Consider the following 283,701-nt stretch of genomic DNA (forward strand, 5'->3'; position numbering starts at 1 on the left):
CGAATTAACCCACAGAGTATAGGGAGAAGAGCTGAGAGCCTCAGGATGCAAGACTCAAAGTGCAATGAAAATGCCATGGAGCAGGAGAGGGTCTAGAAGTTAAGCCCTATGACTCGCCATGTATCTCATGAACACACGCCACCAGTCTAGTCCTTTCCTCTGACGAAGGAAGTGATAGCTCGGCCAAAGAAATGAGGGTGTGATGCGGGTGTGTGGAGGCCGGCAGAGCCTTTTCTTGGGCTGCCATCACTGAAGGAAGCCCATGAGGGCTGTTCCTTCCCAAAGGGCGTGTGTGTGTGGGGGGGTGTGTCTTGCCTCCTGCCTGCGTCCTAGAGGGCGTCTGCCAACATCAAGGAACACCACACTTCCTTCACATGGTATGACTTTATTAAGTACGGGATGAATAACATATCTTCAAACAATCAACCATTACACCAAAGTCCTTTGATCTGGCAAGATGTTGTTCCTCATGCAATACTTGACTACTACGAAAATGATATGACAACCAGTCAGAGATGAGTAACAAATCATGGAAGTGATCTGTCTCTCTCTTTTTTTCTTCATTTGAATTTTTTCAAAATATTTTTTCCGGATGGAAGGCTTACATTTTATTTGCCAGAGCAAAAGTGTATTTACTTAACAATCACTGCTACCCCTTCTCATGTTTTGGTCCCCCATTTCCCTCCCTCATCCCCTCCCCTCTTCTTGTTTCCACCCCCCCTTCCCTATCCTACTTCCAAGAAACATATATACAATATATCAGATAACAAGGTAAGATATTGTAACAATGTGAGATGACCAGGGGCCAAGCAAAGAGATGAGAACTCTCACAGGACATAATCTTGGAGGTCCTTTCATTTAACCTCGGCCTCTATGGCGTTATGTATGTACGTTTCCCCCATCCTGGTCCGCCTCTTTCTTGGAGAAAATGTCATCTTGTGGGGACCTGGCAAACACCGACTTGTGAGTCCTGGGATTCAAAGTGCAGTTGAGAGCTGGGTGTGGCTGGCTCTTGCCTGTCATCCTCGCTACTCAGGAAGCTGAGGTGTGAGGGTCAACGTTCCACCTGGAGTGGCAAAGTCCGAGAGACTCTCCTCTGCAAGGAATGACTAGGAAGTCAGACGGGGAGCTGTGGTTCCAGTGGAGCTGCAGTAGCCTGGAGCCAAAGGGGTCAAGTGGCGGTTGCGGGCAGCTTCAGGCAGATGGCGAGCAAGGGTGAGAGCCAGCGGCTCATCCATCTGCAAAGAGGCGTCTGCGGGCTGGGCATGGCGGGCGTGGTGAGCGCCGCTGGCGGCTGCCCTCGGGGCTCCAGCTGGGACTAGGAAACTGAGGCAGGGGCTGCAGCGGTGAGTCGGGGACTGAGCCCGCCAGCTGAAAGTCGTCCAGGACCAAGATGGGCGCAGCAGCGGCGCCGCCACTGTCTGGACCAGCGGTGAGCGCCACAGGCCCGAGCGTGGGTCTGGACCAGGAGAGCTCCATGACGTGGGGACCCGAGTCTTGGGCGCCCCCGCGGGCCTCTGTCTGGAGGGAGACCTCGGGGCCAGACTCGCAGCAGAGTCCCTGCTGGATGGTGATCTCTTGCCACGTGGCGTCCTTCATGACCTTGAGGAGCAGGCCTTGGGACGGGGCGCCTTGCGGCTCTGGGTGCCTGTGAAGGCGCAGCAGGAGGTCCTCGGGGACCAGAAAGAGCCTCTGGTCTTGGAGGTTCACGGTGAGCACGGAGGCAGGCGCGGGCTCCAGCAGCAGATCCGCGTGGCGCAGGGGCACCTTGAGGGCGCAATCAGAAGCCAGGACCACCAGGGAGGTGAAGCCGCTGTCGGCCTGGGCGGCGGGGGCGCCATCCGGGACATGGGGATCGCCATCAGCATCTGCGGCGGCAGGGCCATCAGCGTGGGCCCCGGGGCCCTGAGGGTTGTCTGCCAGGCTGGGCAGCGGATCGGGCTCGGGCTCGTGCGGTCCACGGAGGCGCTTGGCAGGATTGTGCCCTCCGGGCTGGGATTCGCAGCAGGGCTCAGGGCAGGGGCTGGGGCTGTGAGGCCGCTTGCCCATCTTGCCACTCATGGGGTAGGCGGTCACGTCCCGACCTGGCGGAGGTCTCAGGACGCAGGTGGCTGGGCTGGGCAGCACTCTCTTGAGGAGGAGGCTGCGGGAGGGGCGAGCAGGCAGCAGGCCGGCGGCTGGGAGAGCAGCGTTTGCCTGGAGAGACTGGCAGCTCTCCCTGCTGGACCTTCCAGGCGTGCTCACCGAAGCGCAATGGCCAGAGGAGAGGGCACAGGGCTCTATATAGGTCCGCATTCCGAGCTGCAGCTCCGCCCAGGGGCGTGGCCTGCAGCTCAGTGGCAGCCAGGCTCCAGTAGCAATGGACTTCCCATGGCCAGGCTGGGCCCATCCCTGGGTCACCTGACACTTTGCTAGCTGCTCCTTGCTTCGGCCGCTCAACTTTGCCACAACACAGGCGCTAGGCTCTACCAAACATCAAAGTTCCACAAGCAAAGGGATGTTCCTCCTTGTGCTCACAAACACACACACACACACACACACACACACACACACTCACACACAATCCCCGAGGCACAACCCCACACATTCCCTAACAATCGTTGCCTATCTTAAATACCCTTCTTTTTCATAACACAGACACACTCACACCCATGGAGGCAGAAACCCAAATCCACAGCATTCTTTCTTAGACCCTATGATCTAGCTGCCTAGTCGTCTCATTAACTACCTAGGTACTTTCTTCTCTCTTTAGTGCCCAAGACTGTGGGCACATTCCTAGCTTCTTGGGAGCAACTTGGGTTTTCCCAACCTCAATCCGTCCATCCATCCATCCTTCCATCCATCCATCCATCCATCTCTTGTGCTTTGTTGTGCTGGTGGATCTTGTGGTTGTTGTGTTTGCTAAAGTTCTAAGAATCTAGGTAGATGCCAGGAGAAGTATGGCTGGTTTGTAGGGGAGAACTATATATGATTTTCTCTAGGTGTCCCTAAATCACAGTCCACAGCATCTGTCCTGGTGCACATTCCAGTCTTGGGCATCTACCCAGAATAGCAGAAACCAGGATACCCAAAAGAAACCACCCCATTCCTTTTCCTTTCTGCCCTCTTTCCAATAGCCAATGAGGGAATGTGCTCAGATGCTGAGTGCAGATGGATCCCACACCTGTGGGAACTGTCCACGGTGGATTGACTTTGACTTGTCTGACCTGGGCCTTGAGCTCAGGGCCTGGGCACTGTCCCTGAGCTCTTAGGCTCAAGGCTAGGGCACTACCGCTTGAGCCAGAGCACTGCTTCTGGTGTTCTCTCTTTCTGTGATCCTGAGCAATGTGCCCCAGGCCTTGAGGCTGCTAGGCGAGGACGCTACCACTAAGCCATATTCCCAGCCCACCATGTGCTTTGACACAGCCATTAGAAAGCATTCTAATATTTCATTGCCAGGGAAATGGGTGGCCCTTGAACAACTCCTATTGAGGGAATTTAGACAAGGACACAGAGGCCAAAGCAGAATGTGTTCCCTCCTAGGAAGAAGCTGGTTCTAAAAGACACTGGGAACGGAACAATGATCAGATACCCCAGGCATTCACACACAGTGAGAGGAAAACTGGACTGTCTTAGTAGAAGAAGCACTGTGGGGGGTTGGAAGGGGTTGTGGTGGTGAGATTAGGTGAGATAAGCAGGTTGTAGTCATTTCCCAGGCTTCCTTGCAAGGAGGCTTGGCCCTTGATGAGTCATGGACTCATTGCATGATTGCAAGAAAGTGGTCAGGTCTCTGGTCTTCGATGTTGAGGATGCTGGGATCTGAAGATTTGGGATGCACAAATGATGGAAGAAGATGAAGAAGAAGAAGAAGAAGAAGAAGAAGAAGAAGAAGAAGAAGAAGAAGAAGAAGAAGAAGAAGGAGAAGGAGAAGGAGAAGTGGAGGAGGCAGAGGAAGAGGAGAAGGAAGAGAAGGAGGACAAGGAAGAGGAGCAGCAAGAGGAGGAGGAGGAGGAGATCTAGGAGTAGTGGTCGGCAGAGGCAGAGGAGGAAGAGCAGGAAGCTGAGAAAGAGGATGAGGAGGATGAGAAGGAAGGGAATGGAGGAGGAGGTTGAGGGAGGTAAAAGAGGGGGAGGAGCAGGAGGAGGAAAGGAAGAGGATGGGGAGGAGGAAGAGGGGGCTGGGGTGGGGGAAGGCAAGGAGGAGGAGAAAGAAGAGAAGGAGGAGGGAGAGGAGGATACCACAAGAAGAAGAAAGACAGAAAGGAAGAGAGAAAGAGAGAAGGGAAGAAAGACCAAAAAAAGTCTCATAAGAGCCCCAGGGCTTTTTAAGTGTCCCGGGACATTTTTGGGAGGTCGTGGGGCTGAGACTTGGCCTGGGCCCTGTACCTGAGCTCCTCAGCTCATGACTACGTCCCTTCCCCCGACCTAGGCAGTATCCCTGAGCTTTTCAGCTCAAGGCTACTGACTTGTCCTTTAGTGAAGCCCCGATTCCCGTTTTCTAGACTGGATTTGGAAATCAGATTCTCATGTCCTTTAGTGCCCAGACTGGCTTTGAACCTTGACCCTCAGATCTCAGCCTCCTGAGGAGCGAGGATTCCACCCACCTGAGTCCAGGGACTCTTACTGCGAATTAACCCACAGAGTATAGGGAGAAGAGCTGAGAGCCTCAGGATGCAAGACTCAAAGTGCAATGAAAATGCCATGGAGCAGGAGAGGGTCTAGAAGTTAAGCCCTATGACTCGCCATGTATCTCATGAACACACGCCACCAGTCTAGTCCTTTCCTCTGACGAAGAAAGTGATAGTTCGGCCAAAGAAATGAGGGTGTGATGCGGGTGTGTGGAGGCCGGCAGAGCCTTTTCTTGGGCTGCCATCACTGAAGGAAGCCCATGAGGGCTGTTCCTTCCCAAAGGGCGTGTGTGTGTGGGGGGGTGTGTCTTGCCTCCTGCCTGCGTCCTAGAGGGCGTCTGCCAACATCAAGGAACACCACACTTCCTTCACATGGTATGACTTTATTAAGTACGGGATGAATAACATATCTTCAAACAATCAACCATTACACCAAAGTCCTTTGATCTGGCAAGATGTTGTTCCTCATGCAATACTTGACTACTACGAAAATGATATGACAACCAGTCAGAGATGAGTAACAAATCATGGAAGTGATCTGTCTCTCTCTTTTTTTCTTCATTTGAATTTTTTCAAAATATTTTTTCCGGATGGAAGGCTTACATTTTATTTGCCAGAGCAAAAGTGTATTTACTTAACAATCACTGCTACCCCTTCTCATGTTTTGGTCCCCCATTTCCCTCCCTCATCCCCTCCCCTCTTCTTGTTTCCACCCCCCCTTCCCTATCCTACTTCCAAGAAACATATATACAATATATCAGATAACAAGGTAAGATATTGTAACAATGTGAGATGACCAGGGGCCAAGCAAAGAGATGAGAACTCTCACAGGACATAATCTTGGAGGTCCTTTCATTTAACCTCGGCCTCTATGGCGTTATGTATGTATGTATGTACGTTTCCCCCATCGTGGTCCGCCTCTTTCTTGGAGAAAATGTCATCTTGTGGGGACCTGGCAAACACCGACTTGTGAGTCCTGGGTTTCAAAGTGCAGTTGAGAGCTGGGTGTGGCTGGCTCTTGCCTGTCATCCTCGCTACTCAGGAAGCTGAGGTGTGAGGGTCAACGTTCCACCTGGAGTGGCAAAGTCCGAGAGACTCTCCTCTGCAAGGAATGACTAGGAAGTCAGACGGGGAGCTGTGGTTCCAGTGGAGCTGCAGTAGCCTGGAACCAATGGGGTCAAGTGGCGGTTGCGGGCAGCTTCAGGCAGATGGCGAGCAAGGGTGAGAGCCAGCGGCTCATCCATCTGCAAAGAGGCGTCTGCGGGCTGGGCATGGCGGGCGTGGTGAGCGCCGCTGGCGGCTGCCCTCGGGGCTCCAGCTGGGACTAGGAAACTGAGGCAGGGGCTGCAGCGGTGAGTCGGGGACTGAGCCCGCCAGCTGAAAGTCGTCCAGGACCAAGATGGGCGCAGCAGCGGCGCCGCCACTGTCTGGACCAGCGGTGAGCGCCACAGGCCCGAGCGTGGGTCTGGACCAGGAGAGCTCCATGACGTGGGGACCCGAGTCGTGGGCGTCCCCGCGGGCCTCTGTCTGGAGGGAGACCTCGGGGCCAGACTCGCAGCAGAGTCCCTGCTGGATGGTGATCTCTTGCCACGTGGCGTCCTTCATGACCTTGAGGAGCAGGCCTTGGGACGGGGCGCCTTGCGGCTCTGGGTGCCTGTGAAGGCGCAGCAGGAGGTCCTCGGGGACCAGAAAGAGCCTCTGGTCTTGGAGGTTCACGGTGAGCACGGAGGCAGGCGCGGGCTCCAGCAGCAGATCCGCGTGGCGCAGGGGCACCTTGAGGGCGCAATCAGAAGCCAGGACCACCAGGGAGGTGAAGCCGCTGTCGGCCTGGGCGGCGGGGGCGCCATCCGGGACATGGGGATCGCCATCAGCATCTGCGGCGGCAGGGCCATCAGCGTGGGCCCCGGGGCCCTGAGGGTTGTCTGCCAGGCTGGGCAGCGGATCGGGCTCGGGCTCGTGCGGTCCACGGAGGCGCTTGGCAGGATTGTGCCCTCCGGGCTGGGATTCGCAGCAGGGCTCAGGGCAGGGGCTGGGGCTGTGAGGCCGCTTGCCCATCTTGCCACTCGTGGGGTAGGCGGCCACGTCCCGACCTGGCGGAGGTCTCAGGACGCAGGTGGCTGGGCTGGGCAGCACTCTCTTGAGGAGGAGGCTGCGGGAGGCGAGCAGGCAGCAGGCCGGCGGCAGGGAGAGCAGCGTTTGCCTGGAGAGACTGGCAGCTCTCCCTGCTGGACCTTCCAGGCGTGCTCACCGAAGCGCAATGGCCAGAGGAGAGGGCACAGGGCTCTATATAGGTCCGCATTCCGAGCTGCAGCTCCGCCCAGGGGCGTGGCCTGCAGCTCAGTGGCAGCCAGGCTCCAGTAGCAATGGACTTCCCATGGCCAGGCTGGGCCCATCCCTGGGTCACCTGACACTTTGCTAGCTGCTCCTTGCTTTGGCCGCTCAACTTTGCCACAACACAGGCGCTAGGCTCTACCAAACATCAAAGTTCCACAAGCAAAGGGATGTTCCTCCTTGCGCTCACAAACACACACACACACACACACACACACACACACACACACACACACACACACCGAGGCACAACCCCACACATTCCCTAACAATCGTTGCCTATCTTAAATACCCTTCTTTTTCATAACACAGACACACTCACACCCATGGAGGCAGAAACCCAAATCCACAGCATTCTTTCTTAGACCCTTTGATCTAGCTGCCTAGTCGTCTCATTAACTACCTAGGTACTTTCTTCTCCCTTTAGCGGCCAAGACTGTGGGCACATTCCTAGCTTCTTGGGAGCAACTTGGGTTTAACCAACCTCAATCCATCCATCCATCCATCCATCCATCCTTCCATCCATGCATCCATGTCTTGTGTTTTGTTGTGCTGGTTGATCTTGTGGTTGTTGTGTTTGCTAAAGTTCTAAGAATCTAGGTAGATGCCAGGAGAAGTATGGCTGGTTTGTAGGGGAGAACTATATATGATTTTCTCTAGGTGTCCCTAAATCACAGTCCACAGCATCTGTCCTGGTGCACATTCCAGTCTTGGGCATCTACCCAGAATAGCAGAAACCAGGATACCCAAAAGAAACCACCCCATTCCTGTTCCTTTCTGCCCTCTTTCCAATAGCCAATGAGGGAATGTGCTCAGATGCTGAGTGCAGATGGATCCCACACCTGTGGGAACTGTCCACGGTGGATTGACTTTGACTTGTCTGACCTGGGCCTTGAGCTCAGGGCCTGGGCACTGTCCCTGAGCTCTTAGGCTCAAGGCTAGGGCACTACCGCTTGAGCCAGAGCACTGCTTCTGGTGTTCTCTCTTTCTGTGATCCTGAGCAATGTGCCCCAGGCCTTGAGGCTGCTAGGCGAGTACGCTACCACTAAGCCATATTCCCAGCCCACCATGTGCTTTGACACAGCCATTAGAAAGCATTCTAATATTTCATTGCCAGGGAAATGGGTGGCCCTTGAACAACTCCTATTGAGGGAATTTAGACAAGGACACAGAGGCCAAAGCAGAATGTGTTCCCTCCTAGGAAGAAGCTGGTTCTAAAAGACACTGGGAACGGAACAATGATCAGATACCCCAGGCATTCACACACAGTGAGAGGAAAACTGGACTGTCTTAGTAGAAGAAGCACTGTGGGGGGTTGGAGGGGGTTGTGGTGGTGAGATTAGGTGAGATAAGCAGGTTGTAGTCATTTCCCAGGCTTCCTTGCAAGGAGGCTTGGCCCTTGATGAGTCATGGACTCATTGCATGATTGCAAGAAAGTGGTCAGGTCTCTGGTCTTCGATGTTGAGGATGCTGGGATCTGAAGATTTGGGATGCACAAATGATGGAAGAAGAAGAAGAAGAAGAAGAAGAAGAAGAAGAAGAAGAAGAAGAAGAAGAAGAAGGAGAAGGAGAAGGAGAAGGAGAAGGTGGAGGAGGCAGAGGAAGAGGAGAAGGAAGAGAAGGAGGACAAGGAAGAGGAGCAGCAAGAGGAGGAGGAGGAGGAGATCTAGGAGTAGTGGTCGGCAGAGGCAGAGGAGGAAGAGCAGGAAGCTGAGAAAGAGGATGAGGAGGATGAGAAGGAAGGGAATGGAGGAGGAGGTTGAGGGAGGTAAAAGAGGGGGAGGAGCAGGAGGAGGAAAGGAAGAGGATGGGGAGGAGGAAGAGGGGGCTGGGGTGGGGGAAGGCAAGGAGGAGGAGAAAGAAGAGAAGGAGGAGGGAGAGGAGGATACCACAAGAAGAAGAAAGACAGAAAGGAAGAGAGAAAGAGAGAAGGGAAGAAAGACCAAAAAAAGTCTCATAAGAGTCCCAGGGCTTTTTAAGTGTCCCGGGACATTTTTGGGAGGTCGTGGGGCTGAGACTTGGCCTGGGCCCTGTACCTGAGCTCCTCAGCTCATGACTACGTCCCTTCCCCCGACCTAGGCAGTATCCCTGAGCTTTTCAGCTCAAGGCTACTGACTTGTCCTTTAGTGAAGCCCCGATTCCCGTTTTCTAGACTGGATTTGGAAATCAGATTCTCATGTCCTTTAGTGCCCAGACTGGCTTTGAACCTTGACCCTCAGATCTCAGCCTCCTGAGGAGCGAGGATTCCACCCACCTGAGTCCAGGGACTCTTACTGCGAATTAACCCACAGAGTATAGGGAGAAGAGCTGAGAGCCTCAGGATGCAAGACTCAAAGTGCAATGAAAATGCCATGGAGCAGGAGAGGGTCTAGAAGTTAAGCCCTATGACTCGCCATGTATCTCATGAACACACGCCACCAGTCTAGTCCTTTCCTCTGACGAAGAAAGTGATAGTTCGGCCAAAGAAATGAGGGTGTGATGCGGGTGTGTGGAGGCCGGCAGAGCCTTTTCTTGGGCTGCCATCACTGAAGGAAGCCCATGAGGGCTGTTCCTTCCCAAAGGGCGTGTGTGTGGGGGGGGGTGTGTCTTGCCTCCTGCCTGCGTCCTAGAGGGCGTCTGCCAACATCAAGGAACACCACACTTCCTTCACATGGTATGACTTTATTAAGTACGGGATGAATAACATATCTTCAAACAATCAACCATTACACCAAAGTCCTTTGATCTGGCAAGATGTTGTTCCTCATGCAATACTTGACTACTACGAAAATGATATGACAACCAGTCAGAGATGAGTAACAAATCATGGAAGTGATCTGTCTCTCTCTTTTTTTCTTCATTTGAATTTTTTCAAAATATTTTTTCCGGATGGAAGGCTTACATTTTATTTGCCAGAGCAAAAGTGTATTTACTTAACAATCACTGCTACCCCTTCTCATGTTTTGGTCCCCCATTTCCCTCCCTCATCCCCTCCCCTCTTCTTGTTTCCACCCCCCCTTCCCTATCTTAGTTCCAAGAAACATATATACAATATATCAGATAACAAGGTAAGATATTGTAACAATGTGAGATGACCAGGGGCCAAGCAAAGAGATGAGAACTCTCACAGGACATAATCTTGGAGGTCCTTTCATTTAACCTCGGCCTCTATGGCGTTATGTATGTATGTATGTACGTTTCCCCCATCGTGGTCCGCCTCTTTCTTGGAGAAAATGTCATCTTGTGGGGACCTGGCAAACACCGACTTGTGAGTCCTGGGTTTCAAAGTGCAGTTGAGAGCTGGGTGTGGCTGGCTCTTGCCTGTCATCCTCGCTACTCAGGAAGCTGAGGTGTGAGGGTCAACGTTCCACCTGGAGTGGCAAAGTCCGAGAGACTCTCCTCTGCAAGGAATGACTAGGAAGTCAGACGGGGAGCTGTGGTTCCAGTGGAGCTGCAGTAGCCTGGAACCAATGGGGTCAAGTGGCGGTTGCGGGCGGCTTCAGGCAGATGGCGAGCAAGGGTGAGAGCCAGCGGCTCATCCATCTGCAAAGAGGCGTCTGCGGGCTGGGCATGGCGGGCGTGGTGAGCGCCGCTGGCGGCTGCCCTCGGGGCTCCAGCTGGGACTAGGAAACTGAGGCAGGGGCTGCAGCGGTGAGTCGGGGACTGAGCCCGCCAGCTGAAAGTCGTCCAGGACCAAGATGGGCGCAGCAGCGGCGCCGCCACTGTCTGGACCAGCGGTGAGCGCCACAGGCCCGAGCGTGGGTCTGGACCAGGAGAGCTCCATGACGTGGGGACCCGAGTCGTGGGCGTCCCCGCGGGCCTCTGTCTGGAGGGAGACCTCGGGGCCAGACTCGCAGCAGAGTCCCTGCTGGATGGTGATCTCTTGCCACGTGGCGTCCTTCATGACCTTGAGGAGCAGGCCTTGGGACGGGGCGCCTTGCGGCTCTGGGTGCCTGTGAAGGCGCAGCAGGAGGTCCTCGGGGACCAGAAAGAGCCTCTGGTCTTGGAGGTTCACGGTGAGCACGGAGGCAGGCACGGGCTCCAGCAGCAGATCCGCGTGGCGCAGGGGCACCTTGAGGGCGCAATCAGAAGCCAGGACCACCAGGGAGGTGAAGCCGCTGTCGGCCTGGGCGGCGGGGGCGCCATCCGGGACATGGGGATCGCCATCAGCATCTGCGGCGGCAGGGCCATCAGCGTGGGCCCCGGGGCCCTGAGGGTTGTCTGCCAGGCTGGGCAGCGGATCGGGCTCGGGCTCGTGCGGTCCACGGAGGCGCTTGGCAGGATTGTGCCCTCCGGGCTGGGATTCGCAGCAGGGCTCAGGGCAGGGGCTGGGGCTGTGAGGCCGCTTGCCCATCTTGCCACTCGTGGGGTAGGCGGCCACGTCCCGACCTGGCGGAGGTCTCAGGACGCAGGTGGCTGGGCTGGGCAGCACTCTCTTGAGGAGGAGGCTGCGGGAGGCGAGCAGGCAGCAGGCCGGCGGCAGGGAGAGCAGCCTTTGCCTGGAGAGACTGGCAGCTCTCCCTGCTGGACCTTCCAGGCGTGCTCACCGAAGCGCAATGGCCAGAGGAGAGGGCACAGGGCTCTATATAGGTCCGCATTCCGAGCTGCAGCTCCGCCCAGGGGCGTGGCCTGCAGCTCAGTGGCAGCCAGGCTCCAGTAGCAATGGACTTCCCATAGCCAGGCTGGGCCCATCCCTGGGTCACCTGACACTTTGCTAGCTGCTCCTTGCTTCGGCCGCTCAACTTTGCCACAACACAGGCGCTAGGCTCTACCAAACATCAAAGTTCCACAAGCAAAGGGATGTTCCTCCTTGCGCTCACAAAACACACACACACACACACACACACACACACACACACACACACACACACCCCGAGGCACAACCCCACACATTCCCTAACAATCGTTGCCTATCTTAAATACCCTTCTTTTTCATAACACAGACACACTCACACCCATGGAGGCAGAAACCCAAATCCACAGCATTCTTTCTTAGACCCTTTGATCTAGCTGCCTAGTCGTCTCATTAACTACCTAGGTACTTTCTTCTCCCTTTAGCGGCCAAGACTGTGGGCACATTCCTAGCTTCTTGGGAGCAACTTGGGTTTAACCAACCTCAATCCATCCATCCATCCATCCATCCATCCTTCCATCCATGCATCCATGTCTTGTGTTTTGTTGTGCTGGTTGATCTTGTGGTTGTTGTGTTTGCTAAAGTTCTAAGAATCTAGGTAGATGCCAGGAGAAGTATGGCTGGTTTGTAGGGGAGAACTATATATGATTTTCTCTAGGTGTCCCTAAATCACAGTCCACAGCATCTGTCCTTGTGCACATTCCAGTCTTGGGCATCTACCCAGAATAGCAGAAACCAGGATACCCGAAAGAAACCACCCCATTCCTGTTCCTTTCTGCCCTCTTTCCAATAGCCAATGAGGGAATGTGCTCAGATGCTGAGTGCAGATGGATCCCACACCTGTGGGAACTGTCCACGGTGGATTGACTTTGACTTGTCTGACCTGGGCCTTGAGCTCAGGGCCTGGGCACTGTCCCTGAGCTCTTAGGCTCAAGGCTAGGGCACTACCGCTTGAGCCAGAGCACTGCTTCTGGTGTTCTCTCTTTCTGTGATCCTGAGCAATGTGCCCCAGGCCTTGAGGCTGCTAGGCGAGTACGCTACCACTAAGCCATATTCCCAGCCCACCATGTGCTTTGACACAGCCATTAGAAAGCATTCTAATATTTCATTGCCAGGGAAATGGGTGGCCCTTGAACAACTCCTATTGAGGGAATTTAGACAAGGTCACAGAGGCCAAAGCAGAATGTGTTCCCTCCTAGGAAGAAGCTGGTTCTAAAAGACACTGGGAACGGAACAATGATCAGATACCCCAGGCATTCACACACAGTGAGAGGAAAACTGGACTGTCTCAGTAGAAGAAGCACTGTGGGGGGGTTGGAGGGGGTTGTGGTGGTGAGATTAGGTGAGATAAGCAGGTTGTAGTCATTTCCCAGGCTTCCTTGCAAGGAGGCTTGGCCCTTGATGAGTCATGGACTCATTGCATGATTGCAAGAAAGTGGTCAGGTCTCTGGTCTTCGATGTTGAGGATGCTGGGATCTGAAGATTTGGGATGCACAAATAATGGAAGAAGATGAAGAAGAAGAAGAAGAAGAAGAAGAAGAAGAAGAAGAAGAAGAAGAAGAAGAAGGAGAAGGAGAAGGAGAAGGTGGAGGAGGCAGAGGAGGAGGAGAAGGAAGAGAAGGAGGACAAGGAAGAGGAGCAGCAAGAGGAGGAGGAGGAGGAGATCTAGGAGTAGTGGTCGGCAGAGGCAGAGGAGGAAGAGCAGGAAGCTGAGAAAGAGAATGAGGGGGACGAGAAGGAAGGGAATGGAGGAGGAGGTTGAGGGAGGTAAAAGAGGGGGAGGAGCAGGAGGAGGAAAGGAAGAGGCTGCGGAGGAGGAAGAGGGGGCTGGGGTGGGGGAAGGCAAGGAGGAGGAGAAAGAAGAGAAGGAGGAGGGAGAGGAGGATACCACAAGAAGAAGAAAGACAGAAAGGAAGAGAGAAAGAGAGAAGGGAAGAAAGACCAAAAAAAGTCTCATAAAAGCCCCAGGGCTTTTTAAGTGTCCCGGGACATTTTTGGGGGGTCGTGTGGCTGAGACTTGGCCTGGGCCCTGTACCTGAGCTCCTCAGCTCATGACTACGTCCCTTCCCCCGACCTAGGCAGTATCCCTGAGCTTTTCAGCTCAAGGCTACTGACTTGTCCTTTAGTGAAGCCCCGATTCCCGTTTTCTAGACTGGATTTGGAAATCAGATTCTCATGTCCTTTAGTGCCCAGACTGGCTTTGAACCTTGACCCTCAGATCTCAGCCTCCTGAGGAGCGAGGATTCCACCCACCTGAGTCCAGGGACTCTTACTGCGAATTAACCCACAGAGTATAGGGAGAAGAGCTGAGAGCCTCAGGATACAAGACTCAAAGTGCAATGAAAATGCCATGGAGCAGGAGAGGGTCTAGAAGTTAAGCCCTATGACTCGCCATGTATCTCATGAACACACGCCACCAGTCTAGTCCTTTCCTCTGACGAAGAAAGTGATAGCTCGGCCAAAGAAATGAGGGTGTGATGCGGGTGTGTGGAGGCCGGCAGAGCCTTTTCTTGGGCTGCCATCACTGAAGGGAGCCCATGAGGGCCGTTCCTTCCCAAAGGGTGTGTGTGTGGGGGGGTGTGTCTTGCCTCCTGCCTGCGTCCTAGAGGGCGTCTGCCAACATCAAGGAACACCACACTTCCTTCACATGGTATGACTTTATTAAGTACGGGATGAATAACATATCTTCAAACAATCAACCATTACACCGAAGTCCTTTGATCTGGCAAGATGTTGTTCCTCATGCAATACTTGACTACTACGAAAATGATATGACAACCAGTCAAAGATGAGTAACAAATCATGGAAGTGATCTGTCTCTCTCTTTTTTTCTTCATTTGAATTTTTTTAAAATATTTTTTCCGGATGGAAGGCTTACATTTTATTTGCCAGAGCAAAAGTGTATTTACTTAACAATCACTGCTACCCCTTCTCATGTTTTGGTCCCCCATTTCCCTCCCTCATCCCCTCCCCTCTTCTTGTTTCCACCCCCCCTTCCCTATCCTACTTCCAAGAAACATATATACAATATATCAGATAACAAGGTAAGATATTGTAACAATGTGAGATGACCAGGGGCCAAGCAAAGAGATGAGAACTCTCACAGGACATAATCTTGGAGGTCCTTTCATTTAACCTCGGCCTCTATGGCGTTATGTGTGTACGTTTCCCCCATCCTGGTCCGCCTCTTTCTTGGAGAAAATGTCATCTTGTGGGGACCTGGCAAACACCGACTTGTGAGTCCTGGGTTTCAAAGTGCAGTTGAGAGCTGGGTGTGGCTGGCTCTTGCCTGTCATCCTCGCTACTCAGGAAGCTGAGGTGTGAGGGTCAACGTTCCACCTGGAGAGGCAAAGTCCGAGAGACTCTCCTCTGCAAGGAATGACTAGGAAGTCAGACGGGGAGCTGTGGTTCCAGTGGAGCTGCAGTAGCCTGGAGCCAAAGGGGTCAAGTGGCGGTTGCGGGCAGCTTCAGGCAGATGGCGAGCAAGGGTGAGAGCGAGCGGCTCATCCATCTGCAAAGAGGCGTCTGCGGGCTGGGCATGGCGGGCGTGGTGAGCGCCGCTGGCGGCTGCCCTCGGGGCTCCAGCTGGGACTAGGAAACTGAGGCAGGGGCTGCAGCGGTGAGTCGGGGACTGAGCCCGCCAGCTGAAAGTCGTCCAGGACCAAGATGGGCGCAGCAGCGGCGCCGCCACTGTCTGGACCAGCGGTGAGCGCCACAGGCCCGAGCGTGGGTCTGGACCAGGAGAGCTCCATGACGTGGGGACCCGAGTCGTGGGCGCCCCCGCGGGCCTCTGTCTGGAGGGAGACCTCGGGGCCAGACTCGCAGCAGAGTCCCTGCTGGATGGTGATCTCTTGCCACGTGGCGTCCTTCATGACCTTGAGGAGCAGGCCTTGGGACGGGGCGCCTTGCGGCTCTGGGTGCCTGTGAAGGCGCAGCAGGAGGTCCTCGGGGACCAGAAAGAGCCTCTGGTCTTGGAGGTTCACGGTGAGCACGGAGGCAGGCGCGGGCTCCAGCAGCAGATCCGCGTGGCGCAGGGGCACCTTGAGGGCGCAATCAGAAGCCAGGACCACCAGGGAGGTGAAGCCGCTGTCGGCCTGGGCGGCGGGGGCGCCATCCGGGACATGGGGATCGCCATCAGCATCTGCGGCGGCAGGGCCATCAGCGTGGGCCCCGGGGCCCTGAGGGTTGTCTGCCAGGCTGGGCAGCGGATCGGGCTCGGGCTCGTGCGGTCCACGGAGGCGCTTGGCAGGATTGTGCCCTCCGGGCTGGGATTCGCAGCAGGGCTCAGGGCAGGGGCTGGGGCTGTGAGGCCGCTTGCCCATCTTGCCACTCGTGGGGTAGGCGGCCACGTCCCGACCTGGCGGAGGTCTCAGGACGCAGGTGGCTGGGCTGGGCAGCACTCTCTTGAGGAGGAGGCTGCGGGAGGCGAGCAGGCAGCAGGCCGGCGGCAGGGAGAGCAGCGTTTGCCTGTAGAGACTGGCAGCTCTCCCTGCTGGACCTTCCAGGCGTGCTCACCGAAGCGCAATGGCCAGAGGAGAGGGCACAGGGCTCTATATAGGTCCGCATTCCGAGCTGCAGCTCCGCCCAGGGGCGTGGCCTGCAGCTCAGTGGCAGCCAGGCTCCAGTAGCAATGGACTTCCCATGGCCAGGCTGGGCCCATCCCTGGGTCACCTGACACTTTGCTAGCTGCTCCTTGCTTCGGCCGCTCAACTTTGCCACAACACAGGCGCTAGGCTCTACCAAACATCAAAGTTCCACAAGCAAAGGGATGTTCCTCCTTGCGCTCACAAACACACACACACACACACACACACACACACACACACACACACACACACACCCCGAGGCACAACCCCACACATTCCCTAACAATCGTTGCCTATCTTAAATACCCTTCTTTTTCATAACACAGACACACTCACACCCATGGAGGCAGAAACCCAAATCCACAGCATTCTTTCTTAGACCCTTTGATCTAGCTGCCTAGTCGTCTCATTAACTACCTAGGTACTTTCTTCTCCCTTTAGCGGCCAAGACTGTGGGCACATTCCTAGCTTCTTGGGAGCAACTTGGGTTTAACCAACCTCAATCCATCCATCCATCCATCCATCCATCCTTCCATCCATGCATCCATCTCTTGTGTTTTGTTGTGCTGGTTGATCTTGTGGTTGTTGTGTTTGCTAAAGTTCTAAGAATCTAGGTAGATGCCAGGAGAAGTATGGCTGGTTTGTAGGGGAGAACTATATATGATTTTCTCTAGGTGTCCCTAAATCACAGTCCACAGCATCTGTCCTTGTGCACATTCCAGTCTTGGGCATCTACCCAGAATAGCAGAACCCAGGATACCCGAAAGAAACCACCCCATTCCTGTTCCTTTCTGCCCTCTTTCCAATAGCCAATGAGGGAATGTGCTCAGATGCTGAGTGCAGATGGATCCCACACCTGTGGGAACTGTCCACGGTGGATTGACTTTGACTTGTCTGACCTGGGCCTTGAGCTCAGGGCCTGGGCACTGTCCCTGAGCTCTTAGGCTCAAGGCTAGGGCACTACCGCTTGAGCCAGAGCACTGCTTCTGGTGTTCTCTCTTTCTGTGATCCTGAGCAATGTGCCCCAGGCCTTCAGGCTGCTAGGCGAGTACGCTACCACTAAGCCATATTCCCAGCCCACCATGTGCTTTGACACAGCCATTAGAAAGCATTCTAATATTTCATTGGCAGGGAAATGGGTGGCCCTTGAACAACTCCTATTGAGGGAATTTAGACAAGGTCACAGAGGCCAAAGCAGAATGTGTTCCCTCCTAGGAAGAAGCTGGTTCTAAAAGACACTGGGAACGGAACAATGATCAGATACCCCAGGCATTCACACACAGTGAGAGGAAAACTGGACTGTCTTAGTAGAAGAAGCACTGTGGGTGGGTTCGAGGGGGTTGTGGTGGTGAGATTAGGTGAGATAAGCAGGTTGTAGTCATTTCCCAGGCTTCCTTGCAAGGAGGCTTGGCCCTTGATGAGTCATGGACTCATTGCATGATTGCAAGAAAGTGGTCAGGTCTCTGGTCTTCGATGTTGAGGATGCTGGGATCTGAAGATTTGGGATGCACAAATGATGGAAGAAGAAGAAGAAGAAGAAGAAGAAGAAGAAGAAGAAGAAGAAGAAGAAGAAGAAGAAGAAGAAGAATGAGAAGGAGAAGGTGGAGGAGGCAGAGGAGGAGGAGAAGGAAGAGAAGGAGGACAAGGAAGAGGAGCAGCAAGAGGAGGAGGAGGAGGAGATCTAGGAGTAGTGGTCGGCAGAGGCAGAGGAGGAAGAGCAGGAAGCTGAGAAAGAGGATGAGGAGGACGAGAAGGAAGGGAATGGAGGAGGAGGTTGAGGGAGGTAAAAGAGGGGGAGGAGCAGGAGGAGGAAAGGAAGAGGATGGGGAGGAGGAAGAGGGGGCTGGGGTGGGGGAAGGCAAGGAGGAGGAGAAAGAAGAGAAGGAGGAGGGAGAGGAGGATACCACAAGAAGAAGAAAGACAGAAAGGAAGAGAGAAAGAGAGAAGGGAAGAAAGACCAAAAAAAGTCTCATAAAAGCCCCAGGGCTTTTTAAGTGTCCCGGGACATTTTTGGGGGGTCGTGGGGCTGAGACTTGGCCTGGGCCCTGTACCTGAGCTCCTCAGCTCATGACTACGTCCCTTCCCCCGACCTAGGCAGTATCCCTGAGCTTTTCAGCTCAAGGCTACTGACTTGTCCTTTAGTGAAGCCCCGATTCCCGTTTTCTAGACTGGATTTGGAAATCAGATTCTCATGTCCTTTAGTGCCCAGACTGGCTTTGAACCTTGACCCTCAGATCTCAGCCTCCTGAGGAGCGAGGATTCCACCCACCTGAGTCCAGGGACTCTTACTGCGAATTAACCCACAGAGTATAGGGAGAAGAGCTGAGAGCCTCAGGATACAAGACTCAAAGTGCAATGAAAATGCCATGGAGCAGGAGAGGGTCTAGAAGTTAAGCCCTATGACTCGCCATGTATCTCATGAACACACGCCACCAGTCTAGTCCTTCCCTCTGATGAAGAAAGTGATAGCTCGGCCAAAGAAATGAGGGTGTGATGCGGGTGTGTGGAGGCCGGCAGAGCCTTTTCTTGGGCTGCCATCACTAAAGGGAGCCCATGAGGGCCGTTCCTTCCCAAAGGGTGTGTGTGTGGGGGGGTGTGTCTTGCCTCCTGCCTGCGTCCTAGAGGGCGTCTGCCAACATCAAGGAACACCACACTTCCTTCACATGGTATGACTTTATTAAGTACGGGATGAATAACATATCTTCAAACAATCAACCATTACACCAAAGTCCTTTGATCTGGCAAGATGTGGTTCCTCATGCAATACTTGACTACTACAAAAATGATATGACAACCAGTCAGAGATGAGTAACAAATCATGGAAGTGATCTGTCTCTCTCTTTTTTTCTTCATTTGAATTTTTTAAAAATATTTTTTCCGGATGGAAGGCTTACATTTTATTTGCCAGAGCAAAAGTGTATTTACTTAACAATCACTGCTACCCCTTCTCATGTTTTGGTCCCCCATTTCCCTCCCTCATCCCCTCCCCTCTTCTTGTTTCCACCCCCCCTTCCCTATCCTACTTCCAAGAAACATATATACAATATATCAGATAACAAGGTAAGATATTGTAACAATGTGAGATGACCAGGGGCCAAGCAAAGAGATGAGAACTCTCACAGGACATAATCTTGGAGGTCCTTTCATTTAACCTCGGCCTCTATGGCGTTATGTATGTACGTTTCCCCCATCCTGGTCCGCCTCTTTCTTGGAGAAAATGTCATCTTGTGGGGACCTGGCAAACACCGACTTGTGAGTCCTGGGTTTCAAAGTGCAGTTGAGAGCTGGGTGTGGCTGGCTCTTGCCTGTCATCCTCGCTACTCAGGAAGCTGAGGTGTGAGGGTCAACGTTCCACCTGGAGTGGCAAAGTCCGAGAGACTCTCCTCTGCAAGGAATGACTAGGAAGTCAGACGGGGAGCTGTGGTTCCAGTGGAGCTGCAGTAGCCTGGAGCCAAAGGGGTCAAGTGGCGGTTGCGGGCAGCTTCAGGCAGATGGCGAGCAAGGGTGAGAGCCAGCGGCTCATCCATCTGCAAAGAGGCGTCTGCGGGCTGGGCATGGCGGGCGTGGTGAGCGCCGCTGGCGGCTGCCCTCGGGGCTCCAGCTGGGACTAGGAAACTGAGGCAGGGGCTGCAGCGGTGAGTCGGGGACTGAGCCCGCCAGCTGAAAGTCGTCCAGGACCAAGATGGGCGCAGCAGCGGCGCCGCCACTGTCTGGACCAGCGGTGAGGGCCACAGGCCCGAGCGTGGGTCTGGACCAGGAGAGCTCCATGACGTGGGGACCCGAGTCGTGGGCGCCCCCGCGGGCCTCTGTCTGGAGGGAGACCTCGGGGCCAGACTCGCAGCAGAGTCCCTGCTGGATGGTGATCTCTTGCCACGTGGCGTCCTTCATGACCTTGAGGAGCAGGCCTTGGGATGGGGCGCCTTGCGGCTCTGGGTGCCTGTGAAGGCGCAGCAGGAGGTCCTCGGGGACCAGAAAGAGCCTCTGGTCTTGGAGGTTCACGGTGAGCACGGAGGCAGGCGCGGGCTCCAGCAGCAGATCCGCGTGGCGCAGGGGCACCTTGAGGGCGCAATCAGAAGCCAGGACCACCAGGGAGGTGAAGCCGCTGTCGGCCTGGGCGGCGGGGGCGCCATCCGGGACATGGGGATCGCCATCAGCATCTGCGGCGGCAGGGCCATCAGCGTGGGCCCCGGGGCCCTGAGGGTTGTCTGCCAGGCTGGGCAGCGGATCGGGCTCGGGCTCGTGCGGTCCACGGAGGCGCTTGGCAGGATTGTGCCCTCCGGGCTGGGATTCACAGCAGGGCTCAGGGCAGGGGCTGGGGCTGTGAGGCCGCTTGCCCATCTTGCCACTCGTGGGGTAGGCGGCCACGTCCCGACCTGGCGGAGGTCTCAGGACGCAGGTGGCTGGGCTGGGCAGCACTCTCTTGAGGAGGAGGCTGCGGGAGGCGAGCAGGCAGCAGGCCGGCGGCAGGGAGAGCAGCGTTTGCCTGTAGAGACTGGCAGCTCTCCCTGCTGGACCTTCCAGGCGTGCTCACCGAAGCGCAATGGCCAGAGGAGAGGGCACAGGGCTCTATATAGGTCCGCATTCCGAGCTGCAGCTCCGCCCAGGGGCGTGGCCTGCAGCTCAGTGGCGGCCAAGCTGGGCCCATCCCTGGGTCACCTGACACTTTGCTAGCTGCTCCTTGCTTCGGCCGCTCAACTTTGCCACAACACAGGCGCTAGGCTCTACCAAACATCAAAGTTCCACAAGCAAAGGGATGTTCCTCCTTGCGCTCACAAACACACACAAACACACACACACACTCACACACACACCCCGAGGCACCACCCCACACATTCCCTAACAATCATTGCCTATCTTAAATACCCTTCTTTTTCATAACACAGACACACTCACACCCATGGAGGCAGAAACCCAAATCCACAGCATTCTTTCTTAGACCCTTTGATCTAGCTGCCTAGTCGTCTCATTAACTACCTAGGTACTTTCTTCTCTCTTTAGTGGCCAAGACTGTGGGCACATTCCTAGCTTCTTGGGAGCAACTTGGGTTTAAGCAACCTCAATCCATCCATCCCTCCATCCTTCCATCCATCCATCCATCCATCCATCTCTTGTGTTTTGTTGTGCTGGTGGATCTTGTGGTTGTTGTGTTTGCTAAAGTTCTAAGAATCTAGGTAGATGCCAGGAGAAGTATGGCTGGCTTGTAGGGGAGAACTATATATGATTTTCTCTAGGTGTCCCTAAATCACAGTCCACAGCATCTGTCCTGGTGCACATTCCAGTCTTGGGCATCTACCCAGAATAGCAGAAACCAGGATACCAGAAAGAAACCACCCCATTCCTGTTCCTTTCTGCCCTCTTTCCAATAGCCAATGAGGGAATGTGCTCAGATGCTGAGTGCAGATGGATCCCACACCTGTGGGAACTGTCCACGGTGGATTGACTTTGACTTGTCTGACCTGGGCATTGAGCTCAGGGACTGGGCACTGTCCCTGAGCTCTTAGGCTCAAGGCTAGGGCACTACCGCTTGAGCCAGAGCACTGCTTCTGGTGTTCTCTCTTTCTGTGATCCTGAGCAATGTGCCCCAGGCCTTCAGGCTTCTAGGCGAGTACGCTACCACTAAGCCATATTCCCAGCCCACCATGTGCTTTGACACAGCCATTAGAAAGCATTCTAATATTTCATTGGCAGGGAAATGGGTGGCCCTTGAACAACTCCTATTGAGGGAATTTAGACAAGGTCACAGAGGCCAAAGCAGAATGTGTTCCCTCCTAGGAAGAAGCTGGTTCTAAAAGACACTGGGAACGGAACAATGATCAGATACCCCAGGCATTCACACACAGTGAGAGGAAAACTGGACTGTCTTAGTAGAAGAAGCACTGTGGGGGGTTGGAGGGGGTTGTGGTGGTGAGATTAGGTGAGATAAGCAGGTTGTAGTCATTTCCCAGGCTTCCTTGCCAGGAGGCTTGGCCCTTGATGAGTCATGGACTCATTGCATGATTGCAAGAAAGTGGTCAGGTCTCTGGTCTTCGATGTTGAGGATGCTGGGATCTGAAGATTTGGGATGCACAAATGATGGAAGAAGAAGAAGAAGAAGAAGAAGAAGAAGAAGAAGAAGAAGAAGAAGAAGAAGAAGAAGGAGAAGGAGAAGGTGGCGGAGGCAGAGGAGGAGGACAAGGAAGAGAAGGAGGACAAGGAAGAGGAGCAGCAAGAGGAGGAGGAGGAGGAGATCTAGGAGTAGTGGTCGGCAGAGGCAGAGGAGGAAGAGCAGGAAGCTGAGAAAGAGGATGAGGAGGACGAGAAGGAAGGGAATGGAGGAGGAGGTTGAGGGAGGTAAAAGAGGGGGAGGAGCAGGAGGAGGAAAGGAAGAGGATGGGGAGGAGGAAGAGGGGGCTGGGGTGGGGGAAGGCAAGGAGGAGGAGAAAGAAGAGAAGGAGGAGGGAGAGGAGGATACCACAAGAAGAAGAAAGACAGAAAGGAAGAGAGAAAGAGAGAAGGGAAGAAAGACCAAAAAAAGTCTCATAAAAACCCCAGGGCTTTTTAAGTGTCCCTGGACATTTTTGGGGGGTCGTGGGGCTGAGACTTGGCCTGGGCCCTGTACCTGAGCTCCTCAGCTCATGACTACGTCCCTTCCCCCGACCTAGGCAGTATCCCTGAGCTTTTCAGCTTGTCCTTTAGTGAAGCCCCGATTCCCGTTTTCTAGACTTGATTTGGAAATCAGATTCTCATGTCCTTTAGTGCCCAGACTGGCTTTGAACCTTGACTCTCAGATCTCAGCCTCCTGAGGAGCGAGGATTCCACCCACCTGAGTCCAGGGACTCTTACTGCGAATTAACCCACAGAGTATAGGGAGAAGAGCTGAGAGCCTCAGGATACAAGACTCAAAGTGCAATGAAAATGCCATGGAGCAGGAGAGGGTCTAGAAGTTAAGCCCTATGACTCGCCATGTATCTCATGAACACACGCCACCAGTCTAGTCCTTTCCTCTGACGAAGAAAGTGATAGCTCGGCCAAAGAAATGAGGGTGTGATGCGGGTGTGTGGAGGCCGGCAGAGCCTTTTCTTGGGCTGCCATCAATGAAGGGAGCCCATGAGGGCCGTTCCTTCCCAAAGGGTGTGTGTGTGGGGGGGTGTGTCTTGCCTCCTGCCTGCGTCCTAGAGGGCGTCTGCCAACATCAAGGAACACCACACTTCCTTCACATGGTATGACTTTATTAAGTACGGGATGAATAACATATCTTCAAACAATCAACCATTACACCAAAGTCCTTTGATCTGGCAAGATGTGGTTCCTCATGCAATACTTGACTACTACAAAAATGATATGACAACCAGTCAGAGATGAGTAACAAATCATGGAAGTGATCTGTCTCTCTCTTTTTTTCTTCATTTGAATTTTTTAAAAATATTTTTTCCGGATGGAAGGCTTACATTTTATTTGCCAGAGCAAAAGTGTATTTACTTAACAATCACTGCTACCCCTTCTCATGTTTTGGTCCCCCATTTCCCTCCCTCATCCCCTCCCCTCTTCTTGTTTCCACCCCCCCTTCCCTATCCTACTTCCAAGAAACATATATACAATATATCAGATAACAAGGTAAGATATTGTAACAATGTGAGATGACCAGGGGCCAAGCAAAGAGATGAGAACTCTCACAGGACATAATCTTGGAGGTCCTTTCATTTAACCTCGGCCTCTATGGCGTTATGTATGTACGTTTCCCCCATCCTGGTCCGCCTCTTTCTTGGAGAAAATGTCATCTTGTGGGGACCTGGCAAACACCGACTTGTGAGTCCTGGGTTTCAAAGTGCAGTTGAGAGCTGGGTGTGGCTGGCTCTTGCCTGTCATCCTCGCTACTCAGGAAGCTGAGGTGTGAGGGTCAACGTTCCACCTGGAGTGGCAAAGTCCGAGAGACTCTCCTCTGCAAGGAATGACTAGGAAGTCAGACGGGGAGCTGTGGTTCCAGTGGAGCTGCAGTAGCCTGGAGCCAAAGGGGTCAAGTGGCGGTTGCGGGCAGCTTCAGGCAGATGGCGAGCAAGGGTGAGAGCCAGCGGCTCATCCATCTGCAAAGAGGCGTCTGCGGGCTGGGCATGGCGGGCGTGGTGAGCGCCGCTGGCGGCTGCCCTCGGGGCTCCAGCTGGGACTAGGAAACTGAGGCAGGGGCTGCAGCGGTGAGTCGGGGACTGAGCCCGCCAGCTGAAAGTCGTCCAGGACCAAGATGGGCGCAGCAGCGGCGCCGCCACTGTCTGGACCAGCGGTGAGGGCCACAGGCCCGAGCGTGGGTCTGGACCAGGAGAGCTCCATGACGTGGGGACCCGAGTCGTGGGCGCCCCCGCGGGCCTCTGTCTGGAGGGAGACCTCGGGGCCAGACTCGCAGCAGAGTCCCTGCTGGATGGTGATCTCTTGCCACGTGGCGTCCTTCATGACCTTGAGGAGCAGGCCTTGGGATGGGGCGCCTTGCGGCTCTGGGTGCCTGTGAAGGCGCAGCAGGAGGTCCTCGGGGACCAGAAAGAGCCTCTGGTCTTGGAGGTTCACGGTGAGCACGGAGGCAGGCGCGGGCTCCAGCAGCAGATCCGCGTGGTGCAGGGGCACCTTGAGGGCGCAATCAGAAGCCAGGACCACCAGGGAGGTGAAGCCGCTGTCGGCCTGGGCGGCGGGGGCGCCATCCGGGACATGGGGATCGCCATCAGCATCTGCGGCGGCAGGGCCATCAGCGTGGGCCCCGGGGCCCTGAGGGTTGTCTGCCAGGCTGGGCAGCGGATCGGGCTCGGGCTCGTGCGGTCCACGGAGGCGCTTGGCAGGATTGTGCCCTCCGGGCTGGGATTCGCAGCAGGGCTCAGGGCAGGGGCTGGGGCTGTGAGGCCGCTTGCCCATCTTGCCACTCGTGGGGTAGGCGGCCACGTCCCGACCTGGCGGAGGTCTCAGGACGCAGGTGGCTGGGCTGGGCAGCACTCTCTTGAGGAGGAGGCTGCGGGAGGCGAGGAGGCAGCAGGCCGGCGGCAGGGAGAGCAGCCTTTGCCTGGAGAGACTGGCAGCTCTCCCTGCTGGACCTTCCAGGCGTGCTCACCGAAGCGCAATGGCCAGAGGAGAGGGCACAGGGCTCTATATAGGTCCGCATTCCGAGCTGCAGCTCCGCCCAGGGGCGTGGCCTGCAGCTCAGTGGCGGCCAGGCTGGGCCCATCCCTGGGTCACCTGACACTTTGCTAGCTGCTCCTTGCTTCGGCCGCTCAACTTTGCCACAACACAGGCGCTAGGCTCTACCAAACATCAAAGTTCCACAAGCAAAGGGATGTTCCTCCTTGCGCTCACAAACACACACACACACACACACACACACACACACACTCACACACACACCCCGAGGCACAACCCCACACATTCCCTAACAATCGTTGCCTATCTTAAATACCCTTCTTTTTCATAACACAGACACACTCACACCCATGGAGGCAGAAACCCAAATCCACAGCATTCTTTCTTAGACCCTTTGATCTAGCTGCCTAGTCGTCTCATTAACTACCTAGGTACTTTCTTCTCTCTTTAGTGGCCAAGACTGTGGGCACATTCCTAGCTTCTTGGGAGCAACTTGGGTTTAACCAACCTCAATCCATCCATCCATCCATCCTTCCATCCATCCATCCATCCATCCATCTCTTGTGTTTTGTTGTGCTGGTGGATCTTGTGGTTGTTGTGTTTGCTAAAGTTCTAAGAATCTAGGTAGATGCCAGGAGAAGTATGGCTGGCTTGTAGGGGAGAACTATATATGATTTTCTCTAGGTGTCCCTAAATCACAGTCCACAGCATCTGTCCTGGTGCACATTCCAGTCTTGGGCATCAACCCAGAATAGCAGAAACCAGGATACCCGAAAGAAACCACCCCATTCCTGTTCCTTTCTGCCCTCTTTCCAATAGCCAATGAGGGAATGTGCTCAGATGCTGAGTGCAGATGGATCCCACACCTGTGGGAACTGTCCACGGTGGATTGACTTTGACTTGTCTGACCTGGGCCTTGAGCTCAGGGCCTGGGCACTGTCCCTGAGCTCTTAGGCTCAAGGCTAGGGCACTACCGCTTGAGCCAGAGCACTGCTTCTGGTGTTCTCTCTTTCTGTGATCCTGAGCAATGTGCCCCAGGCCTTCAGGCTGCTAGGCGAGTACGCTACCACTAAGCCATATTCCCAGCCCACCATGTGCTTTGACACAGCCATTAGAAAGCATTCTAATATTTCATTGGCAGGGAAATGGGTGGCCCTTGAACAACTCCTATTGAGGGAATTTAGACAAGGTCACAGAGGCCAAAGCAGAATGTGTTCCCTCCTAGGAAGAAGCTGGTTCTAAAAGACACTGGGAACGGAACAATGATCAGATACCCCAGGCATTCACACACAGTGAGAGGAAAACTGGACTGTCTTAATAGAAGAAGCACTGTGGGGGGTTGGAGGGGGTTGTGGTGGTGAGATTAGGTGAGATAAGCAGGTTGTAGTCATTTCCCAGGCTTCCTTGCAAGGAGGCTTGGCCCTTGATGAGTCATGGACTCATTGCATGATTGCAAGAAAGTGGTCAGGTCTCTGGTCTTCGATGTTGAGGATGCTGGGATCTGAAGATTTGGGATGCACAAATGATGGATGAAGAAGAAGAAGAAGAAGAAGAAGAAGAAGAAGAAGAAGAAGAAGAAGAAGAAGAAGAAGAAGAAGAAGGAGAAGGAGAAGGTGGAGGAGGCAGAGGAGGAGGAGAAGGAAGAGAAGGAGGACAAGGAAGAGGAGCAGCAAGAGGAGGAGGAGGAGGAGATCTAGGAGTAGTGGTCGGCAGAGGCAGAGGAGGAAGAGCAGGAAGCTGAGAAAGAGGATGAGGAGGACGAGAAGGAAGGGAATGGAGGAGGAGGTTGAGGGAGGTAAAAGAGGGGGAGGAGCAGGAGGAGGAAAGGAAGAGGATGGGGAGGAGGAAGAGGGGGCTGGGGTGGGGGAAGGCAAGGAGGAGGAGAAAGAAGAGAAGGAGGAGGGAGAGGAGGATACCACAAGAAGAAGAAAGACAGAAAGGAAGAGAGAAAGAGAGAAGGGAAGAAAGACCAAAAAAAGTCTCATAAAAGCCCCAGGGCTTTTTAAGTGTCCCGGGACATTTTTGGGGTGTCGTGGGGCTGAGACTTGGCCTGGGCCCTGTACCTGAGCTCCTCAGCTCATGACTACGTCCCTTCCCCCGACCTAGGCAGTATCCCTGAGCTTCTCAGCTCAAGGCTACTGACTTGTCCTTTAGTGAAGCCCCGATTCCCGTTTTCTAGCCTGGATTTGGAAATCAGATTCTCATGTCCTTTAGTGCCCAGACTGGCTTTGAACCTTGACCCTCAGATCTCAGCCTCCTGAGGAGCGAGGATTCCACCCACCTAAGTCCAGGGACTCTTACTGCGAATTAACCCACAGAGTATAGGGAGAAGAGCTGAGAGCCTCAGGATGCAAGACTCAAAGTGCAATGAAAATGCCATGGAGCAGGAGAGGGTCTAGAAGTTAAGCCCTATGACTCGCCATGTATCTCATGAACACACGCCACCAGTCTAGTCCTTTCCTCTGACGAAGAAAGTGATAGCTCGGCCAAAGAAATGAGGGTGTGATGCGGGTGTGTGGAGGCCGGCAGAGCCTTTTCTTGGGCTGCCATCACTGAAGGGAGCCCATGAGGGCTGTTCCTTCCCAAAGGGTGTGTGTGGGGGGGGGGTGGTGTGTCTTGCCTCCTGCCTGTGTCCTAGAGGGCGTCTGCCAACATCAAGGAACACCACACTTCCTTCACATGGTATGACTTTATTAAGTACGGGATGAATAACATATCTTCAAACAATCAACCATTACACCAAAGTCCTTTGATCTGGCAAGATGTGGTTCCTCATGCAATACTTGACTACTACAAAAATGATATGACAACCAGTCAGAGATGAGTAACAAATCATGGAAGTGATCTGTCTCTCTCTTTTTTTCTTCATTTGAATTTTTTTAAAATATTTTTTCCGGATGGAAGGCTTACATTTTATTTGCCAGAGCAAAAGTGTATTTACTTAACAATCACTGCTACCCCTTCTCATGTTTTGGTCCCCCATTTCCCTCCCTCATCCCCTCCCCTCTTCTTGTTTCCACCCCCCCTTCCCTATCCTACTTCCAAGAAACATATATACAATATATCAGATAACAAGGTAAGATATTGTAACAATGTGAGATGACCAGGGGCCAAGCAAAGAGATGAGAACTCTCACAGGACATAATCTTGGAGGTCCTTTCATTTAACCTCGGCCTCTATGGCGTTATGTATGTACGTTTCCCCCATCCTGGTCCGCCTCTTTCTTGGAGAAAATGTCATCTTGTGGGGACCTGGCAAACACCGACTTGTGAGTCCTGGGTTTCAAAGTGCAGTTGAGAGCTGGGTGTGGCTGGCTCTTGCCTGTCATCCTCGCTACTCAGGAAGCTGAGGTGTGAGGGTCAACGTTCCACCTGGAGTGGCAAAGTCCGAGAGACTCTCCTCTGCAAGGAATGACTAGGAAGTCAGACGGGGAGCTGTGGTTCCAGTGGAGCTGCAGTAGCCTGGAGCCAAAGGGGTCAAGTGGCGGTTGCGGGCAGCTTCAGGCAGATGGCGAGCAAGGGTGAGAGCCAGCGGCTCATCCATCTGCAAAGAGGCGTCTGCGGGCTGGGCATGGCGGGCGTGGTGAGCGCCGCTGGCGGCTGCCCTCGGGGCTCCAGCTGGGACTAGGAAACTGAGGCAGGGGCTGCAGCGGTGAGTCGGGGACTGAGCCCGCCAGCTGAAAGTCGTCCAGGACCAAGATGGGCGCAGCAGCGGCGCCGCCACTGTCTGGACCAGAGGTGAGCGCCACAGGCCCGAGCGTGGGTCTGGACCAGGAGAGCTCCATGACGTGGGGACCCGAGTCGTGGGCGCCCCCGCGGGCCTCTGTCTGGAGAAAGACCTCGGGGCCAGACTCGCAGCAGAGTCCCTGCTGGATGGTGATCTCTTGCCACGTGGCATCCTTCATGACCTTGAGGAGCAGGCCTTGGGACGGGGCGCCTTGCGGCTCTGGGTGCCTGTGAAGGCGCAGCAGGAGGTCCTCGGGGACCAGAAAGAGCCTCTGGTCTTGGAGGTTCACGGTGAGCACGGAGGCAGGCGCGGGCTCCAGCAGCAGATCCGCGTGGCGCAGGGGCACCTTGAGGGCGCAATCAGAAGCCAGGACCACCAGGGAGGTGAAGCCGCTGTCGGCCTGGGCGGCGGCGCCATCCGGGACATGGGGATCGCCATCAGCATCTGCGGCGGCAGGGCCATCAGCGTGGGCCCCGGGGCCCTGAGGCTTGTCTGCCAGGCTGGGCAGCGGATCGGGCTCGGGCTCGTGCGGTCCACGGAGGCGCTTGGCAGGATTGTGCCCTCCGGGCTGGGATTCGCAGGAGGGCTCAGGGCAGGGGCTGGGGCTGTGAGGCCGCTTGCCCATCTTGCCACTCGTGGGGTAGGCGGCCACGTCCCGACCTGGCGGAGGTCTCAGGACGCAGGTGGCTGGGCTGGGCAGCACTCTCTTGAGGAGGAGGCTGCGGGAGGCGAGCAGGCAGCAGGCCGGCGGCTGGGAGAGCAGCGTTTGCCTGGAGAGACTGGCAGCTCTCCCTGCTGGACCTTCCAGGCGTGCTCACCGAAGCGCAATGGCCAGAGGAGAGGGCACAGGGCTCTATATAGGTCCGCATTCCGAGCTGCAGCTCCGCCCAGGGGCGTGGCCTGCAGCTCAGTGGCAGCCAGGCTCCAGTAGCAATGGACTTCCCATGGCCAGGCTGGGCCCATCCCTGGGTCACCTGACACTTTGCTAGCTGCTCCTTGCTTCGGCCGCTCAACTTTGCCACAACACAGGCGCTAGGCTCTACCAAACATCAAAGTTCCACAAGCAAAGGGATGTTCCTCCTTGCGCTCACAAACACACACACACACACACACACACACACACTCACACACACACCCCGAGGCACAACCCCACACATTCCCTAACAATCGTTGCCTATCTTAAATACCCTTCTTTTTCATAACACAGACACACTCACACCCATGGAGGCAGAAACCCAAATCCACAGCATTCTTTCTTAGACCCTTTGATCTAGCTGCCTAGTCGTCTCATTAACTACCTAGGTACTTTCTTCTCTCTTTAGTGGCCAAGACTGTGGGCACATTCCTAGCTTCTTGGGAGCAACTTGGGTTTAACCAACCTCAATCCATCCATCCATCCATCCTTCCATCCATCCATCCATCCATCTCTTGTGTTTTGTTGTGCTGGTGGATCTTGTGGTTGTTGTGTTTGCTAAAGTTCTAAGAATCTAGGTAGATGCCAGGAGAAGTATGGCTGGCTCGTAGGGGAGAACTATATATGATTTTCTCTAGGTGTCCCTAAATCACAGTCCACAGCATCTGTCCTTGTGCACATTCCAGTCTTGGGCATCAACCCAGAATAGCAGAAACCAGGATACCCGAAAGAAACCACCCCATTCCTGTTCCTTTCTGCCCTCTTTCCAATAGCCAATGAGGGAATGTGCTCAGATGCTGAGTGCAGATGGATCCCACACCTGTGGGAACTGTCCACGTGGATTGACTTTGACTTGTCTGACCTGGGCCTTGAGCTCAGGGCCTGGGCACTGTCCCTGAGCTCTTAGGCTCAAGGCTAGGGCACTACCGCTTGAGCCAGAGCACTGCTTCTGGTGTTCTCTCTTTCTGTGATCCTGAGCAATGTGCCCCAGGCCTTCAGGCTGCTAGGCGAGTACGCTACCACTAAGCCATATTCCCAGCCCACCATGTGCTTTGACACAGCCATTAGAAAGCATTCTAATATTTCATTGGCTGGGAAATGGGTGGCCCTTGAACAACTCCTATTGAGGGAATTTAGACAAGGTCACAGAGGCCAAAGCAGAATGTGTTCCCTCCTAGGAAGAAGCTGGTTCTAAAGGACACTGGGAACGGAACAATGATCAGATACCCCAGGCATTCACACACAGTGAGAGGAAAACTGGACTGTCTTAATAGAAGAAGCACTGTGGGGGGTTGGAGGGGGTTGTGGTGGTGAGATTAGGTGAGATAAGCAGGTTGTAGTCATTTCCCAGGCTTCCTTGCAAGGAGGCTTGGCCCTTGATGAGTCATAGACTCATTGCATGATTGCAAGAAAGTGGTCAGGTCTCTGGTCTTCGATGTTGAGGATGCTGGGATCTGAAGATTTGGGATGCACAAATGATGGAAGAAGAAGAAGAAGAAGAAGAAGAAGAAGAAGAAGAAGAAGAAGAAGAAGAAGAAGAAGAAGAAGAAGGAGAAGGAGAAGGTGGAGGAGGCAGAGGAGGAGGAGAAGGAAGAGAAGGAGGACAAGGAAGAGGAGCAGCAAGAGGAGGAGGAGGAGGAGATCTAGGAGTAGTGGTCGGCAGAGGCAGAGGAGGAAGAGCAGGAAGCTGAGAAAGAGGATGAGGAGGACGAGAAGGAAGGGAATGGAGGAGGAGGTTGAGGGAGGTAAAAGAGGGGGAGGAGCAGGAGGAGGAAAGGAAGAGGATGGGGAGGAGGAAGAGGGGGCTGGGGTGGGGGAAGGCAAGGAGGAGGAGAAAGAAGAGAAGGAGGAGGGAGAGGAGGATACCACAAGAAGAAGAAAGACAGAAAGGAAGAGAGAAAGAGAGAAGGGAAGAAAGACCAAAAAAAGTCTCATAAAAGCCCCAGGGCTTTTTAAGTGTCCCGGGACATTTTTGGGGGGTCGTGGGGCTGAGACTTGGCCTGGGCCCTGTACCTGAGCTCCTCAGCTCATGACTACGTCCCTTCCCCCGACCTAGGCAGTATCCCTGAGCTTTTCAGCTCAAGGCTACTGACTTGTCCTTTAGTGAAGCCCCGATTCCCGTTTTCTAGACTGGATTTGGAAATCAGATTCTCATGTCCTTTAGTGCCCAGACTGGCTTTGAACCTTGACCCTCAGATCTCAGCCTCCTGAGGAGCGAGGATTCCACCCACCTGAGTCCAGGGACTCTTACTGCGAATTAACCCACAGAGTATAGGGAGAAGAGCTGAGAGCCTCAGGATACAAGACTCAAAGTGCAATGAAAATGCCATGGAGCAGGAGAGGGTCTAGAAGTTAAGCCCTATGACTCGCCATGTATCTCATGAACACACGCCACCAGTCTAGTCCTTCCCTCTGACGAAGAAAGTGATAGCTCGGCCAAAGAAATGAGGGTGTGATGCGGGTGTGTGGAGGCCGGCAGAGCCTTTTCTTGGGCTGCCATCACTAAAGGGAGCCCATGAGGGCCGTTCCTTCCCAAAGGGTGTGTGTGTGGGGGGGTGTGTCTTGCCTCCTGCCTGCGTCCTAGAGGGCGTCTGCCAACATCAAGGAACACCACACTTCCTTCACATGGTATGACTTTATTAAGTACGGGATGAATAACATATCTTCAAACAATCAACCATTACACCAAAGTCCTTTGATCTGGCAAGATGTGGTTCCTCATGCAATACTTGACTACTACAAAAATGATATGACAACCAGTCAGAGATGAGTAACAAATCATGGAAGTGATCTGTCTCTCTCTTTTTTTCTTCATTTGAATTTTTTAAAAATATTTTTTCCGGATGGAAGGCTTACATTTTATTTGCCAGAGCAAAAGTGTATTTACTTAACAATCACTGCTACCCCTTCTCATGTTTTGGTCCCCCATTTCCCTCCCTCATCCCCTCCCCTCTTCTTGTTTCCACCCCCCCTTCCCTATCCTACTTCCAAGAAACATATATACAATATATCAGATAACAAGGTAAGATATTGTAACAATGTGAGATGACCAGGGGCCAAGCAAAGAGATGAGAACTCTCACAGGACATAATCTTGGAGGTCCTTTCATTTAACCTCGGCCTCTATGGCGTTATGTATGTACGTTTCCCCCATCCTGGTCCGCCTCTTTCTTGGAGAAAATGTCATCTTGTGGGGACCTGGCAAACACCGACTTGTGAGTCCTGGGTTTCAAAGTGCAGTTGAGAGCTGGGTGTGGCTGGCTCTTGCCTGTCATCCTCGCTACTCAGGAAGCTGAGGTGTGAGGGTCAACGTTCCACCTGGAGTGGCAAAGTCCGAGAGACTCTCCTCTGCAAGGAATGACTAGGAAGTCAGACGGGGAGCTGTGGTTCCAGTGGAGCTGCAGTAGCCTGGAGCCAAAGGGGTCAAGTGGCGGTTGCGGGCAGCTTCAGGCAGATGGCGAGCAAGGGTGAGAGCCAGCGGCTCATCCATCTGCAAAGAGGCGTCTGCGGGCTGGGCATGGCGGGCGTGGTGAGCGCCGCTGGCGGCTGCCCTCGGGGCTCCAGCTGGGACTAGGAAACTGAGGCAGGGGCTGCAGCGGTGAGTCGGGGACTGAGCCCGCCAGCTGAAAGTCGTCCAGGACCAAGATGGGCGCAGCAGCGGCGCCGCCACTGTCTGGACCAGCGGTGAGCGCCACAGGCCCGAGCGTGGGTCTGGACCAGGAGAGCTCCATGACGTGGGGACCCGAGTCGTGGGCGCCCCCGCGGGCCTCTGTCTGGAGGGAGACCTCGGGGCCAGACTCGCAGCAGAGTCCCTGCTGGATGGTGATCTCTTGCCACGTGGCGTCCTTCATGACCTTGAGGAGCAGGCCTTGGGACGGGGCGCCTTGCGGCTCTGGGTGCCTGTGAAGGCGCAGCAGGAGGTCCTCGGGGACCAGAAAGAGCCTCTGGTCTTGGAGGTTCACGGTGAGCACGGAGGCAGGCGCGGGCTCCAGCAGCAGATCCGCGTGGCGCAGGGGCACCTTGAGGGCGCAATCAGAAGCCAGGACCACCAGGGAGGTGAAGCCGCTGTCGGCCTGGGCGGCGGGGGCGCCATCCGGGACATGGGGATCGCCATCAGCATCTGCGGCGGCAGGGCCATCAGCGTGGGCCCCGGGGCCCTGAGGGTTGTCTGCCAGGCTGGGCAGCGGATCGGGCTCGGGCTCGTGCGGTCCACGGAGGCGCTTGGCAGGATTGTGCCCTCCGGGCTGGGATTCGCAGCAGGGCTCAGGGCAGGGGCTGGGGCTGTGAGGCCGCTTGCCCATCTTGCCACTCGTGGGGTAGGCGGCCACGTCCCGACCTGGCGGAGGTCTCAGGACGCAGGTGGCTGGGCTGGGCAGCACTCTCTTGAGGAGGAGGCTGCGGGAGGCGAGCAGGCAGCAGGCCGGCGGCAGGGAGAGCAGCGTTTGCCTGGAGAGACTGGCAGCTCTCCCTGCTGGACCTTCCAGGCGTGCTCACCGAAGCGCAATGGCCAGAGGAGAGGGCACAGGGCTCTATATAGGTCCGCATTCCGAGCTGCAGCTCCGCCCAGGGGCGTGGCCTGCAGCTCAGTGGCGGCCAGGCTGGGCCCATCCCTGGGTCACCTGACACTTTGCTAGCTGCTCCTTGCTTCGGCCGCTCAACTTTGCCACAACACAGGCGCTAGGCTCTACCAAACATCAAAGTTCCACAAGCAAAGGGATGTTCCTCCTTGCGCTCACAAACACACACACACACACACACACACACACTCACACACACACCCCGAGGCACAACCCCACACATTCCCTAACAATCGTTGCCTATCTTAAATACCCTTCTTTTTCATAACACAGACACACTCACACCCATGGAGGCAGAAACCCAAATCCACAGCATTCTTTCTTAGACCCTTTGATCTAGCTGCCTAGTCGTCTCATTAACTACCTAGGTACTTTCTTCTCTCTTTAGTGGCCAAGACTGTGGGCACATTCCTAGCTTCTTGGGAGCAACTTGGGTTTAACCAACCTCAATCCATCCATCCATCCATCCTTCCATCCATCCATCCATCCATCCATCTCTTGTGTTTTGTTGTGCTGGTGGATCTTGTGGTTGTTGTGTTTGCTAAAGTTCTAAGAATCTAGGTAGATGCCAGGAGAAGTATGGCTGGCTTGTAGGGGAGAACTATATATGATTTTCTCTAGGTGTCCCTAAATCACAGTCCACAGCATCTGTCCTTGTGCACATTCCAGTCTTGGGCATCAACCCAGAATAGCAGAAACCAGGATACCCGAAAGAAACCACCCCATTCCTGTTCCTTTCTGCCCTCTTTCCAATAGCCAATGAGGGAATGTGCTCAGATGCTGAGTGCAGATGGATCCCACACCTGTGGGAACTGTCCACGGTGGATTGACTTTGACTTGTCTGACCTGGGCCTTGAGCTCAGGGCCTGGGCACTGTCCCTGAGCTCTTAGGCTCAAGGCTAGGGCACTACCGCTTGAGCCAGAGCACTGCTTCTGGTGTTCTCTCTTTCTGTGATCCTGAGCAATGTGCCCCAGGCCTTCAGGCTGCTAGGCGAGTACGCTACCACTAAGCTATATTCCCAGCCCACCATGTGCTTTGACACAGCCATTAGAAAGCATTCTAATATTTCATTGGCAGGGAAATGGGTGGCCCTTGAACAACTCCTATTGAGGGAATTTAGACAAGGTCACAGAGGCCAAAGCAGAATGTGTTCCCTCCTAGGAAGAAGCTGGTTCTAAAGGACACTGGGAACGGAACAATGATCAGATACCCCAGGCATTCACACACAGTGAGAGGAAAACTGGACTGTCTTAATAGAAGAAGCACTGTGGGGGGTTGGAGGGGGTTGTGGTGGTGAGATTAGGTGAGATAAGCAGGTTGTAGTCATTTCCCAGGCTTCCTTGCAAGGAGGCTTGGCCCTTGATGAGTCATGGACTCATTGCATGATTGCAAGAAAGTGGTCAGGTCTCTGGTCTTCGATGTTGAGGATGCTGGGATCTGAAGATTTGGAATGCACAAATGATGGAAGAAGAAGAAGAAGAAGAAGAAGAAGAAGAAGAAGAAGAAGAAGAAGAAGAAGAAGAAGAAGAAGAAGGAGAAGGAGAAGGTGGAGGAGGCAGAGGAGGAGGAGAAGGAAGAGAAGGAGGACAAGGAAGAGGAGCAGCAAGAGGAGGAGGAGGAGGAGATCTAGGAGTAGTGGTCGGCAGAGGCAGAGGAGGAAGAGCAGGAAGCTGAGAAAGAGGATGAGGAGGACGAGAAGGAAGGGAATGGAGGAGGAGGTTGAGGGAGGTAAAAGAGGGGGAGGAGCAGGAGGAGGAAAGGAAGAGGATGGGGAGGAGGAAGAGGGGGCTGGGGTGGGGGAAGGCAAGGAGGAGGAGAAAGAAGAGAAGGAGGAGGGAGAGTAGGATACCACAAGAAGAAGAAAGACAGAAAGGAAGAGAGAAAGAGAGAAGGGAAGAAAGACCAAAAAAAGTCTCATAAAAGCCCCAGGGCTTTTTAAGTGTCCCGGGACATTTTTGGGGTGTCGTGGGGCTGAGACTTGGCCTGGGCCCTGTACCTGAGCTCCTCAGCTCATGACTACGTCCCTTCCCCCGACCTAGGCAGTATCCCTGAGCTTTTCAGCTCAAGGCTACTGACTTGTCCTTTAGTGAAGCCCCGATTCCCGTTTTCTAGACTGGATTTGGAAATCAGATTCTCATGTCCTTTAGTGCCCAGACTGGCTTTGAACCTTGACCCTCAGATCTCAGCCTCCTGAGGAGCGAGGATTCCACCCACCTAAGTCCAGGGACTCTTACTGCGAATTAACCCACAGAGTATACGGAGAAGAGCTGAGAGCCTCAGGATGCAAGACTCAAGGTGCAATGAAAATGCCATGGAGCAGGAGAGGGTCTAGAAGTTAAGCCCTATGACTCGACATGTATCTCATGAACACACGCCACCAGTCTAGTCCTTTCCTCTGACGAAGAAAGTGATAGCTCGGCCAAAGAAATGAGGGTGTGATGCGGGTGTGTGGAGGCCGGCAGAGCCTTTTCTTGGGCTGCCATCACTGAAGGGAGCCCATGAGGGCTGTTCCTTCCCAAAGGGTGTGTGTGGGGGGGGGTGGTGTGTCTTGCCTCCTGCCTGTGTCCTAGAGGGCGTCTGCCAACATCAAGGAACACCACACTTCCTTCACATGGTATGACTTTATTAAGTACGGGATGAATAACATATCTTCAAACAATCAACCATTACACCAAAGTCCTTTGATCTGGCAAGATGTGGTTCCTCATGCAATACTTGACTACTACAAAAATGATATGACAACCAGTCAGAGATGAGTAACAAATCATGGAAGTGATCTGTCTCTCTCTTTTTTTCTTCATTTGAATTTTTTAAAAATATTTTTTCCGGATGGAAGGCTTACATTTTATTTGCCAGAGCAAAAGTGTATTTACTTAACAATCACTGCTACCCCTTCTCATGTTTTGGTCCCCCATTTCCCTCCCTCATCCCCTCCCCTCTTCTTGTTTCCACCCCCCCTTCCCTATCCTACTTCCAAGAAACATATATACAATATATCAGATAACAAGGTAAGATATTGTAACAATGTGAGATGACCAGGGGCCAAGCAAAGAGATGAGAACTCTCACAGGACATAATCTTGGAGGTCCTTTCATTTAACCTCGGCCTCTATGGCGTTATGTATGTACGTTTCCCCCATCCTGGTCCGCCTCTTTCTTGGAGAAAATGTCATCTTGTGGGGACCTGGCAAACACCGACTTGTGAGTCCTGGGTTTCAAAGTGCAGTTGAGAGCTGGGTGTGGCTGGCTCTTGCCTGTCATCCTCGCTACTCAGGAAGCTGAGGTGTGAGGGTCAACGTTCCACCTGGAGTGGCAAAGTCCGAGAGACTCTCCTCTGCAAGGAATGACTAGGAAGTCAGACGGGGAGCTGTGGTTCCAGTGGAGCTGCAGTAGCCTGGAACCAATGGGGTCAAGTGGCGGTTGCGGGCGGCTTCAGGCAGATGGCGAGCAAGGGTGAGAGCCAGCGGCTCATCCATCTGCAAAGAGGCGTCTGCGGGCTGGGCATGGCGGGCGTGGTGAGCGCCGCTGGCGGCTGCCCTCGGGGCTCCAGCTGGGACTAGGAAACTGAGGCAGGGGCTGCAGCGGTGAGTCGGGGACTGAGCCCGCCAGCTGAAAGTCGTCCAGGACCAAGATGGGCGCAGCAGCGGCGCCGCCACTGTCTGGACCAGCGGTGAGCGCCACAGGCCCGAGCGTGGGTCTGGACCAGGAGAGCTCCATGACGTGGGGACCCGAGTCGTGGGCGCCCCCGCGGGCCTCTGTCTGGAGAAAGACCTCGGGGCCAGACTCGCAGCAGAGTCCCTGCTGGATGGTGATCTCTTGCCACGTGGCGTCCTTCATGACCTTGAGGAGCAGGCCTTGGGACGGGGCGCCTTGCGGCTCTGGGTGCCTGTGAAGGCGCAGCAGGAGGTCCTCGGGGACCAGAAAGAGCCTCTGGTCTTGGAGGTTCACGGTGAGCACGGAGGCAGGCGCGGGCTCCAGCAGCAGATCCGCGTGGCACAGGGGCACCTTGAGGGCGCAATCAGAAGCCAGGACCACCAGGGAGGTGAAGCCGCTGTCGGCCTGGGCGGCGGCGCCATCCGGGACATGGGGATCGCCATCAGCATCTGCGGCGGCAGGGCCATCAGCGTGGGCCCCGGGGCCCTGAGGCTTGTCTGCCAGGCTGGGCAGCGGATCGGGCTCGGGCTCGTGCGGTCCACGGAGGCGCTTGGCAGGATTGTGCCCTCCGGGCTGGGATTCGCAGCAGGGCTCAGGGCAGGGGCTGGGGCTGTTAGGCCGCTTGCCCATCTTGCCACTCGTGGGGTAGGCGGCCACGTCCCGACCTGGCGGAGGTCTCAGGACGCAGGTGGCTGGGCTGGGCAGCACTCTCTTGAGGAGGAGGCTGCGGGAGGCGAGCAGGCAGCAGGCCGGCGGCTGGGAGAGCAGCGTTTGCCTGGAGAGACTGGCAGCTCTCCCTGCTGGACCTTCCAGGCGTGCTCACCGAAGCGCAATGGCCAGAGGAGAGGGCACAGGGCTCTATATAGGTCCGCATTCCGAGCTGCAGCTCCGCCCAGGGGCGTGGCCTGCAGCTCAGTGGCAGCCAGGCTCCAGTAGCAATGGACTTCCCATGGCCAGGCTGGGCCCATCCCTGGGTCACCTGACACTTTGCTAGCTGCTCCTTGCTTCGGCCGCTCAACTTTGCCACAACACAGGCGCTAGGCTCTACCAAACATCAAAGTTCCACAAGCAAAGGGATGTTCCTCCTTGCGCTCACAAACACACACACACACACACACACACACACACTCACACACACACCCCGAGGCACAACCCCACACATTCCCTAACAATCGTTGCCTATCTTAAATACCCTTCTTTTTCATAACACAGACACACTCACACCCATGGAGGCAGAAACCCAAATCCACAGCATTCTTTCTTAGACCCTTTGATCTAGCTGCCTAGTCGTCTCATTAACTACCTAGGTACTTTCTTCTCTCTTTAGTGGCCAAGACTGTGGGCACATTCCTAGCTTCTTGGGAGCAACTTGGGTTTAACCAACCTCAATCCATCCATCCATCCATCCTTCCATCCATCCATCCATCCATCTCTTGTGTTTTGTTGTGCTGGTGGATCTTGTGGTTGTTGTGTTTGCTAAAGTTCTAAGAATCTAGGTAGATGCCAGGAGAAGTATGGCTGGCTCGTAGGGGAGAACTATATATGATTTTCTCTAGGTGTCCCTAAATCACAGTCCACAGCATCTGTCCTTGTGCACATTCCAGTCTTGGGCATCAACCCAGAATAGCAGAAACCAGGATACCCGAAAGAAACCACCCCATTCCTGTTCCTTTCTGCCCTCTTTCCAATAGCCAATGAGGGAATGTGCTCAGATGCTGAGTGCAGATGGATCCCACACCTGTGGGAACTGTCCACGTGGATTGACTTTGACTTGTCTGACCTGGGCCTTGAGCTCAGGGCCTGGGCACTGTCCCTGAGCTCTTAGGCTCAAGGCTAGGGCACTACCGCTTGAGCCAGAGCACTGCTTCTGGTGTTCTCTCTTTCTGTGATCCTGAGCAATGTGCCCCAGGCCTTGAGGCTGCTAGGCGAGTACGCTAGCACTAAGCCATATTCCCAGCCCACCATGTGCTTTGACACAGCCATTAGAAAGCATTCTAATATTTCATTGGCTGGGAAATGGGTGGCCCTTGAACAACTCCTATTGAGGGAATTTAGACAAGGTCACAGAGGCCAAAGCAGAATGTGTTCCCTCCTAGGAAGAAGCTGGTTCTAAAGGACACTGGGAACGGAACAATGATCAGATACCCCAGGCATTCACACACAGTGAGAGGAAAACTGGACTGTCTTAATAGAAGAAGCACTGTGGGGGGTTGGAGGGGGTTGTGGTGGTGAGATTAGGTGAGATAAGCAGGTTGTAGTCATTTCCCAGGCTTCCTTGCAAGGAGGCTTGGCCCTTGATGAGTCATAGACTCATTGCATGATTGCAAGAAAGTGGTCAGGTCTCTGGTCTTCGATGTTGAGGATGCTGGGATCTGAAGATTTGGGATGCACAAATGATGGAAGAAGAAGAAGAAGAAGAAGAAGAAGAAGAAGAAGAAGAAGAAGAAGAAGAAGAAGAAGAAGAAGAAGAAGAAGGAGAAGGAGAAGGTGGAGGAGGCAGAGGAGGAGGAGAAGGAAGAGAAGGAGGACAAGGAAGAGGAGCAGCAAGAGGAGGAGGAGGAGGAGATCTAGGAGTAGTGGTCGGCAGAGGCAGAGGAGGAAGAGCAGGAAGCTGAGAAAGAGGATGAGGAGGACGAGAAGGAAGGGAATGGAGGAGGAGGTTGAGGGAGGTAAAAGAGGGGGAGGAGCAGGAGGAGGAAAGGAAGAGGATGGGGAGGAGGAAGAGGGGGCTGGGGTGGGGGAAGGCAAGGAGGAGGAGAAAGAAGAGAAGGAGGAGGGAGAGGAGGATACCACAAGAAGAAGAAAGACAGAAAGGAAGAGAGAAAGAGAGAAGGGAAGAAAGACCAAAAAAAGTCTCATAAAAGCCCCAGGGCTTTTTAAGTGTCCCGGGACATTTTTGGGGGGTCGTGGGGCTGAGACTTGGCCTGGGCCCTGTACCTGAGCTCCTCAGCTCATGACTACGTCCCTTCCCCCGACCTAGGCAGTATCCCTGAGCTTTTCAGCTCAAGGCTACTGACTTGTCCTTTAGTGAAGCCCCGATTCCCGTTTTCTAGACTGGATTTGGAAATCAGATTCTCATGTCCTTTAGTGCCCAGACTGGCTTTGAACCTTGACCCTCAGATCTCAGCCTCCTGAGGAGCGAGGATTCCACCCACCTGAGTCCAGGGACTCTTACTGCGAATTAACCCACAGAGTATAGGGAGAAGAGCTGAGAGCCTCAGGATACAAGACTCAAAGTGCAATGAAAATGCCATGGAGCAGGAGAGGGTCTAGAAGTTAAGCCCTATGACTCGCCATGTATCTCATGAACACACGCCACCAGTCTAGTCCTTCCCTCTGACGAAGAAAGTGATAGCTCGGCCAAAGAAATGAGGGTGTGATGCGGGTGTGTGGAGGCCGGCAGAGCCTTTTCTTGGGCTGCCATCAATGAAGGGAGCCCATGAGGGCCGTTCCTTCCCAAAGGGTGTGTGTGTGGGGGGGTGTGTCTTGCCTCCTGCCTGCGTCCTAGAGGGCGTCTGCCAACATCAAGGAACACCACACTTCCTTCACATGGTATGACTTTATTAAGTACGGGATGAATAACATATCTTCAAACAATCAACCATTACACCAAAGTCCTTTGATCTGGCAAGATGTGGTTCCTCATGCAATACTTGACTACTACAAAAATGATATGACAACCAGTCAGAGATGAGTAACAAATCATGGAAGTGATCTGTCTCTCTCTTTTTTTCTTCATTTGAATTTTTTAAAAATATTTTTTCCGGATGGAAGGCTTACATTTTATTTGCCAGAGCAAAAGTGTATTTACTTAACAATCACTGCTACCCCTTCTCATGTTTTGGTCTCCCATTTCCCTCCCTCATCCCCTCCCCTCTTCTTGTTTCCACCCCGCCTTCCCTATCCTACTTCCAAGAAACATATATACAATATATCAGATAACAAGGTAAGATATTGTAACAATGTGAGATGACCAGGGGCCAAGCAAAGAGATGAGAACTCTCACAGGACATAATCTTGGAGGTCCTTTCATTTAACCTCGGCCTCTATGGCGTTATGTATGTACGTTTCCCCCATCCTGGTCCGCCTCTTTCTTGGAGAAAATGTCATCTTGTGGGGACCTGGCAAACACCGACTTGTGAGTCCTGGGTTTCAAAGTGCAGTTGAGAGCTGGGTGTGGCTGGCTCTTGCCTGTCATCCTCGCTACTCAGGAAGCTGAGGTGTGAGGGTCAACGTTCCACCTGGAGTGGCAAAGTCCGAGAGACTCTCCTCTGCAAGGAATGACTAGGAAGTCAGACGGGGAGCTGTGGTTCCAGTGGAGCTGCAGTAGCCTGGAGCCAAAGGGGTCAAGTGGCGGTTGCGGGCAGCTTCAGGCAGATGGCGAGCAAGGGTGAGAGCCAGCGGCTCATCCATCTGCAAAGAGGCGTCTGCGGGCTGGGCATGGCGGGCGTGGTGAGCGCCGCTGGCGGCTGCCCTCGGGGCTCCAGCTGGGACTAGGAAACTGAGGCAGGGGCTGCAGCGGTGAGTCGGGGACTGAGCCCGCCAGCTGAAAGTCGTCCAGGACCAAGATGGGCGCAGCAGCGGCGCCGCCACTGTCTGGACCAGCGGTGAGCGCCACAGGCCCGAGCGTGGGTCTGGACCAGGAGAGCTCCATGACGTGGGGACCCGAGTCGTGGGCGCCCCCGCGGGCCTCTGTCTGAAGGGAGACCTCGGGGCCAGACTCGCAGCAGAGTCCCTGCTGGATGGTGATCTCTTGCCACGTGGCGTCCTTCATGACCTTGAGGAGCAGGCCTTGGGACGGGGCGCCTTGCGGCTCTGGGTGCCTGTGAAGGCGCAGCAGGAGGTCCTCGGGGACCAGAAAGAGCCTCTGGTCTTGGAGGTTCACGGTGAGCACGGAGGCAGGAGCGGGCTCCAGCAGCAGATCCGCGTGGCGCAGGGGCACCTTGAGGGCGCAATCAGAAGCCAGGACCACCAGGGAGGTGAAGCCGCTGTCGGCCTGGGCGGCGGGGGCGCCATCCGGGACATGGGGATCGCCATCAGCATCTGCGGCGGCAGGGCCATCAGCGTGGGCCCCGGGGCCCTGAGGGTTGTCTGCCAGGCTGGGCAGCGGATCGGGCTCGGGCTCGTGCGGTCCACGGAGGCGCTTGGCAGGATTGTGCCCTCCGGGCTGGGATTCGCAGCAGGGCTCAGGGCAGGGGCTGGGGCTGTGAGGCCGCTTGCCCATCTTGCCACTCGTGGGGTAGGCGGCCACGTCCCGACCTGGCGGAGGTCTCAGGACGCAGGTGGCTGGGCTGGGCAGCACTCTCTTGAGGAGGAGGCTGCGGGAGGCGAGCAGGCAGCAGGCCGGCGGCAGGGAGAGCAGCCTTTGCCTGGAGAGACTGGCAGCTCTCCCTGCTGGACCTTCCAGGCGTGCTCACCGAAGCGCAATGGCCAGAGGAGAGGGCACAGGGCTCTATATAGGTCCGCATTCCGAGCTGCAGCTCCGCCCAGGGGCGTGGCCTGCAGCTCAGTGGCGGCCAGGCTGGGCCCATCCCTGGGTCACCTGACACTTTGCTAGCTGCTCCTTGCTTCGGCCGCTCAACTTTGCCACAACACAGGCGCTAGGCTCTACCAAACATCAAAGTTCCACAAGCAAAGGGATGTTCCTCCTTGCGCTCACAAACACACACACACACACACACACACACACTCACACACACACCCCGAGGCACAACCCCACACATTCCCTAACAATCGTTGCCTATCTTAAATACCCTTCTTTTTCATAACACAGACACACTCACACCCATGGAGGCAGAAACCCAAATCCACAGCATTCTTTCTTAGACCCTTTGATCTAGCTGCCTAGTCGTCTCATTAACTACCTAGGTACTTTCTTCTCTCTTTAGTGGCCAAGACTGTGGGCACATTCCTAGCTTCTTGGGAGCAACTTGGGTTTAACCAACCTCAATCCATCCATCCATCCATCCTTCCATCCATCCATCCATCCATCCATCTCTTGTGTTTTGTTGTGCTGGTGGATCTTGTGGTTGTTGTGTTTGCTAAAGTTCTAAGAATCTAGGTAGATGCCAGGAGAAGTATGGCTGGCTTGTAGGGGAGAACTATATATGATTTTCTCTAGGTGTCCCTAAATCACAGTCCACAGCATCTGTCCTGGTGCACATTCCAGTCTTGGGCATCAACCCAGAATAGCAGAAACCAGGATACCCGAAAGAAACCACCCCATTCCTGTTCCTTTCTGCCCTCTTTCCAATAGCCAATGAGGGAATGTGCTCAGATGCTGAGTGCAGATGGATCCCACACCTGTGGGAACTGTCCACGGTGGATTGACTTTGATTGTCTGACCTGGGCCTTGAGCTCAGGGCCTGGGCACTGTCCCTGAGCTCTTAGGCTCAAGGCTAGGGCACTACCGCTTGAGCCAGAGCACTGCTTCTGGTGTTCTCTCTTTCTGTGATCCTGAGCAATGTGCCCCAGGCCTTCAGGCTGCTAGGCGAGTACGCTACCACTAAGCCATATTCCCAGCCCACCATGTGCTTTGACACAGCCATTAGAAAGCATTCTAATATTTCATTGGCAGGGAAATGGGTGGCCCTTGAACAACTCCTATTGAGGGAATTTAGACAAGGTCACAGAGGCCAAAGCAGAATGTGTTCCCTCCTAGGAAGAAGCTGGTTCTAAAGGACACTGGGAACGGAACAATGATCAGATACCCCAGGCATTCACACACAGTGAGAGGAAAACTGGACTGTCTTAATAGAAGAAGCACTGTGGGGGGTTGGAGGGGGTTGTGGTGGTGAGATTAGGTGAGATAAGCAGGTTGTAGTCATTTCCCAGGCTTCCTTGCAAGGAGGCTTGGCCCTTGATGAGTCATGGACTCATTGCATGATTGCAAGAAAGTGGTCAGGTCTCTGGTCTTCGATGTTGAGGATGCTGGGATCTGAAGATTTGGAATGCACAAATGATGGAAGAAGAAGAAGAAGAAGAAGAAGAAGAAGAAGAAGAAGAAGAAGAAGAAGAAGAAGAAGAAGGAGAAGGAGAAGGTGGAGGAGGCAGAGGAGGAGGAGAAGGAAGAGAAGGAGGACAAGGAAGAGGAGCACCAAGAGGAGGAGGAGGAGGAGATCTAGGAGTAGTGGTCGGCAGAGGCAGAGGAGGAAGAGCAGGAAGCTGAGAAAGAGGATGAGGAGGACGAGAAGGAAGGGAATGGAGGAGGAGGTTGAGGGAGGTAAAAGAGGGGGAGGAGCAGGAGGAGGAAAGGAAGAGGATGGGGAGGAGGAAGAGGGGGCTGGGGTGGGGGAAGGCAAGGAGGAGGAGAAAGAAGAGAAGGAGGAGGGAGAGGAGGATACCACAAGAAGAAGAAAGACAGAAAGGAAGAGAGAAAGAGAGAAGGGAAGAAAGACCAAAAAAAGTCTCATAAAAGCCCCAGGGCTTTTTAAGTGTCCCGGGACATTTTTGGGGTGTCGTGGGGCTGAGACTTGGCCTGGGCCCTGTACCTGAGCTCCTCAGCTCATGACTACGTCCCTTCCCCCGACCTAGGCAGTATCCCTGAGCTTTTCAGCTCAAGGCTACTGACTTGTCCTTTAGTGAAGCCCCGATTCCCGTTTTCTAGACTGGATTTGGAAATCAGATTCTCATGTCCTTTAGTGCCCAGACTGGCTTTGAACCTTGACCCTCAGATCTCAGCCTCCTGAGGAGCGAGGATTCCACCCACCTAAGTCCAGGGACTCTTACTGCGAATTAACCCACAGAGTATAGGGAGAAGAGCTGAGAGCCTCAGGATGCAAGACTCAAGGTGCAATGAAAATGCCATGGAGCAGGAGAGGGTCTAGAAGTTAAGCCCTATGACTCGCCATGTATCTCATGAACACACGCCACCAGTCTAGTCCTTTCCTCTGACGAAGAAAGTGATAGCTCGGCCAAAGAAATGAGGGTGTGATGCGGGTGTGTGGAGGCCGGCAGAGCCTTTTCTTGGGCTGCCATCACTGAAGGGAGCCCATGAGGGCTGTTCCTTCCCAAAGGGTGTGTGTGGGGGGGGGTGGTGTGTCTTGCCTCCTGCCTGTGTCCTAGAGGGCGTCTGCCAACATCAAGGAACACCACACTTCCTTCACATGGTATGACTTTATTAAGTACGGGATGAATAACATATCTTCAAACAATCAACCATTACACCAAAGTCCTTTGATCTGGCAAGATGTGGTTCCTCATGCAATACTTGACTACTACAAAAATGATATGACAACCAGTCAGAGATGAGTAACAAATCATGGAAGTGATCTGTCTCTCTCTTTTTTTCTTCATTTGAATTTTTTAAAAATATTTTTTCCGGATGGAAGGCTTACATTTTATTTGCCAGAGCAAAAGTGTATTTACTTAACAATCACTGCTACCCCTTCTCATGTTTTGGTCCCCCATTTCCCTCCCTCATCCCCTCCCCTCTTCTTGTTTCCACCCCCCCTTCCCTATCCTACTTCCAAGAAACATATATACAATATATCAGATAACAAGGTAAGATATTGTAACAATGTGAGATGACCAGGGGCCAAGCAAAGAGATGAGAACTCTCACAGGACATAATCTTGGAGGTCCTTTCATTTAACCTCGGCCTCTATGGCGTTATGTATGTACGTTTCCCCCATCCTGGTCCGCCTCTTTCTTGGAGAAAATGTCATCTTGTGGGGACCTGGCAAACACCGACTTGTGAGTCCTGGGTTTCAAAGTGCAGTTGAGAGCTGGGTGTGGCTGGCTCTTGCCTGTCATCCTCGCTACTCAGGAAGCTGAGGTGTGAGGGTCAACGTTCCACCTGGAGTGGCAAAGTCCGAGAGACTCTCCTCTGCAAGGAATGACTAGGAAGTCAGACGGGGAGCTGTGGTTCCAGTGGAGCTGCAGTAGCCTGGAACCAATGGGGTCAAGTGGCGGTTGCGGGCGGCTTCAGGCAGATGGCGAGCAAGGGTGAGAGCCAGCGGCTCATCCATCTGCAAAGAGGCGTCTGCGGGCTGGGCATGGCGGGCGTGGTGAGCGCCGCTGGCGGCTGCCCTCGGGGCTCCAGCTGGGACTAGGAAACTGAGGCAGGGGCTGCAGCGGTGAGTCGGGGACTGAGCCCGCCAGCTGAAAGTCGTCCAGGACCAAGATGGGCGCAGCAGCGGCGCCGCCACTGTCTGGACCAGCGGTGAGCGCCACAGGCCCGAGCGTGGGTCTGGACCAGGAGAGCTCCATGACGTGGGGACCCGAGTCGTGGGCGCCCCCGCGGGCCTCTGTCTGGAGAAAGACCTCGGGGCCAGACTCGCAGCAGAGTCCCTGCTGGATGGTGATCTCTTGCCACGTGGCGTCCTTCATGACCTTGAGGAGCAGGCCTTGGGACGGGGCGCCTTGCGGCTCTGGGTGCCTGTGAAGGCGCAGCAGGAGGTCCTCGGGGACCAGAAAGAGCCTCTGGTCTTGGAGGTTCACGGTGAGCACGGAGGCAGGCGCGGGCTCCAGCAGCAGATCCGCGTGGCACAGGGGCACCTTGAGGGCGCAATCAGAAGCCAGGACCACCAGGGAGGTGAAGCCGCTGTCGGCCTGGGCGGCGGCGCCATCCGGGACATGGGGATCGCCATCAGCATCTGCGGCGGCAGGGCCATCAGCGTGGGCCCCGGGGCCCTGAGGCTTGTCTGCCAGGCTGGGCAGCGGATCGGGCTCGGGCTCGTGCGGTCCACGGAGGCGCTTGGCAGGATTGTGCCCTCCGGGCTGGGATTCGCAGCAGGGCTCAGGGCAGGGGCTGGGGCTGTTAGGCCGCTTGCCCATCTTGCCACTCGTGGGGTAGGCGGCCACGTCCCGACCTGGCGGAGGTCTCAGGACGCAGGTGGCTGGGCTGGGCAGCACTCTCTTGAGGAGGAGGCTGCGGGAGGCGAGCAGGCAGCAGGCCGGCGGCTGGGAGAGCAGCGTTTGCCTGGAGAGACTGGCAGCTCTCCCTGCTGGACCTTCCAGGCGTGCTCACCGAAGCGCAATGGCCAGAGGAGAGGGCACAGGGCTCTATATAGGTCCGCATTCCGAGCTGCAGCTCCGCCCAGGGGCGTGGCCTGCAGCTCAGTGGCAGCCAGGCTCCAGTAGCAATGGACTTCCCATGGCCAGGCTGGGCCCATCCCTGGGTCACCTGACACTTTGCTAGCTGCTCCTTGCTTCGGCCGCTCAACTTTGCCACAACACAGGCGCTAGGCTCTACCAAACATCAAAGTTCCACAAGCAAAGGGATGTTCCTCCTTGCGCTCACAAACACACACACACACACACACACACACACTCACACACACACCCCGAGGCACAACCCCACACATTCCCTAACAATCGTTGCCTATCTTAAATACCCTTCTTTTTCATAACACAGACACACTCACACCCATGGAGGCAGAAACCCAAATCCACAGCATTCTTTCTTAGACCCTTTGATCTAGCTGCCTAGTCGTCTCATTAACTACCTAGGTACTTTCTTCTCTCTTTAGTGGCCAAGACTGTGGGCACATTCCTAGCTTCTTGGGAGCAACTTGGGTTTAACCAACCTCAATCCATCCATCCATCCATCCTTCCATCCATCCATCCATCCATCTCTTGTGTTTTGTTGTGCTGGTGGATCTTGTGGTTGTTGTGTTTGCTAAAGTTCTAAGAATCTAGGTAGATGCCAGGAGAAGTATGGCTGGCTCGTAGGGGAGAACTATATATGATTTTCTCTAGGTGTCCCTAAATCACAGTCCACAGCATCTGTCCTTGTGCACATTCCAGTCTTGGGCATCAACCCAGAATAGCAGAAACCAGGATACCCGAAAGAAACCACCCCATTCCTGTTCCTTTCTGCCCTCTTTCCAATAGCCAATGAGGGAATGTGCTCAGATGCTGAGTGCAGATGGATCCCACACCTGTGGGAACTGTCCACGTGGATTGACTTTGACTTGTCTGACCTGGGCCTTGAGCTCAGGGCCTGGGCACTGTCCCTGAGCTCTTAGGCTCAAGGCTAGGGCACTACCGCTTGAGCCAGAGCACTGCTTCTGGTGTTCTCTCTTTCTGTGATCCTGAGCAATGTGCCCCAGGCCTTGAGGCTGCTAGGCGAGTACGCTAGCACTAAGCCATATTCCCAGCCCACCATGTGCTTTGACACAGCCATTAGAAAGCATTCTAATATTTCATTGGCTGGGAAATGGGTGGCCCTTGAACAACTCCTATTGAGGGAATTTAGACAAGGTCACAGAGGCCAAAGCAGAATGTGTTCCCTCCTAGGAAGAAGCTGGTTCTAAAGGACACTGGGAACGGAACAATGATCAGATACCCCAGGCATTCACACACAGTGAGAGGAAAACTGGACTGTCTTAATAGAAGAAGCACTGTGGGGGGTTGGAGGGGGTTGTGGTGGTGAGATTAGGTGAGATAAGCAGGTTGTAGTCATTTCCCAGGCTTCCTTGCAAGGAGGCTTGGCCCTTGATGAGTCATAGACTCATTGCATGATTGCAAGAAAGTGGTCAGGTCTCTGGTCTTCGATGTTGAGGATGCTGGGATCTGAAGATTTGGGATGCACAAATGATGGAAGAAGAAGAAGAAGAAGAAGAAGAAGAAGAAGAAGAAGAAGAAGAAGAAGAAGAAGAAGAAGAAGGAGAAGGAGAAGGTGGAGGAGGCAGAGGAGGAGGAGAAGGAAGAGAAGGAGGACAAGGAAGAGGAGCAGCAAGAGGAGGAGGAGGAGGAGATCTAGGAGTAGTGGTCGGCAGAGGCAGAGGAGGAAGAGCAGGAAGCTGAGAAAGAGGATGAGGAGGACGAGAAGGAAGGGAATGGAGGAGGAGGTTGAGGGAGGTAAAAGAGGGGGAGGAGCAGGAGGAGGAAAGGAAGAGGATGGGGAGGAGGAAGAGGGGGCTGGGGTGGGGGAAGGCAAGGAGGAGGAGAAAGAAGAGAAGGAGGAGGGAGAGGAGGATACCACAAGAAGAAGAAAGACAGAAAGGAAGAGAGAAAGAGAGAAGGGAAGAAAGACCAAAAAAAGTCTCATAAAAGCCCCAGGGCTTTTTAAGTGTCCCGGGACATTTTTGGGGGGTCGTGGGGCTGAGACTTGGCCTGGGCCCTGTACCTGAGCTCCTCAGCTCATGACTACGTCCCTTCCCCCGACCTAGGCAGTATCCCTGAGCTTTTCAGCTCAAGGCTACTGACTTGTCCTTTAGTGAAGCCCCGATTCCCGTTTTCTAGACTGGATTTGGAAATCAGATTCTCATGTCCTTTAGTGCCCAGACTGGCTTTGAACCTTGACCCTCAGATCTCAGCCTCCTGAGGAGCGAGGATTCCACCCACCTAAGTCCAGGGACTCTTACTGCGAATTAACCCACAGAGTATAGGGAGAAGAGCTGAGAGCCTCAGGATGCAAGACTCAAGGTGCAATGAAAATGCCATGGAGCAGGAGAGGGTCTAGAAGTTAAGCCCTATGACTCGCCATGTATCTCATGAACACACGCCACCAGTCTAGTCCTTTCCTCTGACGAAGAAAGTGATAGCTCGGCCAAAGAAATGAGGGTGTGATGCGGGTGTGTGGAGGCCGGCAGAGCCTTTTCTTGGGCTGCCATCAATGAAGGGAGCCCATGAGGGCCGTTCCTTCCCAAAGGGTGTGTGTGTGGGGGGGTGTGTCTTGCCTCCTGCCTGCGTCCTAGAGGGCGTCTGCCAACATCAAGGAACACCACACTTCCTTCACATGGTATGACTTTATTAAGTACGGGATGAATAACATATCTTCAAACAATCAACCATTACACCAAAGTCCTTTGATCTGGCAAGATGTGGTTCCTCATGCAATACTTGACTACTACAAAAATGATATGACAACCAGTCAGAGATGAGTAACAAATCATGGAAGTGATCTGTCTCTCTCTTTTTTTCTTCATTTGAATTTTTTAAAAATATTTTTTCCGGATGGAAGGCTTACATTTTATTTGCCAGAGCAAAAGTGTATTTACTTAACAATCACTGCTACCCCTTCTCATGTTTTGGTCCCCCATTTCCCTCCCTCATCCCCTCCCCTCTTCTTGTTTCCACCCCCCCTTCCCTATCCTACTTCCAAGAAACATATATACAATATATCAGATAACAAGGTAAGATATTGTAACAATGTGAGATGACCAGGGGCCAAGCAAAGAGATGAGAACTCTCACAGGACATAATCTTGGAGGTCCTTTCATTTAACCTCGGCCTCTATGGCGTTATGTATGTACGTTTCCCCCATCCTGGTCCGCCTCTTTCTTGGAGAAAATGTCATCTTGTGGGGACCTGGCAAACACCGACTTGTGAGTCCTGGGTTTCAAAGTGCAGTTGAGAGCTGGGTGTGGCTGGCTCTTGCCTGTCATCCTCGCTACTCAGGAAGCTGAGGTGTGAGGGTCAACGTTCCACCTGGAGTGGCAAAGTCCGAGAGACTCTCCTCTGCAAGGAATGACTAGGAAGTCAGACGGGGAGCTGTGGTTCCAGTGGAGCTGCAGTAGCCTGGAGCCAAAGGGGTCAAGTGGCGGTTGCGGGCAGCTTCAGGCAGATGGCGAGCAAGGGTGAGAGCCAGCGGCTCATCCATCTGCAAAGAGGCGTCTGCGGGCTGGGCATGGCGGGCGTGGTGAGCGCCGCTGGCGGCTGCCCTCGGGGCTCCAGCTGGGACTAGGAAACTGAGGCAGGGGCTGCAGCGGTGAGTCGGGGACTGAGCCCGCCAGCTGAAAGTCGTCCAGGACCAAGATGGGCGCAGCAGCGGCGCCGCCACTGTCTGGACCAGCGGTGAGCGCCACAGGCCCGAGCGTGGGTCTGGACCAGGAGAGCTCCATGACGTGGGGACCCGAGTCGTGGGCGCCCCCGCGGGCCTCTGTCTGAAGGGAGACCTCGGGGCCAGACTCGCAGCAGAGTCCCTGCTGGATGGTGATCTCTTGCCACGTGGCGTCCTTCATGACCTTGAGGAGCAGGCCTTGGGACGGGGCGCCTTGCGGCTCTGGGTGCCTGTGAAGGCGCAGCAGGAGGTCCTCGGGGACCAGAAAGAGCCTCTGGTCTTGGAGGTTCACGGTGAGCACGGAGGCAGGCGCGGGCTCCAGCAGCAGATCCGCGTGGCGCAGGGGCACCTTGAGGGCGCAATCAGAAGCCAGGACCACCAGGGAGGTGAAGCCGCTGTCGGCCTGGGCGGCGGGGGCGCCATCCGGGACATGGGGATCGCCATCAGCATCTGCGGCGGCAGGGCCATCAGCGTGGGCCCCGGGGCCCTGAGGGTTGTCTGCCAGGCTGGGCAGCGGATCGGGCTCGGGCTCGTGCGGTCCACGGAGGCGCTTGGCAGGATTGTGCCCTCCGGGCTGGGATTCGCAGCAGGGCTCAGGGCAGGGGCTGGGGCTGTGAGGCCGCTTGCCCATCTTGCCACTCGTGGGGTAGGCGGCCACGTCCCGACCTGGCGGAGGTCTCAGGACGCAGGTGGCTGGGCTGGGCAGCACTCTCTTGAGGAGGAGGCTGCGGGAGGCGAGCAGGCAGCAGGCCGGCGGCAGGGAGAGCAGCCTTTGCCTGGAGAGACTGGCAGCTCTCCCTGCTGGACCTTCCAGGCGTGCTCACCGAAGCGCAATGGCCAGAGGAGAGGGCACAGGGCTCTATATAGGTCCGCATTCCGAGCTGCAGCTCCGCCCAGGGGCGTGGCCTGCAGCTCAGTGGCGGCCAGGCTGGGCCCATCCCTGGGTCACCTGACACTTTGCTAGCTGCTCCTTGCTTCGGCCGCTCAACTTTGCCACAACACAGGCGCTAGGCTCTACCAAACATCAAAGTTCCACAAGCAAAGGGATGTTCCTCCTTGCGCTCACAAACACACACACACACACACACACACACACACACACTCACACACACACCCCGAGGCACAACCCCACACATTCCCTAACAATCATTGCCTATCTTAAATACCCTTCTTTTTCATAACACAGACACACTCACACCCATGGAGGCAGAAACCCAAATCCACAGCATTCTTTCTTAGACCCTATGATCTAGCTGCCTAGTCGTCTCATTAACTACCTAGGTACTTTCTTCTCTCTTTAGTGGCCAAGACTGTGGGCACATTCCTAGCTTCTTGGGAGCAACTTGGGTTTAACCAACCTCAATCCATCCATCCATCCATCCTTCCATCCATCCATCCATCCATCCATCTCTTGTGTTTTGTTGTGCTGGTGGATCTTGTGGTTGTTGTGTTTGCTAAAGTTCTAAGAATCTAGGTAGATGCCAGGAGAAGTATGGCTGGCTTGTAGGGGAGAACTATATATGATTTTCTCTAGGTGTCCCTAAATCACAGTCCACAGCATCTGTCCTGGTGCACATTCCAGTCTTGGGCATCAACCCAGAATAGCAGAAACCAGGATACCCGAAAGAAACCACCCCATTCCTGTTCCTTTCTACCCTCTTTCCAATAGCCAATGAGGGAATGTGCTCAGATGCTGAGTGCAGATGGATCCCACACCTGTGGGAACTGTCCACGGTGGATTGACTTTGACTTGTCTGACCTGGGCCTTGAGCTCAGGGCCTGGGCACTGTCCCTGAGCTCTTAGGCTCAAGGCTAGGGCACTACCGCTTGAGCCAGAGCACTGCTTCTGGTGTTCTCTCTTTCTGTGATCCTGAGCAATGTGCCCCAGGCCTTCAGGCTGCTAGGCGAGTACGCTACCACTAAGCCATATTCCCAGCCCACCATGTGCTTTGACACAGCCATTAGAAAGCATTCTAATATTTCATTGGCAGGGAAATGGGTGGCCCTTGAACAACTCCTATTGAGGGAATTTAGACAAGGTCACAGAGGCCAAAGCAGAATGTGTTCCCTCCTAGGAAGAAGCTGGTTCTAAAGGACACTGGGAACGGAACAATGATCAGATACCCCAGGCATTCACACACAGTGAGAGGAAAACTGGACTGTCTTAATAGAAGAAGCACTGTGGGGGGTTGGAGGGGGTTGTGGTGGTGAGATTAGGTGAGATAAGCAGGTTGTAGTCATTTCCCAGGCTTCCTTGCAAGGAGGCTTGGCCCTTGATGAGTCATGGACTCATTGCATGATTGCAAGAAAGTGGTCAGGTCTCTGGTCTTCGATGTTGAGGATGCTGGGATCTGAAGATTTGGAATGCACAAATGATGGAAGAAGAAGAAGAAGAAGAAGAAGAAGAAGAAGAAGAAGAAGAAGAAGAAGAAGAAGAAGAAGAAGAAGAAGAAGGAGAAGGAGAAGGTGGAGGAGGCAGAGGAGGAGGAGAAGGAAGAGAAGGAGGACAAGGAAGAGGAGCAGCAAGAGGAGGAGGAGGAGGAGATCTAGGAGTAGTGGTCGGCAGAGGCAGAGGAGGAAGAGCAGGAAGCTGAGAAAGAGGATGAGGAGGACGAGAAGGAAGGGAATGGAGGAGGAGGTTGAGGGAGGTAAAAGAGGGGGAGGAGCAGGAGGAGGAAAGGAAGAGGATGGGGAGGAGGAAGAGGGGGCTGGGGTGGGGGAAGGCAAGGAGGAGGAGAAAGAAGAGAAGGAGGAGGGAGAGGAGGATACCACAAGAAGAAGAAAGACAGAAAGGAAGAGAGAAAGAGAGAAGGGAAGAAAGACCAAAAAAAGTCTCATAAAAGCCCCAGGGCTTTTTAAGTGTCCCGGGACATTTTTGGGGGGTCGTGGGGCTGAGACTTGGCCTGGGCCCTGTACCTGAGCTCCTCAGCTCATGACTACGTCCCTTCCCCCGACCTAGGCAGTATCCCTGAGCTTTTCAGCTCAAGGCTACTGACTTGTCCTTTAGTGAAGCCCCGATTCCCGTTTTCTAGACTGGATTTGGAAATCAGATTCTCATGTCCTTTAGTGCCCAGACTGGCTTTGAACCTTGACCCTCAGATCTCAGCCTCCTGAGGAGCGAGGATTCCACCCACCTAAGTCCAGGGACTCTTACTGCGAATTAACCCACAGAGTATAGGGAGAAGAGCTGAGAGCCTCAGGATGCAAGACTCAAGGTGCAATGAAAATGCCATGGAGCAGGAGAGGGTCTAGAAGTTAAGCCCTATGACTCGCCATGTATCTCATGAACACACGCCACCAGTCTAGTCCTTTCCTCTGACGAAGAAAGTGATAGCTCGGCCAAAGAAATGAGGGTGTGATGCGGGTGTGTGGAGGCCGGCAGAGCCTTTTCTTGGGCTGCCATCACTGAAGGGAGCCCATGAGGGCTGTTCCTTCCCAAAGGGTGTGTGTGGGGGGGGGGTGGTGTGTCTTGCCTCCTGCCTGTGTCCTAGAGGGCGTCTGCCAACATCAAGGAACACCACACTTCCTTCACATGGTATGACTTTATTAAGTACGGGATGAATAACATATCTTCAAACAATCAACCATTACACCAAAGTCCTTTGATCTGGCAAGATGTGGTTCCTCATGCAATACTTGACTACTACAAAAATGATATGACAACCAGTCAGAGATGAGTAACAAATCATGGAAGTGATCTGTCTCTCTCTTTTTTTCTTCATTTGAATTTTTTAAAAATATTTTTTCCGGATGGAAGGCTTACATTTTATTTGCCAGAGCAAAAGTGTATTTACTTAACAATCACTGCTACCCCTTCTCATGTTTTGGTCCCCCATTTCCCTCCCTCATCCCCTCCCCTCTTCTTGTTTCCACCCCGCCTTCCCTATCCTACTTCCAAGAAACATATATACAATATATCAGATAACAAGGTAAGATATTGTAACAATGTGAGATGACCAGGGGCCAAGCAAAGAGATGAGAACTCTCACAGGACATAATCTTGGAGGTCCTTTCATTTAACCTCGGCCTCTATGGCGTTATGTATGTACGTTTCCCCCATCCTGGTCCGCCTCTTTCTTGGAGAAAATGTCATCTTGTGGGGACCTGGCAAACACCGACTTGTGAGTCCTGGGTTTCAAAGTGCAGTTGAGAGCTGGGTGTGGCTGGCTCTTGCCTGTCATCCTCGCTACTCAGGAAGCTGAGGTGTGAGGGTCAACGTTCCACCTGGAGTGGCAAAGTCCGAGAGACTCTCCTCTGCAAGGAATGACTAGGAAGTCAGACGGGGAGCTGTGGTTCCAGTGGAGCTGCAGTAGCCTGGAGCCAAAGGGGTCAAGTGGCGGTTGCGGGCAGCTTCAGGCAGATGGCGAGCAAGGGTGAGAGCCAGCGGCTCATCCATCTGCAAAGAGGCGTCTGCGGGCTGGGCATGGCGGGCGTGGTGAGCGCCGCTGGCGGCTGCCCTCGGGGCTCCAGCTGGGACTAGGAAACTGAGGCAGGGGCTGCAGCGGTGAGTCGGGGACTGAGCCCGCCAGCTGAAAGTCGTCCAGGACCAAGATGGGCGCAGCAGCGGCGCCGCCACTGTCTGGACCAGCGGTGAGCGCCACAGGCCCGAGCGTGGGTCTGGACCAGGAGAGCTCCATGACGTGGGGACCCGAGTCGTGGGCGCCCCCGCGGGCCTCTGTCTGGAGGGAGACCTCGGGGCCAGACTCGCAGCAGAGTCCCTGCTGGATGGTGATCTCTTGCCACGTGGCGTCCTTCATGACCTTGAGGAGCAGGCCTTGGGACGGGGCGCCTTGCGGCTCTGGGTGCCTGTGAAGGCGCAGCAGGAGGTCCTCGGGGACCAGAAAGAGCCTCTGGTCTTGGAGGTTCACGGTGAGCACGGAGGCAGGCGCGGGCTCCAGCAGCAGATCCGCGTGGCACAGGGGCACCTTGAGGGCGCAATCAGAAGCCAGGACCACCAGGGAGGTGAAGCCGCTGTCGGCCTGGGCGGCGGGGGCGCCATCCGGGACATGGGGATCGCCATCAGCATCTGCGGCGGCAGGGCCATCAGCGTGGGCCCCGGGGCCCTGAGGGTTGTCTGCCAGGCTGGGCAGCGGATCGGGCTCGGGCTCGTGCGGTCCACGGAGGCGCTTGGCAGGATTGTGCCCTCCGGGCTGGGATTCGCAGCAGGGCTCAGGGCAGGGGCTGGGGCTGTGAGGCCGCTTGCCCATCTTGCCACTCGTGGGGTAGGCGGCCACGTCCCGACCTGGCGGAGGTCTCAGGACGCAGGTGGCTGGGCTGGGCAGCACTCTCTTGAGGAGGAGGCTGCGGGAGGCGAGCAGGCAGCAGGCCGGCGGCTGGGAGAGCAGCGTTTGCCTGGAGAGACTGGCAGCTCTCCCTGCTGGACCTTCCAGGCGTGCTCACCGAAGCGCAATGGCCAGAGGAGAGGGCACAGGGCTCTATATAGGTCCGCATTCCGAGCTGCAGCTCCGCCCAGGGGCGTGGCCTGCAGCTCAGTGGCAGCCAGCCTCCAGTAGCAATGGACTTCCCATGGCCAGGCTGGGCCCATCCCTGGGTCACCTGACACTTTGCTAGCTGCTCCTTGCTTCGGCCGCTCAACTTTGCCACAACACAGGCGCTAGGCTCTACCAAACATCAAAGTTCCACAAGCAAAGGGATGTTCCTCCTTGCGCTCACAAACACACACACACACACACACACACACTCACACACACACCCCGAGGCACAACCCCACACATTCCCTAACAATCGTTGCCTATCTTAAATACCCTTCTTTTTCATAACACAGACACACTCACACCCATGGAGGCAGAAACCCAAATCCACAGCATTCTTTCTTAGACCCTTTGATCTAGCTGCCTAGTCGTCTCATTAACTACCTAGGTACTTTCTTCTCTCTTTAGTGGCCAAGACTGTGGGCACATTCCTAGCTTCTTGGGAGCAACTTGGGTTTAACCAACCTCAATCCATCCATCCATCCATCCTTCCATCCATCCATCCATCCATCTCTTGTGTTTTGTTGTGCTGGTGGATCTTGTGGTTGTTGTGTTTGCTAAAGTTCTAAGAATCTAGGTAGATGCCAGGAGAAGTATGGCTGGCTCGTAGGGGAGAACTATATATGATTTTCTCTAGGTGTCCCTAAATCACAGTCCACAGCATCTGTCCTTGTGCACATTCCAGTCTTGGGCATCAACCCAGAATAGCAGAAACCAGGATACCCGAAAGAAACCACCCCATTCCTGTTCCTTTCTGCCCTCTTTCCAATAGCCAATGAGGGAATGTGCTCAGATGCTGAGTGCAGATGGATCCCACACCTGTGGGAACTGTCCACGGTGGATTGACTTTGACTTGTCTGACCTGGGCCTTGAGCTCAGGGCCTGGGCACTGTCCCTGAGCTCTTAGGCTCAAGGCTAGGGCACTACCGCTTGAGCCAGAGCACTGCTTCTGGTGTTCTCTCTTTCTGTGATCCTGAGCAATGTGCCCCAGGCCTTGAGGCTGCTAGGCGAGTACGCTAGCACTAAGCCATATTCCCAGCCCACCATGTGCTTTGACACAGCCATTAGAAAGCATTCTAATATTTCATTGGCTGGGAAATGGGTGGCCCTTGAACAACTCCTATTGAGGGAATTTAGACAAGGTCACAGAGGCCAAAGCAGAATGTGTTCCCTCCTAGGAAGAAGCTGGTTCTAAAGGACACTGGGAACGGAACAATGATCAGATACCCCAGGCATTCACACACAGTGAGAGGAAAACTGGACTGTCTTAGTAGAAGAGCACTGTGGGGGTTGGAGGGGGTTGTGGTGGTGAGATTAGGTGAGATAAGCAGGTTGTAGTCATTTCCCAGGCTTCCTTGCAAGGAGGCTTGGCCCTTGATGAGTCATAGACTCATTGCATGATTGCAAGAAAGTGGTCAGGTCTCTGGTCTTCGATGTTGAGGATGCTGGGATCTGAAGATTTGGGATGCACAAATGATGATAGAAGAAGAAGAAGAAGAAGAAGAAGAAGAAGAAGAAGAAGAAGAAGAAGAAGAAGAAGAAGAAGAAGAAGAAGGAGAAGGAGAAGGTGGAGGAGGCAGAGGAGGAGGAGAAGGAAGAGAAGGAGGACAAGGAAGAGGAGCAGCAAGAGGAGGAGGAGGAGGAGATCTAGGAGTAGTGGTCGGCAGAGGCAGAGGAGGAAGAGCAGGAAGCTGAGAAAGAGGATGAGGAGGACGAGAAGGAAGGGAATGGAGGAGGAGGTTGAGGGAGGTAAAAGAGGGGGAGGAGCAGGAGGAGGAAAGGAAGAGGATGGGGAGGAGGAAGAGGGGGCTGGGGTGGGGGAAGGCAAGGAGGAGGAGAAAGAAGAGAAGGAGGAGGGAGAGGAGGATACCACAAGAAGAAGAAAGACAGAAAGGAAGAGAGAAAGAGAGAAGGGAAGAAAGACCAAAAAAAGTCTCATAAAAGCCCCAGGGCTTTTTAAGTGTCCCGGGACATTTTTGGGGGGTCGTGGGGCTGAGACTTGGCCTGGGCCCTGTACCTGAGCTCCTCAGCTCATGACTACGTCCCTTCCCCCGACCTAGGCAGTATCCCTGAGCTTTTCAGCTCAAGGCTACTGACTTGTCCTTTAGTGAAGCCCCGATTCCCGTTTTCTAGACTGGATTTGGAAATCAGATTCTCATGTCCTTTAGTGCCCAGACTGGCTTTGAACCTTGACCCTCAGATCTCAGCCTCCTGAGGAGCGAGGATTCCACCCACCTGAGTCCAGGGACTCTTACTGCGAATTAACCCACAGAGTATAGGGAGAAGAGCTGAGAGCCTCAGGATACAAGACTCAAAGTGCAATGAAAATGCCATGGAGCAGGAGAGGGTCTAGAAGTTAAGCCCTATGACTCGCCATGTATCTCATGAACACACGCCACCAGTCTAGTCCTTCCCTCTGACGAAGAAAGTGATAGCTCGGCCAAAGAAATGAGGGTGTGATGCGGGTGTGTGGAGGCCGGCAGAGCCTTTTCTTGGGCTGCCATCACTAAAGGGAGCCCATGAGGGCCGTTCCTTCCCAAAGGGTGTGTGTGTGGGGGGGTGTGTCTTGCCTCCTGCCTGCGTCCTAGAGGGCGTCTGCCAACATCAAGGAACACCACACTTCCTTCACATGGTATGACTTTATTAAGTACGGGATGAATAACATATCTTCAAACAATCAACCATTACACCAAAGTCCTTTGATCTGGCAAGATGTGGTTCCTCATGCAATACTTGACTACTACAAAAATGATATGACAACCAGTCAGAGATGAGTAACAAATCATGGAAGTGATCTGTCTCTCTCTTTTTTTCTTCATTTGAATTTTTTAAAAATATTTTTTCCGGATGGAAGGCTTACATTTTATTTGCCAGAGCAAAAGTGTATTTACTTAACAATCACTGCTACCCCTTCTCATGTTTTGGTCCCCCATTTCCCTCCCTCATCCCCTCCCCTCTTCTTGTTTCCACCCCGCCTTCCCTATCCTACTTCCAAGAAACATATATACAATATATCAGATAACAAGGTAAGATATTGTAACAATGTGAGATGACCAGGGGCCAAGCAAAGAGATGAGAACTCTCACAGGACATAATCTTGGAGGTCCTTTCATTTAACCTCGGCCTCTATGGCGTTATGTATGTACGTTTCCCCCATCCTGGTCCGCCTCTTTCTTGGAGAAAATGTCATCTTGTGGGGACCTGGCAAACACCGACTTGTGAGTCCTGGGTTTCAAAGTGCAGTTGAGAGCTGGGTGTGGCTGGCTCTTGCCTGTCATCCTCGCTACTCAGGAAGCTGAGGTGTGAGGGTCAACGTTCCACCTGGAGTGGCAAAGTCCGAGAGACTCTCCTCTGCAAGGAATGACTAGGAAGTCAGACGGGGAGCTGTGGTTCCAGTGGAGCTGCAGTAGCCTGGAGCCAAAGGGGTCAAGTGGCGGTTGCGGGCAGCTTCAGGCAGATGGCGAGCAAGGGTGAGAGCCAGCGGCTCATCCATCTGCAAAGAGGCGTCTGCGGGCTGGGCATGGCGGGCGTGGTGAGCGCCGCTGGCGGCTGCCCTCGGGGCTCCAGCTGGGACTAGGAAACTGAGGCAGGGGCTGCAGCGGTGAGTCGGGGACTGAGCCCGCCAGCTGAAAGTCGTCCAGGACCAAGATGGGCGCAGCAGCGGCGCCGCCACTGTCTGGACCAGCGGTGAGCGCCACAGGCCCGAGCGTGGGTCTGGACCAGGAGAGCTCCATGACGTGGGGACCCGAGTCGTGGGCGCCCCCGCGGGCCTCTGTCTGGAGGGAGACCTCGGGGCCAGACTCGCAGCAGAGTCCCTGCTGGATGGTGATCTCTTGCCACGTGGCGTCCTTCATGACCTTGAGGAGCAGGCCTTGGGACGGGGCGCCTTGCGGCTCTGGGTGCCTGTGAAGGCGCAGCAGGAGGTCCTCGGGGACCAGAAAGAGCCTCTGGTCTTGGAGGTTCACGGTGAGCACGGAGGCAGGCGCGGGCTCCAGCAGCAGATCCGCGTGGCGCAGGGGCACCTTGAGGGCGCAATCAGAAGCCAGGACCACCAGGGAGGTGAAGCCGCTGTCGGCCTGGGCGGCGGGGGCGCCATCCGGGACATGGGGATCGCCATCAGCATCTGCGGCGGCAGGGCCATCAGCGTGGGCCCCGGGGCCCTGAGGGTTGTCTGCCAGGCTGGGCAGCGGATCGGGCTCGGGCTCGTGCGGTCCACGGAGGCGCTTGGCAGGATTGTGCCCTCCGGGCTGGGATTCGCAGCAGGGCTCAGGGCAGGGGCTGGGGCTGTGAGGCCGCTTGCCCATCTTGCCACTCGTGGGGTAGGCGGCCACGTCCCGACCTGGCGGAGGTCTCAGGACGCAGGTGGCTGGGCTGGGCAGCACTCTCTTGAGGAGGAGGCTGCGGGAGGCGAGCAGGCAGCAGGCCGGCGGCAGGGAGAGCAGCCTTTGCCTGGAGAGACTGGCAGCTCTCCCTGCTGGACCTTCCAGGCGTGCTCACCGAAGCGCAATGGCCAGAGGAGAGGGCACAGGGCTCTATATAGGTCCGCATTCCGAGCTGCAGCTCCGCCCAGGGGCGTGGCCTGCAGCTCAGTGGCGGCCAGGCTGGGCCCATCCCTGGGTCACCTGACACTTTGCTAGCTGCTCCTTGCTTCGGCCGCTCAACTTTGCCACAACACAGGCGCTAGGCTCTACCAAACATCAAAGTTCCACAAGCAAAGGGATGTTCCTCCTTGCGCTCACAAACACACACACACACACACACACACACTCACACACACACCCCGAGGCACAACCCCACACATTCCCTAACAATCGTTGCCTATCTTAAATACCCTTCTTTTTCATAACACAGACACACTCACACCCATGGAGGCAGAAACCCAAATCCACAGCATTCTTTCTTAGACCCTTTGATCTAGCTGCCTAGTCGTCTCATTAACTACCTAGGTACTTTCTTCTCTCTTTAGTGGCCAAGACTGTGGGCACATTCCTAGCTTCTTGGGAGCAACTTGGGTTTAACCAACCTCAATCCATCCATCCATCCATCCTTCCATCCATCCATCCATCCATCTCTTGTGTTTTGTTGTGCTGGTGGATCTTGTGGTTGTTGTGTTTGCTAAAGTTCTAAGAATCTAGGTAGATGCCAGGAGAAGTATGGCTGGCTCGTAGGGGAGAACTATATATGATTTTCTCTAGGTGTCCCTAAATCACAGTCCACAGCATCTGTCCTTGTGCACATTCCAGTCTTGGGCATCTACCCAGAATAGCAGAAACCAGGATACCCGAAAGAAACCACCCCATTCCTGTTCCTTTCTGCCCTCTTTCCAATAGCCAATGAGGGAATGTGCTCAGATGCTGAGTGCAGATGGATCCCACACCTGTGGGAACTGTCCACGGTGGATTGACTTTGACTTGTCTGACCTGGGCCTTGAGCTCAGGGCCTGGGCACTGTCCCTGAGCTCTTAGGCTCAAGGCTAGGGCACTACCGCTTGAGCCAGAGCACTGCTTCTGGTGTTCTCTCTTTCTGTGATCCTGAGCAATGTGCCCCAGGCCTTGAGGCTGCTAGGCGAGTACGCTAGCACTAAGCCATATTCCCAGCCCACCATGTGCTTTGACACAGCCATTAGAAAGCATTCTAATATTTCATTGGCTGGGAAATGGGTGGCCCTTGAACAACTCCTATTGAGGGAATTTAGACAAGGTCACAGAGGCCAAAGCAGAATGTGTTCCCTCCTAGGAAGAAGCTGGTTCTAAAGGACACTGGGAACGGAACAATGATCAGATACCCCAGGCATTCACACACAGTGAGAGGAAAACTGGACTGTCTTAATAGAAGAAGCACTGTGGGGGGTTGGAGGGGGTTGTGGTGGTGAGATTAGGTGAGATAAGCAGGTTGTAGTCATTTCCCAGGCTTCCTTGCAAGAAGGCTTGGCCCTTGATGAGTCATAGACTCATTGCATGATTGCAAGAAAGTGGTCAGGTCTCTGGTCTTCGATGTTGAGGATGCTGGGATCTGAAGATTTGGAATGCACAAATGATGGAAGAAGAAGAAGAAGAAGAAGAAGAAGAAGAAGAAGAAGAAGAAGAAGAAGAAGAAGAAGAAGAAGAAGAAGGAGAAGGAGAAGGTGGAGGAGGCAGAGGAGGAGGAGAAGGAAGAGAAGGAGGACAAGGAAGAGGAGCAGCAAGAGGAGGAGGAGGAGGAGATCTAGGAGTAGTGGTCGGCAGAGGCAGAGGAGGAAGAGCAGGAAGCTGAGAAAGAGGATGAGGAGGACGAGAAGGAAGGGAATGGAGGAGGAGGTTGAGGGAGGTAAAAGAGGGGGAGGAGCAGGAGGAGGAAAGGAAGAGGATGGGGAGGAGGAAGAGGGGGCTGGGGTGGGGGAAGGCAAGGAGGAGGAGAAAGAAGAGAAGGAGGAGGGAGAGGAGGATACCACAAGAAGAAGAAAGACAGAAAGGAAGAGAGAAAGAGAGAAGGGAAGAAAGACCAAAAAAAGTCTCATAAAAGCCCCAGGGCTTTTTAAGTGTCCCGGGACATTTTTGGGGGGTCGTGGGGCTGAGACTTGGCCTGGGCCCTGTACCTGAGCTCCTCAGCTCATGACTACGTCCCTTCCCCCGACCTAGGCAGTATCCCTGAGCTTTTCAGCTCAAGGCTACTGACTTGTCCTTTAGTGAAGCCCCGATTCCCGTTTTCTAGACTGGATTTGGAAATCAGATTCTCATGTCCTTTAGTGCCCAGACTGGCTTTGAACCTTGACCCTCAGATCTCAGCCTCCTGAGGAGCGAGGATTCCACCCACCTAAGTCCAGGGACTCTTACTGCGAATTAACCCACAGAGTATAGGGAGAAGAGCTGAGAGCCTCAGGATGCAAGACTCAAGGTGCAATGAAAATGCCATGGAGCAGGAGAGGGTCTAGAAGTTAAGCCCTATGACTCGCCATGTATCTCATGAACACACGCCACCAGTCTAGTCCTTTCCTCTGACGAAGAAAGTGATAGCTCGGCCAAAGAAATGAGGGTGTGATGCGGGTGTGTGGAGGCCGGCAGAGCCTTTTCTTGGGCTGCCATCACTGAAGGGAGCCCATGAGGGCTGTTCCTTCCCAAAGGGTGTGTGTGGGGGGGGTGGTGTGTCTTGCCTCCTGCCTGTGTCCTAGAGGGCGTCTGCCAACATCAAGGAACACCACACTTCCTTCACATGGTATGACTTTATTAAGTACGGGATGAATAACATATCTTCAAACAATCAACCATTACACCAAAGTCCTTTGATCTGGCAAGATGTGGTTCCTCATGCAATACTTGACTACTACAAAAATGATATGACAACCAGTCAGAGATGAGTAACAAATCGTGGAAGTGATCTGTCTCTCTCTTTTTTTCTTCATTTGAATTTTTTAAAAATATTTTTTCCGGATGGAAGGCTTACATTTTATTTGCCAGAGCAAAAGTGTATTTACTTAACAATCACTGCTACCCCTTCTCATGTTTTGGTCCCCCATTTCCCTCCCTCATCCCCTCCCCTCTTCTTGTTTCCACCCCCCCTTCCCTATCCTACTTCCAAGAAACATATATACAATATATCAGATAACAAGGTAAGATATTGTAACAATGTGAGATGACCAGGGGCCAAGCAAAGAGATGAGAACTCTCACAGGACATAATCTTGGAGGTCCTTTCATTTAACCTCGGCCTCTATGGCGTTATGTATGTACGTTTCCCCCATCCTGGTCCGCCTCTTTCTTGGAGAAAATGTCATCTTGTGGGGACCTGGCAAACACCGACTTGTGAGTCCTGGGTTTCAAAGTGCAGTTGAGAGCTGGGTGTGGCTGGCTCTTGCCTGTCATCCTCGCTACTCAGGAAGCTGAGGTGTGAGGGTCAACGTTCCACCTGGAGTGGCAAAGTCCGAGAGACTCTCCTCTGCAAGGAATGACTAGGAAGTCAGACGGGGAGCTGTGGTTCCAGTGGAGCTGCAGTAGCCTGGAGCCAAAGGGGTCAAGTGGCGGTTGCGGGCAGCTTCAGGCAGATGGCGAGCAAGGGTGAGACCCAGCGGCTCATCCATCTGCAAAGAGGCGTCTGCGGGCTGGGCATGGCGGGCGTGGTGAGCGCCGCTGGCGGCTGCCCTCGGGGCTCCAGCTGGGACTAGGAAACTGAGGCAGGGGCTGCAGCGGTGAGTCGGGGACTGAGCCCGCCAGCTGAAAGTCGTCCAGGACCAAGATGGGCGCAGCAGCGGCGCCGCCACTGTCTGGACCAGCGGTGAGCGCCACAGGCCCGAGCGTGGGTCTGGACCAGGAGAGCTCCATGACGTGGGGACCCGAGTCGTGGGCGCCCCCGCGGGCCTCTGTCTGGAGGGAGACCTCGGGGCCAGACTCGCAGCAGAGTCCCTGCTGGATGGTGATCTCTTGCCACGTGGCATCCTTCATGACCTTGAGGAGCAGGCCTTGGGACGGGGCGCCTTGCGGCTCTGGGTGCCTGTGAAGGCGCAGCAGGAGGTCCTCGGGGACCAGAAAGAGCCTCTGGTCTTGGAGGTTCACGGTGAGCACGGAGGCAGGCGCGGGCTCCAGCAGCAGATCCGCGTGGCACAGGGGCACCTTGAGGGCGCAATCAGAAGCCAGGACCACCAGGGAGGTGAAGCCGCTGTCGGCCTGGGCGGCGGCGCCATCCGGGACATGGGGATCGCCATCAGCATCTGCGGCGGCAGGGCCATCAGCGTGGGCCCCGGGGCCCTGAGGCTTGTCTGCCAGGCTGGGCAGTGGATCGGGCTCGGGCTCGTGCGGTCCACGGAGGCGCTTGGCAGGATTGTGCCCTCCGGGCTGGGATTCGCAGCAGGGCTCAGGGCAGGGGCTGGGGCTGTGAGGCCGCTTGCCCATCTTGCCACTCGTGGGGTAGGCGGCCACGTCCCGACCTGGCGGAGGTCTCAGGACGCAGGTGGCTGGGCTGGGCAGCACTCTCTTGAGGAGGAGGCTGCGGGAGGCGAGCAGGCAGCAGGCCGGCGGCTGGGAGAGCAGCGTTTGCCTGGAGAGACTGGCAGCTCTCCCTGCTGGACCTTCCAGGCGTGCTCACCGAAGCGCAATGGCCAGAGGAGAGGGCACAGGGCTCTATATAGGTCCGCATTCCGAGCTGCAGCTCCGCCCAGGGGCGTGGCCTGCAGCTCAGTGGCAGCCAGGCTCCAGTAGCAATGGACTTCCCATGGCCAGGCTGGGCCCATCCCTGGGTCACCTGACACTTTGCTAGCTGCTCCTTGCTTCGGCCGCTCAACTTTGCCACAACACAGGCGCTAGGCTCTACCAAACATCAAAGTTCCACAAGCAAAGGGATGTTCCTCCTTGCGCTCACAAACACACACACACACACACACACACACACTCACACACACACCCCGAGGCACAACCCCACACATTCCCTAACAATCGTTGCCTATCTTAAATACCCTTCTTTTTCATAACACAGACACACTCACACCCATGGAGGCAGAAACCCAAATCCACAGCATTCTTTCTTAGACCCTTTGATCTAGCTGCCTAGTCGTCTCATTAACTACCTAGGTACTTTCTTCTCTCTTTAGTGGCCAAGACTGTGGGCACATTCCTAGCTTCTTGGGAGCAACTTGGGTTTAACCAACCTCAATCCATCCATCCATCCATCCTTCCATCCATCCATCCATCCATCTCTTGTGTTTTGTTGTGCTGGTGGATCTTGTGGTTGTTGTGTTTGCTAAAGTTCTAAGAATCTAGGTAGATGCCAGGAGAAGTATGGCTGGCTCGTAGGGGAGAACTATATATGATTTTCTCTAGGTGTCCCTAAATCACAGTCCACAGCATCTGTCCTTGTGCACATTCCAGTCTTGGGCATCTACCCAGAATAGCAGAAACCAGGATACCCGAAAGAAACCACCCCATTCCTGTTCCTTTCTGCCCTCTTTCCAATAGCCAATGAGGGAATGTGCTCAGATGCTGAGTGCAGATGGATCCCACACCTGTGGGAACTGTCCACGGTGGATTGACTTTGACTTGTCTGACCTGGGCCTTGAGCTCAGGGCCTGGGCACTGTCCCTGAGCTCTTAGGCTCAAGGCTAGGGCACTACCGCTTGAGCCAGAGCACTGCTTCTGGTGTTCTCTCTTTCTGTGATCCTGAGCAATGTGCCCCAGGCCTTGAGGCTGCTAGGCGAGTACGCTAGCACTAAGCCATATTCCCAGCCCACCATGTGCTTTGACACAGCCATTAGAAAGCATTCTAATATTTCATTGGCTGGGAAATGGGTGGCCCTTGAACAACTCCTATTGAGGGAATTTAGACAAGGTCACAGAGGCCAAAGCAGAATGTGTTCCCTCCTAGGAAGAAGCTGGTTCTAAAGGACACTGGGAACGGAACAATGATCAGATACCCCAGGCATTCACACACAGTGAGAGGAAAACTGGACTGTCTTAATAGAAGAAGCACTGTGGGGTTTGGAGGGGGTTGTGGTGGTGAGATTAGGTGAGATAAGCAGGTTGTAGTCATTTCCCAGGCTTCCTTGCAAGAAGGCTTGGCCCTTGATGAGTCATAGACTCATTGCATGATTGCAAGAAAGTGGTCAGGTCTCTGGTCTTCGATGTTGAGGATGCTGGGATCTGAAGATTTGGAATGCACAAATGATGGAAGAAGAAGAAGAAGAAGAAGAAGAAGAAGAAGAAGAAGAAGAAGAAGAAGAAGGAGGAGAAGGAGAAGGTGGAGGAGGCAGAGGAGGAGGAGAAGGAAGAGAAGGAGGACAAGGAAGAGGAGCAGCAAGAGGAGGAGGAGGAGGAGATCTAGGAGTAGTGGTCGGCAGAGGCAGAGGAGGAAGAGCAGGAAGCTGAGAAAGAGGATGAGGAGGACGAGAAGGAAGGGAATGGAGGAGGAGGTTGAGGGAGGTAAAAGAGGGGGAGGAGCAGGAGGAGGAAAGGAAGAGGATGGGGAGGAGGAAGAGGGGGCTGGGGTGGGGGAAGGCAAGGAGGAGGAGAAAGAAGAGAAGGAGGAGGGAGAGGAGGATACCACAAGAAGAAGAAAGACAGAAAGGAAGAGAGAAAGAGAGAAGGGAAGAAAGACCAAAAAAAGTCTCATAAAAGCCCCAGGGCTTTTTAAGTGTCCCGGGACATTTTTGGGGTGTCGTGGGGCTGAGACTTGGCCTGGGCCCTGTACCTGAGCTCCTCAGCTCATGACTACGTCCCTTCCCCCGACCTAGGCAGTATCCCTGAGCTTTTCAGCTCAAGGCTACTGACTTGTCCTTTAGTGAAGCCCCGATTCCCGTTTTCTAGACTGGATTTGGAAATCAGATTCTCATGTCCTTTAGTGCCCAGACTGGCTTTGAACCTTGACCCTCAGATCTCAGCCTCCTGAGGAGCGAGGATTCCACCCACCTAAGTCCAGGGACTCTTACTGCGAATTAACCCACAGAGTATAGGGAGAAGAGCTGAGAGCCTCAGGATGCAAGACTCAAGGTGCAATGAAAATGCCATGGAGCAGGAGAGGGTCTAGAAGTTAAGCCCTATGACTCGCCATGTATCTCATGAACACACGCCACCAGTCTAGTCCTTTCCTCTGACGAAGAAAGTGATAGCTCGGCCAAAGAAATGAGGGTGTGATGCGGGTGTGTGGAGGCCGGCAGAGCCTTTTCTTGGGCTGCCATCACTGAAGGGAGCCCATGAGGGCTGTTCCTTCCCAAAGGGTGTGTGTGGGGGGGGTGGTGTGTCTTGCCTCCTGCCTGCGTCCTAGAGGGCGTCTGCCAACATCAAGGAACACCACACTTCCTTCACATGGTATGACTTTATTAAGTACGGGATGAATAACATATCTTCAAACAATCAACCATTACACCAAAGTCCTTTGATCTGGCAAGATGTGGTTCCTCATGCAATACTTGACTACTACAAAAATGATATGACAACCAGTCAGAGATGAGTAACAAATCGTGGAAGTGATCTGTCTCTCTCTTTTTTTCTTCATTTGAATTTTTTAAAAATATTTTTTCCGGATGGAAGGCTTACATTTTATTTGCCAGAGCAAAAGTGTATTTACTTAACAATCACTGCTACCCCTTCTCATGTTTTGGTCCCCCATTTCCCTCCCTCATCCCCTCCCCTCTTCTTGTTTCCACCCCCCCTTCCCTATCCTACTTCCAAGAAACATATATACAATATATCAGATAACAAGGTAAGATATTGTAACAATGTGAGATGACCAGGGGCCAAGCAAAGAGATGAGAACTCTCACAGGACATAATCTTGGAGGTCCTTTCATTTAACCTCGGCCTCTATGGCGTTATGTATGTACGTTTCCCCCATCCTGGTCCGCCTCTTTCTTGGAGAAAATGTCATCTTGTGGGGACCTGGCAAACACCGACTTGTGAGTCCTGGGTTTCAAAGTGCAGTTGAGAGCTGGGTGTGGCTGGCTCTTGCCTGTCATCCTCGCTACTCAGGAAGCTGAGGTGTGAGGGTCAACGTTCCACCTGGAGTGGCAAAGTCCGAGAGACTCTCCTCTGCAAGGAATGACTAGGAAGTCAGACGGGGAGCTGTGGTTCCAGTGGAGCTGCAGTAGCCTGGAGCCAAAGGGGTCAAGTGGCGGTTGCGGGCAGCTTCAGGCAGATGGCGAGCAAGGGTGAGACCCAGCGGCTCATCCATCTGCAAAGAGGCGTCTGCGGGCTGGGCATGGCGGGCGTGGTGAGCGCCGCTGGCGGCTGCCCTCGGGGCTCCAGCTGGGACTAGGAAACTGAGGCAGGGGCTGCAGCGGTGAGTCGGGGACTGAGCCCGCCAGCTGAAAGTCGTCCAGGACCAAGATGGGCGCAGCAGCGGCGCCGCCACTGTCTGGACCAGCGGTGAGCGCCACAGGCCCGAGCGTGGGTCTGGACCAGGAGAGCTCCATGACGTGGGGACCCGAGTCGTGGGCGCCCCCGCGGGCCTCTGTCTGGAGGGAGACCTCGGGGCCAGACTCGCAGCAGAGTCCCTGCTGGATGGTGATCTCTTGCCACGTGGCATCCTTCATGACCTTGAGGAGCAGGCCTTGGGACGGGGCGCCTTGCGGCTCTGGGTGCCTGTGAAGGCGCAGCAGGAGGTCCTCGGGGACCAGAAAGAGCCTCTGGTCTTGGAGGTTCACGGTGAGCACGGAGGCAGGCGCGGGCTCCAGCAGCAGATCCGCGTGGCACAGGGGCACCTTGAGGGCGCAATCAGAAGCCAGGACCACCAGGGAGGTGAAGCCGCTGTCGGCCTGGGCGGCGGCGCCATCCGGGACATGGGGATCGCCATCAGCATCTGCGGCGGCAGGGCCATCAGCGTGGGCCCCGGGGCCCTGAGGCTTGTCTGCCAGGCTGGGCAGCGGATCGGGCTCGGGCTCGTGCGGTCCACGGAGGCGCTTGGCAGGATTGTGCCCTCCGGGCTGGGATTCGCAGCAGGGCTCAGGGCAGGGGCTGGGGCTGTGAGGCCGCTTGCCCATCTTGCCACTCGTGGGGTAGGCGGCCACGTCCCGACCTGGCGGAGGTCTCAGGACGCAGGTGGCTGGGCTGGGCAGCACTCTCTTGAGGAGGAGGCTGCGGGAGGCGAGCAGGCAGCAGGCCGGCGGCTGGGAGAGCAGCGTTTGCCTGGAGAGACTGGCAGCTCTCCCTGCTGGACCTTCCAGGCGTGCTCACCGAAGCGCAATGGCCAGAGGAGAGGGCACAGGGCTCTATATAGGTCCGCATTCCGAGCTGCAGCTCCGCCCAGGGGCATGGCCTGCAGCTCAGTGGCAGCCAGGCTCCAGTAGCAATGGACTTCCCATGGCCAGGCTGGGCCCATCCCTGGGTCACCTGACACTTTGCTAGCTGCTCCTTGCTTCGGCCGCTCAACTTTGCCACAACACAGGCGCTAGGCTCTACCAAACATCAAAGTTCCACAAGCAAAGGGATGTTCCTCCTTGCGCTCACAAACACACACACACACACACACACACACACTCACACACACACCCCGAGGCACAACCCCACACATTCCCTAACAATCGTTGCCTATCTTAAATACCCTTCTTTTTCATAACACAGACACACTCACACCCATGGAGGCAGAAACCCAAATCCACAGCATTCTTTCTTAGACCCTTTGATCTAGCTGCCTAGTCGTCTCATTAACTACCTAGGTACTTTCTTCTCTCTTTAGTGGCCAAGACTGTGGGCACATTCCTAGCTTCTTGGGAGCAACTTGGGTTTAACCAACCTCAATCCATCCATCCATCCATCCTTCCATCCATCCATCCATCCATCTCTTGTGTTTTGTTGTGCTGGTGGATCTTGTGGTTGTTGTGTTTGCTAAAGTTCTAAGAATCTAGGTAGATGCCAGGAGAAGTATGGCTGGCTCGTAGGGGAGAACTATATATGATTTTCTCTAGGTGTCCCTAAATCACAGTCCACAGCATCTGTCCTTGTGCACATTCCAGTCTTGGGCATCAACCCAGAATAGCAGAAACCAGGATACCCGAAAGAAACCACCCCATTCCTGTTCCTTTCTGCCCTCTTTCCAATAGCCAATGAGGGAATGTGCTCAGATGCTGAGTGCAGATGGATCCCACACCTGTGGGAACTGTGCACGGTGGATTGACTTTGACTTGTCTGACCTGGGCCTTGAGCTCAGGGCCTGGGCACTGTCCCTGAGCTCTTAGGCTCAAGGCTAGGGCACTACCGCTTGAGCCAGAGCACTGCTTCTGGTGTTCTCTCTTTCTGTGATCCTGAGCAATGTGCCCCAGGCCTTGAGGCTGCTAGGCGAGTACGCTACCACTAAGCCATATTCCCAGCCCACCATGTGCTTTGACACAGCCATTAGAAAGCATTCTAATATTTCATTGGCAGGGAAATGGGTGGCCCTTGAACAACTCCTATTGAGGGAATTTAGACAAGGTCACAGAGGCCAAAGCAGAATGTGTTCCCTCCTAGGAAGAAGCTGGTTCTAAAGGACACTGGGAACGGAACAATGATCAGATACCCCAGGCATTCACACACAGTGAGAGGAAAACTGGACTGTCTTAGTAGAAGAAGCACTGTGGGGGTTGGAGGGGGTTGTGGTGGTGAGATTAGGTGAGATAAGCAGGTTGTAGTCATTTCCCAGGCTTCCTTGCAAGGAGGCTTGGCCCTTGATGAGTCATGGACTCATTGCATGATTGCAAGAAAGTGGTCAGGTCTCTGGTCTTCGATGTTGAGGATGCTGGGATCTGAAGATTTGGGATGCACAAATGATGGAAGAAGAAGAAGAAGAAGAAGAAGAAGAAGAAGAAGAAGAAGAAGAAGAAGAAGAAGAAGAAGAAGAAGGAGCAGGAGAAGGTGGAGGAGGCAGAGGAGGAGGGGAAGGAAGAGAAGGAGGAGAAGGAAGAGAAGGAGGACAAGGAAGAGGAGCAGCAAGAGGAGGAGGAGGAGGAGATCTAGGAGTAGTGGTCGGCAGAGGCAGAGGAGGAAGAGCAGGAAGCTGAGAAAGAGGATGAGGAGGACGAGAAGGAAGGGAATGGAGGAGGAGGTTGAGGGAGGTAAAAGAGGGGGAGGAGCAGGAGGAGGAAAGGAAGAGGATGGGGAGGAGGAAGAGGGGGCTGGGGTGGGGGAAGGCAAGGAGGAGGAGAAAGAAGAGAAGGAGGAGGGAGAGGAGGATACCACAAGAAGAAGAAAGACAGAAAGGAAGAGAGAAAGAGAGAAGGGAAGAAAGACCAAAAAAGTCTCATAAAAGCCCCAGGGCTTTTTAAGTGTCCCGGGACATTTTTGGGGGGTCGTGGGGCTGAGACTTGGCCTGGGCCCTGTACCTGAGCTCCTCAGCTCATGACTACGTCCCTTCCCCTGACCTAGGCAGTATCCCTGAGCTTTTCAGCTCAAGGCTACTGACTTGTCCTTTAGTGAAGCCCCGATTCCCGTTTTCTAGACTGGATTTGGAAATCAGATTCTCATGTCCTTTAGTGCCCAGACTGGCTTTGAACCTTGACCCTCAGATCTCAGCCTCCTGAGGAGTGAGGATTCCACCCACCTGAGTCCAGGGACTCTTACTGCGAATTAACCCACAGAGTATAGGGAGAAGAGCTGAGAGCCTCAGGATACAAGACTCAAAGTGCAATGAAAATGCCATGGAGCAGGAGAGGGTCTAGAAGTTAAGCCCTATGACTCGCCATGTATCTCATGAACACACGCCACCAGTCTAGTCCTTTCCTCTGACGAAGAAAGTGATAGCTCGGCCAAAGAAATGAGGGTGTGATGCGGGTGTGTGGAGGCCGGCAGAGCCTTTTCTTGGGCTGCCATCACTAAAGGGAGCCCATGAGGGCCGTTCCTTCCCAAAGGGTGTGTGTGTGGGGGGGTGTGTCTTGCCTCCTGCCTGCGTCCTAGAGGGCGTCTGCCAACATCAAGGAACACCACACTTCCTTCACATGGTATGACTTTATTAAGTACGGGATGAATAACATATCTTCAAACAATCAACCATTACACCAAAGTCCTTTGATCTGGCAAGATGTGGTTCCTCATGCAATACTTGACTACTACAAAAATGATATGACAACCAGTCAGAGATGAGTAACAAATCATGAAAGTGATCTGTCTCTCTCTTTTTTTCTTCATTTGAATTTTTTTAAAATATTTTTTCCGGATGGAAGGCTTACATTTTATTTGCCAGAGCAAAAGTGTATTTACTTAACAATCACTGCTACCCCTTCTCATGTTTTGGTCCCCCATTTCCCTCCCTCATCCCCTCCCCTCTTCTTGTTTCCACCCCCCCTTCCCTATCCTACTTCCAAGAAACATATATACAATATATCAGATAACAAGGTAAGATATTGTAACAATGTGAGATGACCAGGGGCCAAGCAAAGAGATGAGAACTCTCACAGGACATAATCTTGGAGGTCCTTTCATTTAACCTCGGCCTCTATGGCGTTATGTATGTACGTTTCCCCCATCCTGGTCCGCCTCTTTCTTGGAGAAAATGTCATCTTGTGGGGACCTGGCAAACACCGACTTGTGAGTCCTGGGTTTCAAAGTGCAGTTGAGAGCTGGGTGTGGCTGGCTCTTGCCTGTCATCCTCGCTACTCAGGAAGCTGAGGTGTGAGGGTCAACGTTCCACCTGGAGTGGCAAAGTCCGAGAGACTCTCCTCTGCAAGGAATGACTAGGAAGTCAGACGGGGAGCTGTGGTTCCAGTGGAGCTGCAGTAGCCTGGAGCCAAAGGGGTCAAGTGGCGGTTGCGGGCAGCTTCAGGCAGATGGCGAGCAAGGGTGAGACCCAGCGGCTCATCCATCTGCAAAGAGGCGTCTGCGGGCTGGGCATGGCGGGCGTGGTGAGCGCCGCTGGCGGCTGCCCTCGGGGCTCCAGCTGGGACTAGGAAACTGAGGCAGGGGCTGCAGCGGTGAGTCGGGGACTGAGCCCGCCAGCTGAAAGTCATCCAGGACCAAGATGGGCGCAGCAGCGGCGCCGCCACTGTCTGGACCAGCGGTGAGCGCCACAGGCCCGAGCGTGGGTCTGGACCAGGAGAGCTCCATGAGGTGGGGACCCGAGTCGTGGGCGCCCCCGCGGGCCTCTGTCTGGAGGGAGACCTCGGGGCCAGACTCGCAGCAGAGTCCCTGCTGGATGGTGATCTCTTGCCACGTGGCGTCCTTCATGACCTTGAGGAGCAGGCCTTGGGACGGGGCGCCTTGCGGCTCTGGGTGCCTATGAAGGCGCAGCAGGAGGTCCTCGGGGACCAGAAAGAGCCTCTGGTCTTGGAGGTTCACGGTGAGCACGGAGGCAGGCGCGGGCTCCAGCAGCAGATCCGCGTGGCGCAGGGGCACCTTGAGGGCGCAATCAGAAGCCAGGACCACCAGGGAGGTGAAGCCGCTGTCGGCCTGGGCGGCGGGGACGCCATCCGGGACATGGGGATCGCCATCAGCATCTGCGGCGGCAGGGCCATCAGCGTGGGCCCCGGGGCCCTGAGGGTTGTCTGCCAGGCTGGGCAGCGGATCGGGCTCGGGCTCGTGCGGTCCACGGAGGCGCTTGGCAGGATTGTGCCCTCCGGGCTGGGATTCGCAGCAGGGCTCAGGGCAGGGGCTGGGGCTGTGAGGCCGCTTGCCCATCTTGCCACTCGTGGGGTAGGCGGCCACGTCCCGACCTGGCGGAGGTCTCAGGACGCAGGTGGCTGGGCTGGGCAGCACTCTCTTGAGGAGGAGGCTGCGGGAGGCGAGCAGGCAGCAGGCCGGCGGCAGGGAGAGCAGCCTTTGCCTGGAGAGACTGGCAGCTCTCCCTGCTGGACCTTCCAGGCGTGCTCACCGAAGCGCAATGGCCAGAGGAGAGGGCACAGGGCTCTATATAGGTCCGCATTCCGAGCTGCAGCTCCGCCCAGGGGCGTGGCCTGCAGCTCAGTGGCGGCCAGGCTGGGCCCATCCCTGGGTCACCTGACACTTTGCTAGCTGCTCCTTGCTTCGGCCGCTCAACTTTGCCACAACACAGGCGCTAGGCTCTACCAAACATCAAAGTTCCACAAGCAAAGGGATGTTCCTCCTTGCGCTCACAAACACACACACACACACACACACTCACACACACACCCCGAGGCACAACCCCACACATTCCCTAACAATCGTTGCCTATCTTAAATACCCTTCTTTTTCATAACACAGACACACTCACACCCATGGAGGCAGAAACCCAAATCCACAGCATTCTTTCTTAGACCCTTTGATCTAGCTGCCTAGTCGTCTCATTAACTACCTAGGTACTTTCTTCTCTCTTTAGTGGCCAAGACTGTGGGCACATTCCTAGCTTCTTGGGAGCAACTTGGGTTTAACCAACCTCAATCCATCCATCCATCCATCCTTCCATCCATCCATCCATCCATCTCTTGTGTTTTGTTGTGCTGGTGGATCTTGTGGTTGTTGTGTTTGCTAAAGTTCTAAGAATCTAGGTAGATGCCAGGAGAAGTATGGCTGGCTCGTAGGGGAGAACTATATATGATTTTCTCTAGGTGTCCCTAAATCACAGTCCACAGCATCTGTCCTTGTGCACATTCCAGTCTTGGGCATCTACCCAGAATAGCAGAAACCAGGATACCCGAAAGAAACCACCCCATTCCTGTTCCTTTCTGCCCTCTTTCCAATAGCCAATGAGGGAATGTGCTCAGATGCTGAGTGCAGATGGATCCCACACCTGTGGGAACTGTCCACGGTGGATTGACTTTGACTTGTCTGACCTGGGCCTTGAGCTCAGGGCCTGGGCACTGTCCCTGAGCTCTTAGGCTCAAGGCTAGGGCACTACCGCTTGAGCCAGAGCACTGCTTCTGGTGTTCTCTCTTTCTGTGATCCTGAGCAATGTGCCCCAGGCCTTGAGGCTGCTAGGCGAGTACGCTACCACTAAGCCATATTCCCAGCCCACCATGTGCTTTGACACAGCCATTAGAAAGCATTCTAATATTTCATTGGCTGGGAAATGGGTGGCCCTTGAACAACTCCTATTGAGGGAATTTAGACAAGGTCACAGAGGCCAAAGCAGAATGTGTTCCCTCCTAGGAAGAAGCTGGTTCTAAAAGACACTGGGAACGGAACAATGATCAGATACCCCAGGCATTCACACACAGTGAGAGGAAAACTGGACTGTCTTAGTAGAAGAAGCACTGTGGGGGGTTGGAGGGGGTTGTGGTGGTGAGATTAGGTGAGATAAGCAGGTTGTAGTCATTTCCCAGGCTTCCTTGCAAGAAGGCTTGGCCCTTGATGAGTCATAGACTCATTGCATGATTGCAAGAAAGTGGTCAGGTCTCTGGTCTTCGATGTTGAGGATGCTGGGATCTGAAGATTTGGGATGCACAAATGATGGAAGAAGAAGAAGAAGAAGAAGAAGAAGAAGAAGAAGAAGAAGAAGAAGAAGAAGAAGAAGAAGAAGAAGAAGAAGAAGGAGAAGGAGAAGGTGGAGGAGGCAGAGGAGGAGGAGAAGGAAGAGAAGGAGGACAAGGAAGAGGAGCAGCAAGAGGAGGAGGAGGAGGAGATCTAGGAGTAGTGGTCGGCAGAGGCAGAGGAGGAAGAGCAGGAAGCTGAGAAAGAGGATGAGGAGGACGAGAAGGAAGGGAATGGAGGAGGAGGTTGAGGGAGGTAAAAGAGGGGGAAGAGCAGGAGGAGGAAAGGAAGAGGATGGGGAGGAGGAAGAGGGGGCTGGGGTGGGGGAAGGCAAGGAGGAGGAGAAAGAAGAGAAGGAGGAGGGAGAGGAGGATACCACAAGAAGAAGAAAGACAGAAAGGAAGAGAGAAAGAGAGAAGGGAAGAAAGACCAAAAAAAGTCTCATAAAAGCCCCAGGGCTTTTTAAGTGTCCCGGGACATTTTTGGGGGGTCTTGGGGCTGAGACTTGGCCTGGGCCCTGTACCTGAGCTCCTCAGCTCATGACTACGTCCCTTCCCCCGACCTAGGCAGTATCCCTGAGCTTTTCAGCTCAAGGCTACTGACTTGTCCTTTAGTGAAGCCCCAATTCCCGTTTTCTAGACTGGATTTGGAAATCAGATTCTCATGTCCTTTAGTGCCCAGACTGGCTTTGAACCTTGACCCTCAGATCTCAGCCTCCTGAGGAGCGAGGATTCCACCCACCTGAGTCCAGGGACTCTTACTGCGAATTAACCCACAGAGTATAGGGAGAAGAGCTGAGAGCCTCAGGATACAAGACTCAAAGTGCAATGAAAATGCCATGGAGCAGGAGAGGGTCTAGAAGTTAAGCCCTATGACTCGCCATGTATCTCATGAACACACGCCACCAGTCTAGTCCTTTCCTCTGACGAAGAAAGTGATAGCTCGGCCAAAGAAATGAGGGTGTGATGCGGGTGTGTGGAGGCCGGCAGAGCCTTTTCTTGGGCTGCCATCACTAAAGGGAGCCCATGAGGGCCGGTCCTTCCCAAAGGGTGTGTGTGTGGGGGGGGTGTGTCTTGCCTCCTGCCTGCGTCCTAGAGGGCGTCTGCCAACATCAAGGAACACCACACTTCCTTCACATGGTATGACTTTATTAAGTACGGGATGAATAACATATCTTCAAACAATCAACCATTACACCAAAGTCCTTTGATCTGGCAAGATGTGGTTCCTCATGCAATACTTGACTACTACAAAAATGATATGACAATCAGTCAGAGATGAGTAACAAATCATGGAAGTGATCTGTCTCTCTCTTTTTTTCTTCATTTGAATTTTTTAAAAATATTTTTTCCGGATGGAAGGCTTACATTTTATTTGCCAGAGCAAAAGTGTATTTACTTAACAATCACTGCTACCCCTTCTCATGTTTTGGTCCCCCATTTCCCTCCCTCATCCCCTCCCCTCTTCTTGTTTCCACCCCACCCTTCCCTATCCTACTTCCAAGAAACATATATACAATATATCAGATAACAAGGTAAGATATTGTAACAATGTGAGATGACCAGGGGCCAAGCAAAGAGATGAGAACTCTCACAGGACATAATCTTGGTGGTCCTTTCATTTAACCTCGGCCTCTATGGCGTTATGTATGTACGTTTCCCCCATCCTGGTCCGCCTCTTTCTTGGAGAAAATGTCATCTTGTGGGGACCTGGCAAACACCGACTTGTGAGTCCTGGGTTTCAAAGTGCAGTTGAGAGCTGGGTGTGGCTGGCTCTTGCCTGTCATCCTCGCTACTCAGGAAGCTGAGGTGTGAGGGTCAACGTTCCACCTGGAGTGGCAAAGTCCCAGAGACTCTCCTCTGCAAGGAATGACTAGGAAGTCAGACGGGGAGCTGTGGTTCCAGTGGAGCTGCAGTAGCCTGGAGCCAAAGGGGTCAAGTGGCGGTTGCGGGCAGCTTCAGGCAGATGGCGATCAAGGGTGAGAGCCAGCGGCTCATCCATCTGCAAAGAGGCGTCTGCGGGCTGGGCATGGCGGGCGTGGTGAGCGCCGCTGGCGGCTGCCCTCGGGGCTCCAGCTGGGACTAGGAAACTGAGGCAGGGGCTGCAGCGGTGAGTCGGGGACTGAGCCCGCCAGCTGAAAGTCGTCCAGGACCAAGATGGGCGCAGCAGCGGCGCCGCCACTGTCTGGACCAGCGGTGAGCGCCACAGGCCCGAGCGTGGGTCTGGACCAGGAGAGCTCCATGACGTGGGGACCCGAGTCGTGGGCGCCCCCGCGGGCCTCTGTCTGGAGGGAGACCTCGGGGCCAGACTCGCAGCAGAGTCCCTGCTGGATGGTGATCTCTTGCCACGTGGCGTCCTTCATGACCTTGAGGAGCATGCCTTGGGACGGGGCGCCTTGCGGCTCTGGGTGCCTATGAAGGCGCAGCAGGAGGTCCTCGGGGACCAGAAAGAGCCTCTGGTCTTGGAGGTTCACGGTGAGCACGGAGGCAGGCGCGGGCTCCAGCAGCAGATCCGCGTGGCGCAGGGGCACCTTGAGGGCGCAATCAGAAGCCAGGACCACCAGGGAGGTGAAGCCGCTGTCGGCCTGGGCGGCGGGGGCGCCATCCGGGACATGGGGATCGCCATCAGCATCTGCGGCGGCAGGGCCATCAGCGTGGGCCCCGGGGCCCTGAGGGTTGTCTGCCAGGCTGGGCAGCGGATCGGGCTCGGGCTCGTGCGGTCCACGGAGGCGCTTGGCAGGATTGTGCCCTCCGGGCTGGGATTCGCAGCAGGGCTCAGGGCAGGGGCTGGGGCTGTGAGGCCGCTTGCCCATCTTGCCACTCGTGGGGTAGGCGGCCACGTCCCGACCTGGCGGAGGTCTCAGGACGCAGGTGGCTGGGCTGGGCAGCACTCTCTTGAGGAGGAGGCTGCGGGAGGCGAGCAGGCAGCAGGCCGGCGGCAGGGAGAGCAGCCTTTGCCTGGAGAGACTGGCAGCTCTCCCTGCTGGACCTTCCAGGCGTGCTCACCGAAGCGCAATGGCCAGAGGAGAGGGCACAGGGCTCTATATAGGTCCGCATTCCGAGCTGCAGCTCCGCCCAGGGGCGTGGCCTGCAGCTCAGTGGCGGCCAGGCTGGGCCCATCCCTGGGTCACCTGACACTTTGCTAGCTGCTCCTTGCTTCGGCCGCTCAACTTTGCCACAACACAGGCGCTAGGCTCTACCAAACATCAAAGTTCCACAAGCAAAGGGATGTTCCTCCTTGCGCTCACAAACACACACACACACACACACACTCACACACACACCCCGAGGCACAACCCCACACATTCCCTAACAATCGTTGCCTATCTTAAATACCCTTCTTTTTCATAACACAGACACACTCACACCCATGGAGGCAGAAACCCAAATCCACAGCATTCTTTCTTAGACCCTTTGATCTAGCTGCCTAGTTGTCTCATTAACTACCTAGGTACTTTCTTCTCTCTTTAGTGGCCAAGACTGTGGGCACATTCCTAGCTTCTTGGGAGCAACTTGGGTTTAACCAACCTCAATCCGTCCATCCATCCATCCTTCCATCCATCCATCCATCCATCCATCTCTTGTGTTTTGTTGTGCTGGTGGATCTTGTGGTTGTTGTGTTTGCTAAAGTTCTAAGAATCTAGGTAGATGCCAGGAGAAGTATGGCTGGCTTGTAGGGGAGAACTATATATGATTTTCTCTAGGTGTCCCTAAATCACAGTCCACAGCATCTGTCCTTGTGCACATTCCAGTCTTGGGCATCTACCCAGAATAGCAGAAACCAGGATACCCGAAAGAAACCACCCCATTCCTGTTCCTTTCTGCCCTCTTTCCAATAGCCAATGAGGGAATGTGCTCAGATGCTGAGTGCAGATGGATCCCACACCTGTGGGAACTGTCCACGGTGGATTGACTTTGACTTGTCTGACCTGGGCCTTGAGCTCAGGGCCTGGGCACTGTCCCTGAGCTCTTAGGCTCAAGGCTAGGGCACTACCGCTTGAGCCAGAGCACTGCTTCTGGTGTTCTCTCTTTCTGTGATCCTGAGCAATGTGCCCCAGGCCTTCAGGCTGCTAGGCGAGTACGCTACCACTAAGCCATATTTCCAGCCCACCATGTGCTTTGACACAGCCATTAGAAAGCATTCTAATATTTCATTGGCAGGGAAATGGGTGGCCCTTGAACAACTCCTATTGAGGGAATTTAGACAAGGTCACAGAGGCCAAAGCAGAATGTGTTCCCTCCTAGGAAGAAGGTGGTTCTAAAGGACACTGGGAACGGAACAATGATCAGATACCCCAGGCATTCACACACAGTGAGAGGAAAACTGGACTGTCTTAGTAGAAGAAGCACTGTGGGGGTTGGAGGGGGTTGTGGTGGTGAGATTAGGTGAGATAAGCAGGTTGTAGTCATTTCCCAGGCTTCCTTGCAAGGAGGCTTGGCCCTTGATGAGTCATGGACTCATTGCATGATTGCAAGAAAGTGGTCAGGTCTCTGGTCTTCGATGTTGAGGATGCTGGGATCTGAAGATTTGGGATGCACAAATGATGGAAGAAGAAGAAGAAGAAGAAGAAGAAGAAGAAGAAGAAGAAGAAGAAGAAGAAGAAGAAGAAGAAGAAGAAGAAGAAGGAGAAGGAGAAGGTGGAGGAGGCAGAGGAGGAGGAGAAGGAAGAGAAGGAGGACAAGGAAGAGGAGCAGCAAGAGGAGGAGGAGGAGGAGATCTAGGAGTAGTGGTCGGCAGAGGCAGAGGAGGAAGAGCAGGAAGCTGAGAAAGAGGATGAGGAGGACGAGAAGGAAGGGAATGGAGGAGGAGGTTGAGGGAGGTAAAAGAGGGGGAGGAGCAGGAGGAGGAAAGGAAGAGGATGGGGAGGAGGAAGAGGGGGCTGGGGTGGGGGAAGGCAAGGAGGAGGAGAAAGAAGAGAAGGAGGAGGGAGAGGAGGATACCACAAGAAGAAGAAAGACAGAAAGGAAGAGAGAAAGAGAGAAGGGAAGAAAGACCAAAAAAGTCTCATAAAAGCCCCAGGGCTTTTTAAGTGTCCCGGGACATTTTTGGGGGGTCGTGGGGCTGAGACTTGGCCTGGGCCCTGTACCTGAGCTCCTCAGCTCATGACTACGTCCCTTCCCCCGACCTAGGCAGTATCCCTGAGCTTTTCAGCTCAAGGCTACTGACTTGTCCTTTAGTGAAGCCCCGATTCCCGTTTTCTAGACTGGATTTGGAAATCAGATTCTCATGTCCTTTAGTGCCCAGACTGGCTTTGAACCTTGACCCTCAGATCTCAGCCTCCTGAGGAGCGAGGATTCCACCCACCTGAGTCCAGGGACTCTTACTGCGAATTAACCCACAGAGTATAGGGAGAAGAGCTGAGAGCCTCAGGATACAAGACTCAAAGTGCAATGAAAATGCCATGGAGCAGGAGAGGGTCTAGAAGTTAAGCCCTATGACTCGCCATGTATCTCATGAACACACGCCACCAGTCTAGTCCTTTCCTCTGACGAAGAAAGTGATAGCTCGGCCAAAGAAATGAGGGTGTGATGCGGGTGTGTGGAGGCCGGCAGAGCCTTTTCTTGGGCTGCCATCACTAAAGGGAGCCCATGAGGGCCGTTCCTTCCCAAAGGGTGTGTGTGTGGGGGGGTGTGTCTTGCCTCCTGCCTGCGTCCTAGAGGGCGTCTGCCAACATCAAGGAACACCACACTTCCTTCACATGGTATGACTTTATTAAGTACGGGATGAATAACATATCTTCAAACAATCAACCATTACACCAAAGTCCTTTGATCTGGCAAGATGTGGTTCCTCATGCAATACTTGACTACTACAAAGATGATATGACAACCAGTCAGAGATGAGTAACAAATCATGGAAGTGATCTGTCTCTCTCTTTTTTTCTTCATTTGAATTTTTTAAAAATATTTTTTCCGGATGGAAGGCTTACATTTTATTTGCCAGAGCAAAAGTGTATTTACTTAACAATCACTGCTACCCCTTCTCATGTTTTGGTCCCCCATTTCCCTCCCTCATCCCCTCCCCTCTTCTTGTTTCCACCCCCCCTTCCCTATCCTACTTCCAAGAAACATATATACAATATATCAGATAACAAGGTAAGATATTGTAACAATGTGAGATGACCAGGGGCCAAGCAAAGAGATGAGAACTCTCACAGGACATAATCTTGGTGGTCCTTTCATTTAACCTCGGCCTCTATGGCGTTATGTATGTACGTTTCCCCCATCCTGGTCCGCCTCTTTCTTGGAGAAAATGTCATCTTGTGGGGACCTGGCAAACACCGACTTGTGAGTCCTGGGTTTCAAAGTGCAGTTGAGAGCTGGGTGTGGCTGGCTCTTGCCTGTCATCCTCGCTACTCAGGAAGCTGAGGTGTGAGGGTCAACGTTCCACCTGGAGTGGCAAAGTCCCAGAGACTCTCCTCTGCAAGGAATGACTAGGAAGTCAGACGGGGAGCTGTGGTTCCAGTGGAGCTGCAGTAGCCTGGAGCCAAAGGGGTCAAGTGGCGGTTGCGGGCAGCTTCAGGCAGATGGCGAGCAAGGGTGAGAGCCAGCGGCTCATCCATCTGCAAAGAGGCGTCTGCGGGCTGGGCATGGCGGGCGTGGTGAGCGCCGCTGGCGGCTGCCCTCGGGGCTCCAGCTGGGACTAGGAAACTGAGGCAGGGGCTGCAGCGGTGAGTCGGGGACTGAGCCCGCCAGCTGAAAGTCGTCCAGGACCAAGATGGGCGCAGCAGCGGCGCCGCCACTGTCTGGACCAGCGGTGAGCGCCACAGGCCCGAGCGTGGGTCTGGACCAGGAGAGCTCCATGACGTGGGGACCCGAGTCGTGGGCGCCCCCGCGGGCCTCTGTCTGGAGGGAGACCTCGGGGCCAGACTCGCAGCAGAGTCCCTGCTGGATGGTGATCTCTTGCCACGTGGCGTCCTTCATGACCTTGAGGAGCATGCCTTGGGACGGGGCGCCTTGCGGCTCTGGGTGCCTATGAAGGCGCAGCAGGAGGTCCTCGGGGACCAGAAAGAGCCTCTGGTCTTGGAGGTTCACGGTGAGCACGGAGGCAGGCGCGGGCTCCAGCAGCAGATCCGCGTGGCGCAGGGGCACCTTGAGGGCGCAATCAGAAGCCAGGACCACCAGGGAGGTCAAGCCGCTGTCGGCCTGAGCGGCGGGGGCGCCATCCGGGACATGGGGATCGCCATCAGCATCTGCGGCGGCAGGGCCATCAGCGTGGGCCCCGGGGCCCTGAGGCTTGTCTGCCAGGCTGGGCAGCGGATCGGGCTCGGGCTCGTGCGGTCCACGGAGGCGCTTGGCAGGATTGTGCCCTCCGGGCTGGGATTCGCAGCAGGGCTCAGGGCAGGGGCTGGGGCTGTGAGGCCGCTTGCCCATCTTGCCACTCGTGGGGTAGGCGGCCACGTCCCGACCTGGCGGAGGTCTCAGGACGCAGGTGGCTGGGCTGGGCAGCACTCTCTTGAGGAGGAGGCTGCGGGAGGCGAGCAGGCAGCAGGCCGGCGGCAGGGAGAGCAGCCTTTGCCTGGAGAGACTGGCAGCTCTCCCTGCTGGACCTTCCAGGCGTGCTCACCGAAGCGCAATGGCCAGAGGAGAGGGCACAGGGCTCTATATAGGTCCGCATTCCGAGCTGCAGCTCCGCCCAGGGGCGTGGCCTGCAGCTCAGTGGCGGCCAGGCTGGGCCCATCCCTGGGTCACCTGACACTTTGCTAGCTGCTCCTTGCTTCGGCCGCTCAACTTTGCCACAACACAGGCGCTAGGCTCTACCAAACATCAAAGTTCCACAAGCAAAGGGATGTTCCTCCTTGCGCTCACAAACACACACACACACACACACTCACACACACACCCCGAGGCACAACCCCACACATTCCCTAACAATCGTTGCCTATCTTAAATACCCTTCTTTTTCATAACACAGACACACTCACACCCATGGAGGCAGAAACCCAAATCCACAGCATTCTTTCTTAGACCCTTTGATCTAGCTGCCTAGTCGTCTCATTAACTACCTAGGTACTTTCTTCTCTCTTTAGTGGCCAAGACTGTGGGCACATTCCTAGCTTCTTGGGAGCAACTTGGGTTTAAGCAACCTCAATCCATCCATCCATCCATCCTTCCATCCATCCATCCATCCATCCATCTCTTGTGTTTTGTTGTGCTGGTGGATCTTGTGGTTGTTGTGTTTGCTAAAGTTCTAAGAATCTAGGTAGATGCCAGGAGAAGTATGGCTGGCTTGTAGGGGAGAACTATATATGATTTTCTCTAGGTGTCCCTAAATCACAGTCCACAGCATCTGTCCTGGTGCACATTCCAGTCTTGGGCATCTACCCAGAATAGCAGAAACCAGGATACCCGAAAGAAACCACCCCATTCCTGTTCCTTTCTGCCCGCTTTCCAATAGCCAATGAGGGAATGTGCTCAGATGCTGAGTGCAGATGGATCCCACACCTGTGGGAACTGTCCACGGTGGATTGACTTTGACTTGTCTGACCTGGGCCTTGAGCTCAGGGCCTGGGCACTGTCCCTGAGCTCTTAGGCTCAAGGCTAGGGCACTACCGCTTGAGCCAGAGCACTGCTTCTGGTGTTCTCTCTTTCTGTGATCCTGAGCAATGTGCCCCAGGCCTTGAGGCTGCTAGGCGAGTACGCTACCACTAAGCCATATTCCCAGCCCACCATGTGCTTTGACACAGCCATTAGAAAGCATTCTAATATTTCATTGGCAGGGAAATGGGTGGCCCTTGAACAACTCCTATTGAGGGAATTTAGACAAGGTCACAGAGGCCAAAGCAGAATGTGTCCCCTCCTAGGAAGAAGCTGGTTCTAAAGGACACTGGGAACGGAACAATGATCAGATACCCCAGGCATTCACACACAGTGAGAGGAAAACTGGACTGTCTTAGTAGAAGAAGCACTGTGGGGGGTTGGAGGGGGTTGTGGTGGTGAGATTAGGTGAGATAAGCAGGTTGTAGTCATTTCCCAGGCTTCCTTGCAAGGAGGCTTGGCCCTTGATGAGTCATGGACTCATTGCATGATTGCAAGAAAGTGGTCAGGTCTCTGGTCTTCGATGTTGAGGATGCTGGGATCTGAAGATTTGGGATGTACAAATGATGGAAGAAGAAGAAGAAGAAGAAGAAGAAGAAGAAGAAGAAGAAGAAGAAGAAGAAGAAGAAGAAGAAGAAGGAGAAGGAGAAGGTGGAGGAGGCAGAGGAGGAGGAGAAGGAAGAGAAGGAGGACAAGGAAGAGGAGCAGCAAGAGGAGGAGGAGGAGGAGATCTAGGAGTAGTGGTCGGCAGAGGCAGAGGAGGAAGAGCAGGAAGCTGAGAAAGAGGATGAGGAGGACGAGAAGGAAGGGAATGGAGGAGGAGGTTGAGGGAGGTAAAAGAGGGGGAGGAGCAGGAGGAGGAAAGGAAGAGGATGGGGAGGAGGAAGAGGGGGCTGGGGTGGGGGAAGGCAAGGAGGAGGAGAAAGAAGAGAAGGAGGAGGGAGAGGAGGATACCACAAGAAGAAGAAAGACAGAAAGGAAGAGAGAAAGAGAGAAGGGAAGAAAGACCAAAAAAAGTCTCATAAAAGCCCCAGGGCTTTTTAAGTGTCCCGGGACATTTTTGGGGGGTCGTGGGGCTGAGACTTGGCCTGGGCCCTGTACCTGAGCTCCTCAGCTCATGACTACGTCCCTTCCCCCGACCTAGGCAGTATCCCTGAGCTTTTCAGCTCAAGGCTACTGACTTGTCCTTTAGTGAAGCCCCGATTCCCGTTTTCTAGACTGGATTTGGAAATCAGATTCTCATGTCCTTTAGTGCCCAGACTGGCTTTGAACCTTGACCCTCAGATCTCAGCCTCCTGAGGAGCGAGGATTCCACCCACCTGAGTCCAGGGACTCTTACTGCGAATTAACCCACAGAGTATAGGGAGAAGAGCTGAGAGCCTCAGGATACAAGACTCAAAGTGCAATGAAAATGCCATGGAGCAGGAGAGGGTCTAGAAGTTAAGCCCTATGACTCGCCATGTATCTCATGAACACACGCCACCAGTCTAGTCCTTTCCTCTGACGAAGAAAGTGATAGCTCGGCCAAAGAAATGAGGGTGTGATGCGGGTGTGTGGAGGCCGGCAGAGCCTTTTCTTGGGCTGCCATCACTAAAGGGAGCCCATGAGGGCCGTTCCTTCCCAAAGGGTGTGTGTGTGGGGGGGTGTGTCTTGCCTCCTGCCTGCGTCCTAGAGGGCGTCTGCCAACATCAAGGAACACCACACTTCCTTCACATGGTATGACTTTATTAAGTACGGGATGAATAACATATCTTCAAACAATCAACCATTACACCAAAGTCCTTTGATCTGGCAAGATGTTGTTCCTCATGCAATACTTGACTACTACAAAAATGATATGACAACCAGTCAGAGATGAGTAACAAATCATGGAAGTGATCTGTCTCTCTCTTTTTTTCTTCATTTGAATTTTTTTAAAATATTTTTTCCGGATGGAAGGCTTACATTTTATTTGCCAGAGCAAAAGTGTATTTACTTAACAATCACTGCTACCCCTTCTCATGTTTTGGTCCCCCATTTCCCTCCCTCATCCCCTCCCCTCTTCTTGTTTCCACCCCCCCTTCCCTATCCTACTTCCAAGAAACATATATACAATATATCAGATAACAAGGTAAGATATTGTAACAATGTGAGATGACCAGGGGCCAAGCAAAGAGATGAGAACTCTCACAGGACATAATCTTGGAGGTCCTTTCATTTAACCTCGGCCTCTATGGCGTTATGTATGTACGTTTCCCCCATCCTGGTCCGCCTCTTTCTTGGAGAAAATGTCATCTTGTGGGGACCTGGCAAACACCGACTTGTGAGTCCTGGGTTTCAAAGTGCAGTTGAGAGCTGGGTGTGGCTGGCTCTTGCCTGTCATCCTCGCTACTCAGGAAGCTGAGGTGTGAGGGTCAACGTTCCACCTGGAGTGGCAAAGTCCGAGAGACTCTCCTCTGCAAGGAATGACTAGGAAGTCAGACGGGGAGCTGTGGTTCCAGTGGAGCTGCAGTAGCCTGGAGCCAAAGGGGTCAAGTGGCGGTTGCGGGCAGCTTCAGGCAGATGGCGAGCAAGGGTGAGAGCCAGCGGCTCATCCATCTGCAAAGAGGCGTCTGCGGGCTGGGCATGGCGGGCGTGGTGAGCGCCGCTGGCGGCTGCCCTCGGGGCTCCAGCTGGGACTAGGAAACTGAGGCAGGGGCTGCAGCGGTGAGTCGGGGACTGAGCCCGCCAGCTGAAAGTCGTCCAGGACCAAGATGGGCGCAGCAGCGGCGCCGCCACTGTCTGGACCAGCGGTGAGCGCCACAGGCCCGAGCGTGGGTCTGGACCAGGAGAGCTCCATGACGTGGGGACCCGAGTCGTGGGCGCCCCCGCGGGCCTCTGTCTGGAGGGAGACCTCGGGGCCAGACTCGCAGCAGAGTCCCTGCTGGATGGTGATCTCTTGCCACGTGGCGTCCTTCATGACCTTGAGGAGCAGGCCTTGGGACGGGGCGCCTTGCGGCTCTGGGTGCCTATGAAGGCGCAGCAGGAGGTCCTCGGGGACCAGAAAGAGCCTCTGGTCTTGGAGGTTCACGGTGAGCACGGAGGCAGGCGCGGGCTCCAGCAGCAGATCCGCGTGGCGCAGGGGCACCTTGAGGGCGCAATCAGAAGCCAGGACCACCAGGGAGGTGAAGCCGCTGTCGGCCTGGGCGGCGGGGGCGCCATCCGGGACATGGGGATCGCCATCAGCATCTGCGGCGGCAGGGCCATCAGCATGGGCCCCGGGGCCCTGAGGCTTGTCTGCCAGGCTGGGCAGCGGATCGGGCTCGGGCTCGTGCGGTCCACGGAGGCGCTGGGCAGGATTGTGCCCTCCGGGCTGGGATTCGCAGCAGGGCTCAGGGCAGGGGCTGGGGCTGTGAGGCCGCTTGCCCATCTTGCCACTCGTGGGGTAGGCGGCCACGTCCCGACCTGGCGGAGGTCTCAGGACGCAGGTGGCTGGGCTGGGCAGCACTCTCTTGAGGAGGAGGCTGCGGGAGGCGAGCAGGCAGCAGGCCGGCGGCAGGGAGAGCAGCCTTTGCCTGGAGAGACTGGCAGCTCTCCCTGCTGGACCTTCCAGGCGTGCTCACCGAAGCGCAATGGCCAGAGGAGAGGGCACAGGGCTCTATATAGGTCCGCATTCCGAGCTGCAGCTCCGCCCAGGGGCGTGGCCTGCAGCTCAGTGGCGGCCAGGCTGGGCCCATCCCTGGGTCACCTGACACTTTGCTAGCTGCTCCTTGCTTCGGCCGCTCAACTTTGCCACAACACAGGCGCTAGGCTCTACCAAACATCAAAGTTCCACAAGCAAAGGGATGTTCCTCCTTGCGCTCACAAACACACACACACACACACACTCACACACACACCCCGAGGCACAACCCCACACATTCCCTAACAATCGTTGCCTATCTTAAATACCCTTCTTTTTCATAACACAGACACACTCACACCCATGGAGGCAGAAACCCAAATCCACAGCATTCTTTCTTAGACCCTTTGATCTAGCTGCCTAGTCGTCTCATTAACTACCTAGGTACTTTCTTCTCTCTTTAGTGGCCAAGACTGTGGGCACATTCCTAGCTTCTTGGGAGCAACTTGGGTTTAAGCAACCTCAATCCATCCATCCATCCATCCATCCATCCATCCTTCCATCCATCCATCCATCCATCCATCTCTTGTGTTTTGTTGTGCTGGTGGATCTTGTGGTTGTTGTGTTTGCTAAAGTTCTAAGAATCTAGGTAGATGCCAGGAGAAGTATGGCTGGCTTTTAGGGGAGAACTATATATGATTTTCTCTAGGTGTCCCTAAATCACAGTCCACAGCATCTGTCCTGGTGCACATTCCAGTCTTGGGCATCTACCCAGAATAGCAGAAACCAGGATACCCGAAAGAAACCACCCCATTCCTGTTCCTTTCTGCCCGCTTTCCAATAGCCAATGAGGGAATGTGCTCAGATGCTGAGTGCAGATGGATCCCACACCTGTGGGAACTGTCCACGGTGGATTGACTTTGACTTGTCTGACCTGGGCCTTGAGCTCAGGGCCTGGGCACTGTCCCTGAGCTCTTAGGCTCAAGGCTAGGGCACTACCGCTTGAGCCAGAGCACTGCTTCTGGTGTTCTCTCTTTCTGTGATCCTGAGCAATGTGCCCCAGGCCTTGAGGCTGCTAGGCGAGTACGCTACCACTAAGCCATATTCCCAGCCCACCATGTGCTTTGACACAGCCATTAGAAAGCATTCTAATATTTCATTGGCAGGGAAATGGGTGGCCCTTGAACAACTCCTATTGAGGGAATTTAGACAAGGTCACAGAGGCCAAAGCAGAATGTGTCCCCTCCTAGGAAGAAGCTGGTTCTAAAGGACACTGGGAACGGAACAATGATCAGATACCCCAGGCATTCACACACAGTGAGAGGAAAACTGGACTGTCTTAGTAGAAGAAGCACTGTGGGGGGTTGGAGGGGGTTGTGGTGGTGAGATTAGGTGAGATAAGCAGGTTGTAGTCATTTCCCAGGCTTCCTTGCAAGGAGGCTTGGCCCTTGATGAGTCATGGACTCATTGCATGATTGCAAGAAAGTGGTCAGGTCTCTGGTCTTCGATGTTGAGGATGCTGGGATCTGAAGATTTGGGATGCACAAATGATGGAAGAAGAAGAAGAAGAAGAAGAAGAAGAAGAAGAAGAAGAAGAAGAAGAAGAAGAAGAAGAAGAAGGAGAAGGTGGAGGAGGCAGAGGAGGAGGAGAAGGAAGAGAAGGAGGACAAGGAAGAGGAGCAGCAAGAGGAGGAGGAGGAGGAGATCTAGGAGTAGTGGTCGGCAGAGGCAGAGGAGGAAGAGCAGGAAGCTGAGAAAGAGGATGAGGAGGACGAGAAGGAAGGGAATGGAGGAGGAGGTTGAGGGAGGTAAAAGAGGGGGAGGAGCAGGAGGAGGAAAGGAAGAGGATGGGGAGGAGGAAGAGGGGGCTGGGGTGGGGGAAGGCAAGGAGGAGGAGAAAGAAGAGAAGGAGGAGGGAGAGGAGGATACCACAAGAAGAAGAAAGACAGAAAGGAAGAGAGAAAGAGAGAAGGGAAGAAAGACCAAAAAAAGTCTCATAAAAGCCCCAGGGCTTTTTAAGTGTCCCGGGACATTTTTGGGGGGTCGTGGGGCTGAGACTTGGCCTGGGCCCTGTACCTGAGCTCCTCAGCTCATGACTACGTCCCTTCCCCCGACCTAGGCAGTATCCCTGAGCTTTTCAGCTCAAGGCTACTGACTTGTCCTTTAGTGAAGCCCCGATTCCCGTTTTCTAGACTGGATTTGGAAATCAGATTCTCATGTCCTTTAGTGCCCAGACTGGCTTTGAACCTTGACCCTCAGATCTCAGCCTCCTGAGGAGCGAGGATTCCACCCACCTGAGTCCAGGGACTCTTACTGCGAATTAACCCACAGAGTATAGGGAGAAGAGCTGAGAGCCTCAGGATACAAGACTCAAAGTGCAATGAAAATGCCATGGAGCAGGAGAGGGTCTAGAAGTTAAGCCCTATGACTCGCCATGTATCTCATGAACACACGCCACCAGTCTAGTCCTTTCCTCTGACGAAGAAAGTGATAGCTCGGCCAAAGAAATGAGGGTGTGATGCGGGTGTGTGGAGGCCGGCAGAGCCTTTTCTTGGGCTGCCATCACTAAAGGGAGCCCATGAGGGCCGTTCCTTCCCAAAGGGTGTGTGTGTGGGGGGGTGTGTCTTGCCTCCTGCCTGCGTCCTAGAGGGCGTCTGCCAACATCAAGGAACACCACACTTCCTTCACATGGTATGACTTTATTAAGTACGGGATGAATAACATATCTTCAAACAATCAACCATTACACCAAAGTCCTTTGATCTGGCAAGATGTGGTTCCTCATGCAATACTTGACTACTACAAAGATGATATGACAACCAGTCAGAGATGAGTAACAAATCATGGAAGTGATCTGTCTCTCTCTTTTTTTCTTCATTTGAATTTTTTAAAAATATTTTTTCCGGATGGAAGGCTTACATTTTATTTGCCAGAGCAAAAGTGTATTTACTTAACAATCACTGCTACCCCTTCTCATGTTTTGGTCCCCCATTTCCCTCCCTCATCCCCTCCCCTCTTCTTGTTTCCACCCCCCCTTCCCTATCCTACTTCCAAGAAACATATATACAATATATCAGATAACAAGGTAAGATATTGTAACAATGTGAGATGACCAGGGGCCAAGCAAAGAGATGAGAACTCTCACAGGACATAATCTTGGAGGTCCTTTCATTTAACCTCGGCCTCTATGGCGTTATGTATGTACGTTTCCCCCATCCTGGTCCGCCTCTTTCTTGGAGAAAATGTCATCTTGTGGGGACCTGGCAACACCGACTTGTGAGTCCTGGGTTTCAAAGTGCAGTTGAGAGCTGGGTGTGGCTGGCTCTTGCCTGTCATCCTCGCTACTCAGGAAGCTGAGGTGTGAGGGTCAACGTTCCACCTGGAGTGGCAAAGTCCGAGAGACTCTCCTCTGCAAGGAATGACTAGGAAGTCAGACGGGGAGCTGTGGTTCCAGTGGAGCTGCAGTAGCCTGGAGCCAAAGGGGTCAAGTGGCGGTTGCGGGCAGCTTCAGGCAGATGGCGAGCAAGGGTGAGAGCCAGCGGCTCATCCATCTGCAAAGAGGCGTCTGCGGGCTGGGCATGGCGGGCGTGGTGAGCGCCGCTGGCGGCTGCCCTCGGGGCTCCAGCTGGGACTAGGAAACTGAGGCAGGGGCTGCAGCGGTGAGTCGGGGACTGAGCCCGCCAGCTGAAAGTCGTCCAGGACCAAGATGGGCGCAGCAGCGGCGCCGCCACTGTCTGGACCAGCGGTGAGCGCCACAGGCCCGAGCGTGGGTCTGGACCAGGAGAGCTCCATGACGTGGGGACCCGAGTCGTGGGCGCCCCCGCGGGCCTCTGTCTGGAGGGAGACCTCGGGGCCAGACTCGCAGCAGAGTCCCTGCTGGATGGTGATCTCTTGCCACGTGGCGTCCTTCATGACCTTGAGGAGCATGCCTTGGGACGGGGCGCCTTGCGGCTCTGGGTGCCTATGAAGGCGCAGCAGGAGGTCCTCGGGGACCAGAAAGAGCCTCTGGTCTTGGAGGTTCACGGTGAGCACGGAGGCAGGCGCGGGCTCCAGCAGCAGATCCGCGTGGCGCAGGGGCACCTTGAGGGCGCAATCAGAAGCCAGGACCACCAGGGAGGTCAAGCCGCTGTCGGCCTGAGCGGCGGGGGCGCCATCCAGGACATGGGGATCGCCATCAGCATCTGCGGCGGCAGGGCCATCAGCGTGGGCCCCGGGGCCCTGAGGCTTGTCTGCCAGGCTGGGCAGCGGATCGGGCTCGGGCTCGTGCGGTCCACGGAGGCGCTTGGCAGGATTGTGCCCTCCGGGCTGGGATTCGCAGCAGGGCTCAGGGCAGGGGCTGGGGCTGTGAGGCCGCTTGCCCATCTTGCCACTCGTGGGGTAGGCGGCCACGTCCCGACCTGGCGGAGGTCTCAGGACGCAGGTGGCTGGGCTGGGCAGCACTCTCTTGAGGAGGAGGCTGCGGGAGGCGAGCAGGCAGCAGGCCGGCGGCAGGGAGAGCAGCCTTTGCCTGGAGAGACTGGCAGCTCTCCCTGCTGGACCTTCCAGGCGTGCTCACCGAAGCGCAATGGCCAGAGGAGAGGGCACAGGGCTCTATATAGGTCCGCATTCTGAGCTGCAGCTCCGCCCAGGGGCGTGGCCTGCAGCTCAGTGGCGGCCAGGCTGGGCCCATCCCTGGGTCACCTGACACTTTGCTAGCTGCTCCTTGCTTCGGCCGCTCAACTTTGCCACAACACAGGCGCTAGGCTCTACCAAACATCAAAGTTCCACAAGCAAAGGGATGTTCCTCCTTGCGCTCACAAACACACACACACACACACACTCACACACACACCCCGAGGCACAACCCCACACATTCCCTAACAATCGTTGCCTATCTTAAATACCCTTCTTTTTCATAACACAGACACACTCACACCCATGGAGGCAGAAACCCAAATCCACAGCATTCTTTCTTAGACCCTTTGATCTAGCTGCCTAGTCGTCTCATTCACTACCTAGGTACTTTCTTCTCTCTTTAGTGGCCAAGACTGTGGGCACATTCCTAGCTTCTTGGGAGCAACTTGGGTTTAACCAACCTCAATCCATCCATCCATCCATCCTTCCATCCATCCATCCATCCATCCATCTCTTGTGTTTTGTTGTGCTGGTGGATCTTGTGGTTGTTGTGTTTGCTAAAGTTCTAAGAATCTAGGTAGATGCCAGGAGAAGTATGGCTGGCTCGTAGGGGAGAACTATATATGATTTTCTCTAGGTGTCCCTAAATCACAGTCCACAGCATCTGTCCTTGTGCACATTCCAGTCTTGGGCATCTACCCAGAATAGCAGAAACCAGGATACCCGAAAGAAACCACCCCATTCCTGTTCCTTTCTGCCCTCTTTCCAATAGCCAATGAGGGAATGTGCTCAGATGCTTAGTGCAGATGGATCCCACACCTGTGGGAACTGTCCACGGTGGATTGACTTTGACTTGTCTGACCTGGGCCTTGAGCTCAGGGCCTGGGCACTGTCCCTGAGCTCTTAGGCTCAAGGCTAGGGCACTACCGCTTGAGCCAGAGCACTGCTTCTGGTGTTCTCTCTTTCTGTGATCCTGAGCAATGTGCCCCAGGCCTTCAGGCTGCTAGGCGAGTACGCTACCACTAAGCCATATTCCCAGCCCACCATGTGCTTTGACACAGCCATTAGAAAGCATTCTAATATTTCATTGGCTGGGAAATGGGTGGCCCTTGAACAACTCTTATTGAGGGAATTTAGACAAGGTCACAGAGGCCAAAGCAGAATGTGTTCCCTCCTAGGAAGAAGCTGGTTCTAAAAGACACTGGGAACGGAACAATGATCAGATACCCCAGGCATTCACACACAGTGAGAGGAAAACTGGACTGTCTTAGTAGAAGAAGCACTGTGGGGGGTTGGAGGGGGTTGTGGTGGTGAGATTAGGTGAGATAAGCAGGTTGTAGTCATTTCCCAGGCTTCCTTGCAAGAAGCCTTGGCCCTTGATGAGTCATAGACTCATTGCATGTTTGCAAGAAAGTGGTCAGGTCTCTGGTCTTCGATGTTGAGGATGCTGGGATCTGAAGATTTGGGATGCACAAATGATGGAAGAAGAAGAAGAAGAAGAAGAAGAAGAAGAAGAAGAAGAAGAAGAAGAAGAAGAAGAAGAAGAAGAAGGAGAAGGAGAAGGAGAAGGTGGAGGAGGCAGAGGAGGAGGAGAAGGAAGAGAAGGAGGACAAGGAAGAGGAGCAGCAAGAGGAGGAGGAGGAGGAGATCTAGGAGTAGTGGTCGGCAGAGGCAGAGGAGGAAGAGCAGGAAGCTGAGAAAGAGGATGAGGAGGACGAGAAGGAAGGGAATGGAGGAGGAGGTTGAGGGAGGTAAAAGAGGGGGAGGAGCAGGAGGAGGAAAGGAAGAGGATGGGGAGGAGGAAGAGGGGGCTGGGGTGGGGGAAGGCAAGGAGGAGGAGAAAGAAGAGAAGGAGGAGGGAGAGGAGGATACCACAAGAAGAAGAAAGACAGAAAGGAAGAGAGAAAGAGAGAAGGGAAGAAAGACCAAAAAAATCTCATAAAAGCCCCAGGGCTTTTTAAGTGTCCCGGGACATTTTTGGGGGGTCGTGGGGCTGAGACTTGGCCTGGGCCCTGTACCTGAGCTCCTCAGCTCATGACTACGTCCCTTCCCCCGACCTAGGCAGTATCCCTGAGCTTTTCAGCTCAAGGCTACTGACTTGTCCTTCAGTGAAGCCCCGATTCCCGTTTTCTAGACTGGATTTGGAAATCAGATTCTCATGTCCTTTAGTGCCCAGACTGGCTTTGAAACTTGACCCTCAGATCTCAGCCTCCTGAGGAGCGAGGATTCCACCCACCTGAGTCCAGGGACTCTTACTGCGAATTAACCCACAGAGTATAGGGAGAAGAGCTGAGAGCCTCAGGATACAAGACTCAAAGTGCAATGAAAATGCCATGGAGCAGGAGAGGGTCTAGAAGTTAAGCCCTATGACTCGCCATGTATCTCATGAACACACGCCACCAGTCTAGTCCTTTCCTCTGACGAAGAAAGTGATAGCTCGGCCAAAGAAATGAGGGTGTGATGCGGGTGTGTGGAGGCCGGCAGAGCCTTTTCTTGGGCTGCCATCACTAAAGGGAGCCCATGAGGGCCGTTCCTTCCCAAAGGGTGTGTGTGTGGGGGGGTGTGTCTTGCCTCCTGCCTGCGTCCTAGAGGGCGTCTGCCAACATCAAGGAACACCACACTTCCTTCACATGGTATGACTTTATTAAGTACGGGATGAATAACATATCTTCAAACAATCAACCATTACACCAAAGTCCTTTGATCTGGCAAGATGTGGTTCCTCATGCAATACTTGACTACTACAAAGATGATATGACAACCAGTCAGAGATGAGTAACAAATCATGGAAGTGATCTGTCTCTCTCTTTTTTTCTTCATTTGAATTTTTTTAAAATATTTTTTCCGGATGGAAGGCTTACATTTTATTTGCCAGAGCAAAAGTGTATTTACTTAACAATCACTGCTACCCCTTCTCATGTTTTGGTCCCCCATTTCCCTCCCTCATCCCCTCCCCTCTTCTTGTTTCCACCCCCCCTTCCCTATCCTACTTCCAAGAAACATATATACAATATATCAGATAACAAGGTAAGATATTGTAACAATGTGAGATGACCAGGGGCCAAGCAAAGAGATGAGAACTCTCACAGGACATAATCTTGGAGGTCCTTTCATTTAACCTCGGCCTCGTTATGTATGTACGTTTCCCCCATCCTGGTCCGCCTCTTTCTTGGAGAAAATGTCATCTTGTGGGGACCTGGCAAACACCGACTTGTGAGTCCTGGGTTTCAAAGTGCAGTTGAGAGCTGGGTGTGGCTGGCTCTTGCCTGTCATCCTCGCTACTCAGGAAGCTGAGGTGTGAGGGTCAACGTTCCACCTGGAGTGGCAAAGTCCGAGAGACTCTCCTCTGCAAGGAATGACTAGGAAGTCAGACGGGGAGCTGTGGTTCCAGTGGAGCTGCAGTAGCCTGGAGCCAAAGGGGTCAAGTGGCGGTTGCGGGCAGCTTCAGGCAGATGGCGAGCAAGGGTGAGAGCCAGCGGCTCATCCATCTGCAAAGAGGCGTCTGCGGGCTGGGCATGGCGGGCGTGGTGAGCGCCGCTGGCGGCTGCCCTCGGGGCTCCAGCTGGGACTAGGAAACTGAGGCAGGGGCTGCAGCGGTGAGTCGGGGACTGAGCCCGCCAGCTGAAAGTCGTCCAGGACCAGGATGGGCGCAGCAGCGGCGCCGCCACTGTCTGGACCAGCGGTGAGCGCCACAGGCCCGAGCGTGGGTCTGGACCAGGAGAGCTCCATGACGTGGGGACCCGAGTCGTGGGCGCCCCCGCGGGCCTCTGTCTGGAGGGAGACCTCGGGGCCAGACTCGCAGCAGAGTCCCTGCTGGATGGTGATCTCTTGCCACGTGGCGTCCTTCATGACCTTGAGGAGCAGGCCTTGGGACGGGGCGCCTTGCGGCTCTGGGTGCCTGTGAAGGCGCAGCAGGAGGTCCTCGGGGACCAGAAAGAGCCTCTGGTCTTGGAGGTTCACGGTGAGCACGGAGGCAGGCGCGGGCTCCAGCAGCAGATCCGCGTGGCGCAGGGGCACCTTGAGGGCGCAATCAGAAGCCAGGACCACCAGGGAGGTGAAGCCGCTGTCGGCCTGGGCGGCGGCGCCATCCTGAACATGGGGATCGGCATCAGCATCTGCGGCGACAGGGCCATCAGCGTGGGCCCCGGGGCCCTGAGGGTTGTCTGCCAGGCTGGGCAGCGGATCGGGCTCGGGCTCGTGCGGTCCACGGAGGCGCTTGGCAGGATTGTGCCCTCCGGGCTGGGATTCGCAGCAGGGCTCAGGGCAGGGGCTGGGGCTGTGAGGCCGCTTGCCCATCTTGCCACTCGTGGGGTAGGCGGCCACGTCCCGACCTGGCGGAGGTCTCAGGACGCAGGTGGCTGGGCTGGGCAGCACTCTCTTGAGGAGGAGGCTGCGGGAGGCGAGCAGGCAGCAGGCCGGCGGCAGGGAGAGCAGCCTTTGCCTGGAGAGACTGGCAGCTCTCCCTGCTGGACCTTCCAGGCGTGCTCACCGAAGCGCAATGGCCAGAGGAGAGGGCACAGGGCTCTATATAGGTCCGCATTCCGAGCTGCAGCTCCGCCCAGGGGCGTGGCCTGCAGCTCAGTGGCGGCCAGGCTGGGCCCATCCCTGGGTCACCTGACACTTTGCTAGCTGCTCCTTGCTTCGGCCGCTCAACTTTGCCACAACACAGGCGCTAGGCTCTACCAAACATCAAAGTTCCACAAGCAAAGGGATGTTCCTCCTTGCGCTCACAAACACACACACACACACACACTCACACACACACCCCGAGGCACAACCCCACACATTCCCTAACAATCGTTGCCTATCTTAAATACCCTTCTTTTTCATAACACAGACACACTCACACCCATGGAGGCAGAAACCCAAATCCACAGCATTCTTTCTTAGACCCTTTGATCTAGCTGCCTAGTCGTCTCATTAACTACCTAGGTACTTTCTTCTCTCTTTAGTGGCCAAGACTGTGGGCACATTCCTAGCTTCTTGGGAGCAACTTGGGTTTAAGCAACCTCAATCCATCCATCCATCCATCCTTCCATCCATCCATCCATCCATCCATCTCTTGTGTTTTGTTGTGCTGGTGGATCTTGTGGTTGTTGTGTTTGCTAAAGTTCTAAGAATCTAGGTAGATGCCAGGAGAAGTATGGTTGGCTCATAGGGGAGAACTATATATGATTTTCTCTAGGTGTCCCTAAATCACAGTCCACAGCATCTGTCCTGGTGCACATTCCAGTCTTGGGCATCTACCCAGAATAGCAGAAACCAGGATACCCGAAAGAAACCACCCCATTCCTGTTCCTTTCTGCCCTCTTTCCAATAGCCAATGAGGGAATGTGCTCAGATGCTGAGTGCAGATGGATCCCACACCTGTGGGAACTGTCCACGGTGGATTGACTTTGACTTGTCTGACCTGGGCCTTGAGCTCAGGGCCTGGGCACTGTCCCTGAGCTCTTAGGCTCAAGGCTAGGGCACTACCGCTTGAGCCAGAGCACTGCTTCTGGTGTTCTCTCTTTCTGTGATCCTGAGCAATGTGCCCCAGGCCTTCAGGCTGCTAGGCGAGTACGCTACCACTAAGCCATATTCCCAGCCCACCATGTGCTTTGACACAGCCATTAGAAAGCATTCTAATATTTCATTGGCTGGGAAATGGGTGGCCCTTGAACAACTCCTATTGAGGGAATTTAGACAAGGTCACAGAGGCCAAAGCAGAATGTGTTCCCTCCTAAGAAGAAGCTGGTTCTAAAAGACACTGGGAACGGAACAATGATCAGATACCCCAGGCATTCACACACAGTGAGAGGAAAACTGGACTGTCTTAGTAGAAGAAGCACTGTGGGGGGTTGGAGGGGGTTGTGGTGGTGAGATTAGGTGAGATAAGCAGGTTGTAGTCATTTCCCAGGCTTCCTTGCAAGGAGGCTTGGCCCTTGATGAGTCATAGACTCATTGCATGATTGCAAGAAAGTGGTCAGGTCTCTGGTCTTCGATGTTGAGGATGCTGGGATCTGAAGATTTGGGATGCACAAATGATGGAAGAAGAAGAAGAAGAAGAAGAAGAAGAAGAAGAAGAAGAAGAAGAAGAAGAAGAAGAAGAAGAAGAAGAAGAAGGCGGAGAAGGAGAAGGAGAAGGTGGAGGAGGCAGAGGAGGAGGAGAAGGAAGAGAAGGAGGACAAGGAAGAGGAGCAGCAAGAGGAGGAGGAGGAGGAGATCTAGGAGTAGTGGTCGGCAGAGGCAGAGGAGGAAGAGCAGGAAGCTGAGAAAGAGGATGAGGAGGAAGAGAAGGAAGGGAATGGAGGAGGAGGTTGAGGGAGGTAAAAGAGGGGGAGGAGCAGGAGGAGGAAAGGAAGAGGATGGGGAGGAGGAAGAGGGGGCTGGGGTGGGGGAAGGCAAGGAGGAGGAGAAAGAAGAGAAGGAGGAGGGAGAGGAGGATACCACAAGAAGAAGAAAGACAGAAAGGAAGAGAGAAAGAGAGAAGGGAAGAAAGACCAAAAAAAGTCTCATAAAAGCCCCAGGGCTTTTTAAGTGTCCCGGGACATTTTTGGGGTGTCGTGGGGCTGAGACTTGGCCTGGGCCCTGTACCTGAGCTCCTCAGCTCATGACTACGTCCCTTCCCCCGACCTAGGCAGTATCCCTGAGCTTTTCAGCTCAAGGCTACTGACTTGTCCTTTAGTGAAGCCCCGATTCCCGTTTTCTAGACTGGATTTGGAAATCAGATTCTCATGTCCTTTAGTGCCCAGACTGGCTTTGAACCTTGACCCTCAGATCTCAGCCTCCTGAGGAGCGAGGATTCCACCCACCTGAGTCCAGGGACTCTTACTGCGAATTAACCCACAGAGTATAGGGAGAAGAGCTGAGAGCCTCAGGATACAAGACTCAAAGTGCAATGAAAATGCCATGGAGCAGGAGAGGGTCTAGAAGTTAAGCCCTATGTCTCGCCATGTATCTCATGAACACACGCCACCAGTCTAGTCCTTTCCTCTGACGAAGAAAGTGATAGCTCGGCCAAAGAAATGAGGGTGTGATGCGGGTGTGTGGAGGCCGGCAGAGCCTTTTCTTGGGCTGCCATCAATGAAGGGAGCCCATGAGGGCCGTTCCTTCCCAAAGGGTGTGTGTGGGGGGGGGTGTGTCTTGCCTCCTGCCTGCGTCCTAGAGGGTGTCTGCCAACATCAAGGAACACCACACTTCCTTCACATGGTATGACTTTATTAAGTACGGGATGAATAACATATCTTCAAACAATCAACCATTACACCAAAGTCCTTTGATCTGGCAAGATGTGGTTCCTCATGCAATACTTGACTACTACAAAAATGATATGACAACCAGTCAGAGATGAGTAACAAATCATGGAAGTGATCTGTCTCTCTCTTTTTTTCTTCATTTGAATTTTTTAAAAATATTTTTTCCGGATGGAAGGCTTACATTTTATTTGCCAGAGCAAAAGTGTATTTACTTAACAATCACTGCTACCCCTTCTCATGTTTTGGTCCCCCATTTCCCTCCCTCATCCCCTCCCCTCTTCTTGTTTCCACCCCCCCTTCCCTATCCTACTTCCAAGAAACATATATACAATATATCAGATAACAAGGTAAGATATTGTAACAATGTGAGATGACCAGGGGCCAAGCAAAGAGATGAGAACTCTCACAGGACATAATCTTGGAGGTCCTTTCATTTAACCTCGGCCTCTATGGCGTTATGTATGTACGTTTCCCCCATCCTGGTCCGCCTCTTTCTTGGAGAAAATGTCATCTTGTGGGGACCTGGCAAACACCGACTTGTGAGTCCTGGGTTTCAAAGTGCAGTTGAGAGCTGGGTGTGGCTGGCTCTTGCCTGTCATCCTCGCTACTCAGGAAGCTGAGGTGTGAGGGTCAACGTTCCACCTGGAGTGGCAAAGTCCGAGAGACTCTCCTCTGCAAGGAATGACTAGGAAGTCAGACGGGGAGCTGTGGTTCCAGTGGAGCTGCAGTAGCCTGGAGCCAAAGGGGTCAAGTGGCGGTTGCGGGCAGCTTCAGGCAGATGGCGAGCAAGGGTGAGAGCCAGCGGCTCATCCATCTGCAAAGAGGCGTCTGCGGGCTGGGCATGGCGGGCGTGGTGAGCGCCGCTGGCGGCTGCCCTCGGGGCTCCAGCTGGGACTAGGAAACTGAAGCAGGGGCTGCAGCGGTGAGTCGGGGACTGAGCCCGCCAGCTGAAAGTCGTCCAGGACCAAGATGGGCGCAGCAGCGGCGCCGCCACTGTCTGGACCAGCGGTGAGCGCCACAGGCCCGAGCGTGGGTCTGGACCAGGAGAGCTCCATGACGTGGGGACCCGAGTCGTGGGCGCCCCCGCGGGCCTCTGTCTGGAGGGAGACCTCGGGGCCAGACTCGCAGCAGAGTCCCTGCTGGATGGTGATCTCTTGCCACGTGGCGTCCTTCATGACCTTGAGGAGCAGGCCTTGGGACGGGGCGCCTTGCGGCTCTGGGTGCCTATGAAGGCGCAGCAGGAGGTCCTCGGGGACCAGAAAGAGCCTCTGGTCTTGGAGGTTCACGGTGAGCACGGAGGCAGGCGCGGGCTCCAGCAGCAGATCCGCGTGGCGCAGGGGCACCTTGAGGGCGCAATCAGAAGCCAGGACCACCAGGGAGGTGAAGCCGCTGTCGGCCTGGGCGGCGGGGGCGCCATCCGGGACATGGGGATCGCCATCAGCATCTGCGGCGGCAGGGCCATCAGCGTGGGCCCCGGGGCCCTGAGGGTTGTCTGCCAGGCTGGGCAGCGGATCGGGCTCGGGCTCGTGCGGTCCACGGAGGCGCTTGGCAGGATTGTGCCCTCCGGGCTGGGATTCGCAGCAGGGCTCAGGGCAGGGGCTGGGGCTGTGAGGCCGCTTGCCCATCTTGCCACTCGTGGGGTAGGCGGCCACGTCCCGACCTGGCGGAGGTCTCAGGACGCAGGTGGCTGGGCTGGGCAGCACTCTCTTGAGGAGGAGGCTGCGGGAGGCGAGCAGGCAGCAGGCCGGCGGCAGGGAGAGCAGCCTTTGCCTGGAGAGACTGGCAGCTCTCCCTGCTGGACCTTCCAGGCGTGCTCACCGAAGCGCAATGGCCAGAGGAGAGGGCACAGGGCTCTATATAGGTCCGCATTCCGAGCTGCAGCTCCGCCCAGGGGCGTGGCCTGCAGCTCAGTGGCGGCCAGGCTGGGCCCATCCCTGGGTCACCTGACACTTTGCTAGCTGCTCCTTGCTTCGGCCGCTCAACTTTGCCACAACACAGGCGCTAGGCTCTACCAAACATCAAAGTTCCACAAGCAAAGGGATGTTCCTCCTTGCGCTCACAAACACACACACACACACACACACTCACACACACACCCCGAGGCACAACCCCACACATTCCCTAACAATCGTTGCCTATCTTAAATACCCTTCTTTTTCATAACACAGACACACTCACACCCATGGAGGCAGAAACCCAAATCCACAGCATTCTTTCTTAGACCCTTTGATCTAGCTGCCTAGTCGTCTCATTAACTACCTAGGTACTTTCTTCTCTCTTTAGTGGCCAAGACTGTGGGCACATTCCTAGCTTCTTGGGAGCAACTTGGGTTTAAGCAACCTCAATCCATCCATCCATCCATCCTTCCATCCATCCATCCATCCATCCATCTCTTGTGTTTTGTTGTGCTGGTGGATCTTGTGGTTGTTGTGTTTGCTAAAGTTCTAAGAATCTAGGTAGATGCCAGGAGAAGTATGGTTGGCTCGTAGGGGAGAACTATATATGATTTTCTCTAGGTGTCCCTAAATCACAGTCCACAGCATCTGTCCTGGTGCACATTCCAGTCTTGGGCATCTACCCAGAATAGCAGAAACCAGGATACCCGAAAGAAACCACCCCATTCCTGTTCCTTTCTGCCCTCTTTCCAATAGCCAATGAGGGAATGTGCTCAGATGCTGAGTGCAGATGGATCCCACACCTGTGGGAACTGTCCACGGTGGATTGACTTTGACTTGTCTGACCTGGGCCTTGAGCTCAGGGCCTGGGCACTGTCCCTGAGCTCTTAGGCTCAAGGCTAGGGCACTACCGCTTGAGCCAGAGCACTGCTTCTGGTGTTCTCTCTTTCTGTGATCCTGAGCAATGTGCCCCAGGCCTTCAGGCTGCTAGGCGAGTACGCTACCACTAAGCCATATTCCCAGCCCACCATGTGCTTTGACACAGCCATTAGAAAGCATTCTAATATTTCATTGGCTGGGAAATGGGTGGCCCTTGAACAACTCCTATTGAGGGAATTTAGACAAGGTCACAGAGGCCAAAGCAGAATGTGTTCCCTCCTAAGAAGAAGCTGGTTCTAAAAGACACTGGGAACGGAACAATGATCAGATACCCCAGGCATTCACACACAGTGAGAGGAAAACTGGACTGTCTTAGTAGAAGAAGCACTGTGGGGGGTTGGAGGGGGTTGTGGTGGTGAGATTAGGTGAGATAAGCAGGTTGTAGTCATTTCCCAGGCTTCCTTGCAAGGAGGCTTGGCCCTTGATGAGTCATAGACTCATTGCATGATTGCAAGAAAGTGGTCAGGTCTCTGGTCTTCGATGTTGAGGATGCTGGGATCTGAAGATTTGGGATGCACAAATGATGGAAGAAGAAGAAGAAGAAGAAGAAGAAGAAGAAGAAGAAGAAGAAGAAGAAGAAGAAGAAGAAGGCGGAGAAGGAGAAGGAGAAGGTGGAGGAGGCAGAGGAGGAGGAGAAGGAAGAGAAGGAGGACAAGGAAGAGGAGCAGCAAGAGGAGGAGGAGGAGGAGATCTAGGAGTAGTGGTCGGCAGAGGCAGAGGAGGAAGAGCAGGAAGCTGAGAAAGAGGATGAGGAGGAAGAGAAGGAAGGGAATGGAGGAGGAGGTTGAGGGAGGTAAAAGAGGGGGAGGAGCAGGAGGAGGAAAGGAAGAGGATGGGGAGGAGGAAGAGGGGGCTGGGGTGGGGGAAGGCAAGGAGGAGGAGAAAGAAGAGAAGGAGGAGGGAGAGGAGGATACCACAAGAAGAAGAAAGACAGAAAGGAAGAGAGAAAGAGAGAAGGGAAGAAAGACCAAAAAAAGTCTCATAAAAGCCCCAGGGCTTTTTAAGTGTCCCGGGACATTTTTGGGGGGTCGTGGGGCTGAGACTTGGCCTGGGCCCTGTACCTGAGCTCCTCAGCTCATGACTACGTCCCTTCCCCCGACCTAGGCAGTATCCCTGAGCTTTTCAGCTCAAGGCTACTGACTTGTCCTTTAGTGAAGCCCCGATTCCCGTTTTCTAGACTGGATTTGGAAATCAGATTCTCATGTCCTTTAGTGCCCAGACTGGCTTTGAACCTTGACCCTCAGATCTCAGCCTCCTGAGGAGCGAGGATTCCACCCACCTGAGTCCAGGGACTCTTACTGCGAATTAACCCACAGAGTATAGGGAGAAGAGCTGAGAGCCTCAGGATACAAGACTCAAAGTGCAATGAAAATGCCATGGAGCAGGAGAGGGTCTAGAAGTTAAGCCCTATGACTCGCCATGTATCTCATGAACACACGCCACCAGTCTAGTCCTTTCCTCTGAAGAAGAAAGTGATAGCTCGGCCAAAGAAATGAGGGTGTGATGCGGGTGTGTGGAGGCCGGCAGAGCCTTTTCTTGGGCTGCCATCACTAAAGGGAGCCCATGAGGGCCGTTCCTTCCCAAAGGGTGTGTGTGTGGGGGGGTGTGTCTTGCCTCCTGCCTGTGTCCTAGAGGGCGTCTGCCAACATCAAGGAACACCACACTTCCTTCACATGGTATGACTTTATTAAGTACGGGATGAATAACATATCTTCAAACAATCAACCATTACACCAAAGTCCTTTGATCTGGCAAGATGTGGTTCCTCATGCAATACTTGACTACTACAAAAATGATATGACAATCAGTCAGAGATGAGTAACAAATCATGGAAGTGATCTGTCTCTCTCTTTTTTTCTTCATTTGAATTTTTTAAAAATATTTTTTCCGGATGGAAGGCTTACATTTTATTTGCCAGAGCAAAAGTGTATTTACTTAACAATCACTGCTACCCCTTCTCATGTTTTGGTCCCCCATTTCCCTCCCTCATCCCCTCCCCTCTTCTTGTTTCCACCCCCCCCTTCCCTATCCTACTTCCAAGAAACATATATACAATATATCAGATAACAAGGTAAGATATTGTAACAATGTGAGATGACCAGGGGCCAAGCAAAGAGATGAGAACTCTCACAGGACATAATCTTGGTGGTCCTTTCATTTAACCTCGGCCTCTATGGCGTTATGTATGTACGTTTCCCCCATCCTGGTCCGCCTCTTTCTTGGAGAAAATGTCATCTTGTGGGGACCTGGCAAACACCGACTTGTGAGTCCTGGGTTTCAAAGTGCAGTTGAGAGCTGGGTGTGGCTGGCTCTTGCCTGTCATCCTCGCTACTCAGGAAGCTGAGGTGTGAGGGTCAACGTTCCACCTGGAGTGGCAAAGTCCGAGAGACTCTCCTCTGCAAGGAATGACTAGGAAGTCAGACGGGGAGCTGTGGTTCCAGTGGAGCTGCAGTAGCCTGGAGCCAAAGGGGTCAAGTGGCGGTTGCGGGCAGCTTCAGGCAGATGGCGAGCAAGGGTGAGAGCGAGCGGCTCATCCATCTGCAAAGAGGCGTCTGCGGGCTGGGCATGGCGGGCGTGGTGAGCGCCGCTGGCGGCTGCCCTCGGGGCTCCAGCTGGGACTAGGAAACTGAGGCAGGGGCTGCAGCGGTGAGTCGGGGACTGAGCCCGCCAGCTGAAAGTCGTCCAGGACCAAGATGGGCGCAGCAGCGGCGCCGCCACTGTCTGGACCAGCGGTGAGTGCCACAGGCCCGAGCGTGGGTCTGGACCAGGAGAGCTCCATGACGTGGGGACCCGAGTCGTGGGCGCCCCCGCGGGCCTCTGTCTGGAGGGAGACCTCGGGGCCAGACTCGCAGCAGAGTCCCTGCTGGATGGTGATCTCTTGCCACGTGGCGTCCTTCATGACCTTGAGGAGCAGGCCTTGGGACGGGGCGCCTTGCGGCTCTGGGTGCCTGTGAAGGCGCAGCAGGAGGTCCTCGGGGACCAGAAAGAGCCTCTGGTCTTGGAGGTTCACGGTGAGCACGGAGGCAGGCGCGGGCTCCAGCAGCAGATCCGCGTGGCGCAGGGGCACCTTGAGGGCGCAATCAGAAGCCAGGACCACCAGGGAGGTGAAGCCGCTGTCGGCCTGGGCGGCGGGGGCGCCATCCGGGACATGGGGATCGCCATCAGCATCTGCGGCGGCAGGGCCATCAGCGTGGGCCCCGGGGCCCTGAGGCTTGTCTGCCAGGCTGGGCAGCGGATCGGGCTCGGGCTCGTGCGGTCCACGGAGGCGCTTGGCAGGATTGTGCCCTCCGGGCTGGGATTCGCAGCAGGGCTCAGGGCAGGGGCTGGGGCTGTGAGGCCGCTTGCCCATCTTGCCACTCGTGGGGTAGGCGGCCACGTCCCGACCTGGCGGAGGTCTCAGGACGCAGGTGGCTGGGCTGGGCAGCACTCTCTTGAGGAGGAGGCTGCGGGAGGCGAGCAGGCAGCAGGCCGGCGGCAGGGAGAGCAGCCTTTGCCTGGAGAGACTGGCAGCTCTCCCTGCTGGACCTTCCAGGCGTGCTCACCGAAGCGCAATGGCCAGAGGAGAGGGCACAGGGCTCTATATAGGTCCGCATTCCGAGCTGCAGCTCCGCCCAGGGGCGTGGCCTGCAGCTCAGTGGCGGCCAGGCTGGGCCCATCCCTGGGTCACCTGACACTTTGCTAGCTGCTCCTTGCTTCGGCCGCTCAACTTTGCCACAACACAGGCGCTAGGCTCTACCAAACATCAAAGTTCCACAAGCAAAGGGATGTTCCTCCTTGCGCTCACAAACACACACACACACACACTCACACACACACCCCGAGGCACAACCCCACACATTCCCTAACAATCGTTGCCTATCTTAAATACCCTTCTTTTTCATAACACAGACACACTCACACCCATGGAGGCAGAAACCCAAATCCACAGCATTCTTTCTTAGACCCTTTGATCTAGCTGCCTAGTCGTCTCATTAACTACCTAGGTACTTTCTTCTCTCTTTAGTGGCCAAGACTGTGGGCACATTCCTAGCTTCTTGGGAGCAACTTGGGTTTAACCAACCTCAATCCGTCCATCCATCCATCCTTCCATCCATCCATCCATCCATCCATCTCTTGTGTTTTGTTGTGCTGGTGGATCTTGTGGTTGTTGTGTTTGCTAAAGTTCTAAGAATCTAGGTAGATGCCAGGAGAAGTATGGCTGGCTTGTAGGGGAGAACTATATATGATTTTCTCTAGGTGTCCCTAAATCACAGTCCACAGCATCTGTCCTTGTGCACATTCCAGTCTTGGGCATCTACCCAGAATAGCAGAAACCAGGATACCCGAAAGAAACCACCCCATTCCTGTTCCTTTCTGCCCTCTTTCCAATAGCCAATGAGGGAATGTGCTCAGATGCTGAGTGCAGATGGATCCCACACCTGTGGGAACTGTCCACGGTGGATTGACTTTGACTTGTCTGACCTGGGCCTTGAGCTCAGGGCCTGGGCACTGTCCCTGAGCTCTTAGGCTCAAGGCTAGGGCACTACCGCTTGAGCCAGAGCACTGCTTCTGGTGTTCTCTCTTTCTGTGATCCTGAGCAATGTGCCCCAGGCCTTGAGGCTGCTAGGCGAGTACGCTACCACTAAGCCATATTTCCAGCCCACCATGTGCTTTGACACAGCCATTAGAAAGCATTCTAATATTTCATTGGCAGGGAAATGGGTGGCCCTTGAACAACTCCTATTGAGGGAATTTAGACAAGGTCACAGAGGCCAAAGCAGAATGTGTTCCCTCCTAGGAAGAAGCTGGTTCTAAAGGACACTGGGAACGGAACAATGATCAGATACCCCAGGCATTCACACACAGTGAGAGGAAAACTGGACTGTCTTAGTAGAAGAAGCACTGTGGGGGTTGGAGGGGGTTATGGTGGTGAGATTAGGTGAGATAAGCAGGTTGTAGTCATTTCCCAGGCTTCCTTGCAAGGAGGCTTGGCCCTTGATGAGTCATGGACTCATTGCATGATTGCAAGAAAGTGGTCAGGTCTCTGGTCTTCGATGTTGAGGATGCTGGGATCTGAAGATTTGGGATGCACAAATGATGGAAGAAGATGAAGAAGAAGAAGAAGAAGAAGAAGAAGAAGAAGAAGAAGAAGAAGAAGAAGAAGAAGAAGAAGAAGGAGAAGGAGAAGGTGGAGGAGGCAGAGGAGGAGGAGAAGGAAGAGAAGGAGGACAAGGAAGAGGAGCAGCAAGAGGAGGAGGAGGAGGAGATCTAGGAGTAGTGGTCGGCAGAGGCAGAGGAGGAAGAGCAGGAAGCTGAGAAAGAGGATGAGGAGGACGAGAAGGAAGGGAATGGAGGAGGAGGTTGAGGGAGGTAAAAGAGGGGGAGGAGCAGGAGGAGGAAAGGAAGAGGCTGGGGAGGAGGAAGAGGGGGCTGGGGTGGGGGAAGGCAAGGAGGAGGAGAAAGAAGAGAAGGAGGAGGGAGAGGAGGATACCACAAGAAGAAGAAAGACAGAAAGGAAGAGAGAAAGAGAGAAGGGAAGAAAGACCAAAAAAGTCTCATAAAAGCCCCAGGGCTTTTTAAGTGTCCCGGGACATTTTTGGGGGGTCGTGGGGCTGAGACTTGGCCTGGGCCCTGTACCTGAGCTCCTCAGCTCATGACTACGTCCCTTCCCCTGACCTAGGCAGTATCCCTGAGCTTTTCAGCTCAAGGCTACTGACTTGTCCTTTAGTGAAGCCCCGATTCCCGTTTTCTAGACTGGATTTGGAAATCAGATTCTCATGTCCTTTAGTGCCCAGACTGGCTTTGAACCTTGACCCTCAGATCTCAGCCTCCTGAGGAGCGAGGATTCCACCCACCTGAGTCCAGGGACTCTTACTGCGAATTAACCCACAGAGTATAGGGAGAAGAGCTGAGAGCCTCAGGATACAAGACTCAAAGTGCAATGAAAATGCCATGGAGCAGGAGAGGGTCTAGAAGTTAAGCCCTATGTCTCGCCATGTATCTCATGAACACACGCCACCAGTCTAGTCCTTTCCTCTGACGAAGAAAGTGATAGCTCGGCCAAAGAAATGAGGGTGTGATGCGGGTGTGTGGAGGCCGGCAGAGCCTTTTCTTGGGCTGCCATCAATGAAGGGAGCCCATGAGGGCCGTTCCTTCCCAAAGGGTGTGTGTGTGGGGGGGTGTGTCTTGCCTCCTGCCTGCGTCCTAGAGGGTGTCTGCCAACATCAAGGAACACCACACTTCCTTCACATGGTATGACTTTATTAAGTACGGGATGAATAACATATCTTCAAACAATCAACCATTACACCAAAGTCCTTTGATCTGGCAAGATGTGGTTCCTCATGCAATACTTGACTACTACAAAAATGATATGACAACCAGTCAGAGATGAGTAACAAATCATGGAAGTGATCTGTCTCTCTCTTTTTTTCTTCATTTGAATTTTTTAAAAATATTTTTTCCGGATGGAAGGCTTACATTTTATTTGCCAGAGCAAAAGTGTATTTACTTAACAATCACTGCTACCCCTTCTCATGTTTTGGTCCCCCATTTCCCTCCCTCATCCCCTCCCCTCTTCTTGTTTCCACCCCCCCTTCCCTATCCTACTTCCAAGAAACATATATACAATATATCAGATAACAAGGTAAGATATTGTAACAATGTGAGATGACCAGGGGCCAAGCAAAGAGATGAGAACTCTCACAGGACATAATCTTGGAGGTCCTTTCATTTAACCTCGGCCTCTATGGCGTTATGTATGTACGTTTCCCCCATCCTGGTCCGCCTCTTTCTTGGAGAAAATGTCATCTTGTGGGGACCTGGCAAACACCGACTTGTGAGTCCTGGGTTTCAAAGTGCAGTTGAGAGCTGGGTGTGGCTAGCTCTTGCCTGTCATCCTCGCTACTCAGGAAGCTGAGGTGTGAGGGTCAACGTTCCACCTGGAGTGGCAAAGTCCGAGAGACTCTCCTCTGCAAGGAATGACTAGGAAGTCAGACGGGGAGCTGTGGTTCCAGTGGAGCTGCAGTAGCCTGGAGCCAAAGGGGTCAAGTGGCGGTTGCGGGCAGCTTCAGGCAGATGGCGAGCAAGGGTGAGAGCCAGCGGCTCATCCATCTGCAAAGAGGCGTCTGCGGGCTGGGCATGGCGGGCGTGGTGAGCGCCGCTGGCGGCTGCCCTCGGGGCTCCAGCTGGGACTAGGAAACTGAAGCAGGGGCTGCAGCGGTGAGTCGGGGACTGAGCCCGCCAGCTGAAAGTCGTCCAGGACCAAGATGGGCGCAGCAGCGGCGCCGCCACTGTCTGGACCAGCGGTGAGCGCCACAGGCCCGAGCGTGGGTCTGGACCAGGAGAGCTCCATGACGTGGGGACCCGAGTCGTGGGCGCCCCCGCGGGCCTCTGTCTGGAGGGAGACCTCGGGGCCAGACTCGCAGCAGAGTCCCTGCTGGATGGTGATCTCTTGCCACGTGGCGTCCTTCATGACCTTGAGGAGCAGGCCTTGGGACGGGGCGCCTTGCGGCTCTGGGTGCCTATGAAGGCGCAGCAGGAGGTCCTCCGGGACCAGAAAGAGCCTCTGGTCTTGGAGGTTCACGGTGAGCACGGAGGCAGGCGCGGGCTCCAGCAGCAGATCCGCGTGGCGCAGGGGCACCTTGAGGGCGCAATCAGAAGCCAGGACCACCAGGGAGGTGAAGCCGCTGTCGGCCTGGGCGGCGGGGGCGCCATCCGGGACATGGGGATCGCCATCAGCATCTGCGGCGGCAGGGCCATCAGCGTGGGCCCCGGGGCCCTGAGGGTTGTCTGCCAGGCTGGGCAGCGGATCGGGCTCGGGCTCGTGCGGTCCACGGAGGCGCTTGGCAGGATTGTGCCCTCCGGGCTGGGATTCGCAGCAGGGCTCAGGGCAGGGGCTGGGGCTGTGAGGCCGCTTGCCCATCTTGCCACTCGTGGGGTAGGCGGCCACGTCCCGACCTGGCGGAGGTCTCAGGACGCAGGTGGCTGGGCTGGGCAGCACTCTCTTGAGGAGGAGGCTGCGGGAGGCGAGCAGGCAGCAGGCCGGCGGCAGGGAGAGCAGCCTTTGCCTGGAGAGACTGGCAGCTCTCCCTGCTGGACCTTCCAGGCGTGCTCACCGAAGCGCAATGGCCAGAGGAGAGGGCACAGGGCTCTATATAGGTCCGCATTCCGAGCTGCAGCTCCGCCCAGGGGCGTGGCCTGCAGCTCAGTGGCGGCCAGGCTGGGCCCATCCCTGGGTCACCTGACACTTTGCTAGCTGCTCCTTGCTTCGGCCGCTCAACTTTGCCACAACACAGGCGCTAGGCTCTACCAAACATCAAAGTTCCACAAGCAAAGGGATGTTCCTCCTTGCGCTCACAAACACACACACACACACACACACTCACACACACACCCCGAGGCACAACCCCACACATTCCCTAACAATCGTTGCCTATCTTAAATACCCTTCTTTTTCATAACACAGACACACTCACACCCATGGAGGCAGAAACCCAAATCCACAGCATTCTTTCTTAGACCCTTTGATCTAGCTGCCTAGTCGTCTCATTAACTACCTAGGTACTTTCTTCTCTCTTTAGTGGCCAAGACTGTGGGCACATTCCTAGCTTCTTGGGAGCAACTTGGGTTTAAGCAACCTCAATCCATCCATCCATCCATCCTTCCATCCATCCATCCATCCATCCATCTCTTGTGTTTTGTTGTGCTGGTGGATCTTGTGGTTGTTGTGTTTGCTAAAGTTCTAAGAATCTAGGTAGATGCCAGGAGAAGTATGGCTGGCTTGTAGGGGAGAACTATATATGATTTTCTCTAGGTGTCCCTAAATCACAGTCCACAGCATCTGTCCTGGTGCACATTCCAGTCTTGGGCATCTACCCAGAATAGCAGAAACCAGGATACCCGAAAGAAACCACCCCATTCCTGTTCCTTTCTGCCCTCTTTCCAATAGCCAATGAGGGAATGTGCTCAGATGCTGAGTGCAGATGGATCCCACAACTGTGGGAACTGTCCACGGTGGATTGACTTTGACTTGTCTGACCTGGGCCTTGAGCTCAGGGCCTGGGCACTGTCCCTGAGCTCTTAGGCTCAAGGCTAGGGCACTACCGCTTGAGCCAGAGCACTGCTTCTGGTGTTCTCTCTTTCTGTGATCCTGAGCAATGTGCCCCAGGCCTTGAGGCTGCTAGGCGAGTACGCTACCACTAAGCCATATTCCCAGCCCACCATGTGCTTTGACACAGCCATTAGAAAGCATTCTAATATTTCATTGGCAGGGAAATGGGTGGCCCTTGAACAACTCCTATTGAGGGAATTTAGACAAGGTCACAGAGGCCAAAGCAGAATGTGTTCCCTCCTAGGAAGAAGCTGGTTCTAAAGGACACTGGGAACGGAACAATGATCAGATACCCCAGGCATTCACACACAGTGAGAGGAAAACTGGACTGTCTTAGTAGAAGAAGCACTGTGGGGGGGTTGGAGGGGGTTGTGGTGGTGAGATTAGGTGAGATAAGCAGGTTGTAGTCATTTCCCAGGCTTCCTTGCAAGGAGGCTTGGCCCTTGATGAGTCATGGACTCATTGCATGATTGCAAGAAAGTGGTCAGGTCTCTGGTCTTCGATGTTGAGGATGCTGGGATCTGAAGATTTGGGATGCACAAATGATGGAAGAAGAAGAAGAAGAAGAAGAAGAAGAAGAAGAAGAAGAAGAAGAAGAAGAAGAAGAAGAAGGAGAAGGTGGAGGAGGCAGAGGAGGAGGAGAAGGAAGAGAAGGAGGACAAGGAAGAGGAGCAGCAAGAGGAGGAGGAGGAGGAGATCTAGGAGTAGTGGTCGGCAGAGGCAGAGGAGGAAGAGCAGGAAGCTGAGAAAGAGGATGAGGAGGACGAGAAGGAAGGGAATGGAGGAGGAGGTTGAGGGAGGTAAAAGAGGGGGAGGAGCAGGAGGAGGAAAGGAAGAGGATGGGGAGGAGGAAGAGGGGGCTGGGGTGGGGGAAGGCAAGGAGGAGGAGAAAGAAGAGAAGGAGGAGGGAGAGGAGGATACCACAAGAAGAAGAAAGACAGACAGGAAGAGAGAAAGAGAGAAGGGAAGAAAGACCAAAAAAAGTCTCATAAAAGCCCCAGGGCTTTTTAAGTGTCCCGGGACATTTTTGGGGGGTTGTGGGGCTGAGACTTGGCCTGGGCCCTGTACCTGAGCTCCTCAGCTCATGACTACGTCCCTTCCCCCGACCTAGGCAGTATCCCTGAGCTTTTCAGCTCAAGGCTACTGACTTGTCCTTTAGTGAAGCCCCGATTCCCGTTTTCTAGACTGGATTTGGAAATCAGATTCTCATGTCCTTTAGTGCCCAGACTGGCTTTGAACCTTGACCCTCAGATCTCAGCCTCCTGAGGAGCGAGGATTCCACCCACCTGAGTCCAGGGACTCTTACTGCGAATTAACCCACAGAGTGTAGGGAGAAGAGCTGAGAGCCTCAGGATACAAGACTCAAAGTGCAATGAAAATGCCATGGAGCAGGAGAGGGTCTAGAAGTTAAGCCCTATGACTCGCCATGTATCTCATGAACACACGCCACCAGTCTAGTCCTTTCCTCTGACGAAGAAAGTGATAGCTCGGCCAAAGAAATGAGGGTGTGATGCGGGTGTGTGGAGGCCGGCAGAGCCTTTTCTTGGGCTGCCATCAATGAAGGGAGCCCATGAGGGCCGTTCCTTCCCAAAGGGTGTGTGTGTGGGGGGGTGTGTCTTGCCTCCTGCCTGCGTCCTAGAGGGCGTCTGCCAACATCAAGGAACACCACACTTCCTTCACATGGTATGACTTTATTAAGTACGGGATGAATAACATATCTTCAAACAATCAACCATTACACCAAAGTCCTTTGATCTGGCAAGATGTGGTTCCTCATGCAATACTTGACTACTACAAAAATGATATGACAACCAGTCAGAGATGAGTAACAAATCATGGAAGTGATCTGTCTCTCTCTTTTTTTCTTCATTTGAATTTTTTAAAAATATTTTTTCCGGATGGAAGGCTTACATTTTATTTGCCAGAGCAAAAGTGTATTTACTTAACAATCACTGCTACCCCTTCTCATGTTTTGGTCCCCCATTTCCCTCCCTCATCCCCTCCCCTCTTCTTGTTTCCACTCCCCCTTCCCTATCCTACTTCCAAGAAACATATATACAATATATCAGATAACAAGGTAAGATATTGTAACAATGTGAGATGACCAGGGGCCAAGCAAAGAGATGACAACTCTCACAGGACATAATCTTGGAGGTCCTTTCATTTAACCTCGGCCTCTATGGCGTTATGTATGTACGTTTCCCCCATCCTTGTCCGCCTCTTTCTTGGAGAAAATGTCATCTTGTGGGGACCTGGCAAACACCGACTTGTGAGTCCTGGGTTTCAAAGTGCAGTTGAGAGCTGGGTGTGGCTGGCTCTTGCCTGTCATCCTCGCTACTCAGGAAGCTGAGGTGTGAGGGTCAACGTTCCACCTGGAGTGGCAAAGTCCGAGAGACTCTCCTCTGCAAGGAATGACTAGGAAGTCAGACGGGGAGCTGTGGTTCCAGTGGAGCTGCAGTAGCCTGGAGCCAAAGGGGTCAAGTGGCGGTTGCGGGCAGCTTCAGGCAGATGGCGAGCAAGGGTGAGAGCCAGCGGCTCATCCATCTGCAAAGAGGCGTCTGCGGGCTGGGCATGGCGGGCGTGGTGAGCGCCGCTGGCGGCTGCCCTCGGGGCTCCAGCTGGGACTAGGAAACTGAGGCAGGGGCTGCAGCGGTGAGTCGGGGACTGAGCCCGCCAGCTGAAAGTCGTCCAGGACCAAGATGGGCGCAGCAGCGGCGCCGCCACTGTCTGGACCAGCGGTGAGGGCCACAGGCCCGAGCGTGGGTCTGGACCAGGAGAGCTCCATGACGTGGGGACCCGAGTCGTGGGCGCCCCCGCGGGCCTCTGTCTGGAGGGAGACCTCGGGGCCAGACTCGCAGCAGAGTCCCTGCTGGATGGTGATCTCTTGCCACGTGGCGTCCTTCATGACCTTGAGGAGCAGGCCTTGGGACGGGGCGCCTTGCGGCTCTGGGTGCCTGTGAAGGCGCAGCAGGAGGTCCTCGGGGACCAGAAAGAGCCTCTGGTCTTGGAGGTTCACGGTGAGCACGGAGGCAGGCGCGGGCTCCAGCAGCAGATCCGCGTGGCGCAGGGGCACCTTGAGGGCGCAATCAGAAGCCAGGACCACCAGGGAGGTGAAGCCGCTGTTGGCCTGGGCGGCGGGGGCGCCATCCGGGACATGGGGATCGCCATCAGCATCTGCGGCGGCAGGGCCATCAGCGTGGGCCCCGGGGCCCTGAGGCTTGTCTGCCAGGCTGGGCAGCGGATCGGGCTCGGGCTCGTGCGGTCCACGGAGGCGCTTGGCAGGATTGTGCCCTCCGGGCTGGGATTCGCAGCAGGGCTCAGGGCAGGGGCTGGGGCTGTGAGGCCGCTTGCCCATCTTGCCACTCGTGGGGTAGGCGGCCACGTCCCGACCTGGCGGAGGTCTCAGGACGCAGGTGGCTGGGCTGGGCAGCACTCTCTTGAGGAGGAGGCTGCGGGAGGCGAGCAGGCAGCAGGCCGGCGGCAGGGAGAGCAGCCTTTGCCTGGAGAGACTGGCAGCTCTCCCTGCTGGACCTTCCAGGCGTGCTCACCGAAGCGCAATGGCCAGAGGAAAGGGCACAGGGCTCTATATAGGTCCGCATTCCGAGCTGCAGCTCCACCCAGGGGCGTGGCCTGCAGCTCAGTGGCGGCCAGGCTGGGCCCATCCCTGGGTCACCTGACACTTTGCTAGCTGCTCCTTGCTTCGGCCGCTCAACTTTGCCACAACACAGGCGCTAGGCTCTACCAAACATCAAAGTTCCACAAGCAAAGGGATGTTCCTCCTTGCGCTCACACACACACACACACACACACACTCACACACACACCCCGAGGCACAACCCCACACATTCCCTAACAATCGTTGCCTATCTTAAATACCCTTCTTTTTCATAACACAGACACACTCACACCCATGGAGGCAGAAACCCAAATCCACAGCATTCTTTCTTAGACCCTTTGATCTAGCTGCCTAGTCGTCTCATTAACTACCTAGGTACTTTCTTCTCTCTTTAGTGGCCAAGACTGTGGGCACATTCCTAGCTTCTTGGGAGCAACTTGGGTTTAACCAACCTCAATCCGTCCATCCATCCATCCTTCCATCCATCCATCCATCCATCTCTTGTGTTTTGTTGTGCTGGTGGATCTTGTGGTTGTTGTGTTTGCTAAAGTTCTAAGAATCTAGGTAGATGCCAGGAGAAGTATGGCTGGCTTGTAGGGGAGAACTATATATGATTTTCTCTAGGTGTCCCTAAATCACAGTCCACAGCATCTGTCCTGGTTCACATTCCAGTCTTGGGCATCTACCCAGAATAGCAGAAACCAGGATACCCGAAAGAAACCACCCCATTCCTGTTCCTTTCTGCCCTCTTTCCAATAGCCAATGAGGGAATGTGCTCAGATGCTGAGTGCAGATGGATCCCACACCTGTGGGAACTGTCCACGGTGGATTGACTTTGACTTGTCTGACCTGGGCCTTGAGCTCAGGGCCTGGGCACTGTCCCTGAGCTCTTAGGCTCAAGGCTAGGGCACTACCGCTTGAGCCAGAGCACTGCTTCTGGTGTTCTCTCTTTCTGTGATCCTGAGCAATGTGCCCCAGGCCTTGAGGCTGCTAGGCGAGTACGCTACCACTAAGCCATATTCCCAGCCCACCATGTGCTTTGACACAGCCATTAGAAAGCATTCTAATATTTCATTGGCAGGGAAATGGGTGGCCCTTGAACAACTCCTATTGAGGGAATTTAGACAAGGTCACAGAGGCCAAAGCAGAATGTGTTCCCTCCTAGGAAGAAGCTGGTTCTAAAGGACACTGGGAACGGAACAATGATCAGATACCGCAGGCATTCACACACAGTGAGAGGAAAACTGGACTGTCTTAGTAGAAGAAGCACTGTGGGGGGTTGGAGGGGGTTGTGGTGGTGAGATTAGGTGAGATAAGCAGGTTGTAGTCATTTCCCAGGCTTCCTTGCAAGGAGGCTTGGCCCTTGATGAGTCATGGACTCATTGCATGATTGCAAGAAAGTGGTCAGGTCTCTGGTCTTCGATGTTGAGGATGCTGGGATCTGAAGATTTGGAATGCACAAATGATGGAAGAAGAAGAAGAAGAAGAAGAAGAAGAAGAAGAAGAAGAAGAAGAAGAAGGAGAAGGAGGAGGAGGCAGAGGAGGAGGAGAAGGAAGAGAAGGAGGACAAGGAAGAGGAGCAGCAAGAGGAGGAGGAGGAGGAGATCTAGGAGTAGTGGTCGGCAGAGGCAGAGGAGGAAGAGCAGGAAGCTGAGAAAGAGGATGAGGAGGACGAGAAGGAAGGGAATGGAGGAGGAGGTTGAGGGAGGTAAAAGAGGGGGAGGAGCAGGAGGAGGAAAGGAAGAGGATGGGGAGGAGGAAGAGGGGGCTGGGGTGGGGGAAGGCAAGGAGGAGGAGAAAGAAGAGAAGGAGGAGGGAGAGGAGGATACCACAAGAAGAAGAAAGACAGAAAGGAAGAGAGAAAGAGAGAAGGGAAGAAAGACCAAAAAAGTCTCATAAAAGCCCCAGGGCTTTTTAAGTGTCCCGGGACATTTTTGGGGGGTCGTGGGGCTGAGACTTGGCCTGGGCCCTGTACCTGAGCTCCTCAGCTCATGACTACGTCCCTTCCCCCGACCTAGGCAGTATCCCTGAGCTTTTCAGCTCAAGGCTACTGACTTGTCCTTTAGTGAAGCCCCGATTCCCGTTTTCTAGACTGGATTTGGAAATCAGATTCTCATGTCCTTTAGTGCCCAGACTGGCTTTGAACCTTGACCCTCAGATCTCAGCCTCCTGAGGAGCGAGGATTCCACCCACCTGAGTCCAGGGACTCTTACTGCGAATTAACCCACAGAGTATAGGGAGAAGAGCTGAGAGCCTCAGGATACAAGACTCAAAGTGCAATGAAAATGCCATGGAGCAGGAGAGGGTCTAGAAGTTAAGCCCTATGACTCGCCATGTATCTCATGAACACACGCCACCAGTCTAGTCCTTTCCTCTGACGAAGAAAGTGATAGCTCGGCCAAAGAAATGAGGGTGTGATGCGGGTGTGTGGAGGCCGGCAGAGCCTTTTCTTGGGCTGCCAACACTAAAGGGAGCCCATGAGGGCCGTTCCTTCCCAAAGGGTGTGTGTGTGGGGGCGGGGTGTCTTGCCTCCTGCCTGCGTCCTAGAGGGCGTCTGCCAACATCAAGGAACACCACACTTCCTTCACATGGTATGACTTTATTAAGTACGGGATGAATAACATACCTTCAAACAATCAACCATTACACCAAAGTCCTTTGATCTGGCAAGATGTTGTTCCTCATGCAATACTTGACTACTACGAAAATGATATGAAAACCAGTCAGAGATGAGTAACAAATCATGGAAGTGATCTGTCTCTCTCTTTTTTTCTTCATTTGAATTTTTTAAAAATATTTTTTCCGGATGGAAGGCTTACATTTTATTTGCCAGAGCAATAGTGTATTTACTTAACAATCACTGCTACCCCTTCTCATGTTTTGGTCCCCCATTTCCCTCCCTCATCCCCTCCCCTCTTCTTGTTTCCACCCCCCCTTCCCTATCCTACTTCCAAGAAACATATATACAATATATCAGATAACAAGGTAAGATATTGTAACAATGTGAGATGACCAGGGGCCAAGCAAAGAGATGAGAACTCTCACAGGACATAATCTTGGAGGTCCTTTCATTTAACCTCGGCCTCTATGGCGTTATGTATGTACGTTTCCCCCATCCTGGTCCGCCTCTTTCTTGGAGAAAATGTCATCTTGTGGGGACCTGGCAAACACCGACTTGTGAGTCCTGGGTTTCAAAGTGCAGTTGAGAGCTGGGTGTGGCTGGCTCTTGCCTGTCATCCTCGCTACTCAGGAAGCTGAGGTGTGAGGGTCAACGTTCCACCTGGAGTGGCAAAGTCCGAGAGACTCTCCTCTGCAAGGAATGACTAGGAAGTCAGACGGGGAGCTGTGGTTCCAGTGGAGCTGCAGTAGCCTGGAGCCAAAGGGGTCAAGTGGCGGTTGCGGGCAGCTTCAGGCAGATGGCGAGCAAGGGTGAGAGCCAGCGGCTCATCCATCTGCGAAGAGGCGTCTGCGGGCTGGGCATGGCGGGCGTGGTGAGCGCCGCTGTCGGCTGCCCTCGAGGCTCCAGCTGGGACTAGGAAACTGAGGCAGGGGCTGCAGCGGTGAGTCGGGGACTGAGCCCGCCAGCTGAAAGTCGTCCAGGACCAAGATGGGCGCAGCAGCGGCGCCGCCACTGTCTGGACCAGCGGTGAGGGCCACAGGCCCGAGCGTGGGTCTGGACCAGGAGAGCTCCATGACGTGGGGACCCGAGTCGTGGGCGCCCCCGCGGGCCTCTGTCTGGAGGGAGACCTCGGGGCCAGACTCGCAGCAGAGTCCCTGCTGGATGGTGATCTCTTGCCACGTGGCGTCCTTCATGACCTTGAGGAGCAGGCCTTGGGACGGGGCGCCTTGCGGCTCTGGGTGCCTGTGAAGGCGAAGCAGGAGGTCCTCGGGGACCAGAAAGAGCCTCTGGTCTTGGAGGTTCACGGTGAGCACGGAGGCAGGCGCGGGCTCCAGCAGCAGATCCGCGTGGCGCAGGGGCACCTTGAGGGCGCAATCAGAAGCCAGGACCACCAGGGAGGTGAAGCCGCTGTCGGCCTGGGCGGCGGGGGCGCCATCCGGGACATGGGGATCGCCATCAGCATCTGCGGCGGCAGGGCCATCAGCGTGGGCCCCGGGGCCCTAAGGGTTGTCTGCCAGGCTGGGCAGCGGATCGGGCTCGGGCTCGTGCGGTCCACGGAGGCGCTTGGCAGGATTGTGCCCTCCGGGCTGGGATTCGCAGCAGGGCTCAGGGCAGGGGCTGGGGCTGTGAGGCCGCTTGCCCATCTTGCCACTCGTGGGGTAGGCGGCCACGTCCCGACCTGGCGGAGGTCTCAGGACGCAGGTGGCTGGGCTGGGCAGCACTCTCTTGAGGAGGAGGCTGCGGGAGGCGAGCAGGCAGCAGGCCGGCGGCAGGGAGAGCAGCCTTTGCCTGGAGAGACTGGCAGCTCTCCCTGCTGGACCTTCCAGGCGTGCTCACCGAAGCGCAATGGCCAGAGGAGAGGGCACAGGGCTCTATATAGGTCCGCATTCCGAGCTGCAGCTCCGCCCAGGGGCGTGGCCTGCAGCTCAGTGGCGGCCAGGCTGGGCCCAACCCTGGGTCACCTGACACTTTGCTAGCTGCTCCTTGCTTCGGCCGCTCAACTTTGCCACAACACAGGCGCTAGGCTCTACCAAACATCAAAGTTCCACAAGCAAAGGGATGTTCCTCCTTGCGCTCACAAACACACACACACACACACACTCACACACACACCCCGAGGCACAACCCCACACATTCCCTAACAATCGTTGCCTATCTTAAATACCCTTCTTTTTCATAACACAGACACACTCACACCCATGGAGGCAGAAACCCAAATCCACAGCATTCTTTCTTAGACCCTTTGATCTAGCTGCCTAGTCGTCTCATTAACTACCTAGGTACTTTCTTCTCTCTTTAGTGGCCAAGACTGTGGGCACATTCCTAGCTTCTTGGGAGCAACTTGGGTTTAACCAACCTCAATCCATCCATCCATCCATCCTTCCATCCATCCATCCATCCATCCATCTCTTGTGTTTTGTTGTGCTGGTGGATCTTGTGGTTGTTGTGTTTGCTAAAGTTCTAAGAATCTAGGTAGATGCCAGGAGAAGTATGGCTGGCTTGTAGGGGAGAACTATATATGATTTTCTCTAGGTGTCCCTAAATCACAGTCCACAGCATCTGTCCTGGTGCACATTCCAGTCTTGGGCATCAACCCAGAATAGCAGAAACCAGGATACCCGAAAGAAACCACCCCATTCCTGTTCCTTTCTGCCCTCTTTCCAATAGCCAATGAGGGAATGTGCTCAGATGCTGAGTGCAGATGGATCCCACACCTGTGGGAACTGTCCACGGTGGATTGACTTTGACTTGTCTGACCTGGGCCTTGAGCTCAGGGCCTGGGCACTGTCCCTGAGCTCTTAGGCTCAAGGCTAGGGCACTACCGCTTGAGCCAGAGCACTGCTTCTGGTGTTCTCTCTTTCTGTGATCCTGAGCAATGTGCCCCAGGCCTTCAGGCTGCTAGGCGAGTACGCTACCACTAAGCCATATTTCCAGCCCACCATGTGCTTTGACACAGCCATTAGAAAGCATTCTAATATTTCATTGGCAGGGAAATGGGTGGCCCTTGAACAACTCCTATTGAGGGAATTTAGACAAGGTCACAGAGGCCAAAGCAGAATGTGTTCCCTCCTAGGAAGAAGCTGGTTCTAAAGGACACTGGGAACGGAACAATGATCAGATACCCCAGGCATTCACACACAGTGAGAGGAAAACTGGACTGTCTTAATAGAAGAAGCACTGTGGGGGTTGGAGGGGGTTGTGGTGGTGAGATTAGGTGAGATAAGCAGGTTGTAGTCATTTCCCAGGCTTCCTTGCAAGGAGGCTTGGCCCTTGATGAGTCATGGACTCATTGCATGATTGCAAGAAAGTGGTCAGGTCTCTGGTCTTCGATGTTGAGGATGCTGGGATCTGAAGATTTGGAATGCACAAATGATGGAAGAAGAAGAAGAAGAAGAAGAAGAAGAAGAAGAAGAAGAAGAAGAAGAAGAAGAAGAAGAAGAAGAAGGAGAAGGAGAAGGTGGAGGAGGCAGAGGAGGAGGAGAAGGAAGAGAAGGAGGACAAGGAAGAGGAGCAGCAAGAGGAGGAGGAGGAGGAGATCTAGGAGTAGTGGTCGGCAGAGGCAGAGGAGGAAGAGCAGGAAGCTGAGAAAGAGGATGAGGAGGACGAGAAGGAAGGGAATGGAGGAGGAGGTTGAGGGAGGTAAAAGAGGGGGAGGAGCAGGAGGAGGAAAGGAAGAGGATGGGGAGGAGGAAGAGGGGGCTGGGGTGGGGGAAGGCAAGGAGGAGGAGAAAGAAGAGAAGGAGGAGGGAGAGGAGGATACCACAAGAAGAAGAAAGACAGAAAGGAAGAGAGAAAGAGAGAAGGGAAGAAAGACCAAAAAAAGTCTCATAAAAGCCCCAGGGCTTTTTAAGTGTCCCGGGACATTTTTGGGGGGTCGTGGGGCTGAGACTTGGCCTGGGCCCTGTACCTGAGCTCCTCAGCTCATGACTACGTCCCTTCCCCCGACCTAGGCAGTATCCCTGAGCTTTTCAGCTCAAGGCTACTGACTTGTCCTTTAGTGAAGCCCCGATTCCCGTTTTCTAGACTGGATTTGGAAATCAGATTCTCATGTCCTTTAGTGCCCAGACTGGCTTTGAACCTTGACCCTCAGATCTCAGCCTCCTGAGGAGCGAGGATTCCACCCACCTGAGTCCAGGGACTCTTACTGCGAATTAACCCACAGAGTATAGGGAGAAGAGCTGAGAGCCTCAGGATACAAGACTCAAAGTGCAATGAAAATGCCATGGAGCAGGAGAGGGTCTAGAAGTTAAGCCCTATGACTCGCCATGTATCTCATGAACACACGCCACCAGTCTAGTCCTTTCCTCTGACGAAGAAAGTGATAGCTCGGCCAAAGAAATGAGGGTGTGATGCGGGTGTGTGGAGGCCGGCAGAGCCTTTTCTTGGGCTGCCATCAATGAAGGGAGCCCATGAGGGCCGTTCCTTCCCAAAGGGTGTGTGTGTGGGGGGGTGTGTCTTGCCTCCTGCCTGCGTCCTAGAGGGCGTCTGCCAACATCAAGGAACACCACACTTCCTTCACATGGTATGACTTTATTAAGTACGGGATGAATAACATATCTTCAAACAATCAACCATTACACCAAAGTCCTTTGATCTGGCAAGATGTGGTTCCTCATGCAATACTTGACTACTACAAAAATGATATGACAACCAGTCAGAGATGAGTAACAAATCATGGAAGTGATCTGTCTCTCTCTTTTTTTCTTCATTTGAATTTTTTTAAAATATTTTTTCCGGATGGAAGGCTTACATTTTATTTGCCAGAGCAAAAGTGTATTTACTTAACAATCACTGCTACCCCTTCTCATGTTTTGGTCCCCCATTTCCCTCCCTCATCCCCTCCCCTCTTCTTGTTTCCACCCCCCCTTCCCTATCCTACTTCCAAGAAACATATATACAATATATCAGATAACAAGGTAAGATATTGTAACAATGTGAGATGACCAGGGGCCAAGCAAAGAGATGAGAACTCTCACAGGACATAATCTTGGAGGTCCTTTCATTTAACCTCGGCCTCTATGGCGTTATGTATGTACGTTTCCCCCATCCTGGTCCGCCTCTTTCTTGGAGAAAATGTCATCTTGTGGGGACCTGGCAAACACCGACTTGTGAGTCCTGGGTTTCAAAGTGCAGTTGAGAGCTGGGTGTGGCTGGCTCTTGCCTGTCATCCTCCCTACTCAGGAAGCTGAGGTGTGAGGGTCAACGTTCCACCTGGAGTGGCAAAGTCCGAGAGACTCTCCTCTGCAAGGAATGACTAGGAAGTCAGACGGGGAGCTGTGGTTCCAGTGGAGCTGCAGTAGCCTGGAGCCAAAGGGGTCAAGTGGCGGTTGCGGGCAGCTTCAGGCAGATGGCGAGCAAGGGTGAGACCCAGCGGCTCATCCATCTGCAAAGAGGCGTCTGCGGGCTGGGCATGGCGGGCGTGGTGAGCGCCGCTGGCGGCTGCCCTCGGGGCTCCAGCTGGGACTAGGAAACTGAGGCAGGGGCTGCAGCGGTGAGTCGGGGACTGAGCCCGCCAGCTGAAAGTCGTCCAGGACCAAGATGGGCGCAGCAGCGGCGCCGCCACTGTCTGGACCAGCGGTGAGCGCCACAGGCCCGAGCGTGGGTCTGGACCAGGAGAGCTCCATGACGTGGGGACCCGAGTCGTGGGCGCCCCCGCGGGCCTCTGTCTGGAGGGAGACCTCGGGGCCAGACTCGCAGCAGAGTCCCTGCTGGATGGTGATCTCTTGCCACGTGGCGTCCTTCATGACCTTGAGGAGCAGGCCTTGGGACGGGGCGCCTTGCGGCTCTGGGTGCCTATGAAGGCGCAGCAGGAGGTCCTCGGGGACCAGAAAGAGCCTCTGGTCTTGGAGGTTCACGGTGAGCACGGAGGCAGGCGCGGGCTCCAGCAGCAGATCCGCGTGGCGCAGGGGCACCTTGAGGGCGCAATCAGAAGCCAGGACCACCAGGGAGGTGAAGCTGCTGTCGGCCTGGGCGGCGGGGGCGCCATCCGGGACATGGGGATCGCCATCAGCATCTGCGGCGGCAGGGCCATCAGCGTGGGCCCCGGGGCCCTGAGGCTTGTCTGCCAGGCTGGGCAGCGGATCGGGCTCGGGCTCGTGCGGTCCACGGAGGCGCTTGGCAGGATTGTGCCCTCCGGGCTGGGATTCGCAGCAGGGCTCAGGGCAGGGGCTGGGGCTGTGAGGCCGCTTGCCCATCTTGCCACTCGTGGGGTAGGCGGCCACGTCCCGACCTGGCGGAGGTCTCAGGACGCAGGTGGCTGGGCTGGGCAGCACTCTCTTGAGGAGGAGGCTGCGGGAGGCGAGCAGGCAGCAGGCCGGCGGCAGGGAGAGCAGCCTTTGCCTGGAGAGACTGGCAGCTCTCCCTGCTGGACCTTCCAGGCGTGCTCACCGAAGCGCAATGGCCAGAGGAGAGGGCACAGGGCTCTATATAGGTCCGCATTCCGAGCTGCAGCTCCGCCCAGGGGCGTGGCCTGCAGCTCAGTGGCGGCCAGGCTGGGCCCATCCCTGGGTCACCTGACACTTTGCTAGCTGCTCCTTGCTTCGGCCGCTCAACTTTGCCACAACACAGGCGCTAGGCTCTACCAAACATCAAAGTTCCACAAGCAAAGGGATGTTCCTCCTTGCGCTCACAAACACACACACACACACACACACTCACACACACACCCCGAGGCACAACCCCACACATTCCCTAACAATCGTTGCCTATCTTAAATACCCTTCTTTTTCATAACACAGACACACTCACACCCATGGAGGCAGAAACCCAAATCCACAGCATTCTTTCTTAGACCCTTTGATCTAGCTGCCTAGTCGTCTCATTAACTACCTAGGTACTTTCTTCTCTCTTTAGTGGCCAAGACTGTGGGCACATTCCTAGCTTCTTGGGAGCAACTTGGGTTTAACCAACCTCAATCCGTCCATCCATCCATCCTTCCATCCATCCATCCATCCATCTCTTGTGTTTTGTTGTGCTGGTGGATCTTGTGGTTGTTGTGTTTGCTAAAGTTCTAAGAATCTAGGTAGATGCCAGGAGAAGTATGGCTGGCTCGTAGGGGAGAACTATATATGATTTTCTCTAGGTGTCCCTAAATCACAGTCCACAGCATCTGTCCTTGTGCACATTCCAGTCTTGGGCATCTACCCAGAATAGCAGAAACCAGGATACCCGAAAGAAACCACCCCATTCCTGTTCCTTTCTGCCCTCTTTCCAATAGCCAATGAGGGAATGTGCTCAGATGCTGAGTGCAGATGGATCCCACACCTGTGGGAACTGTCCACGGTGGATTGACTTTGACTTGTCTGACCTGGGCCTTGAGCTCAGGGCCTGGGCACTGTCCCTGAGCTCTTAGGCTCAAGGCTAGGGCACTACCGCTTGAGCCAGAGCACTGCTTCTGGTGTTCTCTCTTTCTGTGATCCTGAGCAATGTGCCCCAGGCCTTGAGGCTGCTAGGCGAGTACGCTACCACTAAGCCATATTCCCAGCCCACCATGTGCTTTGACACAGCCATTAGAAAGCATTCTAATATTTCATTGGCTGGGAAATGGGTGGCCCTTGAACAACTCCTATTGAGGGAATTTAGACAAGGTCACAGAGGCCAAAGCAGAATGTGTTCCCTCCTAGGAAGAAGCTGGTTCTAAAAGACACTGGGAACGGAACAATGATCAGATACCCCAGGCATTCACACACAGTGAGAGGAAAACTGGACTGTCTTAGTAGAAGAAGCACTGTGGGGGGTTGGAGGGGGTTGTGGTGGTGAGATTAGGTGAGATAAGCAGGTTGTAGTCATTTCCCAGGCTTCCTTGCAAGAAGGCTTGGCCCTTGATGAGTCATAGACTCATTGCATGATTGCAAGAAAGTGGTCAGGTCTCTGGTCTTCGATGTTGAGGATGCTGGGATCTGAAGATTTGGGATGCACAAATGATGGAAGAAGAAGAAGAAGAAGAAGAAGAAGAAGAAGAAGAAGAAGAAGAAGAAGAAGAAGAAGAAGAAGAAGAAGAAGAAGGAGAAGGAGAAGGTGGAGGAGGCAGAGGAGGAGGAGAAGGAAGAGAAGGAGGACAAGGAAGAGGAGCAGCAAGAGGAGGAGGAGGAGGAGATCTAGGAGTAGTGGTCGGCAGAGGCAGAGGAGGAAGAGCAGGAAGCTGAGAAAGAGGATGAGGAGGACGAGAAGGAAGGGAATGGAGGAGGAGGTTGAGGGAGGTAAAAGAGGGGGAAGAGCAGGAGGAGGAAAGGAAGAGGATGGGGAGGAGGAAGAGGGGGCTGGGGTGGGGGAAGGCAAGGAGGAGGAGAAAGAAGAGAAGGAGGAGGGAGAGGAGGATACCACAAGAAGAAGAAAGACAGAAAGGAAGAGAGAAAGAGAGAAGGGAAGAAAGACCAAAAAAAGTCTCATAAAAGCCCCAGGGCTTTTTAAGTGTCCCGGGACATTTTTGGGGGGTCTTGGGGCTGAGACTTGGCCTGGGCCCTGTACCTGAGCTCCTCAGCTCATGACTACGTCCCTTCCCCCGACCTAGGCAGTATCCCTGAGCTTTTCAGCTCAAGGCTACTGACTTGTCCTTTAGTGAAGCCCCAATTCCCGTTTTCTAGACTGGATTTGGAAATCAGATTCTCATGTCCTTTAGTGCCCAGACTGGCTTTGAACCTTGACCCTCAGATCTCAGCCTCCTGAGGAGCGAGGATTCCACCCACCTGAGTCCAGGGACTCTTACTGCGAATTAACCCACAGAGTATAGGGAGAAGAGCTGAGAGCCTCAGGATACAAGACTCAAAGTGCAATGAAAATGCCATGGAGCAGGAGAGGGTCTAGAAGTTAAGCCCTATGACTCGCCATGTATCTCATGAACACACGCCACCAGTCTAGTCCTTTCCTCTGACGAAGAAAGTGATAGCTCGGCCAAAGAAATGAGGGTGTGATGCGGGTGTGTGGAGGCCGGCAGAGCCTTTTCTTGGGCTGCCATCACTAAAGGGAGCCCATGAGGGCCGTTCCTTCCCAAAGGGTGTGTGTGTGGGGGGGTGTGTCTTGCCTCCTGCCTGCGTCCTAGAGGGCGTCTGCCAACATCAAGGAACACCACACTTCCTTCACATGGTATGACTTTATTAAGTACGGGATGAATAACATATCTTCAAACAATCAACCATTACACCAAAGTCCTTTGATCTGGCAAGATGTGGTTCCTCATGCAATACTTGACTACTACAAAAATGATATGACAATCAGTCAGAGATGAGTAACAAATCATGGAAGTGATCTGTCTCTCTCTTTTTTTCTTCATTTGAATTTTTTAAAAATATTTTTTCCGGATGGAAGGCTTACATTTTATTTGCCAGAGCAAAAGTGTATTTACTTAACAATCACTGCTACCCCTTCTCATGTTTTGGTCCCCCATTTCCCTCCCTCATCCCCTCCCCTCTTCTTGTTTCCACCCCCCCCCTTCCCTATCCTACTTCCAAGAAACATATATACAATATATCAGATAACAAGGTAAGATATTGTAACAATGTGAGATGACCAGGGGCCAAGCAAAGAGATGAGAACTCTCACAGGACATAATCTTGGTGGTCCTTTCATTTAACCTCGGCCTCTATGGCGTTATGTATGTACGTTTCCCCCATCCTGGTCCGCCTCTTTCTTGGAGAAAATGTCATCTTGTGGGGACCTGGCAAACACCGACTTGTGAGTCCTGGGTTTCAAAGTGCAGTTGAGAGCTGGGTGTGGCTGGCTCTTGCCTGTCATCCTCGCTACTCAGGAAGCTGAGGTGTGAGGGTCAACGTTCCACCTGGAGTGGCAAAGTCCGAGAGACTCTCCTCTGCAAGGAATGACTAGGAAGTCAGACGGGGAGCTGTGGTTCCAGTGGAGCTGCAGTAGCCTGGAGCCAAAGGGGTCAAGTGGCGGTTGCGGGCAGCTTCAGGCAGATGGCGATCAAGGGTGAGAGCCAGCGGCTCATCCATCTGCAAAGAGGCGTCTGCGGGCTGGGCATGGCGGGCGTGGTGAGCGCCGCTGGCGGCTGCCCTCGGGGCTCCAGCTGGGACTAGGAAACTGAGGCAGGGGCTGCAGCGGTGAGTCGGGGACTGAGCCCGCCAGCTGAAAGTCGTCCAGGACCAAGATGGGCGCAGCAGCGGCGCCGCCACTGTCTGGACCAGCGGTGAGCGCCACAGGCCCGAGCGTGGGTCTGGACCAGGAGAGCTCCATGACGTGGGGACCCGAGTCGTGGGCGCCCCCGCGGGCCTCTGTCTGGAGGGAGACCTCGGGGCCAGACTCGCAGCAGAGTCCCTGCTGGATGGTGATCTCTTGCCACGTGGCGTCCTTCATGACCTTGAGGAGCATGCCTTGGGACGGGGCGCCTTGCGGCTCTGGGTGCCTATGAAGGCGCAGCAGGAGGTCCTCGGGGACCAGAAAGAGCCTCTGGTCTTGGAGGTTCACGGTGAGCACGGAGGCAGGCGCGGGCTCCAGCAGCAGATCCGCGTGGCGCAGGGGCACCTTGAGGGCGCAATCAGAAGCCAGGACCACCAGGGAGGTGAAGCCGCTGTCGGCCTGGGCGGCGGGGGCGCCATCCGGGACATGGGGATCGCCATCAGCATCTGCGGCGGCAGGGCCATCAGCGTGGGCCCCGGGGCCCTGAGGCTTGTCTGCCAGGCTGGGCAGCAGATCGGGCTCGGGCTCGTGCGGTCCACGGAGGCGCTTGGCAGGATTGTGCCCTCCGGGCTGGGATTCGCAGCAGGGCTCAGGGCAGGGGCTGGGGCTGTGAGGCCGCTTGCCCATCTTGCCACTCGTGGGGTAGGCGGCCACGTCCCGACCTGGCGGAGGTCTCAGGACGCAGGTGGCTGGGCTGGGCAGCACTCTCTTGAGGAGGAGGCTGCGGGAGGCGAGCAGGCAGCAGGCCGGCGGCAGGGAGAGCAGCCTTTGCCTGGAGAGACTGGCAGCTCTCCCTGCTGGACCTTCCAGGCGTGCTCACCGAAGCGCAATGGCCAGAGGAGAGGGCACAGGGCTCTATATAGGTCCGCATTCCGAGCTGCAGCTCCGCCCAGGGGCGTGGCCTGCAGCTCAGTGGCGGCCAGGCTGGGCCCATCCCTGGGTCACCTGACACTTTGCTAGCTGCTCCTTGCTTCGGCCGCTCAACTTTGCCACAACACAGGCGCTAGGCTCTACCAAACATCAAAGTTCCACAAGCAAAGGGATGTTCCTCCTTGCGCTCACAAACACACACACACACACACACACTCACACACACACCCCGAGGCACAACCCCACACATTCCCTAACAATCGTTGCCTATCTTAAATACCCTTCTTTTTCATAACACAGACACACTCACACCCATGGAGGCAGAAACCCAAATCCACAGCATTCTTTCTTAGACCCTTTGATCTAGCTGCCTAGTCATCTCATTAACTACCTAGGTACTTCCTTCTCTCTTTAGTGGCCAAGACTGTGGGCACATTCCTAGCTTCTTGGGAGCAACTTGGGTTTAACCAACCTCAATCCGTCCATCCATCCATCCTTCCATCCATCCATCCATCCATCCATCTCTTGTGTTTTGTTGTGCTGGTGGATCTTGTGGTTGTTGTGTTTGCTAAAGTTCTAAGAATCTAGGTAGATGCCAGGAGAAGTATGGCTGGCTTGTAGGGGAGAACTATATATGATTTTCTCTAGGTGTCCCTAAATCACAGTCCACAGCATCTGTCCTGGTGCACATTCCAGTCTTGGGCATCTACCCAGAATAGCAGAAACCAGGATACCCGAAAGAAACCACCCCATTCCTGTTCCTTTCTGCCCTCTTTCCAATAGCCAATGAGGGAATGTGCTCAGATGCTGAGTGCAGATGGATCCCACACCTGTGGGAACTGTCCACGGTGGATTGACTTTGACTTGTCTGACCTGGGCCTTGAGCTCAGGGCCTGGGCACTGTCCCTGAGCTCTTAGGCTCAAGGCTAGGGCACTACCGCTTGAGCCAGAGCACTGCTTCTGGTGTTCTCTCTTTCTGTGATCCTGAGCAATGTGCCCCAGGCCTTGAGGCTGCTAGGCGAGTACGCTACCACTAAGCCATATTCCCAGCCCACCATGTGCTTTGACACAGCCATTAGAAAGCATTCTAATATTTCATTGGCAGGGAAATGGGTGGCCCTTGAACAACTCCTATTGAGGGAATTTAGACAAGGTCACAGAGGCCAAAGCAGAATGTGTTCCCTCCTAGGAAGAAGCTGGTTCTAAAAGACACTGGGAACGGAACAATGATCAGATACCCCAGGCATTCACACACAGTGAGAGGAAAACTGGACTGTCTTAGTAGAAGAAGCACTGTGGGGGGTTGGAGGGGGTTGTGGTGGTGAGATTAGGTGAGATAAGCAGGTTGTAGTCATTTCCCAGGCTTCCTTGCAAGGAGGCTTGGCCCTTGATGAGTCATGGACTCATTGCATGATTGCAAGAAAGTGGTCAGGTCTCTGGTCTTCGATGTTGAGGATGCTGGGATCTGAAGATTTGGGATGCACAAATGATGGAAGAAGGAGAAGAAGAAGAAGAAGAAGAAGCAGAAGAAGAAGAAGAAGAAGAAGAAGAAGAAGAAGAAGAAGAAGAAGAAGAAGGAGAAGGAGAAGGTGGAGGAGGCAGAGGAGGAGGAGAAGGAAGAGAAGGAGGACAAGGAAGAGGAGCAGCAAGAGGAGGAGGAGGAGGAGATCTAGGAGTAGTGGTCGGCAGAGGCAGAGGAGGAAGAGCAGGAAGCTGAGAAAGAGGATGAGGAGGACGAGAAGGAAGGGAATGGAGGAGGAGGTTGAGGGAGGTAAAAGAGGGGGAGGAGCAGGAGGAGGAAAGGAAGAGGATGGGGAGGAGGAAGAGGGGGCTGGGGTGGGGGAAGGCAAGGAGGAGGAGAAAGAAGAGAAGGAGGAGGGAGAGGAGGATACCACAAGAAGAAGAAAGACAGAAAGGAAGAGAGAAAGAGAGAAGGGAAGAAAGACCAAAAAAGTCTCATAAAAGCCCCAGGGCTTTTTAAGTGTCCCGGGACATTTTTGGGGGGTCGTGGGGCTGAGACTTGGCCTGGGCCCTGTACCTGAGCTCCTCAGCTCATGACTACGTCCCTTCCCCCGACCTAGGCAGTATCCCTGAGCTTTTCAGCTCAAGGCTACTGACTTGTCCTTTAGTGAAGCCCCGATTCCCGTTTTCTAGACTGGATTTGGAAATCAGATTCTCATGTCCTTTAGTGCCCAGACTGGCTTTGAACCTTGACCCTCAGATCTCAGCCTCCTGAGGAGCGAGGATTCCACCCACCTGAGTCCAGGGACTCTTACTGCGAATTAACCCACAGAGTATAGGGAGAAGAGCTGAGAGCCTCAGGATACAAGACTCAAAGTGCAATGAAAATGCCATGGAGCAGGAGAGGGTCTAGAAGTTAAGCCCTATGACTCGCCATGTATCTCATGAACACACGCCACCAGTCTAGTCCTTTCCTCTGACGAAGAAAGTGATAGCTCGGCCAAAGAAATGAGGGTGTGATGCGGGTGTGTGGAGGCCGGCAGAGCCTTTTCTTGGGCTGCCATCAATGAAGGGAGCCCATGAGGGCCGTTCCTTCCCAAAGGGTGTGTGTGTGGGGGGGTGTGTCTTGCCTCCTGCCTGCGTCCTAGAGGGCGTCTGCCAACATCAAGGAACACCACACTTCCTTCACATGGTATGACTTTATTAAGTACGGGATGAATAACATATCTTCAAACAATCAACCATTACACCAAAGTCCTTTGATCTGGCAAGATGTGGTTCCTCATGCAATACTTGACTACTACAAAAATGATATGACAACCAGTCAGAGATGAGTAACAAATCATGGAAGTGATCTGTCTCTCTCTTTTTTTCTTCATTTGAATTTTTTAAAAATATTTTTTCCGGATGGAAGGCTTACATTTTATTTGCCAGAGCAAAAGTGTATTTACTTAACAATCACTGCTACCCCTTCTCATGTTTTGGTCCCCCATTTCCCTCCCTCATCCCCTCCCCTCTTCTTGTTTCCACCCCCCCTTCCCTATCCTACTTCCAAGAAACATATATACAATATATCAGATAACCAGGTAAGATATTGTAACAATGTGAGATGACCAGGGGCCAAGCAAAGAGATGACAACTCTCACAGGACATAATCTTGGTGGTCCTTTCATTTAACCTCGGCCTCTATGGCGTTATGTATGTACGTTTCCCCCATCCTGGTCCGCCTCTTTCTTGGAGAAAATGTCATCTTGTGGGGACCTGGCAAACACCGACTTGTGAGTCCTGGGTTTCAAAGTGCAGTTGAGAGCTGGGTGTGGCTGGCTCTTGCCTGTCATCCTCGCTACTCAGGAAGCTGAGGTGTGAGGGTCAACGTTCCACCTGGAGTGGCAAAGTCCGAGAGACTCTCCTCTGCAAGGAATGACTAGGAAGTCAGACGGGGAGCTGTGGTTCCAGTGGAGCTGCAGTAGCCTGGAGCCAAAGGGGTCAAGTGGCGGTTGCGGGCAGCTTCAGGCAGATGGCGAGCAAGGGTGAGAGCCAGCGGCTCATCCATCTGCAAAGAGGCGTCGGCGGGCTGGGCATGGCGGGCGTGGTGAGCGCCGCTGGCGGCTGCCCTCGGGGCTCCAGCTGGGACTAGGAAACTGAGGCAGGGGCTGCAGCGGTGAGTCGGGGACTGAGCCCGCCAGCTGAAAGTCGTCCAGGACCAAGATGGGCGCAGCAGCGGCGCCGCCACTGTCTGGACCAGCGGTGAGGGCCACAGGCCCGAGCGTGGGTCTGGACCAGGAGAGCTCCATGACGTGGGGACCCGAGTCGTGGGCGCCCCCGCGGGCCTCTGTCTGGAGGGAGACCTCGGGGCCAGACTCGCAGCAGAGTCCCTGCTGGATGGTGATCTCTTGCCACGTGGCGTCCTTCATGACCTTGAGGAGCAGGCCTTGGGATGGGGCGCCTTGCGGCTCTGGGTGCCTGTGAAGGCGCAGCAGGAGGTCCTCGGGGACCAGAAAGAGCCTCTGGTCTTGGAGGTTCACGGTGAGCACGGAGGCAGGCGCGGGCTCCAGCAGCAGATCCGCGTGGCGCAGGGGCACCTTGAGGGCGCAATCAGAAGCCAGGACCACCAGGGAGGTGAAGCCGCTGTCGGCCTGGGCGGCGGCGCCATCCGGGACATGGGGATCGCCATCAGCATCTGCGGCGGCAGGGCCATCAGCGTGGGCCCCGGGGCCCTGAGGGTTGTCTGCCAGGCTGGGCAGCGGATCGGGCTCGGGCTCGTGTGGTCCACGGAGGCGCTTGGCAGCATTGTGCCCTCCGGGCTGGGATTCGCAGCAGGGCTCAGGGCAGGGGCTGGGGCTGTGAGGCCGCTTGCCCATCTTGCCACTCGTGGGGTAGGCGGCCACGTCCCGACCTGGCGGAGGTCTCAGGACTCAGGTGGCTGGGCTGGGCAGCACTCTCTTGAGGAGGAGGCTGCGGGAGGGGCGAGCAGGCAGCAGGCCGGCGGCTGGGAGAGCAGCGTTTGCCTGGAGAGACTGGCAGCTCTCCCTGCTGGACCTTCCAGGCGTGCTCACCGAAGCGCAATGGCCAGAGGAGAGGGCACAGGGCTCTATATAGGTCCGCATTCCGAGCTGCAGCTCCGCCCAGGGGCGTGGCCTGCAGCTCAGTGGCAGCCAGGCTCCAGTAGCAATGGACTTCCCATGGCCAGGCTGGGCCCATCCCTGGGTCACCTGACACTTTGCTAGCTGCTCCTTGCTTCGGCCGCTCAACTTTGCCACAACACAGGCGCTACCAAACATCAAAGTTCCACAAGCAAAGGGATGTTCCTCCTTGCGCTCACAAACACACACACACACACACACACACACACACTCACACACACACCCCGAGGCACAACCCCACACATTCCCTAACAATCATTGCCTATCTTAAATACCCTTCTTTTTCATAACACAGACACACTCACACCCATGGAGGCAGAAACCCAAATCCACAGCATTCTTTCTTAGACCCTTTGATCTAGCTGCCTAGTCGTCTCATTAACTACCTAGGTACTTTCTTCTCTCTTTAGTGGCCAAGACTGTGGGCACATTCCTAGCTTCTTGGGAGCAACTTGGGTTTAACCAACCTCAATCCATCCATCCATCCATCCTTCCATCCATCCATCCATCCATCTCTTGTGTTTTGTTGTGCTGGTGGATCTTGTGGTTGTTGTGTTTGCTAAAGTTCTAAGAATCTAGGTAGATGCCAGGAGAAGTATGGCTGGCTTGTAGGGGAGAACTATATATGATTTTCTCTAGGTGTCCCTAAATCACAGTCCACAGCATCTGTCCTGGTTCACATTCCAGTCTTGGGCATCTACCCAGAATAGCAGAAACCAGGATACCCGAAAGAAACCACCCCATTCCTGTTCCTTTCTGCCCTCTTTCCAATAGCCAATGAGGGAATGTGCTCAGATGCTGAGTGCAGATGGATCCCACACCTGTGGGAACTGTCCACGGTGGATTGACTTTGACTTGTCTGACCTGGGCCTTGAGCTCAGGGCCTGGGCACTGTCCCTGAGCTCTTAGGCTCAAGGCTAGGGCACTACCGCTTGAGCCAGAGCACTGCTTCTGGTGTTCTCTCTTTCTGTGATCCTGAGCAATGTGCCCCAGGCCTTGAGGCTGCTAGGCGAGTACGCTACCACTAAGCCATATTCCCAGCCCACCATGTGCTTTGACACAGCCATTAGAAAGCATTCTAATATTTCATTGCCAGGGAAATGGGTGGCCCTTGAACAACTCCTATTGAGGGAATTTAGACAAGGTCACAGAGGCCAAAGCAGAATGTGTCCCCTCCTAGGAAGAAGCTGGTTCTAAAAGACACTGGGAACGGAACAATGATCAGATACCGCAGGCATTCACACACAGTGAGAGGAAAACTGGACTGCCTTAGTAGAAGAAGCACTGTGGGGGGGTTGGAGGGGGTTGTGGTGGTGAGATTAGGTGAGATAAGCAGGTTGTAGTCATTTCCCAGGCTTCCTTGCAAGGAGGCTTGGCCCTTGATGAGTCATGGACTCATTGCATGATTGCAAGAAAGTGGTCAGGTCTCTGGTCTTCGATGTTGAGGATGCTGGGATCTGAAGATTTGGGATGCACAAATGATGGAAGAAGAAGAAGAAGAAGAAGAAGAAGAAGAAGAAGAAGAAGAAGAAGAAGAAGAAGAAGAAGAAGAAGAAGAAGGAGAAGGAGAAGGTGGAGGAGGCAGAGGAGGAGGAGAAGGAAGAGAAGGAGGACAAGGAAGAGGAGCAGCAAGAGGAGGAGGAGGAGGAGATCTAGGAGTAGTGGTCGGCAGAGGCAGAGGAGGAAGAGCAGGAAGCTGAGAAAGAGGATGAGGAGGACGAGAAGGAAGGGAATGGAGGAGGAGGTTGAGGGAGGTAAAAGAGGGGGAGGAGCAGGAGGAGGAAAGGAAGAGGATGGGGAGGAGGAAGAGGGGGCTGGGGTGGGGGAAGGCAAGGAGGAGGAGAAAGAAGAGAAGGAGGAGGGAGAGGAGGATACCACAAGAAGAAGAAAGACAGAAAGGAAGAGAGAAAGAGAGAAGGGAAGAAAGACCAAAAAAAGTCTCATAAAAGCCCCAGGGCTTTTTAAGTGTCCCGGGACATTTTTGGGGGGTCGTGGGGCTGAGACTTGGCCTGGGCCCTGTACCTGAGCTCCTCAGCTCTTGACTACGTCCCTTCCCCCGACCTAGGCAGTATCCCTGAGCTTTTCAGCTCAAGGCTACTGACTTGTCCTTTAGTGAAGCCCCGATTCCCGTTTTCTAGACTGGATTTGGAAATCAGATTCTCATGTCCTTTAGTGCCCAGACTGGCTTTGAACCTTGACCCTCAGATCTCAGCCTCCTGAGGAGCGAGGATTCCACCCACCTGAGTCCAGGGACTCTTACTGCGAATTAACCCACAGAGTATAGGGAGAAGAGCTGAGAGCCTCAGGATGCAAGACTCAAAGTGCAATGAAAATGCCATGGAGCAGGAGAGGGTCTAGAAGTTAAGCCCTATGACTCGCCATGTATCTCATGAACACACGCCACCAGTCTAGTCCTTTCCTCTGACGAAGAAAGTGATAGCTCGGCCAAAGAAATGAGGGTGTGATGCGGGTGTGTGGAGGCCGGCAGAGCCTTTTCTTGGGCTGCCATCACTGAAGGGAGCCCATGAGGGCCGTTCCTTCCCAAAGGGTGTGTGTGTGGGTGGGGGTGTGTCTTGCCTCCTGCCTGCGTCCTAGAGGGCGTCTGCCAACATCAAGGAACACCACACTTCCTTCACATGGTATGACTTTATTAAGTACGGGATGAATAACATATCTTCAAACAATCAACCATTACACCAAAGTCCTTTGATCTGGCAAGATGTGGTTCCTCATGCAATACTTGACTACTACGAAAATGATATGACAACCAGTCAGAGATGAGTAACAAATCATGGAAGTGATCTGTCTCTCTCTTTTTTTCTTCATTTGAATTTTTTAAAAATATTTTTTCCGGATGGAAGGCTTACATTTTATTTGCCAGAGCAAAAGTGTATTTACTTAACAATCACTGCTACCCCTTCTCATGTTTTGGTCCCCCATTTCCCTCCCTCATCCCCTCCTCTCTTCTTGTTTCCACCCCCCCTTCCCTATCCTACTTCCAAGAAACATATATACAATATATCAGATAACCAGGTAAGATATTGTAACAATGTGAGATGACCAGGGGCCAAGCAAAGAGATGAGAACTCTCACAGGACATAATCTTGGAGGTCCTTTCATTTAACCTCGGCCTCTATGGCGTTATGTATGTACGTTTCCCCCATCCTGGTCTGCCTCTTTCTTGGAGAAAATGTCATCTTGTGGGGACCTGGCAAACACCGACTTGTGAGTCCTGGGTTTCAAAGTGCAGTTGAGAGCTGGGTGTGGCTGGCTCTTGCCTGTCATCCTCGCTACTCAGGAAGCTGAGGTGTGAGGGTCAACGTTCCACCTGGAGTGGCAAAGTCCGAGAGACTCTCCTCTGCAAGGAATGACTAGGAAGTCAGACGGGGAGCTGTGGTTCCAGTGGAGCTGCAGTAGCCTGGAGCCAAAGGGGTCAAGTGGCGGTTGCGGGCAGCTTCAGGCAGATGGCGAGCAAGGGTGAGAGCCAGCGGGCTGGGCATGGCGGGCGTGGTGAGCGCCGCTGGCGGCTGCCCTCGGGGCTCCAGCTGGGACTAGGAAACTGAGGCAGGGGCTGCAGCGGTGAGTCGGGGACTGAGCCCGCCAGCTGAAAGTCGTCCAGGACCAAGATGGGCGCAGCAGCGGCGCCGCCACTGTCTGGACCAGCGGTGAGCGCCACAGGCCCGAGCGTGGGTCTGGACCAGGAGAGCTCCATGACGTGGGGACCCGAGTCGTGGGCGCCCCCGCGGGCCTCTGTCTGGAGGGAGACCTCGGGGCCAGACTCGCAGCAGAGTCCCTGCTGGATGGTGATCTCTTGCCACGTGGCGTCCTTCATGACCTTGAGGAGCAGGCCTTGGGACGGGGCGCCTTGCGGCTCTGGGTGCCTGTGAAGGCGCAGCAGGAGGTCCTCGGGGACCAGAAAGAGCCTCTGGTCTTGGAGGTTCACGGTGAGCACGGAGGCAGGCGCGGGCTCCAGCAGCAGATCCGCGTGGCGCAGGGGCACCTTGAGGGCGCAATCAGAAGCCAGGACCACCAGGGAGGTGAAGCCGCTGTCGGCCTGGGCGGCGGGGGCGCCATCCGGGACATGGGGATCGCCATCAGCATCTGCGGCGGCAGGGCCATCAGCGTGGGCCCCTGGGCCCTGAGGGTTGTCTGCCAGGCTGGGCAGCGGATTGGGCTCGGGCTCGTGCGGTCCACGGAGGCGCTTGGCAGGATTGTGCCCTCCGGGCTGGGATTCGCAGCAGGGCTCAGGGCAGGGGCTGGGGCTGTGAGGCCGCTTGCCCATCTTGCCACTCGTGGAGTAGGCGGCCACGTCCCGACCTGGCGGAGGTCTCAGGACGCAGGTGGCTGGGCTGGGCAGCACTCTCTTGAGGAAGAGGCTGCGGGAGGGGCGAGCAGGCAGCAGGCCGGCGGCTGGGAGAGCAGCGTTTGCCTGGAGAGACTGGCAGCTCTCCCTGCTGGACCTTCCAGGCGTGCTCACCGAAGCGCAATGGCCAGAGGAGAGGGCACAGGGCTCTATATAGGTCCGCATTCCGAGCTGCAGCTCCGCCCAGGGGCGTGGCCTGCAGCTCAGTGGCAGCCAGGCTCCAGTAGCAATGGACTTCCCATGGCCAGGCTGGGCCCATCCCTGGGTCACCTGACACTTTGCTAGCTGCTCCTTGCTTCGGCCGCTCAACTTTGCCACAACACAGGCGCTAGGCTCTACCAAACATCAAAGTTCCACAAGCAAAGGGATGTTCCTCCTTGAGCTCACAAACACACACACACACACACACACACACACACACACTCACACACACACCCCGAGGCACAACCCCACACATTCCCTAACAATCATTGCCTATCTTAAATACCCTTCTTTTTCATAACACAGACACACTCACACCCATGGAGGCAGAAACCCAAATCCACAGCATTCTTTCTTAGACCCTTTGATCTAGCTGCCTAGTCGTCTCATTAACTACCTAGGTACTTTCTTCTCTCTTTAGTGGCCAAGACTGTGGGCACATTCCTAGCTTCTTGGGAGCAACTTGGGTTTAACCAACCTCAATCCATCCATCCATCCATCCTTCCATCCATCCATCCATCCATCTCTTGTGTTTTGTTGTGCTGGTGGATCTTGTGGTTGTTGTGTTTGCTAAAGTTCTAAGAATCTAGGTAGATGCCAGGAGAAGTATGGCTGGCTTGTAGGGGAGAACTATATATGATTTTCTCTAGGTGTCCCTAAATCACAGTCCACAGCATCTGTCCTGGTTCACATTCCAGTCTTGGGCATCTACCCAGAATAGCAGAAACCAGGATACCCGAAAGAAACCACCCCATTCCTGTTCCTTTCTGCCCTCTTTCCAATAGCCAATGAGAGAATGTGCTCAGATGCTGAGTGCAGATGGATCCCACACCTGTGGGAACTGTCCACGGTGGATTGACTTTGACTTGTCTGACCTGGGCCTTGAGCTCAGGGCCTGGGCACTGTCCCTGAGCTCTTAGGCTCAAGGCTAGGGCACTACCGCTTGAGCCAGAGCACTGCTTCTGGTGTTCTCTCTTTCTGTGATCCTGAGCAATGTGCCCCAGGCCTTGAGGCTGCTAGGCGAGTACGCTACCACTAAGCCATATTCCCAGCCCACCATGTGCTTTGACACAGCCATTAGAAAGCATTCTAATATTTCATTGCCAGGGAAATGGGTGGCCCTTGAACAACTCCTATTGAGGGAATTTAGACAAGGTCACAGAGGCCAAAGCAGAATGTGTCCCCTCCTAGGAAGAAGCTGGTTCTAAAAGACACTGGGAACGGAACAATGATCAGATACCGCAGGCATTCACACACAGTGAGAGGAAAACTGGACTGCCTTAGTAGAAGAAGCACTGTGGGGGGGTTGGAGGGGGTTGTGGTGGTGAGATTAGGTGAGATAAGCAGGTTGTAGTCATTTCCCAGGCTTCCTTGCAAGGAGGCTTGGCCCTTGATGAGTCATGGACTCATTGCATGATTGCAAGAAAGTGGTCAGGTCTCTGGTCTTCGATGTTGAGGATGCTGGGATCTGAAGATTTGGGATGCACAAATGATGGAAGAAGAAGAAGAAGAAGAAGAAGAAGAAGAAGAAGAAGAAGAAGAAGAAGAAGAAGAAGAAGAAGAAGAAGGAGAAGGAGAAGGTGGAGGAGGCAGAGGAGGAGGAGAAGGAAGAGAAGGAGGACAAGGAAGAGGAGCAGCAAGAGGAGGAGGAGGAGGAGATCTAGGAGTAGTGGTCGGCAGAGGCAGAGGAGGAAGAGCAGGAAGCTGAGAAAGAGGATGAGGAGGACGAGAAGGAAGGGAATGGAGGAGGAGGTTGAGGGAGGTAAAAGAGGGGGAGGAGCAGGAGGAGGAAAGGAAGAGGATGGGGAGGAGGAAGAGGGGGCTGGGGTGGGGGAAGGCAAGGAGGAGGAGAAAGAAGAGAAGGAGGAGGGAGAGGAGGATACCACAAGAAGAAGAAAGACAGAAAGGAAGAGAGAAAGAGAGAAGGGAAGAAAGACCAAAAAAAGTCTCATAAAAGCCCCAGGGCTTTTTAAGTGTCCCGGGACATTTTTGGGGGGTCGTGGGGCTGAGACTTGGCCTGGGCCCTGTACCTGAGCTCCTCAGCTCTTGACTACGTCCCTTCCCCCGACCTAGGCAGTATCCCTGAGCTTTTCAGCTCAAGGCTACTGACTTGTCCTTTAGTGAAGCCCCGATTCCCGTTTTCTAGACTGGATTTGGAAATCAGATTCTCATGTCCTTTAGTGCCCAGACTGGCTTTGAACCTTGACCCTCAGATCTCAGCCTCCTGAGGAGCGAGGATTCCACCCACCTGAGTCCAGGGACTCTTACTGCGAATTAACCCACAGAGTATAGGGAGAAGAGCTGAGAGCCTCAGGATGCAAGACTCAAAGTGCAATGAAAATGCCATGGAGCAGGAGAGGGTCTAGAAGTTAAGCCCTATGACTCGCCATGTATCTCATGAACACACGCCACCAGTCTAGTCCTTTCCTCTGACGAAGAAAGTGATAGCTCGGCCAAAGAAATGAGGGTGTGATGCGGGTGTGTGGAGGCCGGCAGAGCCTTTTCTTGGGCTGCCATCACTGAAGGGAGCCCATGAGGGCCGTTCCTTCCCAAAGGGTGTGTGTGTGGGTGGGGGTGTGTCTTGCCTCCTGCCTGCGTCCTAGAGGGCGTCTGCCAACATCAAGGAACACCACACTTCCTTCACATGGTATGACTTTATTAAGTACGGGATGAATAACATATCTTCAAACAATCAACCATTACACCAAAGTCCTTTGATCTGGCAAGATGTGGTTCCTCATGCAATACTTGACTACTACGAAAATGATATGACAACCAGTCAGAGATGAGTAACAAATCATGGAAGTGATCTGTCTCTCTCTTTTTTTCTTCATTTGAATTTTTTAAAAATATTTTTTCCGGATGGAAGGCTTACATTTTATTTGCCAGAGCAAAAGTGTATTTACTTAACAATCACTGCTACCCCTTCTCATGTTTTGGTCCCCCATTTCCCTCCCTCATCCCCTCCTCTCTTCTTGTTTCCACCCCCCCTTCCCTATCCTACTTCCAAGAAACATATATACAATATATCAGATAACCAGGTAAGATATTGTAACAATGTGAGATGACCAGGGGCCAAGCAAAGAGATGAGAACTCTCACAGGACATAATCTTGGAGGTCCTTTCATTTAACCTCGGCCTCTATGGCGTTATGTATGTACGTTTCCCCCATCCTGGTCTGCCTCTTTCTTGGAGAAAATGTCATCTTGTGGGGACCTGGCAAACACCGACTTGTGAGTCCTGGGTTTCAAAGTGCAGTTGAGAGCTGGGTGTGGCTGGCTCTTGCCTGTCATCCTCGCTACTCAGGAAGCTGAGGTGTGAGGGTCAACGTTCCACCTGGAGTGGCAAAGTCCGAGAGACTCTCCTCTGCAAGGAATGACTAGGAAGTCAGACGGGGAGCTGTGGTTCCAGTGGAGCTGCAGTAGCCTGGAGCCAAAGGGGTCAAGTGGCGGTTGCGGGCAGCTTCAGGCAGATGGCGAGCAAGGGTGAGAGCCAGCGGCTCATCCATCTGCAAAGAGGCGTCTGCGGGCTGGGCATGGCGGGCGTGGTGAGCGCCGCTGGCGGCTGCCCTCGGGGCTCCAGCTGGGACTAGGAAACTGAGGCAGGGGCTGCAGCGGTGAGTCGGGGACTGAGCCCGCCAGCTGAAAGTCGTCCAGGACCAAGATGGGCGCAGCAGCGGCGCCGCCACTGTCTGGACCAGCGGTGAGCGCCACAGGCCCGAGCGTGGGTCTGGACCAGGAGAGCTCCATGACGTGGGGACCCGAGTCGTGGGCGCCCCCGCGGGCCTCTGTCTGGAGGGAGACCTCGGGGCCAGACTCGCAGCAGAGTCCCTGCTGGATGGTGATCTCTTGCCACGTGGCGTCCTTCATGACCTTGAGGAGCAGGCCTTGGGACGGGGCGCCTTGCGGCTCTGGGTGCCTGTGAAGGCGCAGCAGGAGGTCCTCGGGGACCAGAAAGAGCCTCTGGTCTTGGAGGTTCACGGTGAGCACGGAGGCAGGCGCGGGCTCCAGCAGCAGATCCGCGTGGCGCAGGGGCACCTTGAGGGCGCAATCAGAAGCCAGGACCACCAGGGAGGTGAAGCCGCTGTCGGCCTGGGCGGCGGGGGCGCCATCCGGGACATGGGGATCGCCATCAGCATCTGCGGCGGCAGGGCCATCAGCGTGGGCCCCGGGGCCCTGAGGGTTGTCTGCCAGGCTGGGCAGCGGATCGGGCTCGGGCTCGTGCGGTCCACGGAGGCGCTTGGCAGGATTGTGCCCTCCGGGCTGGGATTCGCAGCAGGGCTCAGGGCAGGGGCTGGGGCTGTGAGGCCGCTTGCCCATCTTGCCACTCGTGGAGTAGGCGGCCACGTCCCGACCTGGCGGAGGTCTCAGGACGCAGGTGGCTGGGCTGGGCAGCACTCTCTTGAGGAAGAGGCTGCGGGAGGGGCGAGCAGGCAGCAGGCCGGCGGCTGGGAGAGCAGCGTTTGCCTGGAGAGACTGGCAGCTCTCCCTGCTGGACCTTCCAGGCGTGCTCACCGAAGCGCAATGGCCAGAGGAGAGGGCACAGGGCTCTATATAGGTCCGCATTCCGAGCTGCAGCTCCGCCCAGGGGCGTGGCCTGCAGCTCAGTGGCAGCCAGGCTCCAGTAGCAATGGACTTCCCATGGCCAGGCTGGGCCCATCCCTGGGTCACCTGACACTTTGCTAGCTGCTCCTTGCTTCGGCCGCTCAACTTTGCCACAACACAGGCGCTAGGCTCTACCAAACATCAAAGTTCCACAAGCAAAGGGATGTTCCTCCTTGAGCTCACAAACACACACACACACACACACACACACACACACACTCACACACACACCCCGAGGCACAACCCCACACATTCCCTAACAATCATTGCCTATCTTAAATACCCTTCTTTTTCATAACACAGACACACTCACACCCATGGAGGCAGAAACCCAAATCCACAGCATTCTTTCTTAGACCCTTTGATCTAGCTGCCTAGTCGTCTCATTAACTACCTAGGTACTTTCTTCTCTCTTTAGTGGCCAAGACTGTGGGCACATTCCTAGCTTCTTGGGAGCAACTTGGGTTTAACCAACCTCAATCCATCCATCCATCCATCCTTCCATCCATCCATCCATCCATCTCTTGTGTTTTGTTGTGCTGGTGGATCTTGTGGTTGTTGTGTTTGCTAAAGTTCTAAGAATCTAGGTAGATGCCAGGAGAAGTATGGCTGGCTTGTAGGGGAGAACTATATATGATTTTCTCTAGGTGTCCCTAAATCACAGTCCACAGCATCTGTCCTGGTTCACATTCCAGTCTTGGGCATCTACCCAGAATAGCAGAAACCAGGATACCCGAAAGAAACCACCCCATTCCTGTTCCTTTCTGCCCTCTTTCCAATAGCCAATGAGGGAATGTGCTCAGATGCTGAGTGCAGATGGATCCCACACCTGTGGGAACTGTCCACGGTGGATTGACTTTGACTTGTCTGACCTGGGCCTTGAGCTCAGGGCCTGGGCACTGTCCCTGAGCTCTTAGGCTCAAGGCTAGGGCACTACCGCTTGAGCCAGAGCACTGCTTCTGGTGTTCTCTCTTTCTGTGATCCTGAGCAATGTGCCCCAGGCCTTGAGGCTGCTAGGCGAGTACGCTACCACTAAGCCATATTCCCAGCCCACCATGTGCTTTGACACAGCCATTAGAAAGCATTCTAATATTTCATTGCCAGGGAAATGGGTGGCCCTTGAACAACTCCTATTGAGGGAATTTAGACAAGGTCACAGAGGCCAAAGCAGAATGTGTCCCCTCCTAGGAAGAAGCTGGTTCTAAAAGACACTGGGAACGGAACAATGATCAGATACCGCAGGCATTCACACACAGTGAGAGGAAAACTGGACTGCCTTAGTAGAAGAAGCACTGTGGGGGGGTTGGAGGGGGTTGTGGTGGTGAGATTAGGTGAGATAAGCAGGTTGTAGTCATTTCCCAGGCTTCCTTGCAAGGAGGCTTGGCCCTTGATGAGTCATGGACTCATTGCATGATTGCAAGAAAGTGGTCAGGTCTCTGGTCTTCGATGTTGAGGATGCTGGGATCTGAAGATTTGGGATGCACAAATGATGGAAGAAGAAGAAGAAGAAGAAGAAGAAGAAGAAGAAGAAGAAGAAGAAGAAGAAGAAGAAGAAGAAGAAGAAGGAGAAGGAGAAGGTGGAGGAGGCAGAGGAGGAGGAGAAGGAAGAGAAGGAGGACAAGGAAGAGGAGCAGCAAGAGGAGGAGGAGGAGGAGATCTAGGAGTAGTGGTCGGCAGAGGCAGAGGAGGAAGAGCAGGAAGCTGAGAAAGAGGATGAGGAGGACGAGAAGGAAGGGAATGGAGGAGGAGGTTGAGGGAGGTAAAAGAGGGGGAGGAGCAGGAGGAGGAAAGGAAGAGGATGGGGAGGAGGAAGAGGGGGCTGGGGTGGGGGAAGGCAAGGAGGAGGAGAAAGAAGAGAAGGAGGAGGGAGAGGAGGATACCACAAGAAGAAGAAAGACAGAAAGGAAGAGAGAAAGAGAGAAGGGAAGAAAGACCAAAAAAAGTCTCATAAAAGCCCCAGGGCTTTTTAAGTGTCCCGGGACATTTTTGGGGGGTCGTGGGGCTGAGACTTGGCCTGGGCCCTGTACCTGAGCTCCTCAGCTCTTGACTACGTCCCTTCCCCCGACCTAGGCAGTATCCCTGAGCTTTTCAGCTCAAGGCTACTGACTTGTCCTTTAGTGAAGCCCCGATTCCCGTTTTCTAGACTGGATTTGGAAATCAGATTCTCATGTCCTTTAGTGCCCAGACTGGCTTTGAACCTTGACCCTCAGATCTCAGCCTCCTGAGGAGCGAGGATTCCACCCACCTGAGTCCAGGGACTCTTACTGCGAATTAACCCACAGAGTATAGGGAGAAGAGCTGAGAGCCTCAGGATGCAAGACTCAAAGTGCAATGAAAATGCCATGGAGCAGGAGAGGGTCTAGAAGTTAAGCCCTATGACTCGCCATGTATCTCATGAACACACGCCACCAGTCTAGTCCTTTCCTCTGACGAAGAAAGTGATAGCTCGGCCAAAGAAATGAGGGTGTGATGCGGGTGTGTGGAGGCCGGCAGAGCCTTTTCTTGGGCTGCCATCACTGAAGGGAGCCCATGAGGGCCGTTCCTTCCCAAAGGGTGTGTGTGTGGGTGGGGGTGTGTCTTGCCTCCTGCCTGCGTCCTAGAGGGCGTCTGCCAACATCAAGGAACACCACACTTCCTTCACATGGTATGACTTTATTAAGTACGGGATGAATAACATATCTTCAAACAATCAACCATTACACCAAAGTCCTTTGATCTGGCAAGATGTGGTTCCTCATGCAATACTTGACTACTACGAAAATGATATGACAACCAGTCAGAGATGAGTAACAAATCATGGAAGTGATCTGTCTCTCTCTTTTTTTCTTCATTTGAATTTTTTAAAAATATTTTTTCCGGATGGAAGGCTTACATTTTATTTGCCAGAGCAAAAGTGTATTTACTTAACAATCACTGCTACCCCTTCTCATGTTTTGGTCCCCCATTTCCCTCCCTCATCCCCTCCCCTCTTCTTGTTTCCACCCCCCCTTCCCTATCCTACTTCCAAGAAACATATATACAATATATCAGATAACCAGGTAAGATATTGTAACAATGTGAGATGACCAGGGGCCAAGCAAAGAGATGAGAACTCTCACAGGACATAATCTTGGAGGTCCTTTCATTTAACCTCGGCCTCTATGGCGTTATGTATGTACGTTTCCCCCATCCTGGTCTGCCTCTTTCTTGGAGAAAATGTCATCTTGTGGGGACCTGGCAAACACCGACTTGTGAGTCCTGGGTTTCAAAGTGCAGTTGAGAGCTGGGTGTGGCTGGCTCTTGCCTGTCATCCTCGCTACTCAGGAAGCTGAGGTGTGAGGGTCAACGTTCCACCTGGAGTGGCAAAGTCCGAGAGACTCTCCTCTGCAAGGAATGACTAGGAAGTCAGACGGGGAGCTGTGGTTCCAGTGGAGCTGCAGTAGCCTGGAGCCAAAGGGGTCAAGTGGCGGTTGCGGGCAGCTTCAGGCAGATGGCGAGCAAGGGTGAGAGCCAGCGGCTCATCCATCTGCAAAGAGGCGTCGGCGGGCTGGGCATGGCGGGCGTGGTGAGCGCCGCTGGCGGCTGCCCTCGGGGCTCCAGCTGGGACTAGGAAACTGAGGCAGGGGCTGCAGCGGTGAGTCGGGGACTGAGCCCGCCAGCTGAAAGTCGTCCAGGACCAAGATGGGCGCAGCAGCGGCGCCGCCACTGTCTGGACCAGCGGTGAGCGCCACAGGCCCGAGCGTGGGTCTGGACCAGGAGAGCTCCATGACGTGGGGACCCGAGTCGTGGGCGCCCCCGCGGGCCTCTGTCTGGAGGGAGACCTCGGGGCCAGACTCGCAGCAGAGTCCCTGCTGGATGGTGATCTCTTGCCACGTGGCGTCCTTCATGACCTTGAGGAGCAGGCCTTGGGACGGGGCGCCTTGCGGCTCTGGGTGCCTGTGAAGGCGCAGCAGGAGGTCCTCGGGGACCAGAAAGAGCCTCTGGTCTTGGAGGTTCACGGTGAGCACGGAGGCAGGCGCGGGCTCCAGCAGCAGATCCGCGTGGCGCAGGGGCACCTTGAGGGCGCAATCAGAAGCCAGGACCACCAGGGAGGTGAAGCCGCTGTCGGCCTGGGCGGCGGGGGCGCCATCCGGGACATGGGGATCGCCATCAGCATCTGCGGCGGCAGGGCCATCAGCGTGGGCCCCTGGGCCCTGAGGGTTGTCTGCCAGGCTGGGCAGCGGATCGGGCTCGGGCTCGTGCGGTCCACGGAGGCGCTTGGCAGGATTGTGCCCTCCGGGCTGGGATTCGCAGCAGGGCTCAGGGCAGGGGCTGGGGCTGTGAGGCCGCTTGCCCATCTTGCCACTCGTGGAGTAGGCGGCCACGTCCCGACCTGGCGGAGGTCTCAGGACGCAGGTGGCTGGGCTGGGCAGCACTCTCTTGAGGAAGAGGCTGCGGGAGGGGCGAGCAGGCAGCAGGCCGGCGGCTGGGAGAGCAGCGTTTGCCTGGAGAGACTGGCAGCTCTCCCTGCTGGACCTTCCAGGCGTGCTCACCGAAGCGCAATGGCCAGAGGAGAGGGCACAGGGCTCTATATAGGTCCGCATTCCGAGCTGCAGCTCCGCCCAGGGGCGTGGCCTGCAGCTCAGTGGCAGCCAGGCTCCAGTAGCAATGGACTTCCCATGGCCAGGCTGGGCCCATCCCTGGGTCACCTGACACTTTGCTAGCTGCTCCTTGCTTCGGCCGCTCAACTTTGCCACAACACAGGCGCTAGGCTCTACCAAACATCAAAGTTCCACAAGCAAAGGGATGTTCCTCCTTGAGCTCACAAACACACACACACACACACACACACACACACACTCACACACACACCCCGAGGCACAACCCCACACATTCCCTAACAATCATTGCCTATCTTAAATACCCTTCTTTTTCATAACACAGACACACTCACACCCATGGAGGCAGAAACCCAAATCCACAGCATTCTTTCTTAGACCCTTTGATCTAGCTGCCTAGTCGTCTCATTAACTACCTAGGTACTTTCTTCTCTCTTTAGTGGCCAAGACTGTGGGCACATTCCTAGCTTCTTGGGAGCAACTTGGGTTTAACCAACCTCAATCCATCCATCCATCCATCCTTCCATCCATCCATCCATCCATCTCTTGTGTTTTGTTGTGCTGGTGGATCTTGTGGTTGTTGTGTTTGCTAAAGTTCTAAGAATCTAGGTAGATGCCAGGAGAAGTATGGCTGGCTTGTAGGGGAGAACTATATATGATTTTCTCTAGGTGTCCCTAAATCACAGTCCACAGCATCTGTCCTGGTTCACATTCCAGTCTTGGGCATCTACCCAGAATAGCAGAAACCAGGATACCCGAAAGAAACCACCCCATTCCTGTTCCTTTCTGCCCTCTTTCCAATAGCCAATGAGGGAATGTGCTCAGATGCTGAGTGCAGATGGATCCCACACCTGTGGGAACTGTCCACGGTGGATTGACTTTGACTTGTCTGACCTGGGCCTTGAGCTCAGGGCCTGGGCACTGTCCCTGAGCTCTTAGGCTCAAGGCTAGGGCACTACCGCTTGAGCCAGAGCACTGCTTCTGGTGTTCTCTCTTTCTGTGATCCTGAGCAATGTGCCCCAGGCCTTGAGGCTGCTAGGCGAGTACGCTACCACTAAGCCATATTCCCAGCCCACCATGTGCTTTGACACAGCCATTAGAAAGCATTCTAATATTTCATTGCCAGGGAAATGGGTGGCCCTTGAACAACTCCTATTGAGGGAATTTAGACAAGGTCACAGAGGCCAAAGCAGAATGTGTCCCCTCCTAGGAAGAAGCTGGTTCTAAAAGACACTGGGAACGGAACAATGATCAGATACCGCAGGCATTCACACACAGTGAGAGGAAAACTGGACTGCCTTAGTAGAAGAAGCACTGTGGGGGGGTTGGAGGGGGTTGTGGTGGTGAGATTAGGTGAGATAAGCAGGTTGTAGTCATTTCCCAGGCTTCCTTGCAAGGAGGCTTGGCCCTTGATGAGTCATGGACTCATTGCATGATTGCAAGAAAGTGGTCAGGTCTCTGGTCTTCGATGTTGAGGATGCTGGGATCTGAAGATTTGGGATGCACAAATGATGGAAGAAGAAGAAGAAGAAGAAGAAGAAGAAGAAGAAGAAGAAGAAGAAGAAGAAGAAGAAGAAGAAGAAGAAGAAGAAGAAGGAGAAGGAGAAGGTGGAGGAGGCAGAGGAGGAGGAGAAGGAAGAGAAGGAGGACAAGGAAGAGGAGCAGCAAGAGGAGGAGGAGGAGGAGATCTAGGAGTAGTGGTCGGCAGAGGCAGAGGAGGAAGAGCAGGAAGCTGAGAAAGAGGATGAGGAGGACGAGAAGGAAGGGAATGGAGGAGGAGGTTGAGGGAGGTAAAAGAGGGGGAGGAGCAGGAGGAGGAAAGGAAGAGGATGGGGAGGAGGAAGAGGGGGCTGGGGTGGGGGAAGGCAAGGAGGAGGAGAAAGAAGAGAAGGAGGAGGGAGAGGAGGATACCACAAGAAGAAGAAAGACAGAAAGGAAGAGAGAAAGAGAGAAGGGAAGAAAGACCAAAAAAAGTCTCATAAAAGCCCCAGGGCTTTTTAAGTGTCCCGGGACATTTTTGGGGGGTCGTGGGGCTGAGACTTGGCCTGGGCCCTGTACCTGAGCTCCTCAGCTCTTGACTACGTCCCTTCCCCCGACCTAGGCAGTATCCCTGAGCTTTTCAGCTCAAGGCTACTGACTTGTCCTTTAGTGAAGCCCCGATTCCCGTTTTCTAGACTGGATTTGGAAATCAGATTCTCATGTCCTTTAGTGCCCAGACTGGCTTTGAACCTTGACCCTCAGATCTCAGCCTCCTGAGGAGCGAGGATTCCACCCACCTGAGTCCAGGGACTCTTACTGCGAATTAACCCACAGAGTATAGGGAGAAGAGCTGAGAGCCTCAGGATGCAAGACTCAAAGTGCAATGAAAATGCCATGGAGCAGGAGAGGGTCTAGAAGTTAAGCCCTATGACTCGCCATGTATCTCATGAACACACGCCACCAGTCTAGTCCTTTCCTCTGACGAAGAAAGTGATAGCTCGGCCAAAGAAATGAGGGTGTGATGCGGGTGTGTGGAGGCCGGCAGAGCCTTTTCTTGGGCTGCCATCACTGAAGGGAGCCCATGAGGGCCGTTCCTTCCCAAAGGGTGTGTGTGTGGGTGGGGGTGTGTCTTGCCTCCTGCCTGCGTCCTAGAGGGCGTCTGCCAACATCAAGGAACACCACACTTCCTTCACATGGTATGACTTTATTAAGTACGGGATGAATAACATATCTTCAAACAATCAACCATTACACCAAAGTCCTTTGATCTGGCAAGATGTGGTTCCTCATGCAATACTTGACTACTACGAAAATGATATGACAACCAGTCAGAGATGAGTAACAAATCATGGAAGTGATCTGTCTCTCTCTTTTTTTCTTCATTTGAATTTTTTAAAAATATTTTTCCGGATGGAAGGCTTACATTTTATTTGCCAGAGCAAAAGTGTATTTACTTAACAATCACTGCTACCCCTTCTCATGTTTTGGTCCCCCATTTCCCTCCCTCATCCCCTCCCCTCTTCTTGTTTCCACCCCCCCTTCCCTATCCTACTTCCAAGAAACATATATACAATATATCAGATAACCAGGTAAGATATTGTAACAATGTGAGATGACCAGGGGCCAAGCAAAGAGATGAGAACTCTCACAGGACATAATCTTGGAGGTCCTTTCATTTAACCTCGGCCTCTATGGCGTTATGTATGTACGTTTCCCCCATCCTGGTCTGCCTCTTTCTTGGAGAAAATGTCATCTTGTGGGGACCTGGCAAACACCGACTTGTGAGTCCTGGGTTTCAAAGTGCAGTTGAGAGCTGGGTGTGGCTGGCTCTTGCCTGTCATCCTCGCTACTCAGGAAGCTGAGGTGTGAGGGTCAACGTTCCACCTGGAGTGGCAAAGTCCGAGAGACTCTCCTCTGCAAGGAATGACTAGGAAGTCAGACGGGGAGCTGTGGTTCCAGTGGAGCTGCAGTAGCCTGGAGCCAAAGGGGTCAAGTGGCGGTTGCGGGCAGCTTCAGGCAGATGGCGAGCAAGGGTGAGAGCCAGCGGCTCATCCATCTGCAAAGAGGCGTCTGCGGGCTGGGCATGGCGGGCGTGGTGAGCGCCGCTGGCGGCTGCCCTCGGGGCTCCAGCTGGGACTAGGAAACTGAGGCAGGGGCTGCAGCGGTGAGTCGGGGACTGAGCCCGCCAGCTGAAAGTCGTCCAGGACCAAGATGGGCGCAGCAGCGGCGCCGCCACTGTCTGGACCAGCGGTGAGCGCCACAGGCCCGAGCGTGGGTCTGGACCAGGAGAGCTCCATGACGTGGGGACCCGAGTCGTGGGCGCCCCCGCGGGCCTCTGTCTGGAGGGAGACCTCGGGGCCAGACTCGCAGCAGAGTCCCTGCTGGATGGTGATCTCTTGCCACGTGGCGTCCTTCATGACCTTGAGGAGCAGGCCTTGGGACGGGGCGCCTTGCGGCTCTGGGTGCCTGTGAAGGCGCAGCAGGAGGTCCTCGGGGACCAGAAAGAGCCTCTGGTCTTGGAGGTTCACGGTGAGCACGGAGGCAGGCGCGGGCTCCAGCAGCAGATCCGCGTGGCGCAGGGGCACCTTGAGGGCGCAATCAGAAGCCAGGACCACCAGGGAGGTGAAGCCGCTGTCGGCCTGGGCGGCGGCGCCATCCTGAACATGGGGATCGCCATCAGCATCTGCGGCGGCAGGGCCATCAGCGTGGGCCCCGGGGCCCTGAGGGTTGTCTGCCAGGCTGGGCAGCGGATCGGGCTCGGGCTCGTGCGGTCCACGGAGGCGCTTGGCAGGATTGTGCCCTCCGGGCTGGGATTCGCAGCAGGGCTCAGGGCAGGGGCTGGGGCTGTGAGGCCGCTTGCCCATCTTGCCACTCGTGGGGTAGGCGGCCACGTCCCGACCTGGCGGAGGTCTCAGGACGCAGGTGGCTGGGCTGGGCAGCACTCTCTTGAGGAGGAGGCTGCGGGAGGGGCGAGCAGGCAGCAGGCCGGCGGCTGGGAGAGCAGCGTTTGCCTGGAGAGACTGGCAGCTCTCCCTGCTGGACCTTCCAGGCGTGCTCACCGAAGCGCAATGGCCAGAGGAGAGGGCACAGGGCTCTATATAGGTCCGCATTCCGAGCTGCAGCTCCGCCCAGGGGCGTGGCCTGCAGCTCAGTGGCAGCCAGGCTCCAGTAGCAATGGACTTCCCATGGCCAGGCTGGGCCCATCCCTGGGTCACCTGACACTTTGCTAGCTGCTCCTTGCTTCGGCCGCTCAACTTTGCCACAACACAGGCGCTAGGCTCTACCAAACATCAAAGTTCCACAAGCAAAGGGATGTTCCTCCTTGCGCTCACAAACACACACACACACACACACACACACACACTCACACACACACCCCGAGGCACAACCCCACACATTCCCTAACAATCGTTGCCTATCTTAAATACCCTTCTTTTTCATAACACAGACACACTCACACCCATGGAGGCAGAAACCCAAATCCACAGCATTCTTTCTTAGACCCTTTGATCTAGCTGCCTAGTCGTCTCATTAACTACCTAGGTACTTTCTTCTCTCTTTAGTGGCCAAGACTGTGGGCACATTCCTAGCTTCTTGGGAGCAACTTGGGTTTAACCAACCTCAATCCATCCATCCATCCATCCTTCCATCCATCCATCCATCCATCTCTTGTGTTTTGTTGTGCTGGTGGATCTTGTGGTTGTTGTGTTTGCTAAAGTTCTAAGAATCTAGGTAGATGCCAGGAGAAGTATGGCTGGCTTGTAGGGGAGAACTATATATGATTTTCTCTAGGTGTCCCTAAATCACAGTCCACAGCATCTGTCCTGGTGCACATTCCAGTCTTGGGCATCTACCCAGAATAGCAGAAACCAGGATACCCGAAAGAAACCACCCCATTCCTGTTCCTTTCTGCCCTCTTTCCAATAGCCAATGAGGGAATGTGCTCAGATGCTGAGTGCAGATGGATCCCACACCTGTGGGAACTGTCCACGGTGGATTGACTTTGACTTGTCTGACCTGGGCCTTGAGCTCAGGGCCTGGGCACTGTCCCTGAGCTCTTAGGCTCAAGGCTAGGGCACTACCGCTTGAGCCAGAGCACTGCTTCTGGTGTTCTCTCTTTCTGTGATCCTGAGCAATGTGCCCCAGGCCTTGAGGCTGCTAGGCGAGTACGCTACCACTAAGCCATATTCCCAGCCCACCATGTGCTTTGACACAGCCATTAGAAAGCATTCTAATATTTCATTGCCAGGGAAATGGGTGGCCCTTGAACAACTCCTATTGAGGGAATTTAGACAAGGTCACAGAGGCCAAAGCAGAATGTGTCCCCTCCTAGGAAGAAGCTGGTTCTAAAAGACACTGGGAACGGAACAATGATCAGATACCGCAGGCATTCACACACAGTGAGAGGAAAACTGGACTGCCTTAGTAGAAGAAGCACTGTGGGGGGTTGGAGGGGGTTGTGGTGGTGAGATTAGGTGAGATAAGCAGGTTGTAGTCATTTCCCAGGCTTCCTTGCAAGGAGGCTTGGCCCTTGATGAGTCATGGACTCATTGCATGATTGCAAGAAAGTGGTCAGGTCTCTGGTCTTCGATGTTGAGGATGCTGGGATCTGAAGATTTGGGATGCACAAATGATGGAAGAAGAAGAAGAAGAAGAAGAAGAAGAAGAAGAAGAAGAAGAAGAAGAAGAAGAAGAAGAAGAAGAAGAAGAAGGAGAAGGAGAAGGTGGAGGAGGCAGAGGAGGAGGAGAAGGAAGAGAAGGAGGACAAGGAAGAGGAGCAGCAAGAGGAGGAGGAGGAGGAGATCTAGGAGTAGTGGTCGGCAGAGGCAGAGGAGGAAGAGCAGGAAGCTGAGAAAGAGGATGAGGAGGACGAGAAGGAAGGGAATGGAGGAGGAGGTTGAGGGAGGTAAAAGAGGGGGAGGAGCAGGAGGAGGAAAGGAAGAGGATGGGGAGGAGGAAGAGGGGGCTGGGGTGGGGGAAGGCAAGGAGGAGGAGAAAGAAGAGAAGGAGGAGGGAGAGGAGGATACCACAAGAAGAAGAAAGACAGAAAGGAAGAGAGAAAGAGAGAAGGGAAGAAAGACCAAAAAAAGTCTCATAAAAGCCCCAGGGCTTTTGAAGTGTCCCGGGACATTTTTGGGGGGTCGTGGGGCTGAGACTTGGCCTGGGCCCTGTACCTGAGCTCCTCAGCTCTTGACTACGTCCCTTCCCCCGACCTAGGCAGTATCCCTGAGCTTTTCAGCTCAAGGCTACTGACTTGTCCTTTAGTGAAGCCCCGATTCCCGTTTTCTAGACTGGATTTGGAAATCAGATTCTCATGTCCTTTAGTGCCCAGACTGGCTTTGAACCTTGACCCTCAGATCTCAGCCTCCTGAGGAGCGAGGATTCCACCCACCTGAGTCCAGGGACTCTTACTGCGAATTAACCCACAGAGTATAGGGAGAAGAGCTGAGAGCCTCAGGATGCAAGACTCAAAGTGCAATGAAAATGCCATGGAGCAGGAGAGGGTCTAGAAGTTAAGCCCTATGACTCGCCATGTATCTCATGAACACACGCCACCAGTCTAGTCCTTTCCTCTGACGAAGAAAGTGATAGCTCGGCCAAAGAAATGAGGGTGTGATGCGGGTGTGTGGAGGCCGGCAGAGCCTTTTCTTGGGCTGCCATCACTGAAGGGAGCCCATGAGGGCCGTTCCTTCCCAAAGGGTGTGTGTGTGGGTGGGGGTGTGTCTTGCCTCCTGCCTGCGTCCTAGAGGGCGTCTGCCAACATCAAGGAACACCACACTTCCTTCACATGGTATGACTTTATTAAGTACGGGATGAATAACATATCTTCAAACAATCAACCATTACACCAAAGTCCTTTGATCTGGCAAGATGTGGTTCCTCATGCAATACTTGACTACTACGAAAATGATATGACAACCAGTCAGAGATGAGTAACAAATCATGGAAGTGATCTGTCTCTCTCTTTTTTTCTTCATTTGAATTTTTTAAAAATATTTTTTCCGGATGGAAGGCTTACATTTTATTTGCCAGAGCAAAAGTGTATTTACTTAACAATCACTGCTACCCCTTCTCATGTTTTGGTCCCCCATTTCCCTCCCTCATCCCCTCCCCTCTTCTTGTTTCCACCCCCCCTTCCCTATCCTACTTCCAAGAAACATATATACAATATATCAGATAACAAGGTAAGATATTGTAACAATGTGAGATGACCAGGGGCCAAGCAAAGAGATGAGAACTCTCACAGGACATAATCTTGGAGGTCCTTTCATTTAACCTCGGCCTCTATGGCGTTATGTATGTACGTTTCCCCCATCCTGGTCTGCCTCTTTCTTGGAGAAAATGTCATCTTGTGGGGACCTGGCAAACACCGACTTGTGAGTCCTGGGTTTCAAAGTGCAGTTGAGAGCTGGGTGTGGCTGGCTCTTGCCTGTCATCCTCGCTACTCAGGAAGCTGAGGTGTGAGGGTCAACGTTCCACCTGGAGTGGCAAAGTCCGAGAGACTCTCCTCTGCAAGGAATGACTAGGAAGTCAGACGGGGAGCTGTGGTTCCAGTGGAGCTGCAGTAGCCTGGAGCCAAAGGGGTCAAGTGGCGGTTGCAGGCAGCTTCAGGCAGATGGCGAGCAAGGGTGAGAGCCAGCGGCTCATCCATCTGCAAAGAGGCGTCGGCGGGCTGGGCATGGCGGGCGTGGTGAGCGCCGCTGGCGGCTGCCCTCGGGGCTCCAGCTGGGACTAGGAAACTGAGGCAGGGGCTGCAGCGGTGAGTCGGGGACTGAGCCCGCCAGCTGAAAGTCGTCCAGGACCAAGATGGGCGCAGCAGCGGCGCCGCCACTGTCTGGACCAGCGGTGAGCGCCACAGGCCCGAGCGTGGGTCTGGACCAGGAGAGCTCCATGACGTGGGGACCCGAGTCGTGGGCGCCCCCGCGGGCCTCTGTCTGGAGGGAGACCTCGGGGCCAGACTCGCAGCAGAGTCCCTGCTGGATGGTGATCTCTTGCCACGTGGCGTCCTTCATGACCTTGAGGAGCAGGCCTTGGGACGGGGCGCCTTGCGGCTCTGGGTGCCTGTGAAGGCGCAGCAGGAGGTCCTCGGGGACCAGAAAGAGCCTCTGGTCTTGGAGGTTCACGGTGAGCACGGAGGCAGGCGCGGGCTCCAGCAGCAGATCCGCGTGGCGCAGGGGCACCTTGAGGGCGCAATCAGAAGCCAGGACCACCAGGGAGGTGAAGCCGCTGTCGGCCTGGGCGGCGGCGCCATCCTGAACATGGGGATCGCCATCAGCATCTGCGGCGGCAGGGCCATCAGCGTGGGCCCCGGGGCCCTGAGGGTTGTCTGCCAGGCTGGGCAGCGGATCGGGCTCGGGCTCGTGCGGTCCACGGAGGCGCTTGGCAGGATTGTGCCCTCCGGGCTGGGATTCGCAGCAGGGCTCAGGGCAGGGGCTGGGGCTGTGAGGCCGCTTGCCCATCTTGCCACTCGTGGGGTAGGCGGCCACGTCCCGACCTGGCGGAGGTCTCAGGACGCAGGTGGCTGGGCTGGGCAGCACTCTCTTGAGGAGGAGGCTGCGGGAGGGGCGAGCAGGCAGCAGGCCGGCGGCTGGGAGAGCAGCGTTTGCCTGGAGAGACTGGCAGCTCTCCCTGCTGGACCTTCCAGGCGTGCTCACCGAAGCGCAATGGCCAGAGGAGAGGGCACAGGGCTCTATATAGGTCCGCATTCCGAGCTGCAGCTCCGCCCAGGGGCGTGGCCTGCAGCTCAGTGGCAGCCAGGCTCCAGTAGCAATGGACTTCCCATGGCCAGGCTGGGCCCATCCCTGGGTCACCTGACACTTTGCTAGCTGCTCCTTGCTTCGGCCGCTCAACTTTGCCACAACACAGGCGCTAGGCTCTACCAAACATCAAAGTTCCACAAGCAAAGGGATGTTCCTCCTTGCGCTCACAAACACACACACACACACACACACACACACACTCACACACACACCCCGAGGCACAACCCCACACATTCCCTAACAATCGTTGCCTATCTTAAATACCCTTCTTTTTCATAACACAGACACACTCACACCCATGGAGGCAGAAACCCAAATCCACAGCATTCTTTCTTAGACCCTTTGATCTAGCTGCCTAGTCGTCTCATTAACTACCTAGGTACTTTCTTCTCTCTTTAGTGGCCAAGACTGTGGGCACATTCCTAGCTTCTTGGGAGCAACTTGGGTTTAACCAACCTCAATCCATCCATCCATCCATCCTTCCATCCATCCATCCATCCATCTCTTGTGTTTTGTTGTGCTGGTGGATCTTGTGGTTGTTGTGTTTGCTAAAGTTCTAAGAATCTAGGTAGATGCCAGGAGAAGTATGGCTGGCTTGTAGGGGAGAACTATATATGATTTTCTCTAGGTGTCCCTAAATCACAGTCCACAGCATCTGTCCTGGTGCACATTCCAGTCTTGGGCATCTACCCAGAATAGCAGAAACCAGGATACCCGAAAGAAACCACCCCATTCCTGTTCCTTTCTGCCCTCTTTCCAATAGCCAATGAGGGAATGTGCTCAGATGCTGAGTGCAGATGGATCCCACACCTGTGGGAACTGTCCACGGTGGATTGACTTTGACTTGTCTGACCTGGGCCTTGAGCTCAGGGCCTGGGCACTGTCCCTGAGCTCTTAGGCTCAAGGCTAGGGCACTACCGCTTGAGCCAGAGCACTGCTTCTGGTGTTCTCTCTTTCTGTGATCCTGAGCAATGTGCCCCAGGCCTTGAGGCTGCTAGGCGAGTACGCTACCACTAAGCCATATTCCCAGCCCACCATGTGCTTTGACACAGCCATTAGAAAGCATTCTAATATTTCATTGCCAGGGAAATGGGTGGCCCTTGAACAACTCCTATTGAGGGAATTTAGACAAGGTCACAGAGGCCAAAGCAGAATGTGTCCCCTCCTAGGAAGAAGCTGGTTCTAAAAGACACTGGGAACGGAACAATGATCAGATACCGCAGGCATTCACACACAGTGAGAGGAAAACTGGACTGCCTTAGTAGAAGAAGCACTGTGGGGGGTTGGAGGGGGTTGTGGTGGTGAGATTAGGTGAGATAAGCAGGTTGTAGTCATTTCCCAGGCTTCCTTGCAAGGAGGCTTGGCCCTTGATGAGTCATGGACTCATTGCATGATTGCAAGAAAGTGGTCAGGTCTCTGGTCTTCGATGTTGAGGATGCTGGGATCTGAAGATTTGGGATGCACAAATGATGGAAGAAGAAGAAGAAGAAGAAGAAGAAGAAGAAGAAGAAGAAGAAGAAGAAGAAGAAGAAGAAGAAGAAGGAGAAGGAGAAGGTGGAGGAGGCAGAGGAGGAGGAGAAGGAAGAGAAGGAGGACAAGGAAGAGGAGCAGCAAGAGGAGGAGGAGGAGGAGATCTAGGAGTAGTGGTCGGCAGAGGCAGAGGAGGAAGAGCAGGAAGCTGAGAAAGAGGATGAGGAGGACGAGAAGGAAGGGAATGGAGGAGGAGGTTGAGGGAGGTAAAAGAGGGGGAGGAGCAGGAGGAGGAAAGGAAGAGGATGGGGAGGAGGAAGAGGGGGCTGGGGTGGGGGAAGGCAAGGAGGAGGAGAAAGAAGAGAAGGAGGAGGGAGAGGAGGATACCACAAGAAGAAGAAAGACAGAAAGGAAGAGAGAAAGAGAGAAGGGAAGAAAGACCAAAAAAAGTCTCATAAAAGCCCCAGGGCTTTTTAAGTGTCCCGGGACATTTTTGGGGGGTCGTGGGGCTGAGACTTGGCCTGGGCCCTGTACCTGAGCTCCTCAGCTCTTGACTACGTCCCTTCCCCCGACCTAGGCAGTATCCCTGAGCTTTTCAGCTCAAGGCTACTGACTTGTCCTTTAGTGAAGCCCCGATTCCCGTTTTCTAGACTGGATTTGGAAATCAGATTCTCATGTCCTTTAGTGCCCAGACTGGCTTTGAACCTTGACCCTCAGATCTCAGCCTCCTGAGGAGCGAGGATTCCACCCACCTGAGTCCAGGGACTCTTACTGCGAATTAACCCACAGAGTATAGGGAGAAGAGCTGAGAGCCTCAGGATGCAAGACTCAAAGTGCAATGAAAATGCCATGGAGCAGGAGAGGGTCTAGAAGTTAAGCCCTATGACTCGCCATGTATCTCATGAACACACGCCACCGGTCTAGTCCTTTCCTCTGACGAAGAAAGTGATAGCTCGGCCAAAGAAATGAGGGTGTGATGCGGGTGTGTGGAGGCCGGCAGAGCCTTTTCTTGGGCTGCCATCACTGAAGGGAGCCCATGAGGGCCGTTCCTTCCCAAAGGGTGTGTGTGTGGGTGGGGGTGTGTCTTGCCTCCTGCCTGCGTCCTAGAGGGCGTCTGCCAACATCAAGGAACACCACACTTCCTTCACATGGTATGACTTTATTAAGTACGGGATGAATAACATATCTTCAAACAATCAACCATTACACCAAAGTCCTTTGATCTGGCAAGATGTGGTTCCTCATGCAATACTTGACTACTACGAAAATGATATGACAACCAGTCAGAGATGAGTAACAAATCATGGAAGTGATCTGTCTCTCTCTTTTTTTCTTCATTTGAATTTTTTAAAAATATTTTTTCCGGATGGAAGGCTTACATTTTATTTGCCAGAGCAAAAGTGTATTTACTTAACAATCACTGCTACCCCTTCTCATGTTTTGGTCCCCCATTTCCCTCCCTCATCCCCTCCCCTCTTCTTGTTTCCACCCCCCCTTCCCTATCCTACTTCCAAGAAACATATATACAATATATCAGATAACAAGGTAAGATATTGTAACAATGTGAGATGACCAGGGGCCAAGCAAAGAGATGAGAACTCTCACAGGACATAATCTTGGAGGTCCTTTCATTTAACCTCGGCCTCTATGGCGTTATGTATGTACGTTTCCCCCATCCTGGTCTGCCTCTTTCTTGGAGAAAATGTCATCTTGTGGGGACCTGGCAAACACCGACTTGTGAGTCCTGGGTTTCAAAGTGCAGTTGAGAGCTGGGTGTGGCTGGCTCTTGCCTGTCATCCTCGCTACTCAGGAAGCTGAGGTGTGAGGGTCAACGTTCCACCTGGAGTGGCAAAGTCCGAGAGACTCTCCTCTGCAAGGAATGACTAGGAAGTCAGACGGGGAGCTGTGGTTCCAGTGGAGCTGCAGTAGCCTGGAGCCAAAGGGGTCAAGTGGCGGTTGCAGGCAGCTTCAGGCAGATGGCGAGCAAGGGTGAGAGCCAGCGGCTCATCCATCTGCAAAGAGGCGTCGGCGGGCTGGGCATGGCGGGCGTGGTGAGCGCCGCTGGCGGCTGCCCTCGGGGCTCCAGCTGGGACTAGGAAACTGAGGCAGGGGCTGCAGCGGTGAGTCGGGGACTGAGCCCGCCAGCTGAAAGTCGTCCAGGACCAAGATGGGCGCAGCAGCGGCGCCGCCACTGTCTGGACCAGCGGTGAGCGCCACAGGCCCGAGCGTGGGTCTGGACCAGGAGAGCTCCATGACGTGGGGACCCGAGTCGTGGGCGCCCCCGCGGGCCTCTGTCTGGAGGGAGACCTCGGGGCCAGACTCGCAGCAGAGTCCCTGCTGGATGGTGATCTCTTGCCACGTGGCGTCCTTCATGACCTTGAGGAGCAGGCCTTGGGACGGGGCGCCTTGCGGCTCTGGGTGCCTGTGAAGGCGCAGCAGGAGGTCCTCGGGGACCAGAAAGAGCCTCTGGTCTTGGAGGTTCACGGTGAGCACGGAGGCAGGCGCGGGCTCCAGCAGCAGATCCGCGTGGCGCAGGGGCACCTTGAGGGCGCAATCAGAAGCCAGGACCACCAGGGAGGTGAAGCCGCTGTCGGCCTGGGCGGCGGCGCCATCCTGAACATGGGGATCGCCATCAGCATCTGCGGCGGCAGGGCCATCAGCGTGGGCCCCGGGGCCCTGAGGGTTGTCTGCCAGGCTGGGCAGCGGATCGGGCTCGGGCTCGTGCGGTCCACGGAGGCGCTTGGCAGGATTGTGCCCTCCGGGCTGGGATTCGCAGCAGGGCTCAGGGCAGGGGCTGGGGCTGTGAGGCCGCTTGCCCATCTTGCCACTCGTGGGGTAGGCGGCCACGTCCCGACCTGGCGGAGGTCTCAGGACGCAGGTGGCTGGGCTGGGCAGCACTCTCTTGAGGAGGAGGCTGCGGGAGGGGCGAGCAGGCAGCAGGCCGGCGGCTGGGAGAGCAGCGTTTGCCTGGAGAGACTGGCAGCTCTCCCTGCTGGACCTTCCAGGCGTGCTCACCGAAGCGCAATGGCCAGAGGAGAGGGCACAGGGCTCTATATAGGTCCGCATTCCGAGCTGCAGCTCCGCCCAGGGGCGTGGCCTGCAGCTCAGTGGCAGCCAGGCTCCAGTAGCAATGGACTTCCCATGGCCAGGCTGGGCCCATCCCTGGGTCACCTGACACTTTGCTAGCTGCTCCTTGCTTCGGCCGCTCAACTTTGCCACAACACAGGCGCTAGGCTCTACCAAACATCAAAGTTCCACAAGCAAAGGGATGTTCCTCCTTGCGCTCACAAACACACACACACACACACACACACACACTCACACACACACCCCGAGGCACAACCCCACACATTCCCTAACAATCGTTGCCTATCTTAAATACCCTTCTTTTTCATAACACAGACACACTCACACCCATGGAGGCAGAAACCCAAATCCACAGCATTCTTTCTTAGACCCTTTGATCTAGCTGCCTAGTCGTCTCATTAACTACCTAGGTACTTTCTTCTCTCTTTAGTGGCCAAGACTGTGGGCACATTCCTAGCTTCTTGGGAGCAACTTGGGTTTAACCAACCTCAATCCATCCATCGATCCATCCTTCCATCCATCCATCCATCCATCTCTTGTGTTTTGTTGTGCTGGTGGATCTTGTGGTTGTTGTGTTTGCTAAAGTTCTAAGAATCTAGGTAGATGCCAGGAGAAGTATGGCTGGCTTGTAGGGGAGAACTATATATGATTTTCTCTAGGTGTCCCTAAATCACAGTCCACAGCATCTGTCCTGGTGCACATTCCAGTCTTGGGCATCTACCCAGAATAGCAGAAACCAGGATACCCGAAAGAAACCACCCCATTCCTGTTCCTTTCTGCCCTCTTTCCAATAGCCAATGAGGGAATGTGCTCAGATGCTGAGTGCAGATGGATCCCACACCTGTGGGAACTGTCCACGGTGGATTGACTTTGACTTGTCTGACCTGGGCCTTGAGCTCAGGGCCTGGGCACTGTCCCTGAGCTCTTAGGCTCAAGGCTAGGGCACTACCGCTTGAGCCAGAGCACTGCTTCTGGTGTTCTCTCTTTCTGTGATCCTGAGCAATGTGCCCCAGGCCTTGAGGCTGCTAGGCGAGTACGCTACCACTAAGCCATATTCCCAGCCCACCATGTGCTTTGACACAGCCATTAGAAAGCATTCTAATATTTCATTGCCAGGGAAATGGGTGGCCCTTGAACAACTCCTATTGAGGGAATTTAGACAAGGTCACAGAGGCCAAAGCAGAATGTGTTCCCTCCTAGGAAGAAGCTGGTTCTAAAAGACACTGGGAACGGAACAATGATCAGATACCCCAGGCATTCACACACAGTGAGAGGAAAACTGGACTGTCTTAGTAGAAGAAGCACTGTGGGGGGTTGGAGGGGGTTGTGGTGGTGAGATTAGGTGAGATAAGCAGGTTGTAGTCATTTCCCAGGCTTCCTTGCAAGGAGGCTTGGCCCTTGATGAGTCATGGACTCATTGCATGATTGCAAGAAAGTGGTCAGGTCTCTGGTCTTCGATGTTGAGGATGCTGGGATCTGAAGATTTGGGATGCACAAATGATGGAAGAAGAAGAAGAAGAAGAAGAAGAAGAAGAAGAAGAAGAAGAAGAAGAAGAAGAAGAAGAAGAAGAAGAAGCAGAAGAAGAAGAAGAAGAAGGAGAAGGAGAAGGAGAAGGTGGAGGAGGCAGAGGAGGAGGAGAAGGAAGAGAAGGAGGACAAGGAAGAGGAGCAGCAAGAGGAGGAGGAGGAGGAGATCTAGGAGTAGTGGTCGGCAGAGGCAGAGGAGGAAGAGCAGGAAGCTGAGAAAGAGGATGAGGAGGACGAGAAGGAAGGGAATGGAGGAGGAGGTTGAGGGAGGTAAAAGAGGGGGAGGAGCAGGAGGAGGAAAGGAAGAGGATGGGGAGGAGGAAGAGGGGGCTGGGGTGGGGGAAGGCAAGGAGGAGGAGAAAGAAGAGAAGGAGGAGGGAGAGGAGGATACCACAAGAAGAAGAAAGACAGAAAGGAAGAGAGAAAGAGAGAAGGGAAGAAAGACCAAAAAAAGTCTCATAAAAGCCCCAGGGCTTTTGAAGTGTCCCGGGACATTTTTGGGGGGTCGTGGGGCTGAGACTTGGCCTGGGCCCTGTACCTGAGCTCCTCAGCTCATGACTACGTCCCTTCTCCCGACCTAGGCAGTATCCCTGAGCTTTTCAGCTCAAGGCTACTGACTTGTCCTTTAGTGAAGCCCCGATTCCCGTTTTCTAGACTGGATTTGGAAATCAGATTCTCATGTCCTTTAGTGCCCAGACTGGCTTTGAACCTTGACCCTCAGATCTCAGCCTCCTGAGGAGCGAGGATTCCACCCACCTGAGTCCAGGGACTCTTACTGCGAATTAACCCACAGAGTATAGGGAGAAGAGCTGAGAGCCTCAGGATACAAGACTCAAAGTGCAATGAAAATGCCATGGAGCAGGAGAGGGTCTAGAAGTTAAGCCCTATGACTCGCCATGTATCTCATGAACACACGCCACCGGTCTAGTCCTTTCCTCTGACGAAGAAAGTGATAGCTCGGCCAAAGAAATGAGGGTGTGATGCGGGTGTGTGGAGGCCGGCAGAGCCTTTTCTTGGGCTGCCATCACTGAAGGGAGCCCATGAGGGCCGTTCCTTCCCAAAGGGTGTGTGTGGGGGGGTGTGTCTTGCCTCCTGCCTGCGTCCTAGAGGGCGTCTGCCAACATCAAGGAACACCACACTTCCTTCACATGGTATGACTTTATTAAGTACGGGATGAATAACATATCTTCAAACAATCAACCATTACACCAAAGTCCTTTGATCTGGCAAGATGTGGTTCCTCATGCAATACTTGACTACTACGAAAATGATATGACAACCAGTCAGAGATGAGTAACAAATCATGGAAGTGATCTGTCTCTCTCTTTTTTTCTTCATTTGAATTTTTTTAAAATATTTTTTCCAGATGGAAGGCTTACATTTTATTTGCCAGAGCAAAAGTGTATTTACTTAACAATCACTGCTACCCCTTCTCATGTTTTGGTCCCCCATTTCCCTCCCTCATCCCCTCCCCTCTTCTTGTTTCCACCCCCCCTTCCCTATCCTACTTCCAAGAAACATATATACAATATATCAGATAACAAGGTAAGATATTGTAACAATGTGAGATGACCAGGGGCCAAGCAAAGAGATGAGAACTCTCACAGGACATAATCTTGGAGGTCCTTTCATTTAACCTCGGCCTCTATGGCGTTATGTATGTACGTTTCCCCCATCCTGGTCCGCCTCTTTCTTGGAGAAAATGTCATCTTGTGGGGACCTGGCAAACACCGACTTGTGAGTCCTGGGTTTCAAAGTGCAGTTGAGAGCTGGGTGTGGCTGGCTCTTGCCTGTCATCCTCGCTACTCAGGAAGCTGAGGTGTGAAGGTCAACGTTCCACCTGGAGTGGCAAAGTCCGAGAGACTCTCCTCTGCAAGGAATGACTAGGAAGTCAGACGGGGAGCTGTGGTTCCAGTGGAGCTGCAGTAGCCTGGAGCCAAAGGGGTCAAGTGGCGGTTGCGGGCAGCTTCAGGCAGATGGCGAGCAAGGGTGAGAGCCAGCGGCTCATCCATCTGCAAAGAGGCGTCGGCGGGCTGGGCATGGCGGGCGTGGTGAGCGCCGCTGGCGGCTGCCCTCGGGGCTCCAGCTGGGACTAGGAAACTGAGGCAGGGGCTGCAGCGGTGAGTCGGGGACTGAGCCCGCCAGCTGAAAGTCGTCCAGGACCAAGATGGGCGCAGCAGCGGCGCCGCCACTGTCTGGACCAGCGGTGAGCGCCACAGGCCCGAGCGTGGGTCTGGACCAGGAGAGCTCCATGACGTGGGGACCCGAGTCGTGGGCGCCCCCGCGGGCCTCTGTCTGGAGGGAGACCTCGGGGCCAGACTCGCAGCAGAGTCCCTGCTGGATGGTGATCTCTTGCCACGTGGCGTCCTTCATGACCTTGAGGAGCAGGCCTTGGGACGGGGCGCCTTGCGGCTCTGGGTGCCTGTGAAGGCGCAGCAGGAGGTCCTCGGGGACCAGAAAGAGCCTCTGGTCTTGGAGGTTCACGGTGAGCACGGAGGCAGGCGCGGGCTCCAGCAGCAGATCCGCGTGGCGCAGGGGCACCTTGAGGGCGCAATCAGAAGCCAGGACCACCAGGGAGGTGAAGCCGCTGTCGGCCTGGGCGGCGGGGGCGCCATCCGGGACATGGGGATCGACATCAGCATCTGCGGCGGCAGGGCCATCAGCGTGGGCCCCGGGGCCCTGAGGGTTGTCTGCCAGGCTGGGCAGCGGATCGGGCTCGGGCTCGTGCGGTCCACGGAGGCGCTTGGCAGGATTGTGCCCTCCGGGCTGGGATTCGCAGCAGGGCTCAGGGCAGGGGCTGGGGCTGTGAGGCCGCTTGCCCATCTTGCCACTCGTGGGGTAGGCGGCCACGTCCCGACCTGGCGGAGGTCTCAGGACGCAGGTGGCTGGGCTGGGCAGCACTCTCTTGAGGAGGAGGCTGCGGGAGGGGCGAGCAGGCTGCAGGCCGGCGGCTGGGAGAGCAGCGTTTGCCTGGAGAGACTGGCAGCTCTCCCTGCTGGACCTTCCAGGCGTGCTCACCGAAGCGCAATGGCCAGAGGAGAGGGCACAGGGCTCTATATAGGTCCGCATTCCGAGCTGCAGCTCCGCCCAGGGGCGTGGCCTGCAGCTCAGTGGCAGCCAGGCTCCAGTAGCAATGGACTTCCCATGGCCAGCCTGGGCCCATCCCTGGGTCACCTGACACTTTGCTAGCTGCTCCTTGCTTCGGCCGCTCAACTTTGCCACAACACAGGCGCTAGGCTCTACCAAACATCAAAGTTCCACAAGCAAAGGGATGTTCCTCCTTGCGCTCACAAACACACACACACACACACACACACACACACACACTCGCACACACACCCCGAGGCACAACCCCACACATTCCCTAACAATCGTTGCCTATCTTAAATACCCTTCTTTTTCATAACACAGACACACTCACACCCATGGAGGCAGAAACCCAAATCCACAGCATTCTTTCTTAGACCCTTTGATCTAGCTGCCTAGTCGTCTCATTAACTACCTAGGTACTTTCTTCTCTCTTTAGTGGCCAAGACTGTGGGCACATTCCTAGCTTCTTGGGAGCAACTTGGGTTTAACCAACCTCAATCCATCCATCCATCCATCCTTCCATCCATCCATCCATCCATCTCTTGTGTTTTGTTGTGCTGGTGGATCTTGTGGTTGTTGTGTTTGCTAAAGTTCTAAGAATCTAGGTAGATGCCAGGAGAAGTATGGCTGGCTTGTAGGGGAGAACTATATATGATTTTCTCTAGGTGTCCCTAAATCACAGTCCACAGCATCTGTCCTGGTGCACATTCCAGTCTTGGGCATCTACCCAGAATAGCAGAAACCAGGATACCCGAAAGAAACCACCCCATTCCTGTTCCTTTCTGCCCTCTTTCCAATAGCCAATGAGGGAATGTGCTCAGATGCTGAGTGCAGATGGATCCCACACCTGTGGGAACTGTCCACGGTGGATTGACTTTGACTTGTCTGACCTGGGCCTTGAGCTCAGGGCCTGGGCACTGTCCCTGAGCTCTTAGGCTCAAGGCTAGGGCACTACCGCTTGAGCCAGAGCACTGCTTCTGGTGTTCTCTCTTTCTGTGATCCTGAGCAATGTGCCCCAGGCCTTGAGGCTGCTAGGCGAGTACGCTACCACTAAGCCATATTCCCAGCCCACCATGTGCTTTGACACAGCCATTAGAAAGCATTCTAATATTTCATTGCCAGGGAAATGGGTGGCCCTTGAACAACTCCTATTGAGGGAATTTAGACAAGGTCACAGAGGCCAAAGCAGAATGTGTCCCCTCCTAGGAAGAAGCTGGTTCTAAAAGACACTGGGAACGGAACAATGATCAGATACCCCAGGCATTCACACACAGTGAGAGGAAAACTGGACTGTCTTAGTAGAAGAAGCACTGTGGGGGGTTGGAGGGGGTTGTGGTGGTGAGATTAGGTGAGATAAGCAGGTTGTAGTCATTTCCCAGGCTTCCTTGCAAGGAGGCTTGGCCCTTGATGAGTCATGGACTCATTGCATGATTGCAAGAAAGTGGTCAGGTCTCTGGTCTTCGATGTTGAGGATGCTGGGATCTGAAGATTTGGGATGCACAAATGATGGAAGAAGAAGAAGAAGAAGAAGAAGAAGAAGAAGAAGAAGAAGAAGAAGAAGAAGAAGAAGAAGAAGAAGAAGAAGAAGGAGAAGGAGAAGGAGAAGGTGGAGGAGGCAGAGGAGGAGGAGAAGGAAGAGAAGGAGGACAAGGAAGAGGAGCAGCAAGAGGAGGAGGAGGAGGAGATCTAGGAGTAGTGGTCGGCAGAGGCAGAGGAGGAAGAGCAGGAAGCTGAGAAAGAGGATGAGGAGGACGAGAAGGAAGGGAATGGAGGAGGAGGTTGAGGGAGGTAAAAGAGGGGGAGGAGCAGGAGGAGGAAAGGAAGAGGATGGGGAGGAGGAAGAGGGGGCTGGGGTGGGGGAAGGCAAGGAGGAGGAGAAAGAAGAGAAGGAGGAGGGAGAGGAGGATACCACAAGAAGAAGAAAGACAGAAAGGAAGAGAGAAAGAGAGAAGGGAAGAAAGACCAAAAAAAGTCTCATAAAAGCCCCAGGGCTTTTTAAGTGTCCCGGGACATTTTTGGGGGGTCGTGGGGCTGAGACTTGGCCTGGGCCCTGTACCTGAGCTCCTCAGCTCTTGACTACGTCCCTTCCCCCGACCTAGGCAGTATCCCTGAGCTTTTCAGCTCAAGGCTACTGACTTGTCCTTTAGTGAAGCCCCGATTCCCGTTTTCTAGACTGGATTTGGAAATCAGATTCTCATGTCCTTTAGTGCCCAGACTGGCTTTGAACCTTGACCCTCAGATCTCAGCCTCCTGAGGAGCGAGGATTCCACCCACCTGAGTCCAGGGACTCTTACTGCGAATTAACCCACAGAGTATAGGGAGAAGATCTGAGAGCCTCAGGATGCAAGACTCAAAGTGCAATGAAAATGCCATGGAGCAGGAGAGGGTCTAGAAGTTAAGCCCTATGACTCGCCATGTATCTCATGAACACACGCCACCAGTCTAGTCCTTTCCTCTGACGAAGAAAGTGATAGCTCGGCCAAAGAAATGAGGGTGTGATGCGGGTGTGTGGAGGCCGGCAGAGCCTTTTCTTGGGCTGCCATCACTGAAGGGAGCCCATGAGGGCCGTTCCTTCCCAAAGGGGGTGTGTGTTTGTGGGGGTGTGTCTTGCCTCCTGCCTGCGTCCTAGAGGGCGTCTGTCAACATCAAGGAACACCACACTTCCTTCACATGGTATGACTTTATTAAGTACGGGATGAATAACATATCTTCAAACAATCAACCATTACACCAAAGTCCTTTGATCTGGCAAGATGTTGTTCCTCATGCAATACTTGACTACTACGAAAATGATATGACAACCAGTCAGAGATGAGTAACAAATCATGGAAGTGATCTGTCTCTCTCTTTTTTTCTTCATTTGAATTTTTTTAAAATATTTTTTCCGGATGGAAGGCTTACATTTTATTTGCCAGAGCAAAAGTGTATTTACTTAACAATCACTGCTACCCCTTCTCATGTTTTGGTCCCCCATTTCCCTCCCTCATCCCCTCCCCTCTTCTTGTTTCCACCCCCCCTTCCCTATCCTACTTCCAAGAAACATATATACAATATATCAGATAACCAGGTAAGATACTGTAACAATGTGAGATGACCAGGGGCCAAGCAAAGAGATGAGAACTCTCACAGGACATAATCTTGGAGGTCCTTTCATTTAACCTCAGCCTCTATGGCGTTATGTATGTACGTTTCCCCCATCCTGGTCTGCCTCTTTCTTGGAGAAAATGTCATCTTGTGGGGACCTGGCAAACACCGACTTGTGAGTCCTGGGTTTCAAAGTGCAGTTGAGAGCTGGGTGTGGCTGGCTCTTGCCTGTCATCCTCGCTACTCAGGAAGCTGAGGTGTGAGGGTCAACGTTCCACCTGGAGTGGCAAAGTCCGAGAGACTCTCCTCTGCAAGGAATGACTAGGAAGTCAGACGGGGAGCTGTGGTTCCAGTGGAGCTGCAGTAGCCTGGAGCCAAAGGGGTCAAGTGGCGGTTGCGGGCAGCTTCAGGCAGATGGCGAGCAAGGGTGAGAGCCAGCGGCTCATCCATCTGCAAAGAGGCGTCTGCGGGCTGAGCATGGCGGGCGTGGTGAGCGCCGCTGGCGGCTGCCCTCGGGGCTCCAGCTGGGACTAGGAAATTGAGGCAGGGGCTGCAGCGGTGAGTCGGGGACTGAGCCCGCCAGCTGAAAGTCGTCCAGGACCAAGATGGGCGCAGCAGCGGCGCCGCCACTGTCTGGACCAGCGGTGAGCGCCACAGGCCCGAGCGTGGGTCTGGACCAGGAGAGCTCCATGACGTGGGGACCCGAGTCGTGGGCGCCCCCGCGGGCCTCTGTCTGGAGGGAGACCTCGGGGCCAGACTCGCAGCAGAGTCCCTGCTGGATGGTGATCTCTTGCCACGTGGCGTCCTTCATGACCTTGAGGAGCAGGCCTTGGGACGGGGCGCCTTGCGGCTCTGGGTGCCTGTGAAGGCGCAGCAGGAGGTCCTCGGGGACCAGAAAGAGCCTCTGGTCTTGGAGGTTCACGGTGAGCACGGAGGCAGGCGCGGGCTCCAGCAGCAGATCCGCGTGGCGCAGGGGCACCTTGAGGGCGCAATCAGAAGCCAGGACCACCAGGGAGGTGAAGCCGCTGTCGGCCTGGGCGGCGGCGCCATCCTGAACATGGGGATCGCCATCAGCATCTGCGGCGGCAGGGCCATCAGCGTGGGCCCCGGGGCCCTGAGGGTTGTCTGCCAGGCTGGGCAGCGGATCGGGCTCGGGCTCATGCGGTCCACGGAGGCGCTTGGCAGGATTGTGCCCTCCGGGCTGGGATTCGCAGCAGGGCTCAGGGCAGGGGCTGGGGCTGTGAGGCCGCTTGCCCATCTTGCCACTCGTGGGGTAGGCGGCCACGTCCCGACCTGGCGGAGGTCTCAGGACGCAGGTGGCTGGGCTGGGCAGCACTCTCTTGAGGAGGAGTCTGCGGGAGGGGCGAGCAGGCAGCAGGCCGGCGGCTGGGAGAGCAGCGTTTGCCTGGAGAGACTGGCAGCTCTCCCTGCTGGACCTTCCAGGCGTGCTCACCGAAGCGCAATGGCCAGAGGAGAGGGCACAGGGCTCTATATAGGTCCGCATTCCGAGCTGCAGCTCCGCCCAGGGGCGTGGCCTGCAGCTCAGTGGCAGCCAGGCTCCAGTAGCAATGGACTTCCCATGGCCAGCCTGGGCCCATCCCTGGGTCACCTGACACTTTGCTAGCTGCTCCTTGCTTCGGCCGCTCAACTTTGCCACAACACAGGCGCTAGGCTCTACCAAACATCAAAGTTCCACAAGCAAAGGGATGTTCCTCCTTGCGCTCACAAACACACACACACACACACACACACACACTCACACACACACCCCGAGGCACAACCCCACACATTCCCTAACAATCGTTGCCTATCTTAAATACCCTTCTTTTTCATAACACAGACACACTCACACCCATGGAGGCAGAAACCCAAATCCACAGCATTCTTTCTTAGACCCTTTGATCTAGCTGCCTAGTCGTCTCATTAACTACCTAGGTACTTTCTTCTCTCTTTAGTGGCCAAGACTGTGGGCACATTCCTAGCTTCTTGGGAGCAACTTGGGTTTAACCAACCTCAATCCGTCCATCCATCCATCCTTCCATCCATCCATCCATCCATCTCTTGTGTTTTGTTGTGCTGGTGGATCTTGTGGTTGTTGTGTTTGCTAAAGTTCTAAGAATCTAGGTAGATGCCAGGAGAAGTATGGCTGGCTTGTAGGGGAGAACTATATATGATTTTCTCTAGGTGTCCCTAAATCACAGTCCACAGCATCTGTCCTGGTGCACATTCCAGTCTTGGGCATCTACCCAGAATAGCAGAAACCAGGATACCCGAAAGAAACCACCCCATTCCTGTTCCTTTCTGCCCTCTTTCCAATAGCCAATGAGGGAATGTGCTCAGATGCTGAGTGCAGATGGATCCCACACCTGTGGGAACTGTCCACGGTGGATTGACTTTGACTTGTCTGACCTGGGCCTTGAGCTCAGGGCCTGGGCACTGTCCCTGAGCTCTTAGGCTCAAGGCTAGGGCACTACCGCTTGAGCCAGAGCACTGCTTCTGGTGTTCTCTCTTTCTGTGATCCTGAGCAATGTGCCCCAGGCCTTGAGGCTGCTAGGCGAGTACGCTACCACTAAGCCATATTCCCAGCCCACCATGTGCTTTGACACAGCCATTAGAAAGCATTCTAATATTTCATTGCCAGGGAAATGGGTGGCCCTTGAACAACTCCTATTGAGGGAATTTAGACAAGGTCACAGAGGCCAAAGCAGAATGTGTTCCCTCCTAGGAAGAAGCTGGTTCTAAAAGACACTGGGAACGGAACAATGATCAGATACCCCAGGCATTCACACACAGTGAGAGGAAAACTGGACTGTCTTAGTAGAAGAAGCACTGTGGGGGGTTGGAGGGGGTTGTGGTGGTGAGATTAGGTGAGATAAGCAGGTTGTAGTCATTTCCCAGGCTTCCTTGCAAGGAGGCTTGGCCCTTGATGAGTCATGGACTCATTGCATGATTGCAAGAAAGTGGTCAGGTCTCTGGTCTTCGATGTTGAGGATGCTGGGATCTGAAGATTTGGGATGCACAAATGATGGAAGAAGAAGAAGAAGAAGAAGAAGAAGAAGAAGAAGAAGAAGAAGAAGAAGAAGAAGAAGAAGAAGAAGAAGGAGAAGGAGAAGGTGGAGGAGGCAGAGGAGGAGGAGAAGGAAGAGAAGGAGGACAAGGAAGAGGAGCAGCAAGAGGAGGAGGAGGAGGAGATCTAGGAGTAGTGGTCGGCAGAGGCAGAGGAGGAAGAGCAGGAAGCTGAGAAAGAGGATGAGGAGGACGAGAAGGAAGGGAATGGAGGAGGAGGTTGAGGGAGGTAAAAGAGGGGGAGGAGCAGGAGGAGGAAAGGAAGAGGATGGGGAGGAGGAAGAGGGGGCTGGGGTGGGGGAAGGCAAGGAGGAGGAGAAAGAAGAGAAGGAGGAGGGAGAGGAGGATACCACAAGAAGAAGAAAGACAGAAAGGAAGAGAGAAAGAGAGAAGGGAAGAAAGACCAAAAAAAGTCTCATAAAAGCCCCAGGGCTTTTTAAGTGTCCCGGGACATTTTTGGGGGGTCGTGGGGCTGAGACTTGGCCTGGGCCCTGTACCTGAGCTCCTCAGCTCTTGACTACGTCCCTTCCCCCGACCTAGGCAGTATCCCTGAGCTTTTCAGCTCAAGGCTACTGACTTGTCCTTTAGTGAAGCCCCGATTCCCGTTTTCTAGACTGGATTTGGAAATCAGATTCTCATGTCCTTTAGTGCCCAGACTGGCTTTGAACCTTGACCCTCAGATCTCAGCCTCCTGAGGAGCGAGGATTCCACCCACCTGAGTCCAGGGACTCTTACTGCGAATTAACCCACAGAGTATAGGGAGAAGATCTGAGAGCCTCAGGATGCAAGACTCAAAGTGCAATGAAAATGCCATGGAGCAGGAGAGGGTCTAGAAGTTAAGCCCTATGACTCGCCATGTATCTCATGAACACACGCCACCAGTCTAGTCCTTTCCTCTGACGAAGAAAGTGATAGCTCGGCCAAAGAAATGAGGGTGTGATGCGGGTGTGTGGAGGCCGGCAGAGCCTTTTCTTGGGCTGCCATCACTGAAGGGAGCCCATGAGGGCCGTTCCTTCCCAAAGGGTGTGTGTGTGGGTGGGGGTGTGTCTTGCCTCCTGCCTGCGTCCTAGAGGGCGTCTGCCAACATCAAGGAACACCACACTTCCTTCACATGGTATGACTTTATTAAGTACGGGATGAATAACATATCTTCAAACAATCAACCATTACACCAAAGTCCTTTGATCTGGCAAGATGTTGTTCCTCATGCAATACTTGACTACTACGAAAATGATATGACAACCAGTCAGAGATGAGTAACAAATCATGGAAGTGATCTGTCTCTCTCTTTTTTTCTTCATTTGAATTTTTTTAAAATATTTTTTCCGGATGGAAGGCTTACATTTTATTTGCCAGAGCAAAAGTGTATTTACTTAACAATCACTGCTACCCCTTCTCATGTTTTGGTCCCCCATTTCCCTCCCTCATCCCCTCCCCTTTTCTTGTTTCCACCCCCCCTTCCCTATCCTACTTCCAAGAAACATATATACAATATATCAGATAACCAGGTAAGATATTGTAACAATGTGAGATGACCAGGGGCCAAGCAAAGAGATGAGAACTCTCACAGGACATAATCTTGGAGGTCCTTTCATTTAACCTCGGCCTCTATGGCGTTATGTGTGTACGTTTCCCCCATCCTGGTCCGCCTCTTTCTTGGAGAAAATGTCATCTTGTGGGGACCTGGCAAACACCGACTTGTGAGTCCTGGGTTTCAAAGTGCAGTTGAGAGCTGGGTGTGGCTGGCTCTTGCCTGTCATCCTCGCTACTCAGGAAGCTGAGGTGTGAGGGTCAACGTTCCACCTGGAGTGGCAAAGTCCGAGAGACTCTCCTCTGCAAGGAATGACTAGGAAGTCAGACGGGGAGCTGTGGTTCCAGTGGAGCTGCAGTAGCCTGGAGCCAAAGGGGTCAAGTGGCGGTTGCGGGCAGCTTCAGGCAGATGGCGAGCAAGGGTGAGAGCCAGCGGCTCATCCATCTGCAAAGAGGCGTCTGCGGGCTGGGCATGGCGGGCGTGGTGAGCGCCGCTGGCGGCTGCCCTCGGGGCTCCAGCTGGGACTAGGAAACTGAGGCAGGGGCTGCAGCGGTGAGTCGGGGACTGAGCCCGCCAGCTGAAAGTCGTCCAGGACCAAGATGGGCGCAGCAGCGGCGCCGCCACTGTCTGGACCAGCGGTGAGCGCCACAGGCCCGAGCGTGGGTCTGGACCAGGAGAGCTCCATGACGTGGGGACCCGAGTCGTGGGCGCCCCCGCGGGCCTCTGTCTGGAGGGAGACCTCGGGGCCAGACTCGCAGCAGAGTCCCTGCTGGATGGTGATCTCTTGCCACGTGGCGTCCTTCATGACCTTGAGGAGCAGGCCTTGGGACGGGGCGCCTTGCGGCTCTGGGTGCCTGTGAAGGCGCAGCAGGAGGTCCTCGGGGACCAGAAAGAGCCTCTGGTCTTGGAGGTTCACGGTGAGCACGGAGGCAGGCGCGGGCTCCAGCAGCAGATCCGCGTGGCGCAGGGGCACCTTGAGGGCGCAATCAGAAGCCAGGACCACCAGGGAGGTGAAGCCGCTGTCGGCCTGGGCGGCGGCGCCATCCTGAACATGGGGATCGGCATCAGCATCTGCGGCGGCAGGGCCATCAGCGTGGGCCCCGGGGCCCTGAGGGTTGTCTGCCAGGCTGGGCAGCGGATCGGGCTCGGGCTCGTGCGGTCCACGGAGGCGCTTGGCAGGATTGTGCCCTCCGGGCTGGGATTCGCAGCAGGGCTCAGGGCAGGGGCTGGGGCTGTGAGGCCGCTTGCCCATCTTGCCACTCGTGGGGTAGGCGGCCACGTCCCGACCTGGCGGAGGTCTCAGGACGCAGGTGGCTGGGCTGGGCAGCACTCTCTTGAGGAGGAGTCTGCGGGAGGGGCGAGCAGGCAGCAGGCCGGCGGCTGGGAGAGCAGCGTTTGCCTGGAGAGACTGGCAGCTCTCCCTGCTGGACCTTCCAGGCGTGCTCACCGAAGCGCAATGGCCAGAGGAGAGGGCACAGGGCTCTATATAGGTCCGCATTCCGAGCTGCAGCTCCGCCCAGGGGCGTGGCCTGCAGCTCAGTGGCAGCCAGGCTCCAGTAGCAATGGACTTCCCATGGCCAGGCTGGGCCCATCCCTGGGTCACCTGACACTTTGCTAGCTGCTCCTTGCTTCGGCCGCTCAACTTTGCCACAACACAGGCGCTAGGCTCTACCAAACATCAAAGTTCCACAAGCAAAGGGATGTTCCTCCTTGCGCTCACAAACACACACACACACACACACACACTCACACACACACCCCGAGGCACAACCCCACACATTCCCTAACAATCGTTGCCTATCTTAAATACCCTTCTTTTTCATAACACAGACACACTCACACCCATGGAGGCAGAAACCCAAATCCACAGCATTCTTTCTTAGACCCTTTGATCTAGCTGCCTAGTCGTCTCATTAACTACCTAGGTACTTTCTTCTCTCTTTAGTGGCCAAGACTGTGGGCACATTCCTAGCTTCTTGGGAGCAACTTGGGTTTAACCAACCTCAATCCATCCATCCATCCATCCTTCCATCCATCCATCCATCCATCTCTTGTGTTTTGTTGTGCTGGTGGATCTTGTGGTTGTTGTGTTTGCTAAAGTTCTAAGAATCTAGGTAGATGCCAGGAGAAGTATGGCTGGCTTGTAGGGGAGAACTATATATGATTTTCTCTAGGTGTCCCTAAATCACAGTCCACAGCATCTGTCCTGGTGCACATTCCAGTCTTGGGCATCTACCCAGAATAGCAGAAACCAGGATACCCGAAAGAAACCACCCCATTCCTGTTCCTTTCTGCCCTCTTTCCAATAGCCAATGAGGGAATGTGCTCAGATGCTGAGTGCAGATGGATCCCACACCTGTGGGAACTGTCCACGGTGGATTGACTTTGACTTGTCTGACCTGGGCCTTGAGCTCAGGGCCTGGGCACTGTCCCTGAGCTCTTAGGCTCAAGGCTAGGGCACTACCGCTTGAGCCAGAGCACTGCTTCTGGTGTTCTCTCTTTCTGTGATCCTGAGCAATGTGCCCCAGGCCTTGAGGCTGCTAGGCGAGTACGCTACCACTAAGCCATATTCCCAGCCCACCATGTGCTTTGACACAGCCATTAGAAAGCATTCTAATATTTCATTGCCAGGGAAATGGGTGGCCCTTGAACAACTCCTATTGAGGGAATTTAGACAAGGTCACAGAGGCCAAAGCAGAATGTGTCCCCTCCTAGGAAGAAGCTGGTTCTAAAAGACACTGGGAACGGAACAATGATCAGATACCGCAGGCATTCACACACAGTGAGAGGAAAACTGGACTGTCTTAGTAGAAGAAGCACTGTGGGGGGTTGGAGGGGGTTGTGGTGGTGAGATTAGGTGAGATAAGCAGGTTGTAGTCATTTCCCAGGCTTCCTTGCAAGGAGGCTTGGCCCTTGATGAGTCATGGACTCATTGCATGATTGCAAGAAAGTGGTCAGGTCTCTGGTCTTCGATGTTGAGGATGCTGGGATCTGAAGATTTGGGATGCACAAATGATGGAAGAAGAAGAAGAAGAAGAAGAAGAAGAAGAAGAAGAAGAAGAAGAAGAAGAAGAAGAAGAAGAAGAAGAAGAAGAAGAAGAAGAAGGAGAAGGAGAAGGTGGAGGAGGCAGAGGAGGAGGAGAAGGAAGAGAAGGAGGACAAGGAAGAGGAGCAGCAAGAGGAGGAGGAGGAGGAGATCTAGGAGTAGTGGTCGGCAGAGGCAGAGGAGGAAGAGCAGGAAGCTGAGAAAGAGGATGAGGAGGACGAGAAGGAAGGGAATGGAGGAGGAGGTTGAGGGAGGTAAAAGAGGGGGAGGAGCAGGAGGAGGAAAGGAAGAGGATGGGGAGGAGGAAGAGGGGGCTGGGGTGGGGGAAGGCAAGGAGGAGGAGAAAGAAGAGAAGGAGGAGGGAGAGGAGGATACCACAAGAAGAAGAAAGACAGAAAGGAAGAGAGAAAGAGAGAAGGGAAGAAAGACCAAAAAAAGTCTCATAAAAGCCCCAGGGATTTTGAAGTGTCCCGGGACATTTTTGGGGGGTCGTGGGGCTGAGACTTGGCCTGGGCCCTGTACCTGAGCTCCTCAGCTCATGACTACGTCCCTTGTCCCGACCTAGGCAGTATCCCTGAGCTTTTCAGCTCAAGGCTACTGACTTGTCCTTTAGTGAAGCCCCGATTCCCGTTTTCTAGACTGGATTTGGAAATCAGATTCTCATGTCCTTTAGTGCCCAGACTGGCTTTGAACCTTGACCCTCAGATCTCAGCCTCCTGAGGAGCGAGGATTCCACCCACCTGAGTCCAGGGACTCTTACTGCGAATTAACCCACAGAGTATAGGGAGAAGAGCTGAGAGCCTCAGGATACAAGACTCAAAGTGCAATGAAAATGCCATGGAGCAGGAGAGGGTCTAGATGTTAAGCCCTATGACTCGCCATGTATCTCATGAACACACGCCACCGGTCTAGTCCTTTCCTCTGACGAAGAAAGTGATAGCTCGGCCAAAGAAATGAGGGTGTGATGCGGGTGTGTGGAGGCCGGCAGAGCCTTTTCTTGGGCTGCCATCACTGAAGGGAGCCCATGAGGGCCGTTCCTTCCCAAAGGGTGTGTGTGTGTGGGCGGGGTGTCTTGCCTCCTGCCTGCGTCCTAGAGGGCGTCTGCCAACATCAAGGAACACCACACTTCCTTCACATGGTATGACTTTATTAAGTACGGGATGAATAACATATCTTCAAACAATCAACCATTACACCAAAGTCCTTTGATCTGGCAAGATGTGGTTCCTCATGCAATACTTGACTACTACAAAAATGATATGACAACCAGTCAGAGATGAGTAACAAATCATGGAAGTGATCTGTCTCTCTCTTTTTTTCTTCATTTGAATTTTTTTAAAATATTTTTTCCGGATGGAAGGCTTACATTTTATTTGCCAGAGCAAAAGTGTATTTACTTAACAATCACTGCTACCCCTTCTCATGTTTTGGTCCCCCATTTCCCTCCCTCATCCCCTCCCCTCTTCTTGTTTCCACCCCCCCTTCCCTATCCTACTTCCAAGAAACATATATACAATATATCAGATAACAAGGTAAGATATTGTAACAATGTGAGATGACCAGGGGCCAAGCAAAGAGATGAGAACTCTCACAGGACATAATCTTGGAGGTCCTTTCATTTAACCTCGGCCTCTATGGCGTTATGTATGTACGTTTCCCCCATCCTGGTCCGCCTCTTTCTTGGAGAAAATGTCATCTTGTGGGGACCTGGCAAACACCGACTTGTGAGTCCTGGGTTTCAAAGTGCAGTTGAGAGCTGGGTGTGGCTGGCTCTTGCCTGTCATCCTCGCTACTCAGGAAGCTGAGGTGTGAGGGTCAACGTTCCACCTGGAGTGGCAAAGTCCGAGAGACTCTCCTCTGCAAGGAATGACTAGGAAGTCAGACGGGGAGCTGTGGTTCCAGTGGAGCTGCAGTAGCCTGGAGCCAAAGGGGTCAAGTGGCGGTTGCGGGCAGCTTCAGGCAGATGGCGAGCAAGGGTGAGAGCCAGCGGCTCATCCATCTGCAAAGAGGCGTCGGCGGGCTGGGCATGGCGGGCGTGGTGAGCGCCGCTGGCGGCTGCCCTCGGGGCTCCAGCTGGGACTAGGAAACTGAGGCAGGGGCTGCAGCGGTGAGTCGGGGACTGAGCCCGCCAGCTGAAAGTCGTCCAGGACCAAGATGGGCGCAGCAGCGGCGCCGCCACTGTCTGGACCAGCGGTGAGCGCCACAGGCCCGAGCGTGGGTCTGGACCAGGAGAGCTCCATGACGTGGGGACCCGAGTCGTGGGCGCCCCCGCGGGCCTCTGTCTGGAGGGAGACCTCGGGGCCAGACTCGCAGCAGAGTCCCTGCTGGATGGTGATCTCTTGCCACGTGGCGTCCTTCATGACCTTGAGGAGCAGGCCTTGGGACGGGGCGCCTTGCGGCTCTGGGTGCCTGTGAAGGCGCAGCAGGAGGTCCTCGGGGACCAGAAAGAGCCTCTGGTCTTGGAGGTTCACGGTGAGCACGGAGGCAGGCGCGGGCTCCAGCAGCAGATCCGCGTGGCGCAGGGGCACCTTGAGGGCGCAATCAGAAGCCAGGACCACCAGGGAGGTGAAGCCGCTGTCGGCCTGGGCGGCGGGGGCGCCATCCGGGACATGGGGATCGCCATCAGCATCTGCGGCGGCAGGGCCATCAGCGTGGGCCCCGGGGCCCTGAGGGTTGTCTGCCAGGCTGGGCAGCGGATCGGGCTCGGGCTCGTGCGGTCCACGGAGGCGCTTGGCAGGATTGTGCCCTCCGGGCTGGGATTCGCAGCAGGGCTCAGGGCAGGGGCTGGGGCTGTGAGGCCGCTTGCCCATCTTGCCACTCGTGGGGTAGGCGGCCACGTCCCGACCTGGCGGAGGTCTCAGGACGCAGGTGGCTGGGCTGGGCAGCACTCTCTTGAGGAGGAGGCTGCGGGAGGGGCGAGCAGGCAGCAGGCCGGCGGCTGGGAGAGCAGCGTTTGCCTGGAGAGACTGGCAGCTCTCCCTGCTGGACCTTCCAGGCGTGCTCACCGAAGCGCAATGGCCAGAGGAGAGGGCACAGGGCTCTATATAGGTCCGCATTCCGAGCTGCAGCTCCGCCCAGGGGCGTGGCCTGCAGCTCAGTGGCAGCCAGGCTCCAGTAGCAATGGACTTCCCATGGCCAGGCTGGGCCCATCCCTGGGTCACCTGACACTTTGCTAGCTGCTCCTTGCTTCGGCCGCTCAACTTTGCCACAACACAGGCGCTAGGCTCTACCAAACATCAAAGTTCCACAAGCAAAGGGATGTTCCTCCTTGCGCTCACAAACACACACACACACACACACACACACACACACTCGCACACACACCCCGAGGCACAACCCCACACATTCCCTAACAATCGTTGCCTATCTTAAATACCCTTCTTTTTCATAACACAGACACACTCACACCCATGGAGGCAGAAACCCAAATCCACAGCATTCTTTCTTAGACCCTTTGATCTAGCTGCCTAGTCGTCTCATTAACTACCTAGGTACTTTCTTCTCTCTTTAGTGGCCAAGACTGTGGGCACATTCCTAGCTTCTTGGGAGCAACTTGGGTTTAACCAACCTCAATCCATCCATCCATCCATCCTTCCATCCATCCATCCATCCATCTCTTGTGTTTTGTTGTGCTGGTGGATCTTGTGGTTGTTGTGTTTGCTAAAGTTCTAAGAATCTAGGTAGATGCCAGGAGAAGTATGGCTGGCTTGTAGGGGAGAACTATATATGATTTTCTCTAGGTGTCCCTAAATCACAGTCCACAGCATCTGTCCTGGTGCACATTCCAGTCTTGGGCATCTACCCAGAATAGCAGAAACCAGGATACCCGAAAGAAACCACCCCATTCCTGTTCCTTTCTGCCCTCTTTCCAATAGCCAATGAGGGAATGTGCTCAGATGCTGAGTGCAGATGGATCCCACACCTGTGGGAACTGTCCACGGTGGATTGACTTTGACTTGTCTGACCTGGGCCTTGAGCTCAGGGCCTGGGCACTGTCCCTGAGCTCTTAGGCTCAAGGCTAGGGCACTACCGCTTGAGCCAGAGCACTGCTTCTGGTGTTCTCTCTTTCTGTGATCCTGAGCAATGTGCCCCAGGCCTTGAGGCTGCTAGGCGAGTACGCTACCACTAAGCCATATTCCCAGCCCACCATGTGCTTTGACACAGCCATTAGAAAGCATTCTAATATTTCATTGCCAGGGAAATGGGTGGCCCTTGAACAACTCCTATTGAGGGAATTTAGACAAGGTCACAGAGGCCAAAGCAGAATGTGTTCCCTCCTAGGAAGAAGCTGGTTCTAAAAGACACTGGGAACGGAACAATGATCAGATACCCCAGGCATTCACACACAGTGAGAGGAAAACTGGACTGTCTTAGTAGAAGAAGCACTGTGGGGGGTTGGAGGGGGTTGTGGTGGTGAGATTAGGTGAGATAAGCAGGTTGTAGTCATTTCCCAGGCTTCCTTGCAAGGAGGCTTGGCCCTTGATGAGTCATGGACTCATTGCATGATTGCAAGAAAGTGGTCAGGTCTCTGGTCTTCGATGTTGAGGATGCTGGGATCTGAAGATTTGGGATGCACAAATGATGGAAGAAGAAGAAGAAGAAGAAGAAGAAGAAGAAGAAGAAGAAGAAGAAGAAGAAGAAGAAGAAGAAGAAGAAGGAGAAGGAGAAGGTGGAGGAGGCAGAGGAGGAGGAGAAGGAAGAGAAGGAGGACAAGGAAGAGGAGCAGCAAGAGGAGGAGGAGGAGGAGATCTAGGAGTAGTGGTCGGCAGAGGCAGAGGTGGAAGAGCAGGAAGCTGAGAAAGAGGATGAGGAGGACGAGAAGGAAGGGAATGGAGGAGGAGGTTGAGGGAGGTAAAAGAGGGGGAGGAGCAGGAGGAGGAAAGGAAGAGGATGGGGAGGAGGAAGAGGGGGCTGGGGTGGGGGAAGGCAAGGAGGAGGAGAAAGAAGAGAAGGAGGAGGGAGAGGAGGATACCACAAGAAGAAGAAAGACAGAAAGGAAGAGAGAAAGAGAGAAGGGAAGAAAGACCAAAAAAAAGTCTCATAAAAGCCCCAGGGCTTTTGAAGTGTCCCGGGACATTTTTGGGGGGTCGTGGGGCTGAGACTTGGCCTGGGCCCTGTACCTGAGCTCCTCAGCTCATGACTACGTCCCTTCTCCCGACCTAGGCAGTATCCCTGAGCTTTTCAGCTCAAGGCTACTGACTTGTCCTTTAGTGAAGCCCCGATTCCCGTTTTCTAGACTGGATTTGGAAATCAGATTCTCATGTCCTTTAGTGCCCAGACTGGCTTTGAACCTTGACCCTCAGATCTCAGCCTCCTGAGGAGCGAGGATTCCACCCACCTGAGTCCAGGGACTCTTACTGCGAATTAACCCACAGAGTATAGGGAGAAGAGCTGAGAGCCTCAGGATACAAGACTCAAAGTGCAATGAAAATGCCATGGAGCAGGAGAGGGTCTAGAAGTTAAGCCCTATGACTCGCCATGTATCTCATGAACACACGCCACCGGTCTAGTCCTTTCCTCTGACGAAGAAAGTGATAGCTCGGCCAAAGAAATGAGGGTGTGATGCGGGTGTGTGGAGGCCGGCAGAGCCTTTTCTTGGGCTGCCATCACTGAAGGGAGCCCATGAGGGCCGTTCCTTCCCAAAGGGTGTGTGTGTGTGGGCGGGGTGTCTTGCCTCCTGCCTGCGTCCTAGAGGGCGTCTGCCAACATCAAGGAACACCACACTTCCTTCACATGGTATGACTTTATTAAGTACGGGATGAATAACATATCTTCAAACAATCAACCATTACACCAAAGTCCTTTGATCTGGCAAGATGTGGTTCCTCATGCAATACTTGACTACTACGAAAATGATATGACAACCAGTCAGAGATGAGTAACAAATCATGGAAGTGATCTGTCTCTCTCTTTTTTTCTTCATTTGAATTTTTTTAAAATATTTTTTCCGGATGGAAGGCTTACATTTTATTTGCCAGAGCAAAAGTGTATTTACTTAACAATCACTGCTACCCCTTCTCATGTTTTGGTCCCCCATTTCCCTCCCTCATCCCCTCCCCTCTTCTTGTTTCCACCCCCCCTTCCCTATCCTACTTCCAAGAAACATATATACAATATATCAGATAACAAGGTAAGATATTGTAACAATGTGAGATGACCAGGGGCCAAGCAAAGAGATGAGAACTCTCACAGGACATAATCTTGGAGGTCCTTTCATTTAACCTCGGCCTCTATGGCGTTATGTATGTACGTTTCCCCCATCCTGGTCCGCCTCTTTCTTGGAGAAAATGTCATCTTGTGGGGACCTGGCAAACACCGACTTGTGAGTCCTGGGTTTCAAAGTGCAGTTGAGAGCTGGGTGTGGCTGGCTCTTGCCTGTCATCCTCGCTACTCAGGAAGCTGAGGTGTGAGGGTCAACGTTCCACCTGGAGTGGCAAAGTCCGAGAGACTCTCCTCTGCAAGGAATGACTAGGAAGTCAGACGGGGAGCTGTGGTTCCAGTGGAGCTGCAGTAGCCTGGAGCCAAAGGGGTCAAGTGGCGGTTGCGGGCAGCTTCAGGCAGATGGCGAGCAAGGGTGAGAGCGAGCGGCTCATCCATCTGCAAAGAGGCGTCGGCGGGCTGGGCATGGCGGGCGTGGTGAGCGCCGCTGGCGGCTGCCCTCGGGGCTCCAGCTGGGACTAGGAAACTGAGGCAGGGGCTGCAGCGGTGAGTCGGGGACTGAGCCCGCCAGCTGAAAGTCGTCCAGGACCAAGATGGGCGCAGCAGTGGCGCCGCCACTGTCTGGACCAGCGGTGAGCGCCACAGGCCCGAGCGTGGGTCTGGACCAGGAGAGCTCCATGACGTGGGGACCCGAGTCGTGGGCGCCCCCGCGGGCCTCTGTCTGGAGGGAGACCTCGGGGCCAGACTCGCAGCAGAGTCCCTGCTGGATGGTGATCTCTTGCCACGTGGCGTCCTTCATGACCTTGAGGAGCAGGCCTTGGGACGGGGCGCCTTGCGGCTCTGGGTGCCTGTGAAGGCGCAGCAGGAGGTCCTCGGGGACCAGAAAGAGCCTCTGGTCTTGGAGGTTCACGGTGAGCACGGAGGCAGGCGCGGGCTCCAGCAGCAGATCCGCGTGGCGCAGGGGCACCTTGAGGGCGCAATCAGAAGCCAGGACCACCAGGGAGGTGAAGCCGCTGTCGGCCTGGGCGGCGGGGGCGCCATCCGGGACATGGGGATCGCCATCAGCATCTGCGGCGGCAGGGCCATCAGCGTGGGCCCCGGGGCCCTGAGGGTTGTCTGCCAGGCTGGGCAGCGGATCGGGCTCGGGCTCGTGCGGTCCACGGAGGCGCTTGGCAGGATTGTGCCCTCCGGGCTGGGATTCGCAGCAGGGCTCAGGGCAGGGGCTGGGGCTGTGAGGCCGCTTGCCCATCTTGCCACTCGTGGGGTAGGCGGCCACGTCCCGACCTGGCGGAGGTCTCAGGACGCAGGTGGCTGGGCTGGGCAGCACTCTCTTGAGGAGGAGGCTGCGGGAGGGGCGAGCAGGCAGCAGGCCGGCGGCTGGGAGAGCAGCGTTTGCCTGGAGAGACTGGCAGCTCTCCCTGCTGGACCTTCCAGGCGTGCTCACCGAAGCGCAATGGCCAGAGGAGAGGGCACAGGGCTCTATATAGGTCCGCATTCCGAGCTGCAGCTCCGCCCAGGGGCGTGGCCTGCAGCTCAGTGGCAGCCAGGCTCCAGTAGCAATGGACTTCCCATGGCCAGGCTGGGCCCATCCCTGGGTCACCTGACACTTTGCTAGCTGCTCCTTGCTTCGGCCGCTCAACTTTGCCACAACACAGGCGCTAGGCTCTACCAAACATCAAAGTTCCACAAGCAAAGGGATGTTCCTCCTTGCGCTCACAAACACACACACACACACACACACACACACTCGCACACACACCCCGAGGCACAACCCCACACATTCCCTAACAATCGTTGCCTATCTTAAATACCCTTCTTTTTCATAACACAGACACACTCACACCCATGGAGGCAGAAACCCAAATCCACAGCATTCTTTCTTAGACCCTTTGATCTAGCTGCCTAGTCGTCTCATTAACTACCTAGGTACTTTCTTCTCTCTTTAGTGGCCAAGACTGTGGGCACATTCCTAGCTTCTTGGGAGCAACTTGGGTTTAACCAACCTCAATCCATCCATCCATCCATCCTTCCATCCATCCATCCATCCATCTCTTGTGTTTTGTTGTGCTGGTGGATCTTGTGGTTGTTGTGTTTGCTAAAGTTCTAAGAATCTAGGTAGATGCCAGGAGAAGTATGGCTGGCTTGTAGGGGAGAACTATATATGATTTTCTCTAGGTGTCCCTAAATCACAGTCCACAGCATCTGTCCTGGTGCACATTCCAGTCTTGGGCATCTACCCAGAATAGCAGAAACCAGGATACCCGAAAGAAACCACCCCATTCCTGTTCCTTTCTGCCCTCTTTCCAATAGCCAATGAGGGAATGTGCTCAGATGCTGAGTGCAGATGGATCCCACACCTGTGGGAACTGTCCACGGTGGATTGACTTTGACTTGTCTGACCTGGGCCTTGAGCTCAGGGCCTGGGCACTGTCCCTGAGCTCTTAGGCTCAAGGCTAGGGCACTACCGCTTGAGCCAGAGCACTGCTTCTGGTGTTCTCTCTTTCTGTGATCCTGAGCAATGTGCCCCAGGCCTTGAGGCTGCTAGGCGAGTACGCTACCACTAAGCCATATTCCCAGCCCACCATGTGCTTTGACACAGCCATTAGAAAGCATTCTAATATTTCATTGCCAGGGAAATGGGTGGCCCTTGAACAACTCCTATTGAGGGAATTTAGACAAGGTCACAGAGGCCAAAGCAGAATGTGTTCCCTCCTAGGAAGAAGCTGGTTCTAAAAGACACTGGGAACGGAACAATGATCAGATACCCCAGGCATTCACACACAGTGAGAGGAAAACTGGACTGTCTTAGTAGAAGAAGCACTGTGGGGGGTTGGAGGGGGTTGTGGTGGTGAGATTAGGTGAGATAAGCAGGTTGTAGTCATTTCCCAGGCTTCCTTGCAAGGAGGCTTGGCCCTTGATGAGTCATGGACTCATTGCATGATTGCAAGAAAGTGGTCAGGTCTCTGGTCTTCGATGTTGAGGATGCTGGGATCTGAAGATTTGGGATGCACAAATGATGGAAGAAGAAGAAGAAGAAGAAGAAGAAGAAGAAGAAGAAGAAGAAGAAGAAGAAGGTGGAGGAGGCAGAGGAGGAGGAGAAGGAAGAGAAGGAGGACAAGGAAGAGGAGCAGCAAGAGGAGGAGGAGGAGGAGATCTAGGAGTAGTGGTCGGCAGAGGCAGAGGAGGAAGAGCAGGAAGCTGAGAAAGAGGATGAGGAGGACGAGAAGGAAGGGAATGGAGGAGGAGGTTGAGGGAGGTAAAAGAGGGGGAGGAGCAGGAGGAGGAAAGGAAGAGGATGGGGAGGAGGAAGAGGGGGCTGGGGTGGGGGAAGGCAAGGAGGAGGAGAAAGAAGAGAAGGAGGAGGGAGAGGAGGATACCACAAGAAGAAGAAAGACAGAAAGGAAGAGAGAAAGAGAGAAGGGAAGAAAGACCAAAAAAAGTCTCATAAAAGCCCCAGGGCTTTTGAAGTGTCCCGGGACATTTTTGGGGGGTCGTGGGGCTGAGACTTGGCCTGGGCCCTGTACCTGAGCTCCTCAGCTCATGACTACGTCCCTTCTCCCGACCTAGGCAGTATCCCTGAGCTTTTCAGCTCAAGGCTACTGACTTGTCCTTTAGTGAAGCCCCGATTCCCGTTTTCTAGACTGGATTTGGAAATCAGATTCTCATGTCCTTTAGTGCCCAGACTGGCTTTGAACCTTGACCCTCAGATCTCAGCCTCCTGAGGAGCGAGGATTCCACCCACCTGAGTCCAGGGACTCTTACTGCGAATTAACCCACAGAGTATAGGGAGAAGAGCTGAGAGCCTCAGGATACAAGACTCAAAGTGCAATGAAAATGCCATGGAGCAGGAGAGGGTCTAGAAGTTAAGCCCTATGACTCGCCATGTATCTCATGAACACACGCCACCGGTCTAGTCCTTTCCTCTGACGAAGAAAGTGATAGCTCGGCCAAAGAAATGAGGGTGTGATGCGGGTGTGTGGAGGCCGGCAGAGCCTTTTCTTGGGCTGCCATCACTGAAGGGAGCCCATGAGGGCCGTTCCTTCCCAAAGGGTGTGTGTGTGTGGGCGGGGTGTCTTGCCTCCTGCCTGCGTCCTAGAGGGCGTCTGCCAACATCAAGGAACACCACACTTCCTTCACATGGTATGACTTTATTAAGTACGGGATGAATAACATATCTTCAAACAATCAACCATTACACCAAAGTCCTTTGATCTGGCAAGATGTGGTTCCTCATGCAATACTTGACTACTACGAAAATGATATGACAACCAGTCAGAGATGAGTAACAAATCATGGAAGTGATCTGTCTCTCTCTTTTTTTCTTCATTTGAATTTTTTAAAAATATTTTTTCCGGATGGAAGGCTTACATTTTATTTGCCAGAGCAAAAGTGTATTTACTTAACAATCACTGCTACCCCTTCTCATGTTTTGGTCCCCCATTTCCCTCCCTCATCCCCTCCCCTCTTCTTGTTTCCACCCCCCCTTCCCTATCCTACTTCCAAGAAACATATATACAATATATCAGATAACCAGGTAAGATATTGTAACAATGTGAGATGACCAGGGGCCAAGCAAAGAGATGAGAACTCTCACAGGACATAATCTTGGAGGTCCTTTCATTTAACCTCGGCCTCTATGGCGTTATGTATGCACGTTTCCCCCATCCTGGTCCGCCTCTTTCTTGGAGAAAATGTCATCTTGTGGGGACCTGGCAAACACCGACTTGTGAGTCCTGGGTTTCAAAGTGCAGTTGAGAGCTGGGTGTGGCTGGCTCTTGCCTGTCATCCTCGCTACTCAGGAAGCTGAGGTGTGAGGGTCAACGTTCCACCTGGAGTGGCAAAGTCCGAGAGACTCTCCTCTGCAAGGAATGACTAGGAAGTCAGACGGGGAGCTGTGGTTCCAGTGGAGCTGCAGTAGCCTGGAGCCAAAGGGGTCAAGTGGCGGTTGCGGGCAGCTTCAGGCAGATGGCGAGCAAGGGTGAGAGCCAGCGGCTCATCCATCTGCAAAGAGGCGTCTGCGGGCTGGGCATGGCGGGCGTGGTGAGCGCCGCTGGCGGCTGCCCTCGGGGCTCCAGCTGGGACTAGGAAACTGAGGCAGGGGCTGCAGCGGTGAGTCGGGGACTGAGCCCGCCAGCTGAAAGTCGTCCAGGACCAAGATGGGCGCAGCAGCGGCGCCGCCACTGTCTGGACCAGCGGTGAGCGCCACAGGCCCGAGCGTGGGTCTGGACCAGGAGAGCTCCATGACGTGGGGACCCGAGTCGTGGGCGCCCCCGCGGGCCTCTGTCTGGAGGGAGACCTCGGGGCCAGACTCGCAGCAGAGTCCCTGCTGGATGGTGATCTCTTGCCACGTGGCGTCCTTCATGACCTTGAGGAGCAGGCCTTGGGATGGGGCGCCTTGCGGCTCTGGGTGCCTGTGAAGGCGCAGCAGGAGGTCCTCGGGGACCAGAAAGAGCCTCTGGTCTTGGAGGTTCACGGTGAGCACGGAGGCAGGCGCGGGCTCCAGCAGCAGATCCGCGTGGCGCAGGGGCACCTTGAGGGCGCAATCAGAAGCCAGGACCACCAGGGAGGTGAAGCCGCTGTCGGCCTGGGCGGCGGGGGCGCCATCCGGGACATGGGGATCGCCATCAGCATCTGCGGCGGCAGGGCCATCAGCGTGGGCCCCGGGGCCCTGAGGGTTGTCTGCCAGGCTGGGCAGCGGATCGGGCTCGGGCTCGTGCGGTCCACGGAGGCGCTTGGCAGGATTGTGCCCTCCGGGCTGGGATTCGCAGCAGGGCTCAGGGCAGGGGCTGGGGCTGTGAGGCCGCTTGCCCATCTTGCCACTCGTGGGGTAGGCGGCCACGTCCCGACCTGGCGGAGGTCTCAGGACGCAGGTGGCTGGGCTGGGCAGCACTCTCTTGAGGAGGAGGCTGCGGGAGGGGCGAGCAGGCAGCAGGCCGGCGGCTGGGAGAGCAGCGTTTGCCTGGAGAGACTGGCAGCTCTCCCTGCTGGACCTTCCAGGCGTGCTCACCGAAGCGCAATGGCCAGAGGAGAGGGCACAGGGCTCTATATAGGTCCGCATTCCGAGCTGCAGCTCCGCCCAGGGGCGTGGCCTGCAGCTCAGTGGCAGCCAGGCTCCAGTAGCAATGGACTTCCCATGGCCAGGCTGGGCCCATCCCTGGGTCACCTGACACTTTGCTAGCTGCTCCTTGCTTCGGCCGCTCAACTTTGCCACAACACAGGCGCTAGGCTCTACCAAACATCAAAGTTCCACAAGCAAAGGGATGTTCCTCCTTGCGCTCACAAACACACACACACACACACACACACACACACTCGCACACACACCCCGAGGCACAACCCCACACATTCCCTAACAATCGTTGCCTATCTTAAATACCCTTCTTTTTCATAACACAGACACACTCACACCCATGGAGGCAGAAACCCAAATCCACAGCATTCTTTCTTAGACCCTTTGATCTAGCTGCCTAGTCGTCTCATTAACTACCTAGGTACTTTCTTCTCTCTTTAGTGGCCAAGACTGTGGGCACATTCCTAGCTTCTTGGGAGCAACTTGGGTTTAACCAACCTCAATCCATCCATCCATCCATCCTTCCATCCATCCATCCATCCATCTCTTGTGTTTTGTTGTGCTGGTGGATCTTGTGGTTGTTGTGTTTGCTAAAGTTCTAAGAATCTAGGTAGATGCCAGGAGAAGTATGGCTGGCTTGTAGGGGAGAACTATATATGATTTTCTCTAGGTGTCCCTAAATCACAGTCCACAGCATCTGTCCTGGTGCACATTCCAGTCTTGGGCATCTACCCAGAATAGCAGAAACCAGGATACCCGAAAGAAACCACCCCATTCCTGTTCCTTTCTGCCCTCTTTCCAATAGCCAATGAGGGAATGTGCTCAGATGCTGAGTGCAGATGGATCCCACACCTGTGGGAACTGTCCACGGTGGATTGACTTTGACTTGTCTGACCTGGGCCTTGAGCTCAGGGCCTGGGCACTGTCCCTGAGCTCTTAGGCTCAAGGCTAGGGCACTACCGCTTGAGCCAGAGCACTGCTTCTGGTGTTCTCTCTTTCTGTGATCCTGAGCAATGTGCCCCAGGCCTTGAGGCTGCTAGGCGAGTACGCTACCACTAAGCCATATTCCCAGCCCACCATGTGCTTTGACACAGCCATTAGAAAGCATTCTAATATTTCATTGCCAGGGAAATGGGTGGCCCTTGAACAACTCCTATTGAGGGAATTTAGACAAGGTCACAGAGGCCAAAGCAGAATGTGTTCCCTCCTAGGAAGAAGCTGGTTCTAAAAGACACTGGGAACGGAACAATGATCAGATACCCCAGGCATTCACACACAGTGAGAGGAAAACTGGACTGTCTTAGTAGAAGAAGCACTGTGGGGGGTTGGAGGGGGTTGTGGTGGTGAGATTAGGTGAGATAAGCAGGTTGTAGTCATTTCCCAGGCTTCCTTGCAAGGAGGCTTGGCCCTTGATGAGTCATGGACTCATTGCATGATTGCAAGAAAGTGGTCAGGTCTCTGGTCTTCGATGTTGAGGATGCTGGGATCTGAAGATTTGGGATGCACAAATGATGGAAGAAGAAGAAGAAGAAGAAGAAGAAGAAGAAGAAGAAGAAGAAGAAGAAGAAGAAGAAGAAGAAGAAGAAGGAGAAGGAGAAGGTGGAGGAGGCAGAGGAGGAGGAGAAGGAAGAGAAGGAGGACAAGGAAGAGGAGCAGCAAGAGGAGGAGGAGGAGGAGATCTAGGAGTAGTGGTCGGCAGAGGCAGAGGAGGAAGAGCAGGAAGCTGAGAAAGAGGATGAGGAGGACGAGAAGGAAGGGAATGGAGGAGGAGGTTGAGGGAGGTAAAAGAGGGGGAGGAGCAGGAGGAGGAAAGGAAGAGGATGGGGAGGAGGAAGAGGGGGCTGGGGTGGGGGAAGGCAAGGAGGAGGAGAAAGAAGAGAAGGAGGAGGGAGAGGAGGATACCACAAGAAGAAGAAAGACAGAAAGGAAGAGAGAAAGAGAGAAGGGAAGAAAGACCAAAAAAAGTCTCATAAAAGCCCCAGGGCTTTTGAAGTGTCCCGGGACATTTTTGGGGGGTCGTGGGGCTGAGACTTGGCCTGGGCCCTGTACCTGAGCTCCTCAGCTCTTGACTACGTCCCTTCCCCCGACCTAGGCAGTATCCCTGAGCTTTTCAGCTCAAGGCTACTGACTTGTCCTTTAGTGAAGCCCCGATTCCCGTTTTCTAGACTGGATTTGGAAATCAGATTCTCATGTCCTTTAGTGCCCAGACTGGCTTTGAACCTTGACCCTCAGATCTCAGCCTCCTGAGGAGCGAGGATTCCACCCACCTGAGTCCAGGGACTCTTACTGCGAATTAACCCACAGAGTATAGGGAGAAGAGCTGAGAGCCTCAGGATGCAAGACTCAAAGTGCAATGAAAATGCCATGGAGCAGGAGAGGGTCTAGAAGTTAAGCCCTATGACTCGCCATGTATCTCATGAACACACGCCACCAGTCTAGTCCTTTCCTCTGACGAAGAAAGTGATAGCTCGGCCAAAGAAATGAGGGTGTGATGCGGGTGTGTGGAGGCCGGCAGAGCCTTTTCTTGGGCTGCCATCACTGAAGGGAGCCCATGAGGGCCGTTCCTTCCCAAAGGGTGTGTGTGGGGGGGTGTGTCTTGCCTCCTGCCTGCGTCCTAGAGGGCGTCTGCCAACATCAAGGAACACCACACTTCCTTCACATGGTATGACTTTATTAAGTACGGGATGAATAACATATCTTCAAACAATCAACCATTACACCAAAGTCCTTTGATCTGGCAAGATGTGGTTCCTCATGCAATACTTGACTACTACGAAAATGATATGACAACCAGTCAGAGATGAGTAACAAATCATGGAAGTGATCTGTCTCTCTCTTTTTTTCTTCATTTGAATTTTTTTAAAATATTTTTTCCAGATGGAAGGCTTACATTTTATTTGCCAGAGCAAAAGTGTATTTACTTAACAATCACTGCTACCCCTTCTCATGTTTTGGTCCCCCATTTCCCTCCCTCATCCCCTCCCCTCTTCTTGTTTCCACCCCCCCTTCCCTATCCTACTTCCAAGAAACATATATACAATATATCAGATAACAAGGTAAGATATTGTAACAATGTGAGATGACCAGGGGCCAAGCAAAGAGATGAGAACTCTCACAGGACATAATCTTGGAGGTCCTTTCATTTAACCTCGGCCTCTATGGCGTTATGTATGTACGTTTCCCCCATCCTGGTCCGCCTCTTTCTTGGAGAAAATGTCATCTTGTGGGGACCTGGCAAACACCGACTTGTGAGTCCTGGGTTTCAAAGTGCAGTTGAGAGCTGGGTGTGGCTGGCTCTTGCCTGTCATCCTCGCTACTCAGGAAGCTGAGGTGTGAGGGTCAACGTTCCACCTGGAGTGGCAAAGTCCGAGAGACTCTCCTCTGCAAGGAATGACTAGGAAGTCAGACGGGGAGCTGTGGTTCCAGTGGAGCTGCAGTAGCCTGGAGCCAAAGGGGTCAAGTGGCGGTTGCGGGCAGCTTCAGGCAGATGGCGAGCAAGGGTGAGAGCCAGCGGCTCATCCATCTGCAAAGAGGCGTCGGCGGGCTGGGCATGGCGGGCGTGGTGAGCGCCGCTGGCGGCTGCCCTCGGGGCTCCAGCTGGGACTAGGAAACTGAGGCAGGGGCTGCAGCGGTGAGTCGGGGACTGAGCCCGCCAGCTGAAAGTCGTCCAGGACCAAGATGGGCGCAGCAGCGGCGCCGCCACTGTCTGGACCAGCGGTGAGCGCCACAGGCCCGAGCGTGGGTCTGGACCAGGAGAGCTCCATGACGTGGGGACCCGAGTCGTGGGCGCCCCCGCGGGCCTCTGTCTGGAGGGAGACCTCGGGGCCAGACTCGCAGCAGAGTCCCTGCTGGATGGTGATCTCTTGCCACGTGGCGTCCTTCATGACCTTGAGGAGCAGGCCTTGGGACGGGGCGCCTTGCGGCTCTGGGTGCCTGTGAAGGCGCAGCAGGAGGTCCTCGGGGACCAGAAAGAGCCTCTGGTCTTGGAGGTTCACGGTGAGCACGGAGGCAGGCGCGGGCTCCAGCAGCAGATCCGCGTGGCGCAGGGGCACCTTGAGGGCGCAATCAGAAGCCAGGACCACCAGGGAGGTGAAGCCGCTGTCGGCCTGGGCGGCGGGGGCGCCATCCGGGACATGGGGATCGCCATCAGCATCTGCGGCGGCAGGGCCATCAGCGTGGGCCCCGGGGCCCTGAGGGTTGTCTGCCAGGCTGGGCAGCGGATCGGGCTCGGGCTCGTGCGGTCCACGGAGGCGCTTGGCAGGATTGTGCCCTCCGGGCTGGGATTCGCAGCAGGGCTCAGGGCAGGGGCTGGGGCTGTGAGGCCGCTTGCCCATCTTGCCACTCGTGGGGTAGGCGGCCACGTCCCGACCTGGCGGAGGTCTCAGGACGCAGGTGGCTGGGCTGGGCAGCACTCTCTTGAGGAGGAGGCTGCGGGAGGGGCGAGCAGGCAGCAGGCCGGCGGCTGGGAGAGCAGCGTTTGCCTGGAGAGACTGGCAGCTCTCCCTGCTGGACCTTCCAGGCGTGCTCACCGAAGCGCAATGGCCAGAGGAGAGGGCACAGGGCTCTATATAGGTCCGCATTCCGAGCTGCAGCTCCGCCCAGGGGCGTGGCCTGCAGCTCAGTGGCAGCCAGGCTCCAGTAGCAATGGACTTCCCATGGCCAGCCTGGGCCCATCCCTGGGTCACCTGACACTTTGCTAGCTGCTCCTTGCTTCGGCCGCTCAACTTTGCCACAACACAGGCGCTAGGCTCTACCAAACATCAAAGTTCCACAAGCAAAGGGATGTTCCTCCTTGCGCTCACAAACACACACACACACACACACACACACACACACACTCGCACACACACCCCGAGGCACAACCCCACACATTCCCTAACAATCGTTGCCTATCTTAAATACCCTTCTTTTTCATAACACAGACACACTCACACCCATGGAGGCAGAAACCCAAATCCACAGCATTCTTTCTTAGACCCTTTGATCTAGCTGCCTAGTCGTCTCATTAACTACCTAGGTACTTTCTTCTCTCTTTAGTGGCCAAGACTGTGGGCACATTCCTAGCTTCTTGGGAGCAACTTGGGTTTAACCAACCTCAATCCATCCATCCATCCATCCTTCCATCCATCCATCCATCCATCTCTTGTGTTTTGTTGTGCTGGTGGATCTTGTGGTTGTTGTGTTTGCTAAAGTTCTAAGAATCTAGGTAGATGCCAGGAGAAGTATGGCTGGCTTGTAGGGGAGAACTATATATGATTTTCTCTAGGTGTCCCTAAATCACAGTCCACAGCATCTGTCCTGGTGCACATTCCAGTCTTGGGCATCTACCCAGAATAGCAGAAACCAGGATACCCGAAAGAAACCACCCCATTCCTGTTCCTTTCTGCCCTCTTTCCAATAGCCAATGAGGGAATGTGCTCAGATGCTGAGTGCAGATGGATCCCACACCTGTGGGAACTGTCCACGGTGGATTGACTTTGACTTGTCTGACCTGGGCCTTGAGCTCAGGGCCTGGGCACTGTCCCTGAGCTCTTAGGCTCAAGGCTAGGGCACTACCGCTTGAGCCAGAGCACTGCTTCTGGTGTTCTCTCTTTCTGTGATCCTGAGCAATGTGCCCCAGGCCTTGAGGCTGCTAGGCGAGTACGCTACCACTAAGCCATATTCCCAGCCCACCATGTGCTTTGACACAGCCATTAGAAAGCATTCTAATATTTCATTGCCAGGGAAATGGGTGGCCCTTGAACAACTCCTATTGAGGGAATTTAGACAAGGTCACAGAGGCCAAAGCAGAATGTGTCCCCTCCTAGGAAGAAGCTGGTTCTAAAAGACACTGGGAACGGAACAATGATCAGATACCCCAGGCATTCACACACAGTGAGAGGAAAACTGGACTGTCTTAGTAGAAGAAGCACTGTGGGGGGTTGGAGGGGGTTGTGGTGGTGAGATTAGGTGAGATAAGCAGGTTGTAGTCATTTCCCAGGCTTCCTTGCAAGGAGGCTTGGCCCTTGATGAGTCATGGACTCATTGCATGATTGCAAGAAAGTGGTCAGGTCTCTGGTCTTCGATGTTGAGGATGCTGGGATCTGAAGATTTGGGATGCACAAATGATGGAAGAAGAAGAAGAAGAAGAAGAAGAAGAAGAAGAAGAAGAAGAAGAAGAAGAAGAAGAAGAAGAAGAAGAAGGAGAAGGAGAAGGAGAAGGTGGAGGAGGCAGAGGAGGAGGAGAAGGAAGAGAAGGAGGACAAGGAAGAGGAGCAGCAAGAGGAGGAGGAGGAGGAGATCTAGGAGTAGTGGTCGGCAGAGGCAGAGGAGGAAGAGCAGGAAGCTGAGAAAGAGGATGAGGAGGACGAGAAGGAAGGGAATGGAGGAGGAGGTTGAGGGAGGTAAAAGAGGGGGAGGAGCAGGAGGAGGAAAGGAAGAGGATGGGGAGGAGGAAGAGGGGGCTGGGGTGGGGGAAGGCAAGGAGGAGGAGAAAGAAGAGAAGGAGGAGGGAGAGGAGGATACCACAAGAAGAAGAAAGACAGAAAGGAAGAGAGAAAGAGAGAAGGGAAGAAAGACCAAAAAAAGTCTCATAAAAGCCCCAGGGCTTTTTAAGTGTCCCGGGACATTTTTGGGGGGTCGTGGGGCTGAGACTTGGCCTGGGCCCTGTACCTGAGCTCCTCAGCTCTTGACTACGTCCCTTCCCCCGACCTAGGCAGTATCCCTGAGCTTTTCAGCTCAAGGCTACTGACTTGTCCTTTAGTGAAGCCCCGATTCCCGTTTTCTAGACTGGATTTGGAAATCAGATTCTCATGTCCTTTAGTGCCCAGACTGGCTTTGAACCTTGACCCTCAGATCTCAGCCTCCTGAGGAGCGAGGATTCCACCCACCTGAGTCCAGGGACTCTTACTGCGAATTAACCCACAGAGTATAGGGAGAAGATCTGAGAGCCTCAGGATGCAAGACTCAAAGTGCAATGAAAATGCCATGGAGCAGGAGAGGGTCTAGAAGTTAAGCCCTATGACTCGCCATGTATCTCATGAACACACGCCACCAGTCTAGTCCTTTCCTCTGACGAAGAAAGTGATAGCTCGGCCAAAGAAATGAGGGTGTGATGCGGGTGTGTGGAGGCCGGCAGAGCCTTTTCTTGGGCTGCCATCACTGAAGGGAGCCCATGAGGGCCGTTCCTTCCCAAAGGGTGTGTGTGTTTGTGGGGGTGTGTCTTGCCTCCTGCCTGCGTCCTAGAGGGCGTCTGTCAACATCAAGGAACACCACACTTCCTTCACATGGTATGACTTTATTAAGTACGGGATGAATAACATATCTTCAAGCAATCAACCATTACACCAAAGTCCTTTGATCTGGCAAGATGTTGTTCCTCATGCAATACTTGACTACTACGAAAATGATATGACAACCAGTCAGAGATGAGTAACAAATCATGGAAGTGATCTGTCTCTCTCTTTTTTTCTTCATTTGAATTTTTTTAAAATATTTTTTCCGGATGGAAGGCTTACATTTTATTTGCCAGAGCAAAAGTGTATTTACTTAACAATCACTGCTACCCCTTCTCATGTTTTGGTCCCCCATTTCCCTCCCTCATCCCCTCCCCTCTTCTTGTTTCCACCCCCCCTTCCCTATCCTACTTCCAAGAAACATATATACAATATATCAGATAACCAGGTAAGATACTGTAACAATGTGAGATGACCAGGGGCCAAGCAAAGAGATGAGAACTCTCACAGGACATAATCTTGGAGGTCCTTTCATTTAACCTCAGCCTCTATGGCGTTATGTATGTACGTTTCCCCCATCCTGGTCTGCCTCTTTCTTGGAGAAAATGTCATCTTGTGGGGACCTGGCAAACACCGACTTGTGAGTCCTGGGTTTCAAAGTGCAGTTGAGAGCTGGGTGTGGCTGGCTCTTGCCTGTCATCCTCGCTACTCAGGAAGCTGAGGTGTGAGGGTCAACGTTCCACCTGGAGTGGCAAAGTCCGAGAGACTCTCCTCTGCAAGGAATGACTAGGAAGTCAGACGGGGAGCTGTGGTTCCAGTGGAGCTGCAGTAGCCTGGAGCCAAAGGGGTCAAGTGGCGGTTGCGGGCAGCTTCAGGCAGATGGCGAGCAAGGGTGAGAGCCAGCGGCTCATCCATCTGCAAAGAGGCGTCTGCGGGCTGAGCATGGCGGGCGTGGTGAGCGCCGCTGGCGGCTGCCCTCGGGGCTCCAGCTGGGACTAGGAAATTGAGGCAGGGGCTGCAGCGGTGAGTCGGGGACTGAGCCCGCCAGCTGAAAGTCGTCCAGGACCAAGATGGGCGCAGCAGCGGCGCCGCCACTGTCTGGACCAGCGGTGAGCGCCACAGGCCCGAGCGTGGGTCTGGACCAGGAGAGCTCCATGACGTGGGGACCCGAGTCGTGGGCGCCCCCGCGGGCCTCTGTCTGGAGGGAGACCTCGGGGCCAGACTCGCAGCAGAGTCCCTGCTGGATGGTGATCTCTTGCCACGTGGCGTCCTTCATGACCTTGAGGAGCAGGCCTTGGGACGGGGCGCCTTGCGGCTCTGGGTGCCTGTGAAGGCGCAGCAGGAGGTCCTCGGGGACCAGAAAGAGCCTCTGGTCTTGGAGGTTCACGGTGAGCACGGAGGCAGGCGCGGGCTCCAGCAGCAGATCCGCGTGGCGCAGGGGCACCTTGAGGGCGCAATCAGAAGCCAGGACCACCAGGGAGGTGAAGCCGCTGTCGGCCTGGGCGGCGGCGCCATCCTGAACATGGGGATCGCCATCAGCATCTGCGGCGGCAGGGCCATCAGCGTGGGCCCCGGGGCCCTGAGGGTTGTCTGCCAGGCTGGGCAGCGGATCGGGCTCGGGCTCGTGCGGTCCACGGAGGCGCTTGGCAGGATTGTGCCCTCCGGGCTGGGATTCGCAGCAGGGCTCAGGGCAGGGGCTGGGGCTGTGAGGCCGCTTGCCCATCTTGCCACTCGTGGGGTAGGCGGCCACGTCCCGACCTGGCGGAGGTCTCAGGACGCAGGTGGCTGGGCTGGGCAGCACTCTCTTGAGGAGGAGGCTGCGGGAGGGGCGAGCAGGCAGCAGGCCGGCGGCTGGGAGAGCAGCGTTTGCCTGGAGAGACTGGCAGCTCTCCCTGCTGGACCTTCCAGGCGTGCTCACCGAAGCGCAATGGCCAGAGGAGAGGGCACAGGGCTCTATATAGGTCCGCATTCCGAGCTGCAGCTCCGCCCAGGGGCGTGGCCTGCAGCTCAGTGGCAGCCAGGCTCCAGTAGCAATGGACTTCCCATGGCCAGCCTGGGCCCATCCCTGGGTCACCTGACACTTTGCTAGCTGCTCCTTGCTTCGGCCGCTCAACTTTGCCACAACACAGGCGCTAGGCTCTACCAAACATCAAAGTTCCACAAGCAAAGGGATGTTCCTCCTTGCGCTCACAAACACACACACACACACACACACACACACTCACACACACACCCCGAGGCACAACCCCACACATTCCCTAACAATCGTTGCCTATCTTAAATACCCTTCTTTTTCATAACACAGACACACTCACACCCATGGAGGCAGAAACCCAAATCCACAGCATTCTTTCTTAGACCCTTTGATCTAGCTGCCTAGTCGTCTCATTAACTACCTAGGTACTTTCTTCTCTCTTTAGTGGCCAAGACTGTGGGCACATTCCTAGCTTCTTGGGAGCAACTTGGGTTTAACCAACCTCAATCCGTCCATCCATCCATCCTTCCATCCATCCATCCATCCATCTCTTGTGTTTTGTTGTGCTGGTGGATCTTGTGGTTGTTGTGTTTGCTAAAGTTCTAAGAATCTAGGTAGATGCCAGGAGAAGTATGGCTGGCTTGTAGGGGAGAACTATATATGATTTTCTCTAGGTGTCCCTAAATCACAGTCCACAGCATCTGTCCTGGTGCACATTCCAGTCTTGGGCATCTACCCAGAATAGCAGAAACCAGGATACCCGAAAGAAACCACCCCATTCCTGTTCCTTTCTGCCCTCTTTCCAATAGCCAATGAGGGAATGTGCTCAGATGCTGAGTGCAGATGGATCCCACACCTGTGGGAACTGTCCACGGTGGATTGACTTTGACTTGTCTGACCTGGGCCTTGAGCTCAGGGCCTGGGCACTGTCCCTGAGCTCTTAGGCTCAAGGCTAGGGCACTACCGCTTGAGCCAGAGCACTGCTTCTTGTGTTCTCTCTTTCTGTGATCCTGAGCAATGTGCCCCAGGCCTTGAGGCTGCTAGGCGAGTACGCTACCACTAAGCCATATTCCCAGCCCACCATGTGCTTTGACACAGCCATTAGAAAGCATTCTAATATTTCATTGCCAGGGAAATGGGTGGCCCTTGAACAACTCCTATTGAGGGAATTTAGACAAGGTCACAGAGGCCAAAGCAGAATGTGTCCCCTCCTAGGAAGAAGCTGGTTCTAAAAGACACTGGGAACGGAACAATGATCAGATACCCCAGGCATTCACACACAGTGAGAGGAAAACTGGACTGTCTTAGTAGAAGAAGCACTGTGGGGGGTTGGAGGGGGTTGTGGTGGTGAGATTAGGTGAGATAAGCAGGTTGTAGTCATTTCCCAGGCTTCCTTGCAAGGAGGCTTGGCCCTTGATGAGTCATGGACTCATTGCATGATTGCAAGAAAGTGGTCAGGTCTCTGGTCTTCGATGTTGAGGATGCTGGGATCTGAAGATTTGGGATGCACAAATGATGGAAGAAGAAGAAGAAGAAGAAGAAGAAGAAGAAGAAGAAGAAGAAGAAGAAGAAGAAGAAGAAGAAGAAGAAGGAGAAGGAGAAGGAGAAGGTGGAGGAGGCAGAGGAGGAGGAGAAGGAAGAGAAGGAGGACAAGGAAGAGGAGCAGCAAGAGGAGGAGGAGGAGGAGATCTAGGAGTAGTGGTCGGCAGAGGCAGAGGAGGAAGAGCAGGAAGCTGAGAAAGAGGATGAGGAGGACGAGAAGGAAGGGAATGGAGGAGGAGGTTGAGGGAGGTAAAAGAGGGGGAGGAGCAGGAGGAGGAAAGGAAGAGGATGGGGAGGAGGAAGAGGGGGCTGGGGTGGGGGAAGGCAAGGAGGAGGAGAAAGAAGAGAAGGAGGAGGGAGAGGAGGATACCACAAGAAGAAGAAAGACAGAAAGGAAGAGAGAAAGAGAGAAGGGAAGAAAGACCAAAAAAAGTCTCATAAAAGCCCCAGGGCTTTTTAAGTGTCCCGGGACATTTTTGGGGGGTCGTGGGGCTGAGACTTGGCCTGGGCCCTGTACCTGAGCTCCTCAGCTCTTGACTACGTCCCTTCCCCCGACCTAGGCAGTATCCCTGAGCTTTTCAGCTCAAGGCTACTGACTTGTCCTTTAGTGAAGCCCCGATTCCCGTTTTCTAGACTGGATTTGGAAATCAGATTCTCATGTCCTTTAGTGCCCAGACTGGCTTTGAACCTTGACCCTCAGATCTCAGCCTCCTGAGGAGCGAGGATTCCACCCACCTGAGTCCAGGGACTCTTACTGCGAATTAACCCACAGAGTATAGGGAGAAGATCTGAGAGCCTCAGGATGCAAGACTCAAAGTGCAATGAAAATGCCATGGAGCAGGAGAGGGTCTAGAAGTTAAGCCCTATGACTCGCCATGTATCTCATGAACACACGCCACCAGTCTAGTCCTTTCCTCTGACGAAGAAAGTGATAGCTCGGCCAAAGAAATGAGGGTGTGATGCGGGTGTGTGGAGGCCGGCAGAGCCTTTTCTTGGGCTGCCATCACTGAAGGGAGCCCATGAGGGCCGTTCCTTCCCAAAGGGTGTGTGTGTTTGTGGGGGTGTGTCTTGCCTCCTGCCTGCGTCCTAGAGGGCGTCTGTCAACATCAAGGAACACCACACTTCCTTCACATGGTATGACTTTATTAAGTACGGGATGAATAACATATCTTCAAACAATCAACCATTACACCAAAGTCCTTTGATCTGGCAAGATGTTGTTCCTCATGCAATACTTGACTACTACGAAAATGATATGACAACCAGTCAGAGATGAGTAACAAATCATGGAAGTGATCTGTCTCTCTCTTTTTTTCTTCATTTGAATTTTTTTAAAATATTTTTTCCGGATGGAAGGCTTACATTTTATTTGCCAGAGCAAAAGTGTATTTACTTAACAATCACTGCTACCCCTTCTCATGTTTTGGTCCCCCATTTCCCTCCCTCATCCCCTCCCCTCTTCTTGTTTCCACCCCCCCTTCCCTATCCTACTTCCAAGAAACATATATACAATATATCAGATAACCAGGTAAGATACTGTAACAATGTGAGATGACCAGGGGCCAAGCAAAGAGATGAGAACTCTCACAGGACATAATCTTGGAGGTCCTTTCATTTAACCTCAGCCTCTATGGCGTTATGTATGTACGTTTCCCCCATCCTGGTCTGCCTCTTTCTTGGAGAAAATGTCATCTTGTGGGGACCTGGCAAACACCGACTTGTGAGTCCTGGGTTTCAAAGTGCAGTTGAGAGCTGGGTGTGGCTGGCTCTTGCCTGTCATCCTCGCTACTCAGGAAGCTGAGGTGTGAGGGTCAACGTTCCACCTGGAGTGGCAAAGTCCGAGAGACTCTCCTCTGCAAGGAATGACTAGGAAGTCAGACGGGGAGCTGTGGTTCCAGTGGAGCTGCAGTAGCCTGGAGCCAAAGGGGTCAAGTGGCGGTTGCGGGCAGCTTCAGGCAGATGGCGAGCAAGGGTGAGAGCCAGCGGCTCATCCATCTGCAAAGAGGCGTCTGCGGGCTGAGCATGGCGGGCGTGGTGAGCGCCGCTGGCGGCTGCCCTCGGGGCTCCAGCTGGGACTAGGAAATTGAGGCAGGGGCTGCAGCGGTGAGTCGGGGACTGAGCCCGCCAGCTGAAAGTCGTCCAGGACCAAGATGGGCGCAGCAGCGGCGCCGCCACTGTCTGGACCAGCGGTGAGCGCCACAGGCCCGAGCGTGGGTCTGGACCAGGAGAGCTCCATGACGTGGGGACCCGAGTCGTGGGCGCCCCCGCGGGCCTCTGTCTGGAGGGAGACCTCGGGGCCAGACTCGCAGCAGAGTCCCTGCTGGATGGTGATCTCTTGCCACGTGGCGTCCTTCATGACCTTGAGGAGCAGGCCTTGGGACGGGGCGCCTTGCGGCTCTGGGTGCCTGTGAAGGCGCAGCAGGAGGTCCTCGGGGACCAGAAAGAGCCTCTGGTCTTGGAGGTTCACGGTGAGCACGGAGGCAGGCGCGGGCTCCAGCAGCAGATCCGCGTGGCGCAGGGGCACCTTGAGGGCGCAATCAGAAGCCAGGACCACCAGGGAGGTGAAGCCGCTGTCGGCCTGGGCGGCGGCGCCATCCTGAACATGGGGATCGCCATCAGCATCTGCGGCGGCAGGGCCATCAGCGTGGGCCCCGGGGCCCTGAGGGTTGTCTGCCAGGCTGGGCAGCGGATCGGGCTCGGGCTCGTGCGGTCCACGGAGGCGCTTGGCAGGATTGTGCCCTCCGGGCTGGGATTCGCAGCAGGGCTCAGGGCAGGGGCTGGGGCTGTGAGGCCGCTTGCCCATCTTGCCACTCGTGGGGTAGGCGGCCACGTCCCGACCTGGCGGAGGTCTCAGGACGCAGGTGGCTGGGCTGGGCAGCACTCTCTTGAGGAGGAGGCTGCGGGAGGGGCGAGCAGGCAGCAGGCCGGCGGCTGGGAGAGCAGCGTTTGCCTGGAGAGACTGGCAGCTCTCCCTGCTGGACCTTCCAGGCGTGCTCACCGAAGCGCAATGGCCAGAGGAGAGGGCACAGGGCTCTATATAGGTCCGCATTCCGAGCTGCAGCTCCGCCCAGGGGCGTGGCCTGCAGCTCAGTGGCAGCCAGGCTCCAGTAGCAATGGACTTCCCATGGCCAGCCTGGGCCCATCCCTGGGTCACCTGACACTTTGCTAGCTGCTCCTTGCTTCGGCCGCTCAACTTTGCCACAACACAGGCGCTAGGCTCTACCAAACATCAAAGTTCCACAAGCAAAGGGATGTTCCTCCTTGCGCTCACAAACACACACACACACACACACACACACACTCACACACACACCCCGAGGCACAACCCCACACATTCCCTAACAATCGTTGCCTATCTTAAATACCCTTCTTTTTCATAACACAGACACACTCACACCCATGGAGGCAGAAACCCAAATCCACAGCATTCTTTCTTAGACCCTTTGATCTAGCTGCCTAGTCGTCTCATTAACTACCTAGGTACTTTCTTCTCTCTTTAGTGGCCAAGACTGTGGGCACATTCCTAGCTTCTTGGGAGCAACTTGGGTTTAACCAACCTCAATCCGTCCATCCATCCATCCTTCCATCCATCCATCCATCCATCTCTTGTGTTTTGTTGTGCTGGTGGATCTTGTGGTTGTTGTGTTTGCTAAAGTTCTAAGAATCTAGGTAGATGCCAGGAGAAGTATGGCTGGCTTGTAGGGGAGAACTATATATGATTTTCTCTAGGTGTCCCTAAATCACAGTCCACAGCATCTGTCCTGGTGCACATTCCAGTCTTGGGCATCTACCCAGAATAGCAGAAACCAGGATACCCGAAAGAAACCACCCCATTCCTGTTCCTTTCTGCCCTCTTTCCAATAGCCAATGAGGGAATGTGCTCAGATGCTGAGTGCAGATGGATCCCACACCTGTGGGAACTGTCCACGGTGGATTGACTTTGACTTGTCTGACCTGGGCCTTGAGCTCAGGGCCTGGGCACTGTCCCTGAGCTCTTAGGCTCAAGGCTAGGGCACTACCGCTTGAGCCAGAGCACTGCTTCTGGTGTTCTCTCTTTCTGTGATCCTGAGCAATGTGCCCCAGGCCTTGAGGCTGCTAGGCGAGTACGCTACCACTAAGCCATATTCCCAGCCCACCATGTGCTTTGACACAGCCATTAGAAAGCATTCTAATATTTCATTGCCAGGGAAATGGGTGGCCCTTGAACAACTCCTATTGAGGGAATTTAGACAAGGTCACAGAGGCCAAAGCAGAATGTGTTCCCTCCTAGGAAGAAGCTGGTTCTAAAAGACACTGGGAACGGAACAATGATCAGATACCCCAGGCATTCACACACAGTGAGAGGAAAACTGGACTGTCTTAGTAGAAGAAGCACTGTGGGGGGTTGGAGGGGGTTGTGGTGGTGAGATTAGGTGAGATAAGCAGGTTGTAGTCATTTCCCAGGCTTCCTTGCAAGGAGGCTTGGCCCTTGATGAGTCATGGACTCATTGCATGATTGCAAGAAAGTGGTCAGGTCTCTGGTCTTCGATGTTGAGGATGCTGGGATCTGAAGATTTGGGATGCACAAATGATGGAAGAAGAAGAAGAAGAAGAAGAAGAAGAAGAAGAAGAAGAAGAAGAAGAAGAAGAAGAAGAAGAAGAAGAAGAAGAAGGAGAAGGAGAAGGTGGAGGAGGCAGAGGAGGAGGAGAAGGAAGAGAAGGAGGACAAGGAAGAGGAGCAGCAAGAGGAGGAGGAGGAGGAGATCTAGGAGTAGTGGTCGGCAGAGGCAGAGGAGGAAGAGCAGGAAGCTGAGAAAGAGGATGAGGAGGACGAGAAGGAAGGGAATGGAGGAGGAGGTTGAGGGAGGTAAAAGAGGGGGAGGAGCAGGAGGAGGAAAGGAAGAGGATGGGGAGGAGGAAGAGGGGGCTGGGGTGGGGGAAGGCAAGGAGGAGGAGAAAGAAGAGAAGGAGGAGGGAGAGGAGGATACCACAAGAAGAAGAAAGACAGAAAGGAAGAGAGAAAGAGAGAAGGGAAGAAAGACCAAAAAAAGTCTCATAAAAGCCCCAGGGCTTTTTAAGTGTCCCGGGACATTTTTGGGGGGTCGTGGGGCTGAGACTTGGCCTGGGCCCTGTACCTGAGCTCCTCAGCTCTTGACTACGTCCCTTCCCCCGACCTAGGCAGTATCCCTGAGCTTTTCAGCTCAAGGCTACTGACTTGTCCTTTAGTGAAGCCCCGATTCCCGTTTTCTAGACTGGATTTGGAAATCAGATTCTCATGTCCTTTAGTGCCCAGACTGGCTTTGAACCTTGACCCTCAGATCTCAGCCTCCTGAGGAGCGAGGATTCCACCCACCTGAGTCCAGGGACTCTTACTGCGAATTAACCCACAGAGTATAGGGAGAAGATCTGAGAGCCTCAGGATGCAAGACTCAAAGTGCAATGAAAATGCCATGGAGCAGGAGAGGGTCTAGAAGTTAAGCCCTATGACTCGCCATGTATCTCATGAACACACGCCACCAGTCTAGTCCTTTCCTCTGACGAAGAAAGTGATAGCTCGGCCAAAGAAATGAGGGTGTGATGCGGGTGTGTGGAGGCCGGCAGAGCCTTTTCTTGGGCTGCCATCACTGAAGGGAGCCCATGAGGGCCGTTCCTTCCCAAAGGGTGTGTGTGTGGGTGGGGGGGTGTCTTGCCTCCTGCCTGCGTCCTAGAGGGCGTCTGCCAACATCAAGGAACACCACACTTCCTTCACATGGTATGACTTTATTAAGTACGGGATGAATAACATATCTTCAAACAATCAACCATTACACCAAAGTCCTTTGATCTGGCAAGATGTTGTTCCTCATGCAATACTTGACTACTACGAAAATGATATGACAACCAGTCAGAGATGAGTAACAAATCATGGAAGTGATCTGTCTCTCTCTTTTTTTCTTCATTTGAATTTTTTTAAAATATTTTTTCCGGATGGAAGGCTTACATTTTATTTGCCAGAGCAAAAGTGTATTTACTTAACAATCACTGCTACCCCTTCTCATGTTTTGGTCCCCCATTTCCCTCCCTCATCCCCTCCCCTTTTCTTGTTTCCACCCCCCCTTCCCTATCCTACTTCCAAGAAACATATATACAATATATCAGATAACCAGGTAAGATATTGTAACAATGTGAGATGACCAGGGGCCAAGCAAAGAGATGAGAACTCTCACAGGACATAATCTTGGAGGTCCTTTCATTTAACCTCGGCCTCTATGGCGTTATGTATGTACGTTTCCCCCATCCTGGTCTGCCTCTTTCTTGGAGAAAATGTCATCTTGTGGGGACCTGGCAAACACCGACTTGTGAGTCCTGGGTTTCAAAGTGCAGTTGAGAGCTGGGTGTGGCTGGCTCTTGCCTGTCATCCTCGCTACTCAGGAAGCTGAGGTGTGAGGGTCAACGTTCCACCTGGAGTGGCAAAGTCCGAGAGACTCTCCTCTGCAAGGAATGACTAGGAAGTCAGACGGGGAGCTGTGGTTCCAGTGGAGCTGCAGTAGCCTGGAGCCAAAGGGGTCAAGTGGCGGTTGCGGGCAGCTTCAGGCAGATGGCGAGCAAGGGTGAGAGCCAGCGGCTCATCCATCTGCAAAGAGGCGTCTGCGGGCTGGGCATGGCGGGCGTGGTGAGCGCCGCTGGCGGCTGCCCTCGGGGCTCCAGCTGGGACTAGGAAACTGAGGCAGGGGCTGCAGCGGTGAGTCGGGGACTGAGCCCGCCAGCTGAAAGTCGTCCAGGACCAAGATGGGCGCAGCAGCGGCGCCGCCACTGTCTGGACCAGCGGTGAGCGCCACAGGCCCGAGCGTGGGTCTGGACCAGGAGAGCTCCATGACGTGGGGACCCGAGTCGTGGGCGCCCCCGCGGGCCTCTGTCTGGAGGGAGACCTCGGGGCCAGACTCGCAGCAGAGTCCCTGCTGGATGGTGATCTCTTGCCACGTGGCGTCCTTCATGACCTTGAGGAGCAGGCCTTGGGACGGGGCGCCTTGCGGCTCTGGGTGCCTGTGAAGGCGCAGCAGGAGGTCCTCGGGGACCAGAAAGAGCCTCTGGTCTTGGAGGTTCACGGTGAGCACGGAGGCAGGCGCGGGCTCCAGCAGCAGATCCGCGTGGCGCAGGGGCACCTTGAGGGCGCAATCAGAAGCCAGGACCACCAGGGAGGTGAAGCCGCTGTCGGCCTGGGCGGCGGGGGCGCCATCCGGGACATGGGGATCGCCATCAGCATCTGCGGCGGCAGGGCCATCAGCGTGGGCCCCGGGGCCCTGAGGGTTGTCTGCCAGGCTGGGCAGCGGATCGGGCTCGGGCTCGTGCGGTCCACGGAGGCGCTTGGCAGGATTGTGCCCTCCGGGCTGGGATTCGCAGCAGGGCTCAGGGCAGGGGCTGGGGCTGTGAGGCCGCTTGCCCATCTTGCCACTCGTGGGGTAGGCGGCCACGTCCCGACCTGGCGGAGGTCTCAGGACGCAGGTGGCTGGGCTGGGCAGCACTCTCTTGAGGAGGAGTCTGCGGGAGGGGCGAGCAGGCAGCAGGCCGGCGGCTGGGAGAGCAGCGTTTGCCTGGAGAGACTGGCAGCTCTCCCTGCTGGACCTTCCAGGCGTGCTCACCGAAGCGCAATGGCCAGAGGAGAGGGCACAGGGCTCTATATAGGTCCGCATTCCGAGCTGCAGCTCCGCCCAGGGGCGTGGCCTGCAGCTCAGTGGCAGCCAGGCTCCAGTAGCAATGGACTTCCCATGGCCAGGCTGGGCCCATCCCTGGGTCACCTGACACTTTGCTAGCTGCTCCTTGCTTCGGCCGCTCAACTTTGCCACAACACAGGCGCTAGGCTCTACCAAACATCAAAGTTCCACAAGCAAAGGGATGTTCCTCCTTGCGCTCACAAACACACACACACACACACACACACACTCACACACACACCCCGAGGCACAACCCCACACATTCCCTAACAATCGTTGCCTATCTTAAATACCCTTCTTTTTCATAACACAGACACACTCACACCCATGGAGGCAGAAACCCAAATCCACAGCATTCTTTCTTAGACCCTTTGATCTAGCTGCCTAGTCGTCTCATTAACTACCTAGGTACTTTCTTCTCTCTTTAGTGGCCAAGACTGTGGGCACATTCCTAGCTTCTTGGGAGCAACTTGGGTTTAACCAACCTCAATCCATCCATCCATCCATCCTTCCATCCATCCATCCATCCATCTCTTGTGTTTTGTTGTGCTGGTGGATCTTGTGGTTGTTGTGTTTGCTAAAGTTCTAAGAATCTAGGTAGATGCCAGGAGAAGTATGGCTGGCTTGTAGGGGAGAACTATATATGATTTTCTCTAGGTGTCCCTAAATCACAGTCCACAGCATCTGTCCTGGTGCACATTCCAGTCTTGGGCATCTACCCAGAATAGCAGAAACCAGGATACCCGAAAGAAACCACCCCATTCCTGTTCCTTTCTGCCCTCTTTCCAATAGCCAATGAGGGAATGTGCTCAGATGCTGAGTGCAGATGGATCCCACACCTGTGGGAACTGTCCACGGTGGATTGACTTTGACTTGTCTGACCTGGGCCTTGAGCTCAGGGCCTGGGCACTGTCCCTGAGCTCTTAGGCTCAAGGCTAGGGCACTACCGCTTGAGCCAGAGCACTGCTTCTGGTGTTCTCTCTTTCTGTGATCCTGAGCAATGTGCCCCAGGCCTTGAGGCTGCTAGGCGAGTACGCTACCACTAAGCCATATTCCCAGCCCACCATGTGCTTTGACACAGCCATTAGAAAGCATTCTAATATTTCATTGCCAGGGAAATGGGTGGCCCTTGAACAACTCCTATTGAGGGAATTTAGACAAGGTCACAGAGGCCAAAGCAGAATGTGTCCCCTCCTAGGAAGAAGCTGGTTCTAAAAGACACTGGGAACGGAACAATGATCAGATACCGCAGGCATTCACACACAGTGAGAGGAAAACTGGACTGTCTTAGTAGAAGAAGCACTGTGGGGGGTTGGAGGGGGTTGTGGTGGTGAGATTAGGTGAGATAAGCAGGTTGTAGTCATTTCCCAGGCTTCCTTGCAAGGAGGCTTGGCCCTTGATGAGTCATGGACTCATTGCATGATTGCAAGAAAGTGGTCAGGTCTCTGGTCTTCGATGTTGAGGATGCTGGGATCTGAAGATTTGGGATGCACAAATGATGGAAGAAGAAGAAGAAGAAGAAGAAGAAGAAGAAGAAGAAGAAGAAGAAGAAGAAGAAGAAGAAGAAGAAGGAGAAGGAGAAGGTGGAGGAGGCAGAGGAGGAGGAGAAGGAAGAGAAGGAGGACAAGGAAGAGGAGCAGCAAGAGGAGGAGGAGGAGGAGATCTAGGAGTAGTGGTCGGCAGAGGCAGAGGAGGAAGAGCAGGAAGCTGAGAAAGAGGATGAGGAGGACGAGAAGGAAGGGAATGGAGGAGGAGGTTGAGGGAGGTAAAAGAGGGGGAGGAGCAGGAGGAGGAAAGGAAGAGGATGGGGAGGAGGAAGAGGGGGCTGGGGTGGGGGAAGGCAAGGAGGAGGAGAAAGAAGAGAAGGAGGAGGGAGAGGAGGATACCACAAGAAGAAGAAAGACAGAAAGGAAGAGAGAAAGAGAGAAGGGAAGAAAGACCATAAAAAGTCTCATAAAAGCCCCAGGGATTTTGAAGTGTCCCGGGACATTTTTGGGGGGTCGTGGGGCTGAGACTTGGCCTGGGCCCTGTACCTGAGCTCCTCAGCTCATGACTACGTCCCTTGTCCCGACCTAGGCAGTATCCCTGAGCTTTTCAGCTCAAGGCTACTGACTTGTCCTTTAGTGAAGCCCCGATTCCCGTTTTCTAGACTGGATTTGGAAATCAGATTCTCATGTCCTTTAGTGCCCAGACTGGCTTTGAACCTTGACCCTCAGATCTCAGCCTCCTGAGGAGCGAGGATTCCACCCACCTGAGTCCAGGGACTCTTACTGCGAATTAACCCACAGAGTATAGGGAGAAGAGCTGAGAGCCTCAGGATACAAGACTCAAAGTGCAATGAAAATGCCATGGAGCAGGAGAGGGTCTAGATGTTAAGCCCTATGACTCGCCATGTATCTCATGAACACACGCCACCGGTCTAGTCCTTTCCTCTGACGAAGAAAGTGATAGCTCGGCCAAAGAAATGAGGGTGTGATGCGGGTGTGTGGAGGCCGGCAGAGCCTTTTCTTGGGCTGCCATCACTGAAGGGAGCCCATGAGGGCCGTTCCTTCCCAAAGGGTGTGTGTGTGTGGGCGGGGTGTCTTGCCTCCTGCCTGCGTCCTAGAGGGCGTCTGCCAACATCAAGGAACACCACACTTCCTTCACATGGTATGACTTTATTAAGTACGGGATGAATAACATATCTTCAAACAATCAACCATTACACCAAAGTCCTTTGATCTGGCAAGATGTGGTTCCTCATGCAATACTTGACTACTACAAAAATGATATGACAACCAGTCAGAGATGAGTAACAAATCATGGAAGTGATCTGTCTCTCTCTTTTTTTCTTCATTTGAATTTTTTTAAAATATTTTTTCCGGATGGAAGGCTTACATTTTATTTGCCAGAGCAAAAGTGTATTTACTTAACAATCACTGCTACCCCTTCTCATGTTTTGGTCCCCCATTTCCCTCCCTCATCCCCTCCCCTCTTCTTGTTTCCACCCCCCCTTCCCTATCCTACTTCCAAGAAACATATATACAATATATCAGATAACCAGGTAAGATATTGTAACAATGTGAGATGACCAGGGGCCAAGCAAAGAGATGAGAACTCTCACAGGACATAATCTTGGAGGTCCTTTCATTTAACCTCGGCCTCTATGGCGTTATGTATGTACGTTTCCCCCATCCTGGTCCGCCTCTTTCTTGGAGAAAATGTCATCTTGTGGGGACCTGGCAAACACCGACTTGTGAGTCCTGGGTTTCAAAGTGCAGTTGAGAGCTGGGTGTGGCTGGCTCTTGCCTGTCATCCTCGCTACTCAGGAAGCTGAGGTGTGAGGGTCAACGTTCCACCTGGAGTGGCAAAGTCCGAGAGACTCTCCTCTGCAAGGAATGACTAGGAAGTCAGACGGGGAGCTGTGGTTCCAGTGGAGCTGCAGTAGCCTGGAGCCAAAGGGGTCAAGTGGCGGTTGCGGGCAGCTTCAGGCAGATGGCGAGCAAGGGTGAGAGCGAGCGGCTCATCCATCTGCAAAGAGGCGTCGGCGGGCTGGGCATGGCGGGCGTGGTGAGCGCCGCTGGCGGCTGCCCTCGGGGCTCCAGCTGGGACTAGGAAACTGAGGCAGGGGCTGCAGCGGTGAGTCGGGGACTGAGCCCGCCAGCTGAAAGTCGTCCAGGACCAAGATGGGCGCAGCAGCGGCGCCGCCACTGTCTGGACCAGCGGTGAGCGCCACAGGCCCGAGCGTGGGTCTGGACCAGGAGAGCTCCATGACGTGGGGACCCGAGTCGTGGGCGCCCCCGCGGGCCTCTGTCTGGAGGGAGACCTCGGGGCCAGACTCGCAGCAGAGTCCCTGCTGGATGGTGATCTCTTGCCACGTGGCGTCCTTCATGACCTTGAGGAGCAGGCCTTGGGACGGGGCGCCTTGCGGCTCTGGGTGCCTGTGAAGGCGCAGCAGGAGGTCCTCGGGGACCAGAAAGAGCCTCTGGTCTTGGAGGTTCACGGTGAGCACGGAGGCAGGCGCGGGCTCCAGCAGCAGATCCGCGTGGCGCAGGGGCACCTTGAGGGCGCAATCAGAAGCCAGGACCACCAGGGAGGTGAAGCCGCTGTCGGCCTGGGCGGCGGGGGCGCCATCCGGGACATGGGGATCGCCATCAGCATCTGCGGCGGCAGGGCCATCAGCGTGGGCCCCGGGGCCCTGAGGGTTGTCTGCCAGGCTGGGCAGCGGATCGGGCTCGGGCTCGTGCGGTCCACGGAGGCGCTTGGCAGGATTGTGCCCTCCGGGCTGGGATTCGCAGCAGGGCTCAGGGCAGGGGCTGGGGCTGTGAGGCCGCTTGCCCATCTTGCCACTCGTGGGGTAGGCGGCCACGTCCCGACCTGGCGGAGGTCTCAGGACGCAGGTGGCTGGGCTGGGCAGCACTCTCTTGAGGAGGAGGCTGCGGGAGGGGCGAGCAGGCAGCAGGCCGGCGGCTGGGAGAGCAGCGTTTGCCTGGAGAGACTGGCAGCTCTCCCTGCTGGACCTTCCAGGCGTGCTCACCGAAGCGCAATGGCCAGAGGAGAGGGCACAGGGCTCTATATAGGTCCGCATTCCGAGCTGCAGCTCCGCCCAGGGGCGTGGCCTGCAGCTCAGTGGCAGCCAGGCTCCAGTAGCAATGGACTTCCCATGGCCAGGCTGGGCCCATCCCTGGGTCACCTGACACTTTGCTAGCTGCTCCTTGCTTCGGCCGCTCAACTTTGCCACAACACAGGCGCTAGGCTCTACCAAACATCAAAGTTCCACAAGCAAAGGGATGTTCCTCCTTGCGCTCACAAACACACACACACACACACACACACACACACTCGCACACACACCCCGAGGCACAACCCCACACATTCCCTAACAATCGTTGCCTATCTTAAATACCCTTCTTTTTCATAACACAGACACACTCACACCCATGGAGGCAGAAACCCAAATCCACAGCATTCTTTCTTAGACCCTTTGATCTAGCTGCCTAGTCGTCTCATTAACTACCTAGGTACTTTCTTCTCTCTTTAGTGGCCAAGACTGTGGGCACATTCCTAGCTTCTTGGGAGCAACTTGGGTTTAACCAACCTCAATCCATCCATCCATCCATCCTTCCATCCATCCATCCATCCATCCATCTCTTGTGTTTTGTTGTGCTGGTGGATCTTGTGGTTGTTGTGTTTGCTAAAGTTCTAAGAATCTAGGTAGATGCCAGGAGAAGTATGGCTGGCTTGTAGGGGAGAACTATATATGATTTTCTCTAGGTGTCCCTAAATCACAGTCCACAGCATCTGTCCTGGTGCACATTCCAGTCTTGGGCATCTACCCAGAATAGCAGAAACCAGGATACCCGAAAGAAACCACCCCATTCCTGTTCCTTTCTGCCCTCTTTCCAATAGCCAATGAGGGAATGTGCTCAGATGCTGAGTGCAGATGGATCCCACACCTGTGGGAACTGTCCACGGTGGATTGACTTTGACTTGTCTGACCTGGGCCTTGAGCTCAGGGCCTGGGCACTGTCCCTGAGCTCTTAGGCTCAAGGCTAGGGCACTACCGCTTGAGCCAGAGCACTGCTTCTGGTGTTCTCTCTTTCTGTGATCCTGAGCAATGTGCCCCAGGCCTTGAGGCTGCTAGGCGAGTACGCTACCACTAAGCCATATTCCCAGCCCACCATGTGCTTTGACACAGCCATTAGAAAGCATTCTAATATTTCATTGCCAGGGAAATGGGTGGCCCTTGAACAACTCCTATTGAGGGAATTTAGACAAGGTCACAGAGGCCAAAGCAGAATGTGTTCCCTCCTAGGAAGAAGCTGGTTCTAAAAGACACTGGGAACGGAACAATGATCAGATACCCCAGGCATTCACACACAGTGAGAGGAAAACTGGACTGTCTTAGTAGAAGAAGCACTGTGGGGGGTTGGAGGGGGTTGTGGTGGTGAGATTAGGTGAGATAAGCAGGTTGTAGTCATTTCCCAGGCTTCCTTGCAAGGAGGCTTGGCCCTTGATGAGTCATGGACTCATTGCATGATTGCAAGAAAGTGGTCAGGTCTCTGGTCTTCGATGTTGAGGATGCTGGGATCTGAAGATTTGGGATGCACAAATGATGGAAGAAGAAGAAGAAGAAGAAGAAGAAGAAGAAGAAGAAGAAGAAGAAGAAGAAGAAGAAGAAGAAGAAGAAGGAGAAGGAGAAGGTGGAGGAGGCAGAGGAGGAGGAGAAGGAAGAGAAGGAGGACAAGGAAGAGGAGCAGCAAGAGGAGGAGGAGGAGGAGATCTAGGAGTAGTGGTCGGCAGAGGCAGAGGTGGAAGAGCAGGAAGCTGAGAAAGAGGATGAGGAGGACGAGAAGGAAGGGAATGGAGGAGGAGGTTGAGGGAGGTAAAAGAGGGGGAGGAGCAGGAGGAGGAAAGGAAGAGGATGGGGAGGAGGAAGAGGGGGCTGGGGTGGGGGAAGGCAAGGAGGAGGAGAAAGAAGAGAAGGAGGAGGGAGAGGAGGATACCACAAGAAGAAGAAAGACAGAAAGGAAGAGAGAAAGAGAGAAGGGAAGAAAGACCAAAAAAAAGTCTCATAAAAGCCCCAGGGCTTTTGAAGTGTCCCGGGACATTTTTGGGGGGTCGTGGGGCTGAGACTTGGCCTGGGCCCTGTACCTGAGCTCCTCAGCTCATGACTACGTCCCTTCTCCCGACCTAGGCAGTATCCCTGAGCTTTTCAGCTCAAGGCTACTGACTTGTCCTTTAGTGAAGCCCCGATTCCCGTTTTCTAGACTGGATTTGGAAATCAGATTCTCATGTCCTTTAGTGCCCAGACTGGCTTTGAACCTTGACCCTCAGATCTCAGCCTCCTGAGGAGCGAGGATTCCACCCACCTGAGTCCAGGGACTCTTACTGCGAATTAACCCACAGAGTATAGGGAGAAGAGCTGAGAGCCTCAGGATACAAGACTCAAAGTGCAATGAAAATGCCATGGAGCAGGAGAGGGTCTAGAAGTTAAGCCCTATGACTCGCCATGTATCTCATGAACACACGCCACCGGTCTAGTCCTTTCCTCTGACGAAGAAAGTGATAGCTCGGCCAAAGAAATGAGGGTGTGATGCGGGTGTGTGGAGGCCGGCAGAGCCTTTTCTTGGGCTGCCATCACTGAAGGGAGCCCATGAGGGCCGTTCCTTCCCAAAGGGTGTGTGTGTGTGGGCGGGGTGTCTTGCCTCCTGCCTGCGTCCTAGAGGGCGTCTGCCAACATCAAGGAACACCACACTTCCTTCACATGGTATGACTTTATTAAGTACGGGATGAATAACATATCTTCAAACAATCAACCATTACACCAAAGTCCTTTGATCTGGCAAGATGTGGTTCCTCATGCAATACTTGACTACTACGAAAATGATATGACAACCAGTCAGAGATGAGTAACAAATCATGGAAGTGATCTGTCTCTCTCTTTTTTTCTTCATTTGAATTTTTTTAAAATATTTTTTCCGGATGGAAGGCTTACATTTTATTTGCCAGAGCAAAAGTGTATTTACTTAACAATCACTGCTACCCCTTCTCATGTTTTGGTCCCCCATTTCCCTCCCTCATCCCCTCCCCTCTTCTTGTTTCCACCCCCCCTTCCCTATCCTACTTCCAAGAAACATATATACAATATATCAGATAACAAGGTAAGATATTGTAACAATGTGAGATGACCAGGGGCCAAGCAAAGAGATGAGAACTCTCACAGGACATAATCTTGGAGGTCCTTTCATTTAACCTCGGCCTCTATGGCGTTATGTATGTAGGTTTCCCCCATCCTGGTCCGCCTCTTTCTTGGAGAAAATGTCATCTTGTGGGGACCTGGCAAACACCGACTTGTGAGTCCTGGGTTTCAAAGTGCAGTTGAGAGCTGGGTGTGGCTGGCTCTTGCCTGTCATCCTCGCTACTCAGGAAGCTGAGGTGTGAGGGTCAACGTTCCACCTGGAGTGGCAAAGTCCGAGAGACTCTCCTCTGCAAGGAATGACTAGGAAGTCAGACGGGGAGCTGTGGTTCCAGTGGAGCTGCAGTAGCCTGGAGCCAAAGGGGTCAAGTGGCGGTTGCGGGCAGCTTCAGGCAGATGGCGAGCAAGGGTGAGAGCGAGCGGCTCATCCATCTGCAAAGAGGCGTCGGCGGGCTGGGCATGGCGGGCGTGGTGAGCGCCGCTGGCGGCTGCCCTCGGGGCTCCAGCTGGGACTAGGAAACTGAGGCAGGGGCTGCAGCGGTGAGTCGGGGACTGAGCCCGCCAGCTGAAAGTCGTCCAGGACCAAGATGGGCGCAGCAGCGGCGCCGCCACTGTCTGGACCAGCGGTGAGCGCCACAGGCCCGAGCGTGGGTCTGGACCAGGAGAGCTCCATGACGTGGGGACCCGAGTCGTGGGCGCCCCCGCGGGCCTCTGTCTGGAGGGAGACCTCGGGGCCAGACTCGCAGCAGAGTCCCTGCTGGATGGTGATCTCTTGCCACGTGGCGTCCTTCATGACCTTGAGGAGCAGGCCTTGGGACGGGGCGCCTTGCGGCTCTGGGTGCCTGTGAAGGCGCAGCAGGAGGTCCTCGGGGACCAGAAAGAGCCTCTGGTCTTGGAGGTTCACGGTGAGCACGGAGGCAGGCGCGGGCTCCAGCAGCAGATCCGCGTGGCGCAGGGGCACCTTGAGGGCGCAATCAGAAGCCAGGACCACCAGGGAGGTGAAGCCGCTGTCGGCCTGGGCGGCGGGGGCGCCATCCGGGACATGGGGATCGCCATCAGCATCTGCGGCGGCAGGGCCATCAGCGTGGGCCCCGGGGCCCTGAGGGTTGTCTGCCAGGCTGGGCAGCGGATCGGGCTCGGGCTCGTGCGGTCCACGGAGGCGCTTGGCAGGATTGTGCCCTCCGGGCTGGGATTCGCAGCAGGGCTCAGGGCAGGGGCTGGGGCTGTGAGGCCGCTTGCCCATCTTGCCACTCGTGGGGTAGGCGGCCACGTCCCGACCTGGCGGAGGTCTCAGGACGCAGGTGGCTGGGCTGGGCAGCACTCTCTTGAGGAGGAGGCTGCGGGAGGGGCGAGCAGGCAGCAGGCCGGCGGCTGGGAGAGCAGCGTTTGCCTGGAGAGACTGGCAGCTCTCCCTGCTGGACCTTCCAGGCGTGCTCACCGAAGCGCAATGGCCAGAGGAGAGGGCACAGGGCTCTATATAGGTCCGCATTCCGAGCTGCAGCTCCGCCCAGGGGCGTGGCCTGCAGCTCAGTGGCAGCCAGGCTCCAGTAGCAATGGACTTCCCATGGCCAGGCTGGGCCCATCCCTGGGTCACCTGACACTTTGCTAGCTGCTCCTTGCTTCGGCCGCTCAACTTTGCCACAACACAGGCGCTAGGCTCTACCAAACATCAAAGTTCCACAAGCAAAGGGATGTTCCTCCTTGCGCTCACAAACACACACACACACACACACACACACACACTCGCACACACACCCCGAGGCACAACCCCACACATTCCCTAACAATCGTTGCCTATCTTAAATACCCTTCTTTTTCATAACACAGACACACTCACACCCATGGAGGCAGAAACCCAAATCCACAGCATTCTTTCTTAGACCCTTTGATCTAGCTGCCTAGTCGTCTCATTAACTACCTAGGTACTTTCTTCTCTCTTTAGTGGCCAAGACTGTGGGCACATTCCTAGCTTCTTGGGAGCAACTTGGGTTTAACCAACCTCAATCCATCCATCCATCCATCCTTCCATCCATCCATCCATCCATCCATCTCTTGTGTTTTGTTGTGCTGGTGGATCTTGTGGTTGTTGTGTTTGCTAAAGTTCTAAGAATCTAGGTAGATGCCAGGAGAAGTATGGCTGGCTTGTAGGGGAGAACTATATATGATTTTCTCTAGGTGTCCCTAAATCACAGTCCACAGCATCTGTCCTGGTGCACATTCCAGTCTTGGGCATCTACCCAGAATAGCAGAAACCAGGATACCCGAAAGAAACCACCCCATTCCTGTTCCTTTCTGCCCTCTTTCCAATAGCCAATGAGGGAATGTGCTCAGATGCTGAGTGCAGATGGATCCCACACCTGTGGGAACTGTCCACGGTGGATTGACTTTGACTTGTCTGACCTGGGCCTTGAGCTCAGGGCCTGGGCACTGTCCCTGAGCTCTTAGGCTCAAGGCTAGGGCACTACCGCTTGAGCCAGAGCACTGCTTCTGGTGTTCTCTCTTTCTGTGATCCTGAGCAATGTGCCCCAGGCCTTGAGGCTGCTAGGCGAGTACGCTACCACTAAGCCATATTCCCAGCCCACCATGTGCTTTGACACAGCCATTAGAAAGCATTCTAATATTTCATTGCCAGGGAAATGGGTGGCCCTTGAACAACTCCTATTGAGGGAATTTAGACAAGGTCACAGAGGCCAAAGCAGAATGTGTTCCCTCCTAGGAAGAAGCTGGTTCTAAAAGACACTGGGAACGGAACAATGATCAGATACCCCAGGCATTCACACACAGTGAGAGGAAAACTGGACTGTCTTAGTAGAAGAAGCACTGTGGGGGGTTGGAGGGGGTTGTGGTGGTGAGATTAGGTGAGATAAGCAGGTTGTAGTCATTTCCCAGGCTTCCTTGCAAGGAGGCTTGGCCCTTGATGAGTCATGGACTCATTGCATGATTGCAAGAAAGTGGTCAGGTCTCTGGTCTTCGATGTTGAGGATGCTGGGATCTGAAGATTTGGGATGCACAAATGATGGAAGAAGAAGAAGAAGAAGAAGAAGAAGAAGAAGAAGAAGAAGAAGAAGAAGAAGAAGAAGAAGAAGAAGAAGGAGAAGGAGAAGGTGGAGGAGGCAGAGGAGGAGGAGAAGGAAGAGAAGGAGGACAAGGAAGAGGAGCAGCAAGAGGAGGAGGAGGAGGAGATCTAGGAGTAGTGGTCGGCAGAGGCAGAGGTGGAAGAGCAGGAAGCTGAGAAAGAGGATGAGGAGGACGAGAAGGAAGGGAATGGAGGAGGAGGTTGAGGGAGGTAAAAGAGGGGGAGGAGCAGGAGGAGGAAAGGAAGAGGATGGGGAGGAGGAAGAGGGGGCTGGGGTGGGGGAAGGCAAGGAGGAGGAGAAAGAAGAGAAGGAGGAGGGAGAGGAGGATACCACAAGAAGAAGAAAGACAGAAAGGAAGAGAGAAAGAGAGAAGGGAAGAAAGACCAAAAAAAAGTCTCATAAAAGCCCCAGGGCTTTTGAAGTGTCCCGGGACATTTTTGGGGGGTCGTGGGGCTGAGACTTGGCCTGGGCCCTGTACCTGAGCTCCTCAGCTCATGACTACGTCCCTTCTCCCGACCTAGGCAGTATCCCTGAGCTTTTCAGCTCAAGGCTACTGACTTGTCCTTTAGTGAAGCCCCGATTCCCGTTTTCTAGACTGGATTTGGAAATCAGATTCTCATGTCCTTTAGTGCCCAGACTGGCTTTGAACCTTGACCCTCAGATCTCAGCCTCCTGAGGAGCGAGGATTCCACCCACCTGAGTCCAGGGACTCTTACTGCGAATTAACCCACAGAGTATAGGGAGAAGAGCTGAGAGCCTCAGGATACAAGACTCAAAGTGCAATGAAAATGCCATGGAGCAGGAGAGGGTCTAGAAGTTAAGCCCTATGACTCGCCATGTATCTCATGAACACACGCCACCGGTCTAGTCCTTTCCTCTGACGAAGAAAGTGATAGCTCGGCCAAAGAAATGAGGGTGTGATGCGGGTGTGTGGAGGCCGGCAGAGCCTTTTCTTGGGCTGCCATCACTGAAGGGAGCCCATGAGGGCCGTTCCTTCCCAAAGGGTGTGTGTGTGTGGGCGGGGTGTCTTGCCTCCTGCCTGCGTCCTAGAGGGCGTCTGCCAACATCAAGGAACACCACACTTCCTTCACATGGTATGACTTTATTAAGTACGGGATGAATAACATATCTTCAAACAATCAACCATTACACCAAAGTCCTTTGATCTGGCAAGATGTGGTTCCTCATGCAATACTTGACTACTACAAAAATGATATGACAATCAGTCAGAGATGAGTAACAAATCATGGAAGTGATCTGTCTCTCTCTTTTTTTCTTCATTTGAATTTTTTAAAAATATTTTTTCCGGATGGAAGGCTTACATTTTATTTGCCAGAACAAAAGTGTATTTTCTTAACAATCACTGCTACCCCTTCTCATGTTTTGGTCCCCCATTTCCCTCCCTCATCCCCTCCCCTCTTCTTGTTTCCACCCCCCCTTCCCTATCCTACTTCCAAGAAACATATATACAATATATCAGATAACAAGGTAAGATATTGTAACAATGTGAGATGACCAGGGGCCAAGCAAAGAGATGAGAACTCTCACAGGACATAATCTTGGAGGTCCTTTCATTTAACCTCGGCCTCTATGGCGTTATGTATGTAGGTTTCCCCCATCCTGGTCCGCCTCTTTCTTGGAGAAAATGTCATCTTGTGGGGACCTGGCAAACACCGACTTGTGAGTCCTGGGTTTCAAAGTGCAGTTGAGAGCTGGGTGTGGCTGGCTCTTGCCTGTCATCCTCGCTACTCAGGAAGCTGAGGTGTGAGGGTCAACGTTCCACCTGGAGTGGCAAAGTCCGAGAGACTCTCCTCTGCAAGGAATGACTAGGAAGTCAGACGGGGAGCTGTGGTTCCAGTGGAGCTGCAGTAGCCTGGAGCCAAAGGGGTCAAGTGGCGGTTGCGGGCAGCTTCAGGCAGATGGCGAGCAAGGGTGAGAGCCAGCGGCTCATCCATCTGCAAAGAGGCGTCGGCGGGCTGGGCATGGCGGGCGTGGTGAGCGCCGCTGGCGGCTGCCCTCGGGGCTCCAGCTGGGACTAGGAAACTGAGGCAGGGGCTGCAGCGGTGAGTCGGGGACTGAGCCCGCCAGCTGAAAGTCGTCCAGGACCAAGATGGGCGCAGCAGCGGCGCCGCCACTGTCTGGACCAGCGGTGAGCGCCACAGGCCCGAGCGTGGGTCTGGACCAGGAGAGCTCCATGACGTGGGGACCCGAGTCGTGGGCGCCCCCGCGGGCCTCTGTCTGGAGGGAGACCTCGGGGCCAGACTCGCAGCAGAGTCCCTGCTGGATGGTGATCTCTTGCCACGTGGCGTCCTTCATGACCTTGAGGAGCAGGCCTTGGGACGGGGCGCCTTGCGGCTCTGGGTGCCTGTGAAGGCGCAGCAGGAGGTCCTCGGGGACCAGAAAGAGCCTCTGGTCTTGGAGGTTCACGGTGAGCACGGAGGCAGGCGCGGGCTCCAGCAGCAGATCCGCGTGGCGCAGGGGCACCTTGAGGGCGCAATCAGAAGCCAGGACCACCAGGGAGGTGAAGCCGCTGTCGGCCTGGGCGGCGGGGGCGCCATCCGGGACATGGGGATCGCCATCAGCATCTGCGGCGGCAGGGCCATCAGCGTGGGCCCCGGGGCCCTGAGGGTTGTCTGCCAGGCTGGGCAGCGGATCGGGCTCGGGCTCGTGCGGTCCACGGAGGCGCTTGGCAGGATTGTGCCCTCCGGGCTGGGATTCGCAGCAGGGCTCAGGGCAGGGGCTGGGGCTGTGAGGCCGCTTGCCCATCTTGCCACTCGTGGGGTAGGCGGCCACGTCCCGACCTGGCGGAGGTCTCAGGACGCAGGTGGCTGGGCTGGGCAGCACTCTCTTGAGGAGGAGGCTGCGGGAGGGGCGAGCAGGCAGCAGGCCGGCGGCTGGGAGAGCAGCGTTTGCCTGGAGAGACTGGCAGCTCTCCCTGCTGGACCTTCCAGGCGTGCTCACCGAAGCGCAATGGCCAGAGGAGAGGGCACAGGGCTCTATATAGGTCCGCATTCCGAGCTGCAGCTCCGCCCAGGGGCGTGGCCTGCAGCTCAGTGGCAGCCAGGCTCCAGTAGCAATGGACTTCCCATGGCCAGGCTGGGCCCATCCCTGGGTCACCTGACACTTTGCTAGCTGCTCCTTGCTTCGGCCGCTCAACTTTGCCACAACACAGGCGCTAGGCTCTACCAAACATCAAAGTTCCACAAGCAAAGGGATGTTCCTCCTTGCGCTCACAAACACACACACACACACACACACACACACACACTCGCACACACACCCCGAGGCACAACCCCACACATTCCCTAACAATCGTTGCCTATCTTAAATACCCTTCTTTTTCATAACACAGACACACTCACACCCATGGAGGCAGAAACCCAAATCCACAGCATTCTTTCTTAGACCCTTTGATCTAGCTGCCTAGTCGTCTCATTAACTACCTAGGTACTTTCTTCTCTCTTTAGTGGCCAAGACTGTGGGCACATTCCTAGCTTCTTGGGAGCAACTTGGGTTTAACCAACCTCAATCCATCCATCCATCCATCCTTCCATCCATCCATCCATCCATCTCTTGTGTTTTGTTGTGCTGGTGGATCTTGTGGTTGTTGTGTTTGCTAAAGTTCTAAGAATCTAGGTAGATGCCAGGAGAAGTATGGCTGGCTTGTAGGGGAGAACTATATATGATTTTCTCTAGGTGTCCCTAAATCACAGTCCACAGCATCTGTCCTGGTGCACATTCCAGTCTTGGGCATCTACCCAGAATAGCAGAAACCAGGATACCCGAAAGAAACCACCCCATTCCTGTTCCTTTCTGCCCTCTTTCCAATAGCCAATGAGGGAATGTGCTCAGATGCTGAGTGCAGATGGATCCCACACCTGTGGGAACTGTCCACGGTGGATTGACTTTGACTTGTCTGACCTGGGCCTTGAGCTCAGGGCCTGGGCACTGTCCCTGAGCTCTTAGGCTCAAGGCTAGGGCACTACCGCTTGAGCCAGAGCACTGCTTCTGGTGTTCTCTCTTTCTGTGATCCTGAGCAATGTGCCCCAGGCCTTGAGGCTGCTAGGCGAGTACGCTACCACTAAGCCATATTCCCAGCCCACCATGTGCTTTGACACAGCCATTAGAAAGCATTCTAATATTTCATTGCCAGGGAAATGGGTGGCCCTTGAACAACTCCTATTGAGGGAATTTAGACAAGGTCACAGAGGCCAAAGCAGAATGTGTTCCCTCCTAGGAAGAAGCTGGTTCTAAAAGACACTGGGAACGGAACAATGATCAGATACCCCAGGCATTCACACACAGTGAGAGGAAAACTGGACTGTCTTAGTAGAAGAAGCACTGTGGGGGGTTGGAGGGGGTTGTGGTGGTGAGATTAGGTGAGATAAGCAGGTTGTAGTCATTTCCCAGGCTTCCTTGCAAGGAGGCTTGGCCCTTGATGAGTCATGGACTCATTGCATGATTGCAAGAAAGTGGTCAGGTCTCTGGTCTTCGATGTTGAGGATGCTGGGATCTGAAGATTTGGGATGCACAAATGATGGAAGAAGAAGAAGAAGAAGAAGAAGAAGAAGAAGAAGAAGAAGAAGAAGAAGAAGAAGAAGAAGAAGAAGAAGAAGGAGAAGGAGAAGGAGAAGGTGGAGGAGGCAGAGGAGGAGGAGAAGGAAGAGAAGGAGGACAAGGAAGAGGAGCAGCAAGAGGAGGAGGAGGAGGAGATCTAGGAGTAGTGGTCGGCAGAGGCAGAGGAGGAAGAGCAGGAAGCTGAGAAAGAGGATGAGGAGGACGAGAAGGAAGGGAATGGAGGAGGAGGTTGAGGGAGGTAAAAGAGGGGGAGGAGCAGGAGGAGGAAAGGAAGAGGATGGGGAGGAGGAAGAGGGGGCTGGGGTGGGGGAAGGCAAGGAGGAGGAGAAAGAAGAGAAGGAGGAGGGAGAGGAGGATACCACAAGAAGAAGAAAGACAGAAAGGAAGAGAGAAAGAGAGAAGGGAAGAAAGACCAAAAAAAAGTCTCATAAAAGCCCCAGGGCTTTTGAAGTGTCCCGGGACATTTTTGGGGGGTCGTGGGGCTGAGACTTGGCCTGGGCCCTGTACCTGAGCTCCTCAGCTCATGACTACGTCCCTTCTCCCGACCTAGGCAGTATCCCTGAGCTTTTCAGCTCAAGGCTACTGACTTGTCCTTTAGTGAAGCCCCGATTCCCGTTTTCTAGACTGGATTTGGAAATCAGATTCTCATGTCCTTTAGTGCCCAGACTGGCTTTGAACCTTGACCCTCAGATCTCAGCCTCCTGAGGAGCGAGGATTCCACCCACCTGAGTCCAGGGACTCTTACTGCGAATTAACCCACAGAGTATAGGGAGAAGAGCTGAGAGCCTCAGGATACAAGACTCAAAGTGCAATGAAAATGCCATGGAGCAGGAGAGGGTCTAGAAGTTAAGCCCTATGACTCGCCATGTATCTCATGAACACACGCCACCGGTCTAGTCCTTTCCTCTGACGAAGAAAGTGATAGCTCGGCCAAAGAAATGAGGGTGTGATGCGGGTGTGTGGAGGCCGGCAGAGCCTTTTCTTGGGCTGCCATCACTGAAGGGAGCCCATGAGGGCCGTTCCTTCCCAAAGGGTGTGTGTGTGTGGGCGGGGTGTCTTGCCTCCTGCCTGCGTCCTAGAGGGCGTCTGCCAACATCAAGGAACACCACACTTCCTTCACATGGTATGACTTTATTAAGTACGGGATGAATAACATATCTTCAAACAATCAACCATTACACCAAAGTCCTTTGATCTGGCAAGATGTTGTTCCTCATGCAATACTTGACTACTACGAAAATGATATGACAACCAGTCAGAGATGAGTAACAAATCATGGAAGTGATCTGTCTCTCTCTTTTTTTCTTCATTTGAATTTTTTTAAAATATTTTTTCCGGATGGAAGGCTTACATTTTATTTGCCAGAGCAAAAGTGTATTTACTTAACAATCACTGCTACCCCTTCTCATGTTTTGGTCCCCCATTTCCCTCCCTCATCCCCTCCCCTCTTCTTGTTTCCACCCCCCCTTCCCTATCCTACTTCCAAGAAACATATATACAATATATCAGATAACAAGGTAAGATATTGTAACAATGTGAGATGACCAGGGGCCAAGCAAAGAGATGAGAACTCTCACAGGACATAATCTTGGAGGTCCTTTCATTTAACCTCGGCCTCTATGGCGTTATGTATGTAGGTTTCCCCCATCCTGGTCCGCCTCTTTCTTGGAGAAAATGTCATCTTGTGGGGACCTGGCAAACACCGACTTGTGAGTCCTGGGTTTCAAAGTGCAGTTGAGAGCTGGGTGTGGCTGGCTCTTGCCTGTCATCCTCGCTACTCAGGAAGCTGAGGTGTGAGGGTCAACGTTCCACCTGGAGTGGCAAAGTCCGAGAGACTCTCCTCTGCAAGGAATGACTAGGAAGTCAGACGGGGAGCTGTGGTTCCAGTGGAGCTGCAGTAGCCTGGAGCCAAAGGGGTCAAGTGGCGGTTGCGGGCAGCTTCAGGCAGATGGCGAGCAAGGGTGAGAGCCAGCGGCTCATCCATCTGCAAAGAGGCGTCGGCGGGCTGGGCATGGCGGGCGTGGTGAGCGCCGCTGGCGGCTGCCCTCGGGGCTCCAGCTGGGACTAGGAAACTGAGGCAGGGGCTGCAGCGGTGAGTCGGGGACTGAGCCCGCCAGCTGAAAGTCGTCCAGGACCAAGATGGGCGCAGCAGCGGCGCCGCCACTGTCTGGACCAGCGGTGAGCGCCACAGGCCCGAGCGTGGGTCTGGACCAGGAGAGCTCCATGACGTGGGGACCCGAGTCGTGGGCGCCCCCGCGGGCCTCTGTCTGGAGGGAGACCTCGGGGCCAGACTCGCAGCAGAGTCCCTGCTGGATGGTGATCTCTTGCCACGTGGCGTCCTTCATGACCTTGAGGAGCAGGCCTTGGGACGGGGCGCCTTGCGGCTCTGGGTGCCTGTGAAGGCGCAGCAGGAGGTCCTCGGGGACCAGAAAGAGCCTCTGGTCTTGGAGGTTCACGGTGAGCACGGAGGCAGGCGCGGGCTCCAGCAGCAGATCCGCGTGGCGCAGGGGCACCTTGAGGGCGCAATCAGAAGCCAGGACCACCAGGGAGGTGAAGCCGCTGTCGGCCTGGGCGGCGGGGGCGCCATCCGGGACATGGGGATCGCCATCAGCATCTGCGGCGGCAGGGCCATCAGCGTGGGCCCCGGGGCCCTGAGGGTTGTCTGCCAGGCTGGGCAGCGGATCGGGCTCGGGCTCGTGCGGTCCACGGAGGCGCTTGGCAGGATTGTGCCCTCCGGGCTGGGATTCGCAGCAGGGCTCAGGGCAGGGGCTGGGGCTGTGAGGCCGCTTGCCCATCTTGCCACTCGTGGGGTAGGCGGCCACGTCCCGACCTGGCGGAGGTCTCAGGACGCAGGTGGCTGGGCTGGGCAGCACTCTCTTGAGGAGGAGGCTGCGGGAGGGGCGAGCAGGCAGCAGGCCGGCGGCTGGGAGAGCAGCGTTTGCCTGGAGAGACTGGCAGCTCTCCCTGCTGGACCTTCCAGGCGTGCTCACCGAAGCGCAATGGCCAGAGGAGAGGGCACAGGGCTCTATATAGGTCCGCATTCCGAGCTGCAGCTCCGCCCAGGGGCGTGGCCTGCAGCTCAGTGGCAGCCAGGCTCCAGTAGCAATGGACTTCCCATGGCCAGGCTGGGCCCATCCCTGGGTCACCTGACACTTTGCTAGCTGCTCCTTGCTTCGGCCGCTCAACTTTGCCACAACACAGGCGCTAGGCTCTACCAAACATCAAAGTTCCACAAGCAAAGGGATGTTCCTCCTTGCGCTCACAAACACACACACACACACACACACACACACACACTCGCACACACACCCCGAGGCACAACCCCACACATTCCCTAACAATCGTTGCCTATCTTAAATACCCTTCTTTTTCATAACACAGACACACTCACACCCATGGAGGCAGAAACCCAAATCCACAGCATTCTTTCTTAGACCCTTTGATCTAGCTGCCTAGTCGTCTCATTAACTACCTAGGTACTTTCTTCTCTCTTTAGTGGCCAAGACTGTGGGCACATTCCTAGCTTCTTGGGAGCAACTTGGGTTTAACCAACCTCAATCCATCCATCCATCCATCCTTCCATCCATCCATCCATCCATCTCTTGTGTTTTGTTGTGCTGGTGGATCTTGTGGTTGTTGTGTTTGCTAAAGTTCTAAGAATCTAGGTAGATGCCAGGAGAAGTATGGCTGGCTTGTAGGGGAGAACTATATATGATTTTCTCTAGGTGTCCCTAAATCACAGTCCACAGCATCTGTCCTGGTGCACATTCCAGTCTTGGGCATCTACCCAGAATAGCAGAAACCAGGATACCCGAAAGAAACCACCCCATTCCTGTTCCTTTCTGCCCTCTTTCCAATAGCCAATGAGGGAATGTGCTCAGATGCTGAGTGCAGATGGATCCCACACCTGTGGGAACTGTCCACGGTGGATTGACTTTGACTTGTCTGACCTGGGCCTTGAGCTCAGGGCCTGGGCACTGTCCCTGAGCTCTTAGGCTCAAGGCTAGGGCACTACCGCTTGAGCCAGAGCACTGCTTCTGGTGTTCTCTCTTTCTGTGATCCTGAGCAATGTGCCCCAGGCCTTGAGGCTGCTAGGCGAGTACGCTACCACTAAGCCATATTCCCAGCCCACCATGTGCTTTGACACAGCCATTAGAAAGCATTCTAATATTTCATTGCCAGGGAAATGGGTGGCCCTTGAACAACTCCTATTGAGGGAATTTAGACAAGGTCACAGAGGCCAAAGCAGAATGTGTTCCCTCCTAGGAAGAAGCTGGTTCTAAAAGACACTGGGAACGGAACAATGATCAGATACCCCAGGCATTCACACACAGTGAGAGGAAAACTGGACTGTCTTAGTAGAAGAAGCACTGTGGGGGGTTGGAGGGGGTTGTGGTGGTGAGATTAGGTGAGATAAGCAGGTTGTAGTCATTTCCCAGGCTTCCTTGCAAGGAGGCTTGGCCCTTGATGAGTCATGGACTCATTGCATGATTGCAAGAAAGTGGTCAGGTCTCTGGTCTTCGATGTTGAGGATGCTGGGATCTGAAGATTTGGGATGCACAAATGATGGAAGAAGAAGAAGAAGAAGAAGAAGAAGAAGAAGAAGAAGAAGAAGAAGAAGAAGAAGAAGAAGAAGAAGAAGAAGAAGGAGAAGGAGAAGGAGAAGGTGGAGGAGGCAGAGGAGGAGGAGAAGGAAGAGAAGGAGGACAAGGAAGAGGAGCAGCAAGAGGAGGAGGAGGAGGAGATCTAGGAGTAGTGGTCGGCAGAGGCAGAGGAGGAAGAGCAGGAAGCTGAGAAAGAGGATGAGGAGGACGAGAAGGAAGGGAATGGAGGAGGAGGTTGAGGGAGGTAAAAGAGGGGGAGGAGCAGGAGGAGGAAAGGAAGAGGATGGGGAGGAGGAAGAGGGGGCTGGGGTGGGGGAAGGCAAGGAGGAGGAGAAAGAAGAGAAGGAGGAGGGAGAGGAGGATACCACAAGAAGAAGAAAGACAGAAAGGAAGAGAGAAAGAGAGAAGGGAAGAAAGACCAAAAAAAAGTCTCATAAAAGCCCCAGGGCTTTTGAAGTGTCCCGGGACATTTTTGGGGGGTCGTGGGGCTGAGACTTGGCCTGGGCCCTGTACCTGAGCTCCTCAGCTCATGACTACGTCCCTTCTCCCGACCTAGGCAGTATCCCTGAGCTTTTCAGCTCAAGGCTACTGACTTGTCCTTTAGTGAAGCCCCGATTCCCGTTTTCTAGACTGGATTTGGAAATCAGATTCTCATGTCCTTTAGTGCCCAGACTGGCTTTGAACCTTGACCCTCAGATCTCAGCCTCCTGAGGAGCGAGGATTCCACCCACCTGAGTCCAGGGACTCTTACTGCGAATTAACCCACAGAGTATAGGGAGAAGAGCTGAGAGCCTCAGGATACAAGACTCAAAGTGCAATGAAAATGCCATGGAGCAGGAGAGGGTCTAGAAGTTAAGCCCTATGACTCGCCATGTATCTCATGAACACACGCCACCGGTCTAGTCCTTTCCTCTGACGAAGAAAGTGATAGCTCGGCCAAAGAAATGAGGGTGTGATGCGGGTGTGTGGAGGCCGGCAGAGCCTTTTCTTGGGCTGCCATCACTGAAGGGAGCCCATGAGGGCCGTTCCTTCCCAAAGGGTGTGTGTGTGTGGGCGGGGTGTCTTGCCTCCTGCCTGCGTCCTAGAGGGCGTCTGCCAACATCAAGGAACACCACACTTCCTTCACATGGTATGACTTTATTAAGTACGGGATGAATAACATATCTTCAAACAATCAACCATTACACCAAAGTCCTTTGATCTGGCAAGATGTTGTTCCTCATGCAATACTTGACTACTACGAAAATGATATGACAACCAGTCAGAGATGAGTAACAAATCATGGAAGTGATCTGTCTCTCTCTTTTTTTCTTCATTTGAATTTTTTTTAAATATTTTTTCCGGATGGAAGGCTTACATTTTATTTGCCAGAGCAAAAGTGTATTTACTTAACAATCACTGCTACCCCTTCTCATGTTTTGGTCCCCCATTTCCCTCCCTCATCCCCTCCCCTCTTCTTGTTTCCACCCCCCCTTCCCTATCCTACTTCCAAGAAACATATATACAATATATCAGATAACAAGGTAAGATATTGTAACAATGTGAGATGACCAGGGGCCAAGCAAAGAGATGAGAACTCTCACAGGACATAATCTTGGAGGTCCTTTCATTTAACCTCGGCCTCTATGGCGTTATGTATGTAGGTTTCCCCCATCCTGGTCCGCCTCTTTCTTGGAGAAAATGTCATCTTGTGGGGACCTGGCAAACACCGACTTGTGAGTCCTGGGTTTCAAAGTGCAGTTGAGAGCTGGGTGTGGCTGGCTCTTGCCTGTCATCCTCGCTACTCAGGAAGCTGAGGTGTGAGGGTCAACGTTCCACCTGGAGTGGCAAAGTCCGAGAGACTCTCCTCTGCAAGGAATGACTAGGAAGTCAGACGGGGAGCTGTGGTTCCAGTGGAGCTGCAGTAGCCTGGAGCCAAAGGGGTCAAGTGGCGGTTGCGGGCAGCTTCAGGCAGATGGCGAGCAAGGGTGAGAGCCAGCGGCTCATCCATCTGCAAAGAGGCGTCGGCGGGCTGGGCATGGCGGGCGTGGTGAGCGCCGCTGGCGGCTGCCCTCGGGGCTCCAGCTGGGACTAGGAAACTGAGGCAGGGGCTGCAGCGGTGAGTCGGGGACTGAGCCCGCCAGCTGAAAGTCGTCCAGGACCAAGATGGGCGCAGCAGCGGCGCCGCCACTGTCTGGACCAGCGGTGAGCGCCACAGGCCCGAGCGTGGGTCTGGACCAGGAGAGCTCCATGACGTGGGGACCCGAGTCGTGGGCGCCCCCGCGGGCCTCTGTCTGGAGGGAGACCTCGGGGCCAGACTCGCAGCAGAGTCCCTGCTGGATGGTGATCTCTTGCCACGTGGCGTCCTTCATGACCTTGAGGAGCAGGCCTTGGGACGGGGCGCCTTGCGGCTCTGGGTGCCTGTGAAGGCGCAGCAGGAGGTCCTCGGGGACCAGAAAGAGCCTCTGGTCTTGGAGGTTCACGGTGAGCACGGAGGCAGGCGCGGGCTCCAGCAGCAGATCCGCGTGGCGCAGGGGCACCTTGAGGGCGCAATCAGAAGCCAGGACCACCAGGGAGGTGAAGCCGCTGTCGGCCTGGGCGGCGGGGGCGCCATCCGGGACATGGGGATCGCCATCAGCATCTGCGGCGGCAGGGCCATCAGCGTGGGCCCCGGGGCCCTGAGGGTTGTCTGCCAGGCTGGGCAGCGGATCGGGCTCGGGCTCGTGCGGTCCACGGAGGCGCTTGGCAGGATTGTGCCCTCCGGGCTGGGATTCGCAGCAGGGCTCAGGGCAGGGGCTGGGGCTGTGAGGCCGCTTGCCCATCTTGCCACTCGTGGGGTAGGCGGCCACGTCCCGACCTGGCGGAGGTCTCAGGACGCAGGTGGCTGGGCTGGGCAGCACTCTCTTGAGGAGGAGGCTGCGGGAGGGGCGAGCAGGCAGCAGGCCGGCGGCTGGGAGAGCAGCGTTTGCCTGGAGAGACTGGCAGCTCTCCCTGCTGGACCTTCCAGGCGTGCTCACCGAAGCGCAATGGCCAGAGGAGAGGGCACAGGGCTCTATATAGGTCCGCATTCCGAGCTGCAGCTCCGCCCAGGGGCGTGGCCTGCAGCTCAGTGGCAGCCAGGCTCCAGTAGCAATGGACTTCCCATGGCCAGGCTGGGCCCATCCCTGGGTCACCTGACACTTTGCTAGCTGCTCCTTGCTTCGGCCGCTCAACTTTGCCACAACACAGGCGCTAGGCTCTACCAAACATCAAAGTTCCACAAGCAAAGGGATGTTCCTCCTTGCGCTCACAAACACACACACACACACACACACACACACACTCGCACACACACCCCGAGGCACAACCCCACACATTCCCTAACAATCGTTGCCTATCTTAAATACCCTTCTTTTTCATAACACAGACACACTCACACCCATGGAGGCAGAAACCCAAATCCACAGCATTCTTTCTTAGACCCTTTGATCTAGCTGCCTAGTCGTCTCATTAACTACCTAGGTACTTTCTTCTCTCTTTAGTGGCCAAGACTGTGGGCACATTCCTAGCTTCTTGGGAGCAACTTGGGTTTAACCAACCTCAATCCATCCATCCATCCATCCTTCCATCCATCCATCCATCCATCTCTTGTGTTTTGTTGTGCTGGTGGATCTTGTGGTTGTTGTGTTTGCTAAAGTTCTAAGAATCTAGGTAGATGCCAGGAGAAGTATGGCTGGCTTGTAGGGGAGAACTATATATGATTTTCTCTAGGTGTCCCTAAATCACAGTCCACAGCATCTGTCCTGGTGCACATTCCAGTCTTGGGCATCTACCCAGAATAGCAGAAACCAGGATACCCGAAAGAAACCACCCCATTCCTGTTCCTTTCTGCCCTCTTTCCAATAGCCAATGAGGGAATGTGCTCAGATGCTGAGTGCAGATGGATCCCACACCTGTGGGAACTGTCCACGGTGGATTGACTTTGACTTGTCTGACCTGGGCCTTGAGCTCAGGGCCTGGGCACTGTCCCTGAGCTCTTAGGCTCAAGGCTAGGGCACTACCGCTTGAGCCAGAGCACTGCTTCTGGTGTTCTCTCTTTCTGTGATCCTGAGCAATGTGCCCCAGGCCTTGAGGCTGCTAGGCGAGTACGCTACCACTAAGCCATATTCCCAGCCCACCATGTGCTTTGACACAGCCATTAGAAAGCATTCTAATATTTCATTGCCAGGGAAATGGGTGGCCCTTGAACAACTCCTATTGAGGGAATTTAGACAAGGTCACAGAGGCCAAAGCAGAATGTGTTCCCTCCTAGGAAGAAGCTGGTTCTAAAAGACACTGGGAACGGAACAATGATCAGATACCCCAGGCATTCACACACAGTGAGAGGAAAACTGGACTGTCTTAGTAGAAGAAGCACTGTGGGGGGTTGGAGGGGGTTGTGGTGGTGAGATTAGGTGAGATAAGCAGGTTGTAGTCATTTCCCAGGCTTCCTTGCAAGGAGGCTTGGCCCTTGATGAGTCATGGACTCATTGCATGATTGCAAGAAAGTGGTCAGGTCTCTGGTCTTCGATGTTGAGGATGCTGGGATCTGAAGATTTGGGATGCACAAATGATGGAAGAAGAAGAAGAAGAAGAAGAAGAAGAAGAAGAAGAAGAAGAAGAAGAAGAAGAAGAAGAAGAAGAAGAAGAAGAAGAAGGAGAAGGAGAAGGAGAAGGTGGAGGAGGCAGAGGAGGAGGAGAAGGAAGAGAAGGAGGACAAGGAAGAGGAGCAGCAAGAGGAGGAGGAGGAGGAGATCTAGGAGTAGTGGTCGGCAGAGGCAGAGGAGGAAGAGCAGGAAGCTGAGAAAGAGGATGAGGAGGACGAGAAGGAAGGGAATGGAGGAGGAGGTTGAGGGAGGTAAAAGAGGGGGAGGAGCAGGAGGAGGAAAGGAAGAGGATGGGGAGGAGGAAGAGGGGGCTGGGGTGGGGGAAGGCAAGGAGGAGGAGAAAGAAGAGAAGGAGGAGGGAGAGGAGGATACCACAAGAAGAAGAAAGACAGAAAGGAAGAGAGAAAGAGAGAAGGGAAGAAAGACCAAAAAAAAGTCTCATAAAAGCCCCAGGGCTTTTGAAGTGTCCCGGGACATTTTTGGGGGGTCGTGGGGCTGAGACTTGGCCTGGGCCCTGTACCTGAGCTCCTCAGCTCATGACTACGTCCCTTCTCCCGACCTAGGCAGTATCCCTGAGCTTTTCAGCTCAAGGCTACTGACTTGTCCTTTAGTGAAGCCCCGATTCCCGTTTTCTAGACTGGATTTGGAAATCAGATTCTCATGTCCTTTAGTGCCCAGACTGGCTTTGAACCTTGACCCTCAGATCTCAGCCTCCTGAGGAGCGAGGATTCCACCCACCTGAGTCCAGGGACTCTTACTGCGAATTAACCCACAGAGTATAGGGAGAAGAGCTGAGAGCCTCAGGATACAAGACTCAAAGTGCAATGAAAATGCCATGGAGCAGGAGAGGGTCTAGAAGTTAAGCCCTATGACTCGCCATGTATCTCATGAACACACGCCACCAGTCTAGTCCTTTCCTCTGACGAAGAAAGTGATAGCTCGGCCAAAGAAATGAGGGTGTGATGCGGGTGTGTGGAGGCCGGCAGAGCCTTTTCTTGGGCTGCCATCACTGAAGGGAGCCCATGAGGGCCGTTCCTTCCCAAAGGGTGTGTGTGTGTGGGCGGGGTGTCTTGCCTCCTGCCTGCGTCCTAGAGGGCGTCTGCCAACATCAAGGAACACCACACTTCCTTCACATGGTATGACTTTATTAAGTACGGGATGAATAACATATCTTCAAACAATCAACCATTACACCAAAGTCCTTTGATCTGGCAAGATGTTGTTCCTCATGCAATACTTGACTACTACGAAAATGATATGACAACCAGTCAGAGATGAGTAACAAATCATGGAAGTGATCTGTCTCTCTCTTTTTTCTTCATTTGAATTTTTTTAAAATATTTTTTCCGGATGGAAGGCTTACATTTTATTTGCCAGAGCAAAAGTGTATTTACTTAACAATCACTGCTACCCCTTCTCATGTTTTGGTCCCCCATTTCCCTCCCTCATCCCCTCCCCTCTTCTTGTTTCCACCCCCCCTTCCCTATCCTACTTCCAAGAAACATATATACAATATATCAGATAACAAGGTAAGATATTGTAACAATGTGAGATGACCAGGGGCCAAGCAAAGAGATGAGAACTCTCACAGGACATAATCTTGGAGGTCCTTTCATTTAACCTCGGCCTCTATGGCGTTATGTATGTAGGTTTCCCCCATCCTGGTCCGCCTCTTTCTTGGAGAAAATGTCATCTTGTGGGGACCTGGCAAACACCGACTTGTGAGTCCTGGGTTTCAAAGTGCAGTTGAGAGCTGGGTGTGGCTGGCTCTTGCCTGTCATCCTCGCTACTCAGGAAGCTGAGGTGTGAGGGTCAACGTTCCACCTGGAGTGGCAAAGTCCGAGAGACTCTCCTCTGCAAGGAATGACTAGGAAGTCAGACGGGGAGCTGTGGTTCCAGTGGAGCTGCAGTAGCCTGGAGCCAAAGGGGTCAAGTGGCGGTTGCGGGCAGCTTCAGGCAGATGGCGAGCAAGGGTGAGAGCCAGCGGCTCATCCATCTGCAAAGAGGCGTCGGCGGGCTGGGCATGGCGGGCGTGGTGAGCGCCGCTGGCGGCTGCCCTCGGGGCTCCAGCTGGGACTAGGAAACTGAGGCAGGGGCTGCAGCGGTGAGTCGGGGACTGAGCCCGCCAGCTGAAAGTCGTCCAGGACCAAGATGGGCGCAGCAGCGGCGCCGCCACTGTCTGGACCAGCGGTGAGCGCCACAGGCCCGAGCGTGGGTCTGGACCAGGAGAGCTCCATGACGTGGGGACCCGAGTCGTGGGCGCCCCCGCGGGCCTCTGTCTGGAGGGAGACCTCGGGGCCAGACTCGCAGCAGAGTCCCTGCTGGATGGTGATCTCTTGCCACGTGGCGTCCTTCATGACCTTGAGGAGCAGGCCTTGGGACGGGGCGCCTTGCGGCTCTGGGTGCCTGTGAAGGCGCAGCAGGAGGTCCTCGGGGACCAGAAAGAGCCTCTGGTCTTGGAGGTTCACGGTGAGCACGGAGGCAGGCGCGGGCTCCAGCAGCAGATCCGCGTGGCGCAGGGGCACCTTGAGGGCGCAATCAGAAGCCAGGACCACCAGGGAGGTGAAGCCGCTGTCGGCCTGGGCGGCGGGGGCGCCATCCGGGACATGGGGATCGCCATCAGCATCTGCGGCGGCAGGGCCATCAGCGTGGGCCCCGGGGCCCTGAGGGTTGTCTGCCAGGCTGGGCAGCGGATCGGGCTCGGGCTCGTGCGGTCCACGGAGGCGCTTGGCAGGATTGTGCCCTCCGGGCTGGGATTCGCAGCAGGGCTCAGGGCAGGGGCTGGGGCTGTGAGGCCGCTTGCCCATCTTGCCACTCGTGGGGTAGGCGGCCACGTCCCGACCTGGCGGAGGTCTCAGGACGCAGGTGGCTGGGCTGGGCAGCACTCTCTTGAGGAGGAGGCTGCGGGAGGGGCGAGCAGGCAGCAGGCCGGCGGCTGGGAGAGCAGCGTTTGCCTGGAGAGACTGGCAGCTCTCCCTGCTGGACCTTCCAGGCGTGCTCACCGAAGCGCAATGGCCAGAGGAGAGGGCACAGGGCTCTATATAGGTCCGCATTCCGAGCTGCAGCTCCGCCCAGGGGCGTGGCCTGCAGCTCAGTGGCAGCCAGGCTCCAGTAGCAATGGACTTCCCATGGCCAGGCTGGGCCCATCCCTGGGTCACCTGACACTTTGCTAGCTGCTCCTTGCTTCGGCCGCTCAACTTTGCCACAACACAGGCGCTAGGCTCTACCAAACATCAAAGTTCCACAAGCAAAGGGATGTTCCTCCTTGCGCTCACAAACACACACACACACACACACACACACACACACTCACACACACACCCCGAGGCACAACCCCACACATTCCCTAACAATCGTTGCCTATCTTAAATACCCTTCTTTTTCATAACACAGACACACTCACACCCATGGAGGCAGAAACCCAAATCCACAGCATTCTTTCTTAGACCCTTTGATCTAGCTGCCTAGTCGTCTCATTAACTACCTAGGTACTTTCTTCTCTCTTTAGTGGCCAAGACTGTGGGCACATTCCTAGCTTCTTGGGAGCAACTTGGGTTTAACCAACCTCAATCCATCCATCCATCCATCCTTCCATCCATCCATCCATCCATCTCTTGTGTTTTGTTGTGCTGGTGGATCTTGTGGTTGTTGTGTTTGCTAAAGTTCTAAGAATCTAGGTAGATGCCAGGAGAAGTATGGCTGGCTTGTAGGGGAGAACTATATATGATTTTCTCTAGGTGTCCCTAAATCACAGTCCACAGCATCTGTCCTGGTGCACATTCCAGTCTTGGGCATCTACCCAGAATAGCAGAAACCAGGATACCCGAAAGAAACCACCCCATTCCTGTTCCTTTCTGCCCTCTTTCCAATAGCCAATGAGGGAATGTGCTCAGATGCTGAGTGCAGATGGATCCCACACCTGTGGGAACTGTCCACGGTGGATTGACTTTGACTTGTCTGACCTGGGCCTTGAGCTCAGGGCCTGGGCACTGTCCCTGAGCTCTTAGGCTCAAGGCTAGGGCACTACCGCTTGAGCCAGAGCACTGCTTCTGGTGTTCTCTCTTTCTGTGATCCTGAGCAATGTGCCCCAGGCCTTGAGGCTGCTAGGCGAGTACGCTACCACTAAGCCATATTCCCAGCCCACCATGTGCTTTGACACAGCCATTAGAAAGCATTCTAATATTTCATTGCCAGGGAAATGGGTGGCCCTTGAACAACTCCTATTGAGGGAATTTAGACAAGGTCACAGAGGCCAAAGCAGAATGTGTCCCCTCCTAGGAAGAAGCTGGTTCTAAAAGACACTGGGAACGGAACAATGATCAGATACCGCAGGCATTCACACACAGTGAGAGGAAAACTGGACTGTCTTAGTAGAAGAAGCACTGTGGGGGGTTGGAGGGGGTTGTGGTGGTGAGATTAGGTGAGATAAGCAGGTTGTAGTCATTTCCCAGGCTTCCTTGCAAGGAGGCTTGGCCCTTGATGAGTCATGGACTCATTGCATGATTGCAAGAAAGTGGTCAGGTCTCTGGTCTTCGATGTTGAGGATGCTGGGATCTGAAGATTTGGGATGCACAAATGATGGAAGAAGAAGAAGAAGAAGAAGAAGAAGAAGAAGAAGAAGAAGAAGAAGAAGAAGAAGGAGAAGGAGAAGGAGAAGGAGAAGGTGGAGGAGGCAGAGGAGGAGGAGAAGGAAGAGAAGGAGGACAAGGAAGAGGAGCAGCAAGAGGAGGAGGAGGAGGAGATCTAGGAGTAGTGGTCGGCAGAGGCAGAGGAGGAAGAGCAGGAAGCTGAGAAAGAGGATGAGGAGGACGAGAAGGAAGGGAATGGAGGAGGAGGTTGAGGGAGGTAAAAGAGGGGGAGGAGCAGGAGGAGGAAAGGAAGAGGATGGGGAGGAGGAAGAGGGGGCTGGGGTGGGGGAAGGCAAGGAGGAGGAGAAAGAAGAGAAGGAGGAGGGAGAGGAGGATACCACAAGAAGAAGAAAGACAGAAAGGAAGAGAGAAAGAGAGAAGGGAAGAAAGACCAAAAAAAAGTCTCATAAAAGCCCCAGGGCTTTTGAAGTGTCCCGGGACATTTTTGGGGGGTCGTGGGGCTGAGACTTGGCCTGGGCCCTGTACCTGAGCTCCTCAGCTCATGACTACGTCCCTTCTCCCGACCTAGGCAGTATCCCTGAGCTTTTCAGCTCAAGGCTACTGACTTGTCCTTTAGTGAAGCCCCGATTCCCGTTTTCTAGACTGGATTTGGAAATCAGATTCTCATGTCCTTTAGTGCCCAGACTGGCTTTGAACCTTGACCCTCAGATCTCAGCCTCCTGAGGAGCGAGGATTCCACCCACCTGAGTCCAGGGACTCTTACTGCGAATTAACCCACAGAGTATAGGGAGAAGAGCTGAGAGCCTCAGGATACAAGACTCAAAGTGCAATGAAAATGCCATGGAGCAGGAGAGGGTCTAGAAGTTAAGCCCTATGACTCGCCATGTATCTCATGAACACACGCCACCGGTCTAGTCCTTTCCTCTGACGAAGAAAGTGATAGCTCGGCCAAAGAAATGAGGGTGTGATGCGGGTGTGTGGAGGCCGGCAGAGCCTTTTCTTGGGCTGCCATCACTGAAGGGAGCCCATGAGGGCCGTTCCTTCCCAAAGGGTGTGTGTGTGTGGGCGGGGTGTCTTGCCTCCTGCCTGCGTCCTAGAGGGCGTCTGCCAACATCAAGGAACACCACACTTCCTTCACATGGTATGACTTTATTAAGTACGGGATGAATAACATATCTTCAAACAATCAACCATTACACCAAAGTCCTTTGATCTGGCAAGATGTTGTTCCTCATGCAATACTTGACTACTACGAAAATGATATGACAACCAGTCAGAGATGAGTAACAAATCATGGAACTGATCTGTCTCTCTCTTTTTTTCTTCATTTGAATTTTTTTAAAATATTTTTTCCGGATGGAAGGCTTACATTTTATTTGCCAGAGCAAAAGTGTATTTACTTAACAATCACTGCTACCCCTTCTCATGTTTTGGTCCCCCATTTCCCTCCCTCATCCCCTCCCCTCTTCTTGTTTCCACCCCCCCTTCCCTATCCTACTTCCAAGAAACATATATACAATATATCAGATAACAAGGTAAGATATTGTAACAATGTGAGATGACCAGGGGCCAAGCAAAGAGATGAGAACTCTCACAGGACATAATCTTGGAGGTCCTTTCATTTAACCTCGGCCTCTATGGCGTTATGTATGTAGGTTTCCCCCATCCTGGTCCGCCTCTTTCTTGGAGAAAATGTCATCTTGTGGGGACCTGGCAAACACCGACTTGTGAGTCCTGGGTTTCAAAGTGCAGTTGAGAGCTGGGTGTGGCTGGCTCTTGCCTGTCATCCTCGCTACTCAGGAAGCTGAGGTGTGAGGGTCAACGTTCCACCTGGAGTGGCAAAGTCCGAGAGACTCTCCTCTGCAAGGAATGACTAGGAAGTCAGACGGGGAGCTGTGGTTCCAGTGGAGCTGCAGTAGCCTGGAGCCAAAGGGGTCAAGTGGCGGTTGCGGGCAGCTTCAGGCAGATGGCGAGCAAGGGTGAGAGCCAGCGGCTCATCCATCTGCAAAGAGGCGTCGGCGGGCTGGGCATGGCGGGCGTGGTGAGCGCCGCTGGCGGCTGCCCTCGGGGCTCCAGCTGGGACTAGGAAACTGAGGCAGGGGCTGCAGCGGTGAGTCGGGGACTGAGCCCGCCAGCTGAAAGTCGTCCAGGACCAAGATGGGCGCAGCAGCGGCGCCGCCACTGTCTGGACCAGCGGTGAGCGCCACAGGCCCGAGCGTGGGTCTGGACCAGGAGAGCTCCATGACGTGGGGACCCGAGTCGTGGGCGCCCCCGCGGGCCTCTGTCTGGAGGGAGACCTCGGGGCCAGACTCGCAGCAGAGTCCCTGCTGGATGGTGATCTCTTGCCACGTGGCGTCCTTCATGACCTTGAGGAGCAGGCCTTGGGACGGGGCGCCTTGCGGCTCTGGGTGCCTGTGAAGGCGCAGCAGGAGGTCCTCGGGGACCAGAAAGAGCCTCTGGTCTTGGAGGTTCACGGTGAGCACGGAGGCAGGCGCGGGCTCCAGCAGCAGATCCGCGTGGCGCAGGGGCACCTTGAGGGCGCAATCAGAAGCCAGGACCACCAGGGAGGTGAAGCCGCTGTCGGCCTGGGCGGCGGGGGCGCCATCCGGGACATGGGGATCGCCATCAGCATCTGCGGCGGCAGGGCCATCAGCGTGGGCCCCGGGGCCCTGAGGGTTGTCTGCCAGGCTGGGCAGCGGATCGGGCTCGGGCTCGTGCGGTCCACGGAGGCGCTTGGCAGGATTGTGCCCTCCGGGCTGGGATTCGCAGCAGGGCTCAGGGCAGGGGCTGGGGCTGTGAGGCCGCTTGCCCATCTTGCCACTCGTGGGGTAGGCGGCCACGTCCCGACCTGGCGGAGGTCTCAGGACGCAGGTGGCTGGGCTGGGCAGCACTCTCTTGAGGAGGAGGCTGCGGGAGGGGCGAGCAGGCAGCAGGCCGGCGGCTGGGAGAGCAGCGTTTGCCTGGAGAGACTGGCAGCTCTCCCTGCTGGACCTTCCAGGCGTGCTCACCGAAGCGCAATGGCCAGAGGAGAGGGCACAGGGCTCTATATAGGTCCGCATTCCGAGCTGCAGCTCCGCCCAGGGGCGTGGCCTGCAGCTCAGTGGCAGCCAGGCTCCAGTAGCAATGGACTTCCCATGGCCAGGCTGGGCCCATCCCTGGGTCACCTGACACTTTGCTAGCTGCTCCTTGCTTCGGCCGCTCAACTTTGCCACAACACAGGCGCTAGGCTCTACCAAACATCAAAGTTCCACAAGCAAAGGGATGTTCCTCCTTGCGCTCACAAACACACACACACACACACACACACTCGCACACACACCCCGAGGCACAACCCCACACATTCCCTAACAATCGTTGCCTATCTTAAATACCCTTCTTTTTCATAACACAGACACACTCACACCCATGGAGGCAGAAACCCAAATCCACAGCATTCTTTCTTAGACCCTTTGATCTAGCTGCCTAGTCGTCTCATTAACTACCTAGGTACTTTCTTCTCTCTTTAGTGGCCAAGACTGTGGGCACATTCCTAGCTTCTTGGGAGCAACTTGGGTTTAACCAACCTCAATCCATCCATCCATCCATCCTTCCATCCATCCATCCATCCATCTCTTGTGTTTTGTTGTGCTGGTGGATCTTGTGGTTGTTGTGTTTGCTAAAGTTCTAAGAATCTAGGTAGATGCCAGGAGAAGTATGGCTGGCTTGTAGGGGAGAACTATATATGATTTTCTCTAGGTGTCCCTAAATCACAGTCCACAGCATCTGTCCTGGTGCACATTCCAGTCTTGGGCATCTACCCAGAATAGCAGAAACCAGGATACCCGAAAGAAACCACCCCATTCCTGTTCCTTTCTGCCCTCTTTCCAATAGCCAATGAGGGAATGTGCTCAGATGCTGAGTGCAGATGGATCCCACACCTGTGGGAACTGTCCACGGTGGATTGACTTTGACTTGTCTGACCTGGGCCTTGAGCTCAGGGCCTGGGCACTGTCCCTGAGCTCTTAGGCTCAAGGCTAGGGCACTACCGCTTGAGCCAGAGCACTGCTTCTGGTGTTCTCTCTTTCTGTGATCCTGAGCAATGTGCCCCAGGCCTTGAGGCTGCTAGGCGAGTACGCTACCACTAAGCCATATTCCCAGCCCACCATGTGCTTTGACACAGCCATTAGAAAGCATTCTAATATTTCATTGCCAGGGAAATGGGTGGCCCTTGAACAACTCCTATTGAGGGAATTTAGACAAGGTCACAGAGGCCAAAGCAGAATGTGTTCCCTCCTAGGAAGAAGCTGGTTCTAAAAGACACTGGGAACGGAACAATGATCAGATACCCCAGGCATTCACACACAGTGAGAGGAAAACTGGACTGTCTTAGTAGAAGAAGCACTGTGGGGGGTTGGAGGGGGTTGTGGTGGTGAGATTAGGTGAGATAAGCAGGTTGTAGTCATTTCCCAGGCTTCCTTGCAAGGAGGCTTGGCCCTTGATGAGTCATGGACTCATTGCATGATTGCAAGAAAGTGGTCAGGTCTCTGGTCTTCGATGTTGAGGATGCTGGGATCTGAAGATTTGGGATGCACAAATGATGGAAGAAGAAGAAGAAGAAGAAGAAGAAGAAGAAGAAGAAGAAGAAGAAGAAGAAGAAGAAGAAGAAGAAGAAGAAGGAGAAGGAGAAGGAGAAGGTGGAGGAGGCAGAGGAGGAGGAGAAGGAAGAGAAGGAGGACAAGGAAGAGGAGCAGCAAGAGGAGGAGGAGGAGGAGATCTAGGAGTAGTGGTCGGCAGAGGCAGAGGAGGAAGAGCAGGAAGCTGAGAAAGAGGATGAGGAGGACGAGAAGGAAGGGAATGGAGGAGGAGGTTGAGGGAGGTAAAAGAGGGGGAGGAGCAGGAGGAGGAAAGGAAGAGGATGGGGAGGAGGAAGAGGGGGCTGGGGTGGGGGAAGGCAAGGAGGAGGAGAAAGAAGAGAAGGAGGAGGGAGAGGAGGATACCACAAGAAGAAGAAAGACAGAAAGGAAGAGAGAAAGAGAGAAGGGAAGAAAGACCAAAAAAAAGTCTCATAAAAGCCCCAGGGCTTTTGAAGTGTCCCGGGACATTTTTGGGGGGTCGTGGGGCTGAGACTTGGCCTGGGCCCTGTACCTGAGCTCCTCAGCTCATGACTACGTCCCTTCTCCCGACCTAGGCAGTATCCCTGAGCTTTTCAGCTCAAGGCTACTGACTTGTCCTTTAGTGAAGCCCCGATTCCCGTTTTCTAGACTGGATTTGGAAATCAGATTCTCATGTCCTTTAGTGCCCAGACTGGCTTTGAACCTTGACCCTCAGATCTCAGCCTCCTGAGGAGCGAGGATTCCACCCACCTGAGTCCAGGGACTCTTACTGCGAATTAACCCACAGAGTATAGGGAGAAGAGCTGAGAGCCTCAGGATACAAGACTCAAAGTGCAATGAAAATGCCATGGAGCAGGAGAGGGTCTAGAAGTTAAGCCCTATGACTCGCCATGTATCTCATGAACACACGCCACCGGTCTAGTCCTTTCCTCTGACGAAGAAAGTGATAGCTCGGCCAAAGAAATGAGGGTGTGATGCGGGTGTGTGGAGGCCGGCAGAGCCTTTTCTTGGGCTGCCATCACTGAAGGGAGCCCATGAGGGCCGTTCCTTCCCAAAGGGTGTGTGTGTGTGGGCGGGGTGTCTTGCCTCCTGCCTGCGTCCTAGAGGGCGTCTGCCAACATCAAGGAACACCACACTTCCTTCACATGGTATGACTTTATTAAGTACGGGATGAATAACATATCTTCAAACAATCAACCATTACACCAAAGTCCTTTGATCTGGCAAGATGTTGTTCCTCATGCAATACTTGACTACTACGAAAATGATATGACAACCAGTCAGAGATGAGTAACAAATCATGGAAGTGATCTGTCTCTCTCTTTTTTTCTTCATTTGAATTTTTTTAAAATATTTTTTCCGGATGGAAGGCTTACATTTTATTTGCCAGAGCAAAAGTGTATTTACTTAACAATCACTGCTACCCCTTCTCATGTTTTGGTCCCCCATTTCCCTCCCTCATCCCCTCCCCTCTTCTTGTTTCCACCCCCCCTTCCCTATCCTACTTCCAAGAAACATATATACAATATATCAGATAACAAGGTAAGATATTGTAACAATGTGAGATGACCAGGGGCCAAGCAAAGAGATGAGAACTCTCACAGGACATAATCTTGGAGGTCCTTTCATTTAACCTCGGCCTCTATGGCGTTATGTATGTAGGTTTCCCCCATCCTGGTCCGCCTCTTTCTTGGAGAAAATGTCATCTTGTGGGGACCTGGCAAACACCGACTTGTGAGTCCTGGGTTTCAAAGTGCAGTTGAGAGCTGGGTGTGGCTGGCTCTTGCCTGTCATCCTCGCTACTCAGGAAGCTGAGGTGTGAGGGTCAACGTTCCACCTGGAGTGGCAAAGTCCGAGAGACTCTCCTCTGCAAGGAATGACTAGGAAGTCAGACGGGGAGCTGTGGTTCCAGTGGAGCTGCAGTAGCCTGGAGCCAAAGGGGTCAAGTGGCGGTTGCGGGCAGCTTCAGGCAGATGGCGAGCAAGGGTGAGAGCCAGCGGCTCATCCATCTGCAAAGAGGCGTCGGCGGGCTGGGCATGGCGGGCGTGGTGAGCGCCGCTGGCGGCTGCCCTCGGGGCTCCAGCTGGGACTAGGAAACTGAGGCAGGGGCTGCAGCGGTGAGTCGGGGACTGAGCCCGCCAGCTGAAAGTCGTCCAGGACCAAGATGGGCGCAGCAGCGGCGCCGCCACTGTCTGGACCAGCGGTGAGCGCCACAGGCCCGAGCGTGGGTCTGGACCAGGAGAGCTCCATGACGTGGGGACCCGAGTCGTGGGCGCCCCCGCGGGCCTCTGTCTGGAGGGAGACCTCGGGGCCAGACTCGCAGCAGAGTCCCTGCTGGATGGTGATCTCTTGCCACGTGGCGTCCTTCATGACCTTGAGGAGCAGGCCTTGGGACGGGGCGCCTTGCGGCTCTGGGTGCCTGTGAAGGCGCAGCAGGAGGTCCTCGGGGACCAGAAAGAGCCTCTGGTCTTGGAGGTTCACGGTGAGCACGGAGGCAGGCGCGGGCTCCAGCAGCAGATCCGCGTGGCGCAGGGGCACCTTGAGGGCGCAATCAGAAGCCAGGACCACCAGGGAGGTGAAGCCGCTGTCGGCCTGGGCGGCGGGGGCGCCATCCGGGACATGGGGATCGCCATCAGCATCTGCAGCGGCAGGGCCATCAGCGTGGGCCCCGGGGCCCTGAGGGTTGTCTGCCAGGCTGGGCAGCGGATCGGGCTCGGGCTCGTGCGGTCCACGGAGGCGCTTGGCAGGATTGTGCCCTCCGGGCTGGGATTCGCAGCAGGGCTCAGGGCAGGGGCTGGGGCTGTGAGGCCGCTTGCCCATCTTGCCACTCGTGGGGTAGGCGGCCACGTCCCGACCTGGCGGAGGTCTCAGGACGCAGGTGGCTGGGCTGGGCAGCACTCTCTTGAGGAGGAGGCTGCGGGAGGGGCGAGCAGGCAGCAGGCCGGCGGCTGGGAGAGCAGCGTTTGCCTGGAGAGACTGGCAGCTCTCCCTGCTGGACCTTCCAGGCGTGCTCACCGAAGCGCAATGGCCAGAGGAGAGGGCACAGGGCTCTATATAGGTCCGCATTCCGAGCTGCAGCTCCGCCCAGGGGCGTGGCCTGCAGCTCAGTGGCAGCCAGGCTCCAGTAGCAATGGACTTCCCATGGCCAGGCTGGGCCCATCCCTGGGTCACCTGACACTTTGCTAGCTGCTCCTTGCTTCGGCCGCTCAACTTTGCCACAACACAGGCGCTAGGCTCTACCAAACATCAAAGTTCCACAAGCAAAGGGATGTTCCTCCTTGCGCTCACAAACACACACACACACACACACACACACACTCGCACACACACCCCGAGGCACAACCCCACACATTCCCTAACAATCGTTGCCTATCTTAAATACCCTTCTTTTTCATAACACAGACACACTCACACCCATGGAGGCAGAAACCCAAATCCACAGCATTCTTTCTTAGACCCTTTGATCTAGCTGCCTAGTCGTCTCATTAACTACCTAGGTACTTTCTTCTCTCTTTAGTGGCCAAGACTGTGGGCACATTCCTAGCTTCTTGGGAGCAACTTGGGTTTAACCAACCTCAATCCATCCATCCATCCATCCTTCCATCCATCCATCCATCCATCTCTTGTGTTTTGTTGTGCTGGTGGATCTTGTGGTTGTTGTGTTTGCTAAAGTTCTAAGAATCTAGGTAGATGCCAGGAGAAGTATGGCTGGCTTGTAGGGGAGAACTATATATGATTTTCTCTAGGTGTCCCTAAATCACAGTCCACAGCATCTGTCCTGGTGCACATTCCAGTCTTGGGCATCTACCCAGAATAGCAGAAACCAGGATACCCGAAAGAAACCACCCCATTCCTGTTCCTTTCTGCCCTCTTTCCAATAGCCAATGAGGGAATGTGCTCAGATGCTGAGTGCAGATGGATCCCACACCTGTGGGAACTGTCCACGGTGGATTGACTTTGACTTGTCTGACCTGGGCCTTGAGCTCAGGGCCTGGGCACTGTCCCTGAGCTCTTAGGCTCAAGGCTAGGGCACTACCGCTTGAGCCAGAGCACTGCTTCTGGTGTTCTCTCTTTCTGTGATCCTGAGCAATGTGCCCCAGGCCTTGAGGCTGCTAGGCGAGTACGCTACCACTAAGCCATATTCCCAGCCCACCATGTGCTTTGACACAGCCATTAGAAAGCATTCTAATATTTCATTGCCAGGGAAATGGGTGGCCCTTGAACAACTCCTATTGAGGGAATTTAGACAAGGTCACAGAGGCCAAAGCAGAATGTGTTCCCTCCTAGGAAGAAGCTGGTTCTAAAAGACACTGGGAACGGAACAATGATCAGATACCCCAGGCATTCACACACAGTGAGAGGAAAACTGGACTGTCTTAGTAGAAGAAGCACTGTGGGGGGTTGGAGGGGGTTGTGGTGGTGAGATTAGGTGAGATAAGCAGGTTGTAGTCATTTCCCAGGCTTCCTTGCAAGGAGGCTTGGCCCTTGATGAGTCATGGACTCATTGCATGATTGCAAGAAAGTGGTCAGGTCTCTGGTCTTCGATGTTGAGGATGCTGGGATCTGAAGATTTGGGATGCACAAATGATGGAAGAAGAAGAAGAAGAAGAAGAAGAAGAAGAAGAAGAAGAAGAAGAAGAAGAAGAAGAAGAAGAAGAAGGAGAAGGAGAAGGAGAAGGTGGAGGAGGCAGAGGAGGAGGAGAAGGAAGAGAAGGAGGACAAGGAAGAGGAGCAGCAAGAGGAGGAGGAGGAGGAGATCTAGGAGTAGTGGTCGGCAGAGGCAGAGGAGGAAGAGCAGGAAGCTGAGAAAGAGGATGAGGAGGACGAGAAGGAAGGGAATGGAGGAGGAGGTTGAGGGAGGTAAAAGAGGGGGAGGAGCAGGAGGAGGAAAGGAAGAGGATGGGGAGGAGGAAGAGGGGGCTGGGGTGGGGGAAGGCAAGGAGGAGGAGAAAGAAGAGAAGGAGGAGGGAGAGGAGGATACCACAAGAAGAAGAAAGACAGAAAGGAAGAGAGAAAGAGAGAAGGGAAGAAAGACCAAAAAAAAGTCTCATAAAAGCCCCAGGGCTTTTGAAGTGTCCCGGGACATTTTTGGGGGGTCGTGGGGCTGAGACTTGGCCTGGGCCCTGTACCTGAGCTCCTCAGCTCATGACTACGTCCCTTCTCCCGACCTAGGCAGTATCCCTGAGCTTTTCAGCTCAAGGCTACTGACTTGTCCTTTAGTGAAGCCCCGATTCCCGTTTTCTAGACTGGATTTGGAAATCAGATTCTCATGTCCTTTAGTGCCCAGACTGGCTTTGAACCTTGACCCTCAGATCTCAGCCTCCTGAGGAGCGAGGATTCCACCCACCTGAGTCCAGGGACTCTTACTGCGAATTAACCCACAGAGTATAGGGAGAAGAGCTGAGAGCCTCAGGATACAAGACTCAAAGTGCAATGAAAATGCCATGGAGCAGGAGAGGGTCTAGAAGTTAAGCCCTATGACTCGCCATGTATCTCATGAACACACGCCACCGGTCTAGTCCTTTCCTCTGACGAAGAAAGTGATAGCTCGGCCAAAGAAATGAGGGTGTGATGCGGGTGTGTGGAGGCCGGCAGAGCCTTTTCTTGGGCTGCCATCACTGAAGGGAGCCCATGAGGGCCGTTCCTTCCCAAAGGGTGTGTGTGTGTGGGCGGGGTGTCTTGCCTCCTGCCTGCGTCCTAGAGGGCGTCTGCCAACATCAAGGAACACCACACTTCCTTCACATGGTATGACTTTGTTAAGTACGGGATGAATAACATATCTTCAAACAATCAACCATTACACCAAAGTCCTTTGATCTGGCAAGATGTTGTTCCTCATGCAATACTTGACTACTACGAAAATGATATGACAACCAGTCAGAGATGAGTAACAAATCATGGAAGTGATCTGTCTCTCTCTTTTTTTCTTCATTTGAATTTTTTTAAAATATTTTTTCCGGATGGAAGGCTTACATTTTATTTGCCAGAGCAAAAGTGTATTTACTTAACAATCACTGCTACCCCTTCTCATGTTTTGGTCCCCCATTTCCCTCCCTCATCCCCTCCCCTCTTCTTGTTTCCACCCCCCCTTCCCTATCCTACTTCCAAGAAACATATATACAATATATCAGATAACAAGGTAAGATATTGTAACAATGTGAGATGACCAGGGGCCAAGCAAAGAGATGAGAACTCTCACAGGACATAATCTTGGAGGTCCTTTCATTTAACCTCGGCCTCTATGGCGTTATGTATGTAGGTTTCCCCCATCCTGGTCCGCCTCTTTCTTGGAGAAAATGTCATCTTGTGGGGACCTGGCAAACACCGACTTGTGAGTCCTGGGTTTCAAAGTGCAGTTGAGAGCTGGGTGTGGCTGGCTCTTGCCTGTCATCCTCGCTACTCAGGAAGCTGAGGTGTGAGGGTCAACGTTCCACCTGGAGTGGCAAAGTCCGAGAGACTCTCCTCTGCAAGGAATGACTAGGAAGTCAGACGGGGAGCTGTGGTTCCAGTGGAGCTGCAGTAGCCTGGAGCCAAAGGGGTCAAGTGGCGGTTGCGGGCAGCTTCAGGCAGATGGCGAGCAAGGGTGAGAGCCAGCGGCTCATCCATCTGCAAAGAGGCGTCTGCGGGCTGGGCATGGCGGGCGTGGTGAGCGCCGCTGGCGGCTGCCCTCGGGGCTCCAGCTGGGACTAGGAAACTGAGGCAGGGGCTGCAGCGGTGAGTCGGGGACTGAGCCCGCCAGCTGAAAGTCGTCCAGGACCAAGATGGGCGCAGCAGCGGCGCCGCCACTGTCTGGACCAGCGGTGAGCGCCACAGGCCCGAGCGTGGGTCTGGACCAGGAGAGCTCCATGACGTGGGGACCCGAGTCGTGGGCGCCCCCGCGGGCCTCTGTCTGGAGGGAGACCTCGGGGCCAGACTCGCAGCAGAGTCCCTGCTGGATGGTGATCTCTTGCCACGTGGCGTCCTTCATGACCTTGAGGAGCAGGCCTTGGGACGGGGCGCCTTGCGGCTCTGGGTGCCTGTGAAGGCGCAGCAGGAGGTCCTCGGGGACCAGAAAGAGCCTCTGGTCTTGGAGGTTCACGGTGAGCACGGAGGTAGGCGCGGGCTCCAGCAGCAGATCCGCGTGGCGCAGGGGCACCTTGAGGGCGCAATCAGAAGCCAGGACCACCAGGGAGGTGAAGCCGCTGTCGGCCTGGGCGGCGGGGGCGCCATCCGGGACATGGGGATCGCCATCAGCATCTGCGGCGGCAGGGCCATCAGCGTGGGCCCCGGGGCCCTGAGGGTTGTCTGCCAGGCTGGGCAGCGGATCGGGCTCGGGCTCGTGCGGTCCACGGAGGCGCTTGGCAGGATTGTGCCCTCCGGGCTGGGATTCGCAGCAGGGCTCAGGGCAGGGGCTGGGGCTGTGAGGCCGCTTGCCCATCTTGCCACTCGTGGGGTAGGCGGCCACGTCCCGACCTGGCGGAGGTCTCAGGACGCAGGTGGCTGGGCTGGGCAGCACTCTCTTGAGGAGGAGGCTGCGGGAGGGGCGAGCAGGCAGCAGGCCGGCGGCTGGGAGAGCAGCGTTTGCCTGGAGAGACTGGCAGCTCTCCCTGCTGGACCTTCCAGGCGTGCTCACCGAAGCGCAATGGCCAGAGGAGAGGGCACAGGGCTCTATATAGGTCCGCATTCCGAGCTGCAGCTCCGCCCAGGGGCGTGGCCTGCAGCTCAGTGGCAGCCAGGCTCCAGTAGCAATGGACTTCCCATGGCCAGGCTGGGCCCATCCCTGGGTCACCTGACACTTTGCTAGCTGCTCCTTGCTTCGGCCGCTCAACTTTGCCACAACACAGGCGCTAGGCTCTACCAAACATCAAAGTTCCACAAGCAAAGGGATGTTCCTCCTTGCGCTCACAAACACACACTCACACACACACCCCGAGGCACAACCCCACACATTCCCTAACAATCGTTGCCTATCTTAAATACCCTTCTTTTTCATAACACAGACACACTCACACCCATGGAGGCAGAAACCCAAATCCACAGCATTCTTTCTTGGACCCTTTGATCTAGCTGCCTAGTCGTCTCATTAACTACCTAGGTACTTTCTTCTCTCTTTAGTGGCCAAGACTGTGGGCACATTCCTAGCTTCTTGGGAGCAACTTGGGTTTAACCAACCTCAATCCATCCATCCATCCATCCTTCCATCCATCCATCCATCCATCTCTTGTGTTTTGTTGTGCTGGTGGATCTTGTGGTTGTTGTGTTTGCTAAAGTTCTAAGAATCTAGGTAGATGCCAGGAGAAGTATGGCTGGCTTGTAGGGGAGAACTATATATGATTTTCTCTAGGTGTCCCTAAATCACAGTCCACAGCATCTGTCCTGGTGCACATTCCAGTCTTGGGCATCTACCCAGAATAGCAGAAACCAGGATACCCGAAAGAAACCACCCCATTCCTGTTCCTTTCTGCCCTCTTTCCAATAGCCAATGAGGGAATGTGCTCAGATGCTGAGTGCAGATGGATCCCACACCTGTGGGAACTGTCCACGGTGGATTGACTTTGACTTGTCTGACCTGGGCCTTGAGCTCAGGGCCTGGGCACTGTCCCTGAGCTCTTAGGCTCAAGGCTAGGGCACTACCGCTTGAGCCAGAGCACTGCTTCTGGTGTTCTCTCTTTCTGTGATCCTGAGCAATGTGCCCCAGGCCTTGAGGCTGCTAGGCGAGTACGCTACCACTAAGCCATATTCCCAGCCCACCATGTGCTTTGACACAGCCATTAGAAAGCATTCTAATATTTCATTGCCAGGGAAATGGGTGGCCCTTGAACAACTCCTATTGAGGGAATTTAGACAAGGTCACAGAGGCCAAAGCAGAATGTGTCCCCTCCTAGGAAGAAGCTGGTTCTAAAAGACACTGGGAACGGAACAATGATCAGATACCCCAGGCATTCACACACAGTGAGAGGAAAACTGGACTGTCTTAGTAGAAGAAGCACTGTGGGGGGTTGGAGGGGGTTGTGGTGGTGAGATTAGGTGAGATAAGCAGGTTGTAGTCATTTCCCAGGCTTCCTTGCAAGGAGGCTTGGCCCTTGATGAGTCATGGACTCATTGCATGATTGCAAGAAAGTGGTCAGGTCTCTGGTCTTCGATGTTGAGGATGCTGGGATCTGAAGATTTGGGATGCACAAATGATGGAAGAAGAAGAAGAAGAAGAAGAAGAAGAAGAAGAAGAAGAAGAAGAAGAAGAAGAAGAAGAAGAAGAAGGAGAAGGTGGAGGAGGCAGAGGAGGAGGAGAAGGAAGAGAAGGAGGACAAGGAAGAGGAGCAGCAAGAGGAGGAGGAGGAGGAGATCTAGGAGTAGTGGTCGGCAGAGGCAGAGGAGGAAGAGCAGGAAGCTGAGAAAGAGGATGAGGAGGACGAGAAGGAAGGGAATGGAGGAGGAGGTTGAGGGAGGTAAAAGAGGGGGAGGAGCCGGAGGAGGAAAGGAAGAGGATGGGGAGGAGGAAGAGGGGGCTGGGGTGGGGGAAGGCAAGGAGGAGGAGAAAGAAGAGAAGGAGGAGGGAGAGGAGGATACCACAAGAAGAAGAAAGACAGAAAGGAAGAGAGAAAGAGAGAAGGGAAGAAAGACCAAAAAAAGGCTCATAAAAGCCCCAGGGCTTTTGAAGTGTCCCGGGACATTTTTGGGGGGTCGTGGGGCTGAGACTTGGCCTGGGCCCTGTACCTGAGCTCCTCAGCTCATGACTACGTCCCTTCCCCCGACCTAGGCAGTATCCCTGAGCTTTTCAGCTCAAGGCTACTGACTTGTCCTTTAGTGAAGCCCCGATTCCCGTTTTCTAGACTGGATTTGGAAATCAGATTCTCATGTCCTTTAGTGCCCAGACTGGCTTTGAACCTTGACCCTCAGATCTCAGCCTCCTGAGGAGCGAGGATTCCACCCACCTGAGTCCAGGGACTCTTACTGCGAATTAACCCACAGAGTATAGGGAGAAGAGCTGAGAGCCTCAGGATACAAGACTCAAAGTGCAATGAAAATGCCATGGAGCAGGAGAGGGTCTAGAAGTTAAGCCCTATGACTCGCCATGTATCTCATGAACACACGCCACCGGTCTAGTCCTTTCCTCTGACGAAGAAAGTGATAGCTCGGCCAAAGAAATGAGGGTGTGATGCGGGTGTGTGGAGGCCGGCAGAGCCTTTTCTTGGGCTGCCATCACTGAAGGGAGCCCATGAGGGCCGTTCCTTCCCAAAGGGTGTGTGTGTGTGGGCGGGGTGTCTTGCCTCCTGCCTGCGTCCTAGAGGGCGTCTGCCAACATCAAGGAACACCACACTTCCTTCACATGGTATGACTTTATTAAGTACGGGATGAATAACATATCTTCAAACAATCAACCATTACACCAAAGTCCTTTGATCTGGCAAGATGTGGTTCCTCATGCAATACTTGACTACTACGAAAATGATATGACAACCAGTCAGAGATGAGTAACAAATCATGGAAGTGATCTGTCTCTCTCTTTTTTCTTCATTTGAATTTTTTTAAAATATTTTTTCCGGATGGAAGGCTTACATTTTATTTGCCAGAGCAAAAGTGTATTTACTTAACAATCACTGCTACCCCTTCTCATGTTTTGGTCCCCCATTTCCCTCCCTCATCCCCTCCCCTCTTCTTGTTTCCACCCCCCCTTCCCTATCCTACTTCCAAGAAACATATATACAATATATCAGATAACAAGGTAAGATATTGTAACAATGTGAGATGACCAGGGGCCAAGCAAAGAGATGAGAACTCTCACAGGACATAATCTTGGAGGTCCTTTCATTTAACCTCGGCCTCTATGGCGTTATGTATGTAGGTTTCCCCCATCCTGGTCCGCCTCTTTCTTGGAGAAAATGTCATCTTGTGGGGACCTGGCAAACACCGACTTGTGAGTCCTGGGTTTCAAAGTGCAGTTGAGAGCTGGGTGTGGCTGGCTCTTGCCTGTCATCCTCGCTACTCAGGAAGCTGAGGTGTGAGGGTCAACGTTCCACCTGGAGTGGCAAAGTCCGAGAGACTCTCCTCTGCAAGGAATGACTAGGAAGTCAGACGGGGAGCTGTGGTTCCAGTGGAGCTGCAGTAGCCTGGAGCCAAAGGGGTCAAGTGGCGGTTGCGGGCAGCTTCAGGCAGATGGCGAGCAAGGGTGAGAGCGAGCGGCTCATCCATCTGCAAAGAGGCGTCGGCGGGCTGGGCATGGCGGGCGTGGTGAGCGCCGCTGGCGGCTGCCCTCGGGGCTCCAGCTGGGACTAGGAAACTGAGGCAGGGGCTGCAGCGGTGAGTCGGGGACTGAGCCCGCCAGCTGAAAGTCGTCCAGGACCAAGATGGGCGCAGCAGCGGCGCCGCCACTGTCTGGACCAGCGGTGAGCGCCACAGGCCCGAGCGTGGGTCTGGACCAGGAGAGCTCCATGACGTGGGGACCCGAGTCGTGGGCGCCCCCGCGGGCCTCTGTCTGGAGGGAGACCTCGGGGCCAGACTCGCAGCAGAGTCCCTGCTGGATGGTGATCTCTTGCCACGTGGCATCCTTCATGACCTTGAGGAGCAGGCCTTGGGACGGGGCGCCTTGCGGCTCTGGGTGCCTGTGAAGGCGCAGCAGGAGGTCCTCGGGGACCAGAAAGAGCCTCTGGTCTTGGAGGTTCACGGTGAGCACGGAGGCAGGCGCGGGCTCCAGCAGCAGATCCGCGTGGCGCAGGGGCACCTTGAGGGCGCAATCAGAAGCCAGGACCACCAGGGAGGTGAAGCCGCTGTCGGCCTGGGCGGCGGGGGCGCCATCCGGGACATGGGGATCGCCATCAGCATCTGCGGCGGCAGGGCCATCAGCGTGGGCCCCGGGGCCCTGAGGCTTGTCTGCCAGGCTGGGCAGCGGATCGGGCTCGGGCTCGTGCGGTCCACGGAGGCGCTTGGCAGGATTGTGCCCTCCGGGCTGGGATTCGCAGCAGGGCTCAGGGCAGGGGCTGGGGCTGTGAGGCCGCTTGCCCATCTTGCCACTCGTGGGGTAGGCGGCCACGTCCCGACCTGGCGGAGGTCTCAGGACGCAGGTGGCTGGGCTGGGCAGCACTCTCTTGAGGAGGAGTCTGCGGGAGGGGCGAGCAGGCAGCAGGCCGGCGGCTGGGAGAGCAGCGTTTGCCTGGAGAGACTGGCAGCTCTCCCTGCTGGACCTTCCAGGCGTGCTCACCGAAGCGCAATGGCCAGAGGAGAGGGCACAGGGCTCTATATAGGTCCGCATTCCGAGCTGCAGCTCCGCCCAGGGGCGTGGCCTGCAGCTCAGTGGCAGCCAGGCTCCAGTAGCAATGGACTTCCCATGGCCAGGCTGGGCCCATCCCTGGGTCACCTGACACTTTGCTAGCTGCTCCTTGCTTCGGCCGCTCAACTTTGCCACAACACAGGCGCTAGGCTCTACCAAACATCAAAGTTCCACAAGCAAAGGGATGTTCCTCCTTGCGCTCACAAACACACACACACACACACACACACACACACACACTCACACACACACACCCCCGAGGCACAACCCCACACATTCCCTAACAATCGTTGCCTATCTTAAATACCCTTCTTTTTCATAACACAGACACACTCACACCCATGGAGGCAGAAACCCAAATCCACAGCATTCTTTCTTAGACCCTTTGATCTAGCTGCCTAGTCGTCTCATTAACTACCTAGGTACTTTCTTCTCTCTTTAGTGGCCAAGACTGTGGGCACATTCCTAGCTTCTTGGGAGCAACTTGGGTTTAACCAACCTCAATCCATCCATCCATCCATCCTTCCATCCATCCATCCATCCATCCATCTCTTGTGTTTTGTTGTGCTGGTGGATCTTGTGGTTGTTGTGTTTGCTAAAGTTCTAAGAATCTAGGTAGATGCCAGGAGAAGTATGGCTGGCTTGTAGGGGAGAACTATATATGATTTTCTCTAGGTGTCCCTAAATCACAGTCCACAGCATCTGTCCTGGTGCACATTCCAGTCTTGGGCATCTACCCAGAATAGCAGAACCCAGGATACCCGAAAGAAACCACCCCATTCCTGTTCCTTTCTGCCCTCTTTCCAATAGCCAATGAGGGAATGTGCTCAGATGCTGAGTGCAGATGGATCCCACACCTGTGGGAACTGTCCACGGTGGATTGACTTTGACTTGTCTGACCTGGGCCTTGAGCTCAGGGCCTGGGCACTGTCCCTGAGCTCTTAGGCTCAAGGCTAGGGCACTACCGCTTGAGCCAGAGCACTGCTTCTGGTGTTCTCTCTTTCTGTGATCCTGAGCAATGTGCCCCAGGCCTTGAGGCTGCTAGGCGAGTACGCTACCACTAAGCCATATTCCCAGCCCACCATGTGCTTTGACACAGCCATTAGAAAGCATTCTAATATTTCATTGCCAGGGAAATGGGTGGCCCTTGAACAACTCCTATTGAGGGAATTTAGACAAGGTCACAGAGGCCAAAGCAGAATGTGTCCCCTCCTAGGAAGAAGCTGGTTCTAAAAGACACTGGGAACGGAACAATGATCAGATACCCCAGGCATTCACACACAGTGAGAGGAAAACTGGACTGTCTTAGTAGAAGAAGCACTGTGGGGGGTTGGAGGGGGTTGTGGTGGTGAGATTAGGTGAGATAAGCAGGTTGTAGTCATTTCCCAGGCTTCCTTGCAAGGAGGCTTGGCCCTTGATGAGTCATGGACTCATTGCATGATTGCAAGAAAGTGGTCAGGTCTCTGGTCTTCGATGTTGAGGATGCTGGGATCTGAAGATTTGGGATGCACAAATGATGGAAGAAGAAGAAGAAGAAGAAGAAGAAGAAGAAGAAGAAGAAGAAGAAGAAGAAGAAGAAGAAGGAGAAGGTGGAGGAGGCAGAGGAGGAGGAGAAGGAAGAGAAGGAGGACAAGGAAGAGGAGCAGCAAGAGGAGGAGGAGGAGGAGATCTAGGAGTAGTGGTCGGCAGAGGCAGAGGAGGAAGAGCAGGAAGCTGAGAAAGAGGATGAGGAGGACGAGAAGGAAGGGAATGGAGGAGGAGGTTGAGGGAGGTAAAAGAGGGGGAGGAGCCGGAGGAGGAAAGGAAGAGGATGGGGAGGAGGAAGAGGGGGCTGGGGTGGGGGAAGGCAAGGAGGAGGAGAAAGAAGAGAAGGAGGAGGGAGAGGAGGATACCACAAGAAGAAGAAAGACAGAAAGGAAGAGAGAAAGAGAGAAGGGAAGAAAGACCAAAAAAAGGCTCATAAAAGCCCCAGGGCTTTTGAAGTGTCCCGGGACATTTTTGGGGGGTCGTGGGGCTGAGACTTGGCCTGGGCCCTGTACCTGAGCTCCTCAGCTCCTGACTACGTCCCTTCCCCCGACCTAGGCAGTATCCCTGAGCTTTTCAGCTCAAGGCTACTGACTTGTCCTTTAGTGAAGCCCCGATTCCCGTTTTCTAGACTGGATTTGGAAATCAGATTCTCATGTCCTTTAGTGCCCAGACTGGCTTTGAACCTTGACCCTCAGATCTCAGCCTCCTGAGGAGCGAGGATTCCACCCACCTGAGTCCAGGGACTCTTACTGCGAATTAACCCACAGAGTATAGGGAGAAGAGCTGAGAGCCTCAGGATACAAGACTCAAAGTGCAATGAAAACGCCATGGAGCAGGAGAGGGTCTAGAAGTTAAGCCCTATGACTCGCCATGTATCTCATGAACACACGCCACCGGTCTAGTCCTTTCCTCTGACGAAGAAAGTGATAGCTCGGCCAAAGAAATGAGGGTGTGATGCGGGTGTGTGGAGGCCGGCAGAGCCTTTTCTTGGGCTGCCATCACTGAAGGGAGCCCATGAGGGCCGTTCCTTCCCAAAGGGTGTGTGTGTGTGGGCGGGGTGTCTTGCCTCCTGCCTGCGTCCTAGAGGGCGTCTGCCAACATCAAGGAACACCACACTTCCTTCACATGGTATGACTTTATTAAGTACGGGATGAATAACATATCTTCAAACAATCAACCATTACACCAAAGTCCTTTGATCTGGCAAGATGTGGTTCCTCATGCAATACTTGACTACTACGAAAATGATATGACAACCAGTCAGAGATGAGTAACAAATCATGGAAGTGATCTGTCTCTCTCTTTTTTTCTTCATTTGAATTTTTTTAAAATATTTTTTCCAGATGGAAGGCTTACATTTTATTTGCCAGAACAAAAGTGTATTTTCTTAACAATCACTGCTACCCCTTCTCATGTTTTGGTCCCCCATTTCCCTCCCTCATCCCCTCCCCTTTTCTTGTTTCCACCCCCCCTTCCCTATCCTACTTCCAAGAAACATATATACAATATATCAGATAACAAGGTAAGATATTGTAACAATGTGAGATGACCAGGGGCCAAGCAAAGAGATGAGAACTCTCACAGGACATAATCTTGGAGGTCCTTTCATTTAACCTCGGCCTCTATGGCGTTATGTATGTAGGTTTCCCCCATCCTGGTCCGCCTCTTTCTTGGAGAAAATGTCATCTTGTGGGGACCTGGCAAACACCGACTTGTGAGTCCTGGGTTTCAAAGTGCAGTTGAGAGCTGGGTGTGGCTGGCTCTTGCCTGTCATCCTCGCTACTCAGGAAGCTGAGGTGTGAGGGTCAACGTTCCACCTGGAGTGGCAAAGTCCGAGAGACTCTCCTCTGCAAGGAATGACTAGGAAGTCAGACGGGGAGCTGTGGTTCCAGTGGAGCTGCAGTAGCCTGGAGCCAAAGGGGTCAAGTGGCGGTTGCGGGCAGCTTCAGGCAGATGGCGAGCAAGGGTGAGAGCGAGCGGCTCATCCATCTGCAAAGAGGCGTCTGCGGGCTGGGCATGGCGGGCGTGGTGAGCGCCGCTGGCGGCTGCCCTCGGGGCTCCAGCTGGGACTAGGAAACTGAGGCAGGGGCTGCAGCGGTGAGTCGGGGACTGAGCCCGCCAGCTGAAAGTCGTCCAGGACCAAGATGGGCGCAGCAGCGGCGCCGCCACTGTCTGGACCAGCGGTGAGCGCCACAGGCCCGAGCGTGGGTCTGGACCAGGAGAGCTCCATGACGTGGGGACCCGAGTCGTGGGCGCCCCCGCGGGCCTCTGTCTGGAGGGAGACCTCGGGGCCAGACTCGCAGCAGAGTCCCTGCTGGATGGTGATCTCTTGCCACGTGGCATCCTTCATGACCTTGAGGAGCAGGCCTTGGGACGGGGCGCCTTGCGGCTCTGGGTGCCTGTGAAGGCGCAGCAGGAGGTCCTCGGGGACCAGAAAGAGCCTCTGGTCTTGGAGGTTCACGGTGAGCACGGAGGCAGGCGCGGGCTCCAGCAGCAGATCCGCGTGGCGCAGGGGCACCTTGAGGGCGCAATCAGAAGCCAGGACCACCAGGGAGGTGAAGCCGCTGTCGGCCTGGGCGGCGGGGGCGCCATCCGGGACATGGGGATCGCCATCAGCATCTGCGGCGGCAGGGCCATCAGCGTGGGCCCCGGGGCCCTGAGGCTTGTCTGCCAGGCTGGGCAGCGGATCGGGCTCGGGCTCGTGCGGTCCACGGAGGCGCTTGGCAGGATTGTGCCCTCCGGGCTGGGATTCGCAGCAGGGCTCAGGGCAGGGGCTGGGGCTGTGAGGCCGCTTGCCCATCTTGCCACTCGTGGGGTAGGCGGCCACGTCCCGACCTGGCGGAGGTCTCAGGACGCAGGTGGCTGGGCTGGGCAGCACTCTCTTGAGGAGGAGTCTGCGGGAGGGGCGAGCAGGCAGCAGGCCGGCGGCTGGGAGAGCAGCGTTTGCCTGGAGAGACTGGCAGCTCTCCCTGCTGGACCTTCCAGGCGTGCTCACCGAAGCGCAATGGCCAGAGGAGAGGGCACAGGGCTCTATATAGGTCCGCATTCCGAGCTGCAGCTCCGCCCAGGGGCGTGGCCTGCAGCTCAGTGGCAGCCAGGCTCCAGTAGCAATGGACTTCCCATGGCCAGGCTGGGCCCATCCCTGGGTCACCTGACACTTTGCTAGCTGCTCCTTGCTTCGGCCGCTCAACTTTGCCACAACACAGGCGCTAGGCTCTACCAAACATCAAAGTTCCACAAGCAAAGGGATGTTCCTCCTTGCGCTCACAAACACACACACACACACACACACACACACACTCACACACACACACCCCCGAGGCACAACCCCACACATTCCCTAACAATCGTTGCCTATCTTAAATACCCTTCTTTTTCATAACACAGACACACTCACACCCATGGAGGCAGAAACCCAAATCCACAGCATTCTTTCTTAGACCCTTTGATCTAGCTGCCTAGTCGTCTCATTAACTACCTAGGTACTTTCTTCTCTCTTTAGTGGCCAAGACTGTGGGCACATTCCTAGCTTCTTGGGAGCAACTTGGGTTTAACCAACCTCAATCCATCCATCCATCCATCCTTCCATCCATCCATCCATCCATCCATCTCTTGTGTTTTGTTGTGCTGGTGGATCTTGTGGTTGTTGTGTTTGCTAAAGTTCTAAGAATCTAGGTAGATGCCAGGAGAAGTATGGCTGGCTTGTAGGGGAGAACTATATATGATTTTCTCTAGGTGTCCCTAAATCACAGTCCACAGCATCTGTCCTGGTGCACATTCCAGTCTTGGGCATCTACCCAGAATAGCAGAACCCAGGATACCCGAAAGAAACCACCCCATTCCTGTTCCTTTCTGCCCTCTTTCCAATAGCCAATGAGGGAATGTGCTCAGATGCTGAGTGCAGATGGATCCCACACCTGTGGGAACTGTCCACGGTGGATTGACTTTGACTTGTCTGACCTGGGCCTTGAGCTCAGGGCCTGGGCACTGTCCCTGAGCTCTTAGGCTCAAGGCTAGGGCACTACCGCTTGAGCCAGAGCACTGCTTCTGGTGTTCTCTCTTTCTGTGATCCTGAGCAATGTGCCCCAGGCCTTGAGGCTGCTAGGCGAGTACGCTACCACTAAGCCATATTCCCAGCCCACCATGTGCTTTGACACAGCCATTAGAAAGCATTCTAATATTTCATTGGCAGGGAAATGGGTGGCCCTTGAACAACTCCTATTGAGGGAATTTAGACAAGGTCACAGAGGCCAAAGCAGAATGTGTCCCCTCCTAGGAAGAAGCTGGTTCTAAAAGACACTGGGAACGGAACAATGATCAGATACCCCAGGCATTCACACACAGTGAGAGGAAAACTGGACTGTCTTAGTAGAAGAAGCACTGTGGGGGGTTGGAGGGGGTTGTGGTGGTGAGATTAGGTGAGATAAGCAGGTTGTAGTCATTTCCCAGGCTTCCTTGCAAGGAGGCTTGGCCCTTGATGAGTCATGGACTCATTGCATGATTGCAAGAAAGTGGTCAGGTCTCTGGTCTTCGATGTTGAGGATGCTGGGATCTGAAGATTTGGGATGCACAAATGATGGAAGAAGAAGAAGAAGAAGAAGAAGAAGAAGAAGAAGAAGAAGAAGAAGAAGAAGAAGAAGAAGAAGAAGAAGAAGGAGAAGGAGAAGGTGGAGGAGGCAGAGGAGGAGGAGAAGGAAGAGAAGGAGGACAAGGAAGAGGAGCAGCAAGAGGAGGAGGAGGAGGAGATCTAGGAGTAGTGGTCGGCAGAGGCAGAGGAGGAAGAGCAGGAAGCTGAGAAAGAGGATGAGGAGGACGAGAAGGAAGGGAATGGAGGAGGAGGTTGAGGGAGGTAAAAGAGGGGGAGGAGCCGGAGGAGGAAAGGAAGAGGATGGGGAGGAGGAAGAGGGGGCTGGGGTGGGGGAAGGCAAGGAGGAGGAGAAAGAAGAGAAGGAGGAGGGAGAGGAGGATACCACAAGAAGAAGAAAGACAGAAAGGAAGAGAGAAAGAGAGAAGGGAAGAAAGACCAAAAAAAGGCTCATAAAAGCCCCAGGGCTTTTGAAGTGTCCCGGGACATTTTTGGGGGGTCGTGGGGCTGAGACTTGGCCTGGGCCCTGTACCTGAGCTCCTCAGCTCCTGACTACGTCCCTTCCCCCGACCTAGGCAGTATCCCTGAGCTTTTCAGCTCAAGGCTACTGACTTGTCCTTTAGTGAAGCCCCGATTCCCGTTTTCTAGACTGGATTTGGAAATCAGATTCTCATGTCCTTTAGTGCCCAGACTGGCTTTGAACCTTGACCCTCAGATCTCAGCCTCCTGAGGAGCGAGGATTCCACCCACCTGAGTCCAGGGACTCTTACTGCGAATTAACCCACAGAGTATAGGGAGAAGAGCTGAGAGCCTCAGGATACAAGACTCAAAGTGCAATGAAAATGCCATGGAGCAGGAGAGGGTCTAGAAGTTAAGCCCTATGACTCGCCATGTATCTCATGAACACACGCCACCGGTCTAGTCCTTTCCTCTGACGAAGAAATTGATAGCTCGGCCAAAGAAATGAGGGTGTGATGCGGGTGTGTGGAGGCCGGCAGAGCCTTTTCTTGGGCTGCCATCACTGAAGGGAGCCCATGAGGGCCGTTCCTTCCCAAAGGGTGTGTGTGTGTGGGCGGGGTGTCTTGCCTCCTGCCTGCGTCCTAGAGGGCGTCTGCCAACATCAAGGAACACCACACTTCCTTCACATGGTATGACTTTATTAAGTACGGGATGAATAACATATCTTCAAACAATCAACCATTACACCAAAGTCCTTTGATCTGGCAAGATGTGGTTCCTCATGCAATACTTGACTACTACGAAAATGATATGACAACCAGTCAGAGATGAGTAACAAATCATGGAAGTGATCTGTCTCTCTCTTTTTTTCTTCATTTGAATTTTTTTAAAATATTTTTTCCAGATGGAAGGCTTACATTTTATTTGCCAGAACAAAAGTGTATTTTCTTAACAATCACTGCTACCCCTTCTCATGTTTTGGTCCCCCATTTCCCTCCCTCATCCCCTCCCCTTTTCTTGTTTCCACCCCCCCTTCCCTATCCTACTTCCAAGAAACATATATACAATATATCAGATAACAAGGTAAGATATTGTAACAATGTGAGATGACCAGGGGCCAAGCAAAGAGATGAGAACTCTCACAGGACATAATCTTGGAGGTCCTTTCATTTAACCTCGGCCTCTATGGCGTTATGTATGTAGGTTTCCCCCATCCTGGTCCGCCTCTTTCTTGGAGAAAATGTCATCTTGTGGGGACCTGGCAAACACCGACTTGTGAGTCCTGGGTTTCAAAGTGCAGTTGAGAGCTGGGTGTGGCTGGCTCTTGCCTGTCATCCTCGCTACTCAGGAAGCTGAGGTGTGAGGGTCAACGTTCCACCTGGAGTGGCAAAGTCCGAGAGACTCTCCTCTGCAAGGAATGACTAGGAAGTCAGACGGGGAGCTGTGGTTCCAGTGGAGCTGCAGTAGCCTGGAGCCAAAGGGGTCAAGTGGCGGTTGCGGGCAGCTTCAGGCAGATGGCGAGCAAGGGTGAGAGCGAGCGGCTCATCCATCTGCAAAGAGGCGTCGGCTGGCTGGGCATGGCGGGCGTGGTGAGCGCCGCTGGCGGCTGCCCTCGGGGCTCCAGCTGGGACTAGGAAACTGAGGCAGGGGCTGCAGCGGTGAGTCGGGGACTGAGCCCGCCAGCTGAAAGTCGTCCAGGACCAAGATGGGCGCAGCAGCGGCGCCGCCACTGTCTGGACCAGCGGTGAGCGCCACAGGCCCGAGCGTGGGTCTGGACCAGGAGAGCTCCATGACGTGGGGACCCGAGTCGTGGGCGCCCCCGCGGGCCTCTGTCTGGAGGGAGACCTCGGGGCCAGACTCGCAGCAGAGTCCCTGCTGGATGGTGATCTCTTGCCACGTGGCGTCCTTCATGACCTTGAGGAGCAGGCCTTGGGACGGGGCGCCTTGCGGCTCTGGGTGCCTGTGAAGGCGCAGCAGGAGGTCCTCGGGGACCAGAAAGAGCCTCTGGTCTTGGAGGTTCACGGTGAGCACGGAGGCAGGCGCGGGCTCCAGCAGCAGATCCGCGTGGCGCAGGGGCACCTTGAGGGCGCAATCAGAAGCCAGGACCACCAGGGAGGTGAAGCCGCTGTCGGCCTGGGCGGCGGGGGCGCCATCCGGGACATGGGGATCGACATCAGCATCTGCGGCGGAAGGGCCATCAGCGTGGGCCCCGGGGCCCTGAGGGTTGTCTGCCAGGCTGGGCAGCGGATCGGGCTCGGGCTCGTGCGGTCCACGGAGGCGCTTGGCAGGATTGTGCCCTCCGGGCTGGGATTCGCAGCAGGGCTCAGGGCAGGGGCTGGGGCTGTGAGGCCGCTTGCCCATCTTGCCACTCGTGGGGTAGGCGGCCACGTCCCGACCTGGCGGAGGTCTCAGGACGCAGGTGGCTGGGCTGGGCAGCACTCTCTTGAGGAGGAGTCTGCGGGAGGGGCGAGCAGGCAGCAGGCCGGCGGCTGGGAGAGCAGCGTTTGCCTGGAGAGACTGGCAGCTCTCCCTGCTGGACCTTCCAGGCGTGCTCACCGAAGCGCAATGGCCAGAGGAGAGGGCACAGGGCTCTATATAGGTCCGCATTCCGAGCTGCAGCTCCGCCCAGGGGCGTGGCCTGCAGCTCAGTGGCAGCCAGGCTCCAGTAGCAATGGACTTCCCATGGCCAGGCTGGGCCCATCCCTGGGTCACCTGACACTTTGCTAGCTGCTCCTTGCTTCGGCCGCTCAACTTTGCCACAACACAGGCGCTAGGCTCTACCAAACATCAAAGTTCCACAAGCAAAGGGATGTTCCTCCTTGCGCTCACAAACACACACACACACACACACACACACTCACACACACACACCCCCGAGGCACAACCCCACACATTCCCTAACAATCGTTGCCTATCTTAAATACCCTTCTTTTTCATAACACAGACACACTCACACCCATGGAGGCAGAAACCCAAATCCACAGCATTCTTTCTTAGACCCTTTGATCTAGCTGCCTAGTCGTCTCATTAACTACCTAGGTACTTTCTTCTCTCTTTAGTGGCCAAGACTGTGGGCACATTCCTAGCTTCTTGGGAGCAACTTGGGTTTAACCAACCTCAATCCATCCATCCATCCATCCTTCCATCCATCCATCCATCCATCCATCTCTTGTGTTTTGTTGTGCTGGTGGATCTTGTGGTTGTTGTGTTTGCTAAAGTTCTAAGAATCTAGGTAGATGCCAGGAGAAGTATGGCTGGCTTGTAGGGGAGAACTATATATGATTTTCTCTAGGTGTCCCTAAATCACAGTCCACAGCATCTGTCCTGGTGCACATTCCAGTCTTGGGCATCTACCCAGAATAGCAGAAACCAGGATACCCGAAAGAAACCACCCCATTCCTGTTCCTTTCTGCCCTCTTTCCAATAGCCAATGAGGGAATGTGCTCAGATGCTGAGTGCAGATGGATCCCACACCTGTGGGAACTGTCCACGGTGGATTGACTTTGACTTGTCTGACCTGGGCCTTGAGCTCAGGGCCTGGGCACTGTCCCTGAGCTCTTAGGCTCAAGGCTAGGGCACTACCGCTTGAGCCAGAGCACTGCTTCTGGTGTTCTCTCTTTCTGTGATCCTGAGCAATGTGCCCCAGGCCTTGAGGCTGCTAGGCGAGTACGCTACCACTAAGCCATATTCCCAGCCCACCATGTGCTTTGACACAGCCATTAGAAAGCATTCTAATATTTCATTGCCAGGGAAATGGGTGGCCCTTGAACAACTCCTATTGAGGGAATTTAGACAAGGTCACAGAGGCCAAAGCAGAATGTGTCCCCTCCTAGGAAGAAGCTGGTTCTAAAAGACACTGGGAACGGAACAATGATCAGATACCCCAGGCATTCACACACAGTGAGAGGAAAACTGGACTGTCTTAGTAGAAGAAGCACTGTGGGGGGTTGGAGGGGGTTGTGGTGGTGAGATTAGGTGAGATAAGCAGGTTGTAGTCATTTCCCAGGCTTCCTTGCAAGGAGGCTTGGCCCTTGATGAGTCATGGACTCATTGCATGATTGCAAGAAAGTGGTCAGGTCTCTGGTCTTCGATGTTGAGGATGCTGGGATCTGAAGATTTGGGATGCACAAATGATGGAAGAAGAAGAAGAAGAAGAAGAAGAAGAAGAAGAAGAAGAAGAAGAAGAAGAAGAAGAAGAAGAAGAAGAAGGAGAAGGAGAAGGTGGAGGAGGCAGAGGAGGAGGAGAAGGAAGAGAAGGAGGACAAGGAAGAGGAGCAGCAAGAGGAGGAGGAGGAGGAGATCTAGGAGTAGTGGTCGGCAGAGGCAGAGGAGGAAGAGCAGGAAGCTGAGAAAGAGGATGAGGAGGACGAGAAGGAAGGGAATGGAGGAGGAGGTTGAGGGAGGTAAAAGAGGGGGAGGAGCCGGAGGAGGAAAGGAAGAGGATGGGGAGGAGGAAGAGGGGGCTGGGGTGGGGGAAGGCAAGGAGGAGGAGAAAGAAGAGAAGGAGGAGGGAGAGGAGGATACCACAAGAAGAAGAAAGACAGAAAGGAAGAGAGAAAGAGAGAAGGGAAGAAAGACCAAAAAAAGGCTCATAAAAGCCCCAGGGCTTTTGAAGTGTCCCGGGACATTTTTGGGGGGTCGTGGGGCTGAGACTTGGCCTGGGCCCTGTACCTGAGCTCCTCAGCTCATGACTACGTCCCTTCCCCCGACCTAGGCAGTATCCCTGAGCTTTTCAGCTCAAGGCTACTGACTTGTCCTTTAGTGAAGCCCCGATTCCCGTTTTCTAGACTGGATTTGGAAATCAGATTCTCATGTCCTTTAGTGCCCAGACTGGCTTTGAACCTTGACCCTCAGATCTCAGCCTCCTGAGGAGCGAGGATTCCACCCACCTGAGTCCAGGGACTCTTACTGCGAATTAACCCACAGAGTATAGGGAGAAGAGCTGAGAGCCTCAGGATACAAGACTCAAAGTGCAATGAAAACGCCATGGAGCAGGAGAGGGTCTAGAAGTTAAGCCCTATGACTCGCCATGTATCTCATGAACACACGCCACCGGTCTAGTCCTTTCCTCTGACGAAGAAAGTGATAGCTCGGCCAAAGAAATGAGGGTGTGATGCGGGTGTGTGGAGGCCGGCAGAGCCTTTTCTTGGGCTGCCATCACTGAAGGGAGCCCATGAGGGCCGTTCCTTCCCAAAGGGTGTGTGTGTGTGGGCGGGGTGTCTTGCCTCCTGCCTGCGTCCTAGAGGGCGTCTGCCAACATCAAGGAACACCACACTTCCTTCACATGGTATGACTTTATTAAGTACGGGATGAATAACATATCTTCAAACAATCAACCATTACACCAAAGTCCTTTGATCTGGCAAGATGTGGTTCCTCATGCAATACTTGACTACTACGAAAATGATATGACAACCAGTCAGAGATGAGTAACAAATCATGGAAGTGATCTGTCTCTCTCTTTTTTTCTTCATTTGAATTTTTTTAAAATATTTTTTCCAGATGGAAGGCTTACATTTTATTTGCCAGAACAAAAGTGTATTTTCTTAACAATCACTGCTACCCCTTCTCATGTTTTGGTCCCCCATTTCCCTCCCTCATCCCCTCCCCTTTTCTTGTTTCCACCCCCCCTTCCCTATCCTACTTCCAAGAAACATATATACAATATATCAGATAACAAGGTAAGATATTGTAACAATGTGAGATGACCAGGGGCCAAGCAAAGAGATGAGAACTCTCACAGGACATAATCTTGGAGGTCCTTTCATTTAACCTCGGCCTCTATGGCGTTATGTATGTAGGTTTCCCCCATCCTGGTCCGCCTCTTTCTTGGAGAAAATGTCATCTTGTGGGGACCTGGCAAACACCGACTTGTGAGTCCTGGGTTTCAAAGTGCAGTTGAGAGCTGGGTGTGGCTGGCTCTTGCCTGTCATCCTCGCTACTCAGGAAGCTGAGGTGTGAGGGTCAACGTTCCACCTGGAGTGGCAAAGTCCGAGAGACTCTCCTCTGCAAGGAATGACTAGGAAGTCAGACGGGGAGCTGTGGTTCCAGTGGAGCTGCAGTAGCCTGGAGCCAAAGGGGTCAAGTGGCGGTTGCGGGCAGCTTCAGGCAGATGGCGAGCAAGGGTGAGAGCGAGCGGCTCATCCATCTGCAAAGAGGCGTCGGCTGGCTGGGCATGGCGGGCGTGGTGAGCGCCGCTGGCGGCTGCCCTCGGGGCTCCAGCTGGGACTAGGAAACTGAGGCAGGGGCTGCAGCGGTGAGTCGGGGACTGAGCCCGCCAGCTGAAAGTCGTCCAGGACCAAGATGGGCGCAGCAGCGGCGCCGCCACTGTCTGGACCAGCGGTGAGCGCCACAGGCCCGAGCGTGGGTCTGGACCAGGAGAGCTCCATGACGTGGGGACCCGAGTCGTGGGCGCCCCCGCGGGCCTCTGTCTGGAGGGAGACCTCGGGGCCAGACTCGCAGCAGAGTCCCTGCTGGATGGTGATCTCTTGCCACGTGGCGTCCTTCATGACCTTGAGGAGCAGGCCTTGGGACGGGGCGCCTTGCGGCTCTGGGTGCCTGTGAAGGCGCAGCAGGAGGTCCTCGGGGACCAGAAAGAGCCTCTGGTCTTGGAGGTTCACGGTGAGCACGGAGGCAGGCGCGGGCTCCAGCAGCAGATCCGCGTGGCGCAGGGGCACCTTGAGGGCGCAATCAGAAGCCAGGACCACCAGGGAGGTGAAGCCGCTGTCGGCCTGGGCGGCGGGGGCGCCATCCGGGACATGGGGATCGACATCAGCATCTGCGGCGGCAGGGCCATCAGCGTGGGCCCCGGGGCCCTGAGGGTTGTCTGCCAGGCTGGGCAGCGGATCGGGCTCGGGCTCGTGCGGTCCACGGAGGCGCTTGGCAGGATTGTGCCCTCCGGGCTGGGATTCGCAGCAGGGCTCAGGGCAGGGGCTGGGGCTGTGAGGCCGCTTGCCCATCTTGCCACTCGTGGGGTAGGCGGCCACGTCCCGACCTGGCGGAGGTCTCAGGACGCAGGTGGCTGGGCTGGGCAGCACTCTCTTGAGGAGGAGTCTGCGGGAGGGGCGAGCAGGCAGCAGGCCGGCGGCTGGGAGAGCAGCGTTTGCCTGGAGAGACTGGCAGCTCTCCCTGCTGGACCTTCCAGGCGTGCTCACCGAAGCGCAATGGCCAGAGGAGAGGGCACAGGGCTCTATATAGGTCCGCATTCCGAGCTGCAGCTCCGCCCAGGGGCGTGGCCTGCAGCTCAGTGGCAGCCAGGCTCCAGTAGCAATGGACTTCCCATGGCCAGGCTGGGCCCATCCCTGGGTCACCTGACACTTTGCTAGCTGCTCCTTGCTTCGGCCGCTCAACTTTGCCACAACACAGGCGCTAGGCTCTACCAAACATCAAAGTTCCACAAGCAAAGGGATGTTCCTCCTTGCGCTCACAAACACACACACACACACACACACACACTCACACACACACACCCCCGAGGCACAACCCCACACATTCCCTAACAATCGTTGCCTATCTTAAATACCCTTCTTTTTCATAACACAGACACACTCACACCCATGGAGGCAGAAACCCAAATCCACAGCATTCTTTCTTAGACCCTTTGATCTAGCTGCCTAGTCGTCTCATTAACTACCTAGGTACTTTCTTCTCTCTTTAGTGGCCAAGACTGTGGGCACATTCCTAGCTTCTTGGGAGCAACTTGGGTTTAACCAACCTCAATCCATCCATCCATCCATCCTTCCATCCATCCATCCATCCATCCATCTCTTGTGTTTTGTTGTGCTGGTGGATCTTGTGGTTGTTGTGTTTGCTAAAGTTCTAAGAATCTAGGTAGATGCCAGGAGAAGTATGGCTGGCTTGTAGGGGAGAACTATATATGATTTTCTCTAGGTGTCCCTAAATCACAGTCCACAGCATCTGTCCTGGTGCACATTCCAGTCTTGGGCATCTACCCAGAATAGCAGAAACCAGGATACCCGAAAGAAACCACCCCATTCCTGTTCCTTTCTGCCCTCTTTCCAATAGCCAATGAGGGAATGTGCTCAGATGCTGAGTGCAGATGGATCCCACACCTGTGGGAACTGTCCACGGTGGATTGACTTTGACTTGTCTGACCTGGGCCTTGAGCTCAGGGCCTGGGCACTGTCCCTGAGCTCTTAGGCTCAAGGCTAGGGCACTACCGCTTGAGCCAGAGCACTGCTTCTGGTGTTCTCTCTTTCTGTGATCCTGAGCAATGTGCCCCAGGCCTTGAGGCTGCTAGGCGAGTACGCTACCACTAAGCCATATTCCCAGCCCACCATGTGCTTTGACACAGCCATTAGAAAGCATTCTAATATTTCATTGCCAGGGAAATGGGTGGCCCTTGAACAACTCCTATTGAGGGAATTTAGACAAGGTCACAGAGGCCAAAGCAGAATGTGTCCCCTCCTAGGAAGAAGCTGGTTCTAAAAGACACTGGGAACGGAACAATGATCAGATACCCCAGGCATTCACACACAGTGAGAGGAAAACTGGACTGTCTTAGTAGAAGAAGCACTGTGGGGGGTTGGAGGGGGTTGTGGTGGTGAGATTAGGTGAGATAAGCAGGTTGTAGTCATTTCCCAGGCTTCCTTGCAAGGAGGCTTGGCCCTTGATGAGTCATGGACTCATTGCATGATTGCAAGAAAGTGGTCAGGTCTCTGGTCTTCGATGTTGAGGATGCTGGGATCTGAAGATTTGGGATGCACAAATGATGGAAGAAGAAGAAGAAGAAGAAGAAGAAGAAGAAGAAGAAGAAGAAGAAGGAGAAGGAGAAGGTGGAGGAGGCAGAGGAGGAGGAGAAGGAAGAGAAGGAGGACAAGGAAGAGGAGCAGCAAGAGGAGGAGGAGGAGGAGATCTAGGAGTAGTGGTCGGCAGAGGCAGAGGAGGAAGAGCAGGAAGCTGAGAAAGAGGATGAGGAGGACGAGAAGGAAGGGAATGGAGGAGGAGGTTGAGGGAGGTAAAAGAGGGGGAGGAGCCGGAGGAGGAAAGGAAGAGGATGGGGAGGAGGAAGAGGGGGCTGGGGTGGGGGAAGGCAAGGAGGAGGAGAAAGAAGAGAAGGAGGAGGGAGAGGAGGATACCACAAGAAGAAGAAAGACAGAAAGGAAGAGAGAAAGAGAGAAGGGAAGAAAGACCAAAAAAAGGCTCATAAAAGCCCCAGGGCTTTTGAAGTGTCCCGGGACATTTTTGGGGGGTCGTGGGGCTGAGACTTGGCCTGGGCCCTGTACCTGAGCTCCTCAGCTCATGACTACGTCCCTTCCCCCGACCTAGGCAGTATCCCTGAGCTTTTCAGCTCAAGGCTACTGACTTGTCCTTTAGTGAAGCCCCGATTCCCGTTTTCTAGACTGGATTTGGAAATCAGATTCTCATGTCCTTTAGTGCCCAGACTGGCTTTGAACCTTGACCCTCAGATCTCAGCCTCCTGAGGAGCGAGGATTCCACCCACCTGAGTCCAGGGACTCTTACTGCGAATTAACCCACAGAGTATAGGGAGAAGAGCTGAGAGCCTCAGGATACAAGACTCAAAGTGCAATGAAAACGCCATGGAGCAGGAGAGGGTCTAGAAGTTAAGCCCTATGACTCGCCATGTATCTCATGAACACACGCCACCGGTCTAGTCCTTTCCTCTGACGAAGAAAGTGATAGCTCGGCCAAAGAAATGAGGGTGTGATGCGGGTGTGTGGAGGCCGGCAGAGCCTTTTCTTGGGCTGCCATCACTGAAGGGAGCCCATGAGGGCCGTTCCTTCCCAAAGGGTGTGTGTGTGTGGGCGGGGTGTCTTGCCTCCTGCCTGCGTCCTAGAGGGCGTCTGCCAACATCAAGGAACACCACACTTCCTTCACATGGTATGACTTTATTAAGTACGGGATGAATAACATATCTTCAAACAATCAACCATTACACCAAAGTCCTTTGATCTGGCAAGATGTGGTTCCTCATGCAATACTTGACTACTACGAAAATGATATGACAACCAGTCAGAGATGAGTAACAAATCATGGAAGTGATCTGTCTCTCTCTTTTTTTCTTCATTTGAATTTTTTTAAAATATTTTTTCCAGATGGAAGGCTTACATTTTATTTGCCAGAACAAAAGTGTATTTTCTTAACAATCACTGCTACCCCTTCTCATGTTTTGGTCCCCCATTTCCCTCCCTCATCCCCTCCCCTTTTCTTGTTTCCACCCCCCCTTCCCTATCCTACTTCCAAGAAACATATATACAATATATCAGATAACAAGGTAAGATATTGTAACAATGTGAGATGACCAGGGGCCAAGCAAAGAGATGAGAACTCTCACAGGACATAATCTTGGAGGTCCTTTCATTTAACCTCGGCCTCTATGGCGTTATGTATGTAGGTTTCCCCCATCCTGGTCCGCCTCTTTCTTGGAGAAAATGTCATCTTGTGGGGACCTGGCAAACACCGACTTGTGAGTCCTGGGTTTCAAAGTGCAGTTGAGAGCTGGGTGTGGCTGGCTCTTGCCTGTCATCCTCGCTACTCAGGAAGCTGAGGTGTGAGGGTCAACGTTCCACCTGGAGTGGCAAAGTCCGAGAGACTCTCCTCTGCAAGGAATGACTAGGAAGTCAGACGGGGAGCTGTGGTTCCAGTGGAGCTGCAGTAGCCTGGAGCCAAAGGGGTCAAGTGGCGGTTGCGGGCAGCTTCAGGCAGATGGCGAGCAAGGGTGAGAGCGAGCGGCTCATCCATCTGCAAAGAGGCGTCGGCTGGCTGGGCATGGCGGGCGTGGTGAGCGCCGCTGGCGGCTGCCCTCGGGGCTCCAGCTGGGACTAGGAAACTGAGGCAGGGGCTGCAGCGGTGAGTCGGGGACTGAGCCCGCCAGCTGAAAGTCGTCCAGGACCAAGATGGGCGCAGCAGCGGCGCCGCCACTGTCTGGACCAGCGGTGAGCGCCACAGGCCCGAGCGTGGGTCTGGACCAGGAGAGCTCCATGACGTGGGGACCCGAGTCGTGGGCGCCCCCGCGGGCCTCTGTCTGGAGGGAGACCTCGGGGCCAGACTCGCAGCAGAGTCCCTGCTGGATGGTGATCTCTTGCCACGTGGCGTCCTTCATGACCTTGAGGAGCAGGCCTTGGGACGGGGCGCCTTGCGGCTCTGGGTGCCTGTGAAGGCGCAGCAGGAGGTCCTCGGGGACCAGAAAGAGCCTCTGGTCTTGGAGGTTCACGGTGAGCACGGAGGCAGGCGCGGGCTCCAGCAGCAGATCCGCGTGGCGCAGGGGCACCTTGAGGGCGCAATCAGAAGCCAGGACCACCAGGGAGGTGAAGCCGCTGTCGGCCTGGGCGGCGGGGGCGCCATCCGGGACATGGGGATCGACATCAGCATCTGCGGCGGCAGGGCCATCAGCGTGGGCCCCGGGGCCCTGAGGGTTGTCTGCCAGGCTGGGCAGCGGATCGGGCTCGGGCTCGTGCGGTCCACGGAGGCGCTTGGCAGGATTGTGCCCTCCGGGCTGGGATTCGCAGCAGGGCTCAGGGCAGGGGCTGGGGCTGTGAGGCCGCTTGCCCATCTTGCCACTCGTGGGGTAGGCGGCCACGTCCCGACCTGGCGGAGGTCTCAGGACGCAGGTGGCTGGGCTGGGCAGCACTCTCTTGAGGAGGAGTCTGCGGGAGGGGCGAGCAGGCAGCAGGCCGGCGGCTGGGAGAGCAGCGTTTGCCTGGAGAGACTGGCAGCTCTCCCTGCTGGACCTTCCAGGCGTGCTCACCGAAGCGCAATGGCCAGAGGAGAGGGCACAGGGCTCTATATAGGTCCGCATTCCGAGCTGCAGCTCCGCCCAGGGGCGTGGCCTGCAGCTCAGTGGCAGCCAGGCTCCAGTAGCAATGGACTTCCCATGGCCAGGCTGGGCCCATCCCTGGGTCACCTGACACTTTGCTAGCTGCTCCTTGCTTCGGCCGCTCAACTTTGCCACAACACAGGCGCTAGGCTCTACCAAACATCAAAGTTCCACAAGCAAAGGGATGTTCCTCCTTGCGCTCACAAACACACACACACACACACACACACACTCACACACACACACCCCCGAGGCACAACCCCACACATTCCCTAACAATCGTTGCCTATCTTAAATACCCTTCTTTTTCATAACACAGACACACTCACACCCATGGAGGCAGAAACCCAAATCCACAGCATTCTTTCTTAGACCCTTTGATCTAGCTGCCTAGTCGTCTCATTAACTACCTAGGTACTTTCTTCTCTCTTTAGTGGCCAAGACTGTGGGCACATTCCTAGCTTCTTGGGAGCAACTTGGGTTTAACCAACCTCAATCCATCCATCCATCCATCCTTCCATCCATCCATCCATCCATCCATCCATCTCTTGTGTTTTGTTGTGCTGGTGGATCTTGTGGTTGTTGTGTTTGCTAAAGTTCTAAGAATCTAGGTAGATGCCAGGAGAAGTATGGCTGGCTTGTAGGGGAGAACTATATATGATTTTCTCTAGGTGTCCCTAAATCACAGTCCACAGCATCTGTCCTGGTGCACATTCCAGTCTTGGGCATCTACCCAGAATAGCAGAAACCAGGATACCCGAAAGAAACCACCCCATTCCTGTTCCTTTCTGCCCTCTTTCCAATAGCCAATGAGGGAATGTGCTCAGATGCTGAGTGCAGATGGATCCCACACCTGTGGGAACTGTCCACGGTGGATTGACTTTGACTTGTCTGACCTGGGCCTTGAGCTCAGGGCCTGGGCACTGTCCCTGAGCTCTTAGGCTCAAGGCTAGGGCACTACCGCTTGAGCCAGAGCACTGCTTCTGGTGTTCTCTCTTTCTGTGATCCTGAGCAATGTGCCCCAGGCCTTGAGGCTGCTAGGCGAGTACGCTACCACTAAGCCATATTCCCAGCCCACCATGTGCTTTGACACAGCCATTAGAAAGCATTCTAATATTTCATTGCCAGGGAAATGGGTGGCCCTTGAACAACTCCTATTGAGGGAATTTAGACAAGGTCACAGAGGCCAAAGCAGAATGTGTCCCCTCCTAGGAAGAAGCTGGTTCTAAAAGACACTGGGAACGGAACAATGATCAGATACCCCAGGCATTCACACACAGTGAGAGGAAAACTGGACTGTCTTAGTAGAAGAAGCACTGTGGGGGGTTGGAGGGGGTTGTGGTGGTGAGATTAGGTGAGATAAGCAGGTTGTAGTCATTTCCCAGGCTTCCTTGCAAGGAGGCTTGGCCCTTGATGAGTCATGGACTCATTGCATGATTGCAAGAAAGTGGTCAGGTCTCTGGTCTTCGATGTTGAGGATGCTGGGATCTGAAGATTTGGGATGCACAAATGATGGAAGAAGAAGAAGAAGAAGAAGAAGAAGAAGAAGAAGAAGAAGAAGAAGAAGAAGAAGAAGAAGAAGAAGAAGAAGGAGAAGGAGAAGGAGAAGGTGGAGGAGGCAGAGGAGGAGGAGAAGGAAGAGAAGGAGGACAAGGAAGAGGAGCAGCAAGAGGAGGAGGAGGAGGAGATCTAGGAGTAGTGGTCGGCAGAGGCAGAGGAGGAAGAGCAGGAAGCTGAGAAAGAGGATGAGGAGGACGAGAAGGAAGGGAATGGAGGAGGAGGTTGAGGGAGGTAAAAGAGGGGGAGGAGCCGGAGGAGGAAAGGAAGAGGATGGGGAGGAGGAAGAGGGGGCTGGGGTGGGGGAAGGCAAGGAGGAGGAGAAAGAAGAGAAGGAGGAGGGAGAGGAGGATACCACAAGAAGAAGAAAGACAGAAAGGAAGAGAGAAAGAGAGAAGGGAAGAAAGACCAAAAAAAGGCTCATAAAAGCCCCAGGGCTTTTGAAGTGTCCCGGGACATTTTTGGGGGGTCGTGGGGCTGAGACTTGGCCTGGGCCCTGTACCTGAGCTCCTCAGCTCATGACTACGTCCCTTCCCCCGACCTAGGCAGTATCCCTGAGCTTTTCAGCTCAAGGCTACTGACTTGTCCTTTAGTGAAGCCCCGATTCCCGTTTTCTAGACTGGATTTGGAAATCAGATTCTCATGTCCTTTAGTGCCCAGACTGGCTTTGAACCTTGACCCTCAGATCTCAGCCTCCTGAGGAGCGAGGATTCCACCCACCTGAGTCCAGGGACTCTTACTGCGAATTAACCCACAGAGTATAGGGAGAAGAGCTGAGAGCCTCAGGATACAAGACTCAAAGTGCAATGAAAATGCCATGGAGCAGGAGAGGGTCTAGAAGTTAAGCCCTATGACTCGCCATGTATCTCATGAACACACGCCACCGGTCTAGTCCTTTCCTCTGACGAAGAAAGTGATAGCTCGGCCAAAGAAATGAGGGTGTGATGCGGGTGTGTGGAGGCCGGCAGAGCCTTTTCTTGGGCTGCCATCACTGAAGGGAGCCCATGAGGGCCGTTCCTTCCCAAAGGGTGTGTGTGTGTGGGCGGGGTGTCTTGCCTCCTGCCTGCGTCCTAGAGGGCGTCTGCCAACATCAAGGAACACCACACTTCCTTCACATGGTATGACTTTATTAAGTACGGGATGAATAACATATCTTCAAACAATCAACCATTACACCAAAGTCCTTTGATCTGGCAAGATGTGGTTCCTCATGCAATACTTGACTACTACGAAAATGATATGACAACCAGTCAGAGATGAGTAACAAATCATGGAAGTGATCTGTCTCTCTCTTTTTTCTTCATTTGAATTTTTTTAAAATATTTTTTCCGGATGGAAGGCTTACATTTTATTTGCCAGAGCAAAAGTGTATTTACTTAACAATCACTGCTACCCCTTCTCATGTTTTGGTCCCCCATTTCCCTCCCTCATCCCCTCCCCTCTTCTTGTTTCCACCCCCCCTTCCCTATCCTACTTCCAAGAAACATATATACAATATATCAGATAACAAGGTAAGATATTGTAACAATGTGAGATGACCAGGGGCCAAGCAAAGAGATGAGAACTCTCACAGGACATAATCTTGGAGGTCCTTTCATTTAACCTCGGCCTCTATGGCGTTATGTATGTAGGTTTCCCCCATCCTGGTCCGCCTCTTTCTTGGAGAAAATGTCATCTTGTGGGGACCTGGCAAACACCGACTTGTGAGTCCTGGGTTTCAAAGTGCAGTTGAGAGCTGGGTGTGGCTGGCTCTTGCCTGTCATCCTCGCTACTCAGGAAGCTGAGGTGTGAGGGTCAACGTTCCACCTGGAGTGGCAAAGTCCGAGAGACTCTCCTCTGCAAGGAATGACTAGGAAGTCAGACGGGGAGCTGTGGTTCCAGTGGAGCTGCAGTAGCCTGGAGCCAAAGGGGTCAAGTGGCGGTTGCGGGCAGCTTCAGGCAGATGGCGAGCAAGGGTGAGAGCGAGCGGCTCATCCATCTGCAAAGAGGCGTCTGCGGGCTGGGCATGGCGGGCGTGGTGAGCGCCGCTGGCGGCTGCCCTCGGGGCTCCAGCTGGGACTAGGAAACTGAGGCAGGGGCTGCAGCGGTGAGTCGGGGACTGAGCCCGCCAGCTGAAAGTCGTCCAGGACCAAGATGGGCGCAGCAGCGGCGCCGCCACTGTCTGGACCAGCGGTGAGCGCCACAGGCCCGAGCGTGGGTCTGGACCAGGAGAGCTCCATGACGTGGGGACCCGAGTCGTGGGCGCCCCCGCGGGCCTCTGTCTGGAGGGAGACCTCGGGGCCAGACTCGCAGCAGAGTCCCTGCTGGATGGTGATCTCTTGCCACGTGGCATCCTTCATGACCTTGAGGAGCAGGCCTTGGGACGGGGCGCCTTGCGGCTCTGGGTGCCTGTGAAGGCGCAGCAGGAGGTCCTCGGGGACCAGAAAGAGCCTCTGGTCTTGGAGGTTCACGGTGAGCACGGAGGCAGGCGCGGGCTCCAGCAGCAGATCCGCGTGGCGCAGGGGCACCTTGAGGGCGCAATCAGAAGCCAGGACCACCAGGGAGGTGAAGCCGCTGTCGGCCTGGGCGGCGGGGGCGCCATCCGGGACATGGGGATCGCCATCAGCATCTGCGGCGGCAGGGCCATCAGCGTGGGCCCCGGGGCCCTGAGGCTTGTCTGCCAGGCTGGGCAGCGGATCGGGCTCGGGCTCGTGCGGTCCACGGAGGCGCTTGGCAGGATTGTGCCCTCCGGGCTGGGATTCGCAGCAGGGCTCAGGGCAGGGGCTGGGGCTGTGAGGCCGCTTGCCCATCTTGCCACTCGTGGGGTAGGCGGCCACGTCCCGACCTGGCGGAGGTCTCAGGACGCAGGTGGCTGGGCTGGGCAGCACTCTCTTGAGGAGGAGTCTGCGGGAGGGGCGAGCAGGCAGCAGGCCGGCGGCTGGGAGAGCAGCGTTTGCCTGGAGAGACTGGCAGCTCTCCCTGCTGGACCTTCCAGGCGTGCTCACCGAAGCGCAATGGCCAGAGGAGAGGGCACAGGGCTCTATATAGGTCCGCATTCCGAGCTGCAGCTCCGCCCAGGGGCGTGGCCTGCAGCTCAGTGGCAGCCAGGCTCCAGTAGCAATGGACTTCCCATGGCCAGGCTGGGCCCATCCCTGGGTCACCTGACACTTTGCTAGCTGCTCCTTGCTTCGGCCGCTCAACTTTGCCACAACACAGGCGCTAGGCTCTACCAAACATCAAAGTTCCACAAGCAAAGGGATGTTCCTCCTTGCGCTCACAAACACACACACACACACACACACACACACACTCACACACACACACCCCCGAGGCACAACCCCACACATTCCCTAACAATCGTTGCCTATCTTAAATACCCTTCTTTTTCATAACACAGACACACTCACACCCATGGAGGCAGAAACCCAAATCCACAGCATTCTTTCTTAGACCCTTTGATCTAGCTGCCTAGTCGTCTCATTAACTACCTAGGTACTTTCTTCTCTCTTTAGTGGCCAAGACTGTGGGCACATTCCTAGCTTCTTGGGAGCAACTTGGGTTTAACCAACCTCAATCCATCCATCCATCCATCCTTCCATCCATCCATCCATCCATCCATCTCTTGTGTTTTGTTGTGCTGGTGGATCTTGTGGTTGTTGTGTTTGCTAAAGTTCTAAGAATCTAGGTAGATGCCAGGAGAAGTATGGCTGGCTTGTAGGGGAGAACTATATATGATTTTCTCTAGGTGTCCCTAAATCACAGTCCACAGCATCTGTCCTGGTGCACATTCCAGTCTTGGGCATCTACCCAGAATAGCAGAACCCAGGATACCCGAAAGAAACCACCCCATTCCTGTTCCTTTCTGCCCTCTTTCCAATAGCCAATGAGGGAATGTGCTCAGATGCTGAGTGCAGATGGATCCCACACCTGTGGGAACTGTCCACGGTGGATTGACTTTGACTTGTCTGACCTGGGCCTTGAGCTCAGGGCCTGGGCACTGTCCCTGAGCTCTTAGGCTCAAGGCTAGGGCACTACCGCTTGAGCCAGAGCACTGCTTCTGGTGTTCTCTCTTTCTGTGATCCTGAGCAATGTGCCCCAGGCCTTGAGGCTGCTAGGCGAGTACGCTACCACTAAGCCATATTCCCAGCCCACCATGTGCTTTGACACAGCCATTAGAAAGCATTCTAATATTTCATTGCCAGGGAAATGGGTGGCCCTTGAACAACTCCTATTGAGGGAATTTAGACAAGGTCACAGAGGCCAAAGCAGAATGTGTCCCCTCCTAGGAAGAAGCTGGTTCTAAAAGACACTGGGAACGGAACAATGATCAGATACCCCAGGCATTCACACACAGTGAGAGGAAAACTGGACTGTCTTAGTAGAAGAAGCACTGTGGGGGGTTGGAGGGGGTTGTGGTGGTGAGATTAGGTGAGATAAGCAGGTTGTAGTCATTTCCCAGGCTTCCTTGCAAGGAGGCTTGGCCCTTGATGAGTCATGGACTCATTGCATGATTGCAAGAAAGTGGTCAGGTCTCTGGTCTTCGATGTTGAGGATGCTGGGATCTGAAGATTTGGGATGCACAAATGATGGAAGAAGAAGAAGAAGAAGAAGAAGAAGAAGAAGAAGAAGAAGAAGAAGAAGAAGAAGAAGAAGAAGAAGGAGAAGAAGAAGGAGAAGGAGAAGGTGGAGGAGGCAGAGGAGGAGGAGAAGGAAGAGAAGGAGGACAAGGAAGAGGAGCAGCAAGAGGAGGAGGAGGAGGAGATCTAGGAGTAGTGGTCGGCAGAGGCAGAGGAGGAAGAGCAGGAAGCTGAGAAAGAGGATGAGGAGGACGAGAAGGAAGGGAATGGAGGAGGAGGTTGAGGGAGGTAAAAGAGGGGGAGGAGCCGGAGGAGGAAAGGAAGAGGATGGGGAGGAGGAAGAGGGGGCTGGGGTGGGGGAAGGCAAGGAGGAGGAGAAAGAAGAGAAGGAGGAGGGAGAGGAGGATACCACAAGAAGAAGAAAGACAGAAAGGAAGAGAGAAAGAGAGAAGGGAAGAAAGACCAAAAAAAGGCTCATAAAAGCCCCAGGGCTTTTGAAGTGTCCCGGGACATTTTTGGGGGGTCGTGGGGCTGAGACTTGGCCTGGGCCCTGTACCTGAGCTCCTCAGCTCCTGACTACGTCCCTTCCCCCGACCTAGGCAGTATCCCTGAGCTTTTCAGCTCAAGGCTACTGACTTGTCCTTTAGTGAAGCCCCGATTCCCGTTTTCTAGACTGGATTTGGAAATCAGATTCTCATGTCCTTTAGTGCCCAGACTGGCTTTGAACCTTGACCCTCAGATCTCAGCCTCCTGAGGAGCGAGGATTCCACCCACCTGAGTCCAGGGACTCTTACTGCGAATTAACCCACAGAGTATAGGGAGAAGAGCTGAGAGCCTCAGGATACAAGACTCAAAGTGCAATGAAAACGCCATGGAGCAGGAGAGGGTCTAGAAGTTAAGCCCTATGACTCGCCATGTATCTCATGAACACACGCCACCGGTCTAGTCCTTTCCTCTGACGAAGAAAGTGATAGCTCGGCCAAAGAAATGAGGGTGTGATGCGGGTGTGTGGAGGCCGGCAGAGCCTTTTCTTGGGCTGCCATCACTGAAGGGAGCCCATGAGGGCCGTTCCTTCCCAAAGGGTGTGTGTGTGTGGGCGGGGTGTCTTGCCTCCTGCCTGCGTCCTAGAGGGCGTCTGCCAACATCAAGGAACACCACACTTCCTTCACATGGTATGACTTTATTAAGTACGGGATGAATAACATATCTTCAAACAATCAACCATTACACCAAAGTCCTTTGATCTGGCAAGATGTGGTTCCTCATGCAATACTTGACTACTACGAAAATGATATGACAACCAGTCAGAGATGAGTAACAAATCATGGAAGTGATCTGTCTCTCTCTTTTTTTCTTCATTTGAATTTTTTTAAAATATTTTTTCCAGATGGAAGGCTTACATTTTATTTGCCAGAACAAAAGTGTATTTTCTTAACAATCACTGCTACCCCTTCTCATGTTTTGGTCCCCCATTTCCCTCCCTCATCCCCTCCCCTTTTCTTGTTTCCACCCCCCCTTCCCTATCCTACTTCCAAGAAACATATATACAATATATCAGATAACAAGGTAAGATATTGTAACAATGTGAGATGACCAGGGGCCAAGCAAAGAGATGAGAACTCTCACAGGACATAATCTTGGAGGTCCTTTCATTTAACCTCGGCCTCTATGGCGTTATGTATGTAGGTTTCCCCCATCCTGGTCCGCCTCTTTCTTGGAGAAAATGTCATCTTGTGGGGACCTGGCAAACACCGACTTGTGAGTCCTGGGTTTCAAAGTGCAGTTGAGAGCTGGGTGTGGCTGGCTCTTGCCTGTCATCCTCGCTACTCAGGAAGCTGAGGTGTGAGGGTCAACGTTCCACCTGGAGTGGCAAAGTCCGAGAGACTCTCCTCTGCAAGGAATGACTAGGAAGTCAGACGGGGAGCTGTGGTTCCAGTGGAGCTGCAGTAGCCTGGAGCCAAAGGGGTCAAGTGGCGGTTGCGGGCAGCTTCAGGCAGATGGCGAGCAAGGGTGAGAGCGAGCGGCTCATCCATCTGCAAAGAGGCGTCGGCTGGCTGGGCATGGCGGGCGTGGTGAGCGCCGCTGGCGGCTGCCCTCGGGGCTCCAGCTGGGACTAGGAAACTGAGGCAGGGGCTGCAGCGGTGAGTCGGGGACTGAGCCCGCCAGCTGAAAGTCGTCCAGGACCAAGATGGGCGCAGCAGCGGCGCCGCCACTGTCTGGACCAGCGGTGAGCGCCACAGGCCCGAGCGTGGGTCTGGACCAGGAGAGCTCCATGACGTGGGGACCCGAGTCGTGGGCGCCCCCGCGGGCCTCTGTCTGGAGGGAGACCTCGGGGCCAGACTCGCAGCAGAGTCCCTGCTGGATGGTGATCTCTTGCCACGTGGCGTCCTTCATGACCTTGAGGAGCAGGCCTTGGGACGGGGCGCCTTGCGGCTCTGGGTGCCTGTGAAGGCGCAGCAGGAGGTCCTCGGGGACCAGAAAGAGCCTCTGGTCTTGGAGGTTCACGGTGAGCACGGAGGCAGGCGCGGGCTCCAGCAGCAGATCCGCGTGGCGCAGGGGCACCTTGAGGGCGCAATCAGAAGCCAGGACCACCAGGGAGGTGAAGCCGCTGTCGGCCTGGGCGGCGGGGGCGCCATCCGGGACATGGGGATCGACATCAGCATCTGCGGCGGAAGGGCCATCAGCGTGGGCCCCGGGGCCCTGAGGGTTGTCTGCCAGGCTGGGCAGCGGATCGGGCTCGGGCTCGTGCGGTCCACGGAGGCGCTTGGCAGGATTGTGCCCTCCGGGCTGGGATTCGCAGCAGGGCTCAGGGCAGGGGCTGGGGCTGTGAGGCCGCTTGCCCATCTTGCCACTCGTGGGGTAGGCGGCCACGTCCCGACCTGGCGGAGGTCTCAGGACGCAGGTGGCTGGGCTGGGCAGCACTCTCTTGAGGAGGAGGCTGCGGGAGGGGCGAGCAGGCAGCAGGCCGGCGGCTGGGAGAGCAGCGTTTGCCTGGAGAGACTGGCAGCTCTCCCTGCTGGACCTTCCAGGCGTGCTCACCGAAGCGCAATGGCCAGAGGAGAGGGCACAGGGCTCTATATAGGTCCGCATTCCGAGCTGCAGCTCCGCCCAGGGGCGTGGCCTGCAGCTCAGTGGCAGCCAGGCTCCAGTAGCAATGGACTTCCCATGGCCAGGCTGGGCCCATCCCTGGGTCACCTGACACTTTGCTAGCTGCTCCTTGCTTCGGCCGCTCAACTTTGCCACAACACAGGCGCTAGGCTCTACCAAACATCAAAGTTCCACAAGCAAAGGGATGTTCCTCCTTGCGCTCACAAACACACACACACACACACACACACACACTCGCACACACACCCCGAGGCACAACCCCACACATTCCCTAACAATCGTTGCCTATCTTAAATACCCTTCTTTTTCATAACACAGACACACTCACACCCATGGAGGCAGAAACCCAAATCCACAGCATTCTTTCTTAGACCCTTTGATCTAGCTGCCTAGTCGTCTCATTAACTACCTAGGTACTTTCTTCTCTCTTTAGTGGCCAAGACTGTGGGCACATTCCTAGCTTCTTGGGAGCAACTTGGGTTTAACCAACCTCAATCCATCCATCCATCCATCCTTCCATCCATCCATCCATCCATCTCTTGTGTTTTGTTGTGCTGGTGGATCTTGTGGTTGTTGTGTTTGCTAAAGTTCTAAGAATCTAGGTAGATGCCAGGAGAAGTATGGCTGGCTTGTAGGGGAGAACTATATATGATTTTCTCTAGGTGTCCCTAAATCACAGTCCACAGCATCTGTCCTGGTGCACATTCCAGTCTTGGGCATCTACCCAGAATAGCAGAAACCAGGATACCCGAAAGAAACCACCCCATTCCTGTTCCTTTCTGCCCTCTTTCCAATAGCCAATGAGGGAATGTGCTCAGATGCTGAGTGCAGATGGATCCCACACCTGTGGGAACTGTCCACGGTGGATTGACTTTGACTTGTCTGACCTGGGCCTTGAGCTCAGGGCCTGGGCACTGTCCCTGAGCTCTTAGGCTCAAGGCTAGGGCACTACCGCTTGAGCCAGAGCACTGCTTCTGGTGTTCTCTCTTTCTGTGATCCTGAGCAATGTGCCCCAGGCCTTGAGGCTGCTAGGCGAGTACGCTACCACTAAGCCATATTCCCAGCCCACCATGTGCTTTGACACAGCCATTAGAAAGCATTCTAATATTTCATTGCCAGGGAAATGGGTGGCCCTTGAACAACTCCTATTGAGGGAATTTAGACAAGGTCACAGAGGCCAAAGCAGAATGTGTCCCCTCCTAGGAAGAAGCTGGTTCTAAAAGACACTGGGAACGGAACAATGATCAGATACCCCAGGCATTCACACACAGTGAGAGGAAAACTGGACTGTCTTAGTAGAAGAAGCACTGTGGGGGGTTGGAGGGGGTTGTGGTGGTGAGATTAGGTGAGATAAGCAGGTTGTAGTCATTTCCCAGGCTTCCTTGCAAGGAGGCTTGGCCCTTGATGAGTCATGGACTCATTGCATGATTGCAAGAAAGTGGTCAGGTCTCTGGTCTTCGATGTTGAGGATGCTGGGATCTGAAGATTTGGGATGCACAAATGATGGAAGAAGAAGAAGAAGAAGAAGAAGAAGAAGAAGAAGAAGAAGAAGAAGAAGAAGAAGAAGAAGAAGAAGAAGAAGGAGAAGGAGAAGGTGGAGGAGGCAGAGGAGGAGGAGAAGGAAGAGAAGGAGGACAAGGAAGAGGAGCAGCAAGAGGAGGAGGAGGAGGAGATCTAGGAGTAGTGGTCGGCAGAGGCAGAGGAGGAAGAGCAGGAAGCTGAGAAAGAGGATGAGGAGGACGAGAAGGAAGGGAATGGAGGAGGAGGTTGAGGGAGGTAAAAGAGGGGGAGGAGCCGG

Source organism: Megascapheus bottae, chromosome 8, assembly GCF_031878675.1.
Source record: "Megascapheus bottae isolate mThoBot1 chromosome 8, mThoBot2.hap1, whole genome shotgun sequence".
NCBI lineage: Eukaryota > Metazoa > Chordata > Mammalia > Rodentia > Geomyidae > Megascapheus > Megascapheus bottae.